Raw genomic sequence first — 288358 nt, 5'->3', positions numbered from 1 at the left:
AGGGGGATAAGAGGTTTCCTAGCTGTTAAAAGAAACAAAAAACAAACAAACAAACAAAAACTGTGTACTAATAGAAAATTTGAGGTATATTAAAGTCAACAGATTAGGAGACACTGGCCTTTGAAAAAATGGTTTACCAATCACAGTTCCCAAGAGGAGGGGGCACGACACACCCCGGGTTGATCTAGAGGCAGAGGGAGAAGGAGTAGCTGTGGGCAAGAGCCTTTGTTGTGGTTTCTGTGGGAAGGAATGGTTGAGGTGGGTCCCAGGATGGTGAAACCATCCAGTGACACCCGTAGCCTTCTCAGACTTTCAGGGGTTGGAACCATCCCCCTGTTGTGGCAGCATGGGTCATTTAGTGGTCAAAGGCCCCTGGAAAGAAGTACAACTTCCCCTCTTCTTGCTAGACACAGGGATTAAGCCCCTAAGCCAGTATCTTTGCTCCCTGGTCTGCAAAGAGAAATGTTGGAAACCCTCAGAGAGTGAGTGTCTTCAGAAGTCTGGTCAGGAATCCTGATCAACTGGAAGGAGAAAAAACAGGTATGGGATTAGGGATGAGGCAAAGCCCCTCTGGGAGATACAGTAACTATGCTTTCCTGCCTGGCTAGACTCACAAAGATCCAACAAAGGAAGAGCACAAAATTGCATATATATACCTTTAACCTTTCCTCTGCCTGCCACCTCCCACTTTCTTATTAGATCAATTCCTGGTTCTTCAGGGCTATTTTGTACAGAATCCAGGTGCTGAGAAAATGATAGAATCCAGAAAGCCACAGTGGATGGATAGAGTGAAGAGACCGGCAGAGAGGAAGGAGGGGAAAAGGGAGAGGGGCCAAGTGGGGTCAGTGGGAAGCTCTGATGGAAGGCGTGGGTGCCAGGGGAGAGAAAGATGAAGAAATAGAACCTTTTGTAGATGTTGTGCTGTGTCTAAAAACTGTTTCCTCTTTCAAGTTCCCTCAAGAGACTAAATACAGATTTGGACTCCTCTCAACCCTACTTTTGTAATGTCAGGCTTGTTATTTCTTGGAAGGCGACACCATGCCAGGACTGGGCCATACTGGGATCCTGTGTTTATATGGATTACACTGTACTGAGCTGTGTTTTCATAAACGACAGTCAGTGATGATTTTGCTGCTGTCCAACTTCCATAGAAAAACAGAAAAAGTATTTTTGGCGTTCATGGTTTGGGAAAGAGAGAAGTCTGGGTATCACTCCTAACAGTGAACGCTCCGATTTCATTTCCCTTCCCCACTCTGCAAGCCCAGACCTTTCTATTCTGATTCTCAAACTTGGAGGTGAATAGGACCTTTTTATTTTTTTTCTGAAGAAACATCTACACAATGCCAGAAATATTGGAGGCAAAGTAAAACCTTCACAGCCAGCAGTTTGGTCTACGGATCACAAAATGACCAAAGGGGATGGTTTGGCCCACTTTCTCTGTTATATTCCACAGCTTTTCACTCAACTGTCTTAAGAGTGACTCAGGTTTAAGACGAACACAGAGACTTTGTGACTTTTCTCAGCTGAGAGATTTGGGCTGCTTTGTTTTGAATGGCCGTATTGTCCTGCCAAATGGAACTTACTTCTGGCTAACTGATGAATTCAGGACCTGAAGCCTCCTGAAGGAGACGGTGCAAATGGAAAGGGGATGTGCGGGGCTTCTGTACCAACAGTTAAGCCAAGCAGGGTCACCGCTCTCTGGCATCTCTGATGGAAAACCTCTGCTGAAAAAGAGCCACCCTCCTGCAGCAGTTTAAAGTCAAAAGACTAGCTGCTTGCTACTTCTTATTTTTAACTCTGAGGGGATCAATTAGAGCCTTCAGATGTCGTCCCCAAAGGTCCCAGTCTGAGCCTGCTGACTCAGGAGAGGCCCACAGCACGCCCTCCTGGGGCCGCGGCGCTTCTCCTTAACTGGTTTGAAAAACTGCAGCTGGATCCTGCAGCCTCTGCCATCAGGCTGGGTCCGGGAGCCCCGAGGGACGAGGGACAGGAGGAGGATGACAGCTCGGCTTCCTGCCTCGCAAAGCCCCTCCACTTCCTTGCCCGCATCACCCTTCCCTTCCCTCCCCTAAGTCTGTGTCTGGGAGCTCTCCACCAAAGTTTCTTGAAAGCCTGGTCAGCCTCTTCTCGTCTGTGATGACATTTCTGGAGGCAGCACTTCCTGCCTGCGCCTATGCCTGCCGGCGAGTCATCAACAAGAGGATTCCTCCTCCTGGACCTCTGCCCCAGGCCCCAGCTCCAGCGGCCCGCTTCTATTATTACCTTTGATTTAAAGCTCATTGTCAGCTTTTCCTGCCAGCATTTATCCTTCTATTCTTCAGCTGCTCCCTTTCCTGCTTCAGGGTGCCAGAAGTCCGCTGCGGGCCCGCTGGCCTCGCCAGGCCTCCCCGGGGAGGCAGGACCACCTGTCGCTCCGCGATGCTCAGAGCAGAGCAGCCAGGCTGGCTTGCAGAAGCAAGAGCTCTGTTGGCTGTAGCCTTGGTTTCCTCGTCTGTAAATGAAGAGGGTTACAGAAGAATTCCAGCTAACACATGGAAAAGGAGTAATAGAATTAGAATGTCCACGATTTGTAATTCCTAATGGGCCATGGACTTGGCAATGAGCGTTAATGGCTGCTAACATCACCAGAAAGACCACCAGACTGCGGATCTTCCTGGTAGGAGGAAACACCACCGTCTGTGAAGTTGCTCTGTCCCCCAGCCCCACCACAAACACAAAACAGATCCTGAATCTCGTCAAACCTCTGGGTCTAATGAAGAGTTTACAGGAGACAGGCAGGAGGAACGTGTTAAAAAAACAACAACAACAAAAACAAATGAAGATACAAAATTGAGGCTCTGGGAATCTCTACAATACAAATGACCCACATATCAACAAAATATACATGGCGGGGGGAGAAGAGATGAAGGTTTAGCCTATACGTGAGATAAAAGAGACATATCAACCAATCAACATGGATAAAAAAAATAAATTTGTTCTCAGGTCTCTTTTTGCTTTCAGCTGATAAAAATTTTCCTCAAACAAAACCACATGCTACGGAGCCCTGCCCACTTGGTCTTACGCCCTCTGCCCTCACACCTGGGGGGCTCCCTGAGCACAGCCCTCAAATCATCAGACTGGAAGCTCCCGAGGCTCCTTGAAGCTCTAGCAGTCTGAGATCTTGAGACTTGGATTCTCAGGAATGGCCCGAGGGGAGGAAAGAGAAGCTGCAGTAGGGCAGGCTTGTCTGCCCTGTCCCCATTGTCTAAGCACCCCAGGCAGAGGACTGGCGGGGACAAGAAAGTAGCAAACGATACTACCACCAATGACAGCTGCTCCTTGGTGGCCCTCCCTGTAGCCTCAGTTTACCTAAACGTGAGGTGGGGGAAACAGGGGCCGATGGCCCCGGGGCCCATCATCACCCTGGGGACGAGGTTGAAGAGGTAGGCCACGCTGAGGTTTCTGGGCTTTGTTTTTTTCTTCTGTGCAATAGAAAGTTATTGAAAGCTTTTAAAAACTGGCTCAGAATGATCTGATTTATACACATGGAAGACTTACGTGTTTAAAAGACTCTAGGGGCACCTGGGTGGCTCAGTCGTTAAGCGTCTGCCTTCAGCTCAGGTCATGATCCCAGGGTCCTAGGATCGAGCCCTGCATCGGGCTCCCTGCTCGGCAGGAAGCCTGCTTCTCCCTCTTCCACTCCCCTTGCTTGTGCTCCCTCTCTCGCTGTGTCTCTGTCGAGTAAATAAATAAAATCTTAAAAAAATAATAAAATAGGGACGCCTGGGTGGCTCAGTCGGTTAAGCGTCTGCCTTCAGCTCAGGTCATGATCCCAGGGTCCTGGGATCGAGTCCCGCATCGGGCTCCCTGCTCCGCGGGGAGCCTGCTTCTCCCTCTGCCTCTCTCTGTCTCTCATGAATAAATAAATAAAACCTTTAAAAATAATAATAATAATAATAATAAAATAAAAGACTCTAATGTTGGTTTGGAGAATGAAGTGAGAGGATAAGCCTGGAGACAGGGAAAACTGCAAGCTTTATCCACTAATGTTATTGAAAAATGATGGGGTACCCAAGAGGATTGAAACCTCGTGTCCTCACAAAAACTTGCACAGCATTGGTCATAACAGCACTATTCATAATAGCCTCAAAGTGGAACCAACCCTAACGTACACCACCTGAGGATGGAACAACAGAATATGAGATATCCGTACAGAAGGGTATTTGGCCATTAAAAAGAAAAAGGGCCTAAAAAAAAAAAAAGAAAGAAAGAAAGAAAGTACTGACACTGACAGGTGCTACAGGAAAGATGGAGCTTGAAAACATTATGCTAAGTTAAAGAAGCCAGTCACACAAGATCACATAATGTGTGATTCCATTATATGAAATGTCTGCCACAGGCAAATCTCTAGAGACGTGAAGTAGACTAGCAGGTGTCAGGGAGAGGCCAGCAGGGAGAATGGGGGGTTAACTGCTGATGGCTGTGGGACTTCTTTTTGGGGAGGTGAAATGTTCTGGAATTGGACACCGGTGATGGTCGTACAACTTTGTGAATATACTAAAAACTAATGAATGTCACACTTTAAAATAATTGAAATTAAATTAAAATAATTTTTTAAAAAGATGATGAGAGCTAGAACAAAGATGGTAAGGGGGATGGAGTAGGTTCTAGAGCTTTTAAAGAAAAGGAATGGAATTTGGTGAGTGGTTGGGCATGGGCGAAAGAGAGAGGAGGCTGGTTCTCAGGCCCCCAGAAGCCCCCTGACAGGCTGTGGAGCATGGAAGGTACAGAGCCTGGGCAGCGAGTGAATGACAGCCATGGCATGGGAGGGGGTCCATTGTCTTAATTATTTGGAATTGTTTTTCTGCCTCTGACACCCATTTTTAAGCTACAGTGGCAGGAACGCCCTGTGGCGTTCCAAGCTTGGACTTACCGTGAAGTAGTATGTGGAAGAAAGAGCTCAGGAGTGGAATTAACTGGTTGGGTTTTCAGTCTTGGCTCTGCCACAAGCTTACTGTTTCTCTTAGCTGGATTATTACTCTTTTTTTTAAGTTTATTTATCTTTTTTTTTTTTTTTTTTTAAGAAATCTCTACACCTAACGTGGGGCGCAAGCTCGCTACCGGGAGATCAAGGGTTGCAAGCTCTTCTACATGAGCCAGCCAAGCACCCTTTTTAGCTGGATTTTTTTTTAAAGATTTTACTTATTTATTGGAGCCCGATGCGGGACTCATCCCAGACTCCGGGATCATGACCTGAGCCGAAGGCAGACACTCAACCAACTGAGCCACCCAGGTGCCCCAGCTAGATTATTTTTTTACAACTTCTAGGACTTAGTTACTCATCTATAAGATAAGGCCTGTGACCTAGGCACTCTCTGAGACAGTGCCCCCTGCAAGAACTTCCATGGTGACAGAAATGATCCATGTCTACGCTGTCCAATATGGCAGCCATTAGCTACCTGTAGCAACTGGGACCTTGGAATGTGGCAGGTGTTGACTGTTGGGAGCTCAGCTCTAAGACCCCTCCCAGCTTTAACATATCACTTTATGTGTTTCTACACATTCTTTCCTCTAGTCTTGTTTTCAAGTTGTAATGTATGAAGATAGAAAACTCAAAGATCTTTTTGATTTTTGTTTGGACAAAATGTCAACATGTTTGTGACATAATTAATGATAAAGGAAACTTTTTAGATAAGGATTTTGGATAACTGAGGAAAAACCAAAAGGATGCCCTAGCTGCAGTGTAGGAAGGTGAGGCATGAGCCCTGGGAGGACCTGGGCAGTGCTGTGAGCAGACAAGAACTGCCCGTAACTCCAGCTCATTCAAGGTGCCATGCAAGCAGGCCCTATTGTGCCTCTACTTCTGCCTGGTGGTGAGAAGTGGGGGCATCCAAGCATCTGGAGTCTGCTGTATCTGCCCAACCAATGGGAAATGACAGTTTGGAACACACAAACCTACCTCCACCTGTGGACCTTTGTCCTCAGTGCATTTAAAAGGGGGCCCACTTGTGCACAGAAAGACTTTTGTAGGAGTGGGGGGGGGGGGATTTTGCCTCCCAGGGACATTTAGCAATGTCTAGAGATGGTTTTGGTTGCCACACATTGGGGTGGGAGTCCTATTGGCCTCTACTGGGTAGAGGCCAGGGATGCTGTTTAACATCTTACAATATACAGGACAGCTCCTCCCCCCCGGCCCTGGCCCCAGTGAAGAATTATCCAGCTGCCCCAAATCTCAATAGTGCTAAGATTGAGACACTGATTTGTAGCAACATTCCCTGTAGAAATGCAAAGCTCTCTCATTGTATAGTCCTGGATTCCTAAAGCAGAGGCAAATTTTAAATAAATAAAATGGCTTATCTTCAGGATAATTTCATCATTCTTCTTCTTTTCATTAGCTAGAAAAAAAGGCCAGCAGTGTTACAGTTTCCTGCTATATTCAATTTCATATGATTTAGGCAGAGCCCAAATAACATTAAACAATTAAGTGAAAAGAGATCAGTCACAAGATGTTTTTATTATATTGATCAAAATAATCTTATATGAAAGGGATATTTTCTGTCTTTGTTCATTGATAATTGTGGCTTTCTTTTCCTACTTGTATGTATATATATGCATATATTTGTATATGTTTTCAAATGGGCTTTAATTTATAATTCTAATGTGGCTGTAAAGTGCTATTATTTATAAATTTAGTTAGATAATATTTACCAGAAAATATTTATCATGTATTTAATATTTTTTTCCAAGAATTTCACATGTATTAATTAACTATGAGCAATCTTACAAGATGATATCATTCCTGTTTCATAATGAGGGAAACAAAGAATAAGGTAGAAGTGGTTTCCTTAAAGCCATAAGAAGGATCAAGTTCCAAATACTTATTTATTTATTTTTTAATTATTATGTTATGTTAATCACCATACATCATTAGTTTTTGATGTAGTGTTCCATGATTCATTATTTGCATATAACACCCAGTGCTCCATGCAGAACGTGCCCTCTTTAATACCCGTCACCAGGCTAACCCATCCTCCCACCCCCCTCCCCTCTAGAACCCTCAGTTTGTTTCTCAGAGTCCATCGTCTCTCATGGTTCCTCTCCCCCTCTGATACCCCCCTCATTCTTCCCCTCCTGCTATCTTCTTCTTTTTTTTTTAAACATATAATGTATTATTTGTTTCAGAGGTACAGATCTGTGATTCAACAGTCTTGCACAATTCACAGCGCTCACCATAGCAATACCCTCCCCAATGTCTATCACCCAGCCGCCCCATCCCTCCCACCCCCCACCACTCCAGCAACCCTCAGTTTGTTCCCTGAGATTTAGAATTCCTCATATCAGTGAGGTCATATGATACATGTCTTTCTCTGATTGACTTATTTTGCTCAGCATAACACTCTCCAGTTCCATCCACGTCATTGCAAATGGCAAGATCTCATTCCTTTTGATGGCTGCATAATATTCCATTGTATATAATACCACATCTTCTTTATCCATTCATCTGTCGATGGACATCTTGGCTCTTTCCACAGTTTGGCTATTGTGGACATTGCTGCTATAAACATCGGGGTGCACGTACCCCTTCGGATTCCTACATTTGTATCTTTGGGGTAAATACCCAGTAGTGCAATTGCTAAGTTCCAAATATTTAAATATTTCTATCCCTTAGGTTCTTGTATACAAATTAACTTAGAAAATAATTACTTTTTAGTTTAAACATCTAACCTTTCTATTTGCTCTGTTTTTAAAACTAAGTTTTATTATGGTATACTTTACATATATTAAAACTAAAATGTAGAGTTTGTTGAGTGTTAAAAACTCATTCAGTTTTGGGGTGCCTGGGTGACTCAGTTGTTAAGCGTCTGCCTTCGGCTCAGGTCATGATCCCAGGGTCCTGGGATCGAGCCCCAGATCGGGCTCCCTGCTAAGCGGGAAGCCTGCTTCTCCCTCTCCCCCTCCCCCTCCTTGTGTTCCCTCTCTCTCTGTGTCTCTATCTCTCTGTCAAATAAATAATAAAAATTTTTTTAAAAATCTTAAAAAAACTCATTCAGTTTTGAGTCAATTTTAAAGATCTTATTAGTTTTATTTCACAGTTCATAAATCAGGCAGCATCCAATCTAGCAGATAGAAAGGAGCTCTGAGGAGCTGTACAAAATGAAAGACTTTTATAGGCAAGCGGGAGCAGGAACAAGGAAGTTACATGAGGCGAAAAAGCAGTTGGTTACTGCAAGATCACTTCCCTTTAGGGGATGGCAGGGGTCTGTCAGGCAGCTTACCTAAGTAGTGCTGATTCGGCAGTTCCTGATTGTTTTAAGATTCCATTTCTGGGAAAGCTAAAACTGTAATTACATCTTAGTTTGGTGACATGGAGCTTAGCATAAGCAACTCCATTTTGGACCTGTTGTCTTATCTTCAACATGAGTTATGACTCCTGCCGTTTTTAAACTTTTAAGTTTTCTTTCCAGTTTTATTGAGCAATAATTGACAGACATGACTGTGTAAGTTAAGGTGTACAACATGATCATTTGATTTACATATATTGTGAGATGATCACCGTAACAGCTTTAGCTACCATTCATCTTCTCATCTAGATACAGTAAAAAGAAAAGAAAGAGAATAAAGGAAAAAATTTTTTTCTCCTGTGATGAAAACTTTTAGAATTTACTCTCTTACCAGCTTTCCTGTATATCATCATGTTGTACATCTATAGTATGAATTTATCTTATAACTGGAAGTTTGTCCCTTATGGTCACTTTCCTTCAATCCTCCTCCCCCCACCTTCTGCCTCTGGTAACTACAAATCTGATCCCTGCTTCTATGAGTTTGGTTTTTCTTTTCTGTATTTTTAGATTCCACATATAAGTGTGATCATATGGTATTTGTCTTTCTCTGACTTATTTTACTTAGCATAAAGCCTTCAAGGTCCACTCATGTTGTCACAGATATTTGGATTTCTTTGATTTCGTGCCTAATATTCCATTGTATGTATGTATATATACTGATAAGGAAAATCTGTGTCCTAAGATGGCCAACCAAGCCAGTGAGAGAGTCCCAGTCCTTGCCCCGGGGCTCTTCCAGGTTCTTCTCCCTGCCCCGCTTCGCGCATGCACCAAAAGTGCCAAGTAGAAGTGTATAAATTGCCCCCTTTGTTTGTGCTCGGGTCTCAGACCTTTGGAGACCACTCTCCTCTGAGCCTGCCTGGCGTTAAATAAACCTCCTATCCTCCAAGATCTCTGAATGCCGCTTAGTTCTTCCGTCGGGTGATCCAGTCCAGGTTCCGTAACAATACCACAACTACCTCTTTATCCATTCATCCATCAACGGACACTTAGATTGTTTCCAGGTCTTGGCTAATGTAAATAATGCTGCTATGAAAAAATGGGGGTGCAGATATTTTTTCAAGTTAGTGTTTTCACTTCTTTTGGATATATTCCCATAAGTGGAATAGCTGGATCATATGGCAGTTCTACTTTTAATTTGTTGAGGAGCCTCCATATTGTTTTCCATAGTGGCTGCACCAATTTACAGTCCAACCAACAGCGCACAGGTCCCTTTTCCTCACATCCTCACCAGCATTTGTTATTTCTTGTCTTTTTGATGATGGCTATTTTAACAGGCATGAAGTGGTATTTGTGATTTTAATGTTCATTTCTTTAATGAGTAGTGACGTTGAGCATCTTTTCAAGTACCTATTGGCCTTTTGTATATTTTCTATGGAGAAATATCTATTCCGGTCCTTTGCCTATTTTTTATTTTTTTGCTATTGAGTTTTAGAAGTTCTGTATGTTTGAGATATTAACCCCTTATCAGATGTATGGCTTGCAAATATCTTTTCCATTCTGTAGGTTGTCCTTTCACTTTGTTGATTTCTTTTGCTGTTCAGAAGCTTTTTAGTTTTTTTTAGTTCAGTTTTTTTTTTTTTTTTTAGTTTTTGGGTTTTTTAAAATTTTTTTTTTTTAGTTTTAGTTTAATGTACCCCACTTCTTTATTTTTTAGTTTGTTGCTGTGCTTTAAGTGCCAAATACAAAAAATCATTCCCAAAACCCATGTCAAGGAGTTTGGTCCTGTATTTTCTTCTAGGAGTTTCATGGCTTCAGGTCATACATTTAAGTTTCTAACCCATTTCCAGTTAATTTTTGTCAGTGGTGTATGTTATGGGTCCAGTTGCATTCTTTTACATATGAACATCCAATTATCCCAGGACCATTTACTGAAGAAACTGTCTTTTCTCCATTGAGCATTCCTGTCTTCCTTGTTGAATATTAGTTGACTGTATATGTCTTTTTTTAAAGCTTTATTTAAATTCCAGTTAGTTAACATACATTGTAATATTAATTTCAGGTGTACAATAGAGTGATTCAACACTTTCATATGTCACCTAGTACTCATCACAACAAACGCACTCCTTAATCCCCATCACCTAGTTAACCCACCAACCTCCCTTTGGTAACCATTAGATTGTTCTCTATAACTAAGAATGTTTCTTGGTTTGCCTTTCTCTCTTTTTTCCTCCTTTGTTTGTTTGTTTTGTTTCTTAAATTCCAATATGAGTGAAATCATATGGTATTTGTCTTTCTCTGACTGACTGACTTCACTTAGCATTATACTCTCTAGATCCATCCATGTCACTGCAAATGGTAAGATTTCATTCTTTTTTATGGCTGAGTAATATTCCATTGTGTGTGTGTGTGTGTGTGTGTGTATACACACACCACATCTTCTTTTTTTTTTTTTTAAGATTTTATTTATTTATTTGAGACAGAGAGAATGAGAGACAGAGAGCATGAGAGGGAGGAGGGTCAGAGGGAGAAGCAGACTCCCTGCCGAGCAGGGAGCCCGATGCGGGACTCGATCCCGGGACTCCAGGATCATGACCTGAGCCGAAGGCAGTCGCTTAACCAACTGAGCCACCCAGGCGCCCACACCACATCTTCTTTATCCATTCATCAATCAATAGACACTTGGGTTATTTCCGTAATTTGGCTATTGTAAATAATGCTGCTATAAGGGTGAATGTATCTCTTTGAATTAGTGTTTTTTTATTCTTTGTGTAATTACCTAGTAGTGCAATTACTGGATTGTAGGGTAGTTCTATTTTTAACTTTTGAGGAACCTCCATACTGTTTTCCACAGTGGCTGCACCAGTTTGCATTCCTACCCTTTTTCCACATCCTTGCCAAAACATCCTTGTCAACACCTGTTGTTTCTTGTGTTATTGATTTTAGCCATTCTGACAGGTGTGAGGTGATATCTCATTGTAGTTTAAATTTGCATCTCCCTGATGATAAGTGACCATTGAGCATTGTTTCATGTGCCTGTTGGCCATCTGTATGTTTTCTTCAGAAAAATGTATATTCATGTCTTCTGCCCATTTTTTAATTGGAGTATTCATTTTTGGGCGTTGAGTTTTATAAGTTCTTTATATATTTTGGATACTAATCCTTTAGCAGATATGTCATTTGCAGATATCTTCTCCCATTCAGTAGGTTGCCTTTTAGTTTTGTTGATCATTTCCTTCACTGTGCAGAAGCTTTTTATTTTGATGTAGTCCCAGTAGTTTATTTTTGCTTTTGTTTCCCTTGCCTCAGCAGATATATCTAAAAAGAAGTTCCTATGGTCGATGTCAAAGAACCTGTGTCCTCTTTTAGGATTTTTATGGTTTCAGGTCTCACATATACGTCTTTCATCCGTTTTGAGTATAGTGTAAGAAAGTGGTCCAGTTTCATTCTTTTGCATGTTGCTGAGTTGACTGCATATTCTTATGTTTTTAAATTCATTAGAGCATGATTTATTTAAATGTACACTATAAACAGATCTACGAAGTAGTTTGGTTGACTGTACTGTGTCTTAGTACATGGGAAGGTTAAGAGTTATTCTTATATACCAATAAAATCTCACTAATTTCATCACACTGGGAAAAACTCCAGAGTGACTGAATAGGAACAATTTTGAATTTTAGAATATTTGTTAGAAAAAGTGTTTTATTACTATTTAGGCATCAAGGATCCTGTTATGAAATCACAGTGAGACCAAGCAACTCACTTCACCTCTTTGGATTTCGATCTCTTCATCAGAAGAGATAAAGGGATTAGATTAAAAGATTTTTGGGGGCACCTGGGTGGCTCAGTTGGTTAAGCATCTGCCTTCGAGGGGAGGGGGGAAAGATGGTGGAGGAGTAGGGGACCCTATTTCAACTGGTCCCCGGAATTGAGCTGGATATCTACCAGACCACTCTGAGCACCCACGAAACCAGCCTGAGATGTAAGAAGATTGGGATCTCTACAAACAGAATATCGCAGGTGGTTGGTTTTGAGGTACAAAGCGGGGAGCCATGATTCCGTGGGCAGATATCAGAGGATAAACGGCAGCGGGAGGGAGCCTACACTGCCGGTGAGTGACAGCCTTGCACGCTGTGGTCGGGCACTTCAGGGCAGCAACTGGGGTGGAAACCCGGAGCAGCGGGTCGTGCCTGCGAACTGCAGCCCCTGGGGCGGAAACCCAGAGCAGCGGGGGTCGTTTGCAGGAACTGGGAGCGGCTGGCGGTTTTAGAAGCACAAAGGGCAGAGACGTGCCCTGACCTGGAGGCAGGACTGGGGGCACTGTGGAGGGGTGCACAACCCAGGACACTGCAGTTTATAGCAGCACGGACAGAAACGGAGACGGTGTGGCCTGGAGAGCTCACTGAAGAATGGACTGCGGTCTCTCTGCTCTGAGGCAGAGGGTTGGAAATGGTCTCTTCTGCTCTGACTCGCAGAAGAGACGCGGAAAGCCGCCAGGGAAAGCCGCCAGAGAACAAAAGCCCCAAAAACTGATTCCCGCTGAGCCCATCCCCGGCCACAGGGGGGCAGGGCAACTCCACCCAAACAGGGTTGCCTGAGTAACAGCACGGCAGGCCCCTCCCACAGAAGACAGCCTGGGAAAACAAGAGGCCAGCAACCCTAAGGTCCCAAGAAAACAGGTGCATCTTGCTTGGGTTCTGGTCAATAATTTGGACTCTATACATTCCCTCAAACACCCATCAGCAGAATGACTAGGAGGAGGAGCCCCCAAAATAGAAAAGACTCAGAGATTATGACTTATGCTGCAGATTTACAAATGGGTGCAGACATAACCAAGATGTCAGAGATGGAATTCAGGCTAGCAATTGTGAAGACAATGGCTAGAATGGAGAAATCAATTAATGGCAACATAGAGTCTCTAAGGGCAGAAATGAAAGCTGAATTGGCAGAACTTAAAAATGCTATCAGTGAGATCCAATCCAATCTAGATAATCTAACAGCTAGGGTAACTGAGGCAGAAGAGTGAATAAGCGACCTGGAAGACAATATAATCGATAAAAAGGGAAAAGAGAAGGCCAGGGAAAAACAACTCAAAATCCATGAAAATAGAATCAGAGAAATAACTGACACCATGAAGCGTTCCAATGTCAGAATAATTGGAATCCTGGAGGGAGTGGAGAGAGAGAGAGGACTAGAAGATGTATTTGAGCAAATCTAGCTGAGAACTTCCCTAATCTGGGGAATGAAACAAACATTCGAGTCCTAGAGGCAGAGAGTACCCCTCCTAAGATCAAGGAAAACAGGTCAACACCCCAGCATGTAATAGTAAAACTTGCAAATCTTAGAACCAAAGAAACCATCTTAAGGGCAGTTAGGGGGAAGAGATTCCTTACATACAGAGGGAGGAACATCAGAATAACGTCAGACCTATCCACAGAGACCTGGCAAGCCAGAAAGGCCTGGCAAGACATATTCAGGTACTAAATGAGAAGAACATGCAGCCAAGAATACTTTATCCAGCAAAGCTTTCATTTAGAATGGATGGAGAGATGGAGAGCTTCCACGGCTGGCAGAAACTGAAAGAATATGTGACCACTAAGCCGGCCCTGCAAGAAATATTAAGGGGGGTTCTATAAAAGGAGAAAGACCCCAAGAGTGATCTACAACAGAAATTTACAGGGACAATCTATAAAAACAACGTCTTCACAGGCAACATGCTGACAATTAATTCATATCTTTCAATAATCACTCTCAATGTGAATGGCCTAAACGCTCCCATAAAACGGCACAGGGTTGCAGATTGGATAAAAAGACAGGGCCCATCCATATGCTGTGTACAAGAGACTTATTTTGAACCTAAAGATACATCCAGACTGAAAGTGAAGGGATGGAGATCCATCTTCCATGCCAGCGGACCTCAAAAGAAAGCTGGGGTGGCAATTCTTATATCAGACAAATGAGATTTTAAACTAAAGTCTGTAACAAGAGACACAGAAGGACACTATATCATTCTTAAAGGGTTGATCCAACAAGAAGATCTAACAATTGTAAATATCTATGCCCCCAACATGGGAGCAGCCATCTACATAAGCCTACTGTTAACCAAAATAAAGAGTCATATTGATAACAATACATTAATTGTAGGAGACCTCAATACTCCACTCTCAGCAATGGACAGATCATCTAAGCAGAAAATCAACAAGGAAACAAGAGCTTTGAATGATACATTGGATCAGATGGACCTCATAGATATTTACAGAACATTCCACCCTAAAACAACAGAATACTCATTCTTCTCGAGCGCACATGGAACTTTCTCCAGAATAGACCATATACTGGGTCACAAATCAGGTCTCAACCGATACCAAAAGATTGAGATTATTCCCTGCATATTCTCAGACCACAATGTTCTAAAACTGGAACTCAATCACAAGAAAAAATTTGACAGAAATTCAAACACTTGGAAGCTAAAGACCACTCTGCTCAAGAATGTTTGGGTCAACCAGGAAATCAAAGAAGAACTTAAACAATTCATGGAAATCAGTGAGAATGAAAACACATCGGTCCAAAACCTATGGGATACTGCAAAGGCGGTCCTAAGGGGGAAATACATAGCCATCCAAGCTTCACTCAAAAAAATAGAAAAATCCCGAATTCACCAACTAACTCTACACCTTAAAGAACTAGAGAAAAAGCAACAAATGATGCCTAAGCCACACATTAGAAGAGAAATAATTAAAATTAGAGCAGAAATCAATGAATTAGAAACCAGAAACACAGTAGATCAGATCAACGAAACTAGAAGTTTGTTCTTTGAAAGAATTGATAAGATTGATAAACCACTGGCCAGACTTATCCAAAAGAAAAGAGAAAGGGCCCAAATTAATAAAATTATGAATGAAAGGGGAGAGATCATGACTAACACCAAGGAAATAGAAACAATTATTAGAAATTATTATCAACAACTATATGTCAATAAACTGAGCAATCTGGATGAAATGGAGGCCTTCCTGGAAACCTATAAGTTGTCAAGACTGAAACAGGAAGAAACTGACAACCTGAATAGGCCAATAACCAGTAACGAGATTGAAGCAGTGATCAAAAACCTCCCAAAAAACAAGAGTCCAGGGCCTGATGGATTCCCTGGGGAATTCTACCAAACATTCAAAGAAGAAATAATACCTATTCTACTGAAGCTGTTTCAAAAAATAGAAACAGAAGGAAAACTTCCAAACTCATTCTATGAGGCCAGCATTACCTTAATCCCCAACCCAGGCAAAGACCCCATCAAAAAGGAGAATTTCAGACCAATATATTGATGAATATGGATTCCAAAATCTTCAACAAAATCCTAGCTAATAGGATCCAACAATACATTAAAAGGATCATCCACCACGACCAAGTGGGATTTATCCCAGGATGCAAGGGTGGTTCAACATTCACAAATCAATCAGTATGATAGAACACATTAGTAAGAGGAGGGAGAAGAACCATATGGTCCTCTCAATTGATGCAGAAAAAGCATTTGACAAAATACAACATCCTTTCCTGATTAAAACTCTTCAGAGTATAGGGATAGAGGGAACATTCCTCAAGTTCATAAAACCCATCTATGAAAAACCCACAGTGAATATCATCCTCAATGGGGAAAAGCTGAGAGCCTTTCCCTTAAGATCAGGAACATGTCAAGGATGCCCACTCTTGCCACTATTGTTCAACATAGTACTAGAAGTCCTAGCAACAGCAATCAGACAACAAAAAGAAATAAAAGGTATTCAAATTGGCAAAGAAGAAGTCAAACTCTCTCTTTTTGCAGACAACATCATACTTTATGTGGAAAACCCAAAAGACTCCACCCCCAAATTACTAGAACTCATACAGCAATTCAGTAATGTGGCAGGATACAAAATCAATGCACAGAAATCAGTTGCTTTCTTATACACTAACAATGCAACTGTAGAAAGAGAAATTAGAGAAACGATTCCATTTACAATAGCACCAAAAACCATAAGATATCTTGGAATAAACCTAACCAAAGAGGTAAAGGATCTATACTCCAGGAACTACAAAACACTCATGGAAGAAATTAAAGAAGACACAAAAAGATGGAAAAACATTCCATGCTCATGGATTGGAAGAATAAACATTGTTAAAATGTCTATGCTACCCAGAGCAATCTATACCTTCAATGCCATCCCAATCAAAATTCCAATGACATTTTTCAAAGTGCTGGAACAAACAATCCTAAAATTTGTATGGAATCAGAAAAGACCCCGAATCGCCAAGGAGATGTTGAAAAAGAAAAACAAAGCTGGGGGCATCACGTTGCCTGATTTCAAACTATATTACAAAGCTGTGATCACCAAGACAGCATGGTCCTGGCACAAAAACAGACATATAGGGCAATGGAACAGAATAAAGAACCCAGATATGGACCCTCAACTCTATGGTCAAATAATCTTTGACAAAGCAGGAAAAAACATGCAATGGAAAAAAGACAGTCTCTTCAATAAATGATGCTGGGAAAATTGGACAGCCACATGCAGAAGAATGAAACTCGACCATTCTCTAACACCATTCACAAAGATAAACTCAAACTCAAAGTGGATGAAAGACCTCAATGTGAGACAGGAATCCGTCAAAATCCTAGAGGAGAACATAGGCAGTAACCTCTTTGACATCGCCCACAGCAACTTCTTTCAAGATACATCTCCAAAAGCTAGTGAAACAAAAGCAAAAATGAACTTTTGGGACTTCATCAAGATAAAAAGCTTCTGCACAGCAAAGGAAACAGAACAAACAACAAAACAAAGAGGCAACCCACAGAATGGGAGAAGATATTTGCAAATGACACTATAGATAAAGGGCTGGTATCCAAGATCTATAAAGAACTTCTCAAACTCAACACCCAGAAAACAAATAATCAAGTCAAAAAGTGGGCAGAAGATATGAAAAGACACTTCTCTGAAGAAGACATACAAATGGCTAACAGACACATGAAAAAATGTTCATCATCATTAGCTATCAGGGAAATCCAAATCAAAACCACATTGAGATACCACCTTACACCAGTTAGAATGGCAAAAATGGGGCGCCTGGGTGGCTCAGTTGGTTAAGCGACTGCCTTCGGCTCAGGTCATGATCCTGGAGTCCCTGGATCGAGTCCCGCATCGGGCTCCCTGCTCAGCAAGGAGCTTGCTTCTCCCTCTGACCCTCCCCCTTCTCATGTGCTCTCTCTCTCTCTCATTCTCTCTGTCTCAAATAAATAAATAAAATCTTTAAAAAAAAAAAGAATGGCAAAAATGGACAGGGAAAGAAACAACAAATGTTGGAGAGGTTGTGGAGAAAGGGGAACCCTCTTACACTGTTGGTGGGAATGCAAATTGGTACAGCCACTTTGGAAAACAGTGTGGAGGTTCCTCAAAAATTTAAAAACAGAGCTACCCTATGACCCAGCAATTGCACTACTGGGTATTTACCCCAAAGACACAGATGTAGTGAAAGCAAGGGCCATATGCCCCCCAATGTTCATAGCAGCAATGTCCACAATAACCAAACTGTGGAAGGAGCCGAGATGCCCTTCAACAGATGAATGGATAAAGAAGATGTGGTCCATATATACAATGGAATATTACTCAGCCATCAGAAAGGATGAATACCCAACTTTTACATCAACATGGATGGGACTGGAGGAGATTATGCTAAGTGAAATACGTCAAGAAGAGAAAGTCAATTATCATATGGTTTCACTTATTTGTGGAACATAAGGAATAGCATGGAGGACATTAGGAGAAGGAAGGGAAAAATGAAGGGGGGGAATTGGAGGGAGAGACGAACTATGAGAGAATATGGACTCTGAGAACCAAACAGGGTTTTAGAGGGGAGGGGGGAAGGGGAATTGGTTAGCCCGGTGATGGGTATTAAGGAGGGCACGTACTGCATGGAGCACTGGGTGTTGTATGAAAACAATGGATGGTGGATCACCACATCAAAAACCAATGATGTATAGTATGGTGACTAACGTAACATAATAAAATTTAAAAAAAAATGGAATAAAAAAAACCTCAATTAGTATTGCAAAAAGAAAAAAAAAAAGCATCTGCCTTCAGCTCAGGTCATGATCTCAGGGTCCTGGGATCGAGCCCCGCATTGTGTTCCTTGCTCAGCAAGGAGTCTGCTTCTCCCTCTCCCTCTACTGTTCCCCTGACTTGTCTCTCTAGCCCTCTCTCTATCTCTCTCTGTGTCAAATAAATAAATAAAATCTTTAAAAAATAAATAAAAAATCTCTCAGTCCCTTCCAGCTCAAAATTTCTATGACTTTAGGTTTATGCTTTCAGAACACTAACTGAACTCACTCCCTGCCGGGAACTCTCCTTCCCTGCCCTCCGTTATCCCACACTCTCCTGGTTTTCCTCCTTCTCCTGCTGCTCTTTCTTGAGCTCCTTTCCAGCCTCTTCCTCTGTGCTCGAATTCCCCAGGCTTGGTCTTCAGACCTCTGATGCTGGAACTACCCATCCTTTGTGGTTGTTGCAGCCACCTGCCTGCTTATCACTTCCAAGTCTGTATGTCTCTCCCCTGCTTCTCTGCTCCTGGCCTCCTGGGAGCATACCAAATAGCTTTTGTACATGGATGCCCACAGGCATGTCCAACTTATGTGTCCAGTGGGACTCCTCTCCTTCTCCCCCCAACCCCACATGCTGCTGCTTTCCCTGTTTTCCTTATTTAAGTGAAAACACTAGCACTTATTTCAATCTCAAAATAACTCTTAGCATTATATAGAATCTGTATATAAAGAAGAAAACACCGAAGCTCAAAGAAGTGAAGGAGAATGTCTTTTGGCTACACAGCTAGTGAGTTGTGGAATTTGGAATTTTTTTTAAGATTTTTATTTATTTATTTGTCAGAGAGAGCGACAGGCAGAGCAGGCCCAGGGAGAAGCAGACTCCGGGCTGAGCAGGGAGCCTGATGTGGGGACTCAATCCCAGGACCCTGGGATCATGACCTGAATTGAGGGCAGAAGCTTAACCAACTGAGCCACCCAGGCGTCCCTGGAATTTGGATTTAAACTCAAGCACCTCTGACTCGGAGACTAGAGCTCTCACCCATGGCCCTACCCCACTCGTTTGCCCAAGCCCGAAGCCTGGGAGTTGTCCTCAATTCCTCCCTCACCACGCACACCCAACCCGACCCTGACACCGGGATTCTAATGGCTCTCAGACCAGCTCCCCACATCTCTGCCCTGGCTGAGTTCATTCACTCTCACCCTCCCCCAACACAGCCATCCCCTACCTGTCTCTAGTCTTCACCTCTTCAAACCACACTTTACATTTAGAGAAAAGTGCTTTTTCTACAGCAAAGATCATGTCACTCTCTTGTTTAAAACCCTTCGGTGACAGTGCACGGCATTCAGACAAGAGCAAGCCTCCCCACTTACGGCAGCCTCCATCCACTTCGCTAGCAGTGCAGCCCATCTGCTTTATTTGCGGATTCCGTATTTGCCAGTTGCCTACTCCCTACAATGTATTTGTAATTCCAAAATCAATACTCCTGGCACTTTTGCAATTATTCACAGATGTGCAGAGAGGGGGAAAAATTGACTCATTCAATGTGCACATTCCTAGCTGAGGCTGAACCAGATGACACTCTGCTTTTCATTTCAGCTCATACTGTAAACAAGTGTCCTTTTCATGGCCTATTTAGTGCCACATTTTTCATATTTTTGTGCTTCCTGTTGGTGATTTCACTGTTTAAAATGACCCCCAAGCATAGACTGAAGTGATATCTGGTGTTCCTAAGTGCAAGAAGGCAGGATGTGCTATATTTATAGAGAAAGTACATGTGTTAGATGAACTTCATTCAGATGAGCTACAGGACCATCAGCCAAGAGTTCAATGCTAATGAATTAGTGATACAATACCTGCAGAAAAAGAAAGAAGAAATGACCAATTTGTATGCGAGGCCATTCCAGAAAGCGCTAAAGTAACATCTTTAGTGGGTGATGAAGCTATGAAAAAGCTGGAAAAGCAGCTACACCTGTGGATTCATGAGATGGCAGTCGGTTAGAAAAAAAAAAAGCATAATGGGAGTGTTGTGAGCGAAGCCAAAGAAATTGATGGCCAGGGAAATGTTAACCCCTTCTCAGCTAGGGCTGGCTCACTTGCCTGTTTCAAAGGTGATACGGTGTGAGAAGCATTAAACTTGCATGGGAGGCAAGGGAGGCAGATCAGGAGGCTCTGGAAGATACTTTGTTTTAAAGATTTATTAATTTACTACAGAGAGAGAGAGACGAGGGGTGATGAAGCAAGAAAGGAATTTATTTCCATAAGGCCAACACCGACTATCTCAAACACTGTCTCCAAAGTGCTGCAAATCCTTCCAGGTTTACGTAAGGAGAATGCGGGACAGAGGTCGGTGGGTACGTGCCGGTGGGCGATGAAGGTCGGGTCATTATTGTCTTGCGGTCACTCCTGGGGTCCTGCTGGATCAGGACAGTCCTGCTTGTGAGTGCAAGCAGGAGGGGCAGAGGGAGAGGGAGAGAGAGTCCTCAAGCAGACTCCCCACTGAGTGCAGAGCCCAACATGGGGCTTGATTCCAGGACCCTGAAATCCTGACCTGAACTGAAATCAAGAGTTGGATGCTTAACCAACTGAGCCACCCAGGCGCCCCTGGAAGAATTTTCAAAACACCTGCTACACATTATGCAGGAAAGGTGTTATGTGGAAGAGCAGGTTCTCCAGGCTGATGAAACAGCCTTCTTTTGCAAGGATGTTGGCACATGAACCTATATAGCATGAATGGGGTTTTGATTGACAAAACTGTGCCTGGAGGCTCCCAGGAACCTAACCCTGTGTTTCCCTAGGAGCTGTGCTCTGCTATTCACTAATTCAGTATTTGCACTCAGTTCAGACAACACAACTACTGTGGATGGTGAGAACTGACTGTCCCTCCCACTATGCTTGCCATGTGGCTCCACTGTTTGTTATTGCCTGAGGTGCCTTCTTTTTTCTCTCCCTCTGGCCACCTGATCCATCCTCAAACCTCCTTACCAGTTGTCCCCAGGAAGTCTCTCTGGACCCCGGCCCCAGGGTGACTGAGATACTCCTCTTCTGTGCTAACATACCGTGTGTATATCTCTGTCTCAGCGATGCAACAGCTCATACATTTCTCTGTCTCCCCCACCGGTCTCTAAGCTGCTTGAGGGCAAGGTTCTCCCTTCCTTCCTTCCCTCCATTCTTTCTCCTTCCTCCCTCCCTCCCTCCCTCCTTCCTATCCCTTCATCCATCCATCCATCTATCCATCCACACACACACACACACATACATATATATATTTGTGTATGTGTATACATATAGATATATATTTTGTGGGTGGCAAAAACCAACACTGAGATATTTCTTATGTTGATCTTTTATTTTATTTTAAAAATTAACACACAGTACTATGCCATATTTGATTGATTCTCTGTTTCTGTGTTCTGATGCTTAGCATAGAGCCTGGCTCAGAGAGAGAATCAGTAAATATTTGTTGAAAAAAAGAAGCATAAATGTTAACAATATTTATTCAGTCTACCTAAGTGAAGTTCCTTGGGTCATACATTTTAAAAAATATTTTATTTATTTATTTGAGAGAGAGAGCACATGCATATGCAGTTTGGGGGAGGGGGAGAGGGAGAGGGACCAGCAGACTCCCCACTGAGGGCAGAGCCTGATGTGGGGCTCAATCCCAGGACCCTGGGATCATGACCTGAGCTGAAGGCAGATGCTTAACGGACTGAGCCAACCAGGCGCCCCAGGTCATACGTTTTAAATAAATAAAGTAGTTTTAAATTAACATATTAAACTAGTAGCTTGTTCTCTGAAATATTTTAAATAATTCCTCTGCCCTCTCTTTAATTTGAGCTATCTATAAGAAAATTTTGCTGAGCAAAATTAGCTTCGTCCAAAAGGAATAATTAGAAGCTTGCAACATGTGAGCTGCATTAATGAGTTCTTACTGTGCTCAGTGTAATTCTAGAATTTTAGAACCAGGGAGTTCATATTTATATGCCTGTTGATTAGGCTCTTCCAGGTTAGCTGAGGCGACAGGAGGGGAAAGAACAGAGACCGCCCTCCGTATGGGGCTCTGGGGCCTGGCAGGAAGGTCATCGGTGGACAGATCTGCCCCGGCCCTTGGGCAGCCGCCGGGGGAATCCACCGCCTGCTGTCTTTTCAAGATTGGACCTTAGCTCCTTCTGGAGCTGGGGCTGCTATTAGGAAGACTCAGCTGCTCCAGACAATGCTTGGCCGTGGCTTGTCCAGACTCGTCCCTTCTGCCACTTTTCTCTCTGCCTGCCTTAGGCTTCTGCCCAGATTAGCAAGTGCTGATGGTCTCTACAGGGTCTCAAATTCACATCCCCACAAAGAAAGGATCCGATTGCTTAAGATAGTGATTCTCCTTCCTGCTGGGCAGAGATCTCACGCCAGTCCACCTCCTACGATGGAGATCACCTATAAATTATCGGCCCTTGGGGCCACACCTCCTCCTTGAAACAGGCTGGTGAGAAGCCACTTTCTCAGAAGGCCTGTGGGTATGCGATGCATTCAAGCTGTACCAATGCGACTGCGCCCGGCTCTGGGGTCCCGAACAGACCAGTTTGGCCACTCGCCGCTGACAAAATCTACAGGCAGAGAGACGAGGGGTGATGAAGCAAGAAAGGAATTTATTTCCATAAGGCCAACACCGACTATCTCAAACACTGTCTCCAAAGTGCTGCAAATCCTTCCAGGTTTACGTAAGGAGAATGTGGGACAGAGGTCGGTGGGTACGTGCCGGTGGGCGGTGAAGGTCAGGTCATTATTGTCTTGCGGTCACTCCTGGGGTCCTGCTGGATCAGGACAGTCCTTGGTGCTGGAGTCCTAGTTTTGGCTCCCACAGGGGCCGCTCTGCCCACAGTGTCTTTCGCCTGAGATCAGAGAGAAGCTGGAAAGAAGCATTTAATCAATTAGAAAGCACAGACTGAGGTCAAAATGCAGGTAGCTGAGGTCTGCTTCAGGAGCTCCTCTGAGTCAACAAAGGCAGATGCTAAAGCCTGGGAGGTCAGGTGGGTCATTCCGAGGAGGGTCCTTTCAAAGTCCACTGGGATCTAGGTCTCTGAAGGACATCATCTCCCAGATTTTGAGAAGACTTGGCTTTGGCTGATTTCTTTTGACCTGCTCTAAACATTTGGGTTAAGCCTACAAGGCTGGATAAACATCTTGTTTATGGATTGTCTAAAATATTGCCAGCGGATCATTTATCAGAATTACTTCTGGGTGAAAATGAAGGATGTCTGATATGACTGGAACATGGAATGAGTGGGCCGACAAAGTGCTTATTTTCATTTGTTTTCCTTAATCTAAATAAAGGGGTTGCTGCTTTGTTTTTTTGTTTTTTTTAAAGATTTATTTATTTATTTGAGAGAGAGAGCACGCAAGTGGTGGGAGGGGCAGAGGGAGAGAGAGAATCCCAAGCAGGCTCTACACCCAGCTCGGAGCACAATGCAGGGTTCCATCTCACGACCCTGAGATCATGACCTGAGCCAAAATCAAGAGACGAATGCTTAACCGACTGAGCCACCCAGGCGCCCCAAATTGCTGTGCTTTAAAAATAAATGTGTAATGCTGCAAAGGAAACTGGCATGAAGCTTACTGCTGTGAAATGTTGGGGTCCGGGAGTGAATGGTCAAGAAAGAATTCTTGAAGGGTGCCTCAAGAATCCTTGATTTGTCTTTGGTGCAAAAAAGAGTGATTTTATTAAAGCACGGGGACAGGACCCATGGGCAGAAAGGGCCGCCCTGGGGTCGTGAGGATGGCTGAATATATACTTTCAAGTTGGGAGGGAGTTAGGGAGAGCATAAGTCTCTAAGGAGTTTGGAAGCAAGGTTTCCAGGACCTTGAGGGTCTAGCTATTGTTGGAAAAAGTCATTTATTACTATCTAGTAAACTTAGTCATGAGACCCTTCAGGTGTATATCAGGGGGCCATATGCTTGGAGGATGATTGTTAACATATTATCTGTGGGAGTAGAGATAAAAGATGTTTTGAAAGGTGTTTTTATATGTTAAAGAAGACTTACAAGATCCTGGGGGTCGGGCTAAGGTCAAGCTAAGTTTGCCTTTTGCCCTTAGCAAAGTATTCACATGGAGGGAGTTGAGCCCCCGGAGGAAGGTCGCTCTGCCTGTCTCAAGTACTTGTCAATGGGCTGTAAGTTATAAGGAAGTTTAATTTTTTTCTATATTTCTTTTTTTTTTTTTTTGCTGCTTATGTGTTTTTATTTTGTTTCATATTGTGTTGTGTTGTTTGCTTTTTTTTCTCTTTTTTTTTATTCTTATGTTAATCCCCATACATTACATCATTAGTTTTAGATGAAGTGTTCCATGATTCATTGTTTGTGCATAACACCTAGTGCTCCATGCAGAATGTGCCCTCCTCAATACCCATCACCAGGCTAACCCATCCTCCCACCCCCCTCCCCTCTAGAACCCTCAGTTTGTTTTTCAGAGTCCATCGTCTCTCATGGTTCGTCTACCCCTCCAATTTCCCCCGCTTCATTCTTCCCCTCCCGCTACCTTCTTCTTCTTCTTTTTTTTTTTTCTTAACATATATTGCATTATTTGTTTCAGAGGTACAGATCTGAGATTCAACAGTCTTGCACAATTCACGGCGCTTACCAGAGCACATACCCTCCCCAGTGTCTATCACCCAGTCACCCCATCCCTCCCACCCCACCCCCCACTCCAGCAACCCTCAGTTTGTTTCCTGCGATTAAGAATTCCTCATATCAGTGAGATCATATGATACATGTCTTTCTCTGTTTGACTTATTTCGCTCAACATAATACCCTCCAGTTCCATCCACGTCGTTGCAAATGGCAAGATCTCATTCCTTTTGATGGCTGCATAATATTCCATTGTATATATATACCACTTCTTCTTTATCCATTCATCTGTCGATGGACATCTTGGCTCTTTCCACAGTTTGGCTATTGTGGACATTGCTGCTATAAACATCGGGGTGCACGTACCCTTTCGGATCCCTACTTTTGTATCTTTGGGGTAAATACCCAGTAGTGCAATTGCTGGATCATATGGTAGCTCTATTTTCAACTTTTTGAGGAACCTCCATACTGTTTTCCAGAGTGGCTGCACCAGCTTGCATTCCCACCAACAGTGTAGGAGGGTTCCCCTTTCTCCGCATCCCCGCCAACATCTGTCGTTTCCTGACTTGTTAATTTTAGCCATTCTGACTGGTGTGAGGTGGTATCTCATTGAGGTTTTGATTTGGATTTCCCTGATGCCGAGCGATATTGAGCACTTTTTCATGTGTCTGTTGGCCATTTGGAAGACTTCTTTGGAAAAATGTCTGTTCATGTCTTATGCCCATTTCTTCATTGGATTCTTTGTTCTTTGGGTGTTGAGTTTGATAAGTTCTTTATAGATTTTGGATACTAGCCCTTTATCTGATATGTCATTTGCAAATATCTTCTCCCATTCTGTCGGTTGTCTTTTGGTTTTGTTGACTGTTCCCTTTGCTTTGCAAAAGCTTTTTATCTTGATGAAGTCCCAATAGTTCATTTTTGCCCTTGCTTCCCTTGCCTTTGGCGATGTTTCTAGGAAGAAGTTGCTGCGGCTGAGGTCAAAGAGGTTGCTGCCTGTGTTCTCCTTTAGGATTTTGATGGACTCCTATCTCACACTGAGGTCTTTCAACCATTTGGAGTCTATTTTTGTGTGTGGTGTAAGAAAATGGTCCAGTTTCATTATTCTGCATGTGGCTATCCAATTTTCCCAACACCATTTGTTGAAGAGACTGTCTTTGTTCCATTGGACATTCTTTCCTGCTTTGTCAAAGATTAGTTGACCATAGAGTTGAGGGTCCATTTCTGGGCTCTCTATTCTGTTCCACTGATCTATGTGTCTGTTTTTGTGCCAGTACCATGCTGTCTTGATGATGACAGCTTTGTAATAGAGCTGGAAGTCCAGAATTGTGATGCCGCCGGCTTTGCTTTTCTTTTTCAACATTCCTCTGGCTATGCGGGGTCTTTTCTAGTTCCATACATATTTTAGGATTATTTGTTCCATTTCTTTGAAAAAAGCGGATGGTATTTTGATGGGGATTGCATTGAATGTGTAGATTGCTCTAGGTAGCATTGACATCTTCACAATATTTGTTCTTCCAATCCATGAGCATGGAACATTTTTCCATTTCTTTGTGTCTTCCTCAATTTCTTTCATGAGTACTTTATAGCTTTCTGAGTACAGATCCTTTGTCTCTTTGGTTAGATTTATTCCTAGGTATCTTATGGTTTTGGGTGCAATTGTAAATGGGATCGACTCCTTAATTTCTCTTTCTTCTGTCTTGTTGTTGGTGTATAGGAAAGCCACTGACTTCTGTGCATTGATTTTATATCCTGCCACTTTACTGAATTCCTGTATGAGTTTTAGCAGTTTTGGGGTGGAGTCTTTGGGGTTTTCCACATAAAGTATCATATCATCTGCAAAGAGTGAGAGTTTGACTTCTTCTTTGCCAATTTGGATGCCTTTGATGTCTTTTTGTTGTCTGATTGCTGTGGCTAGGACTTCCAATACTATGTTGAATAGCAGTGGTGATAGTGGACATCCCTGCCGCATTCCTGACCTTAGGGGGAAAGCTCTCAGTTTTTCCCCATTGAGAATGATATTCGCTGTAGGTTTTTCATAGATGGCTTTTATGATATTGAGATATGTACCCTCTATGCCTATACTCTGAAGAGTTTTGATCAAGAAAGGATGCTGTACTTTGTCAAATGCTTTTTCTGCATCTATTGAGAGGATCATATGATTCTTGTTCTTTCTTTTGTTAATGTGTTGTATCACGTTGATTGATTTGCGGATGTTGAACCAACCTTGCAGCCCAGGGATAAATCCCACTTTGTCGTGGTGAATAATCCTTTTAATGTACTGTTGGATCCTATTGGCTAGTATTTTGGTGAGAATTTTTGCATCCATGTTCATCAGGGATATTGGTCTGTAATTCTCCTTTTTGATGGGGTCTTTGTCTGGTTTTGGGATCAAGGTAATGCTGGCCTCATAAAATGAGTTGGGAAGTTTTCCTTCCATTTCTATTTTTTGGAACAGTTTCAGAAGAATAGGTATTAATTCTTCTTGAAATGTTTGCTAGAATTCCCCTGGGAAGCCATCTGGCCCTGGGCTTTTGTTTTTTGGGAGATTTTTGATGACTGCTTCAATTTCCTTAGTGGTTATAGGTCTGTTCAGGTTTTCTATTTCTTCCTGGTTCAGTTTTGGTAGTTGATACATCTCTAGGAATGCATCCATGTCTTCCAGGTTATCTAATTTGCAGGCATAGAGTTGCTCATAATATGTTCTTATAATTGTTTGTATTTCTTTGGTGTTGGTTGTGATCTCTCCTCTTTCATTCATGATTTTGTTGATTTGGGTCATTTCTCTTTTCTTTTTGATAAGTCTGGCCAGGGGTTTATCAATCTTGTTAATTCTTTCAAAGAACCAGCTCCTGGTTTCGTTGATCTGTTCTACTGTTCTTTTAGTTTCTATTTCATTGATTTCTGCTCTGATCTTTATTATTTCTCTTCTCCTGCTAGGTTTAGGCTTTATTTGCTGTTCTTTCTCCAGCTCCTTTAGGTGTAGGGTTAGGTTGTGTACTTGAGACCTTTCTTGCTTCTTGAGAAAGGCTTGTATTGCTATATACTTTCGTCTTAGGACTGCCTTTGCTGCATCCCAAAGATTTTGAATAGTTGTGTTTTCATTTTCATTGGTTTCCATGTATTTTTTTAATTCTTCTTTAATTTCCTGGTTGACCCATTCATTCTTCAGTAGGATGCTCTTTAGCCTCCATGTATTTGAGTTCTTTCTGACTTTCCTCTTGTGATTGAGTTCTAGTTTCAAAGCATTGTGGTCTGAAAATAGGCAGGGAATGATCCCAATCTTTTGGTACCGGTTGAGACCTGATTTATGACCTAGGATGTGATCTATTCTGGAGAATGTTCCATGGGCACTAGAGAAGAATGTGTATTCCGTTGCTTTGGGGTGGAATGTTCTGAATATGTCTGTGAAGTCCATTTGGTCCAGTGTGTCATTTAAAGTCTTTATTTCCTTGTTGATCTTTTGCTTAGATGATCTGTCCATTTCAGTGAGGGGGTGTTAAAGTCCCCCACTATTATTGTATTGTTGTCGATGTGTTTCTTTGCTTTTGTTATTAATTGCCTTATATAATTGGCTGCTCCCATGTTAGGGGCATAGATATTTACAATTGTTAGATCTTCTTGTTGGAAAGATCCTTTAAGTAGGATATAATGTCTTCCTCATCTCTTATTACAGTCTTTGGTTTAAAATCTAATTTGTCTGATATAAGGATTGCCACCCCAGCTTTCTTTTGGTGTCCATTCGCATGGTAAATGGTTTTCCACCCCCTCACTTTCAATCTGGGGGTGTCTTTGGTTCTAAAATGAGTCTCTTGCAGACAGCATATCGATGGGTCTTGTTTTTTAATCCAGTCTGATAGCCTGTGTCTTTTGATTGGGGCATTTAGCCCATTTACATTCAGGGTAACTATTGAAAGATAAGAATTTAGTGCCATTGTATTGCCTGTAAGGTGACTGTTACCATATATTGTCTGTGTTCCTTTCTGGTCTATCTTGCTTTTAGGGTCTCTCTTTGCTTAGAGGACCCCTTTCAAGATTTCCTGTAGGGCTGGTTTTGTGTTTGCAAATTCCTTTAGTTTTTGTTTGTCCTGGAAGCTTTTTATCTCTCCTTCCATTTTCAATGACAGCCTAGCTGGATATAGTATTCTTGGCTGCATATTTTTCTCATTTAGTGCTCTGAATATATCCTGCCAGTCCTTTCTGGCCTGCCACGTCTCTGTGGATAGGTCTGTTGCCAATATAATGTTTCTACCATTGTAGGTTACATATCTCTTGTCCCGAGCTGCTTTCAGGATTTTCTCTTTGTCTATGAGACTCGTAAGTTTTACTATTAGATGTCGGGGTGTTGACCTATTTTTATTGATTTTGAGAGGGGTTCTCTGTGCTTCCTGGATTTTCATGCCTGTTTCCTTCCCCAAATTAGGGAAGTTCTCTGCTATAATTTGCTCCATTATACCTTCTGCCCCTCTCTCTCTTTCTTCTTCTTCTGGGATCCCAATTATTCTAATGTTGTTTCGTCTTATGGTATCGCTTATCTCTCGAATTCTGCCCTCGTGATCCAGTAGTTGTTTATCTCTCTTTTTCTCAGCTTCTTTATTTTCCATCATTTGGTCTTCTATATTACTGATTCTCTCTTCTGCCTCATTTATCCTAGCAGTTAGCACCCCCATTTTTGATTGCACCTCATTAATAGCCTTTTTGATTTCTACTTGGTTAGATTTTAGTTCTTTTACTTCTCCAGAAAGGGTTTCTCTAATAACCTCCATATTTTTTTCAAGCCCAGCTAGTATCTTTAAAGTGACAATTCTGAACTCTAGATCTGACATTGTACTAATGTCCATATTGAGTAGGTCCCTGGCAGTCGGTACTACCTCTTGTTCTTTTTGTTGAGGTGATTTTTTTCCATCTTGTCATTTTGTGCAGAGGAGAATAGATTAATGAGAGAACAAAATGCTAGCAGAGTAACAATGTCCCCAGAAAATATACTCTAAACAAATCAGAAAAGACCTGAAGCAGTGGAAAAAGAAACGGAAAGAGAGAAAAAAGAAAAAGAAAAAAAAGAAAAAGATAAAGATAAAAACAAACAAAACAAAACAACAACAACAACAAAAAAACCAGAATGTGATCAAATATGATCAGGCTGGTATATAGATCAGTGCCACACACTAGATCTGGGGTGTATTTTGGTCTTTTAGAAGAAAGTGCCTCCCAAAATTTTAAAGAAAGAAAAACTTATATATGTACAAAAATAAGGGTTGATATGATGAAGGGATGGAATATGAGTGTAAAGATGGAAATTATAAAAAATTTTTTAAAAGGAATTGATAAGAAGTTGTTTGAAAAAAGAAAGAAGAGGATTAAAAAAAGAAAAAAGAAAAAAAAGGGAGAGAATGTGATCAGGCAGGGGAATAGAAAACACCATATACTAGAGATTTAGGGTATATTTTAATCTGTTAGAAGAAACTACCTCAAAATTTTAAAGAGAGAACAACTTATATATATATGCCAAAAATATGGGTAACTACTATGAAGGGATAGAATATGACTCTAAAAATGAAAAATAAAAATGTTTTTTTAAAAAGGGATTGATAAGATGTTGGTTGAAAAAGGGAAAAAGAAAAATTCAAAAAAAAAAAAAAGACAGTTAAAAAAAAATTAACTTTGAAAGACTAAAGAATCATGGGGAAAAGCCATGAATTCTATGTGCATTATTCCCCTAGCGCTGGAGTTCTGCCATTCTCATTGATCGGTAAACTTGGTCTTGGCTGGCTGTTCTCGCTGATCTTCCGGGGAGGGGCCTGTTGCCGTGGTTTCCAAATGTCTCTGCCGGAGGCGGAATTGCCCCGCCCTTGCCCCCTCCCGGCTAAGTAATCTGCTCGGGTTTGCTCTCCGGGGCTTTTGTTCCCTGTGAGCTTTCCGTACAGCTTTGGAGGCGGAGAGTGAAAATGGCAGCCTCCCAATCTCCGCCCCGGAGGAGCCGAGAACTCGGGGCCCCGCTCCTCAGTGAGCCCCCAGAGAAAAGCCGTCAGTCACTCCCGTCTCCCCGGTCTCCAGCCGCACTCCGTGCTCACCCGGCCTGTGACCGCGCGTTTCTATCTCTGGCACCCGACCCCGGGTGGAGTCTCCAAACCCAGCAGATCCCTGCGGCGCACTCCCGTGCGGCTCCTCCCGGGGGAGGAAGGTGAGTCTCCCCGGATCTGCCGCTTGTTGGGTCCCTGCTGGAGGAGCAGGGGCCCGACTGTGCCGCGGATCACGGTTTATGGCAACCCCGAGCTGAGAGCCCGCGCCTCGGCTCTGTCTCTGCAGCCGGGTTCCCCGCTCCATTACCTGGGAGCTCTGCTGCACTCAGGCACCCCCGGTCTTTCTGTGACCCCGTGGGTCCTGAGACCACACTGTCCCGGAGCGTTCCCCCCCCCCGCTTAGCCACCGGAGTGACGTCCCTCGGTGGAGCAGACTTTTAAAAGTTCCGATTTTGTGCTCCGCGGCTCTATCACTTGCCAGAAGCGGCCGACGGAGGCCCCTCCCCCGCCGTCTATCCTCCCGAATATCGCCTCGGATTCACTTCTCCGCACGTCCTACCTTCCAGAAAGTGGTCGCTTTTCTGATGAGAGAGTTGTTGCTCTTCTTTTCTTCGATCTCCTGTTGGGTTTGTAGGTGTTCAGAATGGTTTGATCCCTATCCAGCTGAATTCCTGAGAGGAGACGAAATCCAGGTCTCCTACTCCTCCGCCATCTTGCTCCGCCCCTCCTTTCTATATTTCTTTTGCCTTAGTTTTCCACATCACTTACTCATCACTTACCAGAAGTTGCTGTAACTTAGAAGCTATTAGTATTATTTCAGAAGTTTGAAGCAAAGCAGTATGGAAAGTGGTATTTAGCTCATTGATATTTACTGAGAACCAGCTACGGGCCAGACATTGTACTGAGCCCCGGGAATACAGCAGTGAACACCACACACGTATTCCCTGCTCTCATGGAACATAAATAGTCTATATTCAACCAAACTGTTTTCCATTTTTTTAGAACAGTGGAGAGTAGGGCAAGGGGTGGAGTGAAGGTCAAAATAAGTCCTAAAGTCCTGCACCATAGTTTTCTAATTAAAGCATTTATGAAAGAAATAAGCACCCAAATGAGCAATTTTAATATGAAAACAGCAATTAAACTCCAAGCTGAAGCAAGCTGTGAGTCAGAATAATGCCACAAGGATACTGTTAATCATCGGTGGCTTGTCACCCATTGGGGTTTCTTCCTTTTCCTCCTCCCCCACTCTCATTTCCCTTGACTAAAAGGAAAAAAAAAAAAACCCTCAACAAATAATTAGCAGTAGACATGTTAATTATTGGACTGGATATAGACGTCTATAAACCCAGTGATGTATGATGAGAACCTCAGGCAGTCACCAGTTTCCATCACGGAAGACTCATTACTGGCTCAGCTGGTGTCCATCTGAGTTACTCAGCCCCAGGCCAGCATGGAAGGCCCTGTCCTACTTCCAGCCCTGATTTACTTTATCTGCAGCAGGTTCATCACTGCTCACCAAGCAGTTCCCTTAAAACAGATCCATTAGAACCCCCAAAACACAGACCTGTGAATGGGGCACTCTTTTCTATTGCTACTCTCTGCACCAGGAAGGGCTTGCTCACTCCTGCCTGTGGAGTCTCAGCAGCAGATTTCTGGAAAGCATGTCGAATATAACTTGACATCTACAACTCATCCCCTAGAACTGATAAAGGCCTACATTCTTGGGGGGGGGGCCTGTTGCCCAGAGCATTGAACCCCTGATCAGGGCCAATAGATGACGACCTCATCATTCCCCAAGACAAATGTTACTGAGCCCAAAAGTCAAACCTTGCCATGTGCCTGAACATTTTCCTCACACTTTTCATAGCACTTAAAATGGGACATGGATTTATACCTTTGAGCTGAAGAAGCACCCCACTGTGCTTCTGTATTTGACACAGTCTGTATACTCTTCTTCCTCAACCAAAGGCTCTCCCCGCCCTTGACCCCTGGATCATTTCTGTACATAATGAGTAGATACACCCCCTCCTCAGTCCCACCCTAGCTGCTCCCAATTTAGACAGTACTATAAACCCCAATAGCAAAGGTAAACACCCCAGGATATTGAACCACAGGGCAGTTTCCCTGTAGAAAGATGTGCCTGACCCCCTGTGCCTCTGGGAAATGACCCAGCAGTCAGATTCACCTGAAAGCCACTCTTACATTCAAATGCCTGATGGATAGTTCAACTTTGGACACTGACTAACTCACACATAGAGTGAAGTGTCTGGGCAGCTTCATGCCTGCTCTGGTAGGCAGGTTGCTGGAGTCAGTCTTAGGACAACACATTTATCATGAATGAAATTGAAATATTTGTCACACTAGTAAATTTATAAAACTGGAATAGATTTTCCTGAAAGCATATTCACTATTATTGTGGTAATCTACCCTCATATTAAAAAAAAAATCCCTAATAATGTCAATTATTATTAAAGTCTGATGAGTTACTCTACACCAGACTGATGTACAAAACACGGGGCAACTTAAAACCCTCATCCAGTAGTTATTTCATGTCAGTGGTGTGAAGTGAGGCTTATAGGTTTTTGGTGAATCTGTGACACTTGATATGGAAACATAAAGAAATTTACATATCACTCTCTGGTTTTCTTTATTATAATTTTTGGCATAGCAATTACACAACTTGGTTATAAAAATAAAGGTCAGCCAAAATATCCAGAGTATTCTTATGTCAGTTTTTTAAGATTACCATCTAAAGATATTTTTGAGAAATCTGAGCTCATGGATAGTATATCCATAGACCCCTGGAAGTTTGAGAACCCTGCAGTAGTTTGTTTCTATGGAAACAATCAAGAGTTCCTTTTGTCCCTCTTGGGATTTGGAGATTCCCATGAAATGCCAGATCTACCAACCAATCTTGATTGAATGTTTATGCTAATAAATCTGCATGAACACCCAGTTATAAACTTTAATTAAAAGGGGTTTCTTCTTGCAGGATAAGTTTTAGATTTAAAAGATTATATAACATACTGTCCTTGCTTTCTAATAGTTAGGAATTCTCCTATCATCACCTACAAAACATCATAATTATAACAGGAAAAATCAGAAACAAAAAGGCTATTGTGAAAATAAATAATATCCAACTAAAAAATAATTACTAAATAAATCAAAATCCCAGCAGGGTTTTAAAAATGGAAATTGATAGTCTCATTCTAAAATTTAAATGAGATGCTAAGGGCCAAGAGATCCAAAATATAATTAAAGAACTAAAAGGGAGAAACTACTCCATAGATACAAAGACTTAATACAAATCTATAGGAATTAAGGCAGTAATATAGAAACAAGGAAAAAAACTAGATAAATGGAAGAGATCAGAGCCCTCAGACCAACCCACATGCATGTGGACATGTGATCTATAACAAACCAAGTACAGTTGGCCCTTGAATATGTTTTTTAAAATCTTTAAAAAACATAAGAATTTCTATTTATTAAAGATATCATTAAGATAGTAAAGAAGTGATTCACAGAGTGGGAGTAGATCTATGTAATTAACAAAGGGCTCATGTCCAGATAGGAAATGAACTCTTCTAAATCAATCAGTGAAAGATGCAGTTTAATAGAAAAATGGGCTGAAGACCTGAATACATAATTTACAAAACAAGATATCCAGATGGTCTTCAACTTCCTTAATAATTACGTAAATTCAAATAAAATCACAATATTTTACACACATCCTCCAGAACAGCTAAAATTATAAATACTAACAATACCAAGTGTTAGTGAGGATATGGAACAATAAGTCTCATTTACAGCTAGAGGGAGTACATTATGTTTGGCATTGTATAGTAGACCTAAAAATTAGCACATCCTGGGACCCAGATATTTCACTCCTGGGGTAACAGAAATGCGTGTACATGTGCATCAAAAAACATGTATAAAGAATGTGTGTAGCATCATTATTTATTGTAGGAAAAAAAACTTAAAAAAGAAAAACGGAACGAGACTTCTGATTTTTAGCTAGAATTGTCACTCTGGTCCTTACAACAGGATAAAAACTGAGCAAATTGAAAATCAGCAGTTACTTTCTTAGATTCATCAGAGAAGTAAAGTCCAGGGCAAACTGCTCTCCCCAAAATTGGAGAGATCGGTGGATATTTTTTTTTAAGATTTTATTTATTTATTTGACACAGAGAGACACAGTGAGAGAGGGAACACAAGCAGGGGGTGGGAGAGGGAGAAGCGGGCTTCCCGCTGAGCAGAGAGCCCGATGTGGGGCTTGATCCCAGGACCCAAGGATCATGACCTGAGCTGAAGGCAGATGCTTAACGACTGAGCCACCCAGGTGCCCTGAGATTGGTGAATATTGAAGCTCTTTACTTACTAGGAACAGAAGCTGCGGTAGAAAAACTTTAGTTGACAAATTGCTGGAGGCCCAATGTGCACAAACTTGGGAATTAGAAATTAAGAGGGGTCCTGTTCTGTCTTACTTATGGGACCCTGCACTTTTGTGAGCCTATGTCCAGGAGGTAGGAGCCCCACCAGGTGTTCAGAGTGGAAATCAGAGAAAAGTTCCCTCCTGTCTTCCACAGGGGAGGGAAGAAGTAGCCATTTTGAAATATGCACAGAACCAGAGCATTCTGTTCTTGCTAACAAAAGCCTGCCCTCGAGGAACACTATTTTGCTAGAGCCAAACCACCTTGGGATTTACCAGAGTCTAGCAGACCTGAGGCATGGGAAATACCCAACTGCAGCCCCCCAAAGCTCCCCTGTCTTACCTAAGGTCAGGGGAGTGTGGTGGTTGCCTGAGAGGCACTTTGTGATGGTCATAGCCTAGGGCACAGGCTCATTAAAAACTGAGATCTAATTGACTAGTTCTGAGAACACTCCCCCTCCCTCCACACCATCCCCCCCACAACAGCAAGGCTCCTGCACAATAACAGATTATAATGGAAAGGACTACAAGCCTCAGATCTTACTGAAGAAGTCTAGGAAAACCCAGAGACAACAGAGGAGAAAAAACCAAGGACACAGGGAAAATTTAACCCTCTAACACCTACAGCTATAGCAAAGAGTAAACATAGATAAACTTCTAGCCAGATAAAAAAAACCTCACACTAAAGACTTATTTACCTCAGGTCTTCTTATCAAGTACATCGTGTCCAGTTTTCTAATAAATAACAAAGCATGCTAAAAGGGAAAAAAACACAGCTTGAAGAGACAGAGCAAGCATTAGAACCAGACTCAAATATGGCAGAATTTTTGGAATTATCAGACCAGGAATTTAAAATAACTATGATTAATATGCTAAGGGTCATAATAGAAAAAGTAGGCAACATGCAAGAACAGATGGGTAATGTAAGCAGAGAGATGGAAACTAAGAAAGAATCAAAAGGAAATTCTAGAGTCAAAAATACTGTAACAAATGAAGAATGCCTTTGATGGGCTCATCAGTGACCTGGACATGACAGGAAAAAGTCAGTGCACTTGAAGACATACATCAGTAGAAACTTCCCAAACTAGAAAGCAAAGACAACAAAGAATGAAAAAAGAAGAAGAAGGGGAAGAAGGAGGAGAAGGAGAAGAAGAAGGAGCAGGAGGAAGAGGAGGAGGAGAAGAGGAAGAAAAGAAGAAAGAAGAAGAACAAGAACAAGAAGAAGAAGGAGAAGAGGAAGGAGGAGAAGAGGAAGAGGAAGAAGAAGAAGAGACAGAAGAAGAAGAGGAGGGGGAGGGGAAGAGGAAGGAGGAGAAGAGGAAGAAGAAGAAGAGGCAGAAGAAGAAGAAGAAGGAGGAGGAGGAGGAGGAGGAAAAGGAAGAGGAGGAGGAGAAGAAGAAGAAAGAAGAAAAGAAGAAGAAGATGGAGAAGAAGGAGGAGGAGGAGGAGGAGAAGGAGAAAGAAGGAGAAGGGGAAGGAGAAGGAGGAGAAGGAGAAAGAAGAAGAAAACATCCAAGAACTGCAGGACAATTTAAAAAGGTGTAATGCATATACATAATGGACATACAAAAAGAGGGGAAAGAGACTAAGGCATAGAAGAAATATTTGAAGTAATAGTAGCTGAGAATTTTTCAAAATTTATGATAAACAACAAGCCACAGATCCAGGAAGCTCAGAGAATATTGTGCAGAAAAATATCAAAAAACTACACTAAGATGTATCATATTCAAACTGCAGAAAAATAAAAGACAAAGAGAAAATCTTGAAGAGAGCCAGAGGAAATAAATACCTTACCTATAGAGGGAAAAGGATAAAGATGCCATCAGACTTCTCACAAATTATGCAAGCAAGAAAACCCTACCAACCTAGAATTCTGTATCCAGTGAAATTTTTTTTTTTAATTTAATTTATTTATTTGACAGAGACACAGCGAGAGAGGGAACACAAGCAGGGGGAGTGGGAGAGGGAGAAGCAGGCTTCCCGCCGAGCAGGGAGCCTGATGCGGGACTCGATCCCAGGACCCTGGGATCATGACCTGAGCTGAAGGCAGATGCTTAACGGCTGAGCCACCCAGGTGCCCCTGTATCCAGTGAAATTATCCTTCAAAAGTGGAGGAGAAATAGACTTTCTCAGACAGACAAAATTGAGGGAATTTGCCAGTAGATCTTCCTGGCAAGAAGTGTTAGAAGAAGTTCTTCAGAGAGAACGGAAATGATACAGGTCAGAAACTTGAATCTGCATATAGAAAGGAGGAGTGTTAGGGGAGGAATAGAGGAAGGGGCTTCTTGCCTCCCTCCCCTGAGGCACGGGTGCCATGCCCAGCACCCAGCACCCATGCCCGTACCCATGCTGAATAATACAGACACAGAATTTTCTGGCTTGCTGGCTTAAAAAAAGAGAGTAACTTTCTCAACCCACAGCTGCAACCTCTACACTTACAGGTTACTGAAATGCACATGGAAGATAGGAATTTCCAAAGACTCTGGGCAAAACTTCAAATAACAAGTGAAAATATAGCAAAAGCCTTGTTCCCTTCGGCTTTATGTATATTAATAATGCACCTTATTTTGTCTTATGCAACAGAACATTTTTGTTATATCATCATCCTGTCAGTTAAGTCGTGGCATCATTTTGAGATCAATCACTCAGAGCTTAAAGAGAAAGGAATTGAATATACTAAGTGTCAACATTATGAGCTTTTTTAAAACCCAAAGATTGGGGCGCCTGGGTGGCTCAGTTGGTTAAGCGACTGCCTTCAGCTCAGGTCATGATCCTGGAGTCCCGGGATCAAGTCTCGCATCGGGCTCCCTGCTCGGCGGGGAGTCTGCTTCTCCCTCTCCCACTCCCCGTTTGTGTTCCCTCTCTCGCTGTGTCTTTCTCTGTCAAATAAATAAATAAAGTTTCATTGGGCGCCTGGGTGGCTCAGTCGGTTAAGCGACTGCCTTCGGGTGGGGTCATGATCCTGGAGTCCCTGGATCGAGTCCCACGTCGGGCTCCCTGCTCGTCAGGGAGTCTGCTTCTCCCTCTGACCCTCCCCCTCTCATGCTCTTTCTCTCTCTCTCATTCTCGCTCTCAAATAAATAAATAAAATCTTTAAAAAAAAATAAAAAATAAAAAATAAAACCCAAAGATTATTACAGGTTTTCCAACTAGAAAAAGCCACTGAAGCAGCCTACAGATTTTAATTTCTAATAAGTTAATATTGATTGCTATCAACCACATAAACAAAAAGCCCTTTGGGGTCCACCCCCCTTTTTTTCTTTAAAAGTAAAGTGTTCTTTTTTTTTTTTAAGATTTTATTTATTTATTTGAGAGAGAGAGAGAATGAGAGAGAGCACATGAGAGTGGGGCGGGTCAGAGGGAGAAGCAGACTCCCCGCCGAGCAGGGAGCCTGATGCGGGACTCGATCCCGGGACTCCAGGATCATGACCTGAGCTGAAGGCAGTCGCCCAACCAACTGAGCCGCCCAGGGCCCCTAAAAGTAAAGTGTTCTTGAGAGCAACAAGTGAGAAAAGCACTGTGGATCATCCTCAGTTGTAACTATGCTATGACCTCATAGGAACCACTATTCAGGAACCCCAATACCCGCGGGAGTCTGTGCTGGGTGGAGGGCTTTTGGTCCTTTTACCCAGGAAGAAGATTTTTGGTGACTTGAGGGACTTGGACCACAGTTAGCTTTTTTCTCTTTGACTTTTTGTTTATTTTGTTATTTTTTTTCTCTATTGCTCTTTTTTTCTTTTTTCTTTTAAAGTTTTTGATATTTTCTTTTTAATTCCTCATTTTTCTTTTTTCTCATCTTATTTTCTTTATTCTTTTATTTTTATGATCTCATTTTTCTTTACCCTGTGTGTTTTCCTGGTTCATATTCTTATTTTTTGTCTTATTTTTTTTCTTTGAGTCTTTTTTTAAGATTTTGTTTTATTTTTAATTTTTATTTTTTTAAGATTTTTATTTATTTGTCAGAGAGAGAGAGAGCACAAGCAGGGGGCGTGGCAGGCAGAGGGAGAAGCAGGCTCCCCGCTGAGCAGGGAGACCGACGCGGGGCTCAATCCCAGGACCCTGGGATCATGACCTGAGCTGAAGACAGACGCCTAACCGACTAAACCAGCCATCAGGCGTCCCATCTTTGCATCATTTTTTATTTTCCTTTTTCTTTTTCTCATTTTTAACATTTTTCTCATCTATTTTTAAAATTTAGTTTGTTAGTATGGTTTCTTACCATGATTAGTGTTAATTAAGGTCGTTAGTGTCATTAGTACAATTATCAGGTTATCACACTGAAGGGCCTCTCGGCCACCTTTGCTGATGAGGAAACCCATGTTGACAATGACCAGCTCCTCTAGACCATCAGCCAGGGCAGCCTCGCTGAGGTGCAGTTGATCTGGCGCATCCTGTCTTGGACAGTAGCCATGAAGGTCATTCACCAGATCAGCTCCTCCAGCCTCCAGATTCCTCAAAGGTCAAAGTGTGAAGGCCATGAGTCACCCCAAAATCCTGAAGCTATTTGAGGTGATTGGGACCCAGGAAACACTCCATCTGGCCATCAAATGTGCTAGTGAAGGAAAGATGGTTGATTACCCACTGCACCACAGCCACATGAAAGGGAAAGAGGCTTGTGGATGGGGTGCCTGGGTGGCTCAGTCGGTTGAAAGTCTGCCTTCCACTCAGGTCGTGATCCCAGGGTCCTGGGATAGAGCCCTGTGTCGTGCTCTCTGCTCAGTGGGGAGCCTGCTTTTCCCTCTGCCCCTACCCCCTGCTTGTGTGCTCTCTTCTCTCTCTTTCTCTCAAATAAATAAATAAAATATTTTTAAAAACTAGATGGAGGACTCCTCACAATGTGTAATGTAGTAAATTATTGCAATGTACACTTTCAAGAACTTAACAATTTCATATGTCAAGTACACTTCAATAAAACTGAAGTTTTTAAAAATTTAATAATTCCTGATCCTCAGTCCCAGTGACAGAGGTATTTTACAAGAAATCATGAAGGATCCATCAGTAAACATGAGCCCTGAAGAGGAACTAAAGCCAGATACATCCAGCCACTCCCTGACTATAAGGACACCCCGCAGACGGAGTCGATGCTGCCCATGGGCTGCAAGTGGAGCGAGACCCAGGACTCACTGATGGGCCTGAAGCATAACAAAATGATGTCCATCTGTCACCTCCTGGGCTACAAGACACCCCAGCCCGAGAGCTACTCCATCACCATGAAGCCCTTGCCTCAGCGGATCCCACCATAGCTGAGTCCCTCCTCATCCTGTGAGGTAGAGCCTAGGATCTCTGTTACCTCAAGGCTCCAGAGTTTCAGGAACCTGCCATCCCCACTTTTACTTTGTTCTCTAACACAGAAAATAAGTGCCATGAGGACCGGGAGTCAGGTGGAAGGCCAGCAGAACAGCCCCAGGTCTGCCAGTCCCCTACCTGGCTTGGAGACCACCACCTGCTGCCCAACCTCCCAGGGTGGCCCCATGACCTCGTCCTCCACTCACAACACCAGCAGCTGTGGGAGAGCCCCGGAAAGAACCAACTGCCCCATGGTGTGTCCCCGAAAGGAAACTCCCTCTGCACTGGGCAGCGTGGTCAGGACCCACAGAATTTACCTGAAGGGATGACCCCAGCCTCTCCCTCTGGCAACAGCCAGGGCCAGCAGGGGGCCACTGGGAGTTTCCTCACCTTCATAGACACCCGTGTTTCAGGTCAGCTGGAAGGACCCAGACTGCTGCTCAAGACAGAGTGGAGCCCATCAAACTTCCCGTGGTGGATGACAGAGGTGGTAAAGACTGTCAGGTTGGGCTGTGCTCGCTGCACTTTACAGGGAACAAGAAGATCCTGAGTTCCATGCCCCAAAGACGTGGCACAGGACGTGGCCAGGTGCTACACAAACAGCTGCGGGTGTGGGCAATGCAACGTGTACGTGCTGCTGTGTGTGCCCGGAGTGCCTGGCGTGCCCAGAGGGCAGGACTTTGTCCAGTGTGCGAACTGCTGAGGTGTGCCAACTGCTGTGGGGGGTCTTGCCTTGGCGTTCACATGAAGAAGCTATGTGGCACCCCCCACGGCATTCAAAATTGCTGTGGCCACAATAACTGAAGCTTAAGTTGATGGCTTTGTCAGGAGCCCCTGGGGGATACGAGCAGAGGCCAGCCCCTCTTCTGCATCCGCTGAAACATCAGAGATCGGACTGTTCCTGGAGCCTTTCTCCCCCTCTCTGCTCTTCCTTCTCTTTGCTCCTGAGTTTGTGGGGAGGAGAGATGGTTCTCTAGAAATAAACTAAGACAACAAAAATAAATTCTGATGGGTAAGCATCTAATATCTAACTTTCTGAGTTGCTTTGGATGAGGGACTGTGGAAGGTGATTACTGATTTGAAAGGGTCTTGTGTTTGTCTTGGAGAATATAAGGTTGCCACTGCCTTGAGCAGATTATAAGTGATGATATTAACACCGACAAGTAACAGTAGCATTTACTGTCGTCCCAAGACTTTCTCTGCCTTCCTAATTCATTTTAGCCACAGATGTCCATTTAGCAGATTGGGAAGTGAATGCTGAGGGAGGGTAAGCAGCTTGTTGATAGCACGGAGGGGGCGAGTGGCAGAGCTCCTATTCTAGCTAGTGCTCTCTACCCAGTACTCTGTGTCTCCCGTGGCTCAGATCTGGGGGTGCCAGAGTCCCGATTTTTGACATCCTTTTGAGGTTGGTTATATACTGTGTCTCTTAAATGGGTAACTTATTTATATGAGAGATGAGACAATGAGCCACTCCGTGTAGCACTATTCAGAGCTCCTTGTGAATTAATTTTCTTTTTCTCTTTTCTTTTTTGTTAAATTTTAGTTCCAGTTTAGTTAACATGCAGTGTTATATTAATTTCAGCTTTATGAAATAGTGATTCAGCAATTCCGTATATTACTCAGTCCTCCTCATAAGTATCCCTCTTAGTCCTCTTCCCCTTTTTCACCCATCCCCCTACCCTCCTCCCCTCTAGTAACCATCTGTTTCTTCTCTACAGTTACCAGTCTGTTTTTTGGTTTGTCTCTCTTTTTTTCCTCCTTTGTGCATTTGATTTGTTTCTTAAATTCCACATGAGTGAAATCCTATGGTATTTGTCTTTCTCTGACTTCACTTAGCATTATACTCTCTAGATCCATCTATGTTGTTGCAAATGGCAAGATCTCATTCTTTTTGTGGATGAATAATATTCCATTGTCTATAGATACCACATCTTGTTTATCCATTCATCTATGGATGGACACATAGCACACTGAACACTGCTTATCCCTGCTGGTGAGATTGTGGGCATAGAGCATGTTCTCATTAAAGAGTACTGGTTTTGCCAGCTAGCAAGTAGATTTGTTTTTCCATTGTTTTAATTTACAATTGGATGATTTACATGAGGAACAAAAGCTTTAACAGGTATTCTTTCTTGGTTGTTTTGTTTTGGTTTTGATGGGGTGGGGAAGTAAGCAAACTGGCCCTGAGGGCCCTTGTTGAGTGGGAGGACGGTTCTGTTGGAAGCGCTCATCCAGTGGGGCTCCTGGAAATGTGACATCCGGGCACTGAGTCTCTCTCAGTGCTGTCCCAGCAGGGACTCCTCTTCCCTTGTCTGCTGTGGGTCCTGGTTTGCTTTGGGTTTTGTCTATACTGGAAGATAAAAACTTGTGTCCAGAGGGAAAGTTCCAGAAATGCTCCTGGGGATGATGATGGGAGTTTGATTTCCAAGTGAGTATTCCTGTTCAACTGAATAAGCTCCTGTGTAATTAATCAAAATCTTGATTACTGTGGGTTAGTTCTATTATTTTATATGTGAAAGCTCCCATCTTCTCTAATCCCTGCCAAGAATTCTTATTTTGTTTGAAAGCTTTTTCCTTAACGGATACTGGGGCATTACTACTTTTATTAGCTTAAGACAACAGTAATTCTGTGTTTCTAGGTGAGGTTTTTTTGTTTTGCTTTGTTTTGTTTTTTAAAGCATCCGTGTTTTTCGAGCTGAAAATTAAAAGTAATTATTATGGAGGTGCTGATGATATACCCACAGGAATACAATATAGCATATAATTTAATTATAATAAAATATAAAAATTCGAGAAATTTTTCCTCTGGTCTGTAGTATTTTCCTTGTGAAGAAAGTTTTTATGTTCTCATGCTTATTTTAAACACCCACTGGGTCACGTAAAGTGACATAGTTATGATGGACAGGATAGTGTGTATTACAACCTTTCTCCACATCCTGGCCAACATCTGTCGTTTCCTGACTTGTTATTTTTAGCCATTCTGACTGGTGTGAGGTGGTATCTCATTGAGGTTTTGATTTGGATTTCCCTGATGCCAAGCGATATTGAGCACTTTTTCATGTGTCTGTTGGCCATTTGGATGTCTTCTTTGGAAAAATGTCTGTTCATGTCTTCTGCCCATTTCTTGATTGGATTCTTTGTTCTTTGGGTGTTGAGTTTGATAAGTTCTTTATAGATTTTGGATACTAGCCCCTTATCTGATATGTCATTTGCAAATATCTTCTCCCATTCTGTCGGTTGTCTTTTGGTTTTGTTGACAAGAAAGTTTTTCTTTATGTTCTAATGCTTATTTTAAACACCCACTGGGTCACGTAAAGTGACATAGTTATGATGGACAGGATAGTGTGTATTACAACCTTTCATGCCATCTTGGACTTATCCTGCTTTGTGCAGTAGAGGTACCAAGGCTTGGTCTTACGAAGGTGGGGTTATTTTTCTGTAATGTTCTAAGAGATGCTCGAAAGACCTCCTGCTGTTTTCCTTACACCCCAAATTACATAAGTGGTGAGTTAGGCTTTTAAGTCTCACAGACTTTTCATCAGGAGTTTCCGTTACGATACGATGATCTAGGATGGAGAGCAGTGGCCACCCAGACTCTTACCAAGATTCCCTGCCAGCCTCCTGGAGGCCAGAGAGGAGTGACCAGGCTGGTGGAGGGCTCGGTACTGCTGGGCCTTAGAGAATGGCAGGCAGGAAGCTGCCCTCACCAAGGATTTTCCACGGCTGGCCCTGGTTCTGCAGTGATGGCAGCTCCCAGTGCACCGGGCGGGAAATTGCTCAGAAAAGAGCCAGGATAATGCGTATCCATCTTACCTGCTTGCAACTAATAGGCAGCTTCTGGGATTTGCTCTCTATACCAATTAATTTATAATCTATTCTACTTTCTCTTCCCCTGCCTGCCAGTCACTACTCTTCTCAGGGATAACTGCAGGGAGGAGATGACGATTTTCCACCAAGGTGTTTGCTACAGTTGCCCGCACTGTTCTGTGAGCGTGTGGACCCTCCCAGCTCTCAGCCATCATCCCTCCCCTCTCTCAGCTCTTGGTCGGCGACTTGCCCGTGTTTTGAACATACTGGTGAAGGAGCAGTTGAGCCATTTTGGTGGAATGAATTTCCATTGACCAGTGTATGAAGAGTGCACACTCAGGGGCCGCAAACATAGGTACGTGATAAACCGTGTGCACACAGTGTTGGGGAAATCGAGCTGTTTTCTCTAACAGCTCAGTGTCACAAATGGTGGCAGCTAGCCTTTCCTCTGCCTTCCCAGCTTGGCTCGCAGCCCCTGAGCTACAGTCCTGCTTCCGGGAAGACGAGCCCAAAGGCTACCGTGTTCAGCTGAAGGGGAGTCACACGGGCTTTCCACTGAGAACCGACCACATACTTCCTTTGTCACGTCCCTGCCTCCTTAGATTGTCACGTGGGAAGACCTGCCATCTTACTGCGGGGAGGAGGTGGTTAGCAAGCACCTGCAAACATCTGGCTCCCTGTACTTCCCATGCACCTCGTGGGTGCAGAACCCAAGAAATCTGAGCATTTTTCAGATATTCCTTTATAATTTGGTTAGTATTTTTAGGTTAAAAAAAGAATGTGTCTGAACAAATGTTGAATTTTATCAAATTGTTTCCTATATCAATTGAAGTGCTCACTTATTTGTTCTATCTTACTCTGTATAGAAAATTACCTTGATCTGTTGAATTATTCTTGCATCTCTGGTATTAATACTTACATAAAAGGAGACAGCCAATAACAGGAACAGTTTGTTCAAGATAAGATTGTTTTTGAGCTTTTGAATAAAATTATTTGTAAAACTAAAAAAAAAACCCCACAAAAGAATGTGTCTATGTTGCTTGTCTATTCCGTAGATACGTGGCATATCAGTTTCTTTGGATATCTCATGCCCTTGTAAGCTGGCAGCTCTGGGAGATGTTTTAAAATCTGTTTTGTTTGTTTTTTTTTCTCGGTAAAAAGGGAGAGGAATTGCAGACATACTGTGTGCCAGAGCACTTGAAGCAAATCTATTTCTAAATGAATATTGCACCTGAGGGACTTGCCAGAGCGATGCATTATTATTTTTTCCTCCCTGATGCTAAGTACACTAATGGGTATGCTGGGTGCTGCCCACTCTGCCATCCGGTTGAAGGCAGGACTGGCATGATCCCACCTGCTTTGCCTGCCTCCCTGTCAGGGGCCTGTTGCAGCAGTGTCCAGCTTCCTCCAAGCGTCAGGAGTGCAAAGGATCACTCAGTTGCTGAAGAGCAGGGGCCACAAGCATTTCTGGTGGTTTATTGTAGGGTGTGTTATCTTTCTACAGCTAAAGCAACAGGTTCCTAAGAACAAGCATCAGAAATAGTTTGCATGTATTTCCAGTCGAGCCATAAAAAAGTTATTCACTCGTTTAGAAAGATGCCATGATTTATGCTTAGTGATAAAATTGTTTAAATGATTACTTTTCTTTCTTTTTTTTTTTTAGGGGGTGGAGGCTGAGAGAGAATCTTAAGTGGGCACACACAGAGCATGGAGCCTGAAGAGGGGCTCAATCTCACGACTCTGAGATCATGACCTGAGCTGAAATTAAGAGTTAGGTGCTTAACCGACTGAGCCACCCAGGCATCCCAAATGATTACTTTAAAAAAAAAAGATTTGATTTATTAATTTGTGAGAGAGAGAGAGAGAGCATGAGCGGGGCAGGGGCGGGGGCATGGAGAGCAGAGGGAGAGGGAGAAGCAGGCTCCCAGCTGAGCAGGGAGCCCAATGCAGGGCTGGATCCCAGGACCCTGGGATCATGACCCGAGCCGAAGGCAGACGTAAAAGCACACATTTTCAAGCATCAGAGTGGCAGAGATGATGTAAACCCAAAATACTCAGTGTCAGAAAGGAGCTGCCAATGTGCCTTCTCACCCGCTCTCGGTGGGAGATTCACAGGTACTATGTCCTTGTAAGGGTGTTTGCCAATATATCATGCAATCTAGCCTTTCCTCTGCCTTCCCTGCCTTCTGGTGCATGCACATCTTTTGACGTGGAGGTTACCTTTGTCCAGGACGGTTCAGTACAGCACTTTTTATTTCATGTGACCATCCGTGGAGAGCTTATTCTGCCCCTCCTCCCCTCCCCCTTCTCTCTGATGTGTAAGTCACCGGACTCAGGACTTCTGCTTGGTCTCAGTGCAAGCCCACTTTGCTGGGCTGGTGACTGAAAGGACATCTCTCTTGCCCTGGGCAGAGTGATCACAGATTCTAGAGCAGGGACCCTGACATGTCGGGAGAAACACTTTTCATTTCCCTCTGTCATTAGCCTCCGGCACAGGACCATCCTGGCAAGTCTGTGGAGGGAGCCTTGCGCACATGGCTGATGTCCTCAGGGTTCCAGTGGCCACTGTCAGATCCTCCTGGAGGTCCTTATCCAGGACAGGTCAAGCTTCTCCCCCTCTAGCTGGCACCAGCAGGGGCTACAGATTGGTTCGGCCTGGGGCTCCTTTTTCTCACTCCTCTGCCACCTTTGTTAAGGCTTTGTGTTCTAGGGACAATGGCCTTGTCACTCTGCTCCCTCTGAAACCTGGGCCCGGAGCGTACCAGCCACATGGGAGACCCCGAGTGAGCCCTCCCAGCAGCGGTGTCTCCATCAGATGCTCGGAGTAGTGAGTGTGGGGAGCATGCCACTGGGGTGTGGACTGTTCTTTCCCAAGAGGCAGCATTTTGAATTCGAGACCTATTTACATACACTTTGCATTAATTTACATACCAGCCTCTGATAACTAGCTCTAAATACCCTTCCATGAATTCAACTAGTTAGTGCAGCTAACCACTGTGGTGGCCAGACCTGATATTTAGGGCATTACACACATGAAAAACTGAAAAGATCTGTGAAAACATAATCATGAGCATGGTGAATCAGCCCAGGCCCCTCACGGATGCAGCTGCTCCTTAGCCTGATTCCTTATGCTGGGGTGATAGTGCATTTAACACTCGTGAGGGAGATCGTGCCTTTCTAGCCCTCAGCTGAGTTAACCCCCACCCTGGAAAAACAAGGAAGGAAAAGAAACATTGACCATTTTTCACTTAAATAAATTTATTTGCAATCTTTCATTTAAATTGGCACTAATGCTACCAGTTATTTCACACTTTTTCTGTTATTTGACATGATATCTACATAGTTTGTGAAGTTGGTTGGTGACGAGAAGAACACATAGAAAAGGTGATGTTGTAGATGGTGAAGATTGCCTGTAGGGTTTGCAGTGTCCAAACTGCATCCTTGCACGCCATTCAGCTCTGAGATGACCTTTTCCTCCTTTTCTCCTTTCACAGCCTTAATCCTGGAGTGACTAGACCACAGTCTGCCTCACTTAAGAATGGAAAGTTGGGGGGATGGGCAGGGGGACAGGTATACCTGCACCGCCCCCTGCCTTGTGTTGATTCCCACTTTGTGGGTTCCACTGGGTGTTGACATTATTCTGGGCTTTACTGAAACAGTGTACTAACTCCTGGTCTGTACAGCTGACTTTTAATAGCATTTTGGGAAATTTTACCTCCTTCAGAGATTAGACAAGGAAGAGAAGGGATCTGTTCTCAAACAATGAAGGAGTCCTTGAAATTCATGCTACCTTTTGCAGGTCCCCTTAAAATCCTGATCTCTTTTAGGGCTTCCAGACCCAATTCCAATGTGTGGGTGAATCCCCTCCCACACCACCAATGATGCTATCAGGGCTGCGATGTCAGAATATAATTTTCCAAATGGTCCTGTTCTGTGTGGTGGATAAGTCAGGGGTATTAGAGAACTATGTTTTAGTTACACTGTGGCCTTATCTGCTTATGTGGCTTGACTGATTTCCAAATACTTTGCTGTGTATTGTTTCTATTTAAAAAGTATGGCTAAGCTCAAACTATGGAAAGAGTCTAGATGTCCATTGACGGATGAATGGATAAAGATGTGGCATATATACATACAATGGAATATCACTCAGCCATCAAAAAGAATGAAATCTTGCCATTTGCAATGACATAGATGGAACTAGAGGGTATTATGCTAAGCGAAATCAGTGAGAGGAAGACAAATATATGATTTTACTCATATGTGGAATTTAAGAAACAAAACACATGAACATAGGGGAAGGGAAGGAAAAATAAGATGAAAACAAAGAGGGAGACAAGCCATAAGAGACTCCTAACTCTAGGAAACAAACTGAGGGTTGCTGGAGGGAAGGTGGTAGGGGGGATGGGGTAACTGAGTGATGGGCATTAAGGAGGGCACTTGATGGAATGAGTAGTGGGTGTTATATGCAACTGATGAATCACTAAATTCTACCTCTGAAACTATTAATATACTATATGTTAATTAAATTGAGTTTAAATTTTAAAAAAAAGTGTGGCTAACCAACTCAAACAAGTTGATAGAAGGCAATTCTATTGTAATCTGGATGGAAAACCTTGTGAAATATTTTAAAGTTACTGTAGCATACCAATTTTTAAAATAAGTCATGTGACTTACCTGAGTTCAATTTCTCCCAACATCAGAGTTAGGGTAGAAAATTAAAATGTGAGTAAAACTAGAATGAACGCACCAATACCTCTGAATTGACTATGTTCATTGCCCTGCCATGATGAAGGTGCCATTGTTTCCTCTACTAAATCTTACCCATCCACTAAGATCTCAATTTCCTCCTTCTGTGATTTTCCCTGCCTTGAACATCTCTAAGACCCACTTGATTAGGCACCACCTTGCCCTATAGATTTTTTTCCAATTTTGTATCCCAAAATAGGTTTTAATTTCCATGAGGGCAGGAGATGTTATCTTATGCTACTTCTGCACTGGCAGCACCATTCAGCTCCCGTGTTTCGTGTCCAAGTAAGAGGCTCTGTTTCTCAAGCTGGTCACAGTGATATCACAGTGATAACTTCTGCAAGAAGACATAACAATCCTCAATGTATACACACCTAATAATAAAGTGTCAAAATATGCAAGGTTAAGAACTGATAGAACTACAATAAGAAATAGATGAATAGAGATACAATAGAGAATTATAGTGAGAGACTTCAGCAACACTCTATTGGTAATTGACAAACCAAGCAGGCAGAATGTCAGCAAGGACTGATGGGAGAGCATAATCAATCACTGGATCTAATCGACTACTTCAAGTGAAGCAGATCTTGTAGACTACCTCATCCAACAGCAAGACAATATAACATATCTACATTATACACATAACAACAAACCACCAAAATATATGAAACAAAAATTGACAGAATTAAAGGGGGAAATATAGAGTTCTACAAAAATAATTGAAGACCTTAATATCACACTCTCAGTAATAGAGAGAATAACCAGACAGAAGATAAGCAAGAAAATAGAGGACTTAAACAACATGATTTCTCAACTAGGGGTAATAGACATATACGGAACATTCTACTCAATAACAGAATACACATCCTTCTCAAGTATATTTGGGACATTCTGCAGGATAAGCCACAAATGTTAATACACAGATAAGTCTCAATATATTTACCCAGATAACTATGATATATAGTATCTTCTCTGACCACAACAGGATAAAGTTAGAAATTAATACAGAAGGAAAACTAGAAAGTTAACAAATTTGTAGAAATTTACACACTCTTTTTTATTTAAAGAGTTATTTATTTATTGGAGAAAGAGAGAATGCACACAAACAGGGGGAGGGATAGAGGGAATCTCAAGCAGACTGTGCTGAATGTGGAGCCCGATGTGGGGCTCAGTCCCATGACCTATGAGATCATGACCTAAGCTGAAACCTAGAGTCAGACCCTCAACCAGTTGAGCCAACCAAGCACCCCTAAACAACAAACTCTTAAACAACAAATGGGTCAAATAAAAAATCACAAGGGAAATTAGAAAATACTTAGAGATGCATGAAAACAAACACCACACCCCAAAACTTAATGGACCCAGCAAAACCAGTGCTAAGGGAGAAATTTATAGCTCTACATTTTTATATCAAAAAGGAAGCTCTCAAATCAATAACCTAACATTACAATTTAAGGAATTAGGAAAAGAAGAATATGTTAAACTCAAATCTAGTAGAGGAAAGGAAATAAAGATTAGAGCAGAGATAAATAAGAGAATAGAAAATCAATGAAACCAAAAGTTGGCTATTTGAAAAGATCAACAAAATTGACAAATTTTTAGCTAGATTAATTTAGGAAGATAGAAGATTCAAATTACTAAAATTAGAAATTACACCATATACAAAATTTAACTCAAAATGGATCAAACATCTAAATTTAAGAGCTGAAACTATAAAACTCTTCAAAGAAAACATAGGGGAAAAGCTTCATGATATTAGATTTCACATTCACTTCTTGGATATGATACCACAGGCAACAAAAGAAAAAATAAACAAATTAGACTTCATCAAAATGAAAAAAATTTGTGCATCAAAGGACACTATTAACAGAGTAAAGAGGCAACCCACAGAATGGGAGAAAATATTTACAAATCAAATTTATAGTGAAGTATTACTATCCAGAATTCAACAATAACAAAAACTTGATTAAAAAATAGGCAAAGGACTTGAATAGGTGTTTCTCCAAAGAAAATATACAAATGACCAAGAAGCACATGAAAAGATATTCAGTATCACTTATCATTAGGGAAATATAAACCAAAACCACAATGAGATACCACCGGACACCCATAGGATGACTACTATTTAAAAGAAACAAACAAACAAACAAGATATGTTAGGATGTGGAGAAACTGGAACACTTGTGCACTGCTGGTGAGAATGTAAAGAGATGCATCTATTATGGAAAACATATGGCGGGGCACCTGGATGGCTCGGTTGTTAAGCGTCTGCCTTCGGCTCAGGTCATAATCCCAGGATCCTAGGATCAAGTCCCGCATCGGGCTCCTTGCTCAGCAGGGAGCTTGCTTCTCCCTCTGCCTGCTACTCCCCCTGCTTTTGTTCCCTCTCTCTCTCTCTCTGTCTCTCTGACAAATAAATAAATAAAATATTTTTTAAAAAGCATATGGCGATTCCTTAAAAAATTAAAAATACGATTACCATATGATCTAGTAATTCCAATTCTGGGCATTTACCCAAAAGAATTGAAATCAAGGACACTAAGACATATACTTACACATATGTTTATAGCAGCATTATTCTCAATAGCCAAAAAGGGGAAGAAACCCAAGTGTCCATCAATGGATGAATTGAAAAAATGTGGTAATACATACAATGGAATATTATCCAGCCTTAAAAAGAGACGAAATTTCAGACATACGCTACAATAAATTAGGTAGCCAGAAAAAAAACAAATACTGCATGATTCCACTCATATGAGGTACCTAGAATCATCAAATTCACAGAGACAGAAAGTAGAATTGTGACTGCCAGGGGCTGAGGGGAGATGGGAAAGGGAGGTTATTGTTTAAGGGGTACAGAGTTTCAGTTTTACAGATGAAAAAAAATTCTATGGTTGGGTGGAGGTGATGATTGCACAAAAATGTGAGTGTACTTAATAGTATTGAACAGTACATTTAAAAAAAATGCTTAAAATGGTAAATTTCACCACAATTTAAAAAAATAAATGATATTTTAAAAAATGAACAAACTATGGCTATGTACAAGGCATGGGTGAATATCACCATCATAATGGTGCAGAAAAGAAATCAGCTGCAAAAGTTTACAAACTATATAATTCCATTTATATATCTTAAAACAAATGGAAAAACAAAACTGAGGTCTGGCTTCCAGTAATGATGAAGTAGCCTGTGAACTAACACTCTCACAGATAACAATGATAAAATCTGGACAAAATATTATATATAGTTATATAGAAATATGTACCTATATATAATACACATATGATATATGTGTATATATTTCCAGAAAACAAGCAGAAGTGGAGGGAAGTCCCATCCCTTGAATGATGGGAATGACAACAGCAAATATTTGCAAGCTTGAGTCTTTTTGCCTCAATGCACTTCACAATCTGTGCATGGCGCACGTAGGCGGAAAACCACAGTCTTACTGGTGGTGTCAGAGAGGACATATATTGGGGTTAGTAGAGTAGGTAGAAAGTTAGGGGAGAAATTCTGGAAGGGAGAGAGCCATGAAGGGGTAATAGATCTTTAAACTACATATGTGCAGAGCATCCCTTAGGGGGCCCAGCCTGAAAGAAGATTTCAGCTGTGCCCACTGTAGGTGAGATTCTGAGTCTAGCAAAGTTAACTCTGTGCTAGGAAAATAACACTCTTCAAAGGAATAAAACAGAATCCAGGGTCTCTATAACTATCGTTGATAATGTCTAGTATGCAATTTTAAAAAATCATGAGATGTGTGAGGAAGCAGGAAAGTGTATTCTATACACAAGACAAAAAGCAGGCCATGGAAACTATCCCTAAGATATCTAAGATGTTGCAGTTAGCAGACAAGGATTTGAAATCAGCCATTATAAGTATGTTCCTGAGGGTAAAGGAAAATATTCTCATAATTAATGAACAGATGTGGAAACTCAGCAGAGAAATGGAAATTATAAAAAAAAAGTTAGAAAGATGACAAAAGGAAAAGGAATTAACTTTTGAGCTTGTCAAAAATTAAAAATCCAACATTTGGTAGAAAACCTAAATTTTTAGGTCCAAGAAGTTTTTTTAAAAACTCAAAAGAAAATACAAATAAAACTAAACCTAAGCACATCACAGTCATACTGCAAAAATCCAAAGATAATAAGAAAATCTTGAAAGCAGCCAGGGAACGATACCACACTACGTAGAGGGGATAATAATATGAGTGATGGATGATATATCATTCAAGAACAAGAGACAAATCAACAATGAAATGATATCTTTAAAGTGCAGGGGAAAAAGTCAATATAAACACAGGATTCCACATTCACTTAGCAAAACTCTCCTTCAAAATGAAGAAGCCACAGTGGGATGCCACACACCTATTAGAAATGGCTAAAATAAAAATAAAATTGCAAATAGCAAGTACTTTTGAGGCTCTGGAATGACTAGAACTGGAAATGCAAAATGGTACAGTGTTTGGAAAATAATTGAGCAGTTTTTTGTAAAGTTAAACATTAGATGACCTATAGATATTCCACTCCTAGATATTTAGTGAAGTAAATTGAAAACTAATGTTAAAAACTTGTGTGTGAATATTTATAGCCACTTTAGTCATAACTGCCAGAAGCTGGAAATAAACCAGGTGTTCTCCAACTGGTGAGTGAGTAAGTACACTATGGTGCATCCATACAGTAAGATACTACTTGGCAACAAAAGGAGCAAACTTGATTCACATAAGCACAAGGATGTATCTTCAATGCATTTCTCTAAGTGAAGGTAGTCAGACCCCAAAAGCTACATATTACATGATTCTATTTACATGACATTCTAGTAAAGGAAAAATTACAGGGGTGAAAAATGATCAGTGGTTGCCAAGGATAAGGTGGGGGGAGGAGCTGACTACAAAGCAGCAGCACAAGAAACTTTTCTGGAGAGACCTTCATTGAATCTACAGTGTTAACCATTTAAGACATTGGTTACCTTTGTGACGGAGGGAAGGAGAAAGTGATAGGGAGCCTGAGCAAAGCTGGTTCAAGCTCTTGGTCACACAGATGTATTCAATCTATAATAATTCACTGAGCTTTACATGAAGAGTTTCTGCATCTATCTCAGGATGCAGGTTATATGTCAATTAAAAAATTTTTAAGATTTATTTCTTTGAGAGAGAAAGAGAATGCATGCTCACGCATGAGCTGGGGGGGAGGGGCAGAGGGAGAAACAGACTCCCCCACCCAGCAGGGAGCCTGACCCCGCTTAGGCTCCATCCCAGGACCCTGGGATCAGGACCTGAGCGGAAGGCAGCCACTTAACATCCTGAGCCACCCAGGCACGCCTATGTCAATTAAAATTTAAATACTACATATTTGCATAAAAATCCTAACTCAACATCTCAGAATAACAGCAGGCTTTTGTTGTGTTTTGTGTTTAAGTAAAACACGTTTGCTCATGGCATCATCAGATGGATTTTAATATTCCAAAGTATTACCGTCCTAAACCTTGGGTGAGCTCCTAGGGTCTTTCCATTTTTGCTTCAGTTTGGTAAGTCACATGGTTTTGATTTTTTATGATGCAGTGTTTTTCCAGAGAAGTCCTCCCTTCCTAAGATGTGTACCAACACCGGGACACCTAGCACGGTTCCTTGCACATTGTATACACGATACTCGTGGCATTGTGTTGACAGGAACAAACCCAGTAGGAGAGGCTTGTTTGTGCACAGGCTAGTGAGCAGGTGATGGCAGATATGACTGAAAGGCTACACTCGGCAGCAAACGTTTTCATACTTTGTTTGATCAACTATTTGCAACTAGTTCAGCCAATGATAATTGGTTTAACGCAGTGGTTTTCAGCCTTGGCCACACACTGTGATCACCTGAAGAGCTAGTACCTGATGCCCAGGCTCCGCTCCAGGGATTTGGATGTAATTGATCTGTCGTAATTTGGGTTCTGGGAATTTCAAAAGCCCCCCCCAGGTGATTTCATATGAAGCCCAGGGTGAGGACCACAGATTTGGGGCCAGGGATGCATCAGCTATAAGTGATTTCCATGTGTGCTCCAGGGTTTTAGAAAACAGTTCTGCCCTGTTAAAATCAAAGGGCTACTTTGGATTACTCAGCTATCTGTCTAAACTGCAACAGGAGGAAATGTCTTCTTAGCAGATCCATCTTTATGTCACTTGCTTTCAGAATAAGGGGTTGCTTCGGGCACAGCAGTTTGATTTCGTCTGTGTTGAAAATCATTAATAGCCGGGACACCTGGGTGGCTCAGTCGGTTAAGCGTCTGCCTTTGGCTCAGGTCATGATCTCAGGGTCCTGGAATCGAGTCCCACATCGGGCTGCCTGCTCAGCGAGGAGCCTGCTTCTCCCTCTGCCTGCTGCTCCCCCTGCTTGTGCTTCCCCTCTGTCTCCCTACTAAATAAATAAAATCTTTAAAAAAAAAAAAGAAAATCATTAATAGCCTACGGATACCAAAAGGGGATGAAAAGAATTTGCAAACATGTGGAGTGCATTATACATGTTTTCAAATTTCTCCTATGATTAGAAAGGAAAACTACATTGCTTAAGACTTGATTTCCTAAACTCAGCCCTCAGCCATTTCCCTAAATTATTTCAAGTCTTTCCAAGATACTCAGCGTTCTCTGCAGGGGATTATTCCCAGTGTGAAGGGTAGGAGATGGATGCCGATCTCAAAGGAATTCTGCTTCTACTGCAGAAGCCTCACTAGCAGAACCTCCGATGACGAGGGAAGCTGCAGGGGCAGAATGATCCTTGTAGAGGCAGGGGAGTGCTTTAGTCAGGTGGAGTCGATACACGGGCCCAGCCCAGCCATTTAGTCGCCGTGGGGCTTTGGGCAAGTTTCTTGACTTGGATGACAGTTACATAAACCTCTTGCAGGAAAAGGCCTAAGGGTACTGACTGCAAAAACACCAGCGATTCTTCATTCCTCCTTGTGGCCCATGCCCTCCTGGCAATGTGATTTTACCGCTGCTCCCATTCAGAGGCTGACTCTCTTCCTCTGGTCTTACTTGTTCTGGCCAATAACAATGCAGTGGGTAGAATGACTGCCAGTTTGGGGTGTGGGCCCAAAAGGTCTTAGATGCTTCTGCTTTTTCTTTCAGAATACAGCTGTCTCCAAGCCCATGTGAGCCCGCTGGAGGATGAGATACAATGAGGAAGAGAACCAAGGTGCCCACTTGACAGCCAGCTCACCCCCAGAAGCAGAGCCCCCTAGTCAACGAGCAGCTAACCACACAGGCATGAAGGAGCCCGCAGAGATCAGACTGGTCCTGCGGAACACAGCCTAAACTGCTGACCAGCTCAGTCATGAGCTAGATAAGTACTGGGGTGGTTTGTTACACAATAACTAGTACATACACCAATCGCAGACACAATGTCAAGATTCAATGGTATATTAATTACAAGTTACTTGGCAAACAGTAGGCATCCTATAGGTGCTGATTTCCTTCTTCCCTTATTGAAAGTTGCATCTCTCAAGTTAAACAGAAATACATGCAGACGTGTATGTATGTGATTGGTGCTTAAGCTCACACAGCACCCCACACTGCAAGAGGAAGTGGGTGACCAGAGTCTGACCATGAGGGCCCAGGGCCAGATTGCGAAATAAGAAGTTTGCCTTTTTTCCCTCTGAATCTAAACTCTGGAGGTCAAGGCTGTGGACAGATCTAAAGACATGGAGTTCCCTCCTTCGGGGGCTCCATCTTTCTTCTATTGCTGTCTGACCTCTGGGAAGGTGGAATGGACCCACCCCAAGACGCAGTTGTTGGGAAGCCGTGGTCTACTTTAGGAAACTTCCTCTTGGGGCATCGTCTCTTCTCACCTTGGGCTGAGGGGAAGAGGTTGGTGGGGAAGAGGTTGGTGGGGAAGGGGTGACGCCTCTGGAAGGGAAGGGGATGTTTTCAGGCACTTCACCTCCCCAAGGTCAAGAGGAGTCACCTCCCCAAGGTCAAGAGGAGCCCTGAGTGCTGCATTTCCAATGTGACAGCCTCTCAGCACATGTGAGTGCTCAGCACCTAGGATATGGCTGGTCCAAGTTATGAAGCGCTGAAAGTGCAAAATAGAGTGAATTTCAAAGATTTAATACAAAAAGGTGAAATATTTCATTAATAATTTTATATTGATTACACATTAAAATAGTATCTTAGATATGAGGTTAAATAAATTCATAGTAATACCATCAATTTCACCTGTTTCTTTTTATTTTCTCTAACGTGAGGGTTGAGATTTTAAAACTACAGACGTGGCTCACCTCCTGCTTCTACCGGACATTGCTCTCTTCAAGGACTGCCTCCTTTTCAAAGCACGGGCTGCCTCCTCAGAAGAGCAGAGGACAGGAAGGCTAGGAAATCTGAAATTTTAAAAGAATTTGGCATTTTACTGGTTCCACTTGTGGATAAGGGATTTAATAAGGCTTTAAATTTAAGATTTAACATTAAAAATAAAATGCATCATTTCAACATCGTGTTAGGAATTGGTATCGTTTTGCACGAGGGTTGCAGAAGCAATGCGAAGACATGGTTCTTGGCTCCAGACCTTTACTACTTAGCCTCTCACAGATTGGCTCCAGGTCCTGATATTTCCATTTTACAGTAGATCCCCTTCCTCTAGGGTGATTGAGGAATAAGGCTGAAATGAAGTTTGAAGCTCTCACAAACCAAAGGATTTTTCTTTCTGTGGCTTTACCATCATTTTTAGTTTCTAATATTAGAAATACAAATTGCAGGCCATAGCTGGGAAAAAGAATGTAATGAATTGAGTCTAGAATCACACCACAGCTAATTTTCACAGGCATGTGCATTACCAAAAAGGGACATCACTTCCAACAATTCCAATACGTTCCCAGGACTTAGTCCACACCAAGCATTAGACTGAAAGTCCCCAGTGCCATCACTCTATAGAAATGGGACCATGCGCTGCATCCAGACAGGGCTGGGATGCTGTGAAGAGAGCAAATCTTCACAAAAACTCTAAATAATAACACTCTCTAGTGAAAGCAAGCATGATGGTCGTTAGTTGATGCAAGGCAACTTTCTTTTTCTTTTCTAATGAACAACATCTTCAAGGAGAGAAGCCCAGCCTCCACGCAATGTGTCCGTGGCTACTCAGGGATATGACCGAATTCAAGAGCAATAAAGGAGATGAAAGCCACATTTTAAATGTAAACAGATGTGTCACTGAAAAATTTTCAGATCCATAAATCCATGTATATGTTAATCATCACAGTGTTGTGAGATGCAGGGAAACGATAAAGCATGTGCCACTTACTATGTATTTCCCCCACCCTTCTCAAGTTCCTAAGTGCAGATACTCTGAGAAAAAACTTCTCCAACTGACATCAATGTGAACATTTAGTATTATAAAATTAGTTTTTTTCATTGTTAACTTTAAAGCCAAAGATACATAGTTCTACATCTAACATACTGCGTTTTCGTAAAAACTCTGAATGTGAAAAGCTTCCTTTCTCCGATTACTAACAATAATTGCAAAATTGCCCATTCTATGAAGAACACTCTTCCAGGAACTGTGGGGAAATGGAAAAGAAATAACCAATATTGTTCCCATGACCTGGCAAGTCCCTCAAAGCTGGGGCAGAGAGATAGTCTCTCTGGGGCTTAGCACAGTGTCTGGCAAACAGTAGAAGCTTAATTAAGAGCTTGTTGATTGGATAAATGAATACTTCCGATGCACACGGAGGCCAAATACAGGTAAGTTCCACACCTGGTGCTGTGGATGGATGTGCGGAAGCACACTGTATACCCACTCCTTCCTGGGATTTGGCCACGCCCTGCTCCCCAGCCCCAGGGCAATGCTTCCAGCTGTGGGAGAACTCGGGGATTTCTGTCCCCCAAAGTTCTTACCTCATCGCCGTGTCCCTTCCCTCAGTCTGTCCCAACTGTCCTTCCACCTTTTATTCTGCCTTCCTCTGCTCAGAGCTCTGTTCCTTCTACTTCGAGCAGTTCCCGCCACCACCCTCCCCTCCCTGCCCCTTCCTTTTCCTTCCCTCCCCGCCCCTCCTGCTGTACCTCTTCCAGCAGTTCTTGTCTGCTTTTCCTCATAAAATAACTCTTCTTCCACTCTCTGCCTCATTCACACTCATTGGGGGATCAACCATTCACTCCACAGTTTAGTATTCCACAGATTTGGGAAAAAAGGAAGTCATATTCTAGAACGAGAACCAGTGCCATCCACTTCTAGAGATCCCGGAAGTAGTTTAAGAGCCTTTAGAATCCGCAGAGAAATCTTCATCATTCTCATTTCCTTCTCCACGCACGAGCACTCAAGACAAATTTTTATCGTGCCAAATATAGGAAGGAATGAAGTACCCACCCTGCGGCAACTTGGACGAACCTTGAGAACGTTTAGCTGAGGGAAAGAAGCCAGTCGCAAGAGTCTAAATATTATAGGATTCCATTTGTATGAACTGTCCAGAAAAAGACAAATCTAGAGGGATGGAAAGAAGATGAATGGATGCCCGGGGCCAGGGTAGTCAGGTGGCAGCCTAGCAGCTACAGGAAGTTTCTTTTTGATGTGATGAAAAGGATCCAAAATTCGTGCCAGTTACGCACATCTGTGCATAGACTAAAAACCATTAAATTATACACTTTAAATGAATTATACAGTACATGAATTGTATCTCAAGAAAGTGGTTTAAAATTTTCACAAATGAATTATTTTACATACAAAATTATATGGTATACAAATGGACATTCTGTATCTGTCACCTGCTTAATAAAATTTTACCACTACCTTTGACGCCTTCTTCATGGCCCTTCCCAAATACAACTCTTTGCCTCCCCTCTTAGAGAGTCATTCATCTGAAATTTTAAACAATTATTATTCCACTTTCATTATAATTTTGCTACATATGTATCTCTAAATAGTATAATGTTTAGCTTTGCAAGTTTCGACTTCGTGCAGATGTATGTGCCAAATATACTCGTCCCTTCCCTTTCTCTTTCCACATTGTATTTTTTGAGAGTCTTTCACATTTTAAAGTTTCTTATTCAGGGGTGCCTGGGTGGCTCAGTCGTTGGGCGTCTGCCTTCGGCTCAGGTCATGATCCCGGGGTCCTGGGATCGAGCCCCGCATCGGGCTCCCTGCTCCGCGGGAAGCCTGCTTCTCCCTCTCCCACTCCCCCTGCTTGTGTTCCTTCTCTCGCTGTGTCTCTCTCTGTCAAAGAAGTAAATAAAATCTTTAAAAAAAAATAAAGTTTCTTATTCAATTCTGTTTACTAATTAGCCTCTAAGTTGAAGATACTAAAACTTACCTCAGAGAGGATTCTTGTGAGATAATTAATATAAAGTGCTTGGAGTAGTGCCTGATTCATTATAGGTGTTCAATATTGTATATGTAATATATATATTATTACATAATTATTGATAATTATATATAAAATTATAGTGATTACTCCTTTCTCTGTTAATGTATATTATTTCATCAACTGCATTATGGATTAATAGTTTTCACATTATAGCAAAATCCGAGGTACACAGAAATGCCTCATTCTAGACATCTGAAGTCCCTGGATAGCTAAGATTTACATTTTTTACATCCCAATTTACTTCTAAACATATGTTTTTCCCCTTTAAACAAAATAAAAGAATGAGCTTTATAAAAAATGTCAACCATTTCCAAATTCTCTTCCAAAATTGTTATTTTAACATATGTGACAGAGCTTTAGTCAGACGGTGTGACCGTTCTGTGTTCTTTTTTTTCCCAGCTTTATTGAGATATAATTGACATATGACGTTGTGTTCTGTTTTTAAAGTATGCCTCATTTGTATACTTCATTTGTACACTTCCACTGTACACTTGGACACAGTCCACGTAGTTGCCATTATTAATATGGGCACATGCTCCACCAAATTCCAACCAGCCAAAGGGAGAGGACAGGAAGCAGTCTGGCTCTGAGCCCTTCCCAGAACGCCAGGGATTCAAGTCCTCGCTTGGGGGGGTGGATCACATACCCTTCTTGGGGGCCACTGATGTTTTCCGCTGTGGCTGTTGGATCCAGTTCCTTGGCTGCCTTGTATACCAACACCCATCCATTTGTGGCAGATGCCTGGAGCCCTGGGCTGGAAAGGACTGTGAGGTCAAGTTTAGGCTTGGCAGGAGGGGAGGCCTCTGATTTACTACCGGTGTCTTCAACAGCTACAGTTCCCAGCACCACCTTCCCTGCCACTCCCACCTGTAATGGGATGATGTTAGGTGATTTCAGGTTAGGGTGCATTCCGAAGAACAAACATACCCAGGAGCTTCAGAGTTGGAGAGTTCCCTCCTTTCACCAATATAGATCCAATATATTTGCATGTCCTGTTGAATAATACGGGGTTTGAAGTCTGCGGGTCCAATTATCTGTGGATTTTTTACAGTACAGTACTGTAAATGTATTTTCCTTCATTATTTTAACTTTTTTCCCCTAGTTTCCTTTTATTGTAAGAATACAGTATATAATACACATACACAAAATATGTGTTAATTTATTGTTTATGTTCTCAGTAAGGCTTCTAATCAACAGTAGGCTATTAGTAATTAAGTTTGGAGGGGGGAGTCAAAAGTTAGATGTGGGTTTCTGACTGCACGGGGTAGGGGGGTGTCAGCATCCTAACTTCTGCATTGTTCAAGGGTCAACTGTATATTTATAGGTACTGTATTTGTGTTTTGAATTTGCACACTGACCCAGGCATTAATTTATGTAAAATAATATTCTAACATTTTCACAGAGTTGAGCATATTTAAATTCTGTTTCTGTACTTCTAATTTTATTGCATTGTAGCCCCAAAATGTGGTATAAAATTGTCCTTTTAGATTTACTAAGTATATTTTTGTGTTGTTAGAATACAACCAAAGGTATTTTTATTTTTTTTGCAAAAGAAAAAATATATTTTTATTTATTTTTTGTTGGCTTGGTTTTTTTGAAAGTTATTTTGCTACTATATATATATATATATATATTAGGGCAGGGGAAAAGGAGCCTGGAGTGTAACAGCTTACAGAAGAGGTGTTTCAGGGTGTCAACTCCAGATTAGTAGGTCTGCAAATATATATATATATACACAAATCAGTTATGTTTCATTTCCTGTGCTTTTCTTTCTTATTTATTTATTTTTGCCATTCCTGGCCCATCATCCTTAGACTTTTGCTATGCTCTCGAATCTATGATCTAGTATCTGTTGGTCAGTTAAGATTTCTTTCAGTTCTAGATACCAGAAATTCAGAAAATTATTGTATGAACAAGCAAGGGTAGGAGATGAGGCTGTAGAGGGAGGCAGGGGCCAGGTTATCTACAAGCTTTTATTCTACTGCAGTGAAAAGCCAGTTTAAAGCCAGGCAGGGTTTAAATAGGGGGTGGGTAGCATATACAGGCCTACCTCCAAGATATTGCGGGTTTGATTCCAGCCAACCACATAAAGTGAGTCAAATAAATTTCCTGGTTTCCCAGTGCATATAAAAGTTATGCTTAGGAGCGCCTGAGTGGCTCACTCGGTTAAGTGTCTGACTCTTGGTTTCAGCCCAGGTCATGATCTCAGGGTTGGGAGATCGAGCCCCATGTTGGGCTCCACACTCAATGTGGAGTCTGTTTGAGATTCTTTTCTCCTCTCTCTCTCCCCCTCTGCTCTTCCCTCTGCTTGCTCTCTCTCTCTCAAATAATAAATAAAATCTGTAAAAAAAAAAAAAAAAAAAAGGTCATGCTACACTATACTGTAATCTATTAAGTGTGTAATAGCATTATGTCTAAAAAAGTAAATACCTTGATTGAAATATTGTTTATTGCCAAAAAAATGCTAACCATCGCCTGAGCTTTCAGAGTTGTGATCACTGATCACAGATCACCGTAACAAATACAATAATGAAAAAGTTAGAAATAGTGTAAGAATTACCAAAATATGACACAGTTACACAAAGGAAGCAGAAGCTCTTGGAAAAATAGCACCATCAGACTTTGTTGCCACAAAACTTCAATTTCTTAAAAACACCGTATCTGCAAAGCACAGTAAAGTAACGTGCAGTAAAATGAACTATGTCTGTATCACATTGTTCAGGTTTTTGAGAAATCAGCTTGGATGCTGAGTGGAGAACAGACCGTAGAAGGGCAACAGACAGGAAGCAGGGAGGTGGTTAGGAGCCTGTTTGGCAGCTGACCGAGAGAGGGCAAGGTGGCTGGTGGAGACAGAAGAGGCTGTAACCAGGATGCCTGTTGCAGGCAGAGCCAACAAGCCACAGACTGGCGGTGGGATCGTGTATGGGGGTAGAAGGGAAGACGAGTCAGGAATGATGCCTGGGTGCCCCCCTCCCCCAACCCCAGGGATGAGGACCCAGGCCTGGTGGTTCTCAGTGGATAGATGGTCCTGAAAGCTGAGAGACTACATGGGATCCCTCCGGGGGTTGGGGGGGGAGGGGAGAGGGCATGAAAGAGAAGTGGGGAGGGTAAGGATCACTAGAGACCTAGAGGAAGTGAAGCAGGAGGAAGGTAGAGTCAGATGGGAGGGAGTCCAGGAGCGGGGAGGTTCTCAAAACTCCAGAGGAAGTGTTTCAAGGAGTGTTTTCAAATGTACCCACAGATTTGTTCTAACAGGTATGGCAGCATGCACAGAAATGACTGTCCTAAAGGAAGAAGTTTTTACTCACAGTTCCCTAGAATCAGGAGGAATGACAGGTCATGCAGAGCCACCACCGCAAGCCAAGCACATCTGGGTTGGCAGGGGGAGTGAGGGGAGAGCATCCCTTAGCGCTTTTATCATGGGAAGGAATGGGGGAGGCAGGGTAACCACACCAAGTAGGTTTAGGATTGGCTAGTTTGAAGAGTTTCCGTGGGCACTGGAGTGTAGGGACTGTCCCCAGTTATCCAGAACCTGGCCCTGGAGTTATTAGGGCAGGGGAAAAGGAGCCTGGAGTGTAACAGCTTACAGAAGAGGTGTTTCAGGGTGTCAACTCCAGATTAGTAGGTCTGCAAATGAAAGGCATGCTCATTGCACAAGTTATTTGCTATCTTTAGGAATTAGCTAACCTGGGAAGGGGCAGGCCCACCCTGGTCAGTGAGGCCCCAGATGCCAGAGCATCAGAGAATAAGAATACAGAAAATAAGAAAATATAGTTAATACAAAGGAAGAAGTGCTCAACTGTATCATTTGCATCAAGTGCATCTAAAAGACTGAGATAAGAACAGAAACTTGGCCTTGAATTTGTCAAAATGGAAATCACTGGTGACCTTGGTAAAAGCCAAGTCAGTGAGGCAGTCTGGAGGAAAGCTAGAATGGAATGGGGTCAGGAGACAATGTGCGGAAAGGAAGCTCTGATGGAGCAGAGAAACACAATGGTGAAAATGCAAAGGAATGCGCAACATTAAGGCATGTGTGTATACTGATAGAAATGACCCAGCAGGCAGGGAGAAATGAATGAATCATTACAGACAGAACTCCAGAACACCGTGGAGGTAGGCTGAAAGGACTCTTCCGTCCCAAATTTACCTAAAGTTACAGCTTTAGTCTTTAAAATAAACGAGATTTTTGCCTTTTATTTCATAATACAGGCACACCGCACCCCAGAACATATCCTCAAGTACTGTTTCCCTGGAAGAACACTTGAGTTATGAATACCCAAACTGCATAGTGGCTGTTCATATGTATATTTTCAGAGGATATAATTTATATTGAGTTTTCAAAACTTAATAAAACACTTTTTAAAAAAGATTTTATTTATTTATTTGACAGAGAGAGAGAGAGCACAAGCAGGTGGAGCGGCAGGCACAGGGAGAGGGAAAAGGTGGCTCCGGGCTAAGCAGAGAGCCCGACGTGAGGCTTGATCCCAGGACCCTGGGATAATGACCTGAGCTGAAAGCAGACGCTTAACGGACTGAGCCACCCAGGCGCCCCCTTAATAAAACATTTTAAACTAAATGGCTTGCAAGAAAACCTTCACGTTGGTTCCAAATACAATTGGTAGACCATAAAATCACACCAGTCACTTTGCAAATTTTGGAGTATCAGCAAAGGTATACACATCGGATGGTTGGTCTAAGAGAGGCCACTGCTACTTAAATGTGAGGTGACCAAGAAGTAATGCTTTAAGCATTTCATATCCTAATATGACAGTTGTAACATATCTGGTTGCCATACTGTGATTTAGAAAATTGGCATAATTTTTCAATTGACCCGCTATTTCTAATCATTTTTCCTGTTTAAAATAATGGGAAATATGTTTTTCTTAGTTTCCTCAGAGACAGGCTGACATTTCAGACACGGGTTACTGACATTAACTGGCAGAAGACCTTCCTCCAGCCTTGTCTCAGTTTAAAATTTTTAAATACTTACCTTGTAAATTACTTAACCTCGGTTGTTCCGAATCTTAGAGTAAAATTGCTGCTCCAAAATGTTGTACCACAGTCTGCTGTTTTGCATCCTTTCTGCACAGAATTGGGGCCGTGCATACTCCAGTTTGAGAAGCAGGTACTAATGCAGAATCTGATCAGAAAAATTATGGAAAAATGAATTCTCACTGCAACCCCCAACAACCGCTCAGATGGGATTTTTAAGAAGGGATCTTAAAGTAGTTCCGAAGGAGTCGTACTGTAGGGCAGACAACAGAAACTGTGTATTCTCTTCCCGCACAAAGTTCCTTAACCTTTTGGGAAGGACCAGAGGGAGGATTTACGGGCAAGAGACAGCAGCAAGGGAGGGACGGAGGACAAGGCGAGAAAGATGGGTTTGAAAAGGCAAGTTCCAGGTTTCCAGGTGCCAGGTATTTCCATTTTAGGTAATGAATTTGCGGTTTCAGGAACCCACTGCAAGCTTCTGCTAAAGTTCCTAAACGGAGCCCGCGCCTACAGCAACTGGCCCGGCGCGTCCGCACTGCGCATGCCCACGGGGGGGCGGGGCGAGGAGGAGGGGCGGGGCGCGCCGAGCTCGCCCGGGGCCGAAGCCAGGGAGAGCATGGCCACCCTGCGTCGGCTGCGGGAGGTTCCCCGGCACTTGCTGGTCTGCGAGAAATCCAACTTCGGCCACGACAAGTCGCGCCACCGACATCTTGTGGAGACGCACTATCACAACTACAGGGTGAGTTCGGCCGCCGTTGGCCCCTCGGGCATCGCTTCATCCCCGGAAGGTGGGGAGGTCTGGGCAAAATCGCATTGAGCTTTGAGTGGTGGGCCCGCCCTCGACGCGCAGGGGGGCGGGGCTCCTCGCCAGGCATGTTGGGAATTGTAATCTCTTCACTGCTCCCGACTGCTCGCTTGCGGAGCTGCAGGACTACCACTCCCAGGATGCTCCGGGGGCGGGGGCAGTGTCCTCCCCTCTCGGGGGGAGGGGCGGGGCGGCGTGCCCCCTGCCGACTCCAAAGCGCGCTGGCTACTTTGGTCCCGCCCCTGGTGGGGTGCTTTCCCGGGAGGGAGTGGGGGCCGAGCCTGGGAAGTTAAAGAGCGAGTGATGGGTGCGACGTGGAGCCGCGGGTCGGAGGAAAATCGGGGCCGGACTCGGCGCCCCTCCCCACCTCTTGATTCTTTCTCCCTCCTCGTGGGAGCGTCTTGCCGAGTCCGGACCCAGGAAGCACGTGCTTTTCTAAACTATTTAGGGGAGCTAGGTTTAGATCTGAGAAAATTCCCGCTTTGCCTGCTGTCTTCTGTGGTCTCCAGCCAAAGCGCGCCAGTTCGGCAGCTTTGTGTAGAAATGCGCCGTGGTGGTCCTGCTTCCGAGCACAACTTAAGAGCTTTACAGGGGTGCTAACATCGGTGTTGCTTCGTGAAAATGTCATTCTCGTGGGGGTGCTTTGTGTAAGTTGAGGCCTCAGTGAGGTTAATGATCTAGCATCCGGCAAGAGAAGAGAATAACCCCAATGCCAGTCAAGTGTCCAATGGCTCGGTTTCACCAACCCATGTAAGTGGCGAGGTCTCCAAAAACTCAACCTGAAAATGGTTTTAGCCCTTTACACTTTAAATTCATCAGCCTCATCTCCACCCAGACCTGACTGCCATGGCAGTTTCTCAGAGACACAGGTGGTGAGGCCGGTCCCTTAGGAATAGACTGGTGTTTGAGCTTTGGGAGAGTGCTTTTCAAGGTGGGCAGCACTTGGGCAACATTTGAAACCGTTTAGGTTTAACATCTCTGCTTTAGACAAAAGCTCATCGCAGGCAGCAATCGGGGTGTGTATCTTATCTTTTCCAGGATGATCTGTAGAATTTTTCTGTCTAGAAAATAGAAACAGCCTGGACCACTTCTGCTTCCATGGAGCCTCTTAATGATTGATGTCCCTAATTTCCTTATGCCCTAAGGGACAGTCCCTTTGATTCCAGCCTGGTACCAGGTTAAACAAATTTAGGGATATTCCACTGTACCATATCTCCTTAAAAATTAATTAGAGCAGTGGACAGGATATAAAACATATTGTTTATTTGCAAAAGCTTTCCATTAAATTTTTTTTTGCTTCTTTAACTTTAATGTTTGGATACAGAAATGAAAAATGTGAATTATCAAATTTCTCTTTTCCTGAGACTGGTAAATTAATGTAAGAGTTTTATAGAAACCCGTGGGGGAATGGTTAGCAGCCTTCATATGTCATAGCATCCTTAAAAAGCTGGCGGCTGGGCGCCTGGGTGGCTCAGATGGTTGGGCGTCTGCCTTCGGCTCGGGTCATGATCTCGGGGTCCTGGGATCGAGTCCCGCATCGGGCTCCCTGCTCCTTGGGAGCCTGTTTCTCCCTCTGCCTTTCTCTCTCGCTCTGTCTCTCATGAATAAAAAAAAAAAAAAAGCTGGCGGCTGATCTACATGAAAGTAAGACTGGTTTATGTTACACATTCCAAATAGGTTTCAATTCTGATTCCTGAATGTGGGATTCTGTCAAAAGAACTGAAAAACCTAGTCATGGAAACTGGACCCTATTACTTTGTGAAGAACTTACCTCTTCATGAGTTAATTACACACGACTTCATCAACACCTTTGTGAAGAAAGGTAAGAAAAATCTTGTCGTGTCTATGAATGTGGCAAGATGAGGAAGTATAGTTGGATCACATCACGATACTAGGGCTCTTCTCTTGTCTTAAATAGGGCCTGTGGAGGTAGTCTGCGTGGTCAAGTGCATGCATCACTCCCCCTCCCTCAGTATCCTCACCCTACTTTTTCTCGTGCTCTCTTTAGGTGGTGGTTTCTGATGACACTTGTCCACGAGTGTGGCGTGGGGATGTTGTAACATAAAGCTGTCCCTCATCTTAAAACAAGGATTCAGGGAGAGGAGAGAGCCTTGGGATCTGTGTGTTCAGATACACTGCTGTCGGTGCGTGGCCACAAAGACCACTGTGTTCCCAGCAGTCCCCACTCAGCCGCCTCGAAAGGTTCATCTCCTCATGCCACCATAGCAGCTGTTCACCGGGCAGTGTGCTCATTATGGTTCAGTGTCTTCTGCTTTGAGTGTGTGGCTCTGACCCTCTCTGCTCACCCCACCGCATTTCCATTCGTGTCTGCTGGGTTGGTGGCTTTGTTCCAGTTGTTTCCTAGGGAGCCCTTGTTTGAACCTGTATTTCAGACTGTCGTTAGGGATTCCCCCCTCACCACGTAAGTCACTGTACTTAGAAGTAAGCAAGCCCCTTCTCTTGCTGTAGGCTCCATACTCGTCACCTGCAGGGAGCCCTGAAGAATCCAGTGACTTCCAGTTCCTCTCACTCGGGTGCTGCTGGCCCTGCTTGCGAAGCTGGCTGTGCGTGTTGTCTTTGGTCCCGTCAACTTGAGTCCTTTCATCTATTTTGAAGTTTGGTGCTGCTTTGTTAATAATGTGGCCATTGGCTGTAAGGGGCACTTTTACATATCTTAACCAGTTGAACTCTTCCAACAGCCCTGTGAGTTAGGCCTATGATCCCCATTTTACAGGTGAGGAAAACTGAGGTTCACAGAGACTGAGTGGCTTTCCTAACCTCACACAAGGTCCTGGCACATTTTGAATCTTTACCTGGAACTCTTCCTCCCAGGAGCGTGCACTGACCTAGTATTCTACTTTGTGCCTCTCTGCCTGCACTCTCAGCGGTACGCACCATGCCCTGAGTCCATTTCCTGCTTGATGGTAGTCACCTGGCACAGGTAGGCCCTGGGTGGGGGCGTGAACTAGCTGTTGTGTGGCCTCGGTGTCCTTGAGCTCACCCTTGGCAGGTTTCAGGGTTATTTATTTATAGATTTTATTTATTCATTTGAGACAGAGAGAGAACACGAGCAGGGAGAGGGAGAAGCAGGCTTCCTACTGAGCGGAGAGCCCGATGCGGGGCTCGAACCCAGGCCCCCGGGATCATGACCTGAGCCGAAGGCAGACACTTAACCATCTGAACCACCCAGGCGCCCCAGGTTTTAGGTTTATTGAGGGAGCTGGAGCCGCGGTGGATACTGACCCTTACTCACCTGGCAGATACGTTATCATGTGAAGAGAATCCACTAACTTTGCAGGTGTGATTTTTTTTTTTTTAATTTCTCGTCTGGGCTTTCTTACAGGTTCGTGCTGTGCACTAACATACAATACAAATATCGATGAAGATAATACTGTGGCCCTGCTGCCAGACGGTAACAACACTCACTTTCTCTTTAATTTTAAAAGAAATACTGTAAAAAAAAAAAAAAAAAGTCAAATCTCCAGATTCACTCCCCTTCTTAGAATGAACTGTTTTTAACAGGTTGGTTTTTATTCTTGACATTTTCTATAAATTTATAAACACACGTAAAGCTTGTTTTTTTTTTTTTTTTAACATAAATCACATTGTATTACCTTGTTCTTCAATTTTCTTTTTTCTCAATATGTCATAGACATCTTTCCGTATCAGGGCATATGGTTCTGACTTACTATTTTTAATATTTTGAAGGTATTCTAGTGAAGAGGTAACGATGATTTGTTTAACTATTCCATCTTTAATAGAAATTTAGATAATTTCTGTTTTCACTGTCATAAATAATATCCTTGTATGTATAATAGGTTAAAATATCCTTATACATAAATAGGATGTATGTATAAATAATATCCTTGTGTCATAAAGAAAATCCTTGTGTGCAGTTTATTACCCTCATATTTAACTGCTCGATTGGCTGTGCTTTCTTTTAATCAGAGAACGTGTCATATTTTTAACATCTCTTTTATGGGAATTATTTGACTTATAGGGAAATTAATTTTATCACTGGATAAAGATACTTATGAAGAAACTGGTCTTCAAGGTCGTCCATCTCAGTACTCCGGCAGAAAAATCATGAAATTTAGTAAGTATTATGCTCCCATCAGTTTCTAACAAGTCAGTAATCTTCCTGTAGCAATTTCAGTGTAAATGTTTGAATTGCCACTGTTCTCTTTGTTCAGAAGGAGTATGGCTTTTTCTTGTCTTTAAAACTTCTGACCCACGGGGCTCTAGGTTGAGCTTTGGAGAGGCTAAGATTGCTGTTCTCTCTGTTTTTCTTCGGCTGTGGGCTGCATCTTATAAGGATCACAGAATTGGAATGGTCCATTAAATATATATGTTTTGGGTCAGAAATTAAAAGTAATGAACCCAAGATAAGAGTCTACAGCGTGTTCTTAATAAAGAATTTCCTTTACTTTCACCAGGTTTTTTATGATGACTAGTAGGACACCCCTATGAGTGAGGAGATACGGTTCTGCCGATAGTGTCCGGCTTGAACACGAATGACTGAGGCTGTCACATCCTTAGGTAGATTAGGATTGACCTCCCAAACCTCTGCCCTTGGGCTTTGACCTCGGAAAAGTATGAATTTAAAAAATTTGTTGTTACTGTCAATGCTAGAAATGCCCATGAAAGGCAGAGTTTTGATTTGGTAAACCAAAGGAGTGCAAGAACAAAATAATTTTTGCAGTCATAAAACTTCCAAAAATTCTGATGCTTTTTAATACAGCACTTTTTCCACAGTGTAGGCTGTGTATATACGAATGAACTGTTTATTCCTCTTTCCATTTTTTAAGTTGTTTCCATTGATTTGATGGATTTATCCTTTAACCCGAATTCTAAGAAGTATGAAAGAATATCTTGGTCCTTCAACGAAAAGAAGCCATTGAAATTTGATTTTCTTTTGGCTTGGCATCATACAGGTATGGAAAATATGTAACAGTACAGTGATTTGGAAATAATCATTAATTAAAGGGGAGTAATGGAGGATTGAATTGTGATTCATCCCTGTGGTCTAGGATATTGTGTACATATGTGCATAAACGTTATTCGGGAAGCTGCTTCGGGCCCCCTGCCATCCCCGGGAGCCATAGTTTGGGATGATCTAGGCATGCGGCCATCTGTCTCCACCTCCTTGGGTTATGTGTCAATCCAGAGATCTTGAGAGTGGCTTCATAGCAGCTAACTTTTATCTGTCTCTCGACCCTTCCTTCCTACACCTTACCTCAAACAGCCTTGGCAGTATGTTTTAAAATAACACAAATTATAAACACAAACTGTTGATCATTTCAGGGTCCAAATCAGGCATGCCATTAAATGTCAGATGAAATTTGTTGTAACTTGGAATTGATTAGAATGTGAAATTTAGTGGGGTGTTTGGTCACCAAACGTGGTGACGTGCCGACAACTTCCATGTGCCTTGCTCCTTTTAGAGTGTAGCTTTGGTCCATCACAAGATTGTAATGAGTCAGATCATCACAGTTGTGATGGTGTCATACTCATTTTTGGAGGATAGGGAGGCACATAGTTCCATTTTGGAAATATGCCTATGCATCTGCTCTGTGTGGGACGTTTCTGGTCACGGGGTGCTCCAGGCTGCCCCTGTGAGTCCTCAGTCTGTAATGCTTTAGTGCTTCTCCTCCTTAGGGTAGAGATACAGGAGGGCAGGCAGACTGACACACATTCAGTTGCATGAAGTCTTCATTGAGGACTATGTGTGCTTTCGGTTCTGGAGAGCTCTGTGTTCCTAAGGCTCCTAATTATTCTAAGGGCTTGTCAAGAACTGGGGAAAGTCCAAGATTTTCCTCACTTGTACACCAAGTAGTTAGCCTGCACAGTCTCATGGATGCTGGCAGAAGGCACAAAACTTGGGATTTAATTACAGTAGTGGCCGTAGTGCAGCAGGCCCCACTACCTACAGGGTGACACGCGGTGGGCCAGGGGATACGACATGTGCCATGGGCTGCATTACAGGAGAGGAATCCCGAGCTGCAGGAATGCCAGTCTTACATCCTGGCCAGTAAGCCTGCGGGCCTTTGTTCTGGGGCGGAGGGTCAGGGGGGAGCAGATTATTTCTATTACACTGGACATGAAGCAAGCCTGACTTTTGCTCCCAAGGGGGCCACTATTTCTGTCTTCCAAGGCTGTTGGAAAATCCTTGAAGATAAGTTGGATTTTACTGGGTTTTTAAAGACAAGCTTAAATGAGATTCTGCCATCATTCAGTTCCTCTTGTGTTTCCTTTACAGAGATTATGCAAAAAAAACTCCTCTCTGTAGAGTTCACTAATTTTATTTAGCCACGAGTAGCACTTTTTTGTATTCAGTAACTCAAAATTTTCTTACTAGAGCAAATGCTGAAACTAATATGGGGTTGAATCTGAAAGGATTATGCTTTTCCAGGAAAAAGGAAAGGAAATGAATGTTTAGAGAACTTTGGCACAAGGAGCTGAAAGCAACTTAAATGATTTTAATTTGAATACAGCTTTGCACCACTCCCTTCTGCATTACTTCATCTCACCTTCTCCCCAGAACTCTCACATGGGAATGGGGCGGTTTCAGGGATTCACTGAACTTGCTTTCAGGAGTCAGATGACCTTGTATGGTGTGTTTTTAAGGTGCGGAAGAATCCACAATGATGTCATACTTTTCCAATTACCAAATTCAGGAGCACCAGCCAAAAATAGCCCTGAGCACAGTGACAGAGCTGCAGTGCCCGGTGCTGCAAAGCAGCGCCCTCCGGGGGGCGCCAGAGGCGGCCTGCAGCGCTCCCGAGCTTCTGGACTGGCTGGGCGCCGTCTTCAGCCACGCGGAACTGTGCGTAGTAGCTCCTGGGCTGTGGGCTCGGGCTCTGGCTGACTTCTTGTTCTTCATAGGGGTTTATACTTTGAAAATGAATCATGCAGGAAATGTGTTTTCTTTCTTTCTTTCTTTTTTGTGTGTGTGTGTGTGACAGAAATAATGAGCCTAATAACTTCATATCAACCTATTGCTGTCCTCAGCCAAGCACAGTGTTGGCCAAAGCTTATTTGTGTACAATCACTGGTTTCATACTTCCAGAGAAGATCTGTCTCCTCTTGGAACAGCTGTGGTGAGAACACTTTTTGCCTTTTATATCTTGCTTGTCCGTGCCCACATGACATTTTAGGGGCAGTGCTACTGTTCCAGATCGCAGCGTACTCTCACAAACGTTTCCCCTTTTTTCCTTGCTTGGGCTCACAGTGTGGTAACATTATCTTAAATGACGTAACTATCCTTGGTGATAGGAAAATTGTATTGCCAAATACTTGTCCTTATGAAAAGGCAAAGAGCAGAGTTTAACTAAGCTTCTTGAAAACAAACTATTCATTTTTCTTGTGCTCCGGAAGTTGTAATATCACTTAAGAAAACAGCAGTACTCTACGGGACACACTATGGTCTGTTTTAAATGTTAGAGTTTGGCAGATGTTTTATTTTGAAAACAAGTTGACCACTTTTGAATCCAAATCATGTCTAAGATCTCTTCTGGCCCTGACATCCTGTGAAGCCCTGGGCGTCATTAACATGCCAAGGATTGGACAAGGCAGTATGGGGTTTTTCATTTGAGAAGGTACTCTATAAATAAAACACTACATTTTATCTAATGTCAGGAAACTCTGATTCCATATTGAAAAGACCATGAAGCAAACATAATGCCTTCTCAGTCTTCACTTTTTTTTTTTTTTTTAAATAAGCCCAATGCCAGGCTTGAACTCATGACCCTAAGATCAAGACCTGAGCTCAGATTAAGAATTGGATGCTTAACCAAGGCACCCATCAATCTTCACTTTTTAAATGTCTAAGATTTAAATCTTGAGGGTTTTCTTTCTTAAGCCCAATACCCTTTTTCATGTATTAGTTTAGTACTTTCATTTTCCTCAATAAGGTTGGATTTTTTTTTTTTAAGATTTTTATTTATTTATTTGAGAGTGAGAGAGTGAACACAAGCAGGAGGAGTGGGAGAGGGAGAAGCAGACTCCCTGCTGAGCAGGGAGTCCAATGCAGGGCTCGATCCCAGGACCCCGGGATCATGACCTGAGCCAAAGGCAGACACATAACCGACTGAGCCACCCAGGTGCCCCAAGAAGATTGGATTTTTTTTAAATTCAGGAAATTATCCTGCAGTGTTTCAGTTAACAGAGACTGAACAGCACTGTTAAATGGAGGGAAACTATTCCTGTACGCTTTGTGGCTTTGTTTTGTTTTCTCTTCGCATCTTACATGATGTTCCACAGTAAGCATAGGAACTGCTGAAGTTGATTTTGTGCATTCTGTAATTGGTTAACATTTACTGAATACACCACATAGGATCAGGAATGTAATTTGCATCTCTTAATCCTTATAAATAAAAGCTAAGGTCTAAGTTTCATTGGAACATCAGAAATATCACTTATCCTGAATAAGTAAAAAAAATGTGAACATTCCTAGCCCTCCCTGTTTAAGATTTATCTTTCTTTTTCAGTCACTACTTTGATGAGCCCAAGTTAGCTCCTTGGGTTACGTTGTCAGTACAAGGCTTTGCAGACAGTCCTGTTTCGTGGAGAGAAAATGAACATGGTTTTCGAAAAGGAGGAGAACATTTATACAACTTCGTGATTTTTAATAATCAGGATTATTGGCTTCAGATGGCTGTTGGGGCAAATGATGACTGTCCACCGTAAAAAATACAAAATTTAAAATCATGTTTGTTTATGTTCATGCTTTCTTTCAGATTTTGTTAATGGTAACTGTGTGTTCACTCAGGTTTGTATGATGATGGCATTTTTTAGATCAGCGTCCATTAGCATTCTTGACTTAGGGCCCATCCTGTGAGTGTAGCTGGGACTGACATCCAATGAATAGCTCATAGTTGATTACCCTGGTCAGTGTCAGTGTAAGTACAGAGGTGTGGGTACTGCATGGTAGAGTGGACTAGGATGGCCAGGGAACAGGTGTTCTTAGACCATTGGGTAAGATGTGTGCTGTTACTCGGGTGTATGATTACAACTTTTTCACATAATAAAAATAAGTCCTTATCTCATACTTCTCAGAGCCAGCCCTGCTTTAAGTACTGATTGTATTTTACCTCATTTCTTTCTTTTTTTTTTTTAAAGATTTTATTTATTTATTTAATTGACAGAGAGAGAGAGAGACAGCATGAGGGGGAACACAAGTAGGGGGAGTGGGAGAGGGAGAAGCAGGCTTCCGGCTGAGCAGGGAGCCTGATGCAGGGCTCGATCCCAGGACCCCAGGATTATGACCTGAGCCGAACGCAGTCGCTTAACCAACTGAGCCACCCAGGCGCCCCTACCTCATTTATTTCTTGCATCAACAGCACAGAGTAAAAATGAGCTACCAGGGTCACACTGCTCGTGAGTCTGAGACCTGACCTCAGGCCAGCTGGTTCCTAAGTGTGTGTTCTCACTCTTGCCTCTGGATCAAGAGAGGGGTATTTGGATACTGTATATGGTAAAGAACAAGTTGAAAGAATTTTTTCCGCTAGCACTATGGCTGATAAGGACCAGCTGAGAACAACTAAAACTTCTGGAATATATATCAATAGCCATTTTTAAAAATGGATCAGTGAGCTATAAAATAAGTCTCAAAAAATTTTAAATGGAAGTAGAAGCACAAAGAGGTAATTAGGACACTGGGGCCACTTTTTGCCCTTAGGGACATTTGCCAAATACCTAATTAAACTTTGATTTTCATCATCTGGGGTGGGAAAGGGGCAGTAGCATAGCAGACAAAGCTTAGGGCCTGCCCAAAGTGGGAAGGATAATAGGAGATCTCATGAAGTTGAGACCCCAAAAAGATAGACTTACTAAGGGTGAACAATGAACAAACCTGCCTGCCTCCTCCCTCTCCAATCTCCCCTTGTCCTCCCCTACTCCCCCCAGATAGCAAGGAAGATTGCCTATCCTGAGAGAACACATCTCCATCTTCCCTGAGAAGGAATATACGTATATATATATGTGTGTGTATGTATGTGTGTGTGTATATATATATGTATATATTGCCACAAGCAGCCCTGAAGCTGGTTTGTTTGAACAATCTGGGTAGTCTAAAGTCTCACACCAGAAATTTAAAGTGATACCAGTTTTTAGTGCCCTCCAGGTGACTGACAGAAGCAAAACTTAGTGTCTTTGGAGGAACTCAGAAACAGTTTCAAGGATATAAGTTCACAATCAAAAATCACAAACACGTAAGATAGACAAGAGCTAGCAGAAACAGAAGAAGCAGGCCTACGAAGACTTAAGCTATTAAGATTCACGAGACATAATATAAAATATATTTTATATTTAAAGAAATAGGGGAGATTAAAGAGCATGATTGTAAAAATGGTCAAGTAGATTGGGAAAAGTACCAAATGGAAATCTAGGAATAAGGAACACATAATTGAGAGTTCAATGGATTAACTAACATAACAGCAGAGTAGGTACCACTGATAAAAGAATAATAGGAAGAAGTAAGGATGTTTTCAGACTTGCAAAAGACTATCACCAGCAGATAACACATTACAACAAAAATTACAGGGTGTTCTTCAGGCAGAAGGAAAATGACACCAGATGGAAATCTAGATCTACACAAAGGGATGGAGAGCACTGGGAATGACCTATCCATAGGTCATTTAACCATCTGGTCAACCTATCCATATCAATAGTCCTATTAAATGTAAACAGTCTAAATGCTCCAATTAAAAGGCAGAGATTGTCAGATTGGATTTAAAAAAATGCTGCCTTCAAGAAATGTACTTTAAAGATACAAGTAGGGTAAAAGTAAAAGGATAGAAAAAGATACCCCATGCTAACACTAGTCAAAAGAACGCTGGAATGTGTATATTAATAACAGATTTTAGAGCAAGGAATATTAACAGGGATTAAAGCTTATGTCATACTGATAATGGGTCTGTTAATGAATGTAACTGACAGCAATCCTAAGTGATAGCAAAAGCTGATCACAGTGCAAGGAAAAAATGGACAAATACACAATTATCAACGATTTTAGTATCCACTTTCTAAAACCGATGGAGCAAGTTGGCAGAACAAAAATGTAGTCTATTTGAACAATGATAACAGCCGATTTGACCTGGTTGATATTTATAGAACATTCCACCTACTGCAGCAGAACATGAGAGTGTACATGGGATATTTATGAAGATAGACCACATTATGGCCCATTAAAAAAGTCTCAGATTTGAAAGTATCATACTAAGTATATTCTCTGGCCACAGAGGAATTATGTTAGAAATCAATAAGAGAAAGATCCTTGACAATCCTCAAATATTTGGAAACTAACAAGTCAAAGAGATCTAAAGAGAAATTGGAAAGTTATTTGAAGTGAATAAGAAATTATGGGTTGCCACTAAAGCAGTACTTGGAAACTTATAGTATTAAATACCTGTATTAGGGAGGAAGAAAGGTCTCAAATCAGTGACCTGAGTTTCCACTTTAAGAAACTAGAAAAAGAAAAGCAAATTAAATACAAGGTAAGCAAAAGAGGAGGAATAATAAAGATCAAAGAGGCAATCAATGAAATAAAAGATAAAAATAATAGAGAACAATCAATGAATCCAAAGCTTGTTCTTTGGGGAAAAAAGACCAATAAAATTGATAAATCTCCAGCCAGATTGGTGAGGGAAAAAAGAAAGCAAATGACCAAGGAATATATATAAGGAATGAGAGAAGTAACATCAGTACAGATCCTACAGATATTAAAAGGAATATTAGGAGCAACTTTATGCCAATAAATTCAACATCATTGATGAAATTGACAAATTCCTTGAAAGATACAAATTACCAGAGTACACTAAAAAAGAAATACCCTGAATAGCCCTACAAAAAAAAATTGCAGGGGTGCCTGGGTGACTCAATTGGTTAACCATCTGCCTTCAGCACAGGTCATGATCCCAGGGTCCTGGGCTGGAGCCCCACTTTGGGCTCCCTGCTCAGCGGGGAGTCTTCTTCTCCCTCTCTTTCTGCCCCTCCCCCTGCTTGTGCGTTCTCTCTCGCTATCCCAAATAAATAAAATCTTTATTTAAAAAAATTGAAATTGCAGTTTTAAAACCTTCCTCTAACAAAAATCCAGGCCCAGGTGGCTTTAGTGGTGAGTTTTACCAAAAACTTCAGAAGAAATAATACCAATTCTATACAAACTTCCAAAAAATCAAAGTGGCAATAATTTCCAATTCATTCTGTGAGGCCAGCATAACTCTGGGACTAAAATTATTAGCCAGACAAACAAAACAAGAAAAGCTACAAAGCCATATTCCACATAAACAGGTACAACAATTCTAAGAAAAAGTTTAGTAAATTGAATCCTATGATATAATAAAAAGATAATATATCATGGTCATGGGATTTATCCTGGGAATGCAGGGTTGATTTAGCATTCACATAATCATCTCAATACAGAAAAATCATTTGACAAAATTGACCATCTATTTCTGAGAAAAACTCAGGCAAACTAAGAATAAAGGGAGCTTCCCCAATTTGATAAAGGGCATCTACAAAAACCCTAGAGCTAACATCATACTTAATTGTAAAAGATTGAATACTTGCCCCCTAACATCAGAACAAATAGGGAGGTCTCTATCCAATGTTGTACAGAAGATTCTAGACTACACAATTGGGTAAGAAAGAAATGACATCCAGATTGGAAAGAAAAAATTGCCTTTATTCACAGATGACATTATCTTCAGACATGTAGAAAATGTACAATGGAAAAAAATGTACAATGGCGTCTACCAAGTATGTATTAGAACTACTAAGTGACTTTATCAAAGTTGCAAGATACAAAGCAACATACAAAAATCATGTTTGTATATGTGGCAAAAATTAGAAATTGAAATTAAAAATCCACACTTACAACAGCTTAAAAAATGTACTTAGGAATAAATCTGACAAAAAATATGAAAGACCTGCACCATTTCTCAGGTTGAACCAGATATAAAGGTACCATTGGATAAATTTGATGGTACATTGTTGAAACTACAAAGTATTGTTGTGATAAAGAAGACCTAAATAAACAATAATATATACCTTGTTCATGGCTCAAGAGATTCAGTATTGTTAAGATATCATATTCCCAAGGGGTGCCTGGGTGGCTCAGTCGTTAAGCATCTGCCTTCAGCTCAGGTCATGATCCCAGGGTCCTGGGATCGAGCCCCGCATCGGGCTCCCTGCTCGGCGGGAAGCCTGCTTCTCCCTCTCCCACTCCCCCTGCTTGTGTTTCTGCTCTCTCTCTCTCTCTGTCAAACAAATAAATAAAATCTTAAAAAAAAAGAAAAGATATCATATTCCCCAAATACAGATTCAATATAGATTCAATACAATCCCAATCCAAATCCCAACAGGTTATTTTTGTGTGTGTCTATATAAATTGACGAGCTGATTCTAAAATCTCTGTAGAACTGCAATGGGCCTAGAACAGCCTCCAAGGCTGCTTTACAACTTGATGATATTAACACCAAAAGCTTCCAACCGCTCCATTCTCCGCCTCAACACAATGTAAACCATCAGACCAAGCCGGAAGTCAGAAGGTGTTTTTGTTTCAGTATGTCCCTCTGATTATCTGTATGAGTGCATGCCAACTGAGAGGAAGTATTGTAATAAGGAACCTAATTTAGGAGGTGTCAGTTGAAGTTGAAAATAAGATTTACTGTTGTTCATTCTTTGGAATAATCTGGGGTTGATTAGTGTTTTCAAACTATATCTGACAGTTAATATGATGTTCAACTATTTTCTATATAAAATGAAAAATAAAAATCTGATATAAAAGGATTTTTTAAGACTGAGTTGATGAATTTATATACATAGGAAAACAGACTTGTAGATCTTCAAGGAGCAAGTGTCGAGAGGTTTCCAGAAAAAAGAAAGAAGAGAGAGAAGGAAAGAAGGAGCTAGAAATTACCAAGGCCGATTTCTTAAGTTTAGAGCAGCGAAATGGTAACATAGCAACTGACAAAAAAAAAAAAACAAAACAAAACCAAAAACAACAACCCTATGCCAGAAGCATTCCTTTTAAGGAGCTAAGATTGTGCTCAAATTCTTTTAGTGTCATTTGCTGGGACTTGGGGACCAGAGGGACCACTACAAGCATATTCTTCAGAATCCAGATTAGGGGAAGAGGTTACACTTTGGATGCAAAGTTACTGCTGTATTAATCTTAATAAATCAAATTACTTGGCAGAAAGCCAAGTGTGATCCACCCATTTCTGAGGAAATGACCAGAGGTCAAAGATGATTATTTTCATCTCTTATAATTGAAGAACTATTTGTCCCGTTTTCCTATTGCCCAGGGTTGGTGTTTTCTTCCTCCTTCTGGCATGTTGCCTCTAAAGCTATGTGCCATTTTCACCACAAAGTTCCCTGGATTCTTCAGAGACATGGAACCAATAGAATATATATTTATAAAATTTGAAAATATTTTTATATATTATAAATATGTATTATGATGAATTGGCTCTCAGTTATGGAGGCTGAGTAGTCCCACAATATCTGCTGGAAACCCAGCAGAGCTGGTGGTGTAGTTAACTCCAGCCCAAACCCCTGAGGATTAGGAGAGCCAATGGTGTAAGTCCCAGTCCAGCAGGGGAAGACCCGGTGTCTGAGCCCAGGAATCAGGCCGAGAGAGTGCAGATTCTCCCTTTCACCATTTTCTTCTACTCAGGCCCTCAAGGGATTGGATGAGGACCACCCACATTGAGGAGGGCTATCTGCTTTACTGAGTCCACTGATTCAAATGCTAATCTCATTCAGAGACACATACTCAGAAAGAATGTTTAGCCAAATATCTGGATATTGAAATGATCCAGTCAAGCCTGACATGGAACTAACCATGATACTCCCTCAGGAATTTACTCTGTTGTAGTGTTTATTAAGCATCTAGTTTACACTCAGTAGTTACTCGTGTGGGCTGTGAGAACAGAACAAATTGTTTAACATGACTTCTCCTTTTGAGGAAAAGCTACTCAAGAGGACTGCTGTCTCTACCTTGACCTCATTAGCTCTTGACTCAAGCTAATGTGGTAGACTATTACATGAAGTAGCTGAGTGAACTTTTTGGAAGGGATGGAATTTCAGGTCACCTAGGACTCTTCCCCTGGGGAAGGCAGCCATTTGGGAGCTTCCTGGTCTTGGAGCTATTCTTTCAACCACCCCACCCTCACCCCTTGGGCCCTAACTTATCAGTTTGAGAATACATTGTTCAACAGTCCACCAGCTCTCTTTGGCTAGAGCATGGTTGGAGCCATTTTCCCCTAATGATGATGGAAAACTTTTCTTAGGAGAATGCATTAATTTATAGAAACAACCACTTTCCTAAATATAGCCTGGTGCCCCATTTATGGGTTAGCTGTTCATGCATTGCTTTTATAGAGTGACTATCCTTATTTTAGGACAGGGAAGACTCATGGAAAAGGCAATTGGGCCTGGGGTAGGATTTATTTTTTTCATTCTAATATCCATATTAGGGGGGTCAGGATAGGAGATTGCAGCAGCCAACCAAGTGTGAAGGAACTGACGAAATCCATCACAATCACTTGAACACCACTAGCAGGGAAAGCCTCAGTGAGAAAGGTGGAAATGGAAAGAAATTCAGGGACTGGAAATCTGGGCTATCACTCTATTAGCATCCATGAGCTCTCTCTGAGGGAAAAACAGGCACACACACAAAAGTATATTCCTGCAGACTTTCTTTGTTTCCCTCAACTAATGATGTAAGTTGGAGCCCTTTCATTTATGAAGAACTCACTCACATCTGGCTCTTATTTCAGATAATAATTGGCAGCTTCAAGGCAGTGCATTCTGTAAAATCTTAGTAAGTCTCTTGGCTTTTAGGCCATGCTGCCTGATACTCTTCTGGGTGAGAAACCCAGATAAGATTTGGAGGGCTTGAGAATGTAGGGCAGTCTCTTGGGTCTGTAAGCAGACAGAATTTGTGATGTTTCTTGTAGGCCTGTAACAGGCCTCAATGTCTTTGTTCCTGAGGGAAAAAGTTATGGGCAGATAATGCCTTCTGAACTTCTAAAGCTTGTCTCTATTTCTCACCTGGTAAACTTTGCCCCTGTTTCATTTTGGATTCGTTCTGAAGTTCTCAGAATAAAAGTACCAGCCAGTATATTCGATTTCATAATAATAGATGACATTCACTGAGCACGTACTGTGTGTTCAGGCAGGCTAAGCATTTTAGACACATTTCATCGGTAAATGCCCACTAAAGGCACTTAAAGCAGAAGTGAAATTAGATTAGAGAAATTAAGTAATCTTCCCAAGGCTACGTGGCTAAGTTAAGCAGTAAAACCAAAATTACAAATTAAGCTTGATTCCATAACTGGAGATTTTAAACATGAAGACATGCTCTCTCTTACAAATTCCTTTATTCCTGTATGATTACCAAAATGAGATTGGGAAGAAGAAAAGGAATTGTTTCAACCATCCATTCTTAGGTAACAAAACAGCCCTATGACTTAATGGCTTAAAATAATCCATTACTTCTCACGACACTGCCTGTTGACCAGGAGGCCTTCTGTTTTACCTGATGGTGGTTTGGCTGGACAGTCCAAAATGGCCTCCTTCTCATCGGCCCCTCTGTGTGACTGCTTGGGATTCCTCACAGCATGGTGACTGCTCTCTGAGAAGGAACATTCCAAGAAGACAAGCTCCGTTGTGAGAGTGCTAATCAAGGCTCCATTTTTAATATACTTGTTAATGGCCCACTGACCAAAGTTAGTCTCATGGCCAAGCCCTGAGTCAATGTGGTAGACTATACAAGGACATGAATCTTAGAAGGTGTGGTTCATTGGGGGCCACCAAAGTAACAGTAACAGGCATCATGTGGTAATATTTTATTTACCTGAGAAGCATCCTTCTCTTCCTCTCAGACTAATAGCAGAGTTTACCAGTTAGAATTTCAAATTACATATATAGCCGTTTGCATATAAATGGTGATATTTTGAATGGTGGTGTTCAGGCTGTTAAATGAATCAATAATTGGTAAGTTCATTTATTAATTTAAAATTCTCTGTTTTCAAGGAGAGTTAGCTTGTCAAAACACTCATTACCTTGTTCAATATTCACAAAACCCCAATTATATTATGATCTCTACAGATGAGAAGTGGAAGTAACTTGGCCCAGGTCACATGCCTGGTTCTCAGCAGATCTAGTTTTGAGTTACTGCTGGACTCCAAAGCCATGCTCCTTCCTCCTTCCCAATCTACCTCTGGTGCTATATGCAGATTTGGGAGCTGAGGAGTAAGCAACACAGGACACTTAAAGGTTTATAAGGAAGGTGAAGTTGTTTTGTTTTGTTTTGCTTTTAAGTAAGCTCTACATCTGACACAGAGCTTGAACTCATGATCCTGAGATCGAGTTGCATGCTCTACCTACTGAGCCAGCCAGGCACACTGGGTGATTTTTTTTTTTACATTTTTTTTTTATTCTTATGTTAATCCCCATACATTACATCATTAGTTTTAGATGAAGTGTTCCATGATTCATTGTTCGTGCATAACACCCAGTGCTCCATGCAGAACGTGCCCTCCTCAATACCCACCACCAGGCTCACCCATCCTCCCACCCCCCTCCCCTCTAGAACCCTCAGTTTGTTTTTCAGAGTCCATCGTCTCTCATGGTCTACCCCTCCGATTTCCCCCGCTTCATTCTTCCCCTCCTGCAATTGCATTCAAGTGGAGGAGGAAGCTCACAGGGGCAAAAAGCCTGGAGCCTTTGGTTCATTTTGTGCTAATGTGTTAAACTAGTGGACCTGGTCTCTCTCTCTCTCTCTCTCTTTTTTTTTTAAGATTTTATTTATTTTAGAGATGGAGAGAGAACAGGGGGAGGGGTAGAGGGAGAGAGAATCTCATGCAGACTCTGTGCTGAACTCAGAGCCTGACGGGCTTGATCCCACAACCTTGAGATCATGACCTGAGCCAAAATCAAGAGTCAGATGCTTAACTGACTGAGCCACTCAGGCGCCCCTAGTGGGCCTGGTCTTAAATTTTCATCACCTCTAACACTTTTTTAAAAAAAATGTGGTAAAGTATACATAAGATGAAATTTACCATCTTATCCATATTGAAGTTTAGAAGTTTAGTGGCATTGAGTCACATTCATGTTATTGTGTGACCATCACTACCATCCATCTCCAGACCTAGACGAATTATTGGCAACTTTTGAAACTTTGAATGGAAGAGAAGTGCTGGGAACATGGCCTTTATGCAGGCACTCCGGTCTGGTCAGGACTGGGCGCCTCAATGTCCCATTGGGTCACCGTCGGGAGTTTTCCTAAAATTAAGGTTACCACTTGGGGTATAAGGTCATGAAAAGGAAGTCACTATTGGGGTCATCAGGAGGCTGCTGGAGGGAACTGGTTGTTAGGGGGTGAGTTATGTCTTCCAAAATTCATATGCTGAAGTCCTAAACTGTACCCACCCTCCACCCCATATCAGAAGGTGAATATATTTAGAGATGAGACCTTTGAAGAAGTAAATAAGGTAAAATGAAATTATATAAGTGGGTCCTAAGCCAATATAACTGGTGTTTTTATTAAAAAGGAAATCAGGACACAGACACACAGGGGAGACCAAGAAGGTGGCATCTGCCAGCCAAGGAGAGAGGTCCCAGAGGAAACCAACCCTGTTGACGCCTTGATCTTGGAATTCCAGTGTCCAGAACCGCAACTGAATGAGTTTCTGTTGTTTAAACCACCCAGTCTGTGGTATTTCTTATTGCGACCCTATCAGACTAACACTGGTGAAGGGCCCTGAGGCTCAGGGCCTGGAAAGCTGTGGGGCTTCAGTTCTAAGATGGGCCAAGTGAGGAAAGCTCCGGGTGGTCACTAGGTGAGCAGTAGTGTCAGGAAAAGAGAGAGGTTGTTTATGAAATGTTCCTACCATGTAGTACATTTGCTTTCAGTCAGCATGCTGGGATGTGGTTTCAAAACCTGAGTGCAGACCCGGTGGGCCGTGGGTTTCTGAGAGGGGTCTACTCTGGGAACTGCAGTCTCATGGACAAGGGATAGAAAGATGGAGCCGTGACCGTCAGCACTGAGTCTACATGCTGGGTAGCAGCCCCCTCAGGTTTTTGTTTTTGTTTTTTTAATACTTTTAAATTGTGACAAAAACCAGGTACAGGCATACCTCAGGACATCGCGGGTTCTGTTCCAGACCACCGCAATAAAGTGGATATTGCAATAAAGCAAGTCAAATGAATTTTTTGGTTTCCCAGTGCATATAAAAGTTATGTTTATATTGTAGTTTATTAATTGTGTGATAGCATTATGTTAAAAAAACCAATGTACAGGGGTGCCTGGGTGGCTTAGTCGGTTATGGAGTCTGTTTATCCCTCTCCCTCTGCTCCTCCACCAGCACTCTCTCTCTAATAAGTAAGTAAGTAAGTAAATAAATAAATAAATAAAATCTTTTAAAAAAACCCCATGTACATACTTTTTTTTTTTTTTAAGATTTTATTTATTTATTTGAGAGAGAGAATGAGAGAGAGAGAGAGAGCATGAGAGGGGATAGGGTCAGAGGGAGAAGCAGGCTCCCCGCCGAGCCGGGAGCCCGATGCGGGACTCGATCCTGTGACTCCAGGATCAGGACCTGAGCCGAAGGCAGTCGCTTAACCGACTGAGCCACCCAGGCGCCCAGTATAACATAATTCTTAAGAGCCCAGGGTTCTGAAATGGTAAATGAGCACTGGCTTCAACTTCAAGTCACCAGCTGCATTAGCCCCTAACAAGAGAGTCAGCCTGTCTTTTGAAGATTTGAGGTCAGGCATTGACTTCTCCTCTCTGGCTATGAGAGTCTGAGATTGCTGCTTCTTTCAACAGAAGTCTGTTTTGTCTACATTGAAAGTCAGTTCTTTGGTGCAGCCACCTTCATTAGTGACCTTAGCCAGATCTCCTGGATGGTTTGCTGCAACTTCTCCATCAGCACTTGCTGCTTCACCTTGCACTCTGATGTCATGGAGATGGCTTCTTGCCTTAAGCCTCATGAACCAACCTCTGCTGGCTTCATACTTTCCTTCTGTAGCTTCCCCACCTCTCAGCCTTTACAGAATTGAAGAGAGTTATGGCCTTGCTCTGGATGAGGCTTTGGCTTAAGGGAATGTTGTGGCTGGTTTCATCTGCTATTCAGGCCACTCAAACAAAGTTTAAGCTTCACTTAAACTTTGATTTAAAGTGAAAGACGTGGGCGCCTGGGTGGCTCAGTTGTTAAGCGTCTGCCTTCGGCTCAGGTCATGATCCCAGGGTCCTGGGATCGAGCCCCACATTGGGCTCCCTACTCAGTGGGAAGCCTGCTTCTCCCTCTCCCACCCCCTGCCTGTGTTCCCTCTCTCACTGTGTCTCTCTCTGTCAAATAAATAAATAAAATCTTTGGAAAAAAAATAATGAAGTGAAAGACATGTGATTCTTCCTTTCCCTTGAAAACTTAGAGGCCATTGTAGGGTTACTCATTGGCCCGCTTTCAATATGGTTGTGTCTCAGAGCAGGGAGGCCCAAGGAGAGGGAGAGAGATGGGCAGCCAGAACATATACAACATTTATTAAGTTTGCTTCTTATATGGCCATGATTCGTGGTACCCCAAATAATTACAATAGTAACATCACAGATCACTGGCCACAGATCACCTAAGAAAGTCATCATGAAAAAGTTTAAAATATTGCAAGAATTATCAAAATGTGACACAGAGAGGTAAAGTGAGCAAATGCTGTTGAAAAGATGGTGCCAATAGTCTTGCTTGACACAAACCTATAATTTGTTAAAAAAAAAAAAAAGCAATATCTGCAAAGCACAATCCAATGACGTGCAATAAAACGAGGTCTGCCTGTAACATAAAATGTACCATCTTAACCATTTTTAAGTGTACAGTTCCGTAACATTAACTATGTTCACTTTCCTGTGTGACAGATCTCCAGAACTTTTTCTTGCAAAACTGAAACTCTACACCCATTGAACGATAGCTCTCATTTCCCGCTCCCCATCAGATTTCAAAGGGAGAACCTGCTGACCTCAGAATTCACCCAGCTGGCTCTAGGAGGCTGAGCATCTTCTTGGATTTTTCTTCTGTACCTTGTACAGATCCACATGTGATATCCAAGGGCTGAATTCTGACCAATGCCCACAGTACAAGGCGATTAAAATAACAGTACACCTTGTGCCAGGCAGTTTCAAGCACCTGCAGGCATTGCCCGTGTGGTTCTCCCAGTGACCCTGTGAGGTAAGCTCATGAATGGTGTCCCCTTCCAGCAAGTCTGTGCATTGAGCTTCTCTTTAGCTTCTATGCTCATGGCCAGAGGTTTAAGTCATTCTTCCTCCCTCGGGCGGTGGGTGTCCTTGGTACACTGGGCCCCTCTCATCTGGAATATTGTTCCGAGGAGCCTGACTCAGTGTCTGATGTTTGAGTGGGCTGTGCTGAGGTAGACACTTCACTCTTGACAGAAGTAGAGCTTGGTCCTTCCCTGATGGCAAGGATGAACACTGAGCAGTTGACGCTCCAGTGGCAGAGCCTACATAAGGGGGACACTGGGCTTGTGTATTTTTCTACATCCAATGAATGAAACAGAGAGAAACAAAGTAGGAAGTAGGAAAATTTGACTCCTGCCAGACTGCACAATGGGTGGGAAGATGGAAGGAGAAAGGAGGGTGTTGGGGGTCCTGAATTAGAGGCCCTTGAGGAGCTGGCAGGCTGGGTCCCACTTGAGGGAGGCTCCAGCCCCCCAGCAGGGCAACAGAGGAGCATCCTGGGTGGGGGCAGGGCGGGAGCACTCGCCCCCTCCTGGATCCCATCCCTGAAGGAAAATACCCACCCGCTCTTTCCAAGAGCTGCAGCAGACTCTGGCCCTGGGGTTCTTTGGATTCCTTGGGAGCGAGGTTACCACATACCTAGCCTTTCTGGAAGCATGTATCCCTCAGCCCCTCGTGTTCCCCATGTCAACAGCAACCGGCCAGTGTGGAGATTCCTGGTCCAGGCCCAGATCCCAGCTCCCAGAGCAAGTTGTGGAGAAGGCAACTTCACATTTCTTGAGTCTCTCTCTCTCTCTCTCTCTCTACATATATATATATAGTGGAGGCAGGAGGGGAGCCATTTGAAATATCTAGAATTATCTGAGGTAGATATATGGGTAAGAATTTCTTTCACAAAATGCTGTTTTTCAAAGGAAAGCACGATATTTGTTTTCACCAAGATGGATATTTTACAGCACTTTGGGATGTTCATAAACACCGTTTGCTTTCTTTCAGCCCAGGAAACTGAAAAAGAGACAGATGTGAATGAATTTGTCTTACTTCTTCTTTCCTAAAAGAAAGCAGACAGCAAGTCGCTGCTTGGCATAAACCCAAGGCCTCTGTGATTAAACAATATATAACCATGTGGAGGCAACAAGCAAATGAATCGGTTTTCTGACAAGTACATTTTCAGCAAAGCGGGTTAGCTGAGGGGACCCGCTCCCCTTTCTCTGGGGAGACCAGTCGCCTCAGGGCTTTCAAATGCAGCCACTGTCCTGCCTCAAGCATAGTCCAGAAGGAAAATACATATTTATGGAGCCTGAATTTTACGTAAAGAACGAGTCAACAGGACTAGTTGGAAGGGCCCTGCCAGAGAGGGAAAACATCAATTTAAATATTTGATTTGCATCCAAAATTCATTCCATCAAAGACCTGGCATCCACAACAGTCTGCTGACCCACTGGAGAAATAACGCAGACATTTCTGGTGAGCCTGGAAAGTACTCTCGGCTCCCCAGGACCCCAGAGCCAAAAGCCTTAACTGGCTCAGAGTATTGGACATCTGAGGACTCGGGTCCCAGGACAATAACACATATTCCAAAGCCCCAGACATTGGAGCCACCCTCTGCCGCTGCTTTATGTGGCCTTCGGGGCCTGAACGTCCTGCGTCTCAGCCAACTAGGGCCTGAGGTTGTGTGGGGACGGGCTGGGGGCCAGCTGCTAGGCCCAGTGCTTCCCCGGCCCTCCTCTGCTGCCTTTGGATCCTCGAGCAGCAGATTTTCGAGTTCTGCTGCCAACACCTAAGACAGCCAGTGAATAATCAGCTGCAATTTGTAAATCCATTCCATTTTGCAACTGCTGTTTTCATTCAGAATTTTCTGGAATTCCAATGGCCAGCCACAGCAGGTTCTTTTTTTTTTTTTTATCTTCAGACTTGCAAGACGCTTGGCCCTCTGCATCGGGGACCTGGGAGGAACTCAGATCTGCTTCCCAGATTGGAAGGAGACCCCAGACACAAAGGGCCAGAGGGAGCATTCCTGGCATCTTCAGGGGAAGGGCCTATGTATCAGAGGGCCGAGTGGCGCCCAAGTCGTGTCACTCCCTGACACCCCGCTGTCTGCCCATCACACAGGATACCATTCGTGACAAAGCAAAGCACGAAAAAGTCCAAGTAATACAAACACGTGATAGGTGTGTAATAAATGGCAGTCGGCTTGAACTGCTTGTAGAAAAGAAGGTTTTGCTGATATTGGAACTCCTTAACCCTCCTTTCATGCTTTGGAAAGGCTGGTACTAGTTCCTGGTACACTTAGTGTCCAGCAAGTCTCCTGCCTGATGCTTTTGGGGAAAAACAAAAAACAAAAAACAAAACCCAAAACCAAAAAACCAACATTTTGCTAATCAAGAGCATTAGAGACGTTTTGTCTCCAACATTTAAATATCCATATCAAGGAGGAGAAAAACTCTATTATAGAAAACTTAAAAAAAAATCCTATTTATTTCTTTAAATTGTGGTAAGATACTCATCACATAAAACTCACCGTCTTAACCATTTTTGAGTGTTCAGTCGATGGGATTAAGTGCATTCACAGTGTTCTGTGACCACCACCACCAACTGTCTCCAGAAGATTTTCATCTTCCCAGACTGGAACTCTGTCCCCCTTAACCACTGACTCCTCCCTCCCCCCTCCCCCAGCTGCTAGCAGCCCCCATTCTGCTTTCTGTCTCTGATTTTGACGGCTCCAGCAATCTCGGGGAAGTGGCAAGAAAATTTTCTTAAATTTTATTGTTCTAAATTTTAATTCCAGGAGCGTCAACTTACCGTGTTATATTAGTTTCGGATATACAACATAGTGATTTGACAATTCTACACATTACTCAGTGCTCATTATGATAAGTGCGCACGAAACAAATTTTTTAATTTAGAAAATATCTCGAGACTAAGGAGAAAATAATCTCTTCAGTCACAAAATCAAAGTTTCTGTGCTGTTAAATTGCTGGGACAAAGTCTCCTGGCGCTGTCCCTGGGTGACCGGCTTTTCCTTCGATCCTCTGGGACAAGTCACCATTCTGGGGGGGGGCTGCAGTCAAGATGAATCTGGGTTCGAAAGTCTGAGTGGGCCCCTCCTCTCAAGGGGATGTAACTCGGGTGCTCACCGTGGGCCACCCCGGCCCCGAGGTGGACTGGAGTTCTGCCGCCAGAGTGCTCCCTCCGCTCCACACACAATGAGGGGCCCTGTGATCCTGACCTTCCATTCCCTCCCCTGCTCTGTGGACGTTGCCCCTCAGCCTTTCCCACGTGCTCATGCTGAGCCTCCACCCTGGCTTCGGCCCCTTCGCCCCCAGGCTGCCCCATTCCCTGCCTCTAACCGCATCCGGTCTCTGCAGCCCGACCTCCTCCCACCTTCCAGGGCTCTTGGGAGCGCATCCAGTGCTTCCTTTTGCCACCGCAAGAGGCCTGTTATGGGCTGAACTGTGTCCCCTCCAAGTTCATATGTTGAAGTCCTAACCCCCCTACCTCAGAACATGACTGGAGATACAACCTTGACGACGTCATTGAGATAAAATGGGTGGTGGGCCCTGGCCCAGCGTGCTGGTGTCTGTCTGAGAAGGGGGGGATCAGGCCCCAGACACACACAGAGGGACGTGAGGACACAGGGAGGACACGGGGAGAGGTGGTACCTGCAAACTGACGCGAGAGGCCTCAGGAAATGCCCATGCTCCCGTCACCTCGATCTCGGACTTCCAGCCTCTGGAACCGTGAGAAATAAATGTTATTTAAGCCCCAAGTCTGTGGTGCGTGTCGTGGCAGCCTGAGCTGATGATCCCGAGCCCTTTCTGGTCCTTATCTTACGTGCCCTCTGCTGGACTCCACACTCTGCTGGGCCCCCAGGCCCATCTTCCCTCCTGAAGCCCCAGTGCGGCCCGGCCCCCTCTGCTTGGCTTCGGGAGACCGTCCCCGTCCCTCCATGTGCGTTCCCCGGACGTCTAGCTCATCGCCCTGGCCCCACCTGCCCACTCACGTCTCTCCAGTGTCCCCGAGCCTCAGATGGGCGCACCGAACTGCACGCTGGGCATTTGTCACCAACCGCTCCGCAGGTACCTCAGACCCCACCTGTTTGAGACACATCGCACATCCCTCCTCCCCCCGCGCCTGGTTTTCCTCTTACATCCTCCATTCCCAGGGGCCTCCTCTTTCCCTCAAACTTAACCCATCAAACACCAAGTCCTGCTATTCTACCTGGAAGGTATTTTTTTTTTTAAATCCCCTCTCCATGGTTCCCTGCCACTCCCGGGATGAAATGGCAGCTCACCAGCTGGGTACACAAGGCCCTCCAAGGCCCAGCTCTAGACTCTTCTCCTGCACAGAGTCCTCCACCCTCCAGCCCGTCCTCCAAAGCTGCAGGCTGCCCGCACTCACCCAGCCGGCTCATGGTTCTGCGACGTTCTTGTCCCTCCTGTCTGTCCGCCATTCTCCTTTCCCTCCATTTCCTCTCAAACTATCCATCCTTTAGGATCTTCCCCAGAAAGGCATCCTTGAGTTCCCAGGCTGGGTCTTAATGCTTCCATCACCTCCTGGGGGGCCTCATCCCATCATTGTAACCACGGTCTGGTCACCGTCATCACAGACGGAGCAAAGTCATGCACTGAGCACGAGCACGTACCGTGTGCATCGGGCACCCGGCTGACTGCTTTCCACGCTTGATCTCACTTCATCCTTATGGCAACCCTGTGACATGGGTACTATCTTTATCCCCCAGTTCACAGATAAGGAAACTGAGGCCCAGAGGGGTTAGGCAACATGTCCAGCGTCATAATCTACGGCTGGTATAATTCATAACATTCGTATCATCACCTTGAGTTGTAATCTGCTTTATATAACTTCCTGCTCTTGAGAATAGGCATCATATCTAATTTATTTTGGGGTCACTAAGGCTTAGCATAACTTGTGATAAGTAGTAGTTGTTATGTGGAACTCAGGGGAATAAAACAGAATGTCTCACTAGGTCATCAGGCCCAGCAAAGGCAAGATGCCTCTAGACGCTTGGCTCGAATGTGGCCCTCGCTGTGCCCGAGCCTGGCTCTGGGGTATGCTCAGTACATGGGTCCATATGGGATCAGCTCTGGCTCTAAGAAAGGAACCCTCCCTCACTAAAAATTATCTTTCCTCAGCTCTGGCTCTAAGAAAGGAACCCTCCCTCACTAAAAATTATCTTTCCTATCTTCTCTACCAAGTTTCTAATTAACTAAATGAAGACCTTCATTCCATGAGTATAAGTAAAGATTCCAAAGAAAATACAGCCAGTCCCAGTTTTCTGTTTGGCATTTCCCAATTTTACCCGTTGTTCAGTTTGTTGATTTAGAGATCGACCCTTCCCCTTTATCCATTAATTCCAGAATCCATAGTGCTCTTTTTTTTAATAGTCACGAAGAATACATGCATAAACATAGTACATGGCAGCCAGCCTGCTAAAAGCTTTCTGGCTTTTTATTATTTTATGTGGGGTAGGAAGATCAAGCGAGGATGATAATTAGGAGAGTTTGCTTTAAAGAAAATATAATGCTTCTTTATCAGTAGGAGCTTTATAAAATAAACTTTAAAAAATGGAAGTATAATATACATAGAGGAAAGCCACCAATCCTAAGAATATAGCTCGATGAATTATCACAAAGTGAACACATCTGGATCAACAGCCCCCAGAAGAAGAGACAGAATATTACCATAGTCACCTTCCCTGCAAGCACCGCCCCCCCACCGAGCATTAATGTAATCGGTGTACTGACTTCTAATACACATAGGTTAGTTTTACCTGCTTTTGAACTTCATATAAATGGACTCATACAGGATGCATTCTTTTGCATCTGGCTTCTTTTGCTCAACATCATGTTGGTGAGATTCATCAACTGTGCATAGCAACCCACTTGCTAATCCATTTTCACTTCTGTAAGAATTCCTTTTATAGATATATTACCATGTATCTATACATCCTCCTGTTTTTGGCCACTTGGTGCTATTATGAATACTGCTGCTATAAACATTCGAGTGCACATCACTCGTGACAATATGTACCCATTTCTTTGGAGTCACTGTCTAGGAGTGGAATTTCTGGATAGCAGGGTATGCTCAGCTTTAGTGGATCCTCCCAGAAAGTTTTCCAAAGTGGTTGCGCTCTTTTATATTCCCACTGTGGAATGAGTGGGAATGAGTGGATGAGTGTTTTGGTTGCTCCTATTCTCCCCAATAATTGGGATTAACAGTCTTTTCAATGTTAGCCAATCTGTTAAGTGTGTGCTGGTTTCTTACTGTGGGTTAAGTTTGTCATATATAGCTTATGAGGTTGAGTCCCCTTTATATGCCTTTTGAACATTTGGATATCCTTCCTTTTTTTTTTTTTTTTTTGTGAGGCATCTGTTCATTTCTTTAATTAATTCATTATTAGACTACTTTTTACTATGATGATGCATATATAACATTTACCATTTTCCAGCATCCAGTTGCCATGGTATCAGGACGTTCACACTGTTGTGCAACCACCACCACCCACTTCTAGGTTGCTTATCTCTGATGCTCTTTTTTTCAATTGGGTTATCAGCCTTTTTTCTTCTTAATTTGGAGGAACTCGTTACATATTCTGGATATGACTACTGTGTCTGTTATATACATTACGAATATATTTCTCCATCTGTGGCCTTTCACTATCTTATTGATGAAAAGACAATTTTTTTTTAATTTTTGCAACTAAGAAGATTCTGCACAGAAAAACAATCAAAATGAAAAGGCAACCTATGGGATGTGAGAAAATATTTACAAACCACACATCTGGTAAGGGTTTAATATCCAAAATATATAAGGAACTCATGCAACTCAGCAGCAAATAATAATAAGAAAGCAATGATAATAATAATAAGCCAATTTGAAAATGATCAAACGGGCTGAATGGACATTTTTCCAAAGAAGACATCCAAATGGCAACAGGTACATGAAAAAGTGCTCAACATCACTCATCATCAGGAACTACAAATCCAAACCACAATGAGATAGCACCTCACACCTGTTAAAATGGCTATGGTCAAAAAGACAAGAGAGAATGAGTGTTGGTGAGGATGTGGAGAAAAAGGGTCCTTCGTGCACTGCTGGTAGGAATGTAAATTGGTACAGCCACTGTGGAAAACAGGATGGAGGTTACTTAAAAAATTAAACATAGAACTTCCTTACAATCCAGCAATTCCATTTCTGGGTATATATGTGAAGGAAATAAATTCACTTTCTGGAAGAGCTATCTGCACCCCATGTTCATTACAGCGTTGCTTATACGAGCTAAGACATGCAAACAAGCTAAGTGTCCGTCAATGGATGACTGGATAAAGAAAATGGATATATATATATATATATATGCATAGGGATATATGAATATATAATATATATGAATTATGTATATGAAATCATATGAATATTATTCAGCCATAAAATAGAAGGTAATCCTGCCATTTGTGACAGTGTGGATGAAACTGGAGGGCATTGTGCTAAGAGAAATAAATCAGAGAAAGACAAATATTGTATGTTCTCACTCCTATGTGGACTCTAAAAAAATTAAAGTCACAGAAACAGATGGGAGGCTGCCAGAGGTGAGGAGTGGGGGTTGGGAAATGGGTGCAGGGCGTCCAAAGCGACAGGCGTCCATTTGTAAGTAATGTGTAGCATGGTGACTATAGTTAACACGGCTATATTGCATATTTGAAAGTTGCTAAGAGAGTAAATCTTGAAAGTTCTCATCACAAGAAAACAACTCGTCACTATGTGAGGTGATGGATGTTAACTTAATGTGGTGGTCACTTCACAGTATATGCATGTATCAAATCATTATGTTGTATGCCTCAAACTTAGTGTTATATGCCAATGATGTATCAAAATTGGGGGGAGGCGAAAGAGGTTCTTCACTTTACTATTGTCCAATGTCTCCATCTTTCTGAGGGGAGGGGCTCGTCCTTTTTGTGTCCGGTTGAAGAACTCTTTACCTGTTTCCTAAGGAGCTTTTATCATCGACCTGTGGCTACTGAGCCCTACTTCTCTGATGCCTGTTTCTGTCAGAAATGAACTAGTCACTTTCATAGATGTCATCACCTATTTTGTGGGAAAGCACTATCTTCACTGTCATTCGCCCAAAGCAGGACACAGTATGTATGTGGGACAATTTCCATGGGTACCCCTCATCCGAACATCCTTGCCGCCCTGGAAGAGGCTGGGCAGCAGTGTGCGGGTAGGCCATCATGGGTTCCCAGACCCGTGGTGTCCCCCAGGTGCAGGGCCCCCCGGGGGTTGGGGGGGAGAAGGTGTGCGGTCCCGTGGGCAGAGCCCAGGCCGAGATGTAGTTCTGCATGCAGACTGAGGTGGAGAGACACTGTGACATTGACCTAGGGCTTTGGGGGCTGAGGGGACTGGGAACGGAGCAGACGGAGGAAAGATCCAGTATGTGGAGGAGCACAGCAGTAAGGGTGAAGCTCCCAGAAAGGAGACAGAAGGGGAGTACCTTTTAGGTGGCGGCTAGGTAGTCCAGGGATGAGATGTGAGGTGGCAGTGACTGGTCTCAAATGTCCTAATGCTGGTACTCCTTGCTTTGGTGCAAGTACTGGCCAGGAGTCCCACACTGTCCCGAGCCTGCCAGAAAAGACAGTGAGCCTTGTCACCAAGCTGGTAGAGGCTGCTCGGGGCTGTCCTGTGGGCAGGGCCTCCAGGGCACGTGAGCCAAGCTGAGGCTACCGTTACCCCTAGGAGGTGCCCCACACCAGCCTTTTGTGGGTCTCTGTTGCTCTCATTCTCTGGGAATTGAGACTTTTATTTTATTTTATTTTATTTTATTAAGATTTTATTTATTTGACAGAGAGAGAGAGAGAGAGCACAAGCAGGGGATGAAGCAGGCAGAGGGAGAGGGAGAAGCAGACTCCCCACTGAGCAGGGAGCCCGATGCGGGACTCGATCCCAGGACCCTGGGATCATGACCCGAGCCGAAGGCAGATGCTTAACCGGCTGAGCCACCCAGGCACCTGGAACTGAGAATTTTAAACACACAATAAAAAGTTCACCTCCAAAAACAAAGTGCCCGGAACTGAGAATTTTAAACACACAATAAAAAGTTCACCTCCAAAAACGAAGTATTTGCCTGCTGGGCTCAGAACTAGTATTATAAGTAGTTACAAAACTATTTATTTGTGACAAAAAGCAAATCAGGGGCTGCTTGCGGAGAGGTAGGGTGGGGAGGGGCTGGAGGGAGAGATACAAAGAGAGGCAAGGAAACTGGGGTGAGGGATGTTTGCTGTCTTGATTATGGAAACGAGGTCACAGGTGTATACGTATGTCAAAACTCAGCACGTTGTACACTTTAAACATGTGCCCTTCATTGTATGCAAATTATCCTTCAATGAAGCTGTTAAGAAAGCATCCTCCCAACACACACGCATGCACACGTTTGCACACACTCGTTTGTGCACACAAGTAGCTTGCAGTGAAGTGTTTCGAGTGATACTTTAATCAGCTCAACTACAAGCATCTCTCTCTCCAAACCTACCTGCTTTGCGGGAGCCATGGTTCTTCCAAGGGTCCTGGTCACGAGAAAGACCAACGCACGGAGGGCTGGTTCCTGAGCTTCAGCGTGGCTTCTAACACCTCTTTCAGCATTCCAGGATTCCGTGAAGGTCCGAGGTGAAGGGAGGACTTGCCAGAGGTACAGGGTAGGAAAACCTCTTAGGCCTGCGTCTACCTTATTCCCACGACTATTACGCAACAGTCGCTGAAGCTTTTGACTTGAACTTCAGAATCTGCAGGGCCTACGACAGGAGCCTCCTTCTCAGCGTCAATGGGATATCCTTCTGTCCTGGGTCTGGGAATGAGGCCCAGCTGAGAGTCCCCACAGCAGAGCTGAGGACTGGCGCTGGTGTGATGATCGCCCATCTTTAGAGAACAAGAGTTACAGGTCATTCCCTTCTCTCCAAACTGTGTTTATGTAATAGTTTCTCACTGCAGGAGGCTTTAAAGCTCCAGATAGGAAAGCTTTCTAGTAATAAAGGGGAACAAAAACCTCAGTGGTAAACTGTCACAAGGAACAGATTGCTACCAGCAAAAATTTACAGCAAGGTGTAAAAATCAACAGATTGTTTTTCCTTTTATTAAAATGATGCCTCTGGTGGAGGGAGGGGTGCTCCGGAAGGTTGCGGATGCGTTGCCCTGCTCCTTGAGGGGCTGCGCAGCCTTCTCCAGGAGCCCCGAGGTGGTCTCGGTCCCTTCCAGCCGCTCTCTTGGTCATTGTTGCTCATTCTCTCATTTCTCCTAAGCAACTAAGAACCAGACTTGATTTTATCTAGAAATATAAGCGAATGTGACATTTATGGCCTCTTGAATTTTAGAAGCAATTTGTATTCTTGTTACACATATACCATTATGGGTATCCTTGCTATCTAAACTTTCACTATCGAGCTTAAGATTAAGAGTCAAATAAGGTCAGATGACTTTTTTTACACTTGAATTTTATGGTTCAGTTTTTGTGTGTGTGTGTGTGTTTTTTAAAGTAAGTTCTACACCCAACTTGGGCCTTGAACTCATGACCCTGAGATGAAGAGTCACATGCTCTACTGACTGAGCCAGCCAGGCGCCCCCAACGAAAGTCAGATGACTTTTAGATAAATTCTTTGTTATATAAACTCTTGCTCTTCACTGTCTTAAACTAAGGAACCAAATTCATTTGAAATATGTACTATCCCTTCTTACTCAAGCTCAGTGTCTGACTCATTATCCAAATCAGGATGCAAATAGATTTGGGTGGTGAGAGACAGTTACACATGCACAGAAAATACATCAAACTTTGATTTGACTCTCACTAGGTAGCTCTAGTGCCAATTTACTTTTCAAACAAATTGGTGTACTGTTTTGATTTTTACAAGCATGTTAACATAACTGTTACAAAATACACCAGTTAGTGGAACATTCCTTTGTCTCTATCTCAGGAACCATAATCCAGATTCCCAAAGGGGGCATTGCCCAAATATATTTGCCTAGGCGTCCCTGTTTTTCTTTCTTTTTTTTTGTGATTTTATTTTTTTAAGGAATCTCTACACCCAATGTAGGGCTTGAACCCACAAACAAGAATCACATGCTATAGAGCACCTGGGTGGCTCAGTAGGTTAAGCATCTGCCTTCGGCTCAGGTCATGATCCCAGGGTCCTGGGATCGAGCCCCGAATTGGGCTCCCTGCTCAGCTGGAAGCCTGCTTCTTCCTCTCCCTCTGCTGCTCCCCCTGCTTGTGCTCTCTCCCTCTCTCTGTCAAATAAATAAATAAAATCTTAAAAAAAATAAAAGTATGCTCCACCAACTGAGCCAGCCAGGTTACCCCGAGAAAGCTGTTCTTGGGTAGAGTTTGGTTGCTGTCAAACACCTGCCCCAACACTTACAATGTGATGACCTTAGGGAAATTATATAACCTTCCTAAAACTCAGTATTCTCATCTGAAAAATGGAGCGGATTATAATTCTAATACAATTAGAGATCATTAATAATTACTACTCTAAGAGATTAATAAATATATGAATATTTTCTACTACTACTACATCATCATCAATATCATATTCATTTTAAGAGTTGCATAGAATTCCATTGTACGAGCATAAAAACATTTATGTATCCAATCCCTCATAAAAGGATATTTAAATGCAAAGAATAAACAGGATGTTTATTTACGTCTTTACATCTAAGACCCTACGTATCCTATCTCTATTATATATTTCTTATGTATATATTTGTCAAATGCCAAAGTACGCTGTGAGATTGATCATTCTGAGTGTACTAATTATCTTCCGTTGCATAACAAATTACTCCGAAACTAGTGGCTTAAAATACCAGCATTTAGTTATCTCAGTTTCTGGAACACAAATCCAGGTATGTCTTAGCTGGGTCCTTGGGCGAGGGGTCTCTAACTGGCTGCAGTTAAAATGCTGGCCAAGGGTGCCTGGGTGGCTTAGTCGTTAAGCGTCTGCCTTCGGCTTGGGTCATGATCCCAGGGTCCTGGGATTGAGCCCCGCATCGGGCTCCCTGCTCCTCGGGAAGCCTGCTTCTCCCACGCCCCCTGCTTGCGTTCCCTCTCTTGCTGTCTCTCTCTCTCTGTCGAAAAATAAAAATAAAATCTTAAAAAAAAAAAAAATGTTGGCCAAGCTTCAGTCTTCTCACAGCTGGACTAGTTGCAGGACTTATTCCAAACTCAATCATGAGGGAGCTGGCAGGATTTATTCCTTTTGGGTTGCTAGCCTGAGGGCCTCAGCTCCTCACTGGCTGTTGGTGGAAATCGCCCTCAGTTTCATGGCTCATGGGCCTCTCCTTACAGCACCTCTCAACATGGCAGCTGGCTTCTCCAGAGTGAACGAGATGAGGCAGCAAGAGAACAAGTGTGTGCAAGATGGAAGTCACAGTCTTTCATAGCCAGATTTCAGAAGTGATACCCCATCACATTTGCCATAATCTATTTGTTAAAAACAAGGCACTTGGTCCATCCCACAGAGAAGATGAGGGGATCACACAAGAGTGTGAGTATTGGGAGTTGGGATCATTGGGAGCCACTTTAGAAACTACCTACCATATTCACACTCAGGAACTTGCAAGGATAAAATAACTCAAAATCAGGTAGATTTTAGATTCCACATCCTCACTGAAAATGTAAGAGGGTCAGAGTCTATCATTTACTGAGTAGTGTCAAAATCTCCTATAATGGTTTTGTCCTTGTCCTTTTTTTTGTAGTACAGCTGTCAATTCTTGCTTTATATATTTTGAGGGTAAGTTAAGTAGGGCACACAAATTTGGTGTTTAACTTTCAGTAGAACTCAGTCTGCTCTCATTATAAGGTAATTCTTTTTCTAACATGCTTTTTGCTTTAGTAGTATTTTGATAATATGGTGATGGCAGGGTTTTGTTGATGTTGTTGTTTGATGTTTGCACATTATATATTTTCTACCTCTTTATTCGAACTTTTCAGTTTTTGATGTGTTTTTTTTTGTAAACATATATGCATTTCCAGATATTTTCATACATTCAGTCCATTTTCATTTAATCTTTTTTATTAATATTTTGAGCAAAATCCACCATGTCAACTGTGTTTATTATCTATCCTTTTTCCTTTCTTATTTTGGGTCAGTTAAGTATTTTTCCATTTTCTCCCTATGTTAGTTTAGAGGATATATACTCTTTTTAAAAAATTGAGATACAATTAAAATACCATAAAATTAACCATTTTAAAGTATGGTAGTCAATGGTTTTTAGTATATTCACAAGGTTGTGCAAACATCACCACTAATTCCAGAACATTTTCATTAACTCAAAACCGTGTACTTGTTAGCAGTCATTTCCCATTCTGTCTTCCCTCCCCCACTTCCAGTTCCCTGGCAACCACTAATCTACTTTCTGTTTCTATGGATTTGTTTATTCTGGACATTTCATATAAATGGAATCATACAATATGTGGCCTTTTGTTTCTGGCTTCTTTCTTCCTCCCCTTAGCATAATGTTTTCAATGTTCAATCCCATTGTAGCATATATTAATACTTCCTTCCTTTTTATTGCCAAATAACAGTTCATAATTTGGATATATCATACTGTGTTTATTCATTCACCAGTTGATGAACATTTGGGTTGTTTCCATTTTTTGACTATTATGAATAATGATGCTATGAAGATTTGTGTACAGTATTTTGTCGAGAACTTGTTTTTAATTCTCTTGGGTATGTGACTAGGCATACATTTAATTGCAGAATTACATAGTAACTCTATGTTTAACTTTTTGTGGAACTGCCAAACTGTTTTGCATTGTGGTTGCACCAATTTGCATTCCTACTAGCAACATAGGAAGAGTCCAATTTTTCCATATTTTCCTTGATATTTGTTATTTTTCATTACAGCCATCCTGGTGTTGTAAAGTGGTATCTCATTGCAGTTTTGATTTTTATTTCCATAATGATTAATGATATCATCTTTTCATGTACTTATTGACCATTTGTATATCTTTGGTGAAATGTCTATTCAGATCCTTTTTTTTTTTTTTTAAATTGGGTTGTCTTCTTATTGTTGAGTTGAAAGATTTTTTGTATATTTCCTGGGCACTAAACTTATCACACATATAATTTGCAAATACTTTCCATTTTATGAGTTGCTTTTTCACTTTCTTGGTAGTGTTCTTTGAAGTACAAAAGTTTAAAAAAATTTTTAAAATATAATTCAGTTTATTGTTTTTCTTTGGTTGTCTGCATTTTTAATGTCATATCTAAAAAATTATTGCCTAATTCAAGATCATGAAGTTACACCTATGTTTTCTTCTAAGCTTTATACTTGTAGGTCCTACATTTAAATTTTGATTCATTTTGAGTTAATTTTTGTATATGGTGAGTCCAACTTGATTCTTTGACATGTGGATATACAATTGTCCCAGAATAATTTGGGTTGAAAAGACTTTTCCCACTGAGTGATCTTGGCACCCTCATTGAAAATCATTGCTTATAGATGTATGGGTTTATTTCTGGGCTCTCAATTCTATTTCATTGATCTATATGTGTATCCTTAGGCCAGTACCACACTGTCTTGATTACTGTAGCTTTGTAGTAAGTTTTGAAATTGGGAAGTGTGAGCCCTCCAAATTTGTCTTCACTTTCAAGATTGAATTGGCTATTCTGGGTCCCTTGCATTTCTATATGAATTTTAGGACTAGCTTGTCCATTTCTGCAAAAAAGGAGGTTGGAATTTTTTACAGGGTTATCAATGAATCTGTAGATAAATTTAGTTTTTCCATTTTAACAAGGTAAGTCTTCCAGTCCATGAATGTTTTTCTATTTATTTAGGTCTTCTTTAATTTCTTTCAGCAGTGTTTTGTAGTTTCCAGTGCACAAGTTTGCACTTCTTTGGTTAATTTATTCTTAAGAATTTTATTGTTTTTGATTCTATTGTGAATGAAATTAATTTTATTTTCAGATTTATTGCTAGTGTATAGAAATACAACTGATTTTTGTATATTTATCTCATATCCTGCAACCTTACTGAACTTATTAGTTCTAAAAGTTTTTTTTGTGTGTGTGGATTCCTTAGTGTTTTCTACATATAAGATGACGTTATGTGCAAATAGATTTACTTCTTCCTCTACCACCTGGATGTCTTTTATTTCTTTTTCTTGTCTAATTGTTCTGGCTAGAACTTTCAGTACAATGTTGAATAGAAGTGGCAAAGGCAAACATCTTTGTCTTGTTCCTGATTTTAGGGTGAAAGCTTTCAATTGCCATCATTAAGTATGATGTTAACTCTGGGTTTCTATAGATGGCCTTTATCAAGTTGAGGAAATTCCCTTCTGTTTGTTTTTATTGTGATGGTTGTTGGATTTTAAAAATGCTTTCCTGCATTTACTGAAATGCTCATGTAATTTTATTCTTTATATATATATTTTTATGTTGAACCAATCTTGCAACCATAACCCACTTGGTCATGGTGTATCTTTTTTATACAGTGTCAGATTATTTTGAGAATTTTTGCATCTATAAGGGACATTGCTCTATAGTTTTCTTGTGATGTCTTTGTGTGGTTTTGGTGTTAGAACTGACCACATAGAATACATTAGAAAATGTTCCTTCCTATTCTGTTTTTTGCAAGTATTTGTGAAGGATTGGTATTGATTACTTTTTAAGCATTTGATAGAATTAATGAATGAAGCCTGGTCCTGGGCTTTTCTTAGTGGGAAGCTTTTTGATTACTTAATTCATCTCTTTCCTTGTTATAGGTGTGTATGCAGGTTTTCTATTTCTTCTTAAGTCAGTTTCAGTAGTTTTCATCTTTCTAGGAATTAATTCAACTCATGTACTTTACCTAATTTGTTGGCATACAATTGTTCACAGTTTTCCCTTACAATTCTTTTTACTTCTATAGGGTTGGTAGTACTGTCCCTCTTTCACTCCTGGTTTTAGTAATTTGGGTATTCTCTCTTTTTTCCTTGATTAGTCTCATTAAGCTTTTCAAAGAAATTTCCTTGATTTTTTCTATTGTTTCTATATTCTCCATTTCATTTATATCTGCTCTAATCATTTTTATTTCCTTCATTCTGTTTGCTGTGGGTTTAGTTTGCTCTTCTTTTTCTAGTTTCTTTTTTTTTTTTTTTTAAAGATTTTATTTATTTATTTGAGAGAGAGAGAATGAGAGAGAACACATGAGAGGGGATAGGGTCGGAGGGCAAAGCAGACTCCCTGCCGAGCAGGGAGCCCGATGCGGGACTCGATCCCGGGACTCCAGGATCATGACCTGAGCCGAAGGCAGTCGCTTAACCAACTGAGCCACCCAGGCGCCCCTTTTTCTAGTTTCTTAAGGTAGAATGTTAGGTTATTGATTTGGTGTCTATTTTCTATTTTTTTAAATATTGGTGTTTTGTTATTAATTTATTATGTTTTGTTACATTGTGTTTTCAATTTCATTCACCTCTGGATCTTTTCTAATTTCTCTTGTGAAGGTTTTTTTTTTTTTTAAGAATGTGAGGTTTAATTTCCACATATTTTTCTATTTCCTAAATTTGTTCATATCTAACTCCATTCCACTGTGGTTGAAGGATACGCTTTCTATGATTTGAATCTTGTTAAATTCATTCAGACTTGTTTTATTGCCTAACCTATGTTCTGTTATGGAAAATATTCCATGTGCCCTTGAGAAGAATATGTATTCTGCTGCTGGGTGGAGGGTTCTATAGATGTTAGGTCTACATTTTTTAATTGAAGTACACTTGACATGCAATATCTTATTAATTTCAGTTGTACATCATAGTGATTCAGTATTTTTATACATCATGAAATGATCCCCACAATAAGTCTAGTTACCTATATGGTCTATACCGTTGTTCAGGTGTTCTATTTCCTTGTAATCTTATGTCTAGTTGTTTTATCCAGGGTGTTTCACATGGGTGATTATATATATAGTCTGTATGGATATTGATATAGATATACATCTCCCAGTTTTAGAATACAATGTAAAATTAGGAAAATAGGAATTAATGTCAAAACTCATTAGACCTTAGCTTTTATTTTTAAAAATGTTTGTATTAAACAACTTATTAGTCTTCTAAGGACATGATATGGCTCTAAGATCATAAAGTTGGCTTTTAACTTAAGTTTCCCCTCACCAAAAAAGTAACTCTTAAACCAATGTTCAAGTCCATTTTCAGTGCCATTTTCAGAGTGTCTTCAGAGATACTGTCAGGATGTTCTCTAGAGAACAGAGAGGAGTTTCCTGGGATATAGGCAGTCCTTCCTCTGTTGCCAAAGATTGGGGATGTTTATTTCTAGATGCTAGTATTGAAGGTTTTGTGGACTGGTCCAGCCCCTCCAGATGCAGAAACAGTTTGTAAACCATCAAAACTCTCTAGGTAGGGCCAGCCTCCACTGGAAAAAGCCCTAAATCCCAAGCCGCCAAGCAGCCTCAAACCACCCACTCTGCCCCACTGCCACCCACAGAATCAGATCCATGAGATACCAGAAAGCACTGAGTTCTCCAGGCCACGTTCCTAACCATCACCACTCCCAGGCACAGACAAGTTAAGCTACCTGGGTCAAATACCCCAGATGCATGGATCCCAGCTCAGGGATCGTGATTTGTTTTCACGTACAGTCAAGGCATTAAGAATTTTCAAAGCTTTATAGGTGATTCTAATATGCAACAAAGCTTGAGAACCACCACTCTACACTACCTGTAGCCAGTGTTCATCTCATTCTGATTTTGGCCAGTAAAGGTGCTGAAGGCAGGCAGGCAGGCAACAATGGAGTGTGAAGAACACTAGCTATTCCTGGATGCCAGGCCACTTCTAGGCTGTCCCTACAGGCTGTATAATGACGAAAGGGTCACTTGACACCTCTAGTCTCAGTCTCCTTGTGTATGAACAGATGCACGCCACGTCACAGATCCTCTCCCGCTCTGCAGTTCTGGGCTTTACTACAGGGCTAAGTCCTCTTGGAGGACTTTCACCTACCCTGAGTCTCTATTCCTGTGAAGACCAGGGCTCTCCCTGGCATGTTCTGCAGGCCTCTAGAGTGCACTCCAGGGCAGGAAAGGCATGGACTGGGCAAAGCTGGTTATGGGAGGATAGAAAGGTCAGTAACAGAGAGGCCACCAGATGGGCTAGTTGGATTTGGGGAAAGCAGATGAGACTGAGCTTCCTGAGAGCAGTGACAGACTCAGCTGACAGAACCCCGTATCCCCAGGCTGTCCCTAAGATATGTGCTTGTATTTGGTTAAGTGCCAATTCTCCTGCAACGTACACAATTTCCTTCCTTTGGAGAGTAACATTTGTTCATACTAGTATAAGTGAGTAAGTAATGTAGGAGTGGGTTGAAGCCTCTGTGGTGTGGTTAAGGGAGAGAGTTGGTCATGGAGGCTGGCCCCTGGCCCACTGGGCTCCTGCTTTGCCCAGAGACCTGGGTTACCCCTCCTTCACTCCCAACCGAGCAATGAGGCCGAGGGGCAGTAGGAGCGGCCTGGCCAGCAGCTCTCCACGCTTCTCTCCTCTTACGTAATGGGCATGATTTCCTTCAAAGATCTTCAAAGTCCAGTGTTCTTCTGATTTCTTGTCTTCACTGGTCCTGTCAGAGTCACCAGAAACTAAATCAGCCTATCCAAAGATTTGAGAGCTCTCATTTTATAGTGATTGTATATTTATGGCACCTTAATAAATATTCCTTGGAAATGGAGTTCCCTCAAAAAACCTATGAGCTAATACCCACAAGTGTTTGGAACAGTGCCTGGCACATCCTGCAGGGGACGTGCTAGCTGTTTCACCCTTAGCACAGATGAGCAATGAAGCCCAAGAAGGGTTGGCCCTACTCAGAGGCCTAAGTGGGCAGCAGTGCCCGTCTCTGTCTGGCTTTCCACCTCTACATGCCAAGGGCTGAGCCGTATCTAAACGCAGTAGCTGGGAAGCACTGGGGGAGAGGACCTCATAAGCAGAAGGGAGCCTGGTTTTTGTGCATAGCTTTTAAGCTCTTAAGCATACAATGGGTGTTTTTGACATAGGTTGCTCTAGAACATGCTTTTTTCACCTAAGGTTTATAAATACTTTATTCTTTTTTAACAGCTGTGTATTCATTGTATGGTGTGGCATACTCAAAACTCTACTGATGAATGTGTATGCCATTTCCAGCTCTTCATTGTTAGGAAAAACCCCGAGATGAATTTAATTGCATATGTATCTTAATTTTCGTATGTCCTGCAAGAATTCATTCCTTATGATGAATCCTTATACGTGGAATTGCTGGATTTGGTCAAACTCTCCTCTGAAGCTGAACCAATTTAGACTTCCACCAATCTGAAGGACAGCATTTCCTGCCACCGTCACCAACACTGGGCACGGACGTCAGGATTTCAAGTTGTCCGTTCTTCCTCCTAGTTGGGCTCAATTCATGAGCCAGAAGTTGGAACATGAAAAGTTTTGCTTCAGAGAAGGGGGGATGTGGCCAACATGGCCCGGGGAAGGCAAAACCCAGGATGGTGTAGTCGGATCCCTAATTTGAGGAGAACCCAACTGAATTTGTTCCCTTTGTAAATTCTAGGAAAAAGACGCTATGGGGCTGCGGCCAGAATGCCGGCTGTGCCACACTGACCTGGGCTGGACGCCAGATCCCAGCCCGATGTGAAGTACTTCATACTTCAGGTTCTCTATCTATGAAACAGCAATGAAAACACCTCCACTGTAGGTCTGGGCAAAGAAGAAATAAGTTCCAACTCTCTCAATACTAAAGTAATCGCTGAAGCTTTCACATGATACAATGTAAAGTTCAGAAACAGGCAGAAGTAGGGAATGTATGTAGGAATATGCATCTCTGACAGAGGAGCGAGGAGGAGACAGACACAAAGTTCAGAAAAAAATGGCAGCCTGGGGGGGGGAGGGAGTACAGGAGACGGGTCTTGGGAGGACAATACTTGTCATATTCCAGCTCCTCTCCAGGTACAGTCCCACAAGCTTACTTACTCTCTAAACTCTACAGAAGCTGTATGCCCACGGGCGTATCTCATGAAAAAGATTAAACGTCCCCTGAGAAACTTCAGGAGTGAAGAATGAGACGAACATTTCAAATGTGTTAAGAAATATTAGTTTTATTTAACCAGTTTTCACAGCTGAATATTTATTCTATAAAAACTTTACAGATTGTACAGTTTATTATATATAGTTCAAACTACTGAACGAAAAAGTAGGTCCCACAGATGCAAAAATACTGCACCAACCAATCCAAGGTAAAGGCAGATTTACATACTGTACAGCTCTCCACGTGGTCAGGAGGTGGTCGGTTCTAAGTATAAACTTCCAAACTGTACAAAAATAAGGTTTTGATTTTATTTCATTCTTCATACATTCAATATGATTGCAAGCTCAGAAGCCTAACTAATAATAGGCATCTGTAATCAGGAATCAGTCCCCACTCCTGAAAGGAATGTGAATGTCTATTTACACAGGGCACTCTTGGACACCACACTGTACTCCGCATAGTGCGTAGACATGAAAGCAGAGACCAGGAACATTAAACATTGAATATAAGGTAGTTCTTTTTTTTTTTTTTAAAGGAGTTTCTGCATTTAATAGTGTGCCAAAAGAATTTTAACTTATTAAATAAAATATATTCTAAGTGAACCTAAAAATTACACTTTATAAACATAAAAATACTTTTTTTTTGGTGTAATACATCAACCATATCTGCAAATAGAAAACCAAAACTGTATATAAAGTAGTATTTCTCACCCAGCAACAAGAAGCACTTATGTAGTTATTTTTTCAAAAGGGTCAGAAAAACTCTTTAAACTCCACTAAGACTAACTTATAACTTAGAAATTCATACTTAAGCTATTCAGTGATTCACTAATACTGCAAACAAGCTTTCTTCTGAAGAGACAGTGGTTTCTTCATGTTAACTGGGTAAGAACTGGACATACTAAAAAGGAAGAATCAATGGATTTTCCAGCATGAATCCTAAGTGTACTTTAGGGGTATGTTTGTCAGTGGGTTTTTCATCAGAAATACTTATCCTACAAGGTAAGTTTTCCTTTTGATTCAGGACATTTCATCTCTGAGGTATCTGTACCTTTTGAGACAGAGGCACATCTCAGATCTTTCTGTATCTCTAACTTGGGCAGGAGAGAGGAGGCTGGCTAATACCTCTTTAGATTCTTGTTCTAGAAGGAAAAAATCAGGAAAACAAACATTATTCCAGACCTTTCTGCCACCCAAAACCAGCAAAACACACTTCGTTTCTTTTTTTATACAGTACTAGCTAAAGATAACAAAAATTAGAGCTTCGAAGAGCAGTCTGGAGCTCACCATTATACTCTTATACTTGTGTGTATATTAAGTATAAAATAATGACGTTCGGACAAAGGAGCTTTGTAGTTATTTATTTTAAAGTTACAGTACTTAAAAACTCCTTGATAATAAATAGCTTGGATGTCGCAAGTCCTGCTTCCAAGCGTGAGCTAAGAGTGAACTTGTTTCAGGCCGTGGGGATGGAGGAGGGCAACCTGGCGCGACAGATGTCCTGCTCTAGAATTCCAGTGTCACCAGCAGGCACCTGCCAATCAGAACTCATCGATCTTCCTCTGCAGGTACTTCAGCATGGAGTCCATCCCTTGCGCCGAGCCCCAGATCTTCTTCAGCACCTCACACTCCCTCTCGTTGGCCTGCTCCAGCTCCATCTTCATGTTACAGCGCACAAGGGCTTTTGATTCTTCCAGCACCTGGACCGGACAACGAGCAGTGAGTTAGCAAGGGTGCGCATCTGCAAGGACTGGCTCTATCTGTCCCCAAATTTACGGAGGCAGTTATCCATCGTGAGTAATTACCTGTTAAAATTAGGCTACCATTTTTTTTCATGATACACATCAGGCCCGAGATACGGCTGTGGTATATCCACACCAGGTAGTGGGCAAATTCTCGACTTCTCAGCTGTTGAGCTGTTTCAGGAGCGCTGTGCTGCTTGCACCCTGGCCCTCCCCACCGAGACCAACCAGCCTGGGCCCCGTGCCCCTGCTGCAGGCCAGCGCGGCCCCGGTGCTGGGTATCGACCCTTGGGAGGCTCCGTGAAAACTCTGAGAACACCTGCTGAGGGGATCTTCTAACCAAAATTTAATCTTACTCACAAGGGCTGTCGTGTCAGAGGTAATCTAGATGGGAGTCACGTCAGTTAATATTCAGTAACATTTCATCTTCTAATTTGCTACATGCTATTCTGTTACCAGACTGAATATTATCCAGCACATTTATCAAAAAGAAGCTTACATCCACTGTGGGGGGCGTGCGGGGGGCATGGGAAGCAAACATGATTATAGGAAAGAGCTTTGGAACCAGGAAAGAACCATATAGATGGTGTTTGGAGAGTTTTATAGGACATTCTGAAGTTCCTACATTTCTGAAATGCATTCCTTTCATTCTTAGGCCTCTGCAACCGGGAGGATAAGGTGAGCCCATCTGGAGCAGTGGAACCAATTTTAGCTCCAGCAGCATTTCACATGCAGGCAGCCATGCAGGGAGGAGAGGCAGAGGACTCTGGAAACACTGCTACATGGGCGAGCTCTCTGGAGGAAAGGTCATAGGGGAAAAAAAAAAGGTAACATATGTAAGAGAATGAATTCCACCTACAACTGGATTACAGGAGGCAAGCTCCTTGATGCGAACCATGACTTCTTGGGTGAAGGTCCCAGGCCAAAACACCTGGGAGACCAGGCCTTTGCCGCACGCCTCCTGGGCTGTCAGTTTCCGTCCACTGAGCAACATTTCATTTGCCTGAAAGGAAGAAGAGTTGAAACTGGTATGAGATGTGAGGGGGAGGCAGGCAGAAAAGACCCAACCCGAAAATTCATCTAAAAAAATTCAAACTGAGGACGGGTGTGTGAACGTGCGGGCCCCACTGGGGACTCGCTGTGCTTCCTCCAGGGTTCCAGCTAAAGTGCACTGTTTTGGAGCCTGTGCATGGAGAAGCAATCCAACGAGGCACAATCAACTACGCAGAGAAGTAACATACTGACTGGGAATTAAAAAAAAAAAAAAAGGCTTATTGTATGATGTAATACAGAATCACGTGGGCACAACCAAGAAATCTCACTTAGAGAAGGTCTACTTGTTGTGAGCTTGAAGTTCCTGGCATGTCCCTCTCCGGTTGCCTCCTCCTTCCCAGCCGTTCCCACATGTGAAGTCACTCAATACACAGAACAGTATCCTGAGGCATAAGCGAAGCTAGAAAATTCGTAGTTTTAGGGATCGAAATCAGTCACAGAACTACTACTCAAGATTTCCTGTATCTGAGAGGCCAATGGTGATTTCTTCTCAATATACACAGACAATGTTCTAAGGGCAGTGAATGTTTCTGCTCGAGTTTATCTTAGAAGGCCACATTTTACCACTCGGACATTAAAGTAAGCAACTATTCAGGACCTGAATGCATCCAAAATGACCACTATTGTAGTCTCCTTAGAAGGGTCTGACTATAGTTACTTCAAATGACTCAATGGAGGAAATTAACACTTATCTTTGTTAAAGAGAAGGTATATCTGTACCTGTATGTGTATGTATACATACGAAATTGACTTTGTTTTGGATTCTGTATCACTTAAGGTCTCAACACAATGTGCATGGAGTTTAGCTCATTCAAATCACAGGCTCACAGATATCAAAATAGGGAGAAAATCTATTTGACAAGGAAACTTCGTGCTGTTCCGACGTGACAATTTTCTGCAAGCAGTTTATCTTGCACTGCTAAGCTTCCCAAAGACTCTGGTGGTCACGACAAAAACTTGACCATAATCTACTGTGACTCAGGTAAAGCATACTCTTGGGAGGTGACCTTCCTCCCAAGGTAAACTAGGTAAAGAGGTAAACTATTGTTAAGAAAATTCTCCTGTAAATGCATCGAGACATTTGCTGCATGTGAACACACAGCACGGACGACACCCAAATAAAAAGAGCTGGCAAAGGAAATGTCTGGCTGACTCACTACCCTTTCAACACAGGCAGAGGATGGAAAACAGGGTGGAGAGCTGGGTCCCCACAAGGACTAAAGTCCTTCACACTCATGACTTATTTTGGCGCCAGCGTGGACCTGTTATTTGTGCCAAGTCTTGGACAAAGTCACGGATGTTTGAAGAGTTTGGAGATGTTCTATTTGAAAACCCCTGTACTGAACATCCTCTTCTTGGTGAAAAGAAGGTCTGAAATAAACAATGCATTTAGAAGCCTGACTTCACCTTACTATTAGCTGTTAAGATAGTTCTTTAGAAGACGAGTCCAAACGCGATGAGAAAGGGTGAGAGGAGTGCTGACAGAAGGACTTGGTGGGAAGTGCTCTACGGTTTTTTTTTTTTTTTAAAGATTTTATTTATTTATTTGAGACAGAGAGAATGAGAGAGAGAGAGAGCACATGAGAGGGGGGAGGGGCAGAGGCAGAAGCAGACTCCCTGCTGAGCAGGGAGCCCGATGCGGGACTTGATCCCGGGACTCCAGGATCATGACCTGAGCCGAAGGCAGTCGCTTAACCGACTGAGCCACCCAGGCGCCCAGCTCTACGGTTTTCCTACTTCGTGCTTCTCTCACTCTCAACACACAGTGAAGACCACACCATAACTACATCACTTAAGTGAAGTGTGACATGTTTTCAAGACCAGCCTGAACCACAGGGCCTGAGCTTGGGGCGTGGATGCGAACGCATGCCAGTAGACAGTGGGCCGTGGGGGAGAGCAAGCCTCCTCCCCGTGTTCCCTCTCCAGTCCCTCTGTGGGCCTGTCCCCCCACCCTGTCACTTCTCTGAGTATTACTCGTTGCCCTCTGGAGGTAGAGCAGAACCCTACCACTGTTCTCTTCCTCCCTTCTCCCTTTCCTTGATTCCCACGTGCCTGTGCTAGCCAACTGGGCCATCAGAACAGTCTCCCGACAGGCGGTGAGCTGCCATTGCCACCATGTCCTCCTTTCGGAGCCAGGCTAACTCCGTGGTTATAGTCCCTGGAGAGTCTTTCCCTATTTAGTCTTCTCTATTCCTGATGGCTGGACATGCAAGACAACAAAGGGCATTTCTGACTTCACCCAAGAGCACGAAAGTGGGACTGACTCAAGGTTGTTAATACTCATGTAAGTACAGGCAGTGAGTTGGTTTAAATTACAGTCAACAAATGATACCATAAGATTAGTAAGATTAAATACACTCCGTCTGAATGAGCATGTTCCCATATGCTCCATTTCCAGTAGTTTTAACATGAGAGGTTTCTAACTTCTACCCAAGAAACAGATTTGCAAAGATACGGTCACTGGAAATTTACTGGCCGCCATTTTGTTACAAGATGGCCAACTGTTTTTTAAAAAAGTTATAGTGTAACTACCCAGACAAGTGAGAAATGCCAGAGGAAAGTAGAGTTTCCTTTTCTTTTCAGCCCAAAAGACCACATTAAGAGGTGTGGTTGAGGAAACCTGACCAGCTTGGGTGGGAGGGGTTGGGGAGCTTTTTTTTTTTTTTTTTTTTAAAAGATTTGTCCGAGAGAGTGAGAGAGAGCGAGCGAGCGCGTGGGCACAAGCTGGGGGGGGGGGGGGGGGTAGGGAGAAGCAGGCTCCCTGCTGAGCAAGGAGCCCGATGTGGGACTTTACCCCGGGCTCAGGATCTGAGCAGAAGGCAGATGCTTAACCAGCTGAGCCACCTAGGTGCCCCAGGGTTGGGGAGTCTGAACCTCATGGAGTAAAGCGGCTCTGCCACTTTACTCCCTTGGGTCAGGCTCCCAACTCCCCAGAGTGGCAGCCTCTCCGGTAAACTCGGGGTGAGGCCATCAGCCATTCACTGCGCTGTTCTCCAGCATCGCACCATCTGGAACGAGAGCCGCCAGCTTTCTCAGTGGGAGCCCGTGTTCACCAGCTTCACGTTCTCCTCAGTGAGGCTCTGCAGGGTGTCTGTCACAGCCCTGGAGCCATGGGACCGTGACCATGCAGCGCCAGGCACGCCCTGAATGTTCACTGGGGACGAGGAGGGCTAAGCTGTAGAAGATACCGTCTGACACTAACTTGCACATCTTGTGACTACAGCTTCACTCCAAAGGGGCTTTGGCAGCTTGCTCCTTTTATCCTGGGAACAGGATCCTTCCTGGCCTTCTTGCAGACTTGTGCACAAACCCTGGGTGGAAAGCCCATCCTGTTGCAGCCTTGCCTCAGCCTGCCGGAAGCTCACCAAGGGGACTTGGCATCTGGGGGGTCACTTCCAAGGAGCACTGTCACACCATGCCTCACCCCTGCAGCATTTACTTACTTTCTGCCGACAGGTTTTAGTCAAACGCTCTGCACTTTTAGTTGATTTTAAACTGTCTGCTCTTGCTTCAGGGCAGGGTTTCTCAGCCTGCCGACATCCTGGTCCAGACGGCTCCTCGCTGAGGAGGCTGTCCTGTGATTTGCGGGACGCCGAGCAGCACCCAGCTCCACCTCCGCTGTGACCGTCAAGTCTCTAGACGCTGCAGCGTGTGCCCGCGGGGAGGGGGGAGACAGGACCCAGCACCCCGGGGGAGAATCACGAGTGGCACCGGGAGATCACAAGGAGAAGCAAAAAGTAATGTGTTTTCAAGACATGTCCAGCGAGGGAAAACGCACCCGCCGGACGAGCAGCCATTCATTTCGTCACGGCTTCCTGCGCTTTATGGTTCTGAATGCAATGGGCTCAAAGCATTCCACCTCTTAGAAGCTGTTGGCCCAAGGACTCCAATTTCAGAATGTCTTTGCCCAGAATGTGTTTAAATGTCAGGTTTAGGATTTCCCCCAATCTGCTCTTCCTGTGTATCTGCATCAACATCAGACACCTCCTTGGATCACGCAGTTCTTTCAGTCTCCCCTACGGTAATGCCTCAGGATGCACGTAGAAGGCTTTTACCCGTGGCAAGGAGTCTTCACTCCCAGAACGGGCAGTAGCTGTTAGGAAACAATCTGTTTTACAGTAATAACTCAAAACGAACTTAGAGTAATTTTCCCGGTAACAACTCTACCACCAGAACTAGGTAGTAGTAACTGTTGGGTGGGTGCAGGGTGGCGAAAAAAAGACAAATGACCCAGACGGGGCCCACCTCTTCATCCGTGAGACATGGAGCACCACCCTGGGGTGGACACAGACGTGCTGCCCGGATGCCTCGGCCCAGAAACACTTGCTGCCCCGCTGCCAGGAGTGCTGTTCGCAGGGGCCTTCTGGGAGAGCTCCTCGGCATGGCCAACCCCGCAGATGAGGCTCTGAACGCCGCGCGGCCCCCGGGAGAGCGGGGGCTCCCTGTGGGCTCTGGGGGAGGAGTTCTGCCAGGGCGGTACACGGTTCACCCATGCCCTCTGCCCAATCCTGCCTCCTCCCTGCCCTGCCACAGGGGCGGACCCTGTGTCCTGCTTGCCCAAATCCATCTCAGCCTCTGCTTCCAGAAAAACTACCTTGTCACGGGTGGGAATGGGAGAGAAAGCGGTGATGAGAGGGCTTTGGGAGCAAGATCGCTCCCTGGCTGGCCTGCAAAGAGCACCCCTCATGGACTGGTGGAGCACCCAGAGCTCCCGGCCCTGGCGGTGGTTCAAAGTGAAAATCCTCACACGAGGGCACAGTACCTGCTCTTTGCCACTGACACAAGCAGAGGGGCTCCCGGGTAGCAAGAAGGCAGAGAAAGCGCAGATCCAGACCCAGGACTTACTAGTCTGAGTGGCCCAGCTCCAGACAAGATGAGTCACCCACTAGGGAGGACCTGTTGGGCTCGGTGGGGAGGGGAGGAAGGAGGAGACCCTTAAACCTGGAATAGGGACTCCAGGTGGACACCCCAAAGTTGAACCCCAGATTCCTCTGACCCCTCTGTCCCCAACAGGAACAAGTGTTGCCGTCTTGCCTAGAGACAATGCAGAGGTCTCTCTCCGCAAGACAGCATCGCTTCCCTCAAGTCCTGCCGACCTCCTCTCCTGGCCCCTAGGCCTGTAACTCGCTTCCTTCCTCCAAGGAGCTGCAAGAAGACACAGGGAGCTGAATTCTAAGGGTGCCTGACTTGGAGCCAGAACACAAAGCTGGACAAGGGAGTTTGCTGATTTGGGAGCTCTCCTGAGATACAAGATGGAACTCCCTGGCAAGTGCCCCAGCAGATGGCGTGACCTGGCTACTGGGATGGCTTCTAGAAGCACGGAGGGGGTGGTGGACAGGCTGAGTGGAGCCGAAATGTCAGAGCCGCCAGGCCTGACTGTGCAGCGGGTGGGACAAGAGGCCTCCAGGAGCTTGGGGCACATGCCAGAGAGAGGACCACGATGCAGGCCCCCAGGGTTCCGGAGCGAGGCCGCGCTTTTCACAGCAGAGAAGAATGTGCCTCTTAAAAACAATTCTGGAGTGTTTACTGAACCCTGGCGGAGGCAGAACACCTAGCCACGGGACACCAAATGACCACACGCCGGAAATGTCCCCCAGGAGCGGAGTCCCATCAGGCCTGCTAGGTGTAAGGCGAGCCGTAAGGTGCAGTGCTGGGATCAGGCACAGACAGCAGACAGCACAGGTAAGCCGCATGGGGGACCCAGACCCCACGTCATCCACCACTGCTGCACCAGGGCCCTGCCTCAGCTCACACTGCCGGCCACATGGGGGAGTCCTGATGAGCGAGCTTGGGGTGTGGGTGGGCTGGCTCCATTTTCGGGTGTGCAGACTGAAACACAGCCGGCAAGTGCCCGGGAGCCTCCCCCGAAGGGAAACACTCCCTGACAGGGGATGCGCCTTGTCCACCACCTGCTGTGGAAGGAGAGGTGGCTCAAGGTGAGAACACGCAGTGACCCAACCCAGGGCCTGGCTGGCTGGTCAGGGGCCTGGAAGGTTGGGGACAAGGGGTCTGGCATGTCGATTGCTGGGAAAGTGTGTACATGGCTGTGTGACATCAGTGTCCAGCAGGGAGCGTGCACCACAGAGAGGAACCGAACAGCTCTGGGAGACCAGCGTGGTCGCCGGCTGCCCCGGCGCCAGCACAAGAGACAGGTAGACGGAGTGGCTGTGGGATGTGTGGGACATGCAGCTCAAGGGCACGGACTCTGACTCACTGAGGCTGATTCAGTTACTGTCACCGCAGAACATCCAGCCTCCAGCAAGACACTAATGCCGAGCCACCTGCTTGGCAACACTCCTGAGACCAGCTGGTCGGCCGCTTGGTGGCTGGTTGACTGTTGTCACAGGAATAGATGCTCACTCTGGTCTGGGTTTGTTTTCCTGCCTGAGGTCCTCATGAGCACCACTCTCTGAGGCTCAAAACGTGCCCGGTCTGCAGGCATAGGGTGTGCCAGGCCAGATGCCCCTCACAGCAAAGGGGCTGGGGGGAGTGGGCCCATGACCATGGGTCCTCTGACCCTGTCCTATTCGACCACTTTTGATGGCGCGCTGGGATGGCCCTAGTGCAGGCGGAGTACCAGCCTGGACGTGGCACCCCCTTCTGAGTACAGTGTGTGTAGTGCATCAAAGACCTTGATACGGTACCACGCCCCCGACAGAAAGAACACTCGGGACTGGGAAACGAGGGGAGGGAAGGGGCATGGCTGCATCTGCCCCTGGCCCTGCTCCCCACCAATGATCTGAGGGCCGTTTGCCTCCTGCTTTTAAAACAGGGCTCTGCTGGTCCCCGAGGGCACCTGGGGTCCTGCCCGGCCACAGCCACCAACGCACAAGTGCAGCAACTCCGGGGTGGGGGGAGCAGCGTTCCACCACAGGAGGGTCGCTGAGGCCAGCGGAGGCGGCAGCCGTGGGTGGGACTGGAACAGGAAGGGAGAAGACGAGGATGGGGGTGGCTCTGAGACCAGATGGGGCAGTGGGGGCTGTGTGGGCCCAGTAAACTCCTTCCTCTTTCAACTTTGTTTCGGGAATAAGTTTAGACTTATGGGAAGATTATAAAAGCAGTAGAGAAATGATAAACCCTTTACCGAGCCCTCTCCAATGTTAACATCTTCTACGACATCTTACAATGATCAAAACCGGACAACTACCATCAACACAGTTATTATGAGTCAAACCAGACTGTCTGCAAAGTTCGCGATTTTTCCGCGGAAAGTCCTTCCTCTGACCCCGAACTGCGTCTGAGATCCCTGCATCTGCACGGAGCTGTCAGGACCCTCTGTCCCCTCCAGTGTGGGGCGGCGCCTAGGTCTCCCGGTGAGTTCTCCAACCGCCGTGGCCCTTTGGCAGGGCCCTGCATGGCACCTGCAGACTGTGCCGCAGTCCGGGCTCGTCTGGTGATCTCTCCAGACCCGACAGAGGTGATGCCCACGGGGCAGGACTCTGGCGGAGCGACGCCATGTCATTCTTGCTGCAGCAGGTTGGGGGCCAACGACGGGTCTTATTTTTGGGGACTCTGACCACTCAGCAAGGTGACGCCTGCCAGTCTTCTCTACTGTAAAGTTAACTATTTTTCCCACCATAAATAATGAGAGGATGCAAAACATCCATTTTCTCATCATACTTTTACCCGCTAACTTGAACATCTAGGTGGTTCTTGCCTGTACAGTCATCAGTGGCTAATCCCCCTCTACGTCTTTCCCCGGGAAGAGCGGCCCCCCTCAGTGTGTATGAAGAGGTGTGGACTGTGGTGGACACCGGGATGTGCCGCTGAGGCCTGCCCGAGGGAGGGCTTGCTGTCCCAGCTGTTCGCAGTGCTGTCAGCAGCCAGCCCTCAGCTCCTTCAGGGATGCCCTCCGCTGCAGAGAGCCGCCCCATCCACGGTCATGGCGCTCTTCCTGGGCAGCCCACACTCGGTGATGATGGACATAAAGGAACCAGCCGTTTCAGCCCACTGTGGGACAACTGTGACAGGCCATACATGCCCCAGAGCTCCCCAGAGGTGGCCCAAGCTTTGCTGGGCCTGCCTTCCTCTGTCCAGCCCCCTAACTGCTGCCATCCTGCCAACAGGTGTGGACTATGGAATACTGCTCCACCATGACAAACTCCACCTCAGTGTTGGCTTTTGAAGACCCTAACCCGTGACACCACCTCTTGCCCTACTTCATGGAGTAAGAAATGCAATGTGCGTAATTGCTTGAAAAAAATCAAAAGCTACAAACACCCTTATTGTGGATGGCTTAAACAGTTAAAAAAAATAAAGCTCCACAATCAGATGGGAAGACTTCTCTTATCCTAATCAACTTAGCTCCTTCATTGCTTTCTCTTAAAAGTGCAGCTCTTAGGTTCTTAGGTCAAGAAACTTTTGGTGGCACACTCTGTTGTTTGGATGACAAATTGGGTGTTTACTAATAACGGATATCAGTGTCAATTATACAGAGAGAGAGACTGCTCACTGAATAAGGTCCTTCTCTAGGAAATGATGCAACCCAGTGTCAATAAATGTTCTATGAACCAAAATATTAAAAACCTCCTAAGATTTCATGAAGTAAGAATATGAGTTAATGAAGAGAATTGAACTACAAGGTTCATTTGGTAGGAAGTCCCCACAAAATGACACCCTATATATATATTTAGAAAAACAATGACCAAACTAGATATCTTCAGGAAGTCTTCTAGAATAATTTTAAAAAATAGAGGTACTCACAGACGCTCCTCCCATAATCTTGGGAAACATAACGGTGGAACAGCCATCTGGACTCTGTCCGAAGGTAGTATAGGGTGTCTGAAACCAAGCCTTTTCATTGGCCCAAACCACATCACAAAGAGGCAATATGGAGGCTCCTAGTCCAATGGCTGGGCCATTTACTGCTACAATTATAGGCTTCTTAAACTGAATGAAAGTATTCACGAAGTTTCTAAAATGAAAAATAAATGGGAAATTACTCAAAACATTGTGTATTTGAGCAACAGAAAAATCTACTATTATAGATTCAATATACCAAGAGGTAAACTCTACAGAAGAAATCAAGGTAAGTTGAGATTTGTTGAAGGCTCTCCCAGAAGTGGGCCATGGTCTTATTTACTGTGTGTTTAAAGGCCCGACGATACCGTGGACGCTATGCTAGAGTGGCTACAGGACCTTGTGAAGACTACGGGTGAAGTCCAGTCAGAGGCTGGCTCTTGGGCTCTAGGACTAATCCATCTTTCTCCACAACCTTTCTTCTCTTTAAGACATAAGGAGCCCAATAAACACTGTGGGCTTCTGATGACCACTCTGGAAGCTCTCCCAAAGAAAACCTGGCATGGGGCCTCCCAAGACTGCCTGGTGTTGAGTAAAGACTAGGAGGTTGGGGTTATGACCCACAGGATTGGGGTCTGGACTTGGTATGTGATTTCACGCAACTCATTGACTGGAAACACCAGAGATTTCCTGAGTTTGTCCAGAATTAGATGGAATGACTTGGGGGGGTAGAAACAAGAAACTTCCAGGCTGGTTTAAGACTGGAGATCCAAGGAAGGCCAGTAAGCAGCAGAGACACTGCCTGTACACCCCTGTGTACCGCACTGTGTGATGGAGATTACAATTACCGCAGGACTGCAAAGGACAGCATGACTAGGGGTAGGGCAGCCTTCACAGAGGATGTGGATTTCAAAACCAAGCCAATGCTATTTTTGGATTTGTTTTAGGATCAGACTGGAAAAGTAGGCTGCTTTTCAATTTAGGGTAGGTTGGTGCCATGCCATACCGGGAATGTGCATCTTCTTGCTACCACCAGAATCTACTTTTATGTTCAGAGGTTGCTGCTCGTTATGATTTAACATGGTGAAGAAAAAGACAAACATGCACCAACAAAAACAGAAGGTAATTCCTTTAAGGCAGTCAGAGTTCTAGCTCAGAATTACAGAATTGTAAACCTGACCCCCATCTTCAGTACCAGAAATAACAATCTGGTTGCTCTCTGCAATTCAGCAATTTAAAAGCTACCGCAGGTCTATTCAGATTATCTCCGGAAATCAGGACTTAACATCTTAAGTGGTCTCCCCATCTCCCCAAACAGTGACAACGAGGGATCATATAGTTTTTGGAGGGGGGGCAGGCTAGGGAGGTTTGGGGTGTGTTCGTGTGTGTTTGTGTGCACACGCGCACGTGTGAAAAACAGAAGAGAGGACGCACTGCGGCTTGCATGCTAGCTCCAGGGAGTATTCTTGAAAGCACCGTGCAGCCAGTGCAGACCTCAGCCCAGCCCCCAAGGTCCCCTATGGTTTGTCACGGGCTCTTTACATTGAGTAAGAACTGACTCATTCAAATGAATGAGTTGCAGTATGGCTTTCTAAATGAGAGTCTGAGGCGTTGTTAGAAAGATCACACTGGGTTTTAATGATACAAAGAAGAGCCAGACAACCTTTTAATAGGTTCTTGAAATAATGTAGACAATTTACATGAAGCTACTTCACTTGTGCCACCTTTTGAGAATTCTGGGTCAATGACATGATGGAAATACATTTACTATGCTTAGTTACTGATGACTCTAGAAAAGGTCTCCATGATACAGAGCAGACGTTTTCAAAATCTGTTCCCAGGTGCCCTGGAATCACCCCGCTTTCATCTGCCTCATGTGAACAGGGGCCGAGGGGGAGCTGGGCTAGTGCTAACAACATCTGGAAACCATGAATGGGATGGCAGAGTAACATGAAAGAAATGAGCAAATATTGCAGTAAGAGAGTGACTTTATAGAGAAATGGTCAAAGAAATCAATCACTCCACAAGGCAGTGTTCCTTCTCACGTTATATGTTTGTATAAAAGAAAAAAGATGCTTCTAAAATAGATATTGCAAAATCAAAGCCTGGAGAATTGTTTGAAGCTGATTCCTCAGCCCCCCTCCCCAAGTTATTTTTATTTTTGCCTGGAATGATAACTTCATCTGAAATCGGTGGCTGCTTCTGGGAGGGGTAGGAATTCAGTGGCTTGCTCAGCGAAGATCATCTTCCCCTTTCAGAGGACACAGCCGAACATTCGGGTATGTGAGCTCTGAGATGTCAGAAAGGACCATGGCCTACAGAAAAAATTTCTTTTTTTTTAAAACAACAACAAACTTCATAGAAATGCTTTTTTTTCTGTTTAGTAGAAACTTTCCAGAGCCACAAAGGCTTGGCCACACTGCGATCAGAGACAGGGAGGCGGGGGCTGCCTTCAGGCCCCAGGACCGCCGCTCAGGAGCCTGGCCCTCAGGGAGGGCCAGGCCACTGCTTTTAGGGGGCGTAAAGCCAAGTCTATTTCAGAACTTAAAATCAAAATGCATGAGTGTTCCAATGTGTTCAATGCAACATACTGAATTCAAATTTCAGCTTTCTGGGAACTGTATGTAAACTGAGCTATAAAGTCTGTGGTGGGTATGGCAGGGAAGGAAAGAGGACATATTTGTCATAAAAGGAGTTTAAAAAGACTTCTAATTAAACAAAAGCAAACTTCTATCCATTCTTTTGAAGAATGTTCACTACTTCATGGATATCACCAAAAAAGTTAGAAAAGCACCTAAGAACAAGAATGTAGGAACTGTCTGGGGAAAACAAGGCCAGCGGGATCTGCAGTTTCAATAGCTAGAGTTCACTGCCGGTTTTCAAGGGAGCTCTCCCTTCACTGTGAAGGTCTGGACAGGACTGAATGGGGAGAGGTCAGGTGCTTGTCAGCTTTGCTGTCTCCCCACATCTCTGCTTCTCTCACTCTGTGGGGGAAGAAGATGCCTGCCTTCTGGAGTGAGGAGGCTCCCAGTCCTTCAGACACTAAGAGGCAGCGACTGGTTCCCATAGACTTCAAAAGCCTAATATTATAAACGAATTTATTATCATTTTGTTTTTATCACTAATGTGCTGAATGTTTTTATTACAATGAATCTGCAAGCTGGTTATGACCAGTAGTCCTGATAATGGAATTAGCTGTAGTAGACACCTGACAATCAAATTCAAACCTCATCTTCATATTTCCCACTTTTTATGGGGGGAAACTTGCTCTAGTGACGTTCTCTGTCCCAAAGTTTTAAGAAATTCAAGACAAGACACATAGAAATAACAAACATACAGCTTTACATGTAAAGCCGATCTTACACATGTAAGAATTAATTTAAATGCAAATGAGCAAGAGCAAAGGTTAAGTGAATTTGGTATAACTCATTATTTTCGTATCTTGCCAGAGTACATGAAGAAAAATTCACACTGATAAAAATATACTCATTTAAAGAAGAACCAACTGGGTTTCCCTAAAAATTTGGCCTTTTCCTAGAAAAGCTATTTTGTGGGGGGCAAGGACAGTGACCGGGGAGAGGGAGGGTCTGGACAAGTGACGGGAGTGGGCAGCTGCCCGAAATAAACACCTGAAGTTACCTAAAGGTAACTTCAAATGCAGTCTCTCCATCCATCTTTCCTCTGAGGTTTCTAATACCAACAATGCAAGCCCCTCAGCCACTGTCAAGGGCAATTCAGCTCGGGAGGAGTGGGCCGGACTAGGGCTGTGACACCGAGGTTTAGGAGTGGAGCTGAGGGAAGCGCCTCTGGGGAGAAAGGAGCCAGATCGCAGAAGGCTCAGGCAGATGAATCTGATTCTCTATTACAGCAGAGCTCCCCCAAATCACAGTATTATGTGTAAAGTCAGTGTGAGCTTACAGAAAATCTACAAAGTCACCGCCCGAGGTAGTTTGTACTTAAAGAATGAAAATTAAACCCACGTAATTCATCCTGAAAGGATGGGACAGGTTAACAATCAGGAATACCTACACGTTGTCTTAGAGGTGCTGACTGTCAAGTAATTGTGTGTATTGATCAAGCACTTAAATTTGAAATTGGTTAATAAGATGGTTTTATCCAGTAAACCACAAGTTTGAAATTATTTAAGAGACCAGAGACAATACTTAATTAAAACAGATTATAAAATTTCAAACTGTTTTTGAAAAACAATGATCATATGATAACCTAAAAAAGGAACCTCTTGTATGCGTGCATACCTCTGTATACAGTGACAAAATATATTAATTTTGAAAATTGTTATAAATGTTATAAAAGGCCAAGGCAATGCCCTGAAACCCCAAGGTATGGGGTTCCAGGACTCTGATGGGCTGATCAGGGCAGCAACCCATCAGAACCATCTTGGGGAAGTCTGTCAGAGAGATGCCCTGCCTCACTCTGCACCACCAACACAGAACTTCCACTAATCCCAACGTGCATCTTTAAGGATGGTTTGGGGGACCAGGAAGCCCTGTGCCCCAAGATCGGGGCATAGGGTCTCAGACACGAAGAGCCCAATAACCATCCAAAGAAGCTCAACTTCAACTCTCCAGGTATGTGGGGATTTGGAGAAGATCCAACCAAGTTTACTTTGCACGTCTGTGTATCTTAAGTTCCTGTCCTCCTGTACCTCACCAAGACAAACGCACATGCAAGGGGTTCTTAGGGGTCACTCAGGGATATGTTATTTTAGGGAGGTGAGAAGGGCAGTACAATAGTCTTCCTGGTTGGTGACTGGGTTTCATTCACTTCAAATAAAATTAATTTCTGAATAATTAGATCTTTTGAAATTATACTTACAGTGATTAGCATGAGAAGTGAGGAATACGGAAACAGAATATGTCCCTGGGTATGCTTACAGCAGAGTTAGGTGATTCTGGGGAAGCTTTTTGCAATGTTATGATGTAACAGTGGAAAATCCCCAAACAGAAGAAATGGAAATCTCTAAAGTCACACTGTTAAATGGAAAAGGCAAGTTGCAAAAGAACACACAGTATAATTCCATTTATTTAACAGAAGTAAAAATAAATCTATATTATCTCTAATATGTATGGAATGAATATTTGCCAGTGTTTAGAAAAAGGCTGGGAACACATAAATGAATGATGGGTCCCTGGGGGAGGGGAGCATGTGAGAGAAAGGGAACTCTTACTTTTCACTCTACATGATTGAGTTTTATGGGTAGCTGGAACTCGGGATGAACTTGAACAAGAATGTGTACGACTTGTACTAAAACAAACTTTTCATGTGATGTTATGGAACCAGCTTGTCATAAAGCCTAGCCAATTTCTTTCAGAGTCAAGCAAATGGGAAGTTATGTGAAAGAGAGTGCATCTTTATTTAAGGGCTGAAGACAGAACATGCTCATAGTACAAATAATGGAAACTCTGGCTATATGCTATTGTCCACGCTAATCATTAGAACATTCCCTGAGTACTCACTGGGTTTGAGCCAGCCCTGAAATCAGTTATTTGCTCAAGGCAAGTAGTAATTTATGCCAGGCCCACAGAAAAGACAGATGATTTAATTAATTTTGATACTAGTGTCTCTCAGTGGAAGGAGACATGCGTTTTTCTCACGGCTTGCCGGAGTCTGTTCTCCCAGGGATGGATACACTCAAACCAAGACACTCAAACCAACCATTAAAAAAACACCTTTTATGCATACCTGATAGCTTCCGCCATTTTAGTGCTTTCTCTTTTTCTGTCATCTGTTAAACGCCGGATAAAATAAATAAAGTCGAGACCGCAGCAGAAGACGCTGCCCACTGCGCTGAGCAGCACGAGTTTGCTATCGTCGGCAGCAGCTGTGCTCAGGGCACTCTGGACTTCTTTCATTACCTGGAAGTCACCAGAAGGGAAAGTGGCAAAGAGTATTTCTGATACGAAATCCTAAAAGCATTTTGTTCCTGGATAATCTGGACCCAGAGAAAGTGCAGAAGCCGGATACCGTTCCCTTTGTCTACCACAATTTAAGTAATTCACAAACTTCTTCTTTTCTATAACCAGAGATTGGGAATGCTGGAGACAGTGTAAGTTACGTAACTAATTATGAACAGAGTATAATTAGAAAGACACGTAAATCTGAGTTACCTTAATATTCTAATCGTTGGGACTTTCAATAGATGAGGCAAGTTACACAGGATATCCACTTGGCACTTCTACAGTTTGGACAGCAGGTGGCACATTCAACCAGTTGAAAGAAACTAGGGTTCCCTGCCTTTTTTTTTTTTTTTTTTTTTTCCCTTTTAACACCAGCCTACCACACGTGGGACAGAAACCCCAGAAGTTTGGTGCATGAGTATATTAAGCATAGGCACATTAGCACGGAGTCGTTTTAGAAGGGCATAAGACCACTGAAAATGATCTCTATAGAGAAGCATTTACAAATAACCAATGAAGGGACTCTGAAGTTTAAAAATGTACCGGGGACCAGCCCTGAACTGGTTTGTCATGTGACCTTGGCCAGACATACAAACTTCGTGTAGTTTGGTTTTCTTGTCTGGAAAAAAACTTGACTGAGCTGCTCACAAGTGGAAAACAACGGCCAGAATGTAGAATCTTACGAAGGCACAGCGCGGGTTCCAGTACTTTCCATCTTAGGTAGTTTAGAGTTTGTTTCTGAACCTCTACAAGCACCTATCTCCCGGGATCCCTGAACGCCAGCTTTGCCTGGTACTCCCAGCAACGAACACGTGCCCAGGTCCCTGCAGCGGGAACGAAGTTCCACGACGATGACGAAGACCCGTAGCAATGATGTAACACCCTCTGAAGGGCCTGGGACCCCGGCCGTTTTAATCTTGTCTGAACAAAGCTAAAGAAAAGCATGTGCCCACATGCACTTCATATGCGAGTCTGGGTAGGCCCCCACGGCCCGCAGGCTGAGAGCTGGTGACCTGGAGGTAGCCGCTCCCCCTGCCCAGCACAGCCCCACCCCGGGGCACGGAGGCGGACCCCGAGGCGCGCTCGGTCCCAGCTGCGCTGGCACCAGCACGCAGGCGCAGTGCGGTATGGAGCAAGCCCGCCCAGCCTCACCCCTGCTTCCGACCTTCTGGTGGGACTGCGCAACCGCCCAGAAGGTGAGTTAGAAAGGGCCCAAAGAGCACTGATTCGGCAAAGCAGGCCCCGGATACAAGGGCGTGGAGAAACAAGAAGCACAAATCAGCTCAAGGAACGTCTCTCACCTCTGGGTTTAGTGAGTTATTCTCTGATGATTTTGTTGACAACAAGATGTGGGTGAAGCCATCCTGCTTCCTGACGACAATATCTCTGTATCTGTAGGCACTTTCTGTTTGCCTCACACTGAAACGCAACCGCTTGTCAAAAGGCTGGTCTCTTCTGTCGTCAATAAATTTCCTTTTCCCGGCTGTCACTCCTGTAACAGATGTCTGTATGTTGGTTGTTCCATTGGCTGTTAACGCATCCATAAACGGAGACGAACCTGCCGAGAGTTTGAAATCACAGTGGTCTGTGATGTCCAGCTACTAATTCCCTCCCCGGTGTCGTCTCTGAATTGGGTAAAAGCGCTTATTACGAACCCACGACTTCATGTATTAAAAGCGAGGCTGTTAAAAAGTCTACTTTTATTTTTAAAAAAGATTTTAGTTATTCATTTGAGAGAGATAGAGACAGCACAAGAGCATAAGCAGGGGGGAGGGGCAGAGGGAGAGGGAGAAGCAGGCTCCCCATTGAGCAGGGATCACAATGCGGGGCTCGATTCCAGGACCCCAGCAACACGACCTGAGCCAAAGGCAGATGCTTAACCGACTGAGCTACCCAGGTGCCCCTAAAAAAGTCTGCTTTTAAAGGCATTTGTTTTCCTTCAAAGTCTGACAAGGAAATCATCCTCTTGCTTATCTTGCCTAAAAAATATAGAGAGAAAGTACTTGCTGAAAAAAAGCTACAAAATTTTAGACCTCTCAAGAATGGGATTAAAAGAGAATGGGTCTCACAAAGCGTACCTATTCCAGGCTTGAGAAGTTGAAGGAAAAAAGGAAATTGGTTCAAGAAAATATTATTCGAGCCAAAGCCATTCAGTTGAAATTTTTTTCTGAATGCAAGATCGGTGTGTACGGACACGCCACGTGGCCACCTGTTTCTCATGGTCCACAGGTGGGGGTGCTGTGGCCGCCACTCCAGACCACGCCCCCTTGGGGGGCACTCAAGCCTCTCAGGAGTTCTTTCTTCTGATGCCTTGGGATGTGACTGCTCTCTGCCCACTGCTCCCAGTTCCGCATTTTCCAACAGGCTTCTAAGTACAATTTCAAGACAATGCTCTTTCCTGCCACATAAAGTGTTCTGCTAATTTTCCCTCCTATGTCAGTTCTCAGCATCAATGTGGTTGCTGTGTCTTAAAACACATGGTCTCCTGATCTTAGTATTTCTTATAATAAAGGCAAGAGATTCATTTAATGCTTTCCTAGAGTTATCAAGTTACGTCAGAGTAAGAATTCAAGTATTAATGAATAATTATAGTCCTATTCATATGAACTGAGTATTATCTCACCTGGTAATGAATATACAGAGCCTTCGGGTAGAAGAAAGGGAAAGAAATGTAAGAAAACTGGTTCAAGCTTTACTAATAAAATTAGCAGAGGTTCTTGGAGGGTCAGAAATATTTCCTCCACAGTTAAAGAAAATAAGCCAAGGCCACCAGGAAACACTCAGGAATGGACATCTAGAGAAGTCAAATAATCTCCTTCGTAAAACAACAGGACTTTCATTCAATTGGTAGAAACACTTCAGAGGTTTTTTAAAAAAAAAAAATTCAATTTTTTGAAATTTTGGAAGAGGCTATAGCCCCTACTGTGTGCAATATGGTTCAAGAATCTACAAATGTAAAAAGATCTATGGTAAGAGGCCTCCCACCACCTTTGCTCTCCATCTGCCCAGCACCCTCACCCTCCAGTTAGCTACCGAGTATGGTTTGCCGGGATCCTTCCACAGTGTCTTGACGTATACACAAGCAAGTAAGAATAAAAAGATTTCCACCCTCCTTTAAAAAACACAAGTGGTAGTTCACTAGACATAGTATTTTGTCCTATCTTGCTTTTATCATTTGACAGTATCTCAGAACTTGTCTTGGTGGGTCAGTTTCCTTGTTCTTTTCTAAGGCTGCATACCAGTGCACTGAATGGATGTTCTATAATCCATTTTACCGATCCACACTGCAATAAATGCTAATATTACCTTGGCCTCTGTCATTCCAATGCTGGCAAGTATTTCCAATTGAAAGAGCATTTGATAGGCTGCTGTTACCAGGAACACAGGGTATCCTGAATCTGAGGAGGCTAGCAAGGATCCTTTTTCTTTAACTTTCAACCTCTCCTCCATCAGAACCTTCCCCATCTGTGTTCTCTCTGTCCACAATCTTCAACACACTCCACTGCAGCTAGAGGCAACATGACCAGATGACTTCTTGGGTAACAGGGAAATGGATCACAGATGACCCTGAAACCATTAAGCCTGGGCGCCCAGGAGATGGGGCACCACAGGGGAGTCTCACGTAGCCGGGGGAGGAGAACAGAAACTTCATTTTATCTACAGCTATTATTCAGGTGTAGATGCCCCAGAGATCAGAAGTGGGGGCCGGAGAAGTCAGGGTGGAGATGAGTACTTGGGAGCTGGTGCCTGGAAATGATGGCTGAATCGAGAAGCAGCAGCTCCAAAGGGAAGAGCGAGGAGCTGGAGGGCCACGTGCAGGGCCAGGAGGCAGCGGGGAAGCAGAAAGGCAGTAAGAGGCTCCCCTCAAAGGAAGGGGAAGATGCTGTGGCCATGAGGACCTGTCAACAGTGGCATATGCCGCAGAGAGGTGGAGGAGAAAGGAGGCGAGGCAACGGAGGGGAGGTCAGAAGCCATTAATAAACTGGGGCAAGCAGTGTCACTGCAGTGCTAAGGGTAAAAAAGCCAGACTGCAGGATACAATGAAAGACAGATAAGAGTTGTTAAATAAAAAAGCATGCCTGTTCAAATCAAGAATCTGTTAACATGCTGTTTTAAGGAGCACAGAACTACAACTGCCAGGTGAGAGGATGCTGATCTGGAGGAGGGGACAGATGACAACGCTGACTTCCCTGCCTAAAAAGAGACCGCACGGGAGCCATCCTGTGCAGAGGCAAGCCGGAGGCCGCCTGACTCGGAGGCGAGGGTGATGGGACAAAAGCAAAGTGAGTGGGGACGGGCTGGAGGCTGTGGCGTGCCCAGGAAGGGGCGGTTCTGGCAGACAACACGGGCCAGTGTGCTCGGAACAACAGGTGAGAGGGTCTGGATTTTTAAGAGTTACTGACCCCGAACTGAATTAATTGGCACTGTATCAGAAGGTAGTGAGAAGGACCCAGCAACACAGGGGAAGGGCTGTTGAGGGCCAGGTAGCTGTTTTCGGCCAGGACAAAGTCTGCTGACTTTGGATTGGCCCCTTTTCCCCCTGAACTGCTCTTGCTTCTCTCAGTCTCTTTTGTTTCCCTGTTTAAAAGGCACGCATTCCTTAACCCTACAGGCAGATTTCCTGGGGGCTTCTTTCCACAGAAGCAGGATTTCTAGGCTATGGGGTCCATGTCGCCTTTATATGTGAGCTTCACAATAAGCCCATTTTCTTTTCTTGGAGGCAACAGGTCCTATGGAGCTATCCGTGGTTCTGCAAATGTGGAAATGGATTCATGCTGGCTCATGCTGACCAGGCTTATTGAACTTGGCCTTAACCTCCTTGTTAAAACTACACTGGTTCACTAGTGCCATCATGGTCCCTGCTGATTGCAGGCCCTGTGATCTTGCCAGTGCCTCAACTACCACACCCACCCCAGCAGGACTCCTGGGACCCTCTGTTATTTCCCTCTGGGGCCATGTGACATCGAACCGTGCCCTATGTGGGTAAAGTGTTCACAGCAGGGCTGAATCTTGGAATCGGACTGCCAGCATGAGCTGGGTCCTGAACCCCCCCAAGCCTCTCCCCCACTCTCATCTGTGCCCCTCAGCCCCTCACTCATGACAACCCAGCCATGGCGGTCTTTCACCCATTCCGGCTTCGTGCTCACCTCAACGCCTTTGTACTTGCTGCTCCCTCTGCCTAGAATGTCCTTGTCCTACAGCCTCAAACGGCTGGTTCCTCCTGCTCGTCTGGACGGCAGCTCGAGCATCGCGTCCACAGACGAGCCTCTATGGAGTGCCCCTCTAATGTGGGCCCCTCTCAGCTACACTCACGTTGCCCCCGTTTGTCTTCCTCACAGCCCTCCTCACCAAAGGTATTTCTTCCTCATTTGATTTTTTTTTTTTAAAGATTTATTTATTTGAGAGAGCGAGAATGAGAGAGAGAGAGAGTACATGAGAGGGGGAAGGGTTAGAGGGAGAAGCAGGCTCCTCGCCGAGCAGGGAGCCCGATGCGGGACTCAATCCAGGGACTCCAGGATCATGACCTGAGCCGAAGGCAGTCGCTCAACCAACTGAGCCACCCAGGCGCCCCCTCATTTGATTTTTGATTCATGGTGTATATGTTGTTGCCCTACTCCACTGAGCTCCATGACAGCAGGGTCCCTGTCTGTCTCCTTTGCTAATGTACCCTCAGGGCTTGGAACACTCAATACTGAAGAAATGAATGGAAAGGCCCTTCAAGTCCCATCAGCCCGGCTCCCTCCATGCAGGGATGAGAAGTTAAGTGGCCTGCCCAACGTCACACGGCTGATCACCTGGTGCCAATCCGGGGACAGCAAGCAGTACGCTTTAGAGCACAATCAACTGCTAATGGCCAACCTAAAAGGTAAACACTGAGATTCGGGGAAAAATGCCCTCCACACGTAAACTGTGTGAAAATTTACTGTGACTCCCTAGAGCAAAAGCTCTGATGACAAAGTGGAGCGAATGTTCTCAGTGAGCTGACCGTTCCTTCAGGACCTGGATTCAGAGACTACTAAATGCCTTCCTAGGATTTACTGGCAGAAAAGCCAGCGAGGAACAAACCCATTTTAGTGCTTCTCCTAATCAATGATATTCTTTTAACATGCTTGAGAGCAAAAAGGATCCCCCCTCAAACATGTGTTTGTTAACCTGTTAGAATTCACTGCTTCAAAAAGCATGTCTCTCTAAAAATGAAACGTGCCTTCTGCTTCCAAACCTAAAGAAACAGTAGCTGCATTTCTAGCAAGAAGGAGAAAACTGGAAAAAAAAAAATCTATCCAACAACTGTTTCAGATGCTGGACAACAGGCAGGGCAGGACCACGTTCCCAGCATGAAGGGGACCAAGCATGGTGAGCCCAACAACGTCCCAGGCTTTCTGCCTGGAGGCCATTTCCACACTGTAGGTACAGGCAAGGGACACCGCGACAGCCCAGCAAAAGTCCTAAAATCAGGAGGAGCTCAGGAGGCTCTAATTTGTGGGGTGGGGTACTGAAAAGGAGGGAGCTCCACAGAAAGTTCCAGAACTGCCTAGGGATCCTCTTGAGTCTTTCTTGAACACCAATCTGAGTACGCACGAGGTGAAACTCCACAAGGTTTGGCAGACAACAACTTTTGAGGAAAAAACTACCTATAAGCCATATAATTGCCAAAGTGCACGTGGGGCTGGGAGTTGTCACCAGCCAGAATGGAGAGACTTCACTGAACACCCGGGACACTGGGTTGTCCCGGGACTGTTGAGACCCCGGAACAGGCACATATCAGTAGAACTAATCTAGCTCTAGAACAAAGGATACTCTAGAACTACACTAACAACACTTAAAAATAAGCCTTGAAAGGATCAAACTGATCTGCAAGTTAACAACTGGCTGTCAGAACAAAACTAACACTTTTAAAAGCGTACAAAACCAGCGTCCCAAAATGTAAAAGTCGCAACATTTAGCAGCCAAAAAATTACAGACATGCAAAGAAGCAGAAAAATCGGACCTATGATTAAGATTAAATCATTTAATAGAGATCTAAAAATGAGAGGCGATGGAGTAACAGAAAAGGACATTTCCAAAATGGTTATAAATCACCTCAGTGTGCTCAAGAATTTAAATGACAACATGAACATATGAATTTCACTGGTATGTTTAACAGATTAGATGCTACACAAGAAAAGATCAGAGAACTTGAGACCTATCACCAGATTCTATCCAAAATGAAGCACACAGAGAAAAAAGAAAAACCAAACAGTAGAACCCAAGTGCCCTTAGGATGACATCAAACAATCCAGCATATGTATAATTTGAGTCCAAGAAATGGTGTGTGCATGTGTGTAAAAAACACTTGCAGAAATCATGGCTCAAAGTTTTCCATATCTGGAGCATCTGGGTGGCTCAGTTGTCAAGCATCTGCCTTCGGTTCAGGTCATGATCCCAGGGTCCTGGGATCGAGCCCCGCATCGGGCTCCCTGCTCAGCAGGAAGCCTGCTTCTCCTTCTCCCACTCCCCCTGCTTGTGTTCCCTCTCTCGCTGTGTCTCTCTCTGTCAAATAAATAAATAAAATCTAAAAAAAAAAAAAAAAAAAAAGTTTTCCATATCTGATGAAAACCAGAAGCTTACAGACCCAAGAAGCTTAACAAATACCAACCAGGATAAACACAAAGAAAACAAAAGTAAGGCACATCATAATCAACCTGCAAAAGCTAGTGATAAAGAGAAAATCTTCAAAGTAGAGAGAGAGAAAAAGACCTACAGGTAGAACAACATAACAACAACTGCATATTTATCTTTGAAAGTAGAGAAGACCGTGGAAAAGGCATGGCATCTTTAAAGTGCAGGAAGCAGGGGCGCCTGGGTGGCTCAGTGGGTTAGGCGTCTGCCTTTGGCTCAGGTCATGATCTCAGGGTCCTGGGATTGAGCCCCACGTGGGGCTCTCTGCTCAGCGGGGAGCCTGCTTCTCCTTCACCCTCTGCCCCTCCCCACCACTCATGCTCTCTCTCTCAAATAAAATCTTAAAAAAAAAAAAGTGCAGGAAGTAAAAAATAGCATATAGCACACATGCAGCCTATTTGTCCTTCAGAAACAGGAGAAATAAAAATTTTTCCAGACGAAAGCAGAGAAAATTGGTAGCCAGCAGACCTGCACTACAAGAAATGCTAAAGGAAGTTTTTCAAGGAAAATGAGAGCTGACAGAAGCTTGGACATACACAGAAGAATGCAGAGCACCAGCAGTGGTAAACATATGGGGAAAAGTGAACCTGCACAGACTGTAGCTAGGTTTAGTTAACTATAAGTAGGAGGGAATAACTGGCCTCCTCACAAAACCACACCAAACTAACCAGAGTGAGTAAAAACCACTCTGCGTGCACTACATAAATATGTGACGGTATCCTCAAGAAATCGACCACTTTCTGGAAAAATATGAATTCTCAAGACTGATCTCGGACACAACAGAAACAAAGAGAAAGAATAACTGAGGAAAGATAAAAAGTAAAGTTGAAGAACTGCCCCCAAAAGCGCTTTGGGGCTGGGCACGGTAGGAGCCGTGGACTACAGAGGAAAACGGCTTCAAAGTTCCGAGAGAAGGAGGAAATCTACCAAATTCATTTTGTGAAGAAGAGAATTTAACTCTGATGTCAGGACTTGACACTGATAACACAAAACAAAAACACAGGGTCAATTTTACTTATGACTTGTGACACCACAGTGCCATTTTATTAACACCAAATATTACAAAGGTATCTATCTCGATTTTAATTCTAACAGACTTCCAATTGCAACCTCAGTGGCTAAGATTTGGCTGGAAGACAAGCTAAGAAATTTTTGAAGAGAATGAGTGAAATGCACCTTGCTAATTATATATTTATAGCTATTAAGGGCATGGTTTTAGCATAGAAGATGACCAACTACATTTAACCTAGGACTAGTTCCTATGATGATGACAATCTACGGCATTACAGATAAATAGAAATCGGTAAGGATCATTCAGTAAGTGGTAATGAAAAATCAAGTAGTTAATTTTCTTAAAACAGTCTATGTCTTTACTCAAAATAAAACACAGACACACGCAAGAGATGAGCACAGAAAAATTCATTTGAAGGAATAAAAACACCAAAACACAAAAAATTGATCTCACAAATAAAAAATGAAACGATCTTTTCTACCTACGGATTAGGAAACCTTTTTTTTTTTTTTTAAGATTTTATTTATTTGAGAGAGCGAGGAAGAGAGAGAGAGAGAACACAAGTAGGGCAGGAGGGCAGAGGGAGAGGGAGAAACAAGCTCCCCGTGGAGCAGGGAGTCCAATGTGGGACTCCATCCCGGGACCCTGGGATCATGACCTGAGCCGAAGGCAGACACTTAACTGACTGAGCCACCCAGGCGCCCTAGGAAACCTTTTTAAATATGGCAGTTAGATCAGGACTGGTGAAGAGCACACATACATAAATGGATACACTTCTGGAGAGTGATTTTTATAAGGTGTGTCCACCAACCTCTGCCCTTGTAATTCCACTTTTAGAATTCTACTTCTAACAAAAGAAAAAGAAATTAGATGAGGGCATGTTTTCACTTATTCAAATAACTTTATTTTTAAAATGGAAAAACTGTAAAAAGCCCTAACTTGGATAGTAAGGAAATGGTTCAATGACCAACGAGACACATCCATCCGCCTGACACATCATGGGGATGTTCATGAAGACTGTTAACATCCAGGTCCATAAGTGTGTTACAGTAGCTACCATTTACATTATATGTTACATATGCCAAGCTTTTAACATAAATCTGATTTAAATCCATCGGCGGACACCTGAAAGTGGGGCAGATGTCTCTCAAGCTTGTGTTCTTTTACTTTGTTACTCCCAAGATTATATAGCAGAGAAATGAAAATGAAAGATATCAAAAGGTGTAAGTAGTGTAATCAACAATGTTTACATGTGAGTTTATTAGAAATGCAGGTACGTGAAAATGTTAGTAATGGCTCTTTCTTGGTGAAAGAGATACGGGTGATTTTTATATTCTTGGTATTTTGTAAATTTCTACAATATCCTACTGATGTCAGGGGAAGGACTACTTGAAAACAGACTATAGCAACCAAAATCCAGACAAACATTTCTGGGATATTATTTTTAAATAGGTAAAGATTTATTGGTATTTCTCTAAGTGTATTATAGTTTAGGGTTGTTTAATCCAAAGTTCGTAAATGTAGTATATTGTTAAGGCAGTTATGGGTCTGAGCTGCAGGAAAGTTCAAAACCAGCTGTTACTTTCTTTAGTCTAAAGTTACAGAGCAAGCACTACAGAGTCTATAGAATTATTAACCCTCCTTTACAGAGTTTAACATTTCAAAACATTGTCCTCCACATCTTCTAGACCTAATCCTATTTAGCCATACAAATGCCTACCACTTATTCAGATTATATAATCTGCAAACTGAAATCATTAACAGAAAACTTTTCCAATGAACGTGGAAGTAAAAGGGAGGCTTTAAACATCAGTATCCCTTTTATCCATAACATGTTAAATGAATGAAGACTTTATAAATAACTATAAAAGTCTCTTTGCTCCAATTCCTTCAAATACAGGTCCCTGTCTGTAGGGAATCTCTGGGTCTAAGGCCATATATGCTTATTCTGAGCTGTCTTCATAAAAGACAGTAATGTATGGTCAGGGCTGCTATAATGCTTTGCTCCAACATGACTGATCTATTAGGAACAATTCTGAGCATACTGCAAATTTCACCTTCTGTTTATGCCTGATTTTGTCTGGAGACAGCTGAATGTACGACCACAACTCAGGTGACTCTACTTGGGCAGGAACACACAAAACACATACCTCCACCAGCCACCCCCGCTTTCTGTGTGCTTTCAAGATGCCCCTTCCACTGCCTCACAGTAACCCTTCCCGCACCCACTTCCACCAGAAAACTGCATGTCTCTTTCATGATAACGTGCCATATTTATTGCAGGATTTATGTTTTTCTTAACCATTTCATATGTCCAACTGTAGTACCACTTTTATTAGGGTCCTTCCTTATTTTTAAACATGCCAGTGACACAGTTTTTGAGTGCTGGGCTCCTATCCATTTCCCACCTAAGCCTGGTGGTTTTTAGTGCATGATTTTGCATAGTGTGGTAATTTTCAAGAATGCATACGTTGCATTAAGCAGGACTGGCTGTAAGTTTTCTTTCCGCTGCTCAGTATCAAAGTCATTCTTTTTGCCTCAGTCGAGAAAGAATTTATTCACAGTCACGTTTTAGACCTGGCCTTAAAAATAAAGCCATCTAACTAACGATTTGCTTCAAGTGGCCATATATAAACCAACAAGCAACTGCTCAATGGGGAATGAGGATGGAAATGCGTACGATCAAACTCCACATTCAGAGATCTTTGGTCTTCATTAGTCCAATCCTTCCCGGAAGGACGCAGGGGCTCCACCCAAACGCTACTACTGTTGTCCCCACCCCACCAGAGTGGGCTTCCACAGCAAAGGGCCCCAAGGTTTCCAGAGCTGAAGGGAGATTCTCCAACTGGAGAGAGCAAAGTGTTGTGTGTTTGTGTTCCAAAGCCCGTAAGCGCGCTCAGCTTTCTCTGTGTGATCCATTCCTTTGTTCTCAACAGCAGGTTGCTCCCAAATCTCTATCTCTACCCACAAATCCGTCTTTAGAGCTCCACATTCACTTTCAAGCTAGTTACATCCCTTTTTGTTTCAAAGAGCAATACCCGCCACCACAATCCTCCCCAGGAGACCTGTGTTTAAGGGCAATGGTACCTGAAAGGCCATCCCAGCCACCCTTGATGTGAGGAGGAGCTCCTCCCCTCCCCTTCAGATCACATTGCTGGCCACAGCCACATCTTTCTTGTCCCACGTCAGTTAGGGGGGACATCTAGTCCCCATTTGTCACCCTGCAGGAGGGTTAGGAGAGTGCAAATGGTGTTTAGAATCTGTCAACACTTGTTTTCCTGTGACTCGAAGCCTACCTAGACTCTCCCTGGTAGGTCCCTCAGGATTAGCCCACAGGACAGGTCCCCTACACCACAGGTAAGATGTGCCTGACGACCACCTGCAGCTCTGGATTTGGGATTCAGAGATCAAGTGCAAGCTCACTTTTACATCACCACTGAGGCCCCTGAATGCTGTGCTTGGGGATGCTTTATTTTTGTACAGTGTGTTAGGACAAACCCTAACTTAGAAATGTAAATTAGCCACTTAAGACATGGAGCCTCTTCATCATACACATTTAATGTAATCAAATTGAAATATAAGAATCGTTATCATTAAAAGTAAGTCTGGGGGTGCCTGGATGGCTCATTGGTTAAGCATCTGACTCTTGATTTCAGCTCAGGTCGTGATCTCAGGGTTGTGGGATCGAGCCCTGTGATGGGCTCTGCTTTGTCCTCTTCCTCTGCCCGCCCCCCCCCCCCCAGCTTGTGCTCTCTCTCTCTCAAATAAAATCTTAAAAAAAAGAGAGAATAAGTCGGTTCAATTCTTTTTTTTTTTTTAAAGATTTTATTCATTTATTTGTCAGAGAGAGAGAGAGCACAAGCAGGGGGAACAGCAGAGGGAGAGTTCGGAGAAGCAGGCTCCTGCTCAACAGGGAGCCCGATGGGGGACTCGATCCCAGCACTCTGGGATCATGACCTGAGCTGAAGGCAGATGTTTAACCCAGGAGCCCCAAGTCTGTCCAGTTTCTACTGCACAAACACATCTCCCCTGTCCTGTCCATTCCCAATGTCTGGCTATGCTGTGGATGCACCAGATTCCCTGCCTCCCCGGCGCCCAGCCTCGACCATGTATTCTAGTCATTATGTACTGCTGCTCCAGCCTCTGGACCCCGAAAGATAGTACAAGTAGCACAGCAAACGGGAGGGAAGGCCAGACTATCCTTGGTGACCACCACCACTTTCCACAAATGTGCTGGAAACCACAGCAACGTTCTGCCAGATAAGCTACTTGCCCAGGCCAGGCGAAACTGCCAGAGTCATTCCACGATCCTAATGCCTGAGGCAGGTGCCTTCCTATTCCAGCAGTCGCAGTGATTGTCGTCCACGCTGGGTCTAGATGAGAAGGCCCTCTTCTCCTAACCATTTCAGTATGGCTACCCTACACCTAGACTGTTCATCAGCTCTGGGTGTCTTTGTCGAGGGGTGGACAGGTGGGTGGGTGCTGTATGACCTTCCCCCGTTCTATACACAACAGTGCTTTGCAAGCTCTGGGACACAAAATCCATTTCGTGGATACCAATCAGTATTCATGTACTTAGAAAAGACGAGGAGACACCAGAGACCGTGGCCTAGCAGCACCCAGGCCAGCAGATGACAGGCATGTCTTACTGCGGCTGCACTGGAGAAGTCTGGGAAGGCTGCTCAGACTGCCGAGCACCGTGCAAGCAGCAACCATCCAAAGAGAAAGCCCGGGCAGTGCTTCTGTGCATGGCCCTCAAAAGGGGTCCCCCTGACGGCCCCAACCAGGCCACGGTGTCGCCTGTTGAACCCTCCGGCACTTGTCACACTGGGCTGTGAGGAGCCGACTCCCCTGAGGAGGACACCTCTGTGCCTGGACCCCAGCATGGCACGTGACTCCTGGGTAGCATCTGATAAATGAATAAATCTGGGATCCAAGCACCCACCAATCTGATCTGAATGCTTCTGCTTTCTCAACAGCGTCACCAAGGTCTCCCCTCCCTGGCGTCAGGTCTTCCCTCACTTGGCAATGGGAAGAAGGGACAGATGCATTATCACCCTGCACCCTCACATTCAGTTTGTTAACGCCTCCTCAGCCCTGCCCCTGTGTTGCTCTGTTGATTCGCCTGGTTTTCATAGTGATTATTCTGTATCCTGACCACTCCATCAGCCTCACTGCTCCCTGGCTTCTAGTTTTGCGACCGGACGCTAGCCGGGGCCAACTCTTATGGCCACAATGGCTTTCCTCAAACCTTTTTATGAGTATTTGCCCTATAAGACAAGAACCAAAAAACCTCAAACTTAAGACTTATCAGGTCAATAATTAAGGTTTTCCATAAGTTGGGGCTCGTTTGCATCTCTGACATTATCTCCTAAGAATTAATCAGGCACTCTGCTCCGGGTTCCAGGCACAAGCATTTGCATCCCAGCTATTTAGTATGAGCGAGGGCCACGCTAGCTGGCCGAGCGGGTTCCAAAACTTTGTACTGAGAGGCTACTGGCACAGTATTAGCACTCAGGAATACTCCGAACAGCTCATTCTCTAAAGAGCAAAAGAATACTTAAGAATGGAGGCTGCATAAAAGGCATTTTAGCCCGTGAGGCATACAAATTATTTCCTTGAAACTACTAAATAACTCACAAATGCTAGAAATATACTCAAAGCAGATGAAGGGAAAACCGTGAAATGAATTAGTTAAAAAAGTTGAGAGTACACAGAATTAGGAAGCATTCTGAAAATCAACAGAAAAAAGAACATAAGCTGTGGTTTCAATTAAAATCATCCTGTGTAATAAATTAACTTTCAGAAAGAACCAACCTAAAAATATTAGGTATGAAAAAGCAATGTGGAGACTTAAAAAGAAAAATACTATTGAGATAAAAAGTAGCAACTGATGAGACTATGTAACTTTAAGATTTTATTTATTTATTTGAGAGAGAGAGAATGAGAGACAGAGCACGAGAGGGAAGAGGGCAGAGGGAGAAGCAGACCCCCTGCTGAGCAGGGAGCCCGATGCGGGACTCGATCCCAGGACTCCAGGATCATGACCTGAGCCGAAGGCAGTCGCTTAACCAACTGAGCCACCCAGGCGCCCGAGACTATGTAACTTTAAATAACCTAGAGTTAATGCCAGTTTTCTATATGAGATCAGCCTGATTAAACCAAAGAATTACGAACCAGGATATACACAACAATATAGTCTTTGATATGGGAATTACAATGTTTTGCCATTGGTAGCAGGGGTTCTCATCAGGACTAGGCAGTAGAATCATGAGGCAGGTTTTTACAAAATGCTCCTTGGGCCACATTCCCAGCTCCCCGGGGCTCCTGGGAGTGGAGCACTGGCGCCTTCCCCGTGTGATGCTGACGCACGCTGAGGGCTGAGGACCATGGCTGTAGGTAAGTGGGTTTGGTGTCTTCCACTGATGTAGCACACTTGGGGTCTAAAATAGGACATTCGGGGCAACCCAAAGGGAAACGCCTAAGTCAGAAGACGGAGACCAGATTAGCAGTAACATTTCCTCCAAATCAGAGGAAGGGTCATTAAGGTCCAAGTAATTGAAACAAATAAGAAAATGGGAAAGAAGAAAAATAATATTTGATTCTTAGAAGAAGTAGAGAACACTGGAAAGAACATAAGGAAATGCTAAAACAGATTAAAGAGGGGCATTAGGAAATGTATAGAAACTCAAAATACTCAAAGATATTCAACGTGACTGGTTTTTCTCCAATAACGAATTTAGTGAGTAAGTCAAAGGAAACAGTAAAAACTCAGGACCTGGTAACCAAAAAGGAGTTTTCAGGTGCTGGTCAATACCAACAAGATCATACTGCCTTCCTCTTTAAAGACTGCATTTCAGGAAACATGCTCACAATATCAGTTAAATAGCCTCAAATAGCCTAACGGTTGGTTCTTGTATTACTTGGATTTATTATTTTTCAGTAATATTATTTAGGAAAGGTAAAATGTCCATATTCCGCTTAATCACCTTCCTTCAAAGTGGATTTCCCATTCACTGACAACTATTTCTTTTTTCTTATTCTTTACCAAAAGCAAGGGGAGAAACCCAGTGATCAATCAGACTAGTCTCTCAGAGGAGGTAAGAAGAGGTCAGAGAAATAAATGGAGGCTGAGGGACTACAACGAACACACACAGGCTCATCCATAATTGCAGGGTGCAATATGGGGCTTGTCACTAAATCCTCCCTTTACAAGATGAAAACTCAAGATCCAGAGAGGTTAACAGCCTTGCCTGAGGTCACTGAGTGGTGAGGAAGCAGAAAGTGGAGATCACACTGAGGCCCGTGCACTCGATGCACAAATGTGGTCTCCATCATGCCTAGCTTCCTGATGTGGCACAAAGATACACATGTGGAAAGCTAAAGAGCAGAAGGTAAATGATATAAATGAGTGATTAGTGACAATGATGGTCTTAAATGTCTTCCAGAAGATGAGAAACATTTCCAGTAATGCTGTTTAAGACTTCACAGAGTTGGATTTTAACTGGCTCAAGTACTTTTTGCACATACTAAGTGCTCAGTAAATGTGTTGAAGATAACTCATAAAAAAAACAGAATATGGCACATTAGGGTACCATGCTATTAGCAAAGAAACGGATGGCCAGATATAAATTCAAAGGACTCTGATGAAGGTTTGCCATTAAAAAAACCAAGATGGAAAAGAACTGGCTGAAATCAGCCTTTTAAGGGTTATACCAAGTTAAAAATAAGAAGTTAAAAAGAAAATAGACTGAATGCTGGAGGCAATGGAGAAGGCTTACAGGGGGTCAACAGCTCACCTACCTGCCTGTAACAACCAAAATTCTTACTACCTAGCCAGGCATGGGAAGGGGCATTCTGATACCTCAAAAATAGCCTAATCTTAATTTTGCTTTTATGTATCTCTCCATATCGTTTGCAAAAGTCTCAAATAAAATATAAGCAAACAATTTAAAATATTTTTTTTATCGTGGATATATGAAAAATTTACCATTTTAACTATGTTTAGGGGCATTAAGTATATTCATACTATTTGTGCAACCATCACTACTATCCATCTCCAGAATGCTTTCCATCTTACCAAACCAAAACTCTGAACTCATTAAACAAGAACTCTCCGTTTCCCAATAACCATCATTCTACTTTTTGTGTCAATGAATCTAACTACTCTAGATACCTCCTCTATACGGAATTATATGAATTTGTCCTTTGTGCCTGGCTTATTTATAATGCCTTCAAGGTTCACCCATGTTGCAGCAGCATGTGTTAGAACATCATTTCTAAGGCTAAATGACATTCCATTGTACATATAAGCCATATTTTGTTTATCCATTCATCCATCAATGGATATTTCTGAGTTGTTTCCAACTTTTTGGCTACTGTGAATAATGCTGCTATGAACATGAATGTATAAATATTTGAGTCCCTACTTTCAATTCTTTGGATAGTTCACCTAGAGGTGGAATTGATAATTCTATAGAGTATATAGAAATATCTGTATCTGTTGATATAGAAGCGGATCATTTGATAATTTCATGTTTGTTTTTTTTTGAAATTATATTTACTATTTCCCTAAATTAGTTAGAATGTGTTTAATTTGTAATTATAATCAAACTCTTGGAGAAGATCCAAATCATGGACTGGATGGTGATTACTTCCACTTCAGTGCTATTTTTTGTTTTGTTTTCCTGAGATTAGAAACCAGAGAATACAAGGATGTAAAATCCTTTACATGTTGAAGAGGGGTTAATATAATCAAAGATACATTGCACAAAGATCCACAGCCAATTCTGAGGGGCTTAGTTTATAGACAAAACCCGCATAAGATACATCATTTGTTTCTTTTTATGGCCAGAAATTGTTTTCTGCTAGCCAATCTTGCAGTTTTTTTTTTAAAGATTTTATTTATTTATTTGACAGAAAGAGAGAGACAGCGAGAGAGGGAACACAAGTAGGGGGAGTGGAAGGGAGAAGCAGGCCTCCCGCTGAGCAGGGAGCCCGATGTGGAGCTTGATCCCAGGACCCTGGGATCATGACCTGAGCCAAAGGCAGACGCTTAACGACTGAGCCACCCAGGCGCCCCCAATCTTGCAGTTTTAATGTACACAAAGTAGTCATGTGCTTCCCTGAGGTTAGGATCCAGGCCTCATCAAGCTTGTGCCTCTGGTTCTGAGCACTAACCTTGTTATTAAGGTCACTCAGAGTTTGCTGAATGACATTGTGACAGTAGGAGAATAAGAAGAACTTAGGGATTTTTGGGGCGCCTGGGTGGCTCAGTAGTTAAGCGTCTGCCTTCGGCTCAAGTCATGATCCCAGGGTCCTGGGATCGAGCCCCGCATAGGGCTCCCTGCTCGGCCAGGAGCCTGCTTCTCCCTCTCCCACTCTGCCTGCTTGTGTTCCCTCTCTAGCTGTCTCTCTCTCTCTCTGTCAAATAAATAAAATAAAATCTTTAAAAAAAAAAAAACAAAAACAACTTAGGGATTTTTGTTCTTTAGAGCAGAAACACTCCAATAAGCAATGTCACTGTAAACTATGCAAACATCTACACTCAGTTCAGAGTATAACTAGAGATAATCAAGTGTCCTTGGCCATGTTTTAAAGTTCTGAGGTATAAAGGTCAGTATTCTACAGCATTATTATATGTAGAAGAATCCTCTGTCAGTTTTAATCTTCATTTTGAGTTGTGTTGAGCTCCTCAGAGAGCATTAATCTCTAAAGGGATTTGGATTCCTAAATCTAGAAAAGCAATGAAGTCCTTAATAGACCAAAGGAAATTTAGGCGTCCATCTTTACTCAGCTCTTCAACACATATGGTGATAATATACAAAGCTATCAGCAACCAACATTTTAGAACGAAAGTTAAAAACACTGAGGAAACTGAAATCCTTAAAAGTGAAGTATATTATTTGAAGAGGTTAATGGGAAACTTTATTCAAGCATGATCAATCTTGAATTACAAATGCAAACTCAAGCTATTAAGTTTAGTTTTACTATGACACACCAAAACAAAAAATGAAAAATTACTAGCAATATAAATCCTATTATTCTAACTAAGCGTATCAGGATAAGTTCAAAAATAAATCCAGTAAGACAGGTGATACTTTAAATTTAGTATATTTTATTTCCTCATTAATACAGCTCTGACAATAAGTCAAATATTGGAAAGAAAAAACTTACTGAAAATCTGTACACTATAATGTCACCTTGAAATACCAAAAAAAGGAACAGAAAACAATGAGATTCACCTTCCTCTTTAGTGCTGAGAATAAAGGATTGGCAAGAAAAACAAAATATAAGAAGGATAATAACTATCGACAAGGTATAATTCTCCACCAGTGGAATCTTATTACTTATCACATCTAGAAGAATTTTATTTCCTGCAATAATGATTCTGCCTTATTTGACAGAGGACTGAATTCTCTCAACACTTTTCCTCATAATGTTTACCTTGACTTTTAGGAACAACTAGTTTCTGCAACTACTGCTTTAGGAAGATAATGAATCAATTACAATCTAATTTTTCTATTTCATTTTAATAGTGCATGGCCATTAATTTCAAATCCGAGATACTAAAGGAACACACTATCTTGCTTAGATACCTGTAGAGTATAACCAAATTTCTACTCCAAATAAAAGGAACTGTCCTGTTCCCACTTCATCCTGCACCTTCCTACAATAGCCCAGAAAGAACTGAGTAAAAAAAATCAATAGAAGTCTTCCCTAGGAGAGGGGCAAAAGCGTGGAAAGAGGAGTCCTCTATGACTCAGGCATATAGAGACAACTGAAAGCTTACAGAAGAGTACACTGAGAAAAATCTTCCAGCAACCACAGCCAAGGCAAAACTCAAACCCAGCTCAACTCCTGAGTAGAATGACTCAATCCCCCACACTAGCTGCCTGAGAAGATCCATACTCATTTCTAGGCGTACATATTATTTATGTCAGTCTCTCCTGTTTTTACAAGATGTCCAGCATTCAATAAAAAATTATAAAATACACAAAGATCAAGGAAAAAATACAACTCATAGTCAAGAAACAAAGCAATCAACAGAAACAGTCTCAGAGATAACCCAGATAATGGTACTATCATATAGGGACATTAAAATAACTAAGATACATGTAAAAGAATCTACTAGAAAGGTGGACAACGTGCATGAACAAATGGGGCAATTGAGCAAAGACCAGAAACCCTAAGAAAAAGTCAAGTGCTAAAACGAGAAATAACAACAAACCCTGGAGAAGGGAAGAATCGGATTTCTAGAGTTGCCATATTGTTTTAAAAGTCCTGTTTTTAACAAGGCACAAGGCATGCAAAGATAAAGAAAACATGACCCATACCACAGGGGAAAAGGAATCAACAGAAACAGTCATTGAGGAAGCCCAGACATTGAACTTAACAAAGACATTAATCAGCTATTTCAAATATGCTCAAGAACAAAAGAAAAAAAGTATCAAAGGATCTAAAGGGAAGTATGAGAAAAATGCCTCACCAAATAGTATCAATAAAGATAGACTATTTTAGAAAATAGAAATCCTTGAGTTGAAAAGTACAACAGAAATGAAAAAAAAAAAAAATCACTAGAGCAGCTCAATAGTAGACTTGGGCTGGCAGAAGAAATAATCACCATACCTGAAGATAGGTCAATTGAGATTATCTAGTCTGAGAAACAGGGGGGGGAAAAAAAAAAAAAGAAAAAGAACAGAACCTCAGAGACCTCTGGGACATCATTAAGTATACCAACACACAAATTATGGGAATCTTGAGAGGACAAAGGCAGAAAAAAATATTTGAAGAAATAATGGCCAGAAACATCCAAAATGTGATGGAAAACATTAATCTGTATATCCAAGAAGCTCAAGGAATTCCAAACAAAATAAACTGAAAGAGATCCTCACCTAGACAAATCATAATAAAAATGTTGAAAGATAAAGACAATGAAAGAACCTTGAAAGCAGGAATAGAGAACCAGCATGTCATGTTCAAGGACCCTTGATAAGATTAACAGCTTAATTCTCAGTGGAAATTATGGAGGTCAGAAGGCAGTAGGACGAAATATAAAAAGTACTGAAAGAAAAAGACTGTCAACCAAGAACTTGATATCTAGCATAATAAATACTTGAAAGTAAAGGAGAAATTAAGACATTCCCAGATAAACAAAAACAGATTCAGTGGCCAGCCGACCTATTTTATAATACATACATACATACAAAACTACTAAAGGGAGTCCTTCAGGCTAAAATGAGAGAACACTAAATAGTAAATGAAATCCACACAAAGAAATAAGACACTGACAAAAGTAACTAAAAAGATAATTATGGAAGACAGGGTAAATGTGTTTCAGTTCACAATTCTCTTTCACCTAATTTAAAAGACAAGTACATAAAGCAATAATAATAAATCTGTGTTGATGAGCATATAAAGTAAAATGATGGATTCTGTATGACAATAACAGCACAAAGGAGAGAAGAGAGAACAATGTTATGCAAGAGTAAAGTTTTTATATACAAATGAATTTAACATTTTCACAGACTAAAATGTAAACTGTAATCTCCAGGGCAACTAAGAAAAAAGCTAAAAAGATATTGTAAAAAAACAATAAAGGAATTAAAATGGTACATTAGACAATACCTATTTAACATGAATAGAAGGCAATAATAGAGTAACAAAGGGAGAAAAAAAGGTGTGAGCTATCAGTAATTACAAACACTCAATTTAAAAGGCAGAGATTGGCAGAAGGATAAAAAGACCTGGTTTAACTCTATGCTGTCTATATAAGAAACACTTTATATACAAAGACACAAACAGGTTAAAAGATTGGGAAAGATACCTGGTGCATAAATGATAACCAAGAGAGACCTGGAATACCTATTCCAAAAGAGGCAAAAACAGACTGAAATAGTTAGGGGTGCCTGGGTGGCTCAGTCAGTTAAGTGTCTGCTTTGGCTCAGGTCACAATCCCGGAGTCCTGGGAAGTGAGCCCTGTGTCGGGCTCCTGCTTCTCCCACTCTTGCTCACTCTCTCTCACAAATAAAAAAATAAAATTAAAAAAAATTAAAACAAATAGTTATAAGAGAAAAGGAAGGCTATTTTGTAATAATAAAGTGTGAAACCATCAAGAAGACATAACAATTATGAACTTACATGTACCTAACAAGAAAGCCCTAAAATGAAGCAAATCTGACAGAAGTGAAAGGAAAAACAGACCATTCAACAATAATCACTGAAGTCTTTAATATCCCACTTTCAACATGGATACTGAACTAGATAGGATAGACAGAAGATCAGCAAGGAAAGAAGACTAAACATCACTATGAACCAACTAGACCTAAAAGACATCTGTAGGATAACCTACTCAACAACTGTATGACCTACGAACACAATGGAATGAAATCAGAAATCAGTAACAGAAGGAAATTTGGTAAACCCTCCCATCAAAAAAGATCTCAAACTATTAAGCCTAAGTATCTACCATAGGAAACTAAAAGTCAAGAAGTAAACTAAACCCAAAGCAAGCAGGAAGAAGGAAACAATAAAATTGAGAGAACAAATTAATGAAATATACACTAGAAAAACAAGAGCAAAAATCAAAGAAGCCAAAAGTTGGTTCTTTGAAAAAAATCAATAAATTCAACAAACTTTTTAGACTGACCAGGACAAAAAAAATATTCAAATATATTTGATAAATAATAAATATAATCAGGAATGAAAGAGCGAACAGCACCAATGACCTTACAAAAACAAAAAGGATTATAGGGGAATACTAGGGAACAACTGTATGTCAACAAATTAGATATTCTAGATGAAATAGACAAATTCTTGGGGAGGGGGGTGGGTATGGGTGAGCCCGGTGATGGGTATTAAGGAGGGCACGTATTGCATGGAGCGCTGCGTGTTATATGAAAACAGTGGATTGTGGATCACCACATCAAAAACTAATGATGTATTGTATGGTGACTAACATAATAAAATTAAAAAAAAAATAATAAAGAATAATAATAAAAAAGAAGAAATAGACAAATTCCTAGAACAATATAAATTACTGAAACTGACTCAAGAAGAAACAGAAAATTTGAAAAGACTTGCAACAAGAGATTAAATGAATAATCAAAAAACTTCCCACAAGGAAAAGCTTCACTGGTGAAGTCTACCAAACATATAAACAAGAATTAAAACCAATCCTTCATAAACTTTTCCAAGAAAACAGAAGAGGAGAAAACACCTCCACCCTCATTTTATGAAGCCACCCTGGTACCAAAACCTCACAAGGGTGATACAAGAAAACTATAGACCAATATCCCTTACGAATATAGATCCCAAATCCCCCAACAAAATATTAGCAAGCTGAATCCAGCAGCATACACAATTGATTTATATTCCATGACCAAGTGGGATTCACCTCAGGAAGGCAAGGTTGGGTCAATATACAAAAATCAATCAGTGTAATAAACCATATGAAAAGAAGAGAGGACAAAAACCACATGACCATTTCAAAAAATACAGAAAAAGTATATTAGAAAATTCAATACCCTTTCATGATAAACACTAAAAAAACTAGGAATAGAAGGGAACTTCCTCTACCTGATAATGGGTATCTGTGAAAAATCCACAGCAACCATCATACTTAGTAATGAAAGACTGAACACTTTCCCTGTAAGATCAGGAATAAGACAAAGATGTTCATTCTAGTCACCTCTATTCAACGCTGAACTGGATGGAGGTCCTAGCCAGGGCAATTAGGTAAGAAAATGAAATGAAAGATCAGAAAGGAAGAAGTAAACTATTTATTTGCAGATGAGACGTAACTATAAATACAGAAAATCCTAAAGGAATTCACATACATATACACAATTATTAGAACTAATGAATGAGTAGAGCAAGATGGTAGATACAAGATCAATATATAGAAATTAACTGTATTTCTCATATAGTAGCAGTAAGAAACAAAAAGAAATTAAACAATTTACATTTACAATAGCATTAAAAAGAATAAAATATGTAGGCATAAATTTAACCAAAGACGTGCAAGACCTGTATACTGAAAATAACAAAAGCTCACTGAAGAAATTAAAGATCTAAATGACAAGACATTCCATGTTCATGTATTAGAAGATTTAACATTGTTAAGGTGGCAGTTCTCCCAAAATTGATCAATGCAAATCCCAGCTGACTTTTTTTTTTTTAATCTCTGCCTCCAAATCATGCTTACTTGCTGTTTTACTTTTATTTATTTTTTATTTGTTTTAAAGATTTATTTATTTGAGAGAGTGAGAGAGAGAAAGAGCACAAGAGTGGGGAGCGGGAGAGGGAGAAGCAGACTCCCCGCTGAGCAGGGAGCCCAATGCGGGACTCGATCCTGGGACTCCAGGATCATGACCTGAGCCGAAAGCAGTCGCCCAACCAACTGAGCCACCCAGGCGCCCATCCCAGCTGACTTTTAATAGTAATGGACAAGCTGATTCTAAAATTCATGTGGAATTGCAAAGAACCCAGAATAGCAAATGATCCTGAAAAAGAACAAAACAGGACTCATAGTTCCTGATTTCAAAATTTACTACAAAGCTTCACTAATCAAGACAATGTGGTATTGATATGTGAACAGACATATAGATCACTGGATTAGAATTAAGAGTCCAGGTATAAACTCATATATCTGTGTTGACTGGTATCTGATAAGGGTACCAAGGCCATTCAATGTAGGAAAGAATACTCTTTTCAATTATTGGTGTTGGAACAACAGAACAGCCATATGTAAAAGAATGAAGTTGATCTGTATACTGTATACCATATATAAAAGAAGTAACACAAAATGGATCAAAGACCTAAATGAAAGGGCAAAATCTATAAAACTCTTAGAAGAAGATGGGTATAAATCTTCCTGACCTTGGATTAGGCAAGGGTTTCTTAGCTATGATACTAAAAGCACAAGAAGCCAAAGAAAAAATAAATACATTAGATATCATCAAAATTAAAAGTATTTTTGCTTCAAAAGACACTATCAAGAAAGTGAAAGACAACCAACAGAATGTGAGAAATGTCTGCAAATCACATGTCTCATAATGTCTTGTAATATCCAGATTATATAATGAGCTTGTACAACTCAATTAAAAGACACACACACACAGACACACAAACCCAACTTAAAAAAACAGGCAAAGGATCTAAACAGACATATCTCCAAAGATATGCAAATAGAAAATAAGCACATGAAAAGATGCTCAACATCATCAGTCATTAGGGAAACACACACCAAAACCACAATGAGATACCACTTCACACCAACTAGGATGTCTATAAAAAACAACAACAACAAAAAAACCCAGCTATTGTAACAATGACAAGTGTTGGTAAGAGTGCAGAGAAACTGAGACCCTCCTCCACTGGTGGTGGAGATGTAAAATGTTATAGAGGCTTTGGAAGTTTTGCAGTTCCTCAATTTTTAAACATAGAGTTAATATATCACACAGTTATTCCACTCGTATGTATAGACCCAAGAGAACTGAAAACACAGGCCCAAGCAAAAGCATGTATCCAAATGTTCCCAGTAGCATTATTCACAACAGCTATAATGTGGAAGTAACTCAAATGTCCATCAACTGAGGGGATATAAATAAAATGTGGTATGTCCATACAATGGAATATTATTCAGACATAAAAAGGGGACGGTGTACTCATTCATGTTACGTGGATGAACTCTGAAAACATATGGGAGGTAAAAAACACAGATACTAAATCCATCTATCTGCTTTCATTTATATGAATTGTCTCGAATAGGCAAACTCATAGAGGCAGAAAGTAAATGAGTAGTTACCAGCACCTGGGATGAAGGTGGAAAGGAAAGTGACTGCTGAGTATGGGTTTCTTTTCTGGAGTGATGAAAATGTTCTGGAATTAAAAATGTCAATGGGGGGCGCCTGGGTGGCTCAGCTGTCTGCCTCCGGCTCAGGTCATGATCCCAGCGTCCTGGGATCGAGCCCCACATCAGGATCCCTGTTCCGCAGGAAGCCTGCTTCTTCCTCTCCCACTCCCCCTGCTTGTGTTCCCTTGCTGTGTCTCTCTGTCAAATAAATAAATAAAAATCTTAAAAAAAAAAAAGTCGATGGTTGCAGAACTTTCTCATTTTTTTGTAAATGCACAAAAAAGTACCTATCAAACAGCAGAGCCTCAACAGACAGCTGTTGATATAAATAATACTAATGTTTGTGTTTTGCTAATGTTTACAAGATTAAAAAGAGTGAAAATTTAAAAAAACTGAATAGTCAGATTACTATTACACGAAGGGAAACATTAGAGGTCAATGTCAACAATGAATTAGGATCCTGTATCTATAACACAATTTTAGTAAAACAAATCCAGCCACTTAAGAAAATATAAAATACCATGACTAACTTGGGTTCATTCCAGGAATGCAAGGGTGACCTGGTGTTTTGGGTGGGGCAAGGAAGGAAGAGAATCCAATGCAAATTCACCTGCTTAATGGAATAAATGAGAAAAACAAAATCTCAAGAGATGCAAGTAATTCAATATCCATTCATGAAATTTTGTTTTTAACAAATTAGAAATAGAATGGAACTTCCTTAATTAGCGATGGCCCCAACTGTTGTTAACTCTTCTTTGTATCCATATGCCTTTGCTATGTAACTTTGTTTCTCTCTCATTGTGGACTGGCTGACTGTCCCAGTCGGTGAATCTGGAAATAGAGGTTTGAAATGGGCTTTAAACAGGAGCTTGCTCTCTTGTATCTTTGATACTGCTGTGACAGTATGATTGGTCTGGCCTGCTGGAGGAAGAAAGAACCAATCTGAACCACCCCAGCTGTTCCAGCTGAGGCCATTCAAGATCAGATGAGGATTTTAAATATTTACCCTTATCTGAAGCAGTATGGCTTGGGGTCCTGAGTTGGATTGTTTCCAGTCCTTTCCTAGCTCTGTCAATAACTAGCTATGTGTCCTTGAGCAAGTTGCTACCTTTGCCCATCAACATATGGGAATGATAACAGCAGCTATGGCACAGGACTTTTATGCAATCAAATCACTGATGTTGGTAAAGCACTTATAACAGTCCTGGACATACATTAAACAGTCAATGGACACATGCTACAGTTATTACATGCACAATATTCTAGTTTGCTCCTTTCAAATCTCCTTTGGAATTGAAGTTATTTCTCATCTTCTAGACTCTTTTTCAGAACAAATATGTTCATCTTTTATAACTCTAGAATTAAAATATTTTTAAGAGCCTATCACTGTATTTTTATCTTTGGAGTATATCTTTAGAAATGAGTCAAATTCAATACTAATATGTCCCTATAATAAAAAAAGTAGGTTCTAAAGACAGTAAGTCCAGTGGAAATTTTCAGTACTTCATTGTCTTGTTGATCTCAGACAACCAAACAGACCTGGAAGCCCAGTCGAGATCAGAGCTGCCCATCCAACAACCTAAGATGTGTAAATAATGTTATATGCCACTGAGGTTTTGAGATAGTTTGTTACACAGCAGTATTATGGCGATGGATAATTGATATGCCTGATACACAGTATTTAAAATCTCTACAGCAAACATTATTCTTAATGATGAAATCTTGCAATTTTCTTTCAGAGATTAGGACAAAGAAGACAATAAACATGATAAGAAAACAAAATTTAAAACACACCATTTATAATAACATCGAAAATATATTAAAAAAAAACAAACCTGAAGGAGTCCATCTAACGTAAGACAGGTAATAAGCCCTCTAACTCAGAAAATTTTAAGACACATTCATTTTTTTTGTAAAGATGCCAATTTCCCTAAATGATCTGACTGAATGTAATCTCAATCAAAATTCCAGTACGTTTCTTCCTGGGGAGTGGAAAATGAAAAAGCTAACTCTACACTGTATAGCGACCTGGAAAGTGACAATAACAATCAAGGCACTGGAAGAAAACTGAGTAGGAGGGCTTTCTCTACTAGATATCTACAAGATTTAAAGATACTGTAATTAAGACAATGGAACTGGCGTTAAGGGCAGATAACAGAAGAGAATCCAGAACAAAGTGACCTGTATACAGACAGTCCCTGGGTTTATGCCTAAGGTGGTCATGCAGCAGCGGAAAAATGGTGTAAAACTTGACTTCTATACATACAACACCATTGCAAATTACAGATCTAAATGTGAAAGCTTCTAGAAGACAACTTAAGAGAATGAGTTTGGGGATTAGGGAGGACTTGCTAAGCAGCATAACAAGTAAAAGAAAAGACAGATATACTGGAGTACACTAAATTAAGAACTCTGTTCCTCAAAAGACCATCAGAGAATTAAAAAAAAAAAAATCAAGCAAAAACTGGAGAGAGACCTTTGCAACACTTCTGACAAAGAGACTGTACCAGAGACTGGTGCACAGTATGCAGGGCTTATATTCAGATTATGTTTGGAACTTTGACAAATCAGTAAGAAGAAGCCACTGAAATAGCAACATGCATCCTGTTCACGTAGATGAAAGACGGCAGCAAAGATATGGAAGGGAGTCTAGGGTATTTGCAAGATTGTTAGGGCTGAGTGCCCTAGTTGTAGGATATCAAAGTATCCTTGTGAAAGTGGCTTGTGGGGGAGGAGATGGGAAAGAACACTAGCCAATAGGCTAGATCGGGGGCTGGCAAACGCGGGTGCGTGGTCCAAATCTGGGCTGCTGTCTCTGTAAACAAAGTTTTACGGAACACAGCTACACTCATTTGTTCACATGCAGTCTATGGCCACTTTCCTTGGCCACAGGGTAGTGACGAACAGTTGTAACAGAGACCGTATGGCCCCAAAGCCTGAAATATTCACTATCTGGCTCTTTACAGAAAAAGTGTGCTGATTCCTAGGCTGAACTGTCCTCTCATGTCCAGTATCATCGTAGAAAGGAAGTGGAGAGAGAGTTCTGTCCCTGGAAGACTTGAAGGAGGTTAACAGTCCAGCTATTAGCAGGATTTTAAAGCAAAGATTATTTTTTAAAGGCTAAATTTGTTTTGCCAATGGGCAACCAGACTTTCTGTTCTCTGTTAAAAGCAGAAAAAGTGTGGCAATGTCATGGGATCACTAAAGTTAACAACTTATACCTAAAACTAGGGCTTGTATTTAAAAACTATTAACTTAAAAAGGGATTATGGGACTAGTTTAAGGAAATCACAGCGGCTCCAAAAATAGGTAACCTGTAACTGACCTCTTTTCTTAAAGCAAGCAAACACAATCAGGGGCTAGTAATGTTACTGAGGGATGAACCACCTTCAATTCAACAGGTAATTCAGTAATCTGTATTTTGATAGGATGCTGTCTGTACTTTGTGCTCATGCCTACTTGAGGGGCAGGTATGAAGTTTGTGTTCATAACAATTCTCTGTCTCCTTCACAGTCCCAGAGCAACAAAGTTATTCCTTTTCCCACACTCCACCAGTATTTCTCATCCCTCCCTACTTTTTTAAACAACCCAGGTGCCCTTCTCAGTTGTCCTCTTAATTATATTTGAAACTTTAATGTACTTGAAAACCATTAGCATGATTAAAAACAACTGAAATTAATGGTAATTTTAGGAGAAAAACTGTATCTTGAAAACCATATAATTTTGACTTTGATCATATGATATCAGTGTGAATACAGGGTCTGCTTACTTTCCACAAACTTAAAAAGGAAAAAACACAACAAAACAAAAAAAACCCTGGCTCGAAATCAAATGAGTTTTTGCTGCTTCTCCCCCACCCCAGTCCCAACAAGATTCTGATGTTTCTGGGAGTGGAATAAGTTCTATGCTCTCAGAATAATGAAGACTAACCTCATACGGTTCAAGACTCCTCTATAAATCTCAAAAGCTCTTTTCCCACATCTCAAGATGTTTTTCACATTAAATCTATCTTCAGAGCTTTCACCACCTAGATGTCCATTCCAACATCTTCTAATATATCGTACCTTCCCCAAAGCCTACTTCAAAGAGGTGGGCTTCCTTTCTGTATACAGAGAGAGAAGACAAATCAAATCAGTAATTGCTTATCTCTTCATACTAACAGGCATGTCATCTTTGAAGATAAATCCACTGCCTGAAAACTAAAACTAAGAGTCTATCTGATGTTTGAAAGAGGCTTTCCCACTCTTGATTAGAAACTAATTCTTGGTAAGGACTTGTCAAGAAATTTGGCACGCATCAGCAAAATTCACTGAGCTGGCTCTGAAGTCCACCTTCATGGAGTCCTTTGATGGTAAAGTTCTGAAATCAACAATTTTGAGATACTTATGTCATGTGAGATTTAAAACGCTGATTTCAGTTTTTATTTTCACATGAAAAGCACACAATCTAAACAGTATTTTAAAAACTATGCCAACTTTAAGCTGAGAAGCAAGACAGGTGGCCACCAGACTCCAAAGACCCCCCCCTTTGTCTCAAAGCGTCTCCCCCAACACAGTTATCTCCCCCAATTTTAAGCAATGCCACATTTTTGGAAAGGATAATATCAGTGCTACTTGGTAGTTTCCAAAAACCCAACACTTAGAGTTAAACCAACTTCTCATTCATAAATGGAGCAGTACAGTTAACTTTCAGTTCTCCATGGTAATAGGAGTTCTGCATAATGCTAAGAAAACAGGAACATAAAGAGGAGCCTTCTCCTTACTCCCTCGTTGGTCTTACGCATGGCAATGCGAGGAGGCGTTTGGCAGTGTTAAAATACAGGCACACCTTGTTTTATTGTGCTTTGCTTTACTGCGCTTTGCAGATACTGTGTTTTTTTGGTACAAATTGAAATTTTGTGGCAACTCTGGGTTGGGCAAGTCTATTGGTGCCATTTTTCCAACAGCATTTGCTCATTTTGTGTGTCTGTGTCACATTTTGGTAATTCTTGCAATACTTCAAACTATTTCATTATTCTATTTGTTACGATGACCTGTGATCAGGGACCGCAACTCGCTGAAAGCTCAGATGATGGCTAGCATCTTTTAGCAATGAAGTATTTTTAAATTAAAGTACATACACTCTTTTTTTTAGACATAATGCTATTGCATTAACAGACTACGGTGTAAACATAACTTTTACATGCACTCGGAAACCAAAAAATTCATGTGACTCGCTTTACTGCGACACTTACTTCATTGTGGCCGTCTGGGGCTGGACCCGCAGTGTCTCTGCGGTGTGTCTGTACACCATGTCTTGTGGTGCCAGTGTGTTTATACAAATTGTTCTGGTTGTTTCAATTTGGCCATTCAAGTCTGATATGCTTCCATTTCTTCTCTTATATACCATCAACTCTTTAAAGGCTTGTCCCACCAGGATGACCCTGGGAAGTCCCCGTTTCTGGCCTCCTGGTCCCACTCACCCTGAGATAAAATGCTAATCTGAGCTTCTTGCTCACCACAGTGTATGGCCCTGCTAAGTTACAAGGACCAGCAAGGTGAAGGCTATGGGAACGCTTCCTCCTCTTTTAAGATCTCAAGACTCTGTCCCTGCACCCTCCATCCATCACCCTGCCCTTCTCACTTGGTTGCAGACTTGGAATGTCTGGCCTCTGACTAATTTGGAGAGAACATTCTCTCTCTCTTCACCTGCGGGTGGGCAGGCAGATGGCTGGGTCATCTCTGCTCGGTGTGGAAGACCAGGGGCATCAGGCAGCCACTTCCCTTCAATAAGGCTTTCTCTCCCAAGGACGTAGCTGAGAAAGGCTCCATGTAGCTCCTCCCCACTCCTCCAAAATACACTGAAAACAACTTCCTTGGACGCCATCTTGGTTTGATCACCACCCAACCCCATTTCCTAGTAAGAAAGTAACCTCTGCCTACAGAAAGGCTGTCTCATACTTCTGGGCTCCCGTGTACGGGGCGGCGGGGGAGGGAGAGACCTCCCTGGGAATGGCTGTTTAACTTGTCATATAACTGCGCCACTGACACTGCTCTATGTAAGTACATTTCTAATATTCATGGGTATTTCTGGTCCATACCGCTTTCTGTTCAATGCAAAGAAACTAAAGGGCTTCACGAACTCCTTAAAATCATGTCCTTACGCACATACAAATATGACCATCGACTGAAAGACATAATCACTCCTCTTGAATAACCACCATTAACAACAACAAATAAAACAACCCGACAGCTACCAATCTTCAGGTGAGGTCAGCGATGGAGAGGATGACTGAATTCTCAGCACAAGCTCAGATACTTCTTTTGTTACCTTGGGAGGCTGCTCTGGTTGTGATTTAGGATTTGTTTCTTTCCACCAGAGTGATTTTATTTTATGACACAGTGAAATGGAACCTAGATACAGATGTTGCTTGGTTTTTCAAAATGTGTGATCACCAAAACCCAAAACAAAACACCAGGTTGGACACAGCCTCTCCCCTGGGAGCCCCTCCTCCAGATTCAGGCCAATCTGGTAAGTGTCCTTTGAACCCAGCATGAAAGGCAGGATATGGATGGTGGGAAGTCCACTTGCCCCGCTGTACACTTCCTGCATTGCTTCTGCCAGGCGCGTGTTCTCTGTAGGGTGGCTGCCCATTACATCTTACCATGAGCTCCTCAGAGGGAGGGAGACTACCCAGCACGCCCGCCCTTTAATTCAGGTGCCGAGGGTATAAGCACAAAAACCCCTCTTTGTGGAGGTGGAGGTCTGAATGGCGTATCACCTCACAGGGTCAGTGCTGAACGCAAAGGACTCATTCTTCCACCCTCACTTTCTCCACACAATACCACAACTAACTCTTTAGGGTCTTTCTGATCATATGGGATGTTGGTGCCTTTTAACTATTATTTGCATGAGCACTGTATTTTGCATATGCCACTCTGCTAAACAGAAAGCTTTAAAAAGACATTTAAAAGCAACTCTGAAATAATTCTTAAGTAATAAGGAAGAGTGTCAAAGACTATAGCACACTGCAGAGATTTTCTTTCATTTATAGTTAGCAATCAATGTCAAAATGTCAAATGGTTCACATCATGTTTCTACTTCAACCCCTTCGCCATACTGAAAAAAATCCAACCTCCTTACCCTGCTCTACAAAGCCCTACATGATTTGGCCCCTGATGATCAGCTCTTTCAACCAGCACTTTTGGTCTCTTCCTTTGATGAACAGGATGCTACTTCTCTCATAAGCATCCCCTGCAGAAAACAGATGACCCTCAAGGCCACATACAGATGACGATGGGCTGGAGCTGTCTGTATAAATGAGAGGTGGCCCTGCTATCCATTTACTCCCGGAAAGAATGGATCAGATCAAATTCTCCAAAACCAAAGCCCACATTTTTTGTAATGGTCTGAGGGGAAAAAATCTCCAAACTGGAAACAGGCTGAAGGCTAAAACAGGATGCCCACGTATTATTTCAAGGTCTTGCTGGAGCGCCGTGTGATGTGTCCACCGAAGATTATGGCCTTCTCTCGGGCTATGTACTTGCGTTTGACTTATGAATTTGGCATTGATTAGGATATTCCATAACTCTGTAAGGGTAGATGTTAATTTTTGAAAATGCATAGTGATATACAATGAATAGCACTACTTAGAGATACAAAGGACAACTGCTCAGGAGAGAAGAGAACCCAAAGGTTGGCTTTATGGCCCTGAGGGACAGTCACTGGTTTTGTACTTCACCCTGTGACTATTCAGGCATTCTTTCAGTGACTATAGCCAGTCTCTTCAATTTCCTCTGAACCGACTTTACCATCATTTTGATTCCCGAAACAAATATTTGACACATATTCATTCGGTGTTTATGAGTCATGTGTTGACTTTTGGAAATCTTAATTTGACAGATGTCCCATAATAGTTACAGGTTTAAAACTAACAACACTATATATGGCAAGTTAATACAACTGGGAAGTTACTTAAGAAGTTCTTTAAAAAATTTTTTTTTAACTAGGCTCTACACCCAGTGTGGAGCCCAAAGCAGGGCTTGAACTCAAAACCCTGAGATCAAGACCTGAGCTGAGATCAAGAGTCGGTTGCTTAACCAACTGAGCCACCCAGCTGCCCCAAGAAGTTACTTAAATTTAAATGGATCTTACCATTACGGATTCCTTCCTGAGATTTTATTTTTGTTTAAGTGGGTTTTTAGAAACACCATCCTCATGGAACACTGAGCCCATGAGCTATCATTTTTCTCTAGAACAGATAACCAAATGGCTTGGGTTTATGCCTTCAGTCATAAAGATCACCCTTTAAGAAACAACCCTGTGAACCTTATATTTACTGTGAAGATGGTGGTATTCACTAAGCCAGGTGAAACTCTCTTTCAGGTCTTACAACTGTGCCTAACTGTACTTTGAGCGACGTGTGTATAAGTGTGCACGCGCTCTGTGAATCTGATTCACCTGCTCACTCTCAGGATATGCTACCGAGCAGCTTGAAGCCACATCTGTGGCCCACTGGCAATGTTCAGTGTCATGTGTGCATTCTCTACATTATCACACTCTCAGCTTCATCATGTTTTCATTTCCATTTGTCTTGATATCTTCACTTGGAAAAAATAAACCTTGTAGTTCCAACCTGTAAGCTGTCTTAGGTCCTTTTTCAAGTCGTGTATAAATCACCAGGATCACTCCACTATTGTCTCTTGGTCCTTTGCTCATGCTTTTCTACCTAGACCACCCCTCCGAGTCCTGTTGCCATTTAACAAAACCCTACTAATCCTTCCAGGCCCCGGAAGACACCTCTTCCCTCTTCACTAAATTTCTGTTATCCCAGCCGACACACAGGCATCTGTACGCTGCTTCTCATGATAGCTTCTGTAGCTGGCTTCTCATCCTAGCAAACACCAGCTCTTGGAGGACTGAGACGAGTCACGTTACGTCACCAGTTGGAGGACCTCCTAATACTTGGCACACAGTATGCAGGCTGTTTAATCAATCAAGTTGAGGGAAGAAAACAGAAAGTACAAAGGTAAATGGTCATTAAATGCAGAGCATTAGAGATAATCTGGTAGGAAGAAAGACAAGAAAATCCAAACGGCCATTTAACAAGCCTAGGCAGGTAGCCATTGTCTGGTGCTGTTCTGGATGCTGAAGATACAGGGCTGAGTAAGTATATAGAGTGTCCGACCTCCAGCAACTCACATTAATAAACGCACTAAGTCTGCAAGTATAACTGTGGATGATGCTAGAAAGCCACAGAACATAGACGGTCTACTCTGGAGGTGGGGGAAGGTGTGTGGGAGAAGATCAGGGAAGGCTTCTTGGAGGAAGGGCCGGGGGCCGAGGCCAGGAGGATAAGGAATTAACCAGACAATAAAACAGAAGTACACGTGAGAAACCCTGAAGAAGGAGAGAGCTTGGCAAACTCCAGAACCTGGAGGAAGCCTAGTGCACCTGAATCAGATGCAGTGAAGGGGCAAGCCATGGAGGGCTCCGCAGATCACAGTAAGAAGTCTGAATCTGATCCCCAGTACATGAGGTAGCCAAGAAAGTTACTTCAGCAGGACCTTAACATATGAATTAGATCTCCAAAAATCCTTCTGGTGACTGAGTGAAAAATGGATTGAAAAAAGACAAGAAAGCTGCTGGGGTGGCCTGGGCGGCTCAGATGGTTGTGTCTGACTCGGTGTTGGCTCAGGTCATGATCTCAGGGTCATGAGATCTGAGCCCTGTGTTGGGCTCCGTGCTCAGAGGGGAGTCTGCTTTAGAGTCTTTCTCTCCCTTTGCCCCTCCCCGGCTAAAATAAATAAATCTTTAAAAGGAAAAAAAAAAAAAAGATGTTGGTCACCTGGACTAGGTGCTGGCAATGGTCAGAGGTCAGGGAAAGAGATGGACGCAGGCGCACCTGGCTTGGAACGAAGTGGGTGTGGTGGTGGGGTGGGTGGTAAGGATGAGGAAGAGGGGTGGGCATGGCCGATCTGCGGCTTGTGGCTTGAGCTATTAGAGAGATGGAGGTAGCACTCACTGAGATGGGAAGATGGAGTTCCCTGTTCTCCCTGCCAGGATGGAGGAGGCCAATAATTAACTGTTTACAATGCTCATGGTAAACAAACTCACTGTTTGCCATGCTCATGATGAAATTTATTACTTTAAAAAGCCTATTGTAAGGACATAAGTAATGGCATGATAAATACACCTTTTCCCCCCCCTTACATACTCGCTTCTCCTCCCTTTCTTGATGGGTTCCTTTAGGAGATTGCTCTCACTCTCACGAACCACAAATGTTTTCAGACGACTGAGAGCACCTCTCACGGCTCCGGGTGGTGAGGAGTGGGGTGTGTCTGGGATGGTTAAGTTTGCTCACGCATACTCTAACGCTCCGCCTCTGTGCACAGGCCTGTATCTGTCGTTTAAGGCACAGAACCCTTTGTGGATTAATCAGGTGAGCAGAACCCAGTAAAGAACTGGGCATCTAGACAGACACAGAATGTGACCACGAGCCCCGAAAGGAGACCCCCTAAAGAAAGTGTCACGGTATTAGTTGAAGACACACACAGCACATTTCCGTGTGATGGGAAAGCTGGGGGTTGGAGGATTTACAGTGGGTCAAAATGTTAAAAGGCTGTGTGGGCTCCTGGTGGCCCCATCAGAAGTAAAGTTTCACTTTTTTATGGATGGAGAGGGAAAAATGAGGAAAGACCATGCTAAGCTCACAGGTCAGGCACTGTCTTTTAAGTAATAGCTCAAAAGTAACAGAGGGTTTTATGCTTCAGGAATCAGATCCTGCAACCTTGGGGAGCCAAGGATGAAGGCCAGCTGGTCCACAATTCCAGCATGTGCCACGCGCAGGGGCCGCCACGGGAAGACAAGTGCCTGAGGTTGTGCGATGCTGGCCCACGACACAAGACCAGCCTCAAGAGTTGCCCCGGTGGCTCTCCTGGGGTGTTGTCACTAAGCAGCTAGCTCAATCTGCCAAGTGAAAAGGCTAAGCAAACCAAACCGAAATTAAATGTCTCCTAAAGCAAATTTTTAAGACAAATATCCAGCTTTAGTCCAGATTAGCATCTCTCAAACTCGGGTCTGAGAACATACTACGAGTCTATGCAGTAAACAACAATTTTTAAATCCTATGCTTTTACCCTCGTGATCATCTACGAGGACTGATGGCCTCCCATGGGGCTTTCAGGCTCCGTTCCCATCAGGTGTAACCAGGCTGTTGCTAAGGATCGCCTTCCTCAGCTGTGATTCTGAGCCAGCCTTCCATGACAATCCCTGAGGAGGGGCGACATCCATCTCTGCCAGTGAGCCCAGGTATTCATTCCTAACATGTAGCCAGGACTGAGAGATGCAGGGACTCTCAACACAATATTCCTCCAACTAGGGTAGAAGTATTTTCTCAAGGGTGCTCCAAGTGTTTGGCCTTGAGAGGGGTCCACACACCGTGCACACTGAAGAATGATGGCCCTTGGACCGCCTGACGACAGGCAGGGGCATTTGTGTGTCTTTTCAATTAGGGATACCTACCAGGGTGGCAGGGGACTCAGAGTTCAAGACAGAACCACACCATAGCACGGACCACTCACTTGACAAAGACATTTTGGCTGAAGATTAGAATCACATGCTAAAAAGCATGGGCTCAAGAGAGAACATTTAACGCATCATTTTACAGATGAGGACAAAAGCTACCTCAAAGGTCAAGACAGAGAACTGACCTGAACACAACAGACTCGAAATATAAAGCAAAAACCTGAAATTTTAGAATCCAGTTTGAGCATCGAGGACTACTTCAAAACTGTCCTTGAGCCAAGTTCCAGTAGTCAGCTTTTCTTTCCATTCTTCCAGAAATCAACGAAACAGATACTGGAACTGCCACGGCTTTTTCTGCATTTTCCAGCAGCCCCTGCTTTCTATGTAGGGCATCTTGGGGACATGCCGTCCCTCCGGTAATCAGGCTCTCAGGGGCCACCCTCGGACTTACTCAAGCCCCCATTTCTAATGTGGACTGGTTATACTCAGTAACGTGAGCAACTCTGGAGACCGTGGCAGAGTGCCACGCTAGGCGGTCACAGGATTACCCAGATGAAAGCAGCAAGAAAACCCGGTGTGCAACTGCTCATTAAATGCATATCAGAAAATCCCTCGTGAAAACGGGATTACTTTGCAAGTGGAAAATTCACTAGGGCAACCCCTCCGTCCCCAAACAAAACAAAAACCAGACTGACACTCCTCTTAACGCCACTCCTCCTCACTTGCTGTTATAAAGCTGAGGCCATCCTGCCCCATCGGGTAAGCTTCGCTTGAAACCCCGGAGCACACACGTGTGATGAGAAAAGGGGGCATGCGTCCCACTTTCCCTTCAGAGCCCATAAAACAATCAGAATTCTAGGAATCAGAAACAGTGTCTCCAAAGCCACACTCTGGATGAGACGTCACCTGTTCCAAGGCTGGTGCGGGCTGTGCGGCCCCTACACTTGAGCTGCTGCTGGGAAGACGCAAGGTGACGACGCTGGCAGACCTCACTCAGCTCTCTGGCAACACGGCAATTAAACAGCGTGAGCCCCCGCAGTCATGTGGCTAATGTTCACATTACGTTTGCACCGTGTTCCCACAAAACCAAAATGGCATTTAACCTTCACAGGGAATGCCAAGTATAAGAAATAGCTACCAAGTTTTCCTGAAAAGTGTCATCCAAGGAAGAAAGTGCTACAATTATGATACTAACACAGAATACATAATTTAAAACTATATCAGCCAAATGAAAAACAATCTCCGTCCAGTTTAAGGGCTTCAGGTAACGATGTGTGTTACATTTAATAAAAGTCACCCCGCATATCCACGTGACAGGCAGTGTCATTTACTGGATAAAATGCAGAACCCTCCCTCCGTTAGCAATATAAAACTTAATTAAAATTGAGCGTTCGCCTCCTCATATACCATGTCAGCTTACTATTTGACTTTAAAATTTAATTAGAACCCACTAAGTTTTTCTAAGGCTCCAACCACCGTAGAGACACAGGATTCCCAGGACAGTGACTGTTAACACGAGGAATGGTCCTGTGAGTCTGAGGACAGAGGTCTTCAGCGTGAGGTGTCTGACACGTAGAAGCCCGCGCGGGGAAAGCGGGGGCTCCTCAGCATGGGGTGTGGTCGGGTCTCCAGGTCCTGCAGCTCTCACCTCACTGGGGCCAACGGCCTCACGGGTTTAATCATCAGAAACAGATGTCGTGACCTCCCCCTTTATTACTTCAAAATAATCCAGGGACTCATCCTTCCCCGCAGACTGCTTCTCAACCCCCCCTCCCTCAGAATTCAGCAGGCCACTGCAGAAAAGGCACAAGACACTGCCCTCCTTGGTGGCAGAGTACGCTTTTCAGAATCAGCTGAGCCTGTAAAGGGACAGCCCCGGTCTGTCTCCCGAGGGGAGAGGCCAGCACCCAGAAGCGCATCACCTCCCAAGTGCTGACTGGGGACCAGGCCTGATGTTCGGGACACTGAGCTGTCAAAGAGTGATTAAGACAGTACTTTAGGTCACCAAGGACTCCAGAGGGTTTAATATTCTTAATCAAGTCTCGAGGGGACTGGAGAGGACAGAAACTCAGGTTAGTATCCCAATCATTTAAACTGACTTCATTAAGAGACTGTGATACACATCATTTTGCTACTATTTTTTTTTTTTTTAAGATTTTATTTATTTATTTGACAGAGAGAGACACAGCGAGAGAGGGAACACAAGCAGGGGGAGTGGCAGAGGGAGAAGCAGGCTTCTTGCCGAGCAGGGAGCCTGATGCGGGGCTCGATCCCAGGACCCTGGGATCACGACCTGAGCCGAAGGCAGACGCTTAAGGACTGAGCCACCCAGGCGCCCCGGGGCTACTATTTTTATCCAACGTATACTTCTGAAATTCAGGTAATGCTGGGGTGGGTGGTGCGTCTCAGGCTGGCAGGGGCACAGTGGATGACCCGGGGACTGAGGAGATCTGCTAGGGATTACTGTCACGGACAGTGACAGAGCACGGACTTTGTGACAATTCCTTCTCAGCACAGAGGTGGAGGGGGCCATCTACAGCGCACAGCTGAACTCCAAGTGGCTAAGACAGTCCTAAGTCCACGCTGTGGCTCTACGGTGGGAACAGATTTACATCTTTTCCCCGACAGCACACTTCCCGCCCTCAGCTGCACATACATAAATAAGAACGTAAACTGCAGGCAGAAATTAGAGTGGGCCATGATGGAGATAACTGGGCAGAAAGGAGGTTGTTTTCAGGTATTTTGAGAGCCTAGTGAGAGCCTAGTGTGTTCCTATTAAAAAATTATTTTAAGCACAGTCAACTCTTAAATAATGAAGTAGGAAGGGCAGACCAGATGTTATCATAAATAAATGGGATGATAAAGGGTCATCTTCCCAAAAGGTGGGGAGGGCGGTGGCATGGAGAACGGAGGAGCAAATACACAGTTTGGAAAATAACCCAGAGGAAAAAATACCCTGGAGGTTAAGATTTAAAGTGTTTTCTTAATATTTCATATTTTGAATGCCTCGGCAGAGCCTATTTATGGTCCTAGACCGAGAGGCAATTACATTAGATCCTTACCACTAGGGGAGATGGGTATTTACTACATGAGGGTAATTACTTTTTTACAGAGATAGTTTATCTCATTAGATGTCATCGTTTCAGCAAGAACAGGTCTGCACAAGGATTAGTTTATTATAATCTCCTTATCAATAGTCTGCTGTACTGCTCTTGCCTTAAGGAATGTTGCCTATAACCCTTGGGCTGGACTTTCAGCACTGTGGCCTGGCCAAGAGCACAGTATGGCTCCGTCCACTCTGGACCATTTCACCCTTGACTTCAGTAGGGAGGCAGTTTTACCAGTATTGCTACTTCCTGTCAACTGCAATGCCATTCAAATGGATCCCTAGAGTCAGAAACAAAGGCTCTTTCACGGACACTGGTCCTACCAGGCTATGAGCTCCTAGAAGTCAGGGGCTGTCGTTCACTGGGCTCTGGATGATCAGCATCCAGCATGGAGCCTGGCACACAGCAAACGCTCGCTAAGTGCCAGGTAACAAGGCGGGGACCTTCCAGAAACTCCCCCATGCAGAGGCTTCGATGGTCAGAGAATGGCATGGAATGTATTCACTCAGAAATTCAAAGCAAGGTTTAAAATGTGCCTTAAAACCAGAGGAAAAACTATTTCAGGAACTCCAAGTCAGGAAGACAGTTAATCAGGCGCCAGCAAGCACGCTTGGAACCACGTAACGTGAAGCAAGCACAGTTGTAGGGTCCAAAGCCATGGGAAGTGGGAGAGGTGGGGTGACCTGAGAGCCGTAGGGGACCCAGGCTCCTGGGGAGAAAGTAAATTAGAAGCCTCTTGTCCCACAAGCACTCAGATAATGGCAAGCAGTTGTATACATCTTACAGCAGACGGCGTGTTCTTTTATTACTGCATTTGTTCAGTGGAGTTGAATGAATTCCTTAACTAGATTTTGCCCAGATAAAACAATAATGTATTACTCTTAATAAACAGTTAAAATGGTAACTTTGAAATTCAGTAACATCAGAAAAACAGTAATTATGAAGACACGTTAGGATGAGCCACGAAGGAAAAGAAGGCTTTATCCACCTCCCGCATTTGGTGGCCACCTATCTCGAGGCAGGGAGGAAAAACCCTGGGGACACAGCTGTAAAGAGGAGCGTGTCAGGGTGCCTGGCTGGTTCAGCTGGTGGAGCATGTGACTCGATCTTGGGGTCATGAGTTCGAGCCCCGTGACGGGGGTAGAAATTACTTTAAAAAAAATTAAAAAAAAAAAAAAAAAGAGGAGCGTGTCAACTCTACTTAAAAGGACATGTGGAAGTAGAGCAGCTCAGGGGAATGGGGCAGCCTGCTGACCTTGACTGGGAAGAAGGATCCTAGTGCTTAGGCAGTGGCGGGGGGGAGGGCAGCTGGAACCCCCAGTGGATGGCCCTTGGCCCCAGCTGCTGCCCTGTCAGCATCCTCCCAAAGGCCCCATGCACCAAATAAATATCCTTGTGCACATGTGCCCAGCAATCAGTCTTGGGGGCTGTGCCTCTTAAAGGGGGGCAAAAGAACAGCCACAAAGGCGCCTGGGAAAAGAAACACCCAGAGAGGTAAAAGGTGTAAAAAAGTAGTAGTGTTCCAGAAACAAGTACTGGGGTGAGGAAGTAAAGTGTGGTAGGAAAGTAACATGGTGCAGCTGCTACAGAAAACAGTATGGAGGCACCCCAAAATCAAAAACAGAATTATCATATGATCCTACAATTCCACTTGTGGGTATTTATCCAAAAGAATTCAAAGCCAGGTCTTGAAGAGATACTGATTGCAGCCATATTGATTGCAGCATTATTCACAACAGCCAAGAGATAGACGCAACCCCATGTCAGCTGACAGATGAACACATAAAGAAAACGTGGTTTATACGCACCATGGAATATTACGCAGCCTTCAAAAAGAGGGAAATCCTGTATCAGGCTTCAACATGGATGAAGCTCCAGGACATCCTGAAGTGATACAAGCCTATCTGATGTAGTCAAAACCAAAGAAACAGAAAGAAGAATGGTGTTTGCTGGGCTGTGGGGGAGACGGGAGGGAGCATTAGTGTTTAAAGGGTAGAGTTTCAACTGTGTCAGGTGAAAATGTGATTGAGCCCGGGAGCACAGCAATGTGAATACACTTGTAACATTTCTGAACTATGCATTTAAAGATGTTTAAGATGGTAGCGTAAGGTGTATGTGTTTGCTGCCACAATTAAAATGAAAGCAAAAACAATGACATGGCGCTCATATTAAATGTGGCGGGGAGTGGCCTGGAGTGACCATGGTCCGGGGACCAAGAGCCCCTGCAGAGCGGCACGGCAGGAGCCACACTGGGGGTGGGTGGGAAAGGAAAAGAGCAGGCAATCCTGAACGAAATGTCCCACAAGTGTGGCCTAAAAGGAAAATCAGAATCAGGGTGGAGACAAGTGGAACCCTGAAGAAAAGGCGTTCATGAGTTCTAGTCCTTCCCGTTTTTCAGCCTAGTGTGATCAGTAAAATGGGCATCACTCACCAGTCCCAGCTGGGGTGAGCAGCAACACATGCATGGAGTGAACCCAGGGACGCAGGGACACAGTAAACGCTAGCTGCCCACCAGGATGAGTGATGCGGCTGTCGTGGCTTCCACATGCAGCTCAGTCCTCTGGGGTGACAAGGAAGGGCGGGACCCTAAAGCCTGTCTTCTGGGGAATGCTGACATAGGACCAAGAGGTCAGTGAAGCAGACAGTAAGGGAGGGGGGAGGAAGGAGTCAGAAAACATAGGCCTCAACAGGGCAGGGTGTTCATCTGGGTCTGGGGGAGGATGAACACTCTCCACTCCAGAGACCGTGAGGGAAGGCGGAGGACCAGCGAGCAGGGCAGGTGTCTGGCTTCAGGGAGGGCAGGAAGGTGAACGGGAAATCCTCCTTCAGGAGGTTGAACGTGACGGGGAACTTGAGGAAGACACAGCTATGAGCGCTGAAGGGCTGCTACTAAGTTAGGGGCAGATGAGAAAGGGGAAGAAGGCAGTTCAACCGAGAAAAATTATAGAGAAAGGCTGCAGGGCTTTCTTAGAGGCTGTAGCTTGGCAATGACAAAGAGGAAACGCACAGAATCACACAGCGAGGTTATTTTCATCTCAAAATGACCAAAAACCTAAGGCACTGGAAAGGCTCTGGTGGTCTGAAGCTCATTCTAGTGACACTGAGCTCTGGAAGTGCCCAAATCTGGGTGAGGGGCCCTACTTATTACCCATAAAGTTGCCTCCTGCATATTGTCATAGAGGGCAAAATTATTCACTGATATTTTTAAAAGATGTTCTACACCATTAACCTACAGATGTTTTCTTGAGTTTTTCCAGCTCAAAGAATTACATATCATTCCGTATTTGCAAGCAAGCTCAAAACTTGCCCTGGCTCTTACTTCCTCGGCAATTTCTCCCAACCGCCCCCACAAACCTCATTCTTTTTCCCACGGAGCCTTTTTTAGAAGACAAACACTAATGATGAAAGTGGAAGTGAAGAAAACTGCTCTGACAACTCACTGGCTCACATACAAATGTTAATTAAGCACCTATTATATGTAAACAATGAGACTACACAATGTAGAAGATTCTAAAGAAGATTACAATGTTTGCTACAATGTTTTCCCATTCTACCATCTAAAGTTTTATTGAATTTGTCTGTTCTGGATCTTTCTCTGGATCTCTTCCGCCAGATGTTACTTTTTTGGTGATTCCCCTAAAATCAGTGCTCCTCTACATAGCCTAGGTGTCCAAGCTGCTTAAGATTCCACCCAAAGCAAAAGCACCTTGGGGAACAGGACTCTGTAGAGTCTTCTTTTAAGAGGTCCCTAATAAACTGACTGAAACACAGCCTTTCCTCATTTGTAATGAAAAATATGACTGCCTACTTGTAAAAGGTGACATACCAACTTACAAGACAGACACAGTGCCCAGCCTCCCCACCCCCCCAACTTCAAACACAGGACTCTAACAGCTATGAAGGAAGAACAACACACAATGACACACAAAAATAGAAAGTGAAAAGGTGAATACAGAGTTCAGTCTCATGGTGAGCAACTGGGAGAAGAAGATCATGTACAGTTTGAGAGGACTGCCCAAAAACTAAAACATGAATTAAAATTATTCATTTACTATTCCATATTTAACACTCATGATATTCTGTAACTTAGGAAAGCACTGTTGTATTTTAAGGCTAATCTTAATTGTGTCAAGACTGTCAGGAGTTCAGTCTCTTCCACTCCTACTGGTAATAGCCCTGGGTTGCGCTTGGGTAACCAGAGTTTGGAGGAAGCCGATCTCCTCTCTTGGAACTTCTGGGAAAGAGAAACTCTTCTCTGCCTGGTTTGCTGTGAGGGTTGGGATGCCAGCTAGAATTGTAGATAGCATCTGCCTTCCCCATGGGATGGGTTTGCCTGAATGAAGCCCAGAGGTGGAGAGAAGGGGCTGGGGCTTGGTTACTTCTTAGGCAATGGATCCACCTAAGCCTGGATCTTGCTCACCTGAGCCAATAGATGGCATTTTTGTCCGTTTGTTTGTTGAAGCCAATTTGCGTCAGTTTCAGGAGAGAGAGAGAGAGAAAGTCTCTCTGAGGGAGAGAAAGTCTCAACTAATAGAGTACTGGCAACACTATGAATGAGGCTTATAAAAAATCCCTTTCCCCAGTGTGACCAAGTGAGCACAAGCAGGGGGAGGGGCAGAGGGAGAAGCAGACTCCCTGCTGAGCAGGAAGCCCAGCATCGGGCTCCATCCCAGGACCCCGGGATCATGACCTGAGCTGAAGGCAGACCCTTAACCGAATGAACCACCCAGGTGCCCCGAGACAAGTGAGATTTGTAACAAATATTCGGCCCCCACCAGCAGGTGCCAACAAGAGCAAATATTTTCAAAAAAGGAATTTCACTTGAGTCGGTGACTTGTTTTTATTCTGCCCCTGTGCCAGTCAGTTATAAAGTTCAAGAGGAGCAGGAACTGTAGTCAGATTCTTTTCTGACATATGACCTAAATAACCCAAATTTCTTTTAAATTATAAAACTCCAAGTTAATAAAATACACTTTGGTATATTCGAACCTGAGCAGGAACCGTAAGATTAATGCAAATTAATGTGAGGTTTTGTCATTAAACTGTTGTAAATCCTCGAGGGTGGAGACTCGATGGCATATTCGTTCTAACCCTTGGCATGGAAGTTATCGTCCTGGAGTGGGTGCTGGGAGAGCCAAAGTCAGTGAAGTCTTCTGAAATGCTCCTGTTGAAAGGATGTACTTTCCGGCCCCGACACGCGAGATCAGCGTGGTCCTTGGGCGAGGAGGACACGCATGTTCACAAAGTCTTCACAGTTTGAAAAGGTTGAACGACTCTGTCCCCCCCTCAAGAGGCAAGATATATAAAGGGAATTAACAGAAAAATAAATGCAAACAATTCTAACCTGTGAAACCAGAACTTCCACATTTTAAAATTAAAACAAGGAGATACCATCTTCTACTTTAAATATCTGACAGGTATTTAAAAGTTGATTAAGAATAATAGGAAAATGGGCACTCACAATCTTTACAGCTTGCTTAGAGAGCAATTTGGCAGCATCTAGCACAATCTTCATTAGAGCCCTGGACTCTTGTTGACAGCAGCAAGTGTCCAGCTAAGGCTCACACAGGTGGGAGGGGGGCGCAGGGGGCACGCACACCACACGCACACGCACGTATGTGAGCACATGGACAGACGCACACCTACGGGAGGGAGGAAGTCAGTGAGTGAGGTTGAACGTAGACAACTGGGGAGCGTGGATGAAGCCTATGGGTTCTTCCTGGACTGGTTTCAAAACCTCCATAAATATGAAATTGCATCCAAAAAGACAAAAATCAAGTTTAAAACTTCAAAAGAGGTAGAGATCTGTGTCTTAAAATAGAAAGCTCTCCACAACATGATGTTAAACGAAAGAGGCAGATACCAGAACGATGTATACAGTATGATTCCATATCAAAGAGTATAAATATGTACAAGGTCTGAAAGGAAAGCTGTCAAACTATTAATGTTCCCTTTGGGGAGGGGGTAATGGTAAACTTTCCTACTAGGCTCATTGTACTTCTAAAACTACTTGCATAAAAATTCATAGTATTTATGGATTACTCAGGTTTAAGACAGGAGGTGCGTTAACATTTCTGCTGTTGCAACATTGATAAAATGTATTCATCTGTGTGGAAAAAAAACTCTTAATGTCCACGCTGAGGTTCTCACATAGTGGATGCACCCAGACACAAGCCCTGTGCAGGTAGATGGGAAGAACAGACACAGAGATCTGTCACGATGCCTGAGGCCATTACCAGCATCTTAAGGGCAGGGCCCAGGATGCTAAACCAGTAAGCGTCCAGGCCCAAATGCCAAAGTGCCCCCTGCTGAGAAATACGGATACTGAATTGGGGGGGTGGGCAGGTACGTAGGATATGTACTCGCACAATAAATAGCCACAAACATTTTAGAGGAATGAGGTAGGGCTACTTGTGTGGATATGCAAATATATCCAAGATATATCAAACTTAAAAACAAAAGCCTAAGTTGGAGAGCTGTATGACAAGTATGAACCCACTGATGTATTTAAAAGATATGCATGTTTATAAAATTTCTGGAAGGAAAAAACTGTTAACAGCAGTTCTCTCTCTCTGGAGAGGAGTAGGCGGGGCTTGGGGGGGTGCTTCTATTTTTCTTTTTTTCTTTCAGATGCTTTATTTTACAATGCTTTCCTGTCATTTAAAATTTCTAATTATAAATACTTATTAAACCAAATCACAAAAGCCCGAAGACAATTTTAAATCAAGATATACTAAGGCTAACAAGCAACCTCACCAGAGAACAGGATCTAACCATAAGAAACCTAAAATATACTGTAAACAGAAGAATTTAGTAGTGTTTTTATTTATTTCCCATCTTGCTCTAGAAAACCAAATTTAAAAAGCAGCATGGTACAGTGGGGTTGTTGCGACCCTTTGGCGAGTACCAGAGCCACCCGGAGGGCTTGTGGGAAACAGGCTTCTGGGCCCAGGGGACACTCCAGTTCAGGAGGCATGAGGCGGGCTTGGCTGGGGACCTGCATTTCTTTTTCTTTTTTTTTTTTTTTAAAGATTTTATTTATTTAATAGAGAGAGAGGGACAGGAGAGAGGGAACACAAGCAGGGGGAGTGGGAGAGGGAGAAGCAGGTTTCCCGCTGAGCAGGGAGCCCGACGCGGGACTCGATCCCAGGACCCCGGGATCATGACCTGAGCCGAAGGCAGACGCCTAACGACTGAGCCACCCAGGCGCCCCGGGACCTGCATTTCTAACAGGCCCCCAGAGTCCCCCCGTCGCGGCTGCTCGGGGCACCTCACTTTGAGAACCACCAGTATAGGAAGAAATACTCAAGAGAGTGGAGACGAAAAGAGAAAACTAAACAGTCACAAGGGCTCTGAAGCAGGTTCGCTGGGTCACCCCTTCCCCAAGCCCTAATCACCCCTGAACAATGCCATCAAACCCTGGAAATGTGGGGTGGGGGGGTCCTCTGGCAGCAAGCCAGTGTTGCTCCTGCTGGGATGTGTGCTGGTCAGGAGCAGGCTGGCTTTATCCATAACCTAAACTTCTTAGGCCAGCTGAATGGGTTATCATATTTAATTCATTTTTACGTAAGATCAGAGATATGATTACAAGAGGTGAGCTGCGGCCTCAAGGGAAATGATGTCTAATGCTCTGGAAAGGCTCTAAGTGAAAATAATTGTCGAATCAGGTATAAGTGAGGATATTGGAAAAATGAAAAAAATATCCCAGGACTGTGTACTCAGATTTGTAAGCACTGAAGTTTCTGTTCCACTTCAATGAAATCTGCAATGGCAACAGCAGATGCTGTATTATGGATGCACTTCCCACACAACCGAACTCTAGTCCACGGATCCACACCCAAAGAAAAGGGCTTGACTCACCAAACAAATGGCAAAGCAAAGGCCTTTAAAGTCCTTGGCTCTACATCAGTGGCAAAGAGGTGCCCATTTTTAACTTTTTAAAATGAAATGATTATGGGTGGTATGTCCTCAAAGATTCCTGGAGGTGACCAACTTTTTACGCTAACAGACTGCTGCTGGATGAACGAATCTTCTCGAAGAGCTTTGTGCCTAAAATGCCACTCAATCCTCAAGCAGAGAAGAGTTCTGCAGCCCACTGAGCTCCCCCTCACAAAGAAGGAACAATCTTGTCTGGGCCACCACACCATTCTGCCTGGGGCATCCCAGTCACCGCTTTGTGGGGCGTGGAGCTGCTGTCTGCTTGCCTCGAAACTTGACTCCACTTTGGTTCAATTTTAGCTTCTGTAATCGTTCTACGTATAAGTAGGTTTGTTCCCAGTGAGATAAGACAGCGGAAGTATCTACCATGGAACCCATTTTACAAGAGGCTCCAGAAAATGTTTGTTGGTTTCCAATGCAAGTCCTTTGTGATCAAACCCTCACTGGCACGGTCAATGGACTGCTTGCTAGGGACAGCTTCAACTGTCCTCTTTTACCGGGTAGACTTCTCCTGTTGGGGCCTGCTGAACAGCTCCTGCCACTGGTCTCCTGATTTCTTAACTTTCCCTGGAGCTAAATTCTAATCTCAGCACATCAATCATAAATGGCCCTAGGGGACCATGGGCCTCTTACGTGGGTGGAGCTACTGATTTGGAACAACAGCTTCCCTGATAATAACAGAGAAGGGAGGCAGATGATCAGCTTCATATTCCTACTAAGGGGAATTTACACTCCAGCTCCTCAGAAGAAACCAAATTTTCCTGAACAATTTCTCCCGGGAGCCTCCTTGGATGGAAATGCTCACAGGATGAGCATTTGTGGTATGTTAAGGTACCTCTTCACTTTCTTCCTGAATCTGCTGGCTTTGGCTTAATCTCTGGCAGCAACCCTAGGCAGTAACATTGATGGGGTTTAGAAGTCATTTTTTTAAAAAGTGTGTTAGCAGTGTTTTCTCAAGTGTCATACTTGTCAAACGATGAACAATTATATATTTGAGTTCATAAAAGAACAAAGTAACAATAATCCAGTTTTTAAAAGCAGTTGCTTCTTTTGTAGGATTAATTTGTTAGGCAATTAAAAGAGCAAGAAAATACTCTCATTAACTTATTAATATAAAGAAGAGAATCATATCACCTAAACTTTAAAATTTTTCATATTTCTGAATGAAGCAATATAGTCATCTTTTAAACCTTTGTTTCATACTTAAAACAGTTTACAAACCAAATATACATATGGTTATTCTGTAAAAGCAATTGTGTGTGTTAAAAGTTCTCCAGAAACATTTACTCTCTTGGTTAACAGATATTTAAATATCTGTTGTGTTTCGTGGCAAAAATATATCCCTCATACACCCATGATTAATGTTTTGAATAAGATGATTCATTTCCCAGTGACTCCACAAGTATCTGCTTCAATTAGTTTTAAAAAAACAAATCAGAGGCGCCTGGGTGGCTCAGTCGTTAAGCGTCTGCCTTCCGCTCGGGTCATGGTCCCAGGGTCCTGGGATCGAGCCCCGCATCGGGCTCCCTGCTCGGCGGGAAGCCTGCTTCTCCCTCTCCCACTCCCCCTGCTTGTGTTCCTGCTCTCGCTCGCTCTCTCTCTCTGTCAAATTAATAAATCAAAAAAATCTAAAAATAAATAAATAAATAAAAAATAAAAAAACAAATCAGTTTTCTTATGTAGCCCTAAAATTGATGTGGAAAGTAAAAACAAACAACTACTTCAAGAAATTATGAGTGTGGACCAACAGCCTGACACAGCTTCAGTACTGCTCTCTCAGGAAAGAAACACCCCGAGGGCTAGTAATAGGTTTTGGAGAATGTTCCTGTACTTCTGGCCTCCATACTTGGTCATTTCAATAGCATTTCTTCCCTCACATTGAGTGTGACCCAGCCACAGGGCTACAAAGAACTTACTACAGTCCTTGTCTTCAGGGAGCGCCCATTCTCCTGGAATTGTTCCCTCCACAAACACTGGCAGAGCACCTACTATGCACAGGTACTGCTCTGGACATAGTAGGATTTTGCCCTGGCAAAACAAAATCCCTTCTTGGAGCTTACTTTCCAGAGGAGGGAACAAAAGCACCTTTCTACAAAGGGAAAGGGTGAGGAGAAGCAAAGGCACTGACCCACTTAAGCATCTGCCCACAGGTGGCCATATTGTCTAACACACCATTTGCTTTTGCCATCATATTTCATTCAGAAAGGACACTCCAATGGGAGGCTCCAGAGGGAAGAGGAGATGGTTCTTTTCCCTTTCAATCTGCAAGATCATGGCCATGTCCCTTACCACTGTCCTAAAAAATCTTCCTGAGTGGCTTCTGTTCTTCTAAGTGGAGAGAGTATTCTCAACAGTACATAGGACTCAGGGCCAGGAGAGAGAGGTGGTCACGAGGGCCTTGCACGTACGGTGGTACTCCCATCCTAATCAGTGAATCTAACTCCACAGAACAAGATAAAGTAATTCAAGAATTTATGCTTACGCATCCCTGGTGGTTTTAACCAAAGCCACCTTTATGGACATTAAAAAATGTTTTCAAAATGGGAAGAAGAATAAAAAAGGAAATCACCAACTCCTTATTTAAACAGAAGCCACTACCCTCCTTTTCTACGAAACTGGAGGCTTTGCTGAGGGCAGCCAGGCCTGCACGACTGTGGTAAAGACAAAATGTGGAAACTTTAGGGTCAAAAAAGTTTTGAAAATCATGCCCCCACACCACCCCTAAAAGTGTATGTACACACAACTTTTGTGGACAAAGTGGAACCACAGATCTTCTGAAGCCTTTTGTGTTCCCTTACTTTCCAAAAATACGGCCCTAGGACTGCGACTTCATAGAGCAAGGATTAGCAAACTTCTTCTGCAAAGAGCCAGACTGCCAGTTTTTTCAGCTTTGCAGGCTATACAGTCTCTGTCATAATGATTCAACTCTGTCCTTGTACCTAGAAAGCAGCCACAGGCCCTAAGTCAATGAACGAATATGGCTGCGTTCCAATGAAACTTTATTTATGGAGGGGCTCCTGGGGGGCTCAGCTGGATGAACGTCTGACTCTTGATTTCGGCTCAGGTCATGATCTCAGGGTTGTGAGATGGAGCCCTGCACTGGGTAAGAGTCTCTCTCCCTCTGCCCCTCCCCCATCTCTGTCTCTCCCAAAACAAAAAAACAGTCTCTCTCCCCTCTCTAAAAAGCAAAACAAAACAAAACCCCCAAAAAACTTCATGGATACAGAAATTTGGATTTCTTATATTTTCAACATGTCATTACATATTATTCCTCTTGATTTTTTTTCAAACATTAGAAAGTGTCAAAACCATTCTTATCTTGCACGCTGTACAGAAACAGGCGGGGCGCTGGGCTTGGCCCACGGGCTGGCTCGCCAACCGCGGCCCCAGAGTCAGCAGACGCCCAGCCCTCATCTGCTGCACACAGCCCAGCGCGGTGCCTGGCCCTGAGTCATCAACAGAGAAGTAGATGCTCCTTGTCTAGTGGAGGCAGCAAGCAAAGCTGAGAACACGGGAGTAGGAAGTAAGGAACGTGTTCTGATTCCATCTCTGCCTTCAGCTCTCTCTGAACACCACAGTCTCCACGGACTCGACTGCCCCTCTCTGTGAAACAGAGCACGCAATTCGATGGCTAATCATCTCTTCTGCCCCTGAGCCTCTATGATCCTTCATTTATAGCGAAGTAAAAGAAGCAGGCCAACAATTTGGGAAGTCAACTTGGTAATAAACAAGCTCATACAAGTTCCAGGTGAGGGTGAAACTTTTGGAGTAAGGAAGAAAAGCAGCATTTGGGTAAAGCGTGTTATTGGAAAAATACTAGCCAAATAGCAATTTACTGTCCAAAGGGAAACCCCAGATTTCCGTTTAGATCCCTCCCTCTTCATTGCTCCACAAAGGTCTAAACCAAAACTCACTGATGCACCACAACAAGACGGATAGGGCAGTGTCTCAGGTGAACAGTTCTCCTCAAGGGAAATAGCTCCCCTCCTTCCAAACCAACACCATTTTGTTTTATTTCACTAACGGTGAGTTGGCGGCAGCACAGAGGACACGGATGGCATATGAGACCAGAGGATGCAAGAGCACGTGGGTCCTGAACCAGAAGGCAGAGTGGGAGCTCCAGAGGAGGCATGATGCTCCTGGCAGAGAGGGAGCTGAGAGGGGGTGAGAGCCAAGGAGAGACTCAGGAGCACGCCTGCTAACTAAAACAACGGTGGCTGGATTGGACTGCTGACGGGGATGCCCCTCCCCCACCTCCATCCAAGAACTACAGAAAATGGACAGAAACCCTCAACAGGCAGAAAGCAGGGAGACCAATGAGAAAACTGTGGCAGGTAAGAAATGACCAGGGCCCAAAGTGAGGACAAACTAGTGGGGCTCACATCAGAGAAACCTGTAACAGAACTCTATAAAAATCGGTGGCTAGCCGAGGCATGGGGACAGTCAGGGGAAGGGAGCTGTGTTAATCCCAGCTGCGCAGTCTTAGGAGCTGGGGAGTCCACGGCACAACCAGGTAAGCTGCAGAATCCAGGAGCCGAAACACAACAGAAAATACCACCCCTGCTGAGTGGACTCCTACTCTGAAAAAGGCACAATGAGATCTGAACAGTTGATGATTACAGACGAACAAATCAAAGTCCCGTAGGTTCTATTAGGTGATTGGTACCTTCACCTGAAAGGCATTTCCGGTTATTTAAATGCGTCAGCAAAATAAGGCTCGTGACTTCTAATCAATACTGGTCACGTTTAGAAAATTCAGATGGACCCTTAACATGAGACTTTCTACATACTAAGATGTATGAAGGCTCACAAAGAAACCTGCTATAAAGGAAAATACCACGCGTAACGGATTTAGAGTGAGGAGACGCTGTTCAAAGCAAGTCGATGTGGTGGGACGGTTTGTGGGTACAAATTAAACAGAGACAGCTAGTCCTGATTGAAAAGAGAAATGCCAAAGGCTTCAGGTAAAGAAAGAGGCTGCACAGGCTCTCAGAGGTTCCAGTCCACAGCCTCCCCAGACTTCCATCAGCCTGCCCTCTAGAGTAAGACCAACACGGAAGAAATGGGTGCCTACACACCTTGAGAAAATTGCCAGCATGCTGAGAAACAGCCTGTGGCCATCGACAGGGACGCTGCCTACTGAGCAGCTCACCTGGACACTCACCTTTTCCGTTAACAGCTAATCCCGTGGCCATGGCTGCAGTCACAGGGCCAGACACCTGAGGCACTAATGGATGTATTCGGGGCCTGCTCCCCATCCTAGCTCGCTCTGCACCAGGGCCCAATAAGGCTCCGACTGGCTTTTCGGCTGCTGCTTCTGGTGCTACCGTGTCCTCCTGACCCTGTTCGATGGGGTCCAGCTTCTCAGGGCTCTCGTTCTGAAAGCCGTCCACTGCGGTCCTGCTCTTAATGGGGCTCTTAGGCACAAGTATCTTTATACCTGATTTCGCTAGGTCCATGTTCTTCCGGTTTGAGAGAGATGGAGCTGTGTTCTTCCTGAACTTCTGGCTGGCAGCAAATAACTGACTGTTTTTGGACTCGTGGTCTTTGCCAATCACTAGTGACTTAGGAGAGGTCTTTGAAAAGTTGCTGTTGGTGGATCTGGAGATCTGTTTCCTGGCATTGTTTGGAGAGGTCCTATTTGTTCTGGTTAGTGTGCTTTCTTTCTGCTTTTCGGTGTGGCGTCTGTTAAAATCATGAATGTACTCCTCACAGTTCACAAGGTGCTGCTCTGGTTCCCAAGTGTCGTCCTCACTGTCATAGCCTTTCCACCGAACCAGATATTCTATCTTCCCTTTTTTGTTTTTCCTTTTGTCAACGATCCTTTCAACCTGTTTATAAACAGAAAAGAAAGAGGTGTCAACGTATTATCTGGGAAAAAAGGGGCAAGTTTCGTAAGGAAGCAACAGAAATAATAAAAACCACAACAGATAAAGAAAATGACCATCTCTTTCCTAAGCTGAAAAAAGCACAGGAACAGAACATTGGGGATTTTAGCAATTTCCTTGAAATTAAGTCAGACAAGATGCTAAAATTTTATGCCCAGAATACATGGACGTACATTAAGTAGCCTATTTTTCTGTGATTCAAAGGGGGCTCTGTTTTTATTTTTACCTCAGACCCTGACCACCTGAGTTGGTTCTGTTACAGCTGGAACAGGACTAGTCATCTGCAGCCTTCTGCCTGGTCATCCTCAGGGCACCCACGGCAGGCCCTCCTCAGGCACTAGCACGGCCGTGGTAAACACTAGCTACGAAGGGCTCGGAGCCTCCTGACGTGTGGAACTGGCTCACAGAAGAAACGGTCAGTATTGCAAGTATCAGTGAGAAGCACTGGGTTAAAACGGAGAAAGGTCCATAGACAGTGTGATGCTGTATCAGTAACAAAATGGTCTGGAATGGTCAGTTATTTACCTCCAAATATTGGTTTGAACTAATTTTATTATTTTTTTTTAAAGATTTTATTTATTTGACAGAGAGAGACACAGCAAGAGACGGAACACAAGCGGGGAGAGGAAGAGGGAGAGGTAGGCTTCCCGCTGAGCAGGGAGCCTGATGCGGGACTCGATCCCAGGACCCTGGGATCGTGACCTGAGCCGAAGGCAGATGCTTAACGACTGAGCCACCCAGGCATCCCTGAACTAATTTTACACTAACATCTTCAAAGGAAGATGCTGCTAATCTTTGAATATGATGATCAATATATCCCATACCTAATTTATGAATTCACACTAATTTATGAATTTGCCATGAAAGATAGTTATTACTGTGACATAGCTATTACCTTCACATTAAGTGTAAACGGGAGATCTTTGATGACTCACGCTAACAAAATCTATTTGACATAACTTCCCCGTGTTATTGGGGAAATATTTAGAATCTGTTGGAGCCTCTCTATAGTTAACACAAAAACCATCAGCCTGCTTCCCCGGCGGCAGCGTGCATCTCTGTACCTTGCAGGGAGAGGCCTACAGACACAGAGCGGCTCTTTAATTAAGGACTCAACGTCTCAGCCCATCAATTACCAGGAACATAAATAAATTTCTGGCAAACCTACAGGTCAGGTCAGATGACATAATGGTATACCTAGTTCTCCAACATTCCAAAATAACAGAGGCTAACTTCGAGTACAACAACAGACACTTTTGGAGAATGGGAGAATACCTTAACCTACCTCATCATTTCCCCCACTCTCAAAATCCACCCCCATCAAAAAAACTCTCCAATATGTCTACCTGGGATATAGGGAATTAAAGCCCTTACCTACAGAAAAGCCTAAAATTAAACACACATTATTGCTTCCGTGAAAAAAGGATTAAGGGTAAAGAAAGGACTTGTTTCAGCAGGTGGCAGATTTCATGCCTAACAGATCTCTACAGAGATAACTAATAATCTCTGTAGATTATTACCTAATAACTAATGTCGGATCTGCATATGTAAGTCCACACAGTCCATAATATAGCATGGAAAGCTTCGAAAGTGATTTTTTTTTCCTGCTCCTTTGCTTGTGAAACGTTTTATACAAGGGCTTAAGTATTTCAATATAAGTAAAAGACGTATTTCTGGAAAATTCCACATGAATCAATTTCATAGCAGAAATAGTTTAAAAGTTTTAAAGACATGGGGTAAATAGATTCTCTAAGAGGAAACTACATTTTAATACTTATTTTCTTTCTAACTCAATTTCCAGTCCAGAAGCATGAAGTACAGTTGACCCTTGAGCAACATGGGAGTCGGGCACCAACCCCCACCTCCAAGGCAGTAAAAAAATCTGCATATAACTTCTGACTTTCCCCCAAAACAACTACTGATATCTTGTTGGCTGGAAGACTTACTGATAACACACACAATTAACACATATTTTGTATATGTATTATATACTGTATTCTTACAGTAAAGGAAGCTAGAGGAAAGAAAATATTAAAATGTTACTAAGAAAGTCGTAAGTACAAAAAAATACATTCATGGTACTGTGCGGTACTTATCAGAGAAAGTCGGTGTATAGAAGGACTCACGTAGTTCAAACCCATGTTGTTCAAGGGTCAACTAAACCGTACTAAACCGGAGCACCCAATTTTCCTTTCTTCCATTTTCTTAAAGCTGAAGAGGGAGCTAGTAAAGAAGGATGAGATTCTTGCCCCTCTTGTCCTTTCACTGGTGTTTCTTCTCTAGGGTTGTAACCCACAGGCACCTTCCTTTGCCAGCCCCCAGCAGGCTTGCCCCTCTCTCAGCAGCTGTGGTGGTGTATATGCTATGTTTTATGTATACTCAGTGGTCAGACTTTGTTTAGACACTGAAGGCAGGCAGTAATAGGGGACCCATGAGACTGGGGGTTGACAAACTTTAGGTAAAGGGGCACACAGGCCATATGGGCTCCCAACCACCAAACTCTTGTCACTGTATAAATGTTGTTCGTGTTGTAGCAAGAACAACATATAAAGGAGGAGACTTTTTAAAAGCAAAAACAATTCGATTTATGGACACTAAAATTAGATTTTCTAATTTACTTGTGTCATGAAATATTAAGCTTTTGATTTTTTTCAACTATTTAAAAAGGTAAAAACCATTCTTCGAGTTAACCTGAGGCCACAGTTTGCTGACCCCTGCATTAGATGCTGAGAAAGCAACAGGACACAGGACATTCAGGTTGCAGACTTGCCGTCCTACTGATTCTCATGGGAAACATGGCTTGCAAATTGACAAGACACATATAGCTGATAAGGAGACAGCAAGCATGCCTTTCAAGTGGCAGGTCTACCAGAATCACTCCAGGCCCTAGACGCAGGGTAGGGACGTTTAGGCCAATGACCATAGCCCTCTTAATACCAACTCGGACTCCACTGGTACATGACACCCTCTCCCCACCATTCAAGGACAGACGTCCTTCTTCCCCCTTTGAAAGCTTAAAGGAAAAGTCCTACTGATTCTTAGTCTGAGTGGCTAAAAGAAATTAGTCTCCCACAAAAAGGCATCATCACCCAGATTCAAAAATATTTGACCGTACTATTAAGCCTAAAATTACTTCCAGAGTGCTTTTATGGTGGTGAGGGAGGAAAACCTTGATTCCAAGAGAAACACATAAATAAACTTTCCTTCAGGTTTTCGGTCCCTTCCCCTTGTGTTCTTCCTCTCCTTGCTAACATAGCCGTTTCTGAAAACTAGTCTCAGTTAACAGTCTTTTCAAAGTATACGCACAGGTATCCACCTCTAGTTACAGGATTTCAATGCAAATAATTTTATATAAAACAAACTTATTAACACAGAAGTATAGAACCGCAGACTAGTTCTACTAAGATTCTTAAAAGCCCAAGACAAAATGAAGAAAGGCATGAAAATCTTATCCAAATTACCTGGATTGTTCTGCTGTGTTACCCACACTAACATGTGCAGTAAAATTCTGGTGAATCCAAATCACAATAGCCCTGACTACCTGCGGCACAGTAAACTGACCAAAGTTCTGTTCGTTAGGATTTCCTTCTAAAACTCAGTCTAAAAAGCCAAGATCTGACACAAGTCAGACAAGGCTTTCCTTAACACTACAATGTCCTCTGATGGTTTGCACAGCTGTGAAATTAATCAAAAGATCATTCCAAACACCTAATTCACTTCACCTACCTCAGAGCACATCCTAGTATCTGTGGCCCCAGGAATGTGCTGAAATGTGCTACAGAGTCACAGAAGCCAGACAAGGATGGACAAAGGTTCCCTAACACAGAAACAAAAACCCACAGAGAAGCCCAAACTGGTTAAAGAGCTCAGGAAGAGTAGGAAGAAAGAGTAACTCTGCTATTGCTACATTAAATACCAAACAGCCTAGAAATTTTATCAGGGCAAGGCATCCAAATATATCAACTTACAAGAAAAGACCAAAGTTGCAAAATATAGTAGGAAAAGTCTGGCACATTGTGTTATCGATAACCTTGTCAGCGATACTTGCTGATTCCTCCCAGCCAGAACAGTGGGAGCAGGCTGCCAGGATAACTTTGAAACCACAAGAAATGCTGAAATCTTTTCTCAGGTTTGGGTCTTACACCAATGGCTGGAAAATCTGGAACAACAGAGCATCACTATGGAAAAAATGAATAAACAAAAACCCTGCTTTTATCAAAGAATTCTACAGGACCTTTGAAAAGCAACAGCTCTTTATATGAGGAAGAGAAGTGTTTCACCAGCCGTTTGAGAGTTGTGTTTACTATTAAAAGGAAAAGTTGCCTGAAATACTAAGAACATGTAACTATTAAAAACACAGGCAGAGGGGCGCCTGGGTGGCTCAGTTGGTTAAGCGACTGCCTTCGGCTCAGGTCATGATCCTGGAGTCCCTGGATCGAGTCCCGCATCGGGCTCCCTGCTCGGCAGGGAGCCTGCTTCTCCCTCTGACCCTACGCTCTCTCTCTCTCTCTCTCATTCTCTCTGGCTCAAATAAATAAATAAAATCTTTAAAAAAAAAAAAAAAAAAACACAGGCAGATAGTTCCACTGCAAGAAGTAAAGGTGTAATATAAACATAAATATTTGACAACACTGTAAAGAAACCAAAAGCTGGTAGACACTGGAGGGACTAGACCCTTTAAACAAAGGAACCCAAGGGCTTCTGCACTCCCTGGTTGGCTGCTGGTAGGACTCACATAGAAAGTGCAGTCTTCCAGGCTTCGGGGGTCAGAAGGCCGAGTCAGGAGTTGACAGAGTGCTAGAAATCTAGTGGAGATCACAGACAGGAGGGCCCCCACAGAAGGGGGAGTCCCCTGAAACAATATTATAAACCCTCTCAAATCCCAGGTGGACTCCTGAACTACAACAGGCTAGTGGAAAACAACAATGGGTGTGTTGGGGGCACCCAAGTCCACCTCCAGGTTTGAGGATTCACTAGAACTCCGAGGCCTCAGCATGCAGTCTCACTCATGGCTATGATTTGACACAGTGAAAGGACACTAAGCAAAATGAACAAAGGGAAAAGCATGTAGGGGAAAGTCCAAGGGAAATCGAGTGCAGGCTTGCAAGGGTCCTCTCCCAGGGGAGTCACACAGGATGCACTTCATTCCTCCAGCAACAAGTTGTCACAACACATGCAAAATGCTGTCTACCAAAGAAGCTCATTAAGGACTTCCTGCCCAAGATTTTTTTGTTAGGGCTGGCCACAGAGGCATCCTCTGCCTAGCATGGGTCAAAATTCCAGATTCTTGGAAGGAAGCAAGTGTTCAGCATAAACCATACCAATGGACATCACAATCAAATCTAAACAAACCAAGATAAAGGGTAACACCAACTAGCCAGTGAGCAGAGGACAGGAGAAGACATCACAGACAGCACCACAACAGTGGGGGCCAGGAGACAAAGGAAACATATTTAAAGCACTGAAGGAAAAACCTGTCAACTCAGAATTCTTTATCTAAAAAAAATATACTTCAAAAGCAAAGGTAGAGTTCCAATTCTGGGATGGCAGTATCAAATAAGGAGCTCTGTAAACACATTCTTCAACCAAATAAGCAAAGCTGGTAAACTATTACCAAAAAACCCCCCCAAAAAACATTAAAAAAAAAAAAAAAAGAAAAAAATCACAAAACCCTGAAGTCTCTGGAAATTGTCCTAAGGCCATAGAGCAAATGAAGGAACGTTTATTCAAGAAAGTCAACTAACACTCGGTAAGAACAGAGAGTTCATGGCATCTGAGCCAAGACCCACTTCTTTCCCCACCTACCCTCCAGTTAGTGTGACAGGAGCTCACTGAGTGTAGCTAAGAATATAGGCTTTCTCTCCCCTCTCTCGGCTACCAATCAAGTCTTCTCAAATATCACTAGGACAGACAGGCTACCAGCATTTCTCCTCTCCCACTCAAAGGAGAAGAGGTAAAAACCTCTTATGAGTATGACTGAGAGGTCAGGGACTCATTTCCTCTAGCTGGCCCCTATTCATAAGGAGGCTTTATCCCAGGGGTAACAGGGCAAAAATATTGGGGACTGTGACCAATTCTGCCCCGACTCACTCTGGGAGAGGTTTTATGTTGGCAGAGGCAAGCTGAGAAATCAGAGGCTACCACTCTACTCAGCACCCAGACTAGTGGTTCAGAGATTTTGCCCTGGGGGAGAGGTAATCCATAAGAAAAGAGAACTATTTCCCAAAATAAATGACTTTGTTTGAGACAGAGTATGGGTAAGTTTAAACCTAAGGATGTTCTTAAAAATGATAATGAAGGGCAACAAGCTAAACCATAACTCACCTAGTCACCAGGGAAGGCCAGCTAATAAGAGTCCCCCTAGGATACGAGTAACTCTCAGACTGGTCTCAGAAACTACTCCTACCCAAATTTAATTGGGTCAGACTGCTAAGCAATTAATGCACCAGACACTGTAAAACAAAAAAAAACCCAAAAAAACAAAACAAGAGAGCTAACCAGTAATCAGTCGATTCTAACAGGCTAGGTGTAATACCAAATAAAGCTAGCAGCTTAGAGAACCAGGGAAGGAGACAGCCAAAGAGAGCCTATGAAAGCACTGTTATCCCAGGACTTGCTCAAGACTGTGCCCACCGAGGAGTCCATGGAAGTCTTCACAGAGTAGGGGTAATGGATTTCACTAAAATAGTCTAGTCAAGTCACAAAACAAACCATCAAGCAAATAACAACAAAAGTAAGTCCCAGAGAGGGGAGAGACGAACCAATATCTAGAACTGCTGCAATATATAACCTAAAATGTCCAGTTTTCAAGAAATTACAAGACATGAAAACACACAGGATGATCAAGTGGCCTATACAACACTGGGGGAAAACAGGCAACAGGAACTGCTTGGGAAAAGAGAGCTACCAGGTATAGCAAACAAAGACTTCATATAAGGACACCATACTTAGAGAAGTAAAGTATGAAGACAGTATCACCTTAACGAGTATCATTAACAAGTTAGAAATGCAAAAAGAACCAAACGGAAAAACTTTTTAATTCTGGGTGCTCAACAGATTTGAACTGGCAGAAAAATCAATCAACTTGAAGAAAAGATGGATGGAACCACAGAAATGTGAGACATCCAACTGCACACCAGTATTTGTGCAATGGGGAACACAAGGAGATGAAGAAGCAGAAATGTTTGTAAAAATGGCTGAAAACTTCCCCCAAGTTTAGGATAAATGCAGAGACCCAGAAACACAGGTAATAGTCCAAATACCAATAATCAGGGCAGAGAGAAAACCTGGAAGCAGCAAGAGGAAAATAACTCCACAGTAGAAGGGAATTCTTGTAAGATTAACAGCTAACTTCTTATCAGACATAATGGAAGAAAAAGGCAGTGGGACAACATTCAAGGTACTAAAAGAAAACCATGTCAGCGAAGAATCTTATATACAGCAATGCTCTTTTTCAAAAATGAAAACAGAAAAGGGTACATACTGTGTGATTCTAAATGTCTGACAATTCTGAAAAAGGCAGCACTACAGAGACTGTAAAAAGATCAGTGTTTGGGTTAGTGTGGAAAAAGGGATGAACAGGTAGAGCACAGAAAAGTTATAGGGCAGTGAAACTATTTTCTATGATAGTATAATGGTGGATAAATGTCATTAAAGACTTGTCAAAACCCACAGAATGTAAAACACAAAGAGTAAACCCTAATGTAAACTATGGACTTGTGTGATAGGACTCATCAGTGCAGGTTCATCAATTGTAACAAATGCACCACTCTGGTCGGGGATGTCCATGATAGTGGGGCAGGCTGTTCCTGCATATAGGGGCAGGAAGTACATGGGAACACTCTGTTCCTTCTGCTCCATTTTGCTGTGAATCTTAAAACTGCTATGAAAAAGAAGTCTACAAACCACCCCCTCTCCCAAAATGAAAACAAAATAAAGATACTCTCAGATAAATAAAAGCAAAATTTGTTGCTTGCAGAGCTGCTTTACAAAACATACCTAAGGAAGTTCTTCAGGCTGTAAACAGATAAACCAGAATTCACACACAAAAACCCAAAGAGGACTAGTAAAGGTAATTATATAATTCTAAAAGTTTAAAATGCATATTTTTCTGCATTCTTCTTACTTAAAAAGCAACTGTATAAAACAACACATATACAGTTGTGCTGCTGGATCTGTAACATATAGAAATATATAACTGTTTCAAGCATATCTAATAAGAGCCAACAAAATACATGACGCTAAAACTGACAAAAGAATAAGCAGAGAAATGACAATTCAACAGTAAGAGTTGGAGACTTCATTTCCACATTCAGTAATGGATAGAGCAAACAGAAGATCAACAAGGTAACAGAAGTCCAGCACACCACCATATACAAGCGAGACCCAGCAGACATCCAGGGAATTCTCTATCCAACAACAGCAGAATATAATTCTTCTTAAGCACACATGAAACATTCCCCAGCATAGACCATATGCCAGCCCATAACATGAGCCTCAATAAATTGGAAGGGATTGAAGTCATACAAAGTCTTATTGCCAATAAAATGGAGTGAAAATGAAAATTAACAGAAAAATCTGAGAAATTCACCACTGTGGGACAAAGAAGAAATCACAAGGGAAATTAGGAAATCCCAAAAGATAAATACAAAAATACAAAATACAGTGATGAAAGGGAAATTTATAGTTGTAAATTGCCTACACTGAAAAAGAAGAAAAATTTCAAATCAATAGCCTAACCATTCACCTTAAGACACTGGAAGAGGGGCCTGGGTGGCTCAGTCAGTTAAGTGATGGACTCTTGATTTCGGCTCAGGTCATGGTCTTGGGGTTCTGGAATTGAGCCCGGTGCCAACTCTGTGCTCAGCATGGTGTCTGTTTGTCCCTCTTCCTCTGTCCTTCCTCCCCCGCTCAAATAAATAAAATCTTAAAAAAAAAAAAAAAAGACACTGGAAAAAAGCAAACTAAACCCAAAGCATGCAAAAGGAAGAAAATAATAAGAATTAGAGTAGAAGTTCATGGAACAAAGAACAGAAAAGCAATATTAAAAAAAAAAACACACACACAACAAAACCAAGTTTCCCTGAAAAGATCAACAAAATTGACCAAACTTTAGTTATATTAATCAAGAAAAGAGAACACTAAAATTACTAAAATCAGGAATGAAAGAGGGAACTACCAATAGTACAGAAATAAAAAGAATTATAATACCATGAACAACTGTATGCCAACGATTTGGATAACTTAGATGAAATAAGCAATTCCAGGAAAGACAGAAACTCCTGAAACTGAATCTGAATAGATTTATAACAAATAAAAAGACTGAATTTGTGAAAAAACAAAAAGAAAACAAAAAAACCAAAACAAAACAAAAACTCCCCACAAAGAAAAAGCACAGGAGCAGATTGCTTTTCTGGTGAATTCTACCTGGCCTATCGTGATCATCCAAAGCTGTAAGCAAATCTACCCTAAGGTCTGAAGGGAGACACTATTTTTATCTCCAAGACTGTTTGCTATACCAACATTACCGAAGAGAGTCAAGGACAAATGCACAGTCTCTGTTCCCAAGACATACAGAAATGCAGAGGAAAATGCATACGGAGATCCCTCGAGAACTGTCCCCCCAACAGTATCCATCCCTTGTATTCACACTGTCTTGGCTTCTGGCAAATTTTCCTGAGTATACCACTCCATCAGCTGCTGTGATCAATCTGACCATTAGAGGCTGGGACCAAATCCTTTCAATTTGTCTCATACAACATTTAATTAAAGCTACTATCTGCAGGACTCCAGGCATCAGAATGAGCTACCCTGCAGTCCTGTCTTTAGCCATGCCTCCAGTGTCCTGGACCCAGCTGGCTGAACAAATCCCATAAACTCTCAGGATCTATCTCAGAAAGCCAGATGGCTTTCTCCTTAAGTTTCTGAATTGATTTTTCCTCTTGCTCTCGGGCATTAATACAGGTACAACAGGATGCATTAGTAATTGCACAAGCTCTGTCTTGGCCCACAAGGAGGCAATCCAGAGCAGTTCTAGCATCTATACAACCCTGACTAGCGAGCTGAGGCGGACTATCTTCCAGCCAAGGCATTTTTACTGCTCACTTCAGAGAAAGGCAGCGACAAATTTCCTACTGCCCTTTCTATGGTTCTCACACTAGGGCTAACTGTCTGCAGGCTGTATACACAGTAAGTCAATTATCCCTCCAGCAACCTGCTCTGAGTAATCAAGAGTAGCCTCATTTTGGAGATCTCCACGGTCTTATGAGGGCTCCATGACCTACTACTGGCTGTTTTCCTTAAACACCTCAAGGTCTTCAGTGATCACCCTCAGGGTGTAAGTCACCATGTTTGTGGGAGAGAAACATGCTAGCTTCCGGATTTCATACAAGCACAGTCCCAATGGTGCACATGTTGGTCCTGGAAAGTGTTGTTTACAGTGACTGGGGTGCCCCCAGTGGCCCTTCTATCACGGGGGCATAGGTTGAAAGTGCCTTCAACATAGCTTTCCAGCTGGTTAAGTTCAAATAACTGTCTTGTCCTTGTTTTTGGAGGGGCAGCCTGAGAACGGTCAGTTCAACTTGTCCAGTTTGTCTAGTCAACCAGCCAGGTGGCAGTCATCTGCGCTCATGGAATGACAGTGATGGCCCTAAGAATGGAGGCGGGCTGACATCTGAAGGTGTTAACAGGTGTTTTGTGGAGGAGGAACTGTTGTACGCGGCTTCCGGTATCTTCTCAGTGCGGTTACGAGGAACGCACCAATTCATCATCAGAATATGTTCTGGCCAGGGAAGGCAGATCCAAAAGTTACACTTAAGTCCCTTGCAAAAATTTGGGAGAACCACACCAAGGCTTTTCCATTACTGAGGACGACTCTAGGGGTGGTTCTGAAGGACAAGGATCTTTAATGTCCTTTCCTTTCCGATACCTCCGGAGATATAAAGTGCTCTCTCCCCAGGTGTCAGGACTAGTTCCAATACCACATGTTCCCATTACAGCACCTGCTTGCCAATCACACTTTACCCACACCCAATCCTCTGCAAGGTAGGGCCAGGTGCTGGAGAAGTGAGGGCATTTTTATGCAGCTTACACAGATCCACTGTCTTTCTACGTTGGCCAACGTGTGCCCTGCTGGGAACTCAGTGGCCAGAGGACTAAACTAAGTGATCGTTATCCTAATAATCTAGGCTCCCCCTATCAGTCCGACAAGACAATTCAGGTGACCTCAGCAAAATTAAATTCAAATTCCCTAAGTCCCCACTGGCTGGGCTGTCACCCAGAGCAGTCTGCGTTTGCTGTTATGGGAAAAAATATACCCAGGAATGATCAGGATGGAATCCAGAATTTTCAAAATGGGTGTATATAAAATGTCTCACAACTTCTGTCCTAGTCATAACCCAGGAAGCAGCTAAGAAGAAATGATCCCTTCCTGGGGAAAGCTGTATTCAGTGACCCAACTGCTTTGCTATGTGTAGAGGAGGAGGGGATGAGATGAAGGAGGCAGAGTCAGAAACCTTTCTGCACGGGTTTCTGAGGAGGCTACTCCAGGGCTCCGTGATGCCACACGCCATCTGTGGATGAGACCATGGAAGGCCCACCGAATACCTTAACTGAAAGTCTACTACTAAGTGGCATTTGAGATAAAGGTGCGACTCTGCCAGGCTGCACATGGTCTGGACAGCTTGGAAACACGGCACAGATTAGTTTCAGGGGTCACTATGGTATGGCCAGAGCTGGCTGGCCAGTCTAGAACAGCAACACCGTAACTTGAAAGTGTCATTAGTGGCAAGGCACCCGTTAGCTGTGAGGAAGGCGCAAAGGTCTCCTGTAATCAGCCTGCCAGGGGGCAGGTGGGACAAAGGCCCACGTGATGTGGCTCCCCTCTGTCAGGTAAACTGGGTAAACATTTGGCAGGAATTATATGCTGGACATGCAGCGGTCAGGTGTGTGCCAGAAACACGGACGTCTTTACAAGGAGTCCGGTCGGTGACGGCGGATGTGCGGTCATGTCTGGTACCTGGACGGTGCAGGCTCACCCAGCAGCCGGACGCCAGCTGGTCTCATCGAGGGCAGGCACTTACCAGGGGTGTGGACATGAGGAGCTCAAAACAGTCCATCGTTTTCCAAGCAGCAGACGGAAGGCTAGGCCACGCCCCAGAGTCCGTCCAGACCTCACGGCTCACCAAGGGGAGTACCGAGCAGAGCATGAGCACTGCCCTGAGGTATGCCTAATGAGCAGAGAGGCCACGTCCCATCTCAAGAGCAGGTGCAGCAGCGGGACCTGATGCGTACCACCGGTTTTCAGCTCAACTGAACCATTACTGAACCAGGCCTGGCATCTCAGGGAACTCTGTGAAGCAAGGGTCCCACTGAGCCAGTGGCTCAAGCTTAGGGTGAAGGAGTGGGGGATACAGACTCCTCCCACTTTTCGCATAAAGTTAACATGCCACTGGGACCAGACATTTAGTTCTTCAACATGGCATTTCCACTTAACAATCGAGGCCTGTTGGGCCCTTCCCGTCGGGTTAGTCACTGATTCCAAATTCACCACCTCAAAATGAGAGTACCGGGCCTGAGAGTCACAAGACCTCCAGGGGACAGGCATTCAATTTCGACAAGAGCCTGGCAGCAAGGTAAGAACAAGCTAATAATAGCTAGCTGCTTTTCAAAAAGGGGAGGTGCCTGCAGCCAAGACAGCTGCAGACCTCTGGACAGCTTCCAACACAACCTGCTAGATTTGGCCTTAAAGGATGCTGATTTGCACGCTGGCCTATATAAAGGGCCAAGGAGAATAATGCCCAAGTGAGGCACACACTGTCTCCAACAGCCAAAGCCCAATAAAGTGCTGGACTTCCTATTTCATGTGGGGGCTAAGGAGAGAAAAATTACTGTCGAGTGCATACGGGGTCCCAGACCATAAGTCTGCCCATAGAGTCCTAAAAGCCTTTACATAGCAAGTAAACCTCTCAATTTTGTTGGGGGTGAATGAGCCACTCTTGCTGGTGATGAGAACCCAGACAGTGCTTTGGAGACCGAGGCTTCTGACATGCCTGCCAGCAGGACACCACCTAGAGGGTGAAAGCTGTGATTTCAGAGGGCAGGATCACTCAGTCTAAATCCTAACCCACCCACTACTGGCAAACTGTGGACGAACTTACATACCCCCAAAGACGGACTACAATCTACACACAGTTCTTTCTGACTGGGAGAATCCTCCTTGAAACTTACAGGACAGGGAAGTCTGAAGTATATAATAACACATCAATTCCTACTATACATTCGGATATATAGCAACAGTACACTGAATTGACCCAATGGGCTCTACCCAGGAGATCACGTTAACTTCTTTCCCCACTGCACAAAGCTTGGCGAAAGCCCATCAGTTGATTCAGATACCACCTACTCCTGCAAGACTGGGAAGGAGGGTGACTTGGGTGGCCTTACCCAAAAGAGTCACAAATGTTTGAGCTCCTCCCCTTTCCAAAGTTCCCTAGACTACCAGGATGGGTGTGTATGGCCTGCAGTCCCCTTTGGGGACAGGGAAGGCTCAGCCAGACCTCCCTAAAGCAGCTGGGGTCAAAGCAGAGGTGGACAGAGGGTCAGGTGCTGCACCAGTTAATAAGCACATTCACCTTTCATTCAAGTGGCACGGTGGCTGCTCCTGGCTCAACCGCACTTCCAGTGTTTTCAGGCCACTGTAATGAAGCCCTGTGTCAGGTGGCAAGGCCATTACTGTTTCAGCAGTCTCATCTGGCTGGGGCAATAGAGTCTGCACATTTTGGTTGGTTCAGGCCTGACTTGCTCAGCAGCAACTTCACGGCGTGTGACTAAACTATGGGTATTCGATGCTCCACTGTCCTGACACCTCACGTGGTTTTAGCAGAAAGGCCAGGGGAGAATTTTCCAGACAGTGGGGCTACCAGCAACAATTTATCTCAAACTTTGATGGTTTCTCTTTCTCTAGTGCGTCACCTTCATCAGCATTGGAAATCCAATGTGGGGCAGCAAAAGCCCAACGAGTACTAGTCAATGCATCATCAGTGTTTTCCCACTGGTATTTGTCTGTCTCTGGGAAATCTCTCTGAGAGGGCCAAACCTCCCTCCTGGCAGCCAGGACCCTCTGCAAAAAAAACTGAGCCTTTTATTGTCATGTCCTGATGGACCGGAGGTTGGCATGACACAGTGTTGGAGAAACGGAGTAGCAAGGCTGCCCAGCTGTTTCTGCTTTAACAAGTCCCAACCTCTCATCTCCCAAGGGAACCAGCCAAAGTCCTAACAATCTGCCTGCTTTTTTTTTTTTTAAAGATTTTATTTATTTATTCATGAGAGACAGAGAGAGAGACAGAGGCAGAGGGAGAAGCAGGCTCCCCGCGGAGCAGGGACCCCGATGCGGGAGTGGATCCCAGGACCCTGGGATCATGACCTGAGCTGAAGGCAGACGCTTAACCGACTGAGCCACCCAGGCGTCCCTCTGCCTGCTTTCTGCCCATTGTGGTTGTGACTTTCCCTCCTTTAGCTGTTTGAGAAGGGCCAGAACCATCTGCCCACCAAACCAATGAGGATGTCCTCCTGCCCAGGGAGGAGGTACCATAACCAGAGCAGTGTTTGGCAGCCATGTTCAAACATGACCATGTAGTCAGGGGTCAGTCTGCAAGCATCTCCCACTTCTTCCTCATTATCACACAATTAAAGGAGACGACCATTTATTGCCAGGTTGAGGATTTGGTCAACATGTCAAGCTACTGATCTTCCTGGGTTTTCCTCAAATCTCCTCAGTTGACCCAGGAGGCTTTCATCCTCCCCTTTGAGAAAACCATAGCCTTGTCTGTGTCCTGTCATCATAACCGAAACTGTTAAGAACTGTGACCTGTGATTTCACACTATTTGCAAGCTAACAAATGAGCCTGCCAAGTTTCATAAATGTGGTAGAAGGCAAGAGACTTGGAGTCCTAGATAACAGGACTCTGACTACTCACAGCAACTGGAATAGTCAGAGTACCAGCATCTTATTTTACAGTTCCCCGAGCCCCAGTTCCCTCAGGAGGACACACGAGGGCCATACAATGGATTATGGTACAGGAGAGGACACTGAGCTTAGGAAGCTCAATTTTTTAGGACAGTCAGTGAGTGTGCCTGCCCCAACGCCTGGCAGGAGAAACTACTGCTGTCCTCTACACAGACATCCTTAAATGATGTTCAAGGTGGGGGGTGAGGGAGGTGCAGGAACTGGATGAAGGTCGTCAAAAGGTATAAACTTCCAGTTTTAAGATAAAGAAGTACTGGTGAATTAATGTACAACATGAGTTGTAGTTAACACTGCTGTATGGTCTATCTGACAGTTGCTAAGAGAGTAGATCCTAGAAGTTCTCATCACGAGGAAAAGAATTTTTTTTCTCCTTTTTTGCATCTACATAAGATGATGGTTGTTAACTAAACTTACTGTGGCAATCATTTTGCAAAATATGTAAGTCAGGTCATTATGCTGTGCACTTTAAACTTATACACTGCTGTATGTCAATTCTATCTCAATAAAACTAAAAGAAAAAAATGTTCATGAATTAAAATAAATAAATATTGTTAAACAATACATTTTCTCAGATTCAGACAATCCCAATAATAATCCCAGCAAACTTTTGTGTGTAAACTGCCAAAAAGATTTTAACACTCACACGGAAAGGCAACAAACCTGGAAAGAAACCCTAGGAAATCTCGAAAAAGTAGCCGTATGTCATCACGTCAAGACTTACTACCATAAAGCAACAGTACAGTCCTGGATCCAGGGTCTACAGAGAGATCAATGAAACGGGACAGCAAGGGAGCCTGAAGGAGACTCACTGATACATCACGGCCAAAGGACTCGTTTATTTACTTTTGGTGAGAAAGGCTTCCAAAGCAATCCATTTGGTTGAGTCCTTTCAGTATTCGGTGCTGGGATACTGGCTATCCATGGGTTAAAAAAAAAAAAAAAAAAAAGTGAATCACAATCATTATCATGACCTTTATATACAGAAATTGATTCAAGATGTATTATAGGCTTAATTATAAAAGCTACAGGATGTCAACTTTGCAACTTGGGGGAAGGCAATGCTTCCTTAGGTGACAAAAAACAACTAATATGAAAGAAAGAAAACTGATAAACCAGACTTCATCAAAACACAATATTGACAAAACGTATAAAACAAGCCATATATTGGGATATACTATCCATTACAGATATCTTCAAGAACTGGTCCCTATGTCTAATAAAGAATTCCTAGCATTCAATAATGGCAATATAGAATTAAGAAGTGGGCTAAAGATATGGGCACGCATTCCCAAAAGAAGACACGTGAATGGCCAATAAACACATTGAAAAGTGATGAATATCATCGTTCTTGAGGAAAATACGAATTAAAAAATACAATGAGATACTAACACACATCCATTAAAATGGCTAACAAGAAAACACACCAATGATGAGCAACTGAGATACTCACCCATTGTTGGGAGGATTTTAAAAAGGTACAGCCATTTTGGTAAAAGGTTTGACAGCATTTTATAAAACTAAACAAATACCTACCCTATGATCCAGTAATTCCAATCCTAATTACTTGCTCAAAAGGAATGAAAACATATGTCTACAAAAAGATTTGTACAAAGCTATTTATAGCAGCTCTGTTCATAATGGCCCCAAACCAGAGACAGCCCAAAGTTCCAACAAGGGACTGCACACAGTGTGGTAAGTACAGACAGTATCACCTAATAACATAAAGCAATTAACTAGTGATACATGCAAGAACATGGCTGAGCCTCAAAAACATGCTGAATGAGAAAATCTTACTCAAAGGAATACTCATTGCATAATTCCATTTAAATGGAAATTCTTGAACAAGCCAAAAAAACCCTACATCCCTTTAAACAAAAAAAATGGAAACAAAAACAAAGGTTGGTAGGGAATTGACTGGGAGGGGACATCAGTGAACTTCCTGGGCTGACAGCTTTCTAGCTTAATAATCACTTCACAGGTATGTATGTGCCTTTGTTAAGCTCAGCAACTGGTATCGTATTTAAGACCTGTGCATCGCCTTGTTGGCAAATTTCATATCAAAAGAAAAAAGCTATAAATAATATGGAATTCTAGTTAATGACATGCATGCTAATGAAGTTTTTTATGGGGAAGTGCCCTGAAGTCAGCGTTTACTTTAAAATATGATAACAAATGAGATGATGGATGGAAACTGGGCTGAAAAATAGAATGTTCGTGGAAGAACATGTACTGGGCATATGAATGTTCACTGTAAAATTCTTTCAATTTAGATGTTTAAAATTTTTCATAATTAAAAAATGGTGAGGAAAAGTCAATGTTTATTCTTGATTTTAAAAACTCAGAAATAAAGGAATCTACAGACAACTACTAGGAAAAATAAGTGAATTTAATAAAAGTCACAGGATTAAATTTTTTAAAAATCAAGTGAATATCAAAAAATTTTTAAAAAATCCAATCAATTTTTATGTAATGGTCCTAAACGGTTAGAAAATGAAAAAATTTTAAATCTCCATTTATAATATAATCAAAAAGCAAAATATTAGAAATATAGTAAATAAAAATACCTAAAACATCTACCCTGAAAATGACAAAGCACAGCTGAGAGAAATTAAATACCTATAAATTGAGAGACATACCATGTTCGTAATTTGGCAGACTCAATATTATTTAGTTGTCAATTTTTCCAAAATTGATATAGATACAATGTAATCCCAATAAAAACATCCCCAAAGCTTTTTTTTTTTAAATAGAAATTGAAAAGCTGACTCTGAAATTTTATACCTAAAATAGCCAGAACAATCTCAAAAGAGAAGCCCAAAGTTGGATGGCTTATGTTAATCTAAATTCAAGCCCGACTCTAATGGCTAAAATGAAAACAAGAGTAAATGCTGATGAAGATGCACAACACCTGGGACGCTCAAGCTCATGCTCTGCGGGTTGAGTGTGGAAAATGTCACAATCACTCTGGAAAACTGGCAGTTCCTACCTCAGCAATCCTCTTCCTGGGGATTTACCCAAGAGAAACCAGAACACAGGTCCACAGAAAGCTTTATACAAGAATGTCCATAGCAGCTTTATCACCATCGCCAGAAAAATGCATCAGCCCCGCTACCCATCAACAGGAAAGTGGATTAACAAAATCCGGTATATTCACACCACGGACTGCTGCTCCCAATAAAAAAGCACTGCTACTGACTGACGCAACAACGTGGACGAATCCAAAAACCATCATGCCGCAAAGGACATGAGATGCCATGGGATCTGTCCTCTCTGATTCTACTTGTAGGAAGCCCCAGAAGAAGCAAAACCAACCTGTGGGTCAGTGGCCGCCTGTGGCTGGGGCGGGGGCCACGGTGGGGTGGTGCAGCGAGGGGGGAGGCGGGGATGGGGGCACTAGGAAACTGAAGTGAAAATGCTCTATCTCGAGCCAGACAGTAGCGGTACAGATGTACACGTCTGTTAAAATCCATTGAGCTGTACATTTATGCCTTTACTGTATGAGAGTCATGCCTCACTGGACAAACTTAACAGGAAAAAACTCAGGCGGCTCTCAGCCTGGGATGAGTCAGGAATGAAGAGATGCTTCTGGCAGGTAACATCTGAAACTGCTGCTGGGCTCTCAAAGACCCACGTCCTCCTCACAGGCAGAGCTCCCCGCCCTGCACAGAGCCCACGAGTTCCTACAGCAGCCTAATCCCAAGGCTGGCAGTGTCGGGTCTGATCAGAAGCACTAAAAACATGTGACTAGATATATATATATATATATAAAGAACCACCACCAAATAAAACTGACAAGCTATCAGAAGTACGAATTAAGAGGCTATTAATCTCATTGCAGAAAAAGCCCCTTCAAATCAGTAAGGTCAGCACTGTGATAGAGCAGGTGCGGAACTGTGAGTAAGCAATTCGCGTAAGAAAATACAAACGGCAATAAGCCTAGGACGACGTTTAACCTCACCAAAGTAAGAGGTCACTTTGTCAGGCTCACAAGGGTGTGAAGAAGCTACCTGCTTAACTGCTGAGGGGGTGCATGCATTATTCTATGGAGGGCAACTGAACAATGAACATCAAGAAGGGTTTAAAACAACCTTATTCTCTACGTGAGAATTTAGCTAAGGAATAAACTCAAGGAAGTAACTTGAAGAAATGCTCACGGGCACACACAGGGGAGCAGATGAGATGCAATCTGCAGGCTGTGGAGTCTGTGACCACACCCCCTGGAGAAGGTACCTTCTCAATGGCTTCAACCAGGTTCTCAGAGCCCTGCAGGCACACTGAATCTCAGCTCTGAATTCTTTCAATAATGACTGGTAGAATCCTGTTATGAGGCCTTCATCAATTTATTCTTCAGGTAGGTGATAGAATTAAGGTATAGGAATTTTCAGTGGCCATGTTTTCCAAAGGGTTAAATGGTAAGTTAATTTTCTAACGAAAAACAAAGGAGAAATGCATGATTTAGGTTATTAGCAAATGTGGATTTCCACCTGCCCCATGAAAAATGCACAGAAGAGTATCATCACTGTCCACATCTTCCCCCTCCCATAAGAACACCAGATACTTGAGCAACGTAATGGCTCTCGGTATACACACACACACATATGTATGTGCGGATACCATATATACCCTCTTCTTCCTCAACGAGAGATTCAGAATTCTATCTGCATACAGAGTAAAGGGATTCCTTTTACTAGAAGTGGCAACACTCACCATTATCTTATGGTGACTTCTTATGTGACTTACGCAAGTAAAAATGGATTAAAAATTTTTTTAAAGGTTAAGCCGTTTAGAAATCTTACCAATAAGTCACATTTCTGATGTTTTGTTCTGAATAAGAGTAGAATGGTATCTGGTACAAATAAAACCACTTGCTTCTTGCATACTTGACAAACAAATCACAAACTGAATCAAATCTATATGTGTGTATCGTATAAACAAGGGTGAATCAGAACTTTTCCTGCACAGCTGCTACAACTGAAAAACTATGAAAACATATTCGTAACAACTGTATTATTCTTCAGACACCTCAAAATAGTATAAAGCATTTGTTGTTTTCACTGACAACACAAACCAAAAATGCTAAAGAGGGAGCTTGAAGAAATAATAAAGAAATTTCTGTTCTGAATCAGAATGTTTGCTGCTATGCTTTACTGTCTGGCTTTATTAAATGAATAGAGACAAAGATGAAACTGTTCAGGAACTGAAAATAGATAAACCAAGATTTCTGAGGTTGGGAGTCTGGTCCTATTTCCATAGCAAAACAGCAAAGTTAGAAACTACAATGCTATAGGCAAGCCTCCACATATTTTAAATTATAAAAACCTTGCCAAAGTGTGCACTTTTAAACCTTAAATGCTCTATCAAAAAAGCCAAACTTAAATGCCAAGACATGCCAAAATTAAATACGTTTGGAATATACCAGGCACACAGTAAAATAACATCTGTGACAGATTTCACTGATGCAGTTTGATGAAAATCTTTCTCATAAATTACAAGCTGACGCATCAAGAGGGTACCTTTGTGTTGAAAACCTCCTAAGTCCTCTGCTAACAGGAATAAAACCCATTCTGGGATGAAATGCAGCAAAACTGTTCTATAGCCCACGAAAGACTATTAAAACTACACAAGAATACTCTTGCACACACATACTCAGACCAATGAAAAACAAATAAAGCATTTAGGAACCAGAATATAATTGCTCTGGCCAAAACCCCAAATCTCAACTCCTGCACAGAGATCCCAGGTGCTGTTATGGAAGTCATATTCCAACTCCAAAATGTAGGCTCCTAGCAGCATCTGTCATAATGCCAACGAGGAATTCAGGATCAGTGCGGGAAGGTAATGGGAACCTTGGTTTCTTCCATTAGCATGAACGTTAGAGACAGCATGAATGTTAGAGACAGCATGAACCAGACTGGGGTATCGAGTACTTTTTGTGAGAAAGTACCCCTTTATATTCCCTCCAAAGCCCATCTAGGTGATACTATTTAAGGGGAGAAGCAACATGGGGAAATGTAATTTTTACACAAGCTACAAACTATCATGGAAGTGGTAGTCAATATTTGCAGATTCTAAGTCTGACAAACTAGCTTTGAGATTTGCCAAATAAGAGATTCAGATCTCGAGACCATGACAATCTGGCTGGAGGCCCCTGAACCAGATGGATTCTAAAATCCAGTTCCACTGATCACAGTCAATCCCATCAATGCCACCAATACATATGGAGACCCTACATCAGGCTGTTTCTTTTACTGAGGATACAGGAGGAAATAAAAACAGTTTTCTCTCTATTATCTTACATTCAAGTGAAAAAGTCAGACTAAATAAATAGATATGGAATATATTACATATATATATAAGTGCTAAGAAGAGAAAACCACAGCAAGAGGACAGGGTAATGGCAGACAGGTTGCTCAGGAGGAGGTGAGCCACTGCAGTGTGAGTGACGAACAGCAAGAAGGCCAGGGAGGCTCAAGTGGAGGTAACAAGGGACGAATGAAGAAGACTAGGTCAAGAAGGCTAGAGTTGGGAGTGGAGGGTGCGGAGGGGGTTACTTAGTGCCTTGTAGCCATTATATATTTGGGGTTTGCTCTCAGTAAGATGGAAGCCATGGAAAGGTTTTGGGCAGAAGAATGGTATCTATTTTACATTTCAGAATCATGACTCCAGCAACTCTGTGGAATTAGGAAGAACAGCTGGTAGGTACTGTGATAGCCCCAGTGAGGGACGGTGTGACGTGGACGAGGTGATACGGTACAGCTGGATTTGGAGTCTATTTGAGATTTCCTGATGGACTGAATGCAAGATATGAAACAACACGAAGAGTGAAGGCCAACCAAGATATCTGGCCTGAGTAAACGAAAATGGGGAGCTGACATTTACTGGGAGTGAGAAGACAGAAGAGTTCATTTTAAAGACATTCAGAGGAGATGTGGAATAGGCCACTTGATTCAGATATTTGGAATGCACACTAAAGAAAGAAATCACTCCACATGCCCCGCATACAGTGGACACTCGAGAGAACTAGCACAGAGTCAAACCTGGGGCAGCCCTGAAAGCTGTCTGAACTGTGAATGTACGCCCAAACCAAACATAAACTTAATGCAGAGGGTGGAAGCCTTATGGGCTTGAGGTATCCAGACCAAAACTTGGCTCACAGATAAACTATGCAGACAGAGGACTGACCCCTAGAAAGTCTGGCCAAAAAATAAAGATAAGAACTGGGAAGGAGACAGCTGAGCAGAGAAATCAGTGGCCACACAATGTAGGGTTGATAAGATTGTTCAGATTACATCCTAGCAAGTGGCTTAAAACACACACATACACAAAACCAAAATGACAAAAAATTCCCAGAAAAAAATTAAAACCCTGAAACAAATGTAAAACACCAGGAAAGTATAAGTCACACTCAGGTAAAAACTGCCAAAGGAAACCGTCTCTCAGTTTACCCATAATTTGGATTTAGCAGAAAAATACTTCAAGTTGATTAAAATACATTTAAAAAGTTGGGAAAAAACCATGTTTAAAGAAAACACGATGAAAATGACTCAAATAGGAAATAAAGAAATAGACAATCAAATAAAACAAAAATTGTACAGTTGAAAAACACAACTGAAATGAAAAATTCATTAGCAGATTTGAGATGGGAGAAGAATGAAAGATCAAACAGACTTTAACCAAACTGAAGAAGAGAGAGAAAAAAGGATGAAAGAAAAAGAGACACAGAGAGAGATGGTGCACAAAAACATTTTTAAAATAATGGCTGAAAACATTATGAATACGATGGAAAGCAATTATTTACAGAGTCAAACTCAACAAAGCCCAATTAATATATTATATCTCCAAAGAGCTCCTTAATTGATTATCAGCAGATGCTAAAGACAGAAAAAAAATCTTGAAACCAGTTGGAAAAATAACAAGGAAAATGACAAGTTAACATGTATAGGGGAATAATAATACAATTAATGGTTGGCTTTTCATCAGAAACAATGGAAAGCAGAAAACAGGGGAATGACATATTCAAAGCACCATAAGGAAACCAAGAATTCTATATCCAGCTAAATTATCTTCCAAAAATGAAGGCAAAATAAAGAGATTCCCCAATAAATGATACTGAGAAAATCTACTGCTGTCAGAACTGCCTGAAAAAAATACTCAGAAAGTCTTACAGGTTAAAAGGAAGAAGACTCTAGACAGAAATGCAAAACCAGGAAAAGAAAGGAAGAGCACTGGAAATAGTAAATATGTGGGTAAATATAAAAGATTGGTTAAAAATTGTTTCTTTACATGAAAGAAGACTGTATAAAGCAAAAATTATAGCACTATACCCACCTAACAAATTAGATACAATTATATATGACTGTAACAGCACGGCGGGGGGGGGGAATGGAGATATACTGGAGTACACGTGATATGTTGATTGGAATTCAGGCTGTATTAAACTGAAGTAGATTGTGGTAAATTAAAATACGTATTATAATCCTTAGAACAATCATCAAGAAAATAATCCAAAGACACAGTTTTAAAAATCGTAGAAATTAATATGGTACAGGCAAAAAGAGAGTTTAACAGAAGACAGGAAAGGAGAAACAAAAACAAAACAATGAGATGAACAGAAAACAGCTAGCAGATTGATAAATTAAATCCAGCCAAATCAATAATTACATGAAATGTGAAAGAATTAGACACTCCCAACAAAGAGCAGAGGTTGTCAGAGACCAGATTTTTTTTTAAAAAAGCAACTATATACTATCTATAAGAGATTCATTTTAGATTCAAAGAAAAAACAGCTTACAAGTAAAAGGGTAGAAAAAGATATACCATGCCTACAGTAACCATATGAGAGTGACTGTATTCATATTGGACAAAACAGACTTTTAGCTGAGAAATATTACTAGAGACTAAAAGGAACATTTTATAATGATAAAAGGGTCAATATTTCAGAAAGATGTAACAATGAATGTATGTGTATATCTGAAAGTCTTGAAACAGATGAAGCAAAAATGGATATAAATGAAAGGAAAAATAGACAATTCTACATTGATAGAGATTTTAATATCCAACTACCAATAACTGATAGAATGAAATCAGCAATGATCTAGAAAACTTGAATGCTATCAACCAATGCTGTATGACATTTACAGAAAACTCCATCCAGGAACAAAAGGATACACATTCTTTCCAAGTGCACACAAAACATTTACCACAACAGACCATGCTTGAGGCCACATAACAAGTTTTAATAAATTGGAAAGGATTCAAGACATACAAAGAGATCCTTACTGAAGACACATAATAGTCAAACTATTGAAAGCTAAAGACAGAAAAATCTTGTTCACAGGCCACAAGGGATTAAACTAGAAATCAGCAATTTTGGAAATTCTCCAGACCTGGACATCAAACAACACACTTCTAAAAATAGGTCAAAGAAAAAAGTACAGGGAAATCAAAGTATTTGGGATTGAAAGAAAATGGGAAACATATAAAAACTTATGGGATACAGCTGATGTAGTGCTTATAGGAAATTTTATAGCTTTGAACACCTATTCAGAAAAGAAGTTAATAAAGTAAAAAAAAAAAATCAATAATCTAAGATTTCTACCTTGGGAAACAAGAACAGAAGAGAAAATTAAGCCCAAGGCAAGCACAAGGTAGTAAATAATAAAGATCTGAGCAGAAATCAATGCAACAGCAAAAACAAGAACAAGCCAGAAAAATCAATGAAACCAAAAGTTGGTTCTTCAAACAGATCAACAAAACTGATAAACCTTTAACTAGACTAACCAAAAAAAGAAGAAAGAGAACACAAATAAGTAGTATCAGAAATGAAAGAGGGGGCATCACTATCTACCTGGCAGAAATTAAATAAAGGACTACAAAGGAAATACTGGGTATTATGAACAACGCTGCCAACAAAGTAGGAAACTTAGATGAAATAGAGAAATTCCAGGAAAATATAAATGATCACAACTGACTCCAGAAGAAAGAGAAAATCTGTATAGATTTATAAGTAAATAAGTAGATTTAGTAATTTAAAGTCTTCCCACAAAGAAAAGTACAGGCTCAGATGGCTTCACTTATGAACTGCACAAAATGTTTAAAAAAAGAAAAAAAATCCTATAAAAATACTGTCCAAAAATAGGAAAGACCACTTCCCAACTCATTCTATGAGGCCAGTGTTACTCAATAGTAAAGCCAAACAAAGACATCATAAAAACAAAACAAAAAGCACCCCCTAGACAACAGTATTTCTTATAAGCATAAACACAAAAATCCCAAACCAAATTCACCAACATATAAATAGGATTGTACATCATGTCCATGCAAAATTTATCTGCCAAATGCAAGGTAGGTCAGTTCCAATCTGAAAATCAACTAATGCAATACACCATACTAATGGAATATAGAACAAAAGCCACATGATCATCTTAATGGCCACAGATAAAGCATTTGACAAAAAAAGACTTATGACTAAACTCTCCACAAAGCAGAAGTAGAAGGGAAATTTTTTAACTTGGTAAGGAAGCCTACAAAAACCCAGCTAATATCACACTTAATGTGGAAGGCTGAAGACATTCCCCTAAATATCCCAGGAACTAAAAGCAAGATTTTCATTCTCAGCACTCCTATCATCCACCACACCGTAGGCTCTACATAGCACAAAAGAAGCAAACACATACAGACTGGAAAGAAGTAAATAAAAGCATCTCTAATTTTTGCAGATGATATGATTGTGCAGGAAAAAACTAAGAAATCTACAAAATAACTATGAGAACTAATGAGTTTAGCAAGGCTGAAGGATATAAGACCAATATATAAAAATCAATTGTATTTCTATATGCTAGCAATGGACAATCCAAAAATGAAAATAAGCATTCCCATTCAAAATATCAAAAAGAATAAAATACTTAGAAATCAACTTATGAAAGAAGTTCACGAATTTTACACTGAAACCTTTAAAACATTACTGAGAGAAATAAAAAATGGGGCCTATGGGAACTGGACAGATCTGTAAACTGATAGGTCCTACCGTGCCCAGGGGAAAAGAGACAACCAGTACTCTGAGTGCATCTTCAAAGAGTGGAAGCTGGGAGAGGGAAGGGTTTAAGGTTGAGGATTGCGGTGATATGGAAAAATTTAAAATACTTCTTATGCAAATACAATGTGGTATGGGGTCATGATGTTGCTGAAATCTGACTAGTCACTAACTGCAAAGCTGCTCATTCTGGGGAAGCAGGCCACCGTGCTTTGTGTCTTTGAAACACTGCTTCAGACTCCGATTTCTGCTGCCTTCTTGTGGACCAGGTACACAGCTAAAACGCCGGAGAAGACCACCACCCTCAAGCAGCACTAAGAGTTGGTTAGTGAAGATTAGATTGTGAAGATAGTGAAGAAGCGAAGATTAGCATTAACCATACAAGTACAAGTTTGGTAGTAAAAGTGGAGAATAGCACCATTTGATTTTAGAAAACCCGTAGGTCAACACAGGCTCAGGACTTGTCCATGCATCAGCCTTAAGTTTTCTCTTCCAGGTGAATTGATCTGATTTTGCCTTATTATTTTGCTCACCTGCAGGACCAAAGCCAACCACATGCTAAGACTGGCCCTTGCTCGAGTAAGAAGCACAGACAATACAGTCTGAATGGGACCAAAAGAAAGTTTGTGTATTTTCATTTTTGCTTATGTCCAGGAGCAGTTCCTGGCTGTGGAATCCTACTTTACCATTAGCGACCCCTTAGCCCTGGTACCGGTGATGTAGTGTGACATTCCAGCTGCAAACAGATTTATACTCCCAGTGCTTGCCCTTCAATAATGTTTTAAAAGTCTGTACATCATTAGAGGTACTTCTTACCAGCTAGACTACCCTTGTTTCATTTCACGGCAATGTTTTCTCTGGCCTCCCAAAAAGTAATATTTCAATCATACAGAAAAATGGGGGGGGGGAGGGTATGTATTATCTATTATTCTGACTGCCCTAATCTAGCTGATCAACCCTAACATTCTGCCATATCTGATACAGGATTTTTTTTTTTTAAAGTAGTATGATACAGTTGAAACCCACTGAGCATCCCTCTGTGACTTCATCTCCCATCTACTCCCCTCAGAGGTAAGTAACCACTATTTCAAATCTGATGTTTATCATTCTCATACATTTTTGAAGAAGTGTATTACTTGTGTGCATTATTTTGCATAGTTTCAAACTCTACACACTTTATAATCTTCATCAGTTTTTGAAATTAATCCATATTCATACATGTAGATCTAACTCATTCATTTTCAAGGCTGCATAGTATTCCACAGTATGAATAATTAACTTGGCTACATACCCATTCTCATGTGCATTTGAGTTGCTTTCAATTTTTCTCTCTATAAACAATGTAACGAGTACCCTTGTTAATAATTGTTTATGCACATGACTATTCTCCTAAAGTATATTATCTAGAAGAAAAATTATTAAATCAGATGGTAGAAGCACTTTCAAGTCAACTAGGTATTATCAAATTGTTGCCTAAAGTGGTTGGTCATCCATTAATACTCCAAATCAACACAGTTTCCTCACCCTCACCAGCAAACCACTATTTTAAAATCTGACTGGTATAGAATGCTAACTTGTTTTAATTTGCACTTCCCCAATAACTGGTGAGGACAGAATTCTTATTTTTTTTTTTTTAAAGATTTTATTTATTTATTTGACAGAGAAAGACACAGCGAGAGAGGGAACACAAACGAGAGAGGGAACACAAACGGGGAGTGGGAGAGGGAGAAGCAGACTCCTTGCCAACAGGGAGCCTGATGCGGGACTCGATCCCGGGACTCCAGGATCATGACCTGAGCCGAAGGCAGTCGCTTAACCAACTGAGCCACCCAGGTGCCCCAGGACAGAATTCTTATAAAACTTTATTTTCTATTCTGGTTTCCTTTTCTGTGAAGCCCTGTTCACATATTTTGCCCATTCTGTGGATTATCTTTTTCAATTTGTTTATGGTGGCCTTTATGAGATTTTTGTTATTGTTTTACTTTGACTAAATTCAGTTGTTTCTTTATAGTTTTTGGTTGGTTCTGATGTCTTGCTTAAAAAATTCATTCCCTTCCCTAAGGTCATAAAGGTAGTCTTTAATACACATAGAAATGGCTTCTGTACAGTGTGAGAAAGGAAATCTAACTTTGTTTCTTTCTCACAAGTTTCTACATGACTCACTTTTATGTTCTATTTGCTTCCAACACCAATATCATATTGTCTAAAATGGCCTATTATAATAAGCATTTTGTTCATTAAGTCATTCTACCTTGTTCTATTTGAAAACTATCTTGGCTATTCCTGGCACAATGTTCTCCCATATAAATTACAAGATCAACTAGTATCACACAATGATAACCCAAAAAAGGGGGTTGGGGGGATAAGGCAGCAAAAAACAAGAATTAAACACCTGACTTTGGGATTTTCATAAAAATGATTCAAAATTCACAGATTTATTTGGGAGAACTGGACATTACAGTAACAAGACTTCCCATCCACAAGCATGGAACTTCTCCATTTATTTGGTTCTCTTTAATTTCCTCCAATAAAGCTTTATAATTCTCTCCATAAAGATCTTGCATATTTTAAGTTTGTGGTTATAGTGTTGATGTTATTGTAAATCTTTCAAAATTATATATTCAAATTGGTACTCTGATATAGGTACACAGTTCATTATCTGTTTATGTCTACCCTTACTGAACTCTTAAGTTCTAAAAATCTGTTGTTTCCATGCAATCATATTTGTGCATAAGTTTAGCTTTGTTTCTTGCTTTCCAGGGCTTCTACCTTCATTTGTTCCCAATCTTAAAAATTAAGATACTTCCAACATTCTATAATTACTATGTTTACAGTAAGGTTGGGTAGCTAATCTTTATCACTAATTTCCTAAGAGCTTTTATCAAGAAAGGGTGGTAGATTTTTTAAAAAGTGTTTAACCCATTGAGATGCTGTTATGTTAATTGAGATTACATTAAATTTTCAAGTGTTGAACCATCTTTGCATTCCTGAAATACATTCAATTTGGTCCCGATCTTTCCTTAATATACTGCAAAATTTTTAAATTCATACTTTAGAAAATTGTGTCTGTGTTCATAGCTATGATAACACCTGAATCTCCTAATCAATCTTAACATTACTACGAGTGGGACGATTGGACATCATATGCCTCCTGATATAACACAATAGGAAGGACACAGTACCATCTCTTAAGTATTCTTGCCAAAGTGATTTACTCAAATCTAACAAGCCTCTAAATCTAGTAATTATCAGTTTGTAGTAAATATAGGGAGGTGGAAAAGAAGTTAAATGATCCAACAAGGATACAATCTACAAGACCAAACTTGGGAAATTCTACAAGATAAATGACCTGGTCCCTTCAATAAATGAGTAGGATGAGGGAAAAAAGACAGGGAAAATTGAAAAATATTTAAGAGCCATGTCAACCAAATGCAAAGTAGAGTCATAACCTGAATTCTAATTCTAATTCTAACCAACTATAAAAATGGCATTTTAAAGTCAATCTTTAGTCAATATTGTTGGTACAGTAACAGTATTATAATTATGTTCTTAAATCCTATAGATTAAGAGATATTAACTGAAGTATTTATGAAAGAAATGACAAATCCTGGATTTCCTTTAAAAGATCCCAGAAATGACAAACGAAGCTAACCAAAAAGGTATATACGTGAGGAATTATAGACAAAACATGAATGGCAAAATATTCTAATTGTTGACTGCAGGTTTGTTTGCCTTTGGTAGGTAACACAGCTTTAAAATATGCAGAGGAAGACAAATCTGACGTAATCTCAGATCTGCGGTCAGGGGAAATGGTTAAGTGACCCTCCCCGCCGCCCCCGTAAGTAACTAGTCGATCAAGCAGAGAGAAATTGGAAAGGTTACAAGATTTGCATACTGGAGTTTTGTTTGAGCTAGTGAACCCTGCCTTTAGTAAGTAGATATGTTCTTTTAAAATATGACTATTCTTTTATGACGAATGATGGATGATGGGTTCACGAGAGCTTCTTATACTGCGATACAATTTGAAACTTCTCGTAATGAACAGTTTAAAATGGAAAGAAAAAACAAGACCAGAAGATCAATCCAGTCTCTTTTCTCTGGAAATATCTAAACAAAATGTAGAGACTCCATTCCTTTGAATTTTTGGTTGAACACATCAGTGAGCTCCCTGGGCCTGGTATCAGGATAAGGTGGGAGGTGTACAGATGGTTGTGACTGAATTTCTTTAATGGTTTCCTACTCTTCCTGAGTCCAGTTCAAGTTACAGATTTTCTACGAAATTACAAAGCATTAGCTTCTCACACTTGTTGGCACACAACTTGTCTGTAGTTTTCCATATTAAAAACACCTGTAGACGTAACTGCCTGCTCATTCCTACTCCTGTTTGTTCATTTTTCTCATCCTTTATAAATTCTGTCACATGTCATGTCTTCAAAGAACTAACTTTTGGACTGGTATCCTGGTTTGGGGTTAGTTTCTATTCTTATTTTTATCATCCCTTTTTCTTTGACTTTTATTCTGCTGTTCTTTAACTCAGAAGTTGGGCACTTCACTCAATTCCATTTTTTTTTTTTTAAGATTTTATTTATTTATTTGACAGAGAGAGACACAGTGAGAGAAGGAACACAAGCAGGGGGAGTGGGAGAAGGAGAAGCTGGCTTCCTGCGGAGCAGGGAGCCCGATGCAGGGCTCGATCCCAGGACCCTAGGATCATGACATGAGCCAAAGGCAGATGCTTAACTGACTGAGCCACCCAGGTGCCTCTCAATTCCAAAATTTTTGATCACCATTTATTTCTAGGTGTTCTCTTAATTCCACTGTGATTTCTTCACTGCCTGTAGGTTATTTAGACAATTTTTAAATTTTCGAAAAGCACAAAATTAGAAATGTAGTTTCTAATTTAATCAAAGTTTCTAATTTAAATTATAATAAACTACTTAATAAATTATGAGACCACATGGTATGTAATTTGGCACTGGTTCCTATTTGCAGCTTTGTGGCTTATTATGTAGGCAGCTTTTGAATATGTCTCTTGTATTTTAAAACAATGTATCTACTTACTAAAGGCAGAGCTCAACCGAAACTCTACTATGCAAATCTTCTAACCTTCCTAATTTCTCTCTGCTCAATCTACTAGTAATTTACGGAAGAGTCACTTAATTCCCACTGACTGTAGATCTAAAATTACATGTCTTCCATATTTTGAAGCTCTATTACCAAAGGCAAGCAAGTTTAAAATTACTATAACTTCACGGAGAATTGCTCTTTTTATCACTGTTATACAATGACCCTTCTATGTTTGTCCCTTTATTGCCTTAAAGTTATATTTTCCAATCTGACAAGCTCTGACTTTTAACAGAGACGATCCTTTTTTATTTATTGTGATTACACATATATTTGTATTTATAGTTATTTTGACCAGGTCATTCTATTTGCCCTTGCTTTTCCTATCATTCTTTCCCCCTTCTTTCCTACATTCTGTATATTTTTTAGTAGTTACCCTTAAAGCTTGAACACGCTTATCTGTTTTATTAAAATTTAAAGTTACTTCCTCCCTCCTAAGTAATAAAAGGGCAGAAGACAGCATTAGTGCTGATCACCTATCTTCTTTCTTACTGCTATAAATTTTAGTTGTATCTAACTTATTACGACCTAATTTATCAACATAACTTACTGTTTTAAACAACTAAGGTGTGTTTGCCTGTTATTCCCAATTTCTTTCCTCACTGATCATTTATATTTCATGCTTTTCTGGGTGCAATAACTTCTTTTTGAAGAATAACTTTTGATGATCCTCTTAGTGAAAATCTACCAGTGGTAAAACTTCCAGGACTTGTTCGTTTGAAAGCGTCCATTCCATTTGGCTTCTTGGATGATAGTTTGCAGTAGTAAAGCAGGGCAGGTTGGCAGCTCCGTTCTCAGCTCCAGCCTCTGGCTTCACTGATTGCTTGCTGTCAGTGTCTGTGCTCAGTGCCCCGGCTGGTCCTTCTGAGGCCATCTTTCCCCGTGCGTTCTCTGTGTTTTTTCAAGATCTCCTCCTCTGCCTTTCATGTTCTGCAGTTTACTCTGTCAGAGTCTGGGCTCAATTTCGATTGGGCTTTAGTGCTTCAATCTGAGGACTTTAAAAAATATATAATAATAAGGGACACCTGGGTGGCTCAGTCCCTTAAGTGTCTGACTCTTGATTTCAGCTCAGGTCATGATCTCAGGGTCCTGGGATCGAGCCCTGCACTGGGCTCCCCACTTGGCACAGAGTCTGCTTGAGGATTCTCTCTCTCCCTCTGCTCATGCTCTCTCTCTAAAATAAATAAATAAATCTTTAAAAAAATCAGTAATGATATCTTCTTGGACATTATCTTTTCCAACTTTTCCAGTATTATTTCTCCAGTCCGTCAGTTCACTTTTCTGAAAAACGTATTTGACTTAAGTTGGACCTTCTCTGGCGTGAGACAGGGCCTTGGGGGGCCTGCATGAGGCAAGGAAGTAAGATCTGAGTTTATCCCAACACTGAAACATTAAAAACCAATTCAGTTTGAGATTGGCTTCTGTGTTAAATATTTGTTTCACAGACCTATAAATACTTGCAAAGTGTATTGTCTTCCTAATTTAGATGTTTGTGACACAAAATGGCTTTCTGGGAACAACATAACCTTATGCTTATAAGTATCATTTTGCACCAGGAAAGGGTTGCACTGAAGCTAGATCATTTGTAGAAGAACGCCACTAAATGTAAATATCAAGCAATACCTAGTAGCTGCTCATTCCTTTGGGAGAATCATCCTTTATGAGCATAAAATTGACTTTTTCTAATCCAAAAAGCATAAGGAATCACCTCTTTTTTCTATTTTTGCCATGAAGTAGGGAAAATGTTTTTATTAAAAGCAGCCTATCTGAAAAGATGTCTCACTCAGACCAACACACACTGACTAGCTGAGAAGAACTGCTGGGTCTACAGCACCAAGTTAAACCAGAATTGCCATAGATAATCTAAAGAATTACCATTAAGGAATTTCTCTTTGAAGCCAAGAATGATAAATGATCTAGGAATTATAAACTAAGGATGAGCGAATTAGGTTAACAGTCCTGATCCAAAAACTTAGTCTACTGAGCACAAATGCCTGATAGTACATATGCACATGTATTAACTGGACTGCCCCCCAAAGCAGAAAACTTTGAGATCTTTATTAGATCACATTTACAGCTATAAGCTGACTTAGTTACATGAAACAATGCTTTGATAGAATACTTATTATTATACTGTGCATTTTAAGTTTATATGGACAGAGTAAAAATAATTAGGGTAAGTTGTCACCAGATGGATCTTGTTCATGTCTTATTCATGGTCTTACAGCCAACTTTATAAGCTTCAACCCAAATCAGAATAAGCTCACCCCTTCACACACGCATCCCAAACAAGAACACAAACACTTAACATTTCTTTCAAAGCTAGTATGCACAGACTATACCAGGAAATCAGATGTAATTGCGGGGAAGGGGGGCTTTTTACTTTCCACCATATAGGTTTTTTTTTTTAATTGAAGGATAATTAACATACAGTGTTATATCACCTTACTGTGTTTTGTTTAACCTGAGATATTAAAACAACACAGACCAGGCACAGACTCAGACCTGCTTGGTAACCAACCCAAGGAGGGCTACCCAGCACTCTGACAGTTCTTTTGTCTCTGGTTCTTAAGAGTTCCCTTACTTTCTGTTTAATACCAGGGCTATGGAAAGCTTGTTGTGATTTAATAGGGAATATATACTAAAGTGTTCGTTGCTGGATTTTAAGAGATGGTCAAGTTAACTTAACCAGATTCATGCACCTGTAATCCAGGTGCTTAAAGGTTTGTTGAGTGGAGGGATAAAATTGCTCCGGGACAGAAACACACCAGGGAGCCACTCCGCACTGAGCACAGATCTCCAACAGCACATGGCAACAAACCCAACTCAAAAGAACAGTTTTCAAGGGCACCCAGAAGCATACCTTTCCTTTCTACTCTTTTTAGAGAGCAGTTTCATAAAATCAAAATACCTTCAACATAATGTAGTAATAGCTTTATTAATGGAAATATATCCTTAGACACATTACACAGAGTGTGAACTATGTCTGAAGATGTAGGTTTCCATTTCTTATCCTACAAGCTTCCTCTTATTACTGGAGAAAGAGGGGAGTCATGATGTACTGGCCCTCTTGGTCCTCAAAGGAATCAGATGCAGGAAAGTGGAGCTCAAATGTGGCCAGGGCCCGGACAGCAGCCCCAGCTCTGTTACACGCGTGACCGCAAACACCACTGGGGATGGGTGACACACCAAGCTCCAGGAAGGAGTTCTGAGGTCACCTCCTCTCTAGCACCCGCCTGGCCCTGAGACAACTACAACCCCGTTTGCACCTTAGTGCCTTTCAGGCCTGGGTGAACGTCCTGGAGGATGCTAATCAAAGCACTGTAGAAGCCACTGATACACATAACTAGAAAGAACACATATATTCTTCCATAACATTTTGCTCATAGCACTACATTTTTCATTGACATTTATAGGTCTTAACTGTTTTGTATTTTTAGGTCCTCTGTGTCAGAAAAATAAGTAACTGCTGTTAATGAATTAATCCCACTCTCTATACCATTCTAATTATTGGCAACAAGCTCCTAACCACCCATATGCTAACACCTGTAGGTTACAGTATCATGAGCCCTTAACATAAGCTCCTACCTAGTAGGTGGGGGGACAGAGAGGGAGGGAGGGAGGGAGAATGTGGTTGTAAGAGTGGCAATAACAACCATATGCATTAGATATGTGTCATAAAATTTGAAAACTATAGTTCAAAACAGGAAGTATAAACTTGTTATTAAGATTCTTATTTATTTTGTGTCTACAAAAGTCATAGTATCAGTCTAGCCCCGACACAGCCATTTAGGACCTTACTTTGCTCCCTGCAGTCAGAGTGTAAGGTGCTAAGAGGACAAGCAAAGCGTCAGGAGAGGTGATGCTAGTGGACAGATACCCTTTTGTTCAGCGAACACCGAACTTAAATTTTGAAAAGCGCTCTGTAAATGGGGACACCTAAAAAAAACCAAAACGATCTCCTAAAAATAAGGCAGAGAGTCCCTGAAAATGCAAGTTTTCAGAACTAGCACTAATCAAAATAATCTAATCATCTAATAAAATCCATAATAAAAAGGTCCTTTCATGTAACAGGCACAGAAAAGACAGCCACCATGAAATTAAGCCTCCTTTACAGTGAAAAGAAATGTGGTAAAGGGGAGGGAGAAAGCTCTGGACAGCAACATCGGTTCCGCCAGGAAAGCGTGGCAGGTGCATAACCCTGCCCATGTCCTCATCAATAACACAAGGACAACCTACCCGAGGTGCTGAGAAGGTTAAATGAAGCGTATCCTACATTAAGCAGTGCACCCAGAGCACAGGACCCCCAACACATGAGAGCAAGTCATCCGAGGTGACAGGAATCGGAAGACTACGTGTGGAAGCATACAGCTCACAGAACTGAGCTCACAACTGCAATAAAATTATCCTGTTGTTGTAATCCAAGGATAGGTCTGTTCCACAGAACATGCCTTCTATTGTGTGACTTTTGTGACTCACTGAAAACATCACAAAAGAGAAATTATTAAGGAAAGTGTAACAAGACACTGCCCAGTCACCAAATCAAACACCTTACCATAAACAAGACTTCAAGAAATCGCATCATCAGTAAAAATATGTACAAATGTACTTGAACTCTGGCACTAGTCTGAGAGCACTCTAACAAATGATTCGCTAGTGAGTAAGCCCCGAATGATGTGAGCACATTAACATACTATTACCATCGCAGGTAATTAGCATTTACCTACTGCTTATTTGGCAATTGCTATTTTAAGCGTTTTACATGTATTTACTTATGTAATTCTTGCAAAACCCTGGGAAGTAAATCCTATCTACCATCCCCTTTTTACACAGAAGGAACTGAGGCAGTCCTAGCGTAAACCAAGGCAACCTAATTCCAAAGTCTACGCTTCCCACCTTCAGGCTGATGGCCTTAAATTTTAAGTCAATGTATAAAACAGTGAAAGAATTCTACCATATCCCCAAATTAAAAAAAAAAAAAGGCAGGTTACACAGAAACATGTATGATATGTACAGCCACTCTGTAGGGGGAAACTCGACTGGTGGGGCCTGGCTGCTCGGCGGGGCAGGTGGGTAGCAGTGGGTAGCTACCTTCCAAGGGCTGCTGTGGGGAGTAATTGATGTGTGCGGGTGTAAAGCATTCTGGTGCCTGGCACCTGCTGAGACTGAACTTAGGTCAGTCACTGTTACATATGAATAAGGAGATCATCAGGAAGAACGATCAAGGAAACAAAGAGTGGTTTGGGTCTGATTCAGAGTTTACAGAGTTTCCCCATCCCTGCTGTAACTTACTTTACTGCTTGAATTTTCTATGTAAGTATGGCCTTTTTTTTTTAATAAAAAAAAAAAATCAAAGCTATTTATATCTGAGGGAGGAATAGAAGTCTCACTTTGGATAAGGAGCATATTTTGAGATAAGAGGAGTCAGGAAAGAAACTGAATAAGGCTTCTAGATGAAATTTTTGCATTAAAAAATAAGTGTAATTTTGAAGGATATGGAAAACAGTGAAGGGTACAAGAACAGTGAGCTAGTACAATACAAAATAAGGAAATGGGACCAGCTGATTTGTGAAACAGACAAGTATTTAGATGAACAGATAGAAACCTGTATTTTTAAATCATGCAATTTCACCAGAGAGGTGGTCTTTTTTAAAAATTTTATTTTAAATTCCAGTATAGTTAACATACAGTGTAATCTTACTTTCAGGTGAATTACTTTCAGTGATTCAACACTTCCATACATCACCCAGTGCTCATCACAAGTGCCCTTCTTAATCCCCATCACCTCTTTCACCATCAGTTTGTTCTCTATAGTTAAGGGTCTGTTTCTTGGTTTGTCTTTTTTTTCCCCTTTGTTGGTTTGTCTTGTTTCTTAAAATCTACATATGAGTAAAATCATACAGTATTTGGCTTTCTCTGATTTATTTTGCTTTAGCATAATACTCTCTAGCTCCGTCTATGTTGTTGCAAATGGCAAGATCTCATTCTTTTTTATGGCCAAGTAATATTCCATTGTGTGTATGTATATATATATATATATATATATATATATATATATATATATATACCACATCTCCACATCTTCTTAATCCACTCCTCAGTCGATGGACACTTGGGCTGTTTCCATAATTTGGCTATTATAGATAATGCTGCTATAAACATCGGGGTACATGTATCCCTCTGAATTAGTATTTTTGAATTTTTCAGATAAATACCCAGTAGTGCGATTACTGGATACTGGATTGCAGCGTAATTCTACTTTTGAGGAACATCCATACTGTTTTTCCACAGTGGCTGCACCAAAAGTTTGCATTCCCACCAACAGAGCATGAGGGGTCCTTTCTCTCCACGTCCTCACCAACATCTGTTAATTTTTTTCCAACTCAGTAGACTTCTCCAGGGTGGCTGAGAAAGGAACTGCCAAGAATTTAGCACCACATGAAAGCATGGAGGAACGCTATGGACAAAAAATATCATGACTATACTTGTCAGAAAAGGTTTAGAGTTTCTCTTTCAATCTATAATGAGGAAATACCTGAAAAACAACTTCTTGACTTTTCCAACTGGTGTGAAAGGCATGTCAAATTTTCCCCTTCCCCCAAACTGAGCTCCTGATGCTCCCCGGACCTCCATCGACCCCAGCTGCAATCTCCAAGCTCCCAACTTGGTCACCAATTCCTCTTCTGGTTGGTGCCATCCTCGGCTCTTTTCTTTCACAACACTTCCAGTCTTTCCATGATCCAAGCCATTGTTCATGGCCATCATCCTGGTCCATGTTACCACCTGTCTTCCTGCTTCTGCCCTTGAGACTCTTCAGGTTACAGAGCTTAAGTCCTCCAATGGCGCCCCTCACTCTTCTCCTGACACCAGGCGGCTCTCGGCTCCTCCCACACATCAGGCATTTTCTCTCTCAGGGATTTTGCACTTGCTGTTGTCTCTCTGTAGAGTCCCGTCCTTGAATATCTGATGGTTAACTGCCTCACTTCCTTCAGATCTTTACTCAAAAGTTACCTTCTCAGTGAGTTTAATACCCCAGCTATGCTACCTAAAATTTCAAGCTCTATCTCAACCCTTCATACCCCCCATTTGCTTTATTTTTTCTCCTTAGCATTTATCATGACCTGACATACCACATATTTTAGTTTATAACCTTGTTGGTTGCTTATCTCCTCTACAGAAGGCAAGAATTTTTATTTGGTTCATTGCTATACCCTGATGCTCTCTGTATATGTTTGTGAGCACACGGGATGTGTGCTCACGGAGCATGTGAGATTCCTATGCCCTATATGAATAATGTGGTTCAGATCTCAGTACTTTTAATCAGTCAGACATTAAACTGTAACTCTCTTCTTCTACCTGCTTAAGATAAGCATGTGGCCCAGGCCCAACCTGTCCTTCTTAGCAACAAATGGACAATGGGCATAAAAGCTATGTCTCAACAGGAGACACTCCAATACTGAACTTGACTATGATGAAACAAGGGTTCTATAACTTGGCAACTTTGCACACTGAGAGTTATATTTTTCTAACTGCAGGGGGGACTCATTAAATCAATTCCATTGATGACCTTTTATAAAATGAACCAGAATAGAACAGAGCATGTTATACACAGAGAGGTTAATGTTCTTTGAAACTTTACATTTTATATACTTACATATGTGTATAGTGGATTGTGACATATAGTTCTTTTTTTTTTTTTAAGATTTTATTTATTTGACAGAGAGAGACACTGCGAGAGCAGGAACACAAGCAGGAGGAGTGGGAGAGGGAGAAGCAGGCATCCCTTGGAGCAGGGAGCCTGATATGGGACTCCATCCCAGGACCCTGGGCTCATGACCTGAGCCTAAGGCGGACGCTTAATGACTGAGCCACCCAGGTGCCCCTGTGACATATAGTTCTAACTGTGGTTTGTGGTCAAGAAAACTTTTGAGAAGAAGGGTCCAGAAATAACTTTCAGAGGGGTTTGTGACTTCTCTGACTCTACCCCAAAGGGGGACAAAATCAGTGTGGGTGCCTCAGACATACCCACCTGCTACATACACCCTGCGCGTAAACAGATCTGGGGGGTGATGCCCTCTTGGAACCGAGTCTTCCCTGTTCTGCCACTGAGAGGCCAAACTTACCTTTTCAGCAAATACATGCTGAATGGAACAAGCTTTCACCTGCCAATCTTGGAACTACTTTTCTACTCACAAAGGGCCATGAGAGTGCTTGGCATTTTATCCCAGGTGACTCAGCTTCTCACCACTTGAGAATACTTACCATGCTGGAAGACTTGGTGTATTTATTCTCTCTCTAAAACACTTCTAAAACGAGAGCACACACACAGAGCTCCCAGCTGAGTATGGGCCCATGTCACCTCTTCAATGGAAATGATTCACTGGGGGCCTATGGGGTACACAGAGTTCTTTGCAATGGGAAGAACTTTCACATTAAAACTGTGAGATCTGGTGAAATTTCAAATTGGATAAAATCACATAAATAGGATGGTGGGAACTGGGGATGCTGAGTTTTTAAAGAAAACTGGCATAATGAGGAAAAATGTCTTGCAGAAGATGAGCTGTGAGCTACACCCTGCAAGATGGTAGTCACTTGGAATAAACAGAGGCCAAGTGGCAATCCCAGTGAGGAGAACCAGAAATAAATCTGCTCAAATGTGTATCAAGGGTCTTCTGTAGCGAGGGTAAAACACCGTACTTGCTGGCTGGAAGAACTGGGCTACAGGTCAGGCAGAGCTCTGCTCTCCAGTGGCCCTGCTGGAGGAGGCCATGTGCACAGAGTGGGCTGCAACCAAGGGAGACACTCCAGGGGGCATACTGGGAACAGAGACACCTTGCACTGAGAATCAGGAAAACGCATTCCCAGCAGGTGCCCATCTGTGCTGAGTTTAAAAAAAAAAAAAAAAAAAAAAAGGTGGGAGAAGGATTCCAAGGAGAAGAAACCAGATGTGCAAAGAAAGGCACAGGAGTGAGCAAGGGTTCTGAGAACCGCACGCTGCTCTGTTCTGCACCTGTGCATGCTGTGGGGTGGTGGTGGTGGGGGACAGGCCTGTGTGGCTGGCTCAGGAGACAAACCTTGAAGGGCAAGTGTGCCAGGCAGAAGAGGCTGGACTTTATAAGCAGAAGTGATAGTTGCCTTTAAAAAAAAAAAATGCTTCTGGAAGGAATATAGATATTGGAAGGAGAAAGGCAAGAGGCAGAGAGTCAATGCTATAATCTAGAAGGACTCGAAGCAAGAAAGTAATCAGGCTGATTAGACAAATGATTCAAGCGATCCTCTGGTACTACACAGGGGCAGGGGGATTGGATATGGACGGACCTGGGTCAGTAACATGCGATTTGGTTGCTTTGGAGGCTTTGATGCTGGAAGCCTGGATTCAGATGCAGGCTCTGCCATTTAACAACTGGCTCTGGATAAATCATATCACCCTTTCTTAACCTCTCTTTACAGAGGACAATAAAAGTACCCATCCTCAGGGCTGCTATGAAGTTTGAATGAGGTAATGCTTTTAAAATATGAAGCAGTACCTGACATACAGTAAGTGCTCAGCAATGGTTATCTACAATTATTGTCATCAGTTACATGGAGGAAATGCAGGGGGAGCCTTACTGTGCCAAAATGCAAGGAAAACTCAAAGACTAATGAGGGGGTGTGGGCAGATGTCAAAAGAACAAAGGAACCCACTAGAAACAGTTCCTGCTAGCTGAAAATTGGGGCAATCCAAACAAAAAAGAATGACTGTATCAGAATCATTGAGTAAAAATTCAGAGCCCACAATGAGACCCACAAGAAATTTTAAGCCTGCACTTATTATCAATGAAGCTAACTTTTACACCAAATCTTAACTTGGAAAGTTGGTCAAAGAGAATTAAGCCTTGCCTTTTCCAGGAGGAACTGTAGTTCACCCCTGTTGAAAGCTCTTCTTTACAAAATAATTCTACCTACTAAATATAGAAGAAATGACAGGATTAGAAAGTCATTATATTGCAATACCCACGGAAGATTCAGCAAGGACCATCAATGGATGCCAAATTCACAGGCTGAAACATTAATGGAAATGGGATTTCTGCCTGGTGCCAAGTATGTTCCTGCCAGGTTATGTACTAAGAACAGAGGGGAATGCATCCCTTTCTCCATGGCGACACCACTAGCTATCAAGGTCAGCACCCACCAGCTGTCACTGGGGGCCTGGTAACGGGATGTGACAGCACACAGTAGCTAGCCTGTAACCCAAACTTCCAATTTACAGAAAACACAAGAGGTAGAGAAATGAGTTACAAAATACCAATAGGAAACAATCAGATAAATCCAAGAGGCAAGACATTCAACAAGAAACTGGCCTGAGCACCTCAAAAAGTCAACATAAAAGCAAACAAAAATTAGGGGGACTGTTCTAGAAAAGGGTATAAAATAGCACCCTGTGTTCGTTAGTATCCCTATCACCACAGCTTAAGTCTAACATTTCAGTTGCTGGCGGGTGGTTTCAGCACCATCAACCCCGCTATCAAACCATTATCTACATTTGACTGTTAAGTCTCTGACGGTTAAATATGAAGAATGATGGCTGCGGGGTTCTACTGAAACAAGGCTGAGAAAGCCCGACTATATGCAGAGCCACATTCCCAGGCCTGTCGGTATCAGTGACTGTCCAGAGGCAGGTGGATGCAAAGCATCAGTAAAGGCAGTGAAGAGTTAAACAGGGATTATAGTTTCCTGCTTGGTCCTGGGGGTGGGGAGTGCAAGCAAATGATACCTGTGTTTCTACCTTCTCAAAGACCCCTTAGCAAGAGACAATCCCCAGAGGAGATCAGCCTGATTACTTTCTTGCTTCGAGTCCTTCTAGATTATAGCATTGACTCTCTGCCTCTTGCCTTTCTCCTTCCTGCACCCACAAGACAGGAGGAAGTGCCGTGAATCTTGCCTGCCACGATGAAGGCAATGCAAAGGCTCACTCTAACCACAGGAACAGCCTAAACCCTTCCAAGAGCAGAGCCCCTACAATATGGTGAAGTGCTCACACTTCGGAGAAAAACCTTCAGCGACACCAACACTGACAGCTAATAATCATCGTGCACTTCATGTATCTGTGTGCAAACACTGGGTTAGGTCTTGAATCACCTCCAAGGAGTCCTACAATCCTGTTAATATCCATTTCTTAGGAAAGTAATAGCACCAAGAAGCTGGGTGACTTGCCTAACATTACAGAATCCGCAACTGAGCTCACAGGTGCTCCGCCCAGATTACCTTCTACCAAACATGATGTCCTCAGGCTTTGAAAGTGAACCACAAGTCCTCTGTAAGAACTATGCCCACCCATCCAAATGATGTGACACCCATCACTGTCACTCATGGAGTTATGTCCCCCAAAGGAATGTCAGCATTTTGAGTCCATGAGCGGACAGTGCCGGCTGCATGAAATCTGTAAGGGCCCCAAGATTAAATCACAAAACCTAGTCAGTCAAGTCTTCACTAGCCAAAGATCCTAGTACACAGCTGATCTTAACAAGTCACTGTGACACTGCCTGATTCCTATTACTTTTCCCCCAGTAATCAAGTTTTTTTCCCCACCAATCAGCAGGATTTTCTAGTCATTCAATTAAGAACTCTGTATTGCCTGTTAATGCAAATTACTCCTTTTTCAAACATTTTAACTCTTGATAATCTTTTACTAAGTATCCAAATTACTTGTATCTCTTCCACTCCTTTTTCCCAGATAGAGAACTATTTACCTCATTTACCAGTCAGCATTTCATCAACGTAGCTAAATTCCAGTGTGTGATTTTCACAACCTGACTTTCAATTATCAAATGACATATTTTTACTTCCTGATCTATGCTGTCGTCACGAAATTATATTCATTGTTCTTACTGAACACCATTATAAACTGAGAGCTACAGCAGAATTTTTATAAGGAAAGGAATAAGGAACTCCATGAATACTTTTAAAATTGATATTTGCCGAGCAAAAGCAATTACTGTTTTAAGTGGTCCCAAGACCAATTAATGGGAAAATGAAACCACATTGAGTTTCCTATCATAGCTTTCACTAAAATATAAACTTTTCTGTTAACTGGCAAAAGATTGACAAACTGAACTTTTTTTTTTTTTTTAAGATTTTATTTATTTATTTGAGACAGAGAGAATGAGAGACAGAGAGCATGAGAGGGAGGAGGATCAGAGGGAGAAGCAGACTCCCTGCCGAGCAGGGAGCCCGATGCGGGACTCGATCCCGGGACTCCAGGATCATGACCAGAGCCGAAGGCAGTCGCTTAACCGACTGAGCCACCCAGGCGCCCCAACAAACTGAACTTTTAAATAAAATATACAATAGCAATTGTGAGAAGTACTAAATGCTACATCTCTTCAACTACACCTCAACTAGAATAAGGGCAGAGATTTCTCTATTTAAAACCTAGCTTATATCACTAGCGTCTAGAACAAAGACACTCAGTAATAATCTGCTGAATTAATCAAGGGAATTAATCACAATAATGGCACTAGACTTATGCATTATTGTAAGGACTCAATAAGCTAATACTAAAAAAAGGTTACCAGTTATCATTATATGAACTACTGATAAGGCCTTTTCACTATTAATATTCCTTCTACCCACACAGTCTTATGGAAGTAGGTTGAACATGTACTAGTTTTACCAATTTATTCATGAGAACACGGGTTCCAGAGTTAAATGACAGACCTGTCGTCACCCAGTTGGACTAGCATGTTTCGTGCCTGCATCCCCAGTCCTATGTATCCTTTTTCCTTGCCTTTTTTTTTTTTTAAGAATTTTATTTTTAAGTAATCTCTGCCCACCGTAGGGCTTGAACTCACAACCTGGAGATCAAGGGCTGCAAGCTCTACCGACTGAGCTAGCTGGGTGCCCCCCCACCCCCACTTTCCTTGCTTTTGTAGCACCCTATCTCTCCATCATGGCATGTTTTTCTTCCTGATCCTGTGGGGTCTACATGTGAGCTTTATGAGGGCAGGGAGTCCACCTCTTTTGTATCTTGCCGTATCCCTTTAACTTTTAAGTGTCGGGGATTTAGCAGGTACAAAATCATACGAATTACCTAACTGATTAAACTCAGTGGGAGGGACTTTGTTCCGGCATGATCGATTTTACCATTTGGGGGAAATTTTATATTAAAAATAACAAATAAATTAAATGGACGAAGTTCTCTGAACAGCGAAGTTTATGTCCAAAAGCACTGATGTGAGAAAGAAAATAAGAACACTTATTTAAATGACTGCTCCAAATAAATGAGTAACATACCATGCAGAGAGCACTTAAGATTGTTGAGAACCTTTGAAAAAAACATACTGGATAAGTATCATGCTGCTCAGTACTGACCTTTCTGTAGCTTCCTGTTTATAATTTTGTTACCCTCAAAAAGCACTTGTACTTGACATATAATCACTAATATACGCTTCCAATGAAGACTCATTTTGTCAAAAATCAGTGTTATCTGTTTTAGTAATTGACCTATCACTTCACATTTTATTTTATTTATTTTTTTTAAAGATTTTATTGATTTATTTGCCAGAGAGAGACACAGCAAGAGAGGGAACACAAGCAGGGGGAGTGGGAGAGGGAGAAGGAGAAGCAGGCTTCCCGCCGAACAGGGAGCCCGATGCGGGGCTCGATCCCAGGACCCTGGGATCATGACCTGAGCCGAAGGCAGACGCTTAACGACTGAGCCACCCAGGCGCCCCCACTTCACATTTTAAAAAAAGCTTCAACACTATTACAAAGCCCCCTCACCCATAAAGTTGTGCTTTATCCAATTGTTGATTTTAAGAAATACCAATACTTGGCTAGGGGAATTCAAAGAAAAGATTAAGAGTAAGTCAAACAGAGTTTTATCTAGATGACCCCAAATAATCAGGACATTCTGAAATAAGACCACTTTTCCGGACACCTGGGTGGCTTACTTGGTTAAGAATCTGCCTTCAGGGCGCCTGGGTGGCTCAGTTGGTTAAGCGACTGCCTTCGGCTCAGGTCATGATCCTGGAGTCCCGGGATCGAGTCCCGCATCGGGCTCCCTGCTCCGCAGGGAGTCTGCTTCTCCCTCTGACCCTCCTCCCTCTCATGTACTCTCTCTCATTCTCTCTCTCTCAAATAAATAAATAAATAAATCTTTAAAAAAAAAAAAAAAAAAGAATCTGCCTTCAGCTTAGGTCATGATCCCGGGGTCCCAGGATCGAGTCCTACATCAGGCTCCTTGTTCAGTGGGGAGCCTGCTTCTCCCCCTGCTTCTGCTCTCTCTGACAAATACATAAAATCTTAAAAAAAAAAAAAAAAAAGACCACTTTTCTAAGGTAAACATGGTTAAATTTAAAATTTGATCAATAAAAATATGGACACAATACGTTAATGACAACTAGGGCCTAACACATTTAAGTACTATCTTTTTAATATCTGAGGTTACAAAGAAATGTTGGGGAAAACCAGTCAAATCCTAACAAAGTAAACAATAAGCTTCAGATATCCTATATGCAATAATCTTCTGCCCCTTGCCCTAAGGGGTTTCAGAGAGAAGCCTCAAAGTAACTGTCTCAAACTGTCACCCACACAATTGAGGCTTAAGACCCTCAACACGTAGTGCATCCTAAAAATCAAATAAAAGTGAAAACACAAACCATTGGGAAGATATAAATAGCCACAACCAAAGCTGTCCTGGGCTATTTATATACGCTCCAAGAAGAATTCTCCTCCTGATCAAAATATTTGCCTTTTCATTGACTTGAATGAAAAATTCAGGCCAGCCACTCATGATGCAAATGCTTTCCTGCCGGGAAGACCTTCATTGTTATCATCCTAAACAAGAAGCTGCACATTGTTCTTACATGCCTGCTCATTTAGGCATTTGTCCAAAGAGAGAATATTCTCAAAATCTAACAGGAGGCATTAATCTAGCTCTAAGTACTAGCAACTGATTTCAAACTGATGGTTTAAGAAAGGATACCATAGATAATTCTGGCTATTTAAACATTTTCACAAAACTCTCCAATTTCTGTAAGAATTTGCCAGTAGGAAAAAAATTAAAGCATCAATGAATCAATTTGCTATACTCACACTTTACCATAAAGTTCGTTTTATTCATTAAACAAATATTGAGTGCCTACTATTTGTCAGATGCTGTTCGAGACTGTGGAGTATCATACACCTCCTACTCCCAGACAAAAAAATCCTATCTTATACAGATTGCTTTCTTCCTGGAGAAAGCCTACTGAATTTAGAAGGATATTAGGTAATCATGGTTGAATTTTATGAAACTTTAATACTGGTAAGCAACAACATAAACAAGTAACGGAAATTTGCAGTTCCAACACTGCTTGTTAACCAGACTCTTACCAGAACTTAATTCAAAGTGTGAGACATGTCCCACTGGCACAGACTCTCAGGAAAGCTTGAACAGATATTCCCTAACCATCTTGACAGCAATCCTGACTTGCGGAAAAAACTCAAGAACTCCTGCTGACAGCCCTGTGCTATCCCCACAGGGCTGGAGGCTTGCAGCATTTTCCAGCTCATTGTTGAGCCCTATCCTGCACGTGGAAAGACACAGCTACTATTACATTTTAAGATAAAGCAGCAGTTAACATTTAAGGGTGCTCATCTGCTCTAAAGCACAATTTTTAAAGTCTGAAATTAATAATCAGCACACTGATTAATCTTGGGGAAAGCTGAAGTTTTAAAGGCAGAACTTGATAGGTACAATGAGCTACGTGAAGTGACTACACAAATCCTACTTTGATTCACTCTTAACTTTCAGCTCATGACAAGCGAACAATGGAAAGATCCTTACTTTGAACTTTATACCTATAATCATCATCACTAAACAGCTGCCGGGAGTTTCAGGTGTCAGGTTAAGAATACGGGAGGGATTTGAGACGTAGAACTTGCTATCACAAGATTGCTTAGTCTAGAGAAAAATGGAATCAAAAAGCAACAGACATAATTTCAACTCAAAGGTGTACGATAACAGCCCTCCTGGCTGATGGAAGAGTATGAAGAGGATGTCCAGGTCCATGGAACAGGGCACAGGTAACTACAACATCTGGGTGGTTTCAGACTGTGACACTGGAGGGGGATGGGAGGTGAGACTGAAGACAGGCTGATAAGGGCCCCAAGTTCCCACATGCCAGTGTTTCCCCAAGTCGTCCTGAATCTAAGTCTCTGGGACAGGAACCAGACATCTGCAATTACCCTCACACACTCAAGATTCTGGTGCACACAATCACTGCAAGACCATGAGTGACATCCGTGGGTAGTCAATGCTAGGTTTCTAAGCATGGAATAGACGTGACTGGGCTTGGGTCTTGTTAGCTTGCACGGCTGGGTTGTATAAAAGTAACGTGCGGAATAAGTGGACCTTTTTAGGAAGCTACTCTGCTGACCAAACTGGGAAAAGGAAAGAGAAGAGCCATCCAAGTTATAGAAAAGCACAATTTATGTACTGAAATAGGAGAGCCATATGTTCTGGTTTGCCTAAGACAGTCTTGGCTTACTTACGCCTGTCTCAATGTCCAATCTGGTTTCGCATGTGTCCATTTTTCATCTTTCATTAAGTATTACAGCTCACCATCACATTAAAACAATCCAGTTCCAGTTCAATATACCTCTATTTTCTGTATCTTGCTTCTGCTACAATCTCGTCTAGTAGAGTGCAAGACACACGGGCAGTGAACAGACTTCCCATTTTACCATATGGCTGCACGTGAAAGTCAACCAGCAGTAAACCACCTATTTTCCAGACTCTTTTCTGGGTCTACAGTTACTGCTTCCTTTAAAGCATATGAGCACTCACGGATGGAACAAGGTATGCTACTGTCATGACTCCTGTACATGAAGTTTGTGGGAAGGAGTTACATACAAACAGTAAATTTGATTGATGGCAATGATTCTGGCATTCACTAAATGGTGTAAATAATTTTTTATTTTATTGCTTTGATGACTTGTATTTTGCCATAAGCCATTTTATTAGCAACGAACTAAAAATTTAAATATAGATTTAATAAAAAGATCTAAGTATTTCATTGTCACTTAAGAAAGTTCATGATAAACGTGTGATTTGCAAATGTGTGCTCATATCTGTCATGCTCCACGGAACCAAACTGGGTGCTCAACAAACATGTGCAGACATATGCTCAACAAGCAATAGCATCCACGTGAGAAGCTACCTGGTTTTTTAATTTAAAACAGAGTGCCCAAAGAGAGTTAGTTAATTCAGGAGTACAGCTACAGAAGAACTTCCATTTATGCAATTACAGAAAGCGTGCTTCTTTCTGAAGCATGACTTTTCATTTAGATCAAATAAGTATTCTAATTAACTGTCCTCATTTTTTCCATAAATTTTCTCCTGGACATAAAAAAATCGACAGAACACTGGCTCATTTAAAAGCCATGGGAGGACTTTACAAGTAGTTAGTACCAGTTTTCACACAGAAAACCAATTTCCTTAGTGGTTCTATTTTTTTTTTTTTAAATCCAATTCATGGAACAAAGTTTAGCAGTGTGTGGCCTGCAGGCCAAATCCAGCCTGCCACTTCTTTTGTCATAGCCTGCAAGATAAAGATGTTTTTTTTTCAGTTCTCAGTGGTTGGAAAAAGGTCAAAAGAGGAGTAATAATTTGTGGTATGTGAAAATTATAGGAAATTCACATTCCGAGGTACATAAATAAAGTCTTATTGAGACACGGTTGTGCTCATTTGTTTACATATCGTCTCTAGCTACTTTCAGATTACAGCTGCGGAACTGAGTAGCTACAGCAGACCTCAGCCCTACAAATATGAAAGGTTTACTATCTGGCCCTATACAGAAGAAAAAGTTTGCTGAATTTTACCTAAACAACTGATATTATTGTTAACAATACTGTAAAAGCTCAACGTAGAACACTTTGATTTTAATATGAATACAGATTTTTATATATACACAGTGAAAACAAATTTCTAAAAGGCTGAAGTTGAATTCAAAAATACTTCACCACGGCACTGTGCATTCTCTTTTTGCTGCCCACTTGCTTAAGCCTTTAAGAAACTACCTTGAGGGCGCCTGGGTGGCTCAGTTGGTTAAGCGACTGCCTTCGGCTCAGGTCATGATCCTGGAGTCCCAGGATCGAGTCCCGCATCGGGCTCCCTGCTCGGCAGGGAGCCTGCTTCTCCCTCTGACCCTCCCCCCTCTCATGTGCTCTCTGTCTCTCTCATTCTCTCAAATAAATAAATAAAATCTTTAAAAAAAAAAAAAAAAGAAACTACCTTGAAAATCAATCTGGTATTACAAAAATGACTTAAGACTTTTTTTTGGTGAGAATACAAAATTTTGGTTGCATTATGCTCAAAATAGCTGGATATCTTTGGTCAAAAACTTTACCAAACAGAATTTTTTTTTAAGTCAGCTTCTGAAGATTTTGGCAAACTGCAATTATTGAGCAAAACTTGCAAATAAGACAATGAAATTAATCCCTAATTAAAAAAAGCAAGGGATTAAAAATATCAGACATTCAGAGCTTAAGAAGGTGTATAATAATTTTGAAATTCATAGAGTGCTTTGGAATATATCAATTTATACAAAGAATCATTTTATAGAGCTCTCATTTTTAATTAAATTTATATTCTATAAAAAGAAATGGAACAGAGTAAAAATTTTATATCTAAATTTCACAAATACAATCAAAATAATCAGAGGCCATTTATTTGACAATTTTTATCTCATAAAATTATTTGCTGAACAGAGGTATTCTTTTTTTTAATTTTTTATTGTTATGTTAATCACCATACATTACATCATTAGTTTTTGATGTAGTGTTCCATGATTTGCATATAACACCCAGTGCTCCATGCAGAACGTGCCCTCTTTAATACCCATCACCAGGCTAACCCATCCTCACACCCCACTCCCCTCTAGAACCCTCAGTTTGTTTTTCAGAGTCCACCGTCTCTCATGTGAACAGAGGTATTCTGAATGGAGGTAAAAATAACTGTTCTTGTGATAGTATTTGAGCTGAAATATTTCTCATTTCAGTTTTTAAAAAAAGACTGAAAGTATCCTTCCTTCAGCATAAGTTGCTCTGAACTTACTAGCTACCTTAGTACCCAAAGAGTATTATTCAATTAAAAAAAAAAAGTATGGCACATGGAAAATAAACTCAAAATGTTGGCAATCTCAAACTTATTACCAAAAAAACAAAACAAAAAACAAAACTGAAGAAGTTTGCAGGCCGTATTATGAGAATTTTGGAAATAAAATCATGCTGGTGAAAAATACCCTTCAGAATAACATCAGTAACACAGTACATGATAAAAGTATGTGAGACTATACCAAGAATAATTACTAACTCTTATAATATTCGAATGATCAATTTAGTTATTAAACTAATGAAAGTTTACTTCAGATAATTTTATTTTTGAAAATAGTTTTTTAAATAGAACTATCTCACAGGTCTACCAATACAATAAATTTGGTCAAAAATATTTAGATGATTATATAACGATTTCTAGTCCCCCTTTTCCTCTCACGCACCTCCAGCTGAACGATAAATTATACAGTTGCTCTAATTATAAAAGTCTGTGAGGAGTCAAATTGGTAAAATAAAATTAACCGCCAATTTATATTCCAGAACATGTGGCGGTGCCTGCTCAGTGCACGCCTCCCAGAATGGCTCAGCTACCTGATCTGGATCCTGATCCACTCAACAAGGGAACGTCAAGACACTGGGGATAGAGAGGTGAACAAGCCAGATGTGGGCAGATGTGTGAGCAAGCACACACGCACACCCACGCCCCCCACTCCATGCCAGGGGCACCGTAACACAAACCCCATTTGTTCCAGCAGGCTTCCTGGTTTCCAGCTCTAGTCATACACCCAGGACAAGGTCTACAACCTCCCAGGGCCGTCTTTAGCAAGGAGCCAGGAGCAGAGAAGGTGCTCCCCTTCTGTTCTTCACCTTGCTCCCCACATCCAGCGCTAGCACCTTCTCAGGTGGCATCCCAAGCTTCTCTCTCTCAGGCACGCCAACGACCAAACCCGCCCTGAAGTCACTAAGGGTAGTTCTTGCTGCCTTCCATCTTTTGCATAACATATGTACAACTTATTTTTTCCCTGCTGCAAGGTGGTGTGGAGAGAAAAAAGCCCCTTATCATTAATAGATTTAAAAAATTTTCTCAATGGGAAGCCCTTTAAAAGGCTTGTAAAGAACAAACTGTACTGCAGAAACAGGAGAGGAGACAGTGAGAGCCATGCTCCGTAGTGAATGTGCAACAAGTGATATCACAGGAAAAGGGAAGTAGAAGGCCCAATTCCTAGGATTCTTGAGGGAGATATACAAATGAGAGAAAAAAAAAAAGGAAACTAAATCAAACTGGGAATTTATGACACCGGTTTATCACACCAACCCCTCGGGGCGGGGGGGCGTACATGTATAAAATAAATTAACTAAAACCTCCTTTTGGTTCCACAGTATTCTTTTTTTTTTTTTTTTTAAGATTTTACTTATTTATTTGAGAGAGAGAGAATGAGAGAGAGAGAACGCCTGAGAGGGGATAGGGTCAGAGGACGAAGCAGACTCCCTGCCGAGCAGGGAGCCCGATGCGGGACTCGATCCCGGGACTCCAGGGTCATGACCTGAGCCGAAGGCAGTCGCTTAACCAACTGAGCCACCCAGGCACCCGGTTCCATAGTATTCTTTTCTACTTTACATAGTTATGGGCAGCCTTTGTAGCAGACTTGGAAACCTAAGCCTATGAATAACATCGATTTATAAGTTCGCAGATCCAGGGGCGCTTGGGTGGCTCAGTCAGTTAAGCATCCGACTCTTGATTTCGGCTCAGGTCATGATCTCAGGGTCGTGAGATCGAGCCCCGTGCTGGGCTCTACACTGGGTGTGGAGCCTGCTTATGATTCTCTTTCCCCCACCTCCTTCACCGCTCCTGCCTCCCTCTTTAAAAAAAGTTCCCAGATTCAAAAGCACCAATTTAAAAAAAGTTTCAGACCACAAAGCATGCATGAGTCGTTAAGTGTGAGTAAAGGTGGCTGTCGCACATATATTAATAGTGCAGCCTGATCTAGAACGCAGCAGGGGCTGATGAAACAAAACAGTCAGTGCCATCCAAGTTCCATATGTATGTAGGGAAGTACATCCCAGAGCATAATATATGTCCTGTGGAGGCTACCCGAGATAATTTCTAGGTGGCATAAGGATGACCATTTCAATTTATTAACATTATATTTCAATGTGTATCAGAAAAGCCCTACCTAGCGCCAACATAAATTTAAAGGGGTAATGTGGTCCCACCTTATATGGACCCTTGCACTGTAGAGATGCTGCTCGCACACACCTTGAACATTTAAAATCTCGAGTGACTTTCCACCATAACCATTCAGAAGTATAGACAGGCTCGAGAAAATGGCAGAGTAGGCAGCTCTGACTTTTCATCCCCCCATAGAAATAAAAAACAAGCAGAAACTGTTAAAACCAACTTTGTCAGAACTCTGGAAAGAAGGCAAAGGCTTACAGCAATTAAGTGAACACACACCGAATAATGAAAAAGGTAACTTCAAAACAGAAAGCTTTGTGGTGTTTTCACCTGGTCTTGCCCCACCCTCTCCCCAGCATGGCAGCAGTTTTAACAAAGGCAGCTTGCATTCCTGGTGTGGGTCCCCGGTTCCTGATACTAGACAGAGCAAAGCAGACTTTCCTCACAAATTATCATGTAGGTATGGTCTAATCTGAGAGGGTGGGCTGCCTAAAGGAGTGACACAAGAAGCTTGAACTTAGGCCAGAAAAGTGGTGGTCACTGCTCATAAACACTGCAAGGTAAACCAACAACCCCACAGAAACCCAGGACAAAAGTTTATGGTTGTGACACACAACAAACTCCCCCCTTAAGCGTAGACCAAAAAAAGCTGGAGGAGAGAAATCAGGAAAGTCAAAAGTACTGTAAATGGGGAGACAGAAAGCCATGCACAGGCCCAAGGCAAGATGCACGCTCAGAAAGACCTAAGAAGACCTTTAACTTTCACTTCAGTGCAAACCTATTTAAGTGCTGAAGGAGTGCCCTGTCACAGAGCCAATACGCCAAGAGTAGGAGCGGTGGTGCTTTGTCTGAAAAACAAAGCTCTCTGGTAAAGGTACGTACATAAGCCAGTATTACTGTATTTTGGGGCTGTAAAGTCTACTTTTTATTTCACACATGATTTAAAAGATACATGCAAAAAACCCCAACTATATATCTATTACTAGAGACACAATGAATAAAAATATAATTCATAACATCAACATAAAGGGGGCTGAGGAAGGTGCACAGAGGCAGACATTTGCATGTTATGGAAGTTGGTAACAAATCAAGCTACAATGTTATAAATTTAGAATGTTAAATGTAATCCTTGTGATAAACACAAAGAAAATACCTAAAAAGCACATACACAAAAGGAAATGAGAAGAGTATCAAAATCATTCACTACAAAAACAATTAACTAATCACAAAGCAATAATCAAGGAAATGAGGGACAAAAGAGGTGTAAGACATACAGAACACAGCAACATGGAAGAATTAAGTCCTTTCTTAGTATATATTTTACTGTAAATGAAACTTTCCTATCAAAAGGCAAAGACTGGCAAAATGGATATTAAAACATGATCCAACCATATATTATCTACAAGAGACTCACTTTAGATCCAAGGACACAAAGACTGAAAATGAAAAAAATAGGAAAAGATATTATATATAAATAGTAACCAGGTGGCTATAAAATATCAGATAAAATAGACTTTAAGTCAAAATTGTTCACAAGAGACTAAGGACATTGGCAAAAAGGATAATTCATCAAGATGATACAACAATTATACACATATATGCATCAAACAACAGGGCACCAAAATACATGAAGCAAACATCAACAGAAGAAAGAGCTAGACAGTTCTACAACAACTGGAGACTTCAATACACCACTTTTCATAAAGAACATCCAGACACAAGATCAATAAGGAAACAGACTTGAACAACACTGTAAACCAACCAAACCTAAGAGACATTTATAGAACACCACCTAACAGCAAAACACACCTTCCTCTCAAGTGCATATGGAACATTCTCCAACACAGATCAGATACTAGACCTTAACACAAGTCTCAAATTTTAAAAGACCAAAGTCATACAAACGATCTCCTGGAATGAAGCTAGAAATCAAAAGCAAACGGTAAACTAGACGATTCACAAATATGTGGAAAAAGTTAAAACAAACAACAAAAAAATCACAAATTAGAACTTACTCAGGAACAAATGAAAACAAAATCACAACATACAAAATGTATCAGATGCAGTGAATGCAGTACTTAGAAGTTTAGAGCTCTAAAAGCCAACACTAAAAAAGAAGGAAAATCTCAAATCAGTAACACCTAACTTTACAAAATTCTGAGAAACTGAAGAAGATTGAACTAAACCTGAAGGTAGCATAAGAACGAAAATAAAAAGATATCAGAGCAGAGATAAATAAAACGAACAGAAAAACAACAGAGAAAGACCAATAAAACCAAGAGTTGATTCTTTAAAAAGAGTCAATAAAATAAGCCTTTAGTTGGACTGACAAAAAAAAAAAAAAGATTCAAATAAATAGAATGCACTGTATTAAAATCAGAAATGAAAGTAGGGACATTACCACCAATCCTCCAGAAATCAAAAATATTTTAAGGGAAAACTATGGGCAATTAAATACCAACAAATTGGATAACCTAGATGAAACAAAAAAAAAATTCCTAGAAACATACACAAATTACCTAAACTGCTCAAAAAGAAATAGAATATCTCAATCAACAGACCTATAACAAGAGACTGAATCAGCAATCAAAACCTCCCAACAAAGAGAAGTCCAAGACCAGGTGGCTTCACTACCAAACATTAAAGAAGAATTAGCAACAAACCTTCTCAAATTCTTCCCAAAAATAAAGAGGAAGCACTTTCTAACTCATTCTATGAGGCCTGCATTATCTGATTCCAAATCCAGATAAAGAAGAGAAGAAAAAAAAGACTACAGGTCAATTTAATATCTCCTATGAATATAGATGCAAAAATCCTCAACAAAATAGATTATCAATATTCACAGTAGTTACGTTTTATGAAGTTGTCACAAATACTGAATTAATGAATACTGAACCACTGTTCCTTCAGAAGTATAAACACACACACGTACCCTTCCCATAGATTATAATCTTAAATCCTAAAATGACTTTTCTTAACAGATTTTATTTTGCCAAAGAGAAAGCAAGGTTGAGAAGTGTTAAGTGACTGGCCTGAGACTACACAACCAAGTGCTGGAATTAGGATTCAAACTCCATCAAATGGCCCCAGAGTCAGAGCTTCTTGCATTATGTTGCACTTGCCCCTACTGTTTCCATCCTCTGGTCATCTCTGTGAGAGCTGAAATTAGAAGGCATTGTCTCCTTGGTCAATTTCAAATGGGAAGGTGCAAATGTAGGCATATCCATGAATAATCATGAAAATGCCCTATATTCATTTTGGGGTTACAAATAAAGCTTATCAGAATGTAGGAGAATTCACAAATGCAGAATCCACAAAGAAGAATTGATGGCACAAGCAAACTGAATCTAACAGCGTATTAAAGGGATTATGTACCATGACCAACTGTGATTATCCCAGAAACGCAAGGGTGGTTCAACATACGAAAATCAATGTAATATGTCACATTAACAGAAGAAAAAACATATGATCATCTCAATCAATGCAGAAAAGACACTGACAAGATCCAATACCCCTTTCATGATAAAAAGCATTCAACAAACTAGAAATAGAAGGTAATTTCCTCAACATGATAAAAGGTATCTATGAAAAAACCCACTGCTAACTTCATACTCAATGTTGAAGACAAACTTTCAGGAACAAGACAAGGATGCCCACTTTCACCACTGCTATTTAACATTGTATTGGAAGATCTAGCCAAAGCAATTAGACAAGAAAAAGAAAAAGGCATCCAGACTGTAAAGGAATTAATAAAGCTATCACTATTCACAGATGACATGATCTTGTATAAAGAAAATAGATATAAAGAATTCGTAAGAAAGCTACTTGAGCTAATAAATTCAGCAGAATTGCAGGACACAAGATGAACACACAAAAATCAATGTGTTTTTACACAACAGCATTAGATACTAATCAAAGTGATCTACAGATTCAATCTCTATCAAAATTCCAACAGCCTTTTTTTTCCAGAAATGGAAAAGCTGATACTCAAATTCATATGGAATTGCAAAGGGCCCCACAGAGCCAAAAGAACGTTGAAAAAGAAGAACAAAGTTAGAAGGCTCAAGCTCCCAATTTCAAAACTTATTACAATGCTATAGTAATCAAAACAGTGTGGTCCTAACATAAGGGTAAGCATACAGACCAATGGAATAGAATTGAGGCTCCAGAAATAAATCTATACATCTATGGCCAGTTGACTTTTTTTTTTTAATTGTATTTTATTATATTAATCACCATACATTACATTATTAGTTTTTGATGTAGTGTTCCATGAGTCATTGCTTGCATGTAACACCCAGTGCTCCATTCAATATGTGCCCTCTTTAATACCCATCACCAGGCTAACCCATCCCCGCCCCCAGAACCCTTAGTTTGTTTCTCAGAGTCCATAGTCTCTCATGATTTGTCTCCCCCTCTGATTTCCACCCCCTTCATTTTTCCCTTCCGAATATCTTCTTCTTTTTTAAACATATAATGTATTATTTGTTTCAGAGGTACAGGCCTGTGATTCAACAGTCTTACACAATTCACAGGGCTCACCATAGCACATACCCTCCTCAATGTCTATCACCCAGCCACCCCATCCCTCCCACCCCCCACCACTCCAGCAACCCTCAGTTTGTTTCCTGAGATTGAGAATTCCTCGTATCAGTGAGATCACATGATACATGTCTTTCTCTGATTGACTATCTTGCTTAGCATAATACCCTCTAGTAGTTCCATCCACGTCGTTGCAAATGACAAGATTTCAGTTTTTTGATGGCTGCATAATATTCCATTGTGCGCATGCGTGTGTGTGTATACACACACCACATCTTCTTTATCCATTCATCTGTTGATGGACATCTTGGCTCTTTCCATAGTTTGGCTATTGTGGACACTGCTGCTATAAACATTGGGGTGCACGTACCCCTTCGGATCACTACATTTGTATCTTTGGGGTAAATACCCAGTACTGCTATTGCTGGGTCATATGGTAGCTCTATTTTCAACTTTTTGAGGAACCTCCATACTGTTTTCCAGAGTGGCTGCACCAGCTTTCATTCCCACCAACAGTGTAGGAGGGGTTCGCCTTACTCCGCATCCTCGCCAACATCTGTCGTTTCCTGACTTGTTAATTTTAGCCATTCTGACTGGTGTGAGGTGGTATCTCATTGAGGTTTTGATTTGGATTTCCCTGATGCCGAGCGATGTTGAACACTTTTTCATGTGTCTGTTGGCCAGTTGACTTTTGATATGGGTGCCAAAGTCCATTCAATGGGGGAAAGAACAGTCTTTTCAACAAATGGTTCTGGGACAACTGGATATGCACAAGTAAAAGAAAGAAGTTGGAACCATATCTCACACCATATACAAGATAATTCAAAATGGATCAATAATCTTAACACATAAGAGCTAAAACCATAAAACTCTTAGAAGAAAATAGAGATAAATCTTCACAACACTGGATTTTTGGCAATGGATTCTTAGCTATGACAACAAAACATGGGCAGTAGGGAAAACAGACACACTGGACTTCATCAACTTTAAAACTTTGGTGTTTCAAAGGACATTATCAAGAGAATGAAAAGACATCCTACCAAATAGGAAGTATCTGCAAATCATATATGTGTTAAGGGTTTAATATTCAGAATATACAAAGACTACAACAAAGACAAGGCAATTAAAAAATGGGCAAAGGACTAGACATTTCTTCAAAGATACACAAACGGATAATAAACATATGAAAAGATGCTCAACATCGTTAATCTTTGGGAAAATGTAAATCCAAACCACAATAAGGTACTACTTCATACTTATCAGGATGACTATAATTTTAAAAAAGGAAAATAAGTGTTGGTGAGTATTGTTGATGGAAATGTAAAATGGTGTTGTTAGTGTGTAAAATAGTTTGATGGTTCCTCAAGAAGTTAAACACAGAATTAGCATATGACCCAACAATGATCCACCAGACAACCCTTATGATCCGCTCCTAGATATACGTCCAAAATAACTGGAAATGGACTCAAACACGTACCTGTACGTTAATGTTAATTGAAGCATTACTGACAACAGCCAAAATGTGTAAACAACCCACATGACCACTAAGAGATGAGTGGATAAATAAAATGTGGAATATATATACACAATGAACTATTATTTAGCCATAAAAAGGAATGTGATTCTTATACATGCTACAACATGAACTTCCAAAACAGCAGGCTAAGTGAAGGAAGTCAGACACAAAAGGACAATTATATGATTTCCACTTATATAAAATATCCAGAATAGGCTAATTCATTGAGACAAAAAGTAGAATACATGTTTCCGGGGCGGGGGGAAGAGAACAGGGAGTTATTACTTAGTGGTTATGGTTTCTGTTGGGGTGATGACAAGTTCTGGAAATAGTGGTGATTGCTGTACAACACTGTGAATGCCGCTGAGCTGTACACTTAAAATGTTGATAGTGGCAGGGGCACCTGGGTGGCTCAGTCAGTTAAGTGTCTGACTCTTGATCTCAGCTCGGGTTTCAATCTCAGGGTCCTGAGTTCAAGCCCCACGCTGGGTGTGGAGCCTACTTTAAAAAAAAATGATTATAGTGGCAACTTTTGTATTATATTCATCATAAGAAAGGGGAAGAAAAAGTACACATAGATGGGACACTCTGTATGCCCAAAGGCCAACCAAGATTCTGAACACTCAATCTCACAACATGTATGAATGCACTCATCACTGATACTGCCGACTCCTAGGAGTAACTTTTGGTCTACTTTATTATGCAAGTATACATAATTGGGAAATGGAGTTGGCACTGTTCTTTGAATATCTCTTCTTTCTGTTAAACTTATTATGGATAAGATTAAGTGATTAAAAACAATCTTAAAGGTAAAGGTCATCATGAAAATAGGAACACCTGCGGGAACTTATGAAATCTACTCCATGTTTAGAAAAAGAAGCAAATTCAAAATGTTAACACTTATTAAAGAAAGATGCTGAATCCTCCTGTCTCTACTTTCTACAGAGATGGGTAGTGACTTCCACTGCCGTTTAATACTGAAACTTCAAAGCTTTGAAAGTCTACTACTACTATACTCATTGCAAGAAGAGAGAGACTCACTCCAGTGGACAGACAGGTCCACGTCAGCCTAGGCACAAATAAGCAAAACTTCACAAATCATCATACCCTGCAAAGATATTGGCTCATTTAAGCCATCTGAATTTATCCTTACATAAGGTAGTATTCTACATGTAAGATGATATGAATTCCCCCGTGAGCACAAAAGTAGAGCTCTGGGCCTAGACACTGATAAAAGCATATGTGGTCTTTTGTTATCTTTATGATCTAAATTGAAAGACCTAGTAAAAATACTTTACATATTAAGAGAACTTGAAAGACATAATAAAGGTTTCATTTTCCATACCAGAATGGCCACAACGAGTGACTATGGGACCCCCTTCCACTGTCTGACTGCTACCTGGAAAACTTGACACATTCAGACTCTTTCGTGGAGGATGGCTTCTTGTGCTCCTTGAAACCAAAGTCACTTTCATCACCTGTATTAGAAATTCTTGGTATTCTAACTCTCTCAAAGAAAATGGTTAAATATCTTATGTACTTCCAACTGTGTACATGTGAGCCAGCTCTCAGTCTGGCTGACAAAATTACAAAACTATTAATCATTTGGTAGTATTAATGACAGAGAGCATCTCACTTTTGCCTTCACTAGGGAGTATTAAGCATTCTTATCCCTTTATTATTGACTGTTTATGAAACAACTATATTCCCAGTGATAAAAAACATCTTCAGGTATACATTTTTGTAAATTAATTTGCTGTGGTTTTTGTATTTTTTTCCCCAAACTAATATTGTTGCTTTTTTTATACAGTTTTTGTTTTTTTATACTTCTACTTAAGCTAAATGACCCTGGCATGTATGGCAGTGAGAAAGTTTACCTTTAAAAGGGAAAGTAAGCTGATTTAAAGAAACAATTAACCGTGTTGGTGGTACACATGTACTGCAAAAACCAGCTAACAAGAAAACTTTGGGACGTTATGATATGGCTGTGATCACCTAATGGATGATCTACATGTGTATTTTAATCTATATAATCCCAAAGGAGTGTGCTTTATCAAGTTTTGTAAACCACACCTTTTAAGAACACATGAAAACCCAAGGAGCTCTTTTGTATAAAGCATTACGCTATGATAGTGATCATCCCCTCCCCTCTGTCATTCACATTTTGTATTTCTGACCCTTCACTTGGCCCATAAAGACACTACAATTCATGAAGATGCAAGGTGAGAAAGAGATGAATAGTGATAAGGTAAAATGAGAATCTACATTACATTATTAATAAGATTAATACAATCAAAAACAAGGTAAGAAAATTTTTAAACTGCTTCGACTGCTATTAACTCTGAATATCTATTCTGTGCCAAGAGCTAAATGAGACGTAAGGTACTTCTCACTATGGACTTTACATTCTGGATGGGAGGTAAGATCTTTTGGATTTTTTTACTAACTTTCTTTCCTTCCTTCCTTTCATTTTTTTACGCAGACTTTAGGATGTTTCATTATTCCGGTCATTTGGCATATTCTAAAGCCAGCCTCTGTATCTTACTACCTACTGCACTTTTATCTTCACAGGTGTTTGAGGGGACGACTTTCATCCATGCAAGTAAGGCAGCTCAGCCACCCCACGGACACGGTTTCTAATCACCTGCCGATACCCTCACCAGGGAATTGGTGGTTTAACTTGATCTTGTCTTCCTTCACCTAGCTCCTGAAAGTCTCCCTGTCTACACAGCCTCTTCTTAAACAATGCAGAGCCCTCGAGAAAGGACTGCGCTGAGTGCTGAATGCTCCATCTCCCTCACTGGGGACGCCTCCCCTAAGGCCCAGTGCCTGATCTCAGCACCCTGAGAAGTCTGATGCTACCAGAAAGAGAAAAGGGAACAGCAGAATACAGCCACCAGAGGAAATGCTCTTTATTTCCATGATGAGGAATGGGTTTGGAATACTGAACTGCTAAGTAAATGCTAAGTCAGCCTGGTATGTAATACGCACAAGGTCACAGTGTGTGAGAAGGGAAAATCCTGGCATTAGAGCCAACCACTGGTGAAGGTTTGTCTTTAGCATCTTCTATTTGAACCCCACCCCCCACCCCCACCCCGCCCAAAGAGCAGACTGGGTATCTTTAGTAATCACTTTCACGTCACAGGAGTATATTCAGGGCTCTGAAGCAACAGGGAAAGTGCCACGACTTGAAAACTTCTCATCCACTTCCGGTGGTGTTTATGCACTCTCAGGAAATATCTAGATCGTACACAGGTTACTGAGGTTCTTGGAGGTTCCCGTGTATCTGTATGATTGCAGGACCAGCCACCACAGAGAATGTAAGAGGGAGGCAGTAACAGTCAGCCCGCCGTACCACCACTACTCACCTATAACAGCCCCTTCTCCTCAGTCTCCCTGCCTACAGCCTTAATATTACCCCTTGTCCTGCTCACTTTACACCGGACCTCCCACTCCACCACTGATCTCTGGTACATTCCCATTACCTGGGTTTTATCAACCTCAGCATGACTGGCATACTGGGCTGGGGAATTCTTTACTGTGTGGAGTGTTCTCTGTACTGTCAGATGTTAAACAGCGTCCCTGGCTTCTACCAGCTGGATGCCAGGAGCACACAACCCCAACCCAGTGAGGACCATCAAAGATGTCTCCAGACATTATCAGATGTCCTCCAGAGAATAAACACGAGCTGCCTCCCTCCTTGAAAACCACTGCAATAAAAACTTGATGCTAGATTATATAAGAGAAAAAACAAGGAGCAGAGGTGAAGGAAGAAATAGCATCATGACTAAACTCTCTGATACTTATCTATAAACTGTGTCCATCTCAAACCTCATGATGTTGTCATGACGACACCTTTAAAGGGAGGAGCTCCACTACATGGAGGTTATCAATTAAGCAGCAAGAAAAGGGGCAGAAGCCACCACTATGTGGTGGATGTCACAGGAGCTGGGCTCAGGCCTCAGCCTGACCAGCGTGACTCTGGGCAAACCCCTCAACCTCTGGGCCTCCAATTCTTCTCTCTGTCCAACAGTGAACTATGAGAAGATCACGTCATCTTCCAGCTTGAAAACTGGTATTACCTAAGCAAAGGAAGCTCTAGACCCAAAAATGAAAAAATATAAATAATTCTACGTATTTCTATTAACTGACCATAAACAAAGCATCACCAAATCTCAAAATATGACCGAGATTTATTATAAAACACTAAATCCAACATGAATAACTCTCCTATTCAGAAAAAACTCTGAAGACCTTCACACACTAAAAACAGAAAACCTTAAAAAAAGAAAAATCCAGGTTAGTACTATGATTACCAAAGTATATATAGACTTAGATTTAAGGACATTTTTGTGGGGGTGGGGAAGTTGCATTCCCAACTCACAGGGACGTATACAGAGAACACGGCAGTTATACACTTGTGTTAATCTTCAGACACTTGGACTTAAAGGCAGGTGGGGATCAATCCCTGGAAAACAAAAAACAAACAACAAACACAGTCCTGGGGCCCCGTTCCAGCCACCTGGTAAAAGAATGACACTCAAGTCAATAAGATTTTTAAAATCTGTGATTTTAATGCTAAAAACCTGTGGTAAGAGTTTGGTTTTATTATCTTCCCAATTTAGTGTTTTTACTAAAGAATACAACTGCTTTCTTGCTCTTGAAGAAGAAAAGTTAATATGGTGATAAAAGCCCCTAGATAAAGTACAATAAACAGAACATGACTAGGAAAACAGGGCACCAATAAAAGAAAGATCCGTTTGCTCATGGAAGACAAATAACTTATGGCTGAAGGTCAGTAAACTCTACAAGTCTAATGAACACATCTCCAGCCTCAGATTTACACTAGAGAAAGAAGGAGCACCGCCACTGAACACACAATCCACTAGGGTAAATGACTGCAACTTAATTCACCTGCATACCGTCCATAAATTATACATTATACACAGGTAGGAAGGTCTCAAAGAGTCCTTTAAAAGGCTTCAAAATTCCCTCCCTTTCCTAGGGACAAATGTTTCTTCCTAGAAAGGTTTATCAATATCACCTATACCACCCACTCCCTTTCTTGGCGTTTCTTGTTTTAAATTTTAATAGTTACTACAGTACTCAAAGATATAAAGGCTGAGAAAATATAACATTAGTGGTAGCCATTAAACAAGAATTGCCAGTGTTTAAATCTACACTTCAAAATATTACAAAAATATTTTTTCAAAGTTCCTTTAGAGAAATGGTTTGTTCCAAGAAATGAGACAGATAAATTCATCTACATCTGACAGCAGATCAGTCCAAAAGAGATTCTAACACACACGGAAGCTTCAACTTCCGGTAAATGGGCATGAGGCATAAATAACACTGGAAATACTGCCTAATTGACCAAGATTTAGACCATCAAGATACAACATAAGGCAAAATAAATTCCAGATAAATTATAAACTTAAAGGTTTAAAACTTGGGGCACCTGGCTGGCTCAGTCAGTGGAGCATTGTGACTCCTGATCTCGGGGTCATGAGTTTGAGCCCCATGCTGGGGACAGAGACTATTTAAAAATAAAGCTTTAAGATGATAAAAATAGAAATTTTACACTTGGGAATGAACTGTTCAAGTTCAAATTATAAAGAAAAAGACCATGGATCTGCCTACATTTTAAAAAGTAAAACTCAGATAAATAAAAAGCACAGAAGTATAAAGAAAACAGAGAAAATATATTTGCCACAAAAGGTGAATGTCCTTAATGTGAAGAGTTAATAGAGAAAAGATTTTTTAAAATCTAACTACAAAAGGACTGCCAAAATTTTCAAAACCATTTAGCTTCCAAGGATCTGAGAAATACAAACTAAAAGACAACTTTTCTATCAGGTAAGCTAAGTTCTTTATTTGATTTGATGTGTAATACCCAACATTGGTAAGGAAATGCTGGGATACCCTTTCAGGTACTGCTGGAGGGATGAATACTTGACTCCAATAAAAGCTTAAAATATTCGTGGCTTCTGATCCAGTAATTTCACACAATTTTCAAACAAACAAAAACCTCTCTTCAAAGGGGTAGGACAGAGAAACTGTGTAACTTTAATTAAGACCTTTAGGGAAAGAGCACACAGTTCCATACATGACTGTTAGAAAGGCTCTCGTTGAAATTAGGTAATTCCCGGGTGTTCCCATGGTTGTTACACTCCATAATTCGTATGTGACATACTCTTTTGCAGGTATCACAGTTACAAAAGAAAAATGTAATTAAAAATAAATTGCCGACAAGGGTTAAGTAGATTTTGAAATAAGTATGATATAAAACACTTATTGGTTAAATTTATAAAATTAATGATAGGGGGAAATGCTCATAATCTGCAAAAAGCAGAACACAGATACATAAGGACAATCATGTTAAATGTGGCTGTACGCAAACTGGGTGGGCACATGGAGGGAGTAAGACTGGAACCTTGGCAGGTCTATCTCAGACCTATCCTTGTTCACCACTTATACTGTCTCTACTAAAATATACAGTTGTTGGCTTGTTAATGTTTTCTCATTACAGTCATTCCAGCAGGCTAACTTTCTGCTCACTTAGAAATGAAGGTTGTAATTGCTTCTCCTGTAACAGTATTTGCAAAGAACTTAAAACAATATCCAGCCCATGGAAAATAAAAATAAATCTTGGCTAAGTATTAATTTTTCAGGGAGTTTCATATTTTTGTCTTTGTAGAAGATAAAATGCAGCCCCTTTACTACCTACAAAATACAAAATAAAACTTTTAAAGATTTTATTTATTTGTTTGAGAGAGAGAGAGTGTGAGCGAGCAAGCGCACGAGAAGGGGGAGCAGCAGAGGGAGAGGAGAAGCAGAACAGGGAGCCAGATGCGGGGCTCGATCCCAGGACCCTGAGATCACGACCTGAGCCAAAGGCAGACAACACTTAACCGACTGAGCCACCCAGGTGCCCCATTCCAAAATAAAACTCTTAAAATGAACTTACATACACACACAAAAACACCCACAAAAATGCCCAAAAGAATTTTGACCAAAAGGAACAAAGTTGAGGGAAACTTGCATACTAGGTTATCAAAACATACTATGCAAGCAACTCTGTGAAGTTGCTGCAGAACAGATTATTTAATGGAGTTGAATAGAAACTTCAGAAATTTATGGAAACTTAATATATGCTAATTGGTAGCATTTTCAAACAGCAGAAATTCAACAAAATAGTGGGACAACTGGCTATTTCATATGGAAAATATTTTAAGTGCAATCCTTGTGTCCCCAAACTGTAAATATTATTCTCCAATACAATAAACTAGCTAAAAGAAAAACAAAACTATAAAGATATTAGAAAAAAAATACAGGAGAGTGTTTATCATGTTGCCATAGAAAAAGGACTTCTTGACCAAGACAGTTAACTATCAAAACATTCTGTAGGGGCGCCTGGGTGGCTCAGTTGGTTGGGCGACTGCCTTCGGCTCAGGTCATGATCCTGGACTCCCTGGATCGAGTCCCGCATCGGGCTCCCTGCTCGGTGGGGAGCCTGCTTCTCCCTCTGACCCTTCCCCCTCTCATGTGCTGTCTCTCTCTGTCTCAAATAAATAAATAAAATCTTTAAAAAAAAAAAAACATTCTGTACAGCAAAAGATACATATATCTAAAAGTTGTGACAGATAGCAGGTTAGGAAAAAACACTGTCAACACAGGACTACTATTTATAACATGAAGAATGCCTACCAACTGGTAAGAACATTAACATGAGCAATGCCTTGGAAAAGAAAAAAATTTTAAGGACCAAAAGAAAAAAAACATGCCAAATCTCATTATTAAGACAATCACAAAGCAATTTTTGTCCATTAGATTAACAAAATGTAAAGGCTGGTAATAATCAACATTGATCTACCTATAAGGAAATAGGTATTCAATCTGAGTGTGCACAGCTACAGCTAGACTATTTGGAAGGCAATCTAGTGAGATAAAGAATTTTTAAATGTGTAACCTTTTGGACCCAGCAGTCCTATCTACACACATATATGTGCCAGTATGCTGTGAAAGTTTAAGAGGGAGGAGAAAACACATGTCCCCTTTTCCATCTGCAATCATTTATCATGACTAGTATATATGAGCGTGTACTACCCAAACTGGAGTTCCTACTGACAGGCTTAAAAAGTTGATTCTGAGATCGAAGACTGGACAGATGAAGAGTGACACAAAGGGGAAACTGGGAATGTGTGTGAAGCACGGGACTGAGATCTGTTACCACGGACCTGGCTTGCTCTCTTCATTCTCTCCCACTTCTTCAAATGGATTCCACCTCAACTCCACAACAAGCTAACGTGAATCCCACATGGCAGATCCCCAGGATCTGTTCCCAATCCTAAATCTGCCCGTCTGCCCTACTCTTCTAATATTAAATCCTCACAGTTAGCTGAAGTAGAATTTCCTTGAATTATAAATTCCTTTGCTTTCTCTGGTTAGCGCTGTCTCTACTCGACAGCACAGTAAAATCCCCAATTTCATTTTCTAACAGGTTCAAGTCAGTTACTTAAGGGTTCTCTTCTCCACCTATTTATTTCAACTCTAAAATAATTCACTAAGCATAAAAACAGTTGTTTACACGAATTTTAAGAAAATGTATTACTCCAACATTTTCAGGAAATGCTGTTTTATTCCCAAAGCTTTGCTAAGAAAAATTTATTTCCACTAAATGTGGAAATAAAGATAATTTGAATGCCACACAAACCTGCCAAAAGCTAATGCTCACTGTTATTAGAAATAAAAATACTTAACGAATCATAGCACCAACAATCCTGTTTGAGTCTGGGACAGAAATGTGAAGACAAATTCCACCAAAAGGTCAAAAATCAAATAATTACATTCTATGAACAACTCATAACAAACCAAACCTGGATAGCACAAAGAAAAAAAAAAATGTGTGGGTCAATCCCACTTATAGCAGAGATTTAACCTTTCTAAACAAATAATTTAGCAAACAGAATCCATCACTGGCAAAAGAATAAATGGTGACCAAGTAGAGTGTGCCTCAGGAATACCAGGATAATTCTGCATTAGAAAATCCATCACTGCCATCAAGATGCAGGAGAAAGTATATTATCAGTGAATGCTAGAAAAGCATACCATTAAATTAAAACCCACTCATAATTTTAAGAAGTAATATAGGCCTCTTTGCTAGAAAATTTGGATAGAAGAATATCTACTACAAGGTATTTTTGGAAACTATCATATTTTATGGGGAATTATCAGAAGTACTCCCAGTAAGTGAAGAAGATGACAGCAATGTTATCTTATCATGCTACTATTTATTCAACACTGTCCTGGCAGTTCTCAGCCTCCATTAGATGAGAAAATGAAATGGATGTATAAATACTAGGAGAAAAGTATAAAACCATAATTAATTAGAAGGCATATGATTGCCTACTCAGAAAATCCTAGAGATCTAACAGATAATTAAAACTATTAGCGTCCAGCAGAAGAAGCAGGTACAAGACTGACATTAAAAAAAAACAACAAAAACCTCCCACAGATAATTTTCTATATACTGGGAATCAATTAAAAATCAATCTTTTCACGGGGATATGGTTGATAGTACTTTAATGGCATTCCATGGTGACAGAGGTAAAGCTACCCTTGTGGGAAGCACAGCCTAACAGACTTGTTGAATCACTATGTTATACATCTGAAACTAATGCAACATCAACTATACTTCAGTAAAAATATATATAATAGACAAATTAAAAATAAACAAATAAAAAATATTTTCAAAAATCCCGCTCATAATACCTAGGAAAATTAGCAAAGAATAAACCTAAAAGAAAAAAAGCAAAACTATAATGCAACCCACACATATGTATAAAAGCATACATATATGCAACCATTAATAAGCTTTATTAAAGGACTTAAGGCTGCAATAAATTGAGAGAAATACCATGTTCAGGAATAGATATCAGAAGGCTTAACTTCTCCACCCAAATTAATCTAGAAATTCAATACAATATCTTGTCATGGAAACCCTAAGAGAATTTTTCACAGAACTGGACAAACTATTTTACATTTCCTATAGAAGACAAATTTTAAATTTCTTTTAAAGCCAATATAATTTAAAATTACAACAAGAGGGGAACTGGGCAACTTGATATGAAAACATATAAAGCTGCAGTAATTAAAACAATGCTATAAAGAATAAAGAATATGCAAATTCATCACTGAACAAAGTAAGTCAAATTGATAGAGCCACTTTGGAAGGCAAATTTAGCAGGATCTTTAAATTAAAAATGTTCACACCCTTCCATCTAGTTATTTCACTAACACATGTACACCAGATATGCCCAGGAGAGTTCACTGCAACACTGGATGTCTCAAAAAAACAAAAAGCTGAAAACAACCTTAATGTCCCTCAATGGGGAAATGACTAGCCATTTAACAACAGTACAGAAGGGAAGTCAGGCGGCAGCTAAGAAAGAATGAGACAGGACTACCATAACACCAGAGCAGAGAAACTGTCTCTAGGGCACCTTGTTGATGGAAAAATGTTAGAGCATCAGGCCATTTGTGTAAATTTTGAACACACACTGGCAGCATTTTCTACGCTCATTAATACAAGTAATACAAAACCACATACTTCCAGAAACCTAAGGATCCTGTTAAAAGGCAGATTCTGGTTGACAAACGTATATAGTTCATACATCTCTGCAGCGGCATTCCGTTGTTGGATATGCCGTATTTCTGTTGTCTCCAGTTTTTTTGCTATTATAAATAAAGCTGTTATGTTAAAAGAAAAAAAAAAAAGCAGCTTCTGGTTCAACAGGTTTGCGGAGGTGCCTGAGATTCTGCATTTCTAACCAGGGCCCAGCGAGGAGCTGCTGCGGCTGGTCGGTGGACCACACTGAGTAGAGGAAGGCGCACAGATGACCTGGAAGGCTCCAGAGGAGCTGGAGACCGATGATGACTGAAGTGGGATGTGGTGGGAGGGAGACGACAGAGAGCAGCGATCATGAGCAGAAGTAAAAGGGGGCTTCAGCCTTACCTACAGCGTTTTCAATTGTTTAACAAGAATAATGTGGTTATGTCATGTGTATTAAAAGCTAGGAGACCATTTTTGAGTATACAGTTAACTGAATTCTAGGAATCGCAAGGTGGCAAGTACACAGAGAGGGTCAATTACCATTGGCCACCTCCGCTCTTCAACTACTCCTCAGTAACTGGTTGGAAGAGAGCAGCAGCTGAGGGAAGGTAACGGTAACCTGGTGGTGACAGCCCACCACGACTGCAGAGGTACTTTTAAAAACACCATTTTAAATCAGGCGTTCTAGGGGCGCCTGGGTGGCTCAGTTGGTTAAGCAACTGCCTTCGGCTCAGGTCATGATCCTGGAGTCCTGGGATCGAGTCCCGCGTCGGGCTCCCTGCTTGGCGGGGAGTCTGCTTCTCCCTCTGCCCTCTTCCCTCTCGTGCTCTCTGTCTCTCATTCTCTCTCTCTCAGATAAATAAATTAAAAATCTTTAAAAAAATAAAAAAATAAAAAAATAAATCAGGCGTTCTAGTCTTAAACTTTTTAAGTCTAATAAGTTTATTAAAAATAAACAATTGCCATTTCTACCTGAAGTAATATCCATGCAACATAGTTCAGGAGTTTTTCACATGGCCTACTATACTTCATCTCTACCGCATATACTTGCTAATTAATCCCCCCAGAGGAAATCCTTCTTAACCGTTAAAGAATTAATGAACATGCAGAAATGTCCCTTCTGTAATGACAACTATGAAAAAGTCTCCAGGCCTGGCCCTTGCTGCAAGTGAGGGGACCTGACTCTGAAGCTTCATTAGCTCCCAGGAAATTGGCCTCTCTATGGCTGACCTGACAGGAGATGGTATGCACTGACTAGCCATTTCGCTATTTATTGAAGGAGCTGTCTGCAATAATTGAATGTACAGAAATGGCCACTCAAGTTAACATTGGGACTTACAAATTTTATTATATATTATAAATTTTATTAAGGCAAAGAAAGATTTTGGTGGAAATACATTCATGAAATCATAATGAATTGGGAAAACGAAGTCTCAAGTCTAACAGTAAATCATTCCATACAGATATGGCAGTGATGAAATTTGAAAGAAACTCTAACTTAGTTAACTAGTACTAGTCACATAATCACAGAGAATCATCAAAGGATACTGTGAGGATCAAATAACTTTTAAAAGCAGCATCCTCTGAGAAAGCAGAAGATAATTTCTTTCTTTAACCTAACTCATTCTAGTTGAGATATCATTTGGGAGCCAATGCCGGAGTTGAGACTTTGTCAGGAAGTACACTGCAAACAGGGTACAGCAAAGGTTTAGCAACTGTGTGTTTAGAGAATGGTGTATTAATTAAGACCTCAACCCCCAGGAAAGAGGGAGTCATTAGGGTAAAAATAAATGCTATAATCAAAGTCAAAAGACAATGTGTGTGTTGGGGGGAAGGGTCGTTGACAAAAAATATCACCAAAAGGGCTGACATCCCTGTAATACAGAAAAACTCTTGAAAATTAAAGGACATAGAACCAAAATCTGATAGAAAAATGGGAAAAAGACAGGAACATGCAATTCATATAAAAAGATATTAAAAATATTAATGTACATACTAAAAAGTCACTAAAAGATACAAAATATCAAATTTGAAAAATCACTGAAACTCATTATTAGAGAAATTCAAGTTAAAAACATGGAGATAACACCAATAAAATAATTAGAAAAAAGTATGACAATACATCCTGCTGGTGAGGCTGCAGGGAAACAGGCCCTCACAGACCCTGACACTGGGAATGCACAGTGGGGCAATCTCCTTGAAGAGAATTTGGCAACAGCTAACAAAATCACAACTGCGGAGCAACTGGGTGACTCAGATGGTTAGGCGTCTGCCTTCGGCTCAGGTCATGATCCTGGAGTCCCTGGATCGAGTCCCACATCGGGCTCCCTGCTCGGCGGGGAGTCTGCTTCTCCCTCTCCCTCTGCTGCTCCCCCTGCTTGTGCTCTCTCTCTGTCAAATAAATAAGTAAAATCTTGGGCGCCTGGGTGGCTCAGTCGGTTAGGCGGCTGCCTTAGGCTCAGGTCATGATCCTGGAGTCCCTGGATCGAGTCCCACATCGGGCTCCCTGCTCGGCGGGGAGTCTGCTTCTCCCTCTCCCTCTGCTGCTCCCCCTACTTGTGCTCTCTCTCTGTCAAATAAATAAGTAAAATCTTGGGCGCCTGGGTGGCTCAGTCGGTTAGGCGGCTGCCTTAGGCTCAGGTCATGATCCTGGAGTCCCTGGATCGAGTCCCACATCGGGCTCCCTGCTCGGCGGGGAGTCTGCTTCTCCCTCTGACCCTCCCCCCTCTCACGTGCTCTCATTCTCCCTCTCTCAAATAAATAAAATCTTTAAAAAATAAATAAATAAATAAATAAAATCTTAAAAAAACAAAAAGCAAAAAACCAAAATCATATCTGCAATTAGCTTAGCTTTCAACCTAGCAATTCCTCTTCTAGGAAACTATACTGAAGGCGGGCCCTCAGCCATATAAAACTACACACGCAAAGGTTATTCACTGAAGCACTCTATGTAACTGCAAAATACTGGAAACATTCTAAATGCCACACATAGAAGGGTGGCTGAATTAACTATAGAATATTCATACAATGGAGCTCCTATACAGGTATTCTAAAAAGGGGAGATGATCTCTATGAACTGATTTGGAATAATTTCCAAGACATACTGACTGCGAAGTGAAAAAAAGCAAAGCACAAAGAGCATCTATAACACACTACTCTTCTTCTAAGAAAGATGATGATGTAAGAAAATACACATGTATCTGCTAATCTGTACAAAAGACATACATGAAGGAAAATCAGAAACTAAAGAGACTGGTCACCCACAGAGGGTGGGTGGAAAAAGAGTGGACAGCATGGCGGAATGGGGTAGTAGGAATGAGGGGGGAGGGCCATTTCTCAGCATCCTCTTTCATACAGCTCCCAGTCCTAGAGCCAAAGTAATTTCATACACCCCCAAAATAAACAATTACAATCAACTAGGATATGGGGGAACCTAAAATGGAATACGTGCAGGAACAGATGAACCTAACTATATTACTAATTATTAACCTATAACTTTACTACACAGAAAGAGATGGAAGGGAAAAGTCACTCTGGAAAAGTTATTTTTACTAGGACACTGTAAGGACAAAGACAAAAAGAACTGTATATAAAATCCATACATGAGTTTAGAAGTCAGCGGGCTTTTTCTATAAAGAGCCAGACAGTAAATATTTTCAGCTTTGCAGCCAATATGGTCTCTCTTGCCATTGTAGTGAGGAGAAAGCAGAGATGATATACAAACAAAATGGGCAAGCTGTATTCCAATAAAACTTTATTTACAAAAACAGGAAGTGGGCTGGATTTGGCCCATGGACCATAGTCCACCAACGTCTGGTCTAGTTAGTAAAGTTGTTTCTCACATTGTTTGGGCTAGCAATTCCAAACTACTAAAGTTGAGTCAATGTATTATTATAAATGAGGACCAGGTTTCTCACTTTTGGAGCAAGAAGCTACAAATAAGGAAAGTATAGTTACAGTGAATGCTATGATGCTGGACTGGAAATGGAGGTTATCAGTATGAATTCATTTTTTCAATACATACATAGACAGATCCATGTAAAGACGTGTGGGTCTGTTGCTCAAGTGTACAAACATATATTCATACATATATATATTATACGTATATATATATATATACACACACAGCTCTGTCCACTAGGAGGGTCTAGACACAATGATGCCTCAGTAGCCACCAAGCACACCTTGTACCCAGATCTGGGTTTATACATGTCATTCTCCAATGAGACTAAAAACAGGGCTCTTTGGAGAAGTGGCTGATTCCAGTGCGGGGGCAAGGAAAATTCAACATGAGCCCTGAGCATCTTGTGGTGGCTGAAAAGTAAGGAAGTGCTCAAAAAAGGAAGGAGGGAGGGACCGTGACAAAAGAACACAGGAGCCAAACACAGGAACTTCCAGTGGCCAAAACCAGAACAACGGAACAACAGAATGGGTGTGTAAGATTATAGCCCATGGAATTTTTAAAAATATGTGTGATTCCATAAAGACACAGATAACCGAATGTATACAGGGGGAAAGCAACAGCTCTTCCTTACAGAAAAACCCCCAACTAATAAATGGGAAAAGAAAGAAACAAGGGAAATAAAAATCACCATTAAACACCGCAGAAATAACCATGCAGGTAAGAATCACCAATGGAGTGTTCAAGTCAGTGGGCAACAGTTCCATTTGCATAGTCTCAAAGTGACCTCCCCCAAAATATGTATTAATTACAATGTACAAAAGAGTCACCTGGCAGCCACCACCTTAGCAAGTGATCAATTTTAATATCACCAATAATAAGGTAACAACATCACATACCCTCCTCCTGATGTGAGGATGCATTGAGAAGGTGATATGGGCTGAACTGTGTCCCCCCCTCCAAATTAGTATGTTGAAGTCCTAACCCCTATAACTTCAGAAAGTGACTCTATTTAGAGACAGGGCCTTTAAAGAGGTAATTAAAATGAGGCTGTTAGGATGGGCCCTAATGCAATCTGACTGGTGTCCTTATAAGAGCAGGAAATTTGGACCCAGAGAGAAAAGCCAGGAACACACATGCGCAGAAGAAAGACCATATGAGGACACAGAGAGAAGGAAGCCATCAGTAAGCCAAGGAGAGAAGCCTCAGAAGAAACCAAACCTGCCGATCTTGGACTTCAGCCTTCAGGGCTGCGAGGAAAAACATTTGTAGTTGAAGCCACCTGGCTAGTAGTATTTTGTTATGGTAGCTCTAGCAGACCAATACAGAAGGACACAACATTCTTCGTACGGAATCCTTGCCAAAACATGCACTAACCTGAATTTAATCGTGAAAATACACATAGAAAACTAGAATTTAGGGACACTCTACAAAAAACTTACAAATACTCTTCAAAGGTGACACGGTCAAGAAAGGAAAGACTATCACAGGTTAAAGAGACCTGACAGCGAAATACAATGCTGAATCCTAACAGAAACAGGACATTCATAGGAAAGCTGGCAAAATCTGAATACAGTCTGTAGTCTGTCCCAATGCTGGTTTTGATAACTGTGCTGTGGTTACGCGGTTATGGAAGATGTTAAAATTCAGGAAGTTGGGTGAAGGGTATATGAGCACTCTTGACCATTTTTGTAACTCTTCTGTAAGGATCAGGTAATTCCATAATAGAATGTTAGAAAGAATTTTTTAAAAAATGTTGAGCCATTAAGGTATTTGGGTAGGGGAATGCTAGGAACAGTTTTAAATTTTGGAAAGCTCACTCGGGAGCAACATGGAGGAGTTATTAACTTACTGTCACTCTCTGCTCTGTCCTGTTTTTCTGACGCTGGAGCTGCATTCCTCCTCCGCCAGCTGCTGTGCTCAGGCTTTGCCAACAGAGGGAGCCAGAGGGCCACTGCCGGAAGGTACCCTTCCTCTTCCTACGTCCTCCTTCTGCTGTGGGGGAAGCACCCGCTGGGGAACAGGGGGTGCACACCATCCCTCAGAGGTGGGCATCAGGCCAAGTTCCTTCCATGCCCTCCTGGTCAGCCCACGGGGTAGGAGCTGCTTTCTGCCACGGCTGCCTCCCTGGGCACTGGTCGTCCTCACCACCTGCCCTTACCACCTACTGATGGAACTCCTGATGAAACTCCCCGCCCCAGATGGCCCGTGCGGCTTCTGAGTCCTGGCCTCCTGGCCTCCTGGCCGAACTATGCCTGATACAGGTCCTAGCACCACTCCCCCCAGCCATTACACCAATTACATTCCTTTAACCAACCATATCTCGTTTTCCTAAAGGAGAGGAACACATCTGTGCTGCTGCAACAGCTGGATTAACGGCAGCATCAGGATTGGTTTTAGAAGTTCAAAAAGTAAAGCAAAATTTACTCATCAGTTTAAAAGAAAAAAAAGCTAATGCACTGGCCGATTCGCGTATTAATAGTTTTAGTGTCATGTGATACACATTAGTTTATATACGTTATTCCCAATCAAAAGCAGTTTCTAGTCTACTTTTTTGTGTGCAGTTTGACATTTTGATTCAAATCTTAATTCTAGCTAAAACCACTGTTAACCAATCTCTCTCTCTTTAATCATATTCAAAATAAATAGAACTTGGGGGGATGGGTTAGCCTGGTGATGGGTATTAAAAAGGGCACGTACTGCATGGAGCACTGGGTGTTATACGCAAACAATGAATCATGGAACACTGCATCAAAAACTAACGATGTAATGTATTCTGATTAACATAACATAATAAAGTAAAAATAAATAAATTCCTAAGAAGCTATTTGCTACTAAAAAAAGCAAAAAAAGGGCGCCTGGGTGGCTCAGTTGGTTAAGCGACTGCCTTCGGCTCAGGTCATGATCCTGGAGTCCCGGGATCGAGTCCCACATCAGACTCCCTGCTCAGCGGGGAGTCTGCTTCTCCCTCTGACCCTCCCCCCTCTCATGTGCTCTCTCTCATTCTCTCTCAAATAAATAAATAAAATCTTAAAAAAAAAAAATATCGGGGCGCCTGGGTGGCTCAGTTGGTTAAGCGACTGCCTTCAGCTCAGGTCATGATCCTGGAGTCCTGGGATCGAGTCCCACATCGGGCTCCCTGCTCAGCGGGGAGTCTGCTTCTCCCTCTGACCCTCCCCCCCTCATGCTCTCTCTCTCTCATTCTCTCTCTCTCTCTCAAATAAATAAATAAAATCTTTAAAAAAAACAAAAAAACAAAAAACTAATGATGTAATGTACGGTGATTAATATAACTTAATAAAAAAAATAGAACTTAATGTGCAACTCACTGTCGAATGCGTACCAACTACCTTCAGAATAGTCAAGGAAAATCTCTATCATCTCTCTTCTAAAAGGAAACTAAAAAAAAGTAGGAAAAGAGAGTATGGAGAATAACCTGGACCACACGATAAAGCATGGAAATGAGACAACTATATATGCTAAATGGGCCAATAGTTCTACAACATTTTTCAATTTTATGTTTTCATTTAAGTGATGAACTAAAAAATAATCCAATTATTAAGTCTAATTAATCTTCTTGAGGGTTAATTTGCCACTGAAAGACATTTTCTCAAAGGACTGGGAATTTCTTTTTTTTTTTTTTTTTAAAGATTTTATTTATTTATTTGAGAGAGAGAGAATGAGAGACAGAGAGCACGAGAGGGAAGAGGGCAGAGGGAGAAGCAGACCCCCCGCTGAGCAGGGAGCCCGATGTGGGACTCGATCCCGGGACTCCAGGATCATGACCTGAGCCGAAGGCAGTCGCCCAACCAACTGAGCCACCCAGGCGCCCGGGAATTTCTATAATTAGTAAGGGATGGAAAATATATCTAGAGATGAGCATAAGAAATTCTTCTTTTACCAGCCGTTTGGATGTTAGTCAAGTCTAAGAAACAGTGCCAGAAAAAGATCAGAGGGAGTGAGTGCAGTTTGTCATTTACAAGGATGGGGAGAGATTGATGGGTGGGTCCCACTAAGATTAATCATGGGAGACACAATTTGACTTTACTAAAAATCTGAACAAATCAAGCAGCATGACCCATTACCTCCTTGGGGGTGAGTACCCCTACAAGGTACTAGAGGTCAGAAGAACTCCATTCTCCCTGGCTCTCAGACCACTGACCTGGAGAAGTAGGACAGTGGTATCAGGGGTCTCTGAGAGCGGAGCTGTAATTCCATTTCAATACTTAACTCTTTGCTTCAGCTCTAAACAGAGGAGACTGACATCTGCCTTGCAGTGATGTAAGGAACCTGAGTTAACTTCCTGGAGTCTTGCACTTCATCATAATTCAGTAGTTAGCTTCCCAGTGTCAGTTACAGTATCCTTGTGTGTAAAAGTCAAAGGTGGATGAGGCAAGATCATTGCCAAAGACCTTTCTCGCTATAATAGTCTACGAACTCATGAAACGTGGGGAGTGACCTGTATTTTCCTAGCTCTAATAACACAAGTGTTACACTTCCTCTCTCCCTTTTATCTGTACTGGCTAGTCTGTAAGTGACCAAAAACCCAAGCTTCATGAAAATTACATGAAAATTACAGATCTTGCACTAGTTTCTTAAAGGGGAAGACTCTTAGAGCAAACTCTTAGAACCTGAACAGAAAACAAGGGTATTTCAAAAACCACAAAGGTTAAGAGAGCAAAGAATTCATGCTAAGCAACCAGACAGACAAAACATGGAAAAAAGAGACAAATTTCAAGAAAAAAATGAAACTTTCATTTTCAGCAATATGGTGGCAAAATACCTTAAAAAGGCCTTCTAGAGCAATAAACATACAAACAGAAAACTAAGGTACTTTAAGAATACTTTTTACAATGCATCACTCACAAGTTGACAAGAAGAGAAACCTTCAAGAACATAAAGATAAGAATCCAAAAACCAAGAAAGGTAAGCCAAATCAGAAGCCAGATAAATCCCCAAGGGCATCCACTGATGCCTGGTGATCTAGAGATCAGGAGACAGCCCGTGGGAAGTTATACACAGGCGAGATTGCAGGCTTTCTCTCAAGTGAAAGAGTGGCTCGAGAACAGAATAAGGAAACACATCTTCATCAATCTCAGCTGGAGGAGGGGATCGGAGAGAAGTCTCACCCACATTCCAGCCTTCAGAGCAGGATCAAGCCCTGCTTCACCTCAAGACAGGAGGAACTATGGGAGAATGAAGACAGCAGGTTTTCGATCTCCCCAATGCCCTAATAAAAACCAAAATCCTCAGTTATTAGCCAAAAGAAAACAAGGTACCCCACACCAACTACAGAATACTACTGAGAAAGGACAAATCATCAAAAGCTGCAAGACTGAGATGTACCAGGATCCGCGCAGGAAGAAAGAGAGGGAAGCAAGAGGGCATCTGACTGATGGGAACAGAAGAACCTCAACACTGTCAACAGGTATTCACTAGAAAACATGGAGCCATGGTGAGAACAGCAGTCAAAACTGGAAGAACTTCTGCACACTCGATTTGCAGGTGAGCATAAGGAATCTACAGTCACATCCAAGGGGCCTAGCTGAAAGCCGAAGAGCTCTTGAAACCAGCCAGCTAAAGTTCCCCCTCTACTAAGGAAAACTGCTGGGAATAGAATACAAATTGAGAGGGACAGAGACACTGGGGAAAATGGAAAGAGAAAGTCCAGATGATAGTGGAAGGGTAAGGACGGCAGAACAGAGCCAGACCTCAGGAAGTCCCAAGCCGTATTTTCAAATACGACAGAAGAGGGAGCTCTGGAGCTGTGACGTTAGAAAACCTCTCCTGACCCATCCCCCTTCCTAAAGTACAGAATGACTAATTTCAAATAAAAAAGAACAATAGAAAAAGGATAGTAGTTGAACTTCATACAAATTACAAGGAAAAAAAAAAAGAATGATGACTACAACGACCCACCAGCAATGAAAGCACAGCAGAAAGACATGTTCATATAACAGGTAAACTGTACCCTAGTATTTCAAAACAAATGAAAAGAATCAATTTTCTATAATGGGAGGAAGAGTGAAGAGGTCATATGAACACCCACAGATAACATTCATGAAAACTGAATTAAAAAAAAAAAACCTGAAGACAGTGTTTACAAAAGCTAGGGAAAGGGTAAATCTCAAATGCTATAACTCTAAGAAGTAACAACTGTTGAGTATGCGGTTTCTTGACTTCAGAGCACTGCAAACCCCAGAACTATAGCTGCAAAACTGGTGGCAGAAAAAAAACCCCAAAGCCTTACCAGCTAAAGGTGCCAGGTATCAAGAGTTTAGAGTTGGGGAAGTAACCAGAAATTTAGAGTTTTCTGACAACACAAGAACTGTAAAAATGACACTCAAATTCAGAGCATAAAATGCTAAAATCCCCGGCTGACAGCTGAACTACATATGCTCAGAGGAAACCACAAACAGCATGCCGAAAAGGCAGTCAGGGACCAGAAAGAAATCTTCTTTTGAAAAAGTAACATGGAGCCAAATCTGTGAATCTGATGCTTTTTCCCAATTGTGCTCAGCTAGGGTAGTAGAAAGCCTGAAATATCAGAATGGAGCCCAAAGCTGATAGAACAGTTAGAAACTAGGGAAATCCCCTGAAGAAAGAAAACGTCAGAGACTAAGTCCATCTCTACCTACATGCTTGCTGACTTATAAATCTTACAGACACAGGGGAGACCCAGAGAGCATCAGACTAAAGGAACATCAGCAGAAAAACATAAGAACAGAGATCTAAGCAGCTGCATAACACAAGAAAAACTAAGTTTACAGTTTGACTCCAAACAACTTAACTGTCTGTACAATAAAACCCAATAATCCTCAGAAGAACACAGGAATTCAGAGTCACCATAACATATCTAATTTTCAACTACACAAGGAAAACAACAGGAAAGTATGACCCATGAGCAGGTAAAAAGACAGTCAATAAAAACCAATTCCAAGATAGCCTGGATGTTGTATTTAACAGGCTTTGAAGCAGCTACCATAAATATTTCAAAAATTTTAAAAATCTGATGAAGGAATTGAAGGACAATATGGTATCAATGAGTAAACAGATAAGGCAATACCAACAGAGAAATAAATAAAACATTTACTAAAATGAACTCACTAGGTTGGCTAAACAGATTGATGTGTTCTTCTGCCATCTGTTATGAACGTGAATATAGCAGAATCTGAATAAAAGAAAAAGAGATGGATGAAAAACGAATAGAAATCAAAAACATGCATGACAACAGAGAGCAGCACAGTAACTGGAATCCCAGGAAGAAAGGAGAGAAAAATATGTGAGGATGTAACCTCTGAAAAATCCCCCAAAGCTCAATGTACCTCAAACAAAATAAACACAAATAAAACTAACACACATCTTAGTCATACTGCTAAAATTCAAAGACAATCTTGAAAGCAACCAAAGAAAACAGACATGTTATACACCAAAAAAAAAAAAGAAGAAAATGACAAAAATCATTAAGAATATAGCCTGACTTCTCATTGGAAACTATGGAAGTCTGAAAACACTGGGACCATATACTCAAATTGCTAAACAGGAGGGGGGGGGAACCCTATCAACAAAGAATCTGGTATCCAGAAAAAAAAATATTTTAAAAATGAAGGTGAAATAAGGACATTTTCAAATAAAAAACAATTTATCACCAGCAGATCTGTACTACCAGAAATGCTAAAGAAAGTTCTCTATTCCAAATGGAAATTACACTAGATGGCAACTTGGATCTACAAGAAAAAAGAAAGCCAGAAATGGTAATTATGTGGGCATATATAATATGTAATTTCTTAGTTTCTATAAAAGATGACAGCTTAAAGCAAAAATTACAACACTATTGTCGGGTTAACAAGGTATACGGACATAACACATACAATACTGAGAATAAGAGAAAGAAATGGAAGTGTATTACTGGATATAATACAGTATTAGAACAATAATACTAAGAATAAGAGAAGAAAATGAAAATATACTACTGGGAAAATCCTGTGTTTTACTCAAGATGATTCAATATTACTACTAGGTAGACTGGAGTATAGCTAAGAGGCATACTGTATTCCCTAGAGAGCAACATACACCACCCCCTCAAAAAAGCAAAGAAAACCAAGAGAAGAATTAAAATAGAATTTAAACACCTTAATACAAAAACCAAAAAAGGAGGGAAAATGACAAAACTCTCTCCCTAAAGAAGCACAAATGAAAGACCTAAATACAACCATACCAATAACTATTTTAAATATAAATGTATTAAACATTCTAATCAAAAGACAGAGATGTCACACTGGATTTAAGAAAGCACAAACCCCAACTATATCCTAGCTCCCAAAAAAGCCCTTTTAATATAAAGACAAAAACAAACTAAGAAGCTGAATAAATACATACCAAAACTGGAATTAATATATTAACGTAAAACAAAGTAGGGGCACCTGGGTGACTCAGTCCATTGGCTGTCCAACTCTTGATTTTGGCTCAGGTCATGATCTCTTGGTTGAGGGATCAAGCCCCACGTCGGGCTCCAAGCTTAGCAGAGTCTGCTTCTCTCCTTCTCCCTCTGCCCCTCCCTGAGCACTCTCTCTCTCTCTCAAATAAATCTTTAAAATAAATAAAGACTTCAAGGAGTATTACTACGGACAAAAAGGGACACTGCATAATGACTTAAAAGATTAATAGAATAGGCAGATACGCCAACATTATAAATATGCATGCATCTAATGACAGAGCTTCGAAATATATAAAACAAAACCAGAAGTAAAGGAAGAAATAGGCAAATGCACTTTCATAGCTGGAGATTCTCTCAATGAACAAAAACCAGTACAGATAGAGGAGATCTAAATGACATAAACCTTAATTAGCTGATACTTATAAAACACTCTGCCGGCAACTGAAGAATTGCATAACCTTTTCAAGGGCACACAGAACATTCAACCAAGATGGATTATATTCTGGGCCACTACACTTGTCTACGATTGCAAAAGACTGAAATCTTACAGAAAATGTTCTCTGACTACAACAGAATATCCAATATCAAAAATCAAAAATAAAACATCTAGTAAATCCCCAAATATCTAAAAATTAAATATCCAAATTCTAAACAACCCAAGGATCAAAGAAAAAAAAAACACAAGGGAAATTAAAAAAATATTTTGAACTAAACTAAAATGAAAGCATATCAAATTTTGTAGGATATACCAACAGGGCTTTAAGGAAATGTACAGCACTAAATGTTCATCTTAAAAAACAAAGAAAGTCTTAAACCAATGGCCTAAACTTCCATCTTACAAAACTAAAAAGGAAAATTAAAAGTCAAAGATGAATAATAAAGAGTAGAAACTGTTAATAAATTCAACACTTTAGATAAAGCAAATTCCTTTAAAGATGCAACACCAAAACTCAATATAAAGAAATACAAAGTTTGAATACCTTTATGTTATTAAAAATAGTGAATTCATAGTCTAATTTACCACAAAGAAAATTTCAGTACCACATGGTTTCACTGATAAATTCTAGTAAACATTCGTGTAAGAATCAAAACCAACTTCAGAAAATAACACAACCAATTTCAGAAAATAAGGAAATGCTTCCTAACTCCTTTTATGAGGCCAGCATAACTCTGACATGAAACAAGGAGAGAAAATTACAGACCTATATACCTTATGAACACTGACAACAATTCCTCAAGGCATTAACATTAAAAAGACTAAACATGCTCAGATCTAAAGTATAACATATCTCCTCTTAAACCCACTGTAATAAAACTGCAGAATTATCAAAGGTAAGAAATCTTAAACTACCAGAAACTCAGATGACTTATAAAGGAAATAAGGAAAGATTTTTCATCAGCTACAAAACTAATAAAACTTAATTGTCAACCAATAAAACTTATACCCAGCTAAAAAGCCATCAAGAGTGATAACAGAAAGATTATCTTCAGACATACAAATACCAAGAATTTACTATACCAAATCTTCATTAAAATAATTATTATAAAGACTTGATTTGATGGATATGCACTAAAGAGAACTGAAAGTATTATGTCCATGTAACAACTTCTACATGAATATTCGCTGCATTATTCATAACAGAAAACAAGTAAAAACAAATGTGTATCAGTTGATGAGTGGATAATCAAAATGTGCTATGTCCACAAAACAGAATATTATTCAGCCATAAAAAGAAATGATGTACTGATACATTCTACAACATGGATGAACCATGAACATATTATGCTAAGTTATTAGCGTATTATGAAAGAGATAAGACAAAAAAGATGACATACTGTATGATTCCATTTATGTGAAGTGTCCAAACTCATAAAGACATAAAGACAATAGACAAATTCCTAGAGACAGAAAGTAGATTAATGGTTGCCAAGGGTGCAGGGTGGGAGTGGAGATGGGGACTGACAGCTAATGAAAATGTTCTGAAATTAGACAGTGATAATGGTTTCACAGCTCTGTGAATATACTAAAAACTACTGAACTGTACACTCAAAGGAGAAATTCTATGGTATGTGAAGTATAGTTTAAAAAGAAAAAAAAAGAAAAGAATAAGATAAAATTCGGGGGGGGGGAAGTCCACAAAGAAGGGAAGGGATAAACAAAACAAGTATTCAAATGTAATGTCAGAAAATTTAAATAACCTGAGATTTACAAAAAAAAATATTGGTGTATTTTTAAGGGCTAGAATAAATACAAAACAATCTTAATCTAGTGGGGGTGAAATTGGAGATTTCAGTAGTTAGTAGTGTGTTGTGTCCTTGCTATATTCTCAAAAAAGACTAAATTAACTATTGAATATAGATCTCATTTTTGGTACACTGAGAAAAACCTTAAAATTCTGGATAAGCATAAAATGAGGGAGTAGATATATTCAAAAGGTAAAGAATGCTGACATCCTTGTCACATTTCAGAAGATGAGAAATTAGTAAATAATTTGATTATTCAGGAAAACAGTTAAGCAGAATTTAAAGAAATTAATAGTAACCATAAGGTCAAAGAATCTGTATCTTCCAAACCAGCAAAGGAATAAACAGCAAATCCATACAGAATATTCTCTCAAACAGCTGAAAAGAAAAAAATACGCCAAGAAGGATAAACAGCAAACATTAACAAGTCCAAATATTTCATAAATCATAACAAATATATGAAACTCATAAAAGACATCACACTGAAGTTTTTAAACTTGCTATGTGTTGCTTACAAGACACTTCTAAACAAAACCAGAAAGTTTTTTTAAATTAAAAGGGAAAAGATGACTAGTAAATACTATCCAACATTAATACAATAATTAAAGCAAGCATATATAACATATAAAAACAAATTGTAGGGGCGCCTGGGTGGCTCAGTCGTTAAGCGTCTGCCTTCGGCTCAGGTCATGATCTCAGGGTCCTGGGATCCAGCCCTGCATCGGGCTCCCTGCTCAGCAGGAAGCCTGCTTCTCCCTCTCCCACTCCCCCTGCTTGTGTTCCCTCTTTCGCTGTGTCTCCCTCTGTCAAATAAATAAATAAAATCTTAAAAAAAAATAAAAATAAAAAAATAAAAAATTTTAAAGGAAAAGTTCATTAATAGAAGGGTACTACATATTGAACAGTATAGTCAATACTTAATAAACACTGGTATTTGATATAAATGTATATATTTGAACCCTGAACCAATACTGAACTCTAATCCCAAAATAGTTTTTTTTTTTTTTTTTACAAGATCACAAAAGGAAACCTCCCTGATTTTCAAGGATTCATAAAGCCCATTCTCTGATCATGATGCACTTCAATTAGAAACCAGTAACGAAAAAGGTTTTCACCTTTAAAATATTTAATACATTTAAGTACTCAAATACACACAAAATTGCTCCTGGCTAAATTTTTTTTTTAATACTTTCTGGCTTTCAAAACATATGAATAGGGGTGCCTGGCTGGCTCAGTCCATTAAGTGTCTGCCTCTGGCTCAGGTTGTGATCCCGGGGTCCTGGGATTGAGCCCTGCATCAGGCTCCCTGCTCAGCAGGGAATCTGTTTCTCCCTCTCCCTTTGCCCCTCCCCCCACTAGTGCACTCTCTGAAATAAAATACTTAAAAAACACATGAATATACCAATCAAAAATGTTTTAACAAACAAAGGGAAAATCTAAAGAGACTTCAGATTGAAAATAGATGAAACTTTTATGATGTGGCCAAAGCTGTACTATAGGTCATTTTATAGCCTTCACTAAAGAACAAGTGAGCTAAGTGTTCAACTCAATAACCCAGGAAGAGAATCTGATAACCTAGAGGCAGAATGAAATAAAGAGCAAGAAATAAAGTAGATGACGGAGATATAATCAATAAAATTAAAAAGTGGTTCTTCTGAAGGTATATAATCGCAGATCCAGTACAATTTTTAAAGGTCCTAAGAATATTCTAGTATGAAAAACTTTAGACCACAATTGACTTAATAGAAAGCATTACTAATCAATGAGAGCTGATTGTTTAATGGATAATCAAATGGTTCCTCTCCTATCTTAAAAGTCTGAACAGAGGCCCAGATGATTTTATAGGCAAGTAAACCAAAATCCTCAAAAAACAAAAAGTCCAAAGATTCTGCAACTGTTTCAGAATAGAAAAAAAATAAAGTTGGTTACCTCTCCTTCAAGTGACTATTCCAACACTGATTCTGAAAAGAATGTAATGATGTACATAATGTGATACACTATGACTAAGCTGGGTTTATCTCAGAAAGCCAAAGATAACTCAATATCAGAAAATATATTAATATACCATATCAAATAGTAAAAGTAAAGGAGGTAAAATGACAATCTCTAATAAATGCAGAAAGCACATTCAATACGATTCATTAACCATTTATGATTAAGAACTCCTCACAAACTAGAAATAAAAGAACTCTAACCATATTTTTAAAAAGGGTATCTAGCAATGACTTACAACTTCTACTTAATAAAATTTTATAGGACTTTTAGGATTAATAATAAAGTCAGAATGCTTGTTGTTTTAACTTTCTATTCAACATTGTACTGGACGGCCCAGGCTAATTTAATAAAAGAAAAGGAAGTAACAGGTATAAACACGAAAAGAAAAATATAACTACCACTATTCGCACAACATGATTACATATGAATCTAAAAGAATCTACAAATTTTCAAATTTGTAGTTCAACAAGGCTGCCGGATCTAAAACACAGACATAAACAGCCTTTCTGTGCACAAGTATCAACTAATTTAAAAAATATAACTTTAGGGTTTCTAGGAATAAACCCAAGAAAGTCTGTGGAAAACTGTTTATTTTTTTTAAAAGTTTTATTTATTTGTTTGACAGAGGAAGTGCAAGGAGGCAGAGCAGTAGATAGAGGGAGGGGAAGCAGGCTCCCCGCTGAGCAGGGAGCCGGATGCGGGGCTCAATCCCGGGACTCTGGGATCACGACCTGAGCCAGAAGGCAGAGGCTTAACCAACTGAGCCACCCTGGCGCCCCTGTGCAAAACTTTTTAAAAAGTTCGTAGCGTTACTGGAGAACGAAAAGGAGGAGGCAAGAGAGATCGAATGACAGAACGTGCGTCCCGCCCCATGCTCTTGATCTGCTTCCCTCCTGCCAACTGAGGAAAGCATTCCAGTTAGTGCCCTCCCTCCTGCTTCCGATTCAATTCATTCATTCCCCCCTTCCTATTAGCTCTTTCCCATCATCACACAACACACTCTAAGTGCTCCTATCTTAAAGGCAAACAAACTCTGGGCCTACCTCACCCTCCCGGTTCCCTTTTCACAAAACTGGCCGTGAGAGTTGCCTACAATCATCAATTCCTCCTTGCCCTTTCTCTCATGAGCCCAGGCCAGGCTCTCATCCCCAGGACGCCCCCAAACAGATGCTGCCAAATCTCAATCAATTCAGTCCGTAGCTGCAGCACAGAACACACAGGGTCATGCCCTCCTTCTTAAAATGCTCTTCACCTGGCTTCCAGGGCGCCTCTCTCCCGTTTCTTCTACTTTCCTGGCCACCTCACTTCTCGGTCTCCTTCTACTTTACCTTTATCTCCCCTAAGCTCTACACATGAATGTCCCCAAGATTCAATCTTCGCATCTCTGCCTACGCTCTACTCCCTGAAGATTCAAAACCACATACGTACACTGATATCTCCCCAAATCCCCGCCGAAGCATATGCCCTCTCTTCTAAGCTTGTAGAACCTGTTGCTGCTCAACCCCTCCCTCCACCTGCACGTCTATAAAGCATCTCAAACTTGTTTAAACTCCAACTCCCATTTATCCACCACCAGCCCTCACCCCCAATAAAACGAAAGCTGCAGTGACACCTGCCTGAATAAATAGCAAATCCCATTCTTCTAGTTATTCAAGCCTAAAAACCTGGGTTCTTCCCATTTTTCTTCTCATTCCCTCACATTCAATGTCCAATCCAGGAATAAATCCTGCTCAGCTCTACCTTCAAAATACACCCCCAGTGCAGTAACTGCTCACTTACCCCCTTCTCCCCCACTATCCCAGCACCCAGGCTTCAAACTACCATCATCTTCTGCCTGAATCATTCCACCAACCTCCTAATCAATTCCCCGGCTTCCTTCCTGGTCCCCCTGCAGTTTATTCTCTATATGGCATTTCAAAAATGTTCATTTGATTACATCATTCTTCCAATGGCATCCCATCTTAGTAAAAATAAAACTCAAAGTATTTAGCATACCTGCAAAGACCCTGCACAGTTCCCACTACCACCCTGACTTCATCTACCAGTCTCTCCCTCCGTCTTCAGACACACTGGCCTCCCGGTTGCTGCTCAAACTTACTAAGCACATGCCGACCTCAGGGGGGAATTCCTTTGCTTTCAAGTCCCAAGTGTCACCTTATCAATGAGGCTTTTCTCTAACAATTTACATAAAAATAACACACACCCCAAGCCACCAGCAGTACCCTAATCAGTCTGCTGCCACCACTAGAATATAAGGTCCTTGGGGCAGGGACTGTATCTGTTAGGTCCACTGCAGCATCAATCCCAACCCCAACGTGGCTTCTTGTGTAATTCAACGTGACGATTCCAATGTTTAAGTGGAAGAGTGTGCCACCAAGAAGAGCTAAGACATTTTTTAGAAAAACAGAACAAGATAAAGATATTTGGTAGGGCAAGTTTCCAAGACGTATTATAAGCCCATACTAATTATGGCAGTGTGGTGTGATCAAGAAAAGCCAAATACCAACTGAGCAGAAGAAACTAACCCACACGTAAATGAAAGCTTTACATTATGGCGGAGGTGGCAAACTAGTGGGGGAGGGATGGACTATTTAATAAATGGTGACAATAGATTATCCACATTTTAAAAAGAAATCAGATCCCATTGGCTCAGGTCGTGATCCCAGTGTCCTGGGATCGAGCCCCGCGTCGGGCTCCCTGCTTGGTGGGAAGCCTGCTTCTCTTCTCCCACTCCCCCTGCTTGTGTTCCCTCTCTCACTGTGTCTCTGTCAAATAAATTAAAAAAAAAAACAACAAAAAACAAATCAGATCCCAACTTCATATCATATATAAAAGCAGGTAGATGTTCATCCTGTAAGTAGCAAACTCTTAGATGATGATAGAAAATAATGATCCCGGGGTAAGAAGGATGTCTTCAATAAGAAACAAAATGGGGAAAATAAATGTCTACGTTAAAATGTAAAACTTAGTTAATATGTAACTATATTACAGACTCAAAATTTTTTAAATGAAGACACATCACAGATGAGAAGATGTCCTCAAGATATGTAACAAAGAAAGCATCCATTACAAAGAACTCCAACAAATCAGTAAGAAAAAGGCAAAAGAAAAATGGACAAATGGGGAAAAAAGGTGTTTCTATAAAATTCTACAATTCCTTCACATCCCTTTCTGTCTTCTATTGAACACCATGTATAGAATTCTATTTTTATGAAGTAACTGTTCTCTGTATACACACATTCTTCTAACTGTACTTATGCATACAGATGTCCAAAATGGTGGTCCTCTATGATTTGTGGTAGCTGATCTAGGGTGGTAGAGCAAAGAGTAACTTTTCTTTCCCTCTTAGACTTCCCTCTTTTCTCAGTAAACATTACGTAGGGCCTTCACACACAAACCACAAGTTAAGGGGAGGAGACCACGTAATTTCTGACACTACGAAATTCAAAGGACCTGTCAAGAGGATGGTCAGCTGATTCAAGTACTGACTTTAAGAGGCCACACTCTTATTTCAAAGAGGCAGTTAACACAAAACATTCCCAGAACTTTCTGTCTAGGACTGCCCTCAGACACAGTCTTTTGAATCTCCTTCATGGCGCCAATTCTTTACTCGCTAAGGGAGAAATGAATCTTAGAATGAACTAACATAATTCAGAACTATAAGTCAGGGGGTTACGCTGACGATATGTTGTAAATCAAAAGTGGCTGCCCACAAACAATACGAAGCATCCTAATAAAGAAACCCATCACTCAGGCCTCAAGTTTGTTCCCTCTGCATCTCATCATTCTCAAACTTCCTAATTTCCACGTATTAAATCTATGTGGATCCCTATGGAATCAGTTATACAATGAACGGTGCTATTGGTGACAAAAATCACATTTTGATTTGACATCGTTCCTTTCTTGTTTCTGAGAATGTTACTGCTTTCCACTGTGCATGAGTCTTTTAAAGTTTATATCGGACATGTCTTCTTTAATGTACTCTCCAAACCCTTTACTTTGTTCTTTCTTTAAAAAGCAGCATAGCAAACGTCAAATCATCGTTTACATTCATTATCTTTGAAGAAACTTTCAAATTCTCTTCCAAAGTGAACACCTGCTTATTTTTTGTGGACAAAAATATTGGGACAAATGCAATCTCTGATCTTTTCTGTTTTCATCAATGTTTTATGCTTCATTATAAATACCTGTTTAACTTGAAATCTTTGATGACACTCAAAAATCACTATCCATGACGAAGCATTAGGTTCATTCTCCTCGCAAATTTATTTAATCTCATGCAAAGCTTATTCATTTTCTACCCTATAATTAGCCCCTCATTTTTTAGGCCCATACAGGAGATTTTCAAGCAGCTGGGCACGGGAAGCCTACTGGCTGCCTTTGAAATTACAGGTAATTAGTTGAGCTTTCCTGTTCGGCTTCCACAGACTATCAGAAAATGCCATTGCTTTAAGTCACATCTGCTCTATGTTCTGCTTAATGACCTCAAGTATGGTGACCATGGAAGAAAAGGCAGATTAAAATATTGATTAGGATCCTGTCTATCTTTTAAAATGGAGCTACCATCATCTGTTAACTTATACTACAAAGAGTTTAAGGAACCTTATAACTTTAGTCCTCATAGCAAGGAAAATGAGTGGGTTTCTCTTGGTTAAGGTGCAGGTGTATGTCTTATAGGACACTAACATCTCCCACAACTTAAAGTAAACCCTAAACCACAGAGGTAATGCCTCCTCAACTTGGAGAAGTTTTTATATAGCATGCTAGTACAAAAGATCACCTATGCATACTTAAATGCAGTATTGAGTCACACTATCAAATGCTCATTAAAATTTATTAGGTAGAAAATTTTTTAATTTAAGTAATCTTCCTATTTAAAAGATTTCATGAGTATCATTTGTAAACTTTCTTGAAGAAATCTTTCAAATGCCACTTTTAACAAACACAAATCATTTAAGGGTGTTTACTAGTTTTTTGCTAACATGGATCCAAAATAGATAAGGAGAGTGAAGATATCTATGTTTGTTGCTCTTCTGTATCTTTATTGATGCTTTATATATGATAGAGAAGCAAAAACCTGACTGGATGGCATGTCCTAAATTGATAATGATGTATACAGCAGGAGTGAGAAATCCATTTTCAAACAAACCACAGGGAAAGTGGAGCAAGCAAAGAGTAGCTGAATTTAGTTTGAAAGTTTATTATTTTAGAAAGACAGAATGATTCTACGTTCACTTGGCTTTTTCATTAAGAACAGGAAACTAAACCTTTCTGAATAGTTTGATTCCATATTACATGGAGTGCAGCAGGGTAGGGCTCTCCAACAGGGGGTTGGATGAGAAGGACAGAAAGTGGGCAGGTGGTAAAGATAGCAACTCTCAGTCTCACTGCTCTTGACCCAGAGTTAGAAAAGGCCAAAAATGCAATAGAGCTAAAGAAAAACTACTTTGGAAACAAATCTTGGATCATTAATTTATCCGACAACCATGCTCAGTGACAGGAGCTTCTGACATACACCTCCCCCCGCAAAACCTGAGAAATCACTGCACACGGGTCTTAAGCCACTCTTTCTCTGTAGGTAGTAGGTACTATAGTTTGAACCACTAGAGTTCCTGCCCACAGGGATTCAGAGAGATGCCTGGAGGGGGGATGGAACCAGACTGGAACTGGCCCAGCCATAAAGTGTGTGGTGCAAGGGTGGATGGTGAGAACAGCCAGCTCTGTCCCCGGCCCTTACCAGGGATACTACTAGGAAAAAAGCACAGCTGAAAACCAAAAAAACCCTGTGACAAGGTGAGGGCTCTGGCTGACCTCACATCACCTGGGGAATTATGGGAAGCAGTTCTGCCTCATTCAGTGAAGGACATGAGCACATCCCTCCTCCTCCTCCCAAGGAGCAAAGCAGATAGTCCACTATCTGCTAACTAGTGGCCCTAACAGGTGGGCGCAGGAAGAGAGCTCCTGTTTGTATGCTAGGAGGGCTCTGGAAAAATGGGGGCCAGATTTCTGAGTGGTGAAAAAGCACATGAAGGATGGAAATTTCCACCTTACTTTTAGTTCCCACCGCAATCACCCATGAGAGTGAGGGGCTCAGCTGCCTATTGCCTCCAAGGAAAAACTGAAGTTCTCAAAGCCTTGGTCACATCAATGTCCTTACTTGTTCCAATGTTTCCTTCTCAAGCTCTAAGGGAACACTCTTCCTCAAGGGGAGACCTGTTCCACGACAGGTAAAGCTTTTTAAAAGCTTACCAACTTCAGGGTGCCTGGGTGGCTCAGCTGTTAATCATCTGCCTTCAGCTCAGGCCATGATCCCAGGATCCTGGGATCGAGTCCCACATCGGGCTCCCCGCTCGGCAGGAAGCCTGCTTCTCCCTCTGCCACTCCCCCTGCTTGTGTTCCTGCTCTCGCTCTCTCTCTGTCAAATAAATAAATAAAATCTGTAAAAAAAAAAAAAAAAAAGCTTACCAACTTCAAAGCATATCCCTCTACTGCAACAGAAATCAGCCAAGACAAGGACTTCGAGGTTTTAGCCTTCCTTCCAGTGGGATTATGCATATAAGGGACGTGGATTTTAGAACAATTCTTTCTCCACCTGACCCTCCACTTCCTGGTTTTGGTCTTTTTCTCTCCCAGGCCATCTTTTGACAAAGGCAGGGGTGCAGCATTGCTGTAAAGCTGTCCACTCGTGACCACAATCTCTTTTCTGTTGGTTTTATCAGGTTCCCGGGAAAACTGAACGTGTCTGGTCTTAACACATTAACTCCCTCCTACCAAGGTGGACCCACACACCTTGATAAGATCTCATTCCACAATCTTTTATTTATTTTAAATACTTATTTACTTAAGTAATCTCTACACCCAACGTAGGGCTTGAACTCACAACCCTGAAAGATCAAGAGCTGAATGCTCCTCCTCCGACTGAGCCAGCCAGATGCCCCTCATTCCACAATCTTTTAAACTCATTCTACATAATCATTGCAACTTCATCATTTTTAAGCAGTCCCAACCTACAGTTACTTAGGATCGTTTCCCCTAGGAATACATTTTTAGATATGTATCCATCAATTTAATCAAGACATTCTCAACTCATTTATGAGCTGAAGCTAGTGGTATTGAATGATGGCATATAAAATAATTCTGGAGAAAATTTTCGTCACATCTACACTCTGAGGGAAAAATACCACAAATCATATTCTAGTTGGCACCCTCCGCCACATACGCTCTCTCTCCATCCTTAGAAATGATAATAAAATGGGGCGCCTGGGTGGCTCAGTCGTTAAAACGTCTGCCTTCGGCTCAGGTCATGTGGGATCGAACCCCGCATCGGGCTCCCTGCTCCGCGGGAAGCCTGCTTCTCCCTCTCCCACTCCCACTCCCCCTGCTTGTGTTCCCTCTCTCGCTGTCTCTATCAAATAATAATAAAAAATCTTAAAAAAAAAAAAAAAGAAATGATAATAAAATAATCATTAACCTCTTGCTTTAAGCTCAAAAGCTCATCTGCATACAAGAGAGAAGTTAGAGGATTAAGACGGGGGACCTGTTTGCTGGCCAAGAGTTGGAGAGGTGGCTAACCTCCGCCACAGGTGTCTGAGGTAAGACGGACAGAGATTTCCCTCTGGACTGCACACACGAAAAGCTAAGTAAGAAAAAGTGAGCAGCCAGACTGCTGCTTCCCGGGCCAGAGCTTTACCAAGGCAACAAGCAAGTATGGAGGTTAGGGTTAAGAGTCAAAACAAACGAAGACTCAACTCAAAGGGGATGTGGCAGAGGGATGAAAATGATGTTGAAGGCACCAGAGCTGGACATGCGGACAAGAACATTCAAGAGGGAAAGAGGAGATGAAAGGAAGTTTACTAAGGGGGTACTGGCCTAGCCCATGGGTAGGAAGAGTTCTACAGCCAGACAGGCCCCCATTCCAACAGGAATAATTCTTTTACCTAGCGTCATCATGGAAGATAACACAGTAAGCCCCTGCTCCTGCACTGGATGCACACGCCCAGCGGGAGATCAAAAGTTGTATGAGAACACTAACTCCTCTTCCTGAAACATCAACCTGATCCAAAGTTTTATGGAGAAGTACGTACTGGTAAATACCTTTAAGACATTTAATATCAAACCAAAAAATTTTCTATGGCATACACTGTTAACTTCACAAAGGTTTAGGTAACGTGAGAATTCAAAAACAGGCGAGGACTGCAGCAGGCCATTTGATCCCCAACTTCCACCTCCAACTCTTATGAGGCTATCTGATCTCTTGCTTCTGTTGTTAGGAATACTTGGGTGGAATCTTTGGGAAAAAATTACCATTAAAGTAAACTGAATTTTGTCACTTACACGCCAAAACTTTTTAAAAATCATTTTTGACAGCTCTTTTCAACATATGCCTTTTTTTCCCATAAGCATGCCTTTCACAAGCTCTGTGGAGCTCAGGAGCCCCTGCTTTCCATGACCCGGAGGTGCCGTCACCAGCTCATCTCACGAGCAATTTTATTAATGTCAACCCACAGGCCTTCGACAGCTCTCCTTCTCTTACCAAGTATCTGTTCCTAACATGATAAGGAAGTTGGTGAAGTCCAAGCATATCATGCCTAAAATAAAGGAAAACAGTCTCCCAGAGAGACCCAGAGCTGTTCAATGTGTAAGGTGTGTGACCCGTTCTACAAGCCAAGAAGACTTTTATTTGGTCCTGGGGTTCTTGCATATTCTAAAGAACTGAGGCACCCAAATTAGTTACATGTTAAAATAGGAAATGCTTCTGTATGCAACTCTGTGATGCCCTAAAATCCTAAACATACTAATCCTAAACATACTGCTGATGAAAAATGGGTATATTGTAACCAGAGATATTCATTATCTGCAATCAACATCGTTGGGCTTTATCAACAAACACTAAGAAAATATCAACCTCTTAAAAACTTCACATTGCAGAGTTCATCATAAATGAAAATAAGACAAAATACAAAGGCATTTTCTAAATATATTGTGGTTAACTTCTCCAACAGGAGAGTATTTTTAGATATCTCCCCCCAACACTTTTCACCAACAGCTAAACACAAATACTATGACGAACATTATTTTCCTCCAAAACACCATGTAGAGTTTTTTCCAAACAAAATGCACAATTCTCACATATATGGTACAATTTCAAACAATAGAACTCCAGTCACATTCAGGTCCTCAGATTAAGCACTGCAACAAATCAACAAATAGCCAACCCATTCCCGGAAAAAAATACATATGATATTATTTAATACCTAGAGAAAGCAATACTTAAAGTGCAAATTAATAAGTCAATAGTGCAAAGGAAAAAAGTAAATTATTCACACAGAGTTTGGAGGGGATGATTCCTGCTAGTTGTGAACTCTAATGAGGTCCTGAATGAGAACGGACACTGAAGCTAGCGAGCTGGGTGATCCACCTATTGGAAAAATGGCAACACAAAGGTAGGAAGGGATGGGCTGTGCGGGTGTGGACAAAGTAAGCCGACAACTATGGCTTCAGTAGCTCAGACCACATGACGAGGCCAACCTCAGGTAAAGAAAAATTAGAGAAAATATGCTTATATATCAAGGCTGACAGAACAAAGATGCTGAACATTTTGCCTTAGAATCATTAGTTCTGTAACTATTATATCCATTTTCATAATCAGTCCTGTTGAAATCTAGTTTATACTTTATTTACATTTTCAATATCTTTATGTAAATCTCAAGTGTTGGCTCTAGCCCTCTATCCCCATGCATGACACCACAAATTCAAAATCAGTAAGGTTTCTTCCAATTCTGGCAAAAAAGCTAACAAGATTCCAAAAGGGCATTCTCACTACAAAATAACTAGATCTTCAATAAAGTGTATTTCTTAATGCTTTATTGAGCTTGCAAGAAGCAAGGAAAATATCAGGCGCCTGGGTGGCTCAGTCATTAAGCATCTGCCTTCAGCTCAGGTCATGATCCCAGGGTCCTGGGATCAAGTCCCACATTGGGCGCCCTGCTCAGCGGGAAGCCTGCTTCTCCCTCTCCCACTCCCCCTGCTTGTGTTCCTGCTCTTGCTATCTCTCTCTGTCAAATAAATAAATAAAATCTTTAAAAAAAAAAAAAAGCAAGGAAAATATCTAAGTGCCCCATACCTCTCTCCAACCCAACCATAAAGAATGATTCAATCATAAAAGTAGACAAATACCAAAGACTAAGAAAGCAAGCTAGAGATTTGGGGTGGGGGAACCCCAGATAATGTAGAAGTAAAAAATATAATTGTTGAAATTAAAAACTCAATGGCTGGGTTAAATAGATTAGGCACACTTCATCAGTGAACTAGAAGTCAGATCCAAGGAAAAACCCAGAATGCAAACAAAGCTAAAACAAAAAGATGGAAATGAGAGGGTTCTTACCCTTTGATAGGGAGGAGAAAATGAGAAGACCTTATAAATAACTACTTGGTGAAATTCCAGAAGTGTATAAAAGAACAGCAGTATTTTATGATAAAATGGACAACACTTTGAGCACTAATAAGGCACAAACTGCCCAAAGAAGCACAACATATACAAACCTTATTAACAGAAAGTCTCACAGAGATACACCATAATAAAACTAGAGAACACCAAAGTCAAAGAGAGGATCTCAAAAGCAACCAGAGACAGAAGACAGATCTCTTGTAAAGTAACTACACCTAGACTGACAACAACCTCCACCACCACAATGGGAAAGCCAGAACACAACGGAAAAGTATCTTCAAAATGCTTAAAGAAATTAACCAATTAACTGATTTTATTTGGAATCAATTCTATTTTCCTGAAATGAAGGCAAAATAGAGATATGTCCTTACAATAAAAAAAAAAAAAGACATTTCCACCAATAATCCTTCACTAAAGAAATCTCTAAAGGATATACCCAAGAAAGGAATCCCAGAAGTTTTGATGATCAAAAAAACTGGTAAAGATATAAGTAAATCTAAACAAATATTGTCTGTATACAATAATAATGTCCTATTGTGTAAGGTTTTTTCCATAGACATAAATAAACACGGGAAAATAACAGCATGTAAGTTCGGGGGGTGGGGTGGGATCAGAGTTAAAGGATTCTAAAGTCTTTATACTGTCAGAAGTGAAGCTAAATTTTGCTTAACTTCCTTTTTTACTGAAATACAGTCGACACACAATGTGACATTTGTTTCAGGTGTACAACATAGTGACTGGGCAAGTGAATACATTATGCTATGCTCACCCCAAGTGTACCTACCATCTTCACCATATAATCCTATTACAATACCATTGACTATATTCTCTATGCTGGATCTTTCAGACCTGTAACTCATCCATTCCATAACTTGAAGCCTGTACCTCCCACTCCCCTTTGGTTAACTTTAGACTTCATGGATGTATAATTTCGAGAATAGCCACTTAAAGAAATAGTGTACAACTTCCAAATCTAATCAGTGAAGTTTTGATACGATTTTACTGTGGACTCTGGCTGAAGCTGAACTGAGTTTGGCAAAAAATGTCAGAATAGTCAATGAAGGGCAGTGAAAGTCAAATCTTAGCTCAAAGATCTCAAGAACAATTTTAATACTTGTTTTGGGTCACAGATCCCTTTGAGAAACACATGAAAGCTATTGATCCTCTCCCTCAGTAAAACTCTCATACAGACTTGTACAAATTTTCATACAAACGGGAAAGGCTTTTCCCAGACACCCAGAGAACACAGATCCCCAAGGCCCTGCACAGCTTAAAAGGCTAAAGAGAATTAAGTTTGTGTGGGAAAGTTAGTAAAGTTAGAAGTTCTCCTATCCAAGAGTTGAAACCACATATGCAGAGGAGGAACCAAGTGTAAAAGGAACAGCACAAGGCATAACATCTGGGGGAGGGGGGATTCTGGAGGGAAGAGGTCAAGAATGGAGAGTCAGTCCTATAATTCACTCTTTCATTAAAGTGTAACTCAACAATTATGCAACTACTGCAATACTTGAACTTTGGAAAATAACGACAAGAAAAAATTCCTAGTTTTAAAGATTGTTAGCATCAATCTTACAACCTGATGGACAAGTATGTCATACAATGAAAACACCAAAATAGATATTAAAGCACCCTTAGCTAGCTACCTAGTATTTTTAATACTCCCTTTGTGGAATGACTCAGTTAACAACCAGCAACAAAGAGCCTGCAAAAAGGACTAGTCTGGTCCACCTGGAGTTGTTCTGCAAAGGAAGATCCCAACCCCTCCCCACCTCAATGTGTAGTGTAGCCTCAGTGTCAGAAACACAGACCACTGCAATCCAAAGGCTCCTACATTCACCTGCATTCCATAAAGCAGCTTTTTGGAAATATAGATTCTGGTCTCCATCCAAACACTGAAAACTACTCTCTCATGTTTGGGCCCATGAATCTGTATTTTAAAAGGACCCCAGATGATGCTGTTGCACCTAGAAACACACACACAATATAAAAACTACTTATTCACAAAAATTTGACTCATATTGGCTTTGTGCATCACAGATATTCAAAACTGTGAATCAGAACAGTACAAATAAAGTATTTTCTATACACCATGAAAATATCTTTAATGATTAAAAATTATTACAGAGCATGAAGAAAAATTTAATGATTCTTAGATATTATAGCAAGAACAGAAAAAAAGACTTATTCTAGTACACAGGAATTGAAAGCAAATTCAGAGGTTAAGCACGTGGGATGTCTCCACACTGTTGTTTAGGCAAATAAATAATATCCTCAGCAATTCACATTCAAGATGTTAATTTTCAAAATACACATTTGACTTCACTGCCCCACAATTAACTCCAGAAGTCAAACAACTCTCTTTTCTTTTTCTTATCTTGGTCAATCTTTTAAGAGCCAGCACACACACAACAGATGTGGGTTTATCTTGACCACCATCCACTGAAAAAGGTCTCTTGATCTTTGTGACTTCCATTTGAATTACACAAGCAGATTTTATTTATAACTGTGCTTTTGGTCAATGTACATAAAATCCATGTGGTGCATAGGGGACAGGAGCAATGATATCCCAAAGCAGTAAGAAAAATTCAAAAGACTTACCTTTCCCCCAAATCCTGATTATCCTTCCAAACTAATCAACTTTAAGACATTTTTTAAATAAGCCAGATAAAATTTCATTCTTAAAAACTTACTTCCATTTTTGATAGACTGGAATATGCATGTGTTAGATAAATAATTTCTCAGAGGACCAGGACTAGATCACTGAGATCTTACTAAAATTTAAATTAGCTATTTTAACAGTTTTCAAGGGAAAAACCCCATATCCACTGAGAAAGAAGGAATTATTAAGATATACATATAAGGAGAATGCATCTCCATTTTCCTACAGTGTGGATTCCTTATTCAGTCCCACATGAATGAAGTCTTATGGTGGTAACTTGACCAGTAGATAGTCTTCTTGATCTCACAGTTTTCTTTGGTGATATAATCAGTTTACGTGATGCTTTGAAATCCCAAATATCAAAGGAAAACAGGTTTGGTTTCAGGTGTGAGAGCTGGATAGGTTTTTTTCTTTCTTTAATTAATAATGGAAGATAGAGCGCCTGGGTGGGTCAGTCGATTAAGCATTTGCCTTCAGCTCAGGTCATGATCCCAGGGTCCTGGGATCGAGCCCCACATCGGTCTCCCTGATTAGCGGAGAATCTGTCTCTCCCTCTCCTTCTCCTCCCCACTCATGCTCTCTCTCTCTCTCAAATAAGTAAATAAATAAATCTTAAAAAAAAACCAAAACAGAATGGAAGAACATAAAGATGTTTCCTAGAATAATATAATCATTTAACACTTGGGTATAGCACTTTATCAACTATAAATTGCCTTTATATGCTAAGGTCATATAAGCTTCACATCTTACTGATGAGGAAGTTCAGGAGAGAGAGTTTCTGAAGACACATAGCTATTCCCTTCATTATACAAAAGGAAAGAGTGGAACCCAGTCTAGAACTGGGATTGGAGCTGGAAGGACTTTCATTACTCCACACTCCACATGCCTCAACCTCAGTCCCTGAGTAGTTGGTCATCTAAAGCAGAGGTGAGAAAACAAAATCCAGCCCATGGATTTTATGGAACCCATTGGCTAAGAATGATTTTTACATTTTTAAGTGATGGGGGGGACAAGATTCTGACATGTAAGGGGCACCTGGGTGGCTCGGTTGTTAAGCACCTGCCTTCAGCTCGGGTCATGATCCCAGGGTCCTGGGATCTAGCCCCACATTGGGCTCCTTGCTCAGCGGGAGGCCTGCTTCTCCCTCTCCAACTCCCCCTGCTTTTGTTCCCTCTCTCGCCGTGTCTCTCTGTCACATAAATAAATAAAATCTTTAAAAAAAAAAAAAAAAGATTATGACATGTGAAAACTACATAAAATCTGAATTTCACTGTCCATAAGCAGTTTTATTGGAAAATGGCACTCATTCGTTTAGGTATTGTCTATGGGTGCTTTTGCCCTACGACAGCAGAGCTGAGTAGTTGCAACAAAGACTGCATAGACTGCAGGGTCTAAAATATCAACTGCCTGGTCCTTTACATAAAGTCTGGACCCCTGATCTATACGATGTTTATCTTTTTGTGAAAGTTATGAAGTACTCACCAGGAGTAAGTAAAAAATCTGTCTTTCCTAATCCTAGCTGCTAGAGGTACAGTTAGTAAATCCATTCCATCTTCAACAGACACTCTTCCAATTTTGTAAGGCTGATGCTCCACCCCATCTTGTTCCCTTATTTTTTATCCACACAAGTGGTTGCAAGAACCACTTTACTAAGAACCTATTACCATATACCAGGCACACAAAGTGGTTACAAGAACCACTTTACTAAGGACCTATTACCATATACCAGGCACCATGCTAAGTACTGGAGATCTCATTTCTTCTGGGTGACAACACAGAGGCTTAGCAATCAATTAATTCACCCAAGTTCACACAGCTACTGCAAACCCGTGTTCTTACCATACCAGGTTACATCAAGAAGCAAGACTTTGAACTTCTTCCTCTGTCAATCTATCCCTACAGAATTGTAGAGTTTGAGGCCAAACACGAAACTTCTGTTTTGATTTAGGCAGAACCAAACAAAACAAGGCAACTAATGTCCATGACCTTATTACTAATGTACCTTAGTGTTCTTCCCAGCCTTGTCAAATAGTCTATTAGACTGTAGTGTTTATTTACAATTGCATATCATTTCTGCCTCACAAGTAATATTGCCCTGATTAAAACAATACAATTCTCGGGCGCCTGGGTGGCTCAGTTGGTTAAGCGACTGCCTTCGGCTCAGGTCATGATCCAGGAGTCCCGGGATCGAGTCCCGCATCGGGCTCCCTGCTCAGCGGGGGGTCTGCTTCTCCCTCTGACCCTCCCCCGTCTCGTGTGCTCTCTCTCTCGCACTCTCTCAAATAAATGAATAAATAAAATCTTTAAAAAAACAACAACAACAACAACAATACAATTCTCTATCTTTAGAAACAAAACCAGGCCTCAGGGAGGCATGTTAGATCAGTTAAAATACAACAATAACCATCACTTACTGAGTGTTCACTACGGGAATTGTGGAGTATGATTTACATTTTCTTTCATCTAAACTTCACGGTTCTGTGAGGTAAGCACTGATCCCAATTTTGCAGATGAGGAAACTAAAGTTTTCAAGGTAATTTACCCAAGGTGACAGGGTTGGAATTCAACAACTAGGTTTTCTGACTCCAAACCCAGGCTCTTAACCACTATGCAGAACTTTCAAGTATCAACTTTCAATCGTACTATAGTCATAGTGAAGTCAGTGTTGCCTACAAGATCAAGAAGTTAAAGAACTTATCCTGAAGGATACTATCACAATATTTACTATCACTTCAACTATACTTCTTTAACACTTTTTTCAAAACTAACACAAAACCCAGAATCAGAAGGTCAATTGTACGAGAGTATCATTTCTTTGCAAGGTACTTATTTCTTCCCCAAAAAATGTTGAGGACACGAACCATCCTCATACCTTACGCCTCCCTATCTCCTTATGGAATCACCACAGAGAAGACATTCAATGAACATGCTGAATGAACACGAATTTTGAACAAAATGTGACTTATACATGAATTCTGCCAGGAAAGTAGTGACTAGAAAACCTGAAGATAAGAATAAAGAACTAAATTTAGTTCATAAAGCACTGGTGGTAAATGTACTTTTACACACATAAGATACAACTGATGTATAAGGTGCTACCTTCACCCAAACACTAATGGAATGACTTAAGTGATTATGTGTTTATAAACACAAAAATTAGTACAGTGAATACTCAAACCTAAACAAGCAAAGAACAATCTAATGTAGAAACCAAAATCCCTCATCTGTATTTTTCCAACTGTTTGTCAGCCTGGAAGACCTGCATCTATCTTAGCCTCTACTTATGGACCTTCCCCATGCACACCACTTTCCCTCCTAGAAGGGAAACTTCTTGAGGACAAGATTTTTTTCCCCTTTACTAAAATAGCCAAATGACCAAAGACAGTATCTTGAATACACTAGGGCACAGCTAATGTATAAAATGGGTGAAGAGAATGGAACGTTTTCAGTGCCAGCTAAGGTACACTGACCACATACAATGTAAGGGGAGGCAACAATCTTACCATTATTTCTACAGAAGGCAGCCTCCTCCTGAGAACTTCTGCAAACACTTGCTTTTAAAAAGCAACGAAAAGTTGCTAGAAGGCTATCATTGTCGGGAATAGAGTGCCATTCTACGCCAATTGCAATAATGACACCTCAGAAGGTTCACCTGGTACATATTAGAGGTTGACAAGGGCCATGGGGCTCTACCTGTTACATACGCTTACTTAAGCCCCTAAACACCCAGTTCCCTAAACGCATCATAAAGGTGAATCCAGAAAGTATCCGGAAGCTTTAAGTCTCTTCCGAAGATGTATTTATAAATATATATAAACAGAAAATCATTTATCCAAAAGAACAGAAAGCCTTCCAAGCTTCTGTACTCCCAGGAAGTCTACTTTGAAATACGTCAAGAAGTTATACCGAGGCATACAAAATATGTCTAAAGATCCAAACAGATAACTCCAAAACTTGGAAGTTGAAGCTGGCAAACCCATCGTTCATAACTTATAGGTCTGATTCTGCCCCTTCTTACTTGCAACGCTGCGACGCAAATGAATGACGGTGTATCAGCGTTAAATTTAAATTTCCTGGCTCTGGCCACAATGCTAACCTAATTAAAGCATGTGGTCAACGTTCAGCATTTTCGGTGCGTTATTTTGCATCGCTTTGGCTAGCAACAGAGTCGAAGACAGTTGCACTCTTCCTCTCGGCCCCCCACTCCTCAAACCGGAGGCAAAACCCTCTCCAAAATGCTTTATTAAATGGACAGGAAAAACACCCCCGCACCGCCTACAGACCCCGCCAAGCTGTAACAGGGGCTTCACACCCATTGCCCTCGCCAAGAACACTTTGGGCTCAGTCTGAGCAAGTCACTGGTGTCAGCGCTACTTCCCCACGGCCGGAGCCCCCCCCCAGGCGCCCGACAACTCCGGGGAGCCCCCCCCGCCCGCCGGGCCCCTCGGAGCAGCGTGGCTCGGGCTCCCCTCGCACACATTTCCCGTCCAGCAAACTGCGGCCGCGGAGGGGGAGGGGGCGAAGCGGGCGCCCGCGGCAGAGCCGGGCCGTCGGGCTGGACGCGGCCGGGCCGGGGAGGGGCGGCGCGGGGCGGCGGGCGGGGGCGGCCCGAGGGTCCGGGAGGGGGAGGGGAGGTACCTCGTACAGCTCCTCGGAAGCCATGGTGGGCGGCGGAGTTGCGGGCGGGCGGGAGGGGCAGGGTCGGGGCGAGGCGCCGCCGCCGCCGGGCGGCCGACACTTTGTTTCAGTTGGGTCCCTGCGTGGCCTGCGCTTCCTGCTCCCGCTCCCAGCGCCGGGAGCTCAGCACGGACGAGCCTCTCACACTCACTGCCAGTGCGGGCCGGCGGCGGCGGCGGCGGGGTTGTGCGCAGGAGCAGCTGCGCAACGCGCCCTCCGCGCCCCGCGCTCACTCCCCGGCGGGCCGGCTCGGGCTCGGGCTCATCGCGCCCCGCCGCGGGGCCGGGCCGGGCTGGGGCGGGCGCGGCGGCGGTGCACGGCAGCGCGGCTGGCTCCGTGGCTCCCCCTCTCCGGTGTAGTGCAAAAAGCTTCCTACTTGCGACCAAAAAAAACCTGCCCCGGCTACTGAGCATGCCCAGTGCGGCCGCCCGGGCCCGGCGGAGCCGCGCTCCCGCGCTCCGGGTTTTCGGACCGCCCGCGCGGGAGGGGCGGGGAGGCAGGCGGGGCGGGGCGGCCGAGGGGAGCAGTGGGCTCCGCTCCGGGCCGAGGCGGGCGGGCTGCCGCCTTGGGCGAGCCGGCAGGAAGGGGAGGAGCCAGGGAGCGGTGGGCGGGGCTGAGGCGAAGCGTGGGCGGGGCCCGGGAGCGGTGGGCGGGGCCCCGACTTCTGCAAGTCCCCTCCGGGGGGTCGGACCCGGCGGCCGCGTTGTCGGCCGGCCCGCCTCGACGTGGGTGCTGGGACCTGGGCCGGGCGGGACTGGGGGGGCCTCGAAGGTCGAGGCGGACGGCGGTGGTTCCCAGTGGGGCAGGCACTGGCGGGCCCGAAGTTGGGCAGGGGGCCGTGGGAGCGAGCTGCCCGCGTCTGAAGCCCACCGCCCCGACGGCAGCGGCTGAGCCACCAAATGCGCAGCCTCCTTACAGGAGACCGCAGAGCTCCAGCCTCCGTGCGCTAGCCGCGGACGCCCGTCCCGGGCCAAGCCAACGCGCAGGGGCGGGCGGCGTGGCCAGGTGGAACCCCCCGCCCTAACACGTGCCCGCCTCCCCCGCGGCAGCCGCCAAGACCCGGAGCCCGAACCAAGCGCCCCTCCGTGTGGCCCGGAGAGCTCCGGGCACGCTCGCTGGGCCGTAGGCCGGGGGGTGGGAGCCGGGGGTGGGAGCCGGGGGCGGGAGCCCGGCGCAGTCGAGGGCGGCGCGAGGGCGCGGCTGCCTCCACTCTGCCCGCAGCTTCCCCCACGCCAGGCCTCCCTGTTCCTTTTGGAGCGTCCACCTCCTCGGACCGAGAGCTGGAAGGAGGGGCCAGAATCTGGGCTCGGGGAGGTCTGAGTTCTAATGGAACGAAGCTGTCAATGGTGGTTCTCCTTGGGGGGGGGGGGGAACGGTGAGGACAACAGATACGACAGGCCCTTGGGTCAGAACAGCCATGGGCTGGCCCTTCCTCCACTTCATAGGAGAGATGGGCAAGGTGGGGACGGCCCGCATGGCTAGCTCCCAGGGCACACCTGCCGGGAGACTGGACGTTTCCCCGTCCGTGCTGAATGAGGAAGGGGCCTCCTGGCCTGACTCCCCCAAACAGCCGGCAACTCCAAACCGTCCTCCCGAACTTCTCCACGGGACACTACAGAGACATCGTTTCACATTCTCTCCTACTCCCTACACCTGGAAGCCACCGCCAGAGCCTACATTTTTCCCAAAGGGTCCTCTGCTGCCACTGCGTTCCTGGTGCTCTATCTAGCGCTGGTTCCTAACCGACCTTCCACTCACCGCGCTCCTCCCACCACTTTTCTTTTTAAAATCCAATTCGATTGGGCCGCAAACATACAGTTTAACAACCACAGGGCTTTTCACAGACTCCGCGGAGTTTCCTGCCCTGCCCACTCCCGGGAACAAGCACAGCACTTGCCCTTAAGTCACTTGAAGTCGAGTCACCATTCTCTTCTCGCCGGTGCCTCTACCAGCAATTTCCTGGGCCCGGAATGCCCCCTTCCAACCTTAAACTCCAGCTCCGACGTCACCTCAAAACATAGCCTTCTGCCTTCCAGGGCAAAATCAGTTACTCCCTCTCCAGGGGCTCCTGAAGCCCTCAGGTGTGCCCCAGGGAAGGGTTCATCTCAGTGTGTTTTAACTGTTTCGTCCACTCTTCACTCCCACCCCCATTTCTAGACTGTGACTTTCTCCCAGATCTCATCTGCAAATTTGACTCTCCAACCCTAGCACCATTCTCTACATACAAAATAAGTTTTTATTCAGTGAGTTGGAATTCCAATGTTCACAATAAAGTCTGACACCCACACATCCAATTTCCATTATCAAATGCTTTGATGACAGAATCACAAATTAATGGCCTACCCTCTCTACTTAATAAGGAGCTCTCAAGCTCTGCCCCTTTCCCTGATGGCCCAGTCAAATTCTCTCTGCCTCCTCCAAATATTCGCTCCGCTTCCCTCTCGCTTAACATTGCCATTATTTGCTGGCATTTAATTGTTGTCTCTCTAGCCACACAAATTCATCAATGAAAGTTGTAAGCTCCCTGAAGGCAAGGACTAGGACTTTAAATATAATCTGTGAAGTCTTAAAGCAATTTGCTCACCTACCTACCGCAAGTGCCCAGACACGTGCAGGAGATGGTTAAAAATCATACAAGTGTAAGAAAATATAAATAAAAAAGGGATCCTCGATACAAAATGAACAGACACATCTCACATATATAAACCCATATGCAGTGGGATGATACAAATATAAACATAAACATTTCTTCTCTCAGGGCCACCACCCTAATTACTGCCACCATCCGAACAAAATTTGTTAAGCATTCTCAAGTTGCTCCACCAAGTGCTTAATGGTCTGTAATGTTAAATACATTGTCTCTAACGTCTCCAAAACTACCACTGTTACCCAGGAGAAGAGAAGCAGCAAGGACAGGAAGACATCCACAACAACCATACTCAGATATGGAGCTAGTACATTTAGTGTATATATACAATCATAGTGCTAAGGTGACTTCCGTCAATGTGGAGAAAAAGAGGGGGAGGGGAATTACAGATTTAAAAAGGGTAACTCCAAAAAGCCAGTTTACAGGGACCTTTAATCCTGGTGACCTGGATTATTTATGCTGCTATGATTAGTCATCAACATTAAAAGAATAACCACTGGGTAGAGATCACCTCCATAACAAAGCGAGAGTAAGCCATTCTCCTAAACTCAGCTCCACCTACCTCTCTCCTCCAACAATTAGTTGCTTTCCATCGTAATTAAGAACATTGGCGGAGGAGACCAGTACTAAGATATCCAAATCAGTGACTGAGAACTTGAGCAAGTTTTCTACTGTCCACTTTGTTCCTTCTCATCTGCCCTCCACAGAAAACACCCACCACTTTATTGAATATTATTTTCCTTATGTATCTATTTTGCTTCAATTAGTTCAAACTGTCTTAAGGAGATTTTGCTTTCTTCTTTCATTTTTTCAAATAATCAACATTTATCAGTGCTCGTAACAGAAGTAAATATATCCAAGACCATATAATGGCTTTGAATTTATACCACCTTTTATGAAATAGTGAATCTTACAGTAGTTACCATGACCACGTGTGTGGGTGCTGTGAAAATACGTTCTCAGTGAATTGAGAATAAAAGTGAAATCACATCCCCAAAACATATCAAGGAAGATATCTGCATTGTACCAAAAATACATGCAGCACAATAGTATGTACTAGTAAAATATATAAATCTTAAGGATTATAGATGTGGTCAACAAGTGAGATGACGTACACACGTGATTAAAATACACATCTACCGGCAATAAGCCTCAGCTCTTACCTGACTCGAGCCAGCGGTGGAGACCAACCTAAGGCAATTTACTCCTTTTCCAAATTTATCTGAACAATTGGTAATAGATTATCAGCACCACTTAAGCGAAGGCTCTTCAGATCCAGAGTCGAAGCCATTTCCCATCTCAGCCGGACAATGACTAATCTCAAATTGGAGGGTCTCCTCTTTTCCCATTCAACCAACCAACCAGTCACTTCTTCCATTCTCCCAAGAATCTGCATTTCATCTACATTTGAATTCCAAGGCGCCCAAGAGGGGATGGAGGGAGGGGCTGGAAAGACAAAAGAAGCCCAAATCTAGCAGTTACTACTCTCAGCCTAAGGCAGGTTGGGTGGCTGTGGAAGAGCTGCTGATAATGATTCCCTTCATTAATTTTGCACGCCCAAAGCATAATCTCCCTTGGCTACCTTCTCCAAAACCCCAAATTTAACTTTTATGAAGTGACCTATGTTTGTGCACACTGTAGCCAAAGAGAAATTAAATACATTCTTATTATAGAATATTCACTCCACAAAACATGGGGAAATTCCTAATTCAATCACCTACTCAAAAGTAAGTAAGAAATTTCAAGCCCGCGAAGCAAAAGAGAAACATAGAGAACCAGTCATAAGATGAATTCAGATGCTAGGTCCCTTACTGAACTTGGAGCCAACCAGTTCTTCCTTCCCCCAAAACTTAAATTGGATACCAGTGCCCTTTTTCTTTTCTGGACAACCAATAATCTGATTCCTGGTTTCAGCTCCTGTTTCCTCCCCTGGCCAAATAGCCAATGTCCCCATTCTCCCTTCCACATCCATCTTGGTCCCAGGTATTATTCTCTCTGGTATGTAATCCAGCTGCCCCACTGTTGTTTCCTGGCCCAATGCCACCATTTATTTAATCTCTGCCCTGGTGATATCAATCCTGAGACTTCCTCACATTTGATTCCACCAATTTCTTCTTGGGCTGAAGTTCCACCATTGCCCAAACCTCATCAATTCACAATTAAGGGTTATTTTCTTTCTCAACTAGATCTAGGGTTTAATTGCTGTCCCCCCCCCAACCTTTTTTAAGATTTTATTTATTTGAGAGAGAGCGCGCAAGTGGAGTGGCAGGGCAGAGGGAGAAGGAGATGCAGGCTCCCTGAGCAGGGAGCCCGACTTGGGCTCAATCCCAGAACCCTCGGATCATTACCCCAGCCAAAGGCAGACACTTACTGGACTGAGCCACCCAGGCACCCCATTGCTGTACCTTTTTCTATTTAGCTAACGGTGATTCTACCAAAAGAACCCTTGTAGTATTTATTTGTTTTACCTTCTTTTGATTGAAACAATCAAGATTGAGAAAGTTTTCATTTATAATGTTATACATTACCCCACCTTCTGGAAAAAGAAAATAACCAAAAGTCATAGAGAGGAAACAGCCTTGAGGTACTGGCATGACATTCTGGTCGACTTTTTACCAGGGCAGTAACTAATTCATTTTGGATTCTTCAAAAAAGCATCAAATGTGACTGTCCCTTGAATTCTTGTGGTGGATAATTATGTTTGTCACTCAAGTGAGACCATCCCAGTAAACTCATTACCTTCTGGCCTTTCCTAGAGAGAGAGATCATCAATAAGAGAGAGCACTAAGCAGGAGATGAGTGTGGACATTCTGTCTCAAAGAAAAGAGAAACACTGGGCCCATCAAAATCAGTAGAACCCAGAATTAGCCCAGGACCAGAACAGGTGGGGGTTGAATCTAAAGCAGAGATAAGAGATTCAAAATGAACTAGAAAGTAAAGCTGGGACCACACAAGCATATGGAACCATGTATTGGTGCTTGGTTTTTTTTCAATCACTAGTATTGTGTAGTGCAAAGGTTTTCAAACTGTAGTCCCCAGACCAGTAGCAACAGACTCACTCTCCATTTGTTAGAAGTACAAATTCTCTACTTACAACCCACCTACTGGCACCCAGAAATCTGTTTAATATGTCCTCTAGGTGATTTTGATGCCTGCTAAAGTTTGAGAAGCAGTGGGTTAGAACAGTTTTGTTTGTTTCTT

General features: G+C 42.1%; 2 protein-coding genes across 4 annotated transcripts; one reads left to right on the top strand and one right to left on the bottom strand.

Moving 5' to 3' along the window:
• Positions 1-66118: 66118 nt before the first annotated feature.
• RPP40 (ribonuclease P/MRP subunit p40) lies at positions 66119-75043 on the top strand. Of its 3 annotated transcripts, XM_021697002.2 has the most exons (8): positions 66119-66266; positions 68010-68154; positions 69676-69744; positions 70333-70428; positions 71141-71266; positions 72960-73158; positions 73298-73432; positions 74822-75043. In XM_021697002.2, the coding sequence occupies exons 1-8, from the start codon at positions 66144-66146 to the stop codon at positions 75018-75020; spliced, it is 1092 nt and encodes a 363-aa protein (XP_021552677.1). In that variant the 5' UTR covers positions 66119-66143; the 3' UTR covers positions 75021-75043. The 3 variants fall into 3 exon arrangements, with proteins under 3 accessions (XP_021552677.1, XP_044773347.1, XP_044773348.1); XM_044917412.1 differs by lacking the exon at positions 69676-69744 and having other exon boundaries at positions 66144-66266; positions 74822-75038; XM_044917413.1 differs by lacking the exon at positions 71141-71266 and having other exon boundaries at positions 66144-66266; positions 74822-75020.
• Positions 75044-107683: 32640 nt separating this feature from the next.
• On the bottom strand, positions 107684-282774 carry CDYL (chromodomain Y like). The gene is made up of 7 exons (XM_021696990.2): positions 282472-282774; positions 178322-178988; positions 126383-126639; positions 124867-125039; positions 119128-119338; positions 110231-110374; positions 107684-109329 (listed from the first exon to the last, which is right to left on the bottom strand). Exons 1-7 carry the CDS (start codon positions 282493-282495, stop codon positions 109171-109173), a joined length of 1635 nt encoding a protein of 544 aa, XP_021552665.1. The 5' UTR covers positions 282496-282774; the 3' UTR covers positions 107684-109170.
• Positions 282775-288358: the final 5584 nt, after the last annotated feature.

The sequence above is a fragment of the Neomonachus schauinslandi genome, chromosome 8 (assembly GCF_002201575.2).
Source record: "Neomonachus schauinslandi chromosome 8, ASM220157v2, whole genome shotgun sequence".
In the NCBI taxonomy this organism is placed as follows: Eukaryota; Metazoa; Chordata; class Mammalia; order Carnivora; family Phocidae; genus Neomonachus; species Neomonachus schauinslandi.
This window is presented reverse-complemented; position numbering and strand designations above follow the sequence as displayed.

Bases quoted from the DNA above. Each gene is read 5' to 3' on its own strand.
- RPP40 (XM_021697002.2), top strand. From the start codon at position 66,144: ATGGCCACCCTGCGTCGGCTGCGGGAGGTTCCCCGGCACTTGCTGGTC. The intron at 66,267-68,009 runs GTGAGTTCGGCC...CATTCCAAATAG, and splicing joins CGCACTATCACAACTACAGG to GTTTCAATTCTGATTCCTGA. The intron at 69,745-70,332 runs GTAACAACACTC...TTTGACTTATAG, and splicing joins TGTGGCCCTGCTGCCAGACG to GGAAATTAATTTTATCACTG.
- CDYL (XM_021696990.2), bottom strand. From the start codon at position 282,495: ATGGCTTCCGAGGAGCTGTACGAG. The intron at 126,640-178,321 runs GTGAGTGTCCAG...AACTCTCGGCAG, and splicing joins ATTAGCTGTTAACGGAAAAG to GTTCGTCTCCGTTTATGGAT. The intron at 109,330-110,230 runs GTAGGTGGAATT...TGTCCGGTCCAG, and splicing joins TTGCCTCCTGTAATCCAGTT to GTGCTGGAAGAATCAAAAGC.